This window comes from Brienomyrus brachyistius, chromosome 4, assembly GCF_023856365.1.
Source record: "Brienomyrus brachyistius isolate T26 chromosome 4, BBRACH_0.4, whole genome shotgun sequence".
Lineage (NCBI taxonomy): Eukaryota > Metazoa > Chordata > Actinopteri > Osteoglossiformes > Mormyridae > Brienomyrus > Brienomyrus brachyistius.
The window spans coordinates 25825238-26113595 of NC_064536.1; the positions used below are offsets into that span (position 1 = coordinate 25825238).

The following is a 288358-nucleotide window of genomic DNA, read 5'->3' on the forward strand; positions in this document are numbered from 1 at the left end:
GGAAGAGGCTCTCCATGACACAATACGGGACGAACAGTTTACGAACATAAATGGATATGTGCTATTTTTTTCTCTATTATGTTTTACATTTTTTATGCAGAGGGAAAGTCTTCACTGGCAGCACGAGTGCTAATGATTTGATGATCTTACATCGTGCCTGCTCGAGCTTAAAGATGTCACTGCCAATGAAAGGCATCTGTTATTTATATTGGATGATAAATGGATTTGCCTGTAGTGGCAGATAGTGTGACACTGTTACATGAATCCCCAGCAGATCGCGTGCTGTGTTGTATGGAATACCCTCCGTTTCTTGCACTCCAAAGATTGGTGCCTTTAAATTGCCTGCAATGTGTGTGTGTGTGTGTGTGTGTGTGTGCGTGTGTGTGTGTGTGTGTGCGCGCGCGTGTGTAGATTAGGGTTATACACTCAGTGACAAAAAAAGTTACACACACCGACAGAGTGGTGGAAATGAAATGAATCTGCACATGGTGAAAGGTCATGTGACTGTATCGCAATGATTATAATATCAGATCAAACAGACAACAGAGTTGGCAGTATGGGCACACTGCTGGTCCCAGGTCAGTTGGGTGTGGTACCCCTGGGCCTGGATACATGCCACGATACGGTGTGGAAGGGACAGCAGTTGTATCCTCTCCTGCGACAAGTCAGCCGACAGCTGTTGTAACTGGCCCTCGGCATCTAGACTCAAATCTTAAAATCCGGAAAGTATAAATTAGGATTTTCCTATTTTCTCCATTTCACTTCCTCTGCTTTCCCCAGGAGGATGGGCTCCCCCTTTGAGTCTGGTTCCTCCCAAGGTTTCTTCCTTCTAGGCAGTGTTTCCTTGCCACTGTCGCCTCTGGCTTGTTCACTGGGGGCTTTGGACGGAGATAATGTAAAGTGGTTTGAGACCATTTAATATTGCAAAAATGCACTATATAATAAAACTGAATTCAATTTAATCAAGTTTACATGTATGTAAGACATCTATTACTTTGTAAAAACTTGTAAAACGTGTTTGATGCAGCTAATTCTAGGTTTATAATGTAATAATACAGATTTGCCTAAAGATTTCAGATTTACTGTAAGAGAGGCTGAAAGCGTGAGTATCACAGCAGATGTGTGGCTATGTCCTTGTGTAATGGACTCACATCCCGTACAAAACGGGCCAGATTTTTTGGAGACTCTAGGCTGACATAGAATAGCCTATACATTAAACCACCCCTGCATCTAGAGGTAGTGTTGGTCCAGCCCAAGAACATGGGAATAGCTAGTATCTCTGTTCTGCCTATAATGTGTTTGCTCTATGAGGGAGCTGCATTGCATCCAGGCTGTTTTCCCGCCCTGGTTTACGTGGAAATGTTCTCTCTGTGACCCAAAATCAGTCTGTGAGCTATCAGTCAGGAAAATAACACAGCAGTTGAATGAAAAACGCATCACACTGCGAGCATCGAAACGAGGTACGTGCTCCAGCGCTGAATTAGCTCGCAAGCTTTGCCGCAATTATTGACTTGTTCTGAAGGCCCCTCTCTCTCAATATCGCATCCCCTCCATGTTATCTGGTGCATCTGTTGCAAGAAACCACAGGCTAGGTCTGTAGGACCTGGACAGCGGAGATGGCCAGATATTTTTTCATCACCTATATGAAACAGGAGATTGTGCAATCCACCCTGACATCCATCATATACGAATGGAGACACACATTAAGTCTAGTAATGCAGCAAAGTCCAGTACATTAAAGTGTGATATGCAGCTATGTGATATGAATAGTGATACGCGAATGGGAAGAATCGAGCAGGGATTGTGGAAATTATTCCAGAAGAATGTTATCTGGGTAATTTGGAAAACAGACTGTGATTAGTCAAAGAAGTGTGTGTGTGTGTGCGTGCGTGTGTGTGTGTGTGTGTGTGTGTGTGTGTGTGTGTGTGTGTGCGAGCGGGTATACCTATCCTTATGGGGACACAATGTCCCCATAACGTGATAAATATCTGTTTTTCTTTCCCTTATGTGGACCAGTTTCCTGGTCCCCATAAGGGGAAACTATTTTATAAAAATCAGTGACTGCTATGAAAAACTAAAAATGCAAAAACTTGTATTTTGCTTGGTTACTTATGGTTATGGTTAGGGCAGGGTGGGGGTTAGGGGTGTCATAGTTAGCATTAGCATTTTTCCCATAGAAGTGAATGAGCAGGCACCATAAGGATAGGTATACCCTGCATGTGCGTGTGTGTGTGTGTGTGTGCGTGTGTGTGTGTGTGTGGGCTCCCAGGTGAGATACATGCACAGCCCAATGACAGCATTAGAACGAGAATGGTCAGCCAGCCATTTCGAGGTGGCCACTGAAGTCTGTCATCTTCAACGACAAACAGGTAGGTGAAATTTTCTGCAACACTGACCTTCCTTTCAGCAAGTTAGATAAGGTACGGTAATAATTGTATTGGTATTAATTATTCTGCAAAACTTCTAACGAAAAAAAATGCAGCGTGGTTTATGCAAGATTTCTTGATAAAATAAGTGGTGTTTTCATATGATGAACAGGTTCACTATTACATTTGAAGTGTTTTATTTAATAAAATAGTAAAGCTAATAAATCAATGTGCTTATCGACAATAATATGCTGCAATTCAGTGCTGTTAGATATTAATGTATTTTCAAGGATGCATTTAAATTAATCCCTTGCCATATTGCCTCTGTTTTATTTTTAAATACTGAAACAGTTTGAGTTTTAAATCTTATTCCGGGGTTGATTTTGTACCGGAGTCACATTTAAGATTGTCCTAGTGAAAGCAAAAAGGTGGTTTTTTTTAAGGGATAGGGGTGTAAAAATGTTTGCTGCATTTGAAATAAATGTTTGTTTAAGATCTGAAGATGACAATGATTGTTGATGTGTAAAGGTAGAAAGGTCAACTGGTCACACTTTACTTGAGGGGACATGAAAAGTGTAGTATTACACGCTGCTTAATGCATTAATTCACCGGTAACTAAGTGTTAATTAGGTACTGATCTTATGCTTGTTCATCATTAATCAATCATGACAATCAAGTATTCCATTCAGGCACTATATTAGTTGTTAACTAATTAATAATGGTAAAATAACTTATTAACTAATCAGGAATAAATCATGAACTAATATAGGTTTCCCCATGAAATACATGATCTGCCCTAACTGATTAATGATGAATGAGCATCCAATGTATTACTGCATTATTCATGTCCCCTTTAGTAAAGTGTTACTGCTCAACATTTTCTCTGTACTTTTTTTAAAATTAAAATACTTTTTAATCTTTCTATAATGGAATAGATGGAGAATTGTGGCAATTTAAAATTGTTATCATTGATACCTTGAAGATTTTCCTTGTAGAATTCCCTCAGCAAGTGTCTCACACCAGGCCAGTGTAAATGCTTTGTATCCTTTAATATCTCATATATTTTCATCAATAAAAATATAAAAATAAAAGAAATACCAGTTAAGTTTCTTGGGATGTGGATGGGGGGAGGGGGATTGTGGTTATATTGTGTACCCGCATTAACATATACGATGCACACACGATGCACTTTCATGTTTCAGGTAGGGAGAATCAAAATGGCCGCCATTTGGGAAGTTCTGTCTGCAGTTATCTTTTTGTCCTGTCTTCACATGAATGAAACCTTAGAAAACCAACTTCGCCATGGCCAGATACACATAGCATGCTTACAGTGCTACCTACAGTATAATGGTACGTAGCTTTAATGCATGGTTGAGCTGAGCTGATGGGACCCCTGGATGTGATGCTGTCGTTTGTGTCTGTAGTCTGGACAAGAAGCTTAGTTTAGCATTCTGGGTCATCGTGTCCTGTCCTCTTCTGCATTACCTTTGCTTTCAAAGGACAGTTTGAACTGTTGCAACACTGCAACCAGTTGGCTTAATCTCCTAACACTCGTCTTATCTCAGACCCAGTAAGCTACTAGAGTTGCAAAACACTATCACTACACATCAGGGAGTGGTGATACAAACAGGATAGTTATATATATATATATATATATATATATATATATATATATATATATATATATATATATAATTTATTTATTTATTTTTTGTGATATTATCGACTGCTTGGCGATAAATATTTTTCCAGTAGTGTTAAGGAGTTTTATTAAAACAGAAAGAGGCAAAACGTAAGATTCTCTCGGAATGGTACAAGCAAAACACCCACAGATTAAGGTTAGAAACATGGCCAGTCAATAATTAATAGCTCAGCTAGCTTTGAATGTGCCATTTCCACTTTCTGCAACTCTGTCCCTGTGCTCCTTATTGCAGTGTGCTCAAAATGGGCCACCATGGACATCGTGTTCCTGGTTTCAGGGAGTCTTTTGGAAGATGATAAAATGGGAAGTGCAGTGAAATCCTTTCTGTGTTCCTTGGTGGACAGCTTCTATTTGGGTGAAGGTAAGGTCCAGATTGGTTTGTCTACATTCAGTCATAGTGTAGACATTGCCTTCCTTCTCAACACCTCCCATCAGATATTAAAACCAGGATACGAAACTTAAATCCAAGAAACTGGACTACGGTGGACAGTAACTTTCTAGTGTTTGACCAGTTCTCAGAAGCAGCGGGAGGCAGGTATGGCAAAGGGATGCCTCCGATTGCAGTGTACATCACAGAGGAACACAACATATTCAAATATCTCCCTATAGCACTATTAAAGCATCAAATCAAAGTGCACAGTATATAATATAATTCTTACACATACAAATGGACAATGGTTGGCAACATTATGAAAATACAAGAAACAAGAAGTGATGATCTTCAAGATAGTCTTCAAGAGATCTTCCAGAAACTCAGCGATCTCCTGTGTGATTCAGCAGAGCTCATGCTGCCCCTGAACAAAGGTAAATATGCAATTGCTCACTCACGTTCACATTCTTTTATATTTTTTATTTGACTATGACTGAATTAGTCATGGGGTGGCATGGAAGGAGAGCATGAAGGAAAGTGTAAAAACTAGCCCAAAATGCTTCAGGTTCATCATTCATCATTTCTCTGTCCAGAAATGTCACATTTAAATAATTTTAATTAAATTAAAGGATTTCTTACTCTTTTGCCAACCTATGTCTTGCCTTTAGTTGTTTAGAAAACTTAGGTACTGAAAAAAAGCTTGAAAAAGGTTAGCTATATCGCAAAAACCGTTAAAGAGAATGAATTCAAAATTCAATTTGTGACCCATCACCACGAAATGAGTCTTATGGGTGCAGTTCTACCGGTGCGACTTAAGACTTATTCCGTGGCGACGGGTCACATTTTTACCTGTCAGGACCTAATATGATAACTATATGTGACTATGACTAAGCAAATAGTTCCTTCTAACTGGCTGATTCAAGGTACTTGTTGGTCGAACGGTTTTACTGTTATATAAGTACCACTGAATCTAGAAAAATACGTTTTACCTATTGTCACACATCCATATGCTTGTATCAGTAATGTCACAGCCGTGTAAATATGTGGCGAAGAGTTTTCACTTAGGACCTCAAATTGTTTAGTTGTCTTGGGTGCTTAATGTTAACAATGTTAATAATGTTAATAATGTAACTCCATGCAGTCTGCCCACAAGGAATAATGGCAGACATACTCCTCCTGGTGCATTGATCGAGTTCTGTTGGGTGGCTAGAATTCAAAGTGATCAAGGACTTCCTTTATACCTTAGTGGACAGGTTATATGTGGGTGCTGATCAGGTCCAACTTGAACTGGTACAGTATAGCGACAATTTTCAGGCAGAATTTAGGTTCAACACCTACCAAACAAAGGGAAAGATCCTGAGGCACCTTCCAAACTTACGCCATATCAATGACACCAAGATCATGATTGAGTTGAGCGGGGATTTCCTGTCAAGTATTGAATGTCAAGCAGAACTCGCTCCATATTGTCCTTGAACCATCAGGTAACAACACCTATGGACCTGTATTCCTTCCAGGCGAGGAAATTTGATGCCTCTCTTTCAAACACTCAACATGTGTATACTGCCCCCTACAGGTCAAGGAAACGCCATGGTGGAGAATCGAGTCACTTTGCAAAGAGGAAAATCCCTAATCGTGCAATGTTACTATGATGAGAAGTACAAAGATCATGTGAAATACTGGTGCAGGATGATATCGGAGAGTGCATGTTTGGTCATTGTGCGCTCTGATGCTCCACAGAATAGGGGCAACGCGCCTATTTTTGTACAGTACTGGGCAGGACTGGACCCTCCCTCACTTGGATAAACATGTAAAAAGGGCACCACCCCCCCCCCCCCCCATCCCAATTGACAAATTTTATCATAGTAATGTATGTTGGGGGTATGTAATCCAGTCCAGTCCTGGTAGATGAGAAATCAATTTTAATTCATTTAATAATTTATTATTATTATATTTCACAGAGAGATAAATCCAAAGGCATGTACTGGCTGCATGGTGAACAGATGAGTCTGGGGGGGCATTATTTTCTCAAGCCCTTCACCAGGGGCATCAGAAATAGGGAGGGATGGGGGATGCTTCCCCCCACAATACCAAGAGATTCTTCCCAAAAATGAAAAGGAATAGATATCTCTTTTGAGCTGAATGATACTGGGAAAAAAAATCTATTTGCTATATTTTTGGGTTTCGCGATAATCGTTTATAATTCTGCCTTTTTGCTATTTAATGCATTTGTATCCTGATACAGATGCATTAGATAAGACGATTTAAGAGCACATTCCTTACGTTCTATTATGAATCCGTGCTTTGCTGAGGCCGATTTGCTGCTCATGCAGAGTGCAAGGATGATATACAGTATATACCTAACAAAAATTGTGGTCTGCTGTCACACAAAATCTTTTTATCGCACATATCAGTTATTTTTTTCGGTTATATGTAGTGACACTGCACTGCACTGCAGTCTTAGTCTTTTTCAAATTATGAAATTTTGATCATTCGGAATAACTGTAAAATCTTACAGTGTCAATGTCCTTCACACCACCTCTCTGCTCAGGTGAACCTGCTCTGTCAACGCACAACAACAACGCAGTGGTGGAGAAGGGGGGCAACATGATCTTCCATTGCTTGTACAGTGAGGGAAACGTTCGTCGAGAGAAGAAATGGTGTCGGAGAGGAGATTGGAGCTCTTGCCTGACTGAGACTGAGACGAGGAGAGTGACGAGCCAGGATGGGGTGAAGCTGCACAATGACAAAAAATACCGTATTCTTACCGTGGTCATCAGGGGTGTGGTGATGAACAACACTGGCTGGTACTGGTGTGCTGCTGGAAACCAGTACATCCTTTACCAAATTCATGTACTGCCTCAAAACACAAGTAAGTCAGCCTTTTCAGTACTTTGGCAGAATTGTTATGTTTCACTATCAAGTTGCATTCAGTAATAACTTTTGAATATTTAATGCTAAATTTACACTATATGGGGAAAAGTTTGTTGACTCCAGCTTGTCTCACATCTCATCCCGAAACCAAGGGTATTAATATGAAGTTGGGCCACTATTTGTTGCTGTATCAGCCTTTTCTCTTCAGGGACGGCTTTCCATTAGATTTCAGAGCATTGCTGGTGGGATCTGCTGCCGTTCAGGTTGGGTGATGTTGGGCTATCAAGTCCCTTTTTGTGAGCTTGTGTGCCCAACCTTCTTGCAACAGTTTGCTCCCAGATTTTTTGATCTTCACAATCACCTAACTTGCGGTAGCCCAGGGCACCCTTAGCTAGGCAGAAATACAGCAAACGGACTAGCTGGAAGGAAGGTGTTCTATGATGGTGCCAAGCGTCTATCCTCTTCTGTACAACCACCCATTCTACTACCAATGCTCCCGACAAGAGACTGCGTGACTGTGTCCTTAATTAAATATTTCGCATGTGCATGGACGTCGCCACCATTAAATCTGAGGGGGAGTTTTATACCAGTGTGTCCCCTCCACATTCAAAATGCTTCTGATGCCCCTGAGCATGTGTGTGGGTTATAGCAATGTGTGTGGGTTATAGCAATGTGAGTGGGTTAGTTGCCCAGTTAATAGGGTGTCCACATATTTTTGATTATATAGTGTTCTACTAATTCGGTATATTTGGGTCATCCTCCGCATATACCACGCCCCCAGAAATAGCTGAGGCATTCACCATGCCGCTGAACTTGGTGCTGAGGCCTGTAACACCAAGGTGAGCCTGTTAGCTTTAATAAGGGATTGGACTATAATTTTTAATTGGGCTGCAGAGGGATTGGTCTATAATGCTAGCAGGTAGGTCCCAGGATCGCCAGCTGTGTGGGGCTGATGGGCACAAAAGGGGGCGGGGGGGGGGGGGCAGTTCACATTCCCAGCATCTGTGGCATTTCCTGTTGGTAGCCCATAGTGCTCAGGGGTTTGTAGCCACAAAGGGTTACTACCTTAACCTTGATGCACCCACTGCTGCTGGCATCATTAATCTACCAACAGGTCTCATGCACCTGTGTCTTTGCACCTGTGTCTCATGCACCTGTGTCTTTGCACCTGTGTCTCTGCTCCTGTGTCTCTGCACCTGTGTCTTTGCACCTGTGTCTCATGCACCTGTGTCTTTGCACCTGTGTCTTTGCACCTGTGTCTCATGCACCTGTGTCTTTGCACCTGTGTCTCATGCACCTGTGTCTTTGCACCTGTGTCTCGTGCACCTGTGTCTCCGCACCTGTGTCTTTGCACCTGTGTCTCTGCACCTGTGTCTCTGCACCTGTGTCTTTGTTGTATGTGATGAACAGCTTATTATATGGCAGCAGTCATTTTTCATTCCCTTGGACAACATCGAGTACCACACATTAAAACTGTATTTTTCACCAATTCATTCAATAGATCAATCTATTCCCCAATAGGCAAATTCTTCCTCTGCTGTCTTTGGCTGCTACTGTCCTGGTCTACTTGGTCTGTACTATTGTAGCAGTGACTAAGGTCTGGGCATATTGCAGTAAGTCATCAGTGCGACTTAATTTAAAACCATTTTTGGATCTTAAATAAGTACACACTTATGAAATTTATAATTTTCATATATGAAATGTGTATTGTCTATATTGGATCATTTTAGAGAAAAACAAGGAGGAAGCACAACACAGAACAGAAATTAAGAATGAGTAAGTATTGCATCTCTGCTTTATTAACAACAATATAATGTTTTATAAATATTTTTTTAACACACTCTCCCTCCCACTATCCCACAGTGACAGTGAGTCTGACGGTCATTCAGAGAAGATGATGTGTAAAGATAGTATCTGAATAAAAGCAGAATGACTAATGATGTTGTAATGTATCACAACACACCCATGTAAAGCGCCTTGGGGTGGCTCTGTTGTGAAAGGCGCTATATAAAATTGAATTGAATTGAACTGAATTGAAAGAATGTAAAGATCTTCTGTAGTGCTTTCCTGGCGTATCTGTTATTAAAGGCCATTTGTATTTAGTCCTGCCAGCTTCACACACCAGCTGATGCGATATGCGCTTTGATATATCAGGTTCGGAACATTGCTGGTGGGATCTGCTGCCATTCAGGTTGGGTTTATGTTGGGCTATCAAGTCCCTTTTTATGAGCTTTTTGGGCTTGTCACCAAAATGAGCACGGTGGCATTTTCTGGCTGTGCTGGACACTGTTAGACAAAGAATGTATCTTTCAGCAAGAAACTGCGTCCATGCATCTGGCTTATCCAGCGCAGGCTGGATAACATTTCTTTTGTTTGATTGACAACAAAAATATGACAGATATAGGCTGAATATAGTCCACATGCATATATTATATATTTTGAAACATTCACTTATGAGCTGCATTTAAGGGTAATATGTATGATGTTATGTGAAATAAATAGTGTATCCCTGTCTTGACCTAATAAAATTTATAGTACTTCTGGGGAACATTAAAAATATTTTGCATATATATGTGAAATTACTAAATTTTTTTCACTAGGGGGCGAATTCCACTCACCACCACATAACTGTTACGGTTTAACCAATGCTACTACTGCTGGTAATAATAATAATAATAATAATAGTAGTAGTAATAGTAGATGAACAGCTGAAACATGGATTGTATTTCAATCCCATCTATATGTCACTGCATGTGTGGTCATCGCAATGTTGTAGTACATAATGGACGTGATATTAACTGTATAATATGTATAAAATTGAACACATATCACAGTCCCCGCTGTTTCACACAGCACAGCATTACGATCATGTTCACATGTCTTCTGTTCAGAAACAAAAATCAATATGCCTTCATCCATGCTATCATTCTACCCTTTTTTGAGCATTTGCAGACAAAGGAATCAGCTATTGCAAGGCAATGTCCATGTTAAATAATTAAGGTGACGTTTCAAGGACCAGTACGCTGGCTGCAGCTTCTGAATTTCCGAGTTTGTGAGCATTCTAGTCTTACATAAAGTCCTCCCAGTCCTCAATGAGAAATGAGGTGAGGAGCATCATGGAGGTCAGTGTAGATAGTGGCAACAGCCACGGTGATATGCAGCAATAGTGCAGCAACAGTGCACAGGGTTATGCACAGGGTTATGCACACCAACAATCCACCACGGTTATTTCTAGCCTGTTAATTTTTGTTGACCACAGCACAGAAAAGAGCTGCTCTCTGCTTCATACTTTTTCTTGTTTTATTGCCTTTTCCTGTGGAAAGCTTACGGCTGACTTTCATCTGACAGTTTTCTAGCTGATTAGGTTCCTTCTGCACTAACTGCATCAATCTGGTGCATCACCATACTCCTGCGAAGAGCCTCATATGCTGGTGTGTGCCAGTCAAAGCCACTGACTTTCTCATGCCTCTGATCAGGTGATTGACGGGTCACATCTAATGAGCCTGTGAAACAAAACAACAGCAGTACAAAGAGGACAAAGGAGGTCAATCAGTGGATGTCTGAAGCAGCGTTGTGAGATACAAAAATGCTCCATAATAACATTGGAATACAATAGCAGTATATAAAATATAGATTATCCCACGGAGCTCAGAAAGAACAGCTCAGATATACAAATAGACTGATTATCAAAGATCCATTGAAGAATATCTGCATCAGTATTTTCTGTGTTTTACTGATCTGACATTTTAAATTCGAAAGAAAGAACACACAAGAGATGGGTGGAAAGACAGAGAGATGGACAGACAAATGATTCTGCACCGCTGTGGAGTTGGTAATGGTGACCTACGTAAGGTCTGTTTTTGTGGGGCATGACGAAGGACGGACGATCCACATTACAGATCTCAAATAAACAGGATTTTATTAAATAATATGGGACACAAGGGGAGAACCAGATAACAAAGGGACCACATGAGATCAAGACAACTAAAAAATATTTCATAGTTATACTAATACTGGTGGGGACCAAGCAAAGACCAGAACAATAAAAACATGGGAACTAACCCACAACAATAACCAATATGACTGACTGAGGAAACAAGGCAAGGGCAAGTACATATATACACACACGGATAACAAGTGCAGGTGAGATTAATTAGCAGATACAGGAAGGTTCAAACTATAACAAAGAAAACTGAACAATATTCAGTATTTCTGTCAGCACACAGAAATAAACCAAATAACTAACATGAGTAAAACGAGAAATAAACAGTTAATTATGACATAGTTAAGTCGCCGCTACATTAAATGGGGAGTGTGAATGATAACAACCCGCTCAGCCCATTAAGCCATGCAGCAGCCCTGGGAACAGGAAAACACACCCGGAGCCAAAGACACTGGGATGACCAGCTCCCTCTGCTGGCCACCAGGGGAACTGGCTGATCCTGTTAGTATAGAACTCACGTTAACATAGCAGTTAATCAAAAACTAAGTGTTACTTATGTACTGATATCATGTTTGCTCATCATTAATGAATCATAATGGTCCCTGTATTCCATGCAGAGACCATATTTCATCATTCGATTGGTTTTAAGAAGCAAAATTTTCAAGAAACATACAAGTCATAAGATGGCAACCAACTATTCTTGGTATCACCAAAAAACTCAGGAAAACAACGCACCAGATAGAATGAAACGCTAACTAGATAGGTAATACAAACCATAGTATTTGCGGCTAACTTTGTAGCTAACTAATGTTATTAGCTCATCGACACTTCTGCTGCTTCTCAACTTGACTGCTTGTTGTAACGCTTCCGGTGAGGATTGTTTCTCGGCGAATACGTCACCCAAGTAACAAATAGCGGACACTTCCTCGTGGCATTTCACACGGCATCTTTATTTGATAAATGCAGTTCAGTGAGGACACAGATCAGGCAGCTCGCCTTCTCCAAATGCGTAAAGAAAGATGAGCAGCAGAAGAGGACTATACACCACATATGAAAGTCAGCCTTAAATGATTTTCTGGTAACTCTTTACTTGAGGGGGAACAAGTAACTTACAGTACTAACTGAGTTAATACTCAAGTCCTCGGGATCCCGGCTGGTGACCCCCTAGGCAGACTCATGGTCCATTCCCACACTCCGAAAATGGCCATCCATCTGCCGCAGCCAGGTGTTATTTTAAACGTGGGGTTTATGTTCATGATATGGACACCCATGCATAACATGGAGCTGATTTTCCTTCTGCCCGAGAAAAGCTCTCTTAATCCATGATCCCACTTGTAGCAGTTTGAAATTAAAAGTCAAATCAGCTTGTTTTATAGACAATTCCAAATACTTTGAGTATGCTTAAAATTGTACGCAGATTAAGTTCTATAAAGTAATCTAATGCATTTTGCTAAAAGTGAAACGCAAAAGTAAAACAAAGTAGCTTTTCAGAGGGAATATTTTTAGCATTTGACAAAACTTCCTGTACCCTGTGGTAGCTGACTGTTTGATTTAGTGGTTGACGAGCTGCTATCGAGAAGATCTCATACGTAAAAGTAGGTCTTTATTTCCTTTTTTTCTGGGCCTGCACTGATAAAAACTGCTAAATTCTGGTAAAACGCAGAAACATCCTGTGTATGAGTCTAACTGAAAACGCTCTGCAGTTCTTCTCATACTCCTTCTGTGTATGAAACCTTATGAGCGAAGGACTGAAGACATTTAAATTGTGCATCTTTTTAAAAAGCAGTGAGAAAAAGATGCGAATGAGAAGGGCATCATGTTAACATGCATCCCGAAAAATACTTTGATGCTTGACATTTCGTGTGTTTCACTGCTGCTCTCCAAAAGATGTAATCACTGTCACATATTATAAATAACAGCAACAGTCTCAGAATTCACTTCCTGAAGGTCTTGGCCCGTTGGTGGCTGCTGGGATCACTGCAGGAGAACCAGGGACCATCAACCCTTGGGGGGGTTTGTTGCCTTTAGCTGGGGGGAGGGGCAGTATATCATTTACGCAATGCTGGGATGGCCCGTGCATGTGATTGACAGGAGGGGGGAGGAGCCATGCAGGTGTCAGAACTGAATGCACAGGAGAGGTTGAGCAGGTGGGTGGGGCCATCAGGGCCTGACATCTTATTATTGGTCAAGGTGCCAGATGGTGCTGACCCCGCCCACATAGTCACCCAGGGTTCCATACAGGTTACACAAGAAGGTCAAGTGCTAGTCAAAACTGGAAGTAAAAGTTGTCAATAGAAGAGCCCTTTAGAGTTGATCAAGGCTACATTAATAGGATATACTGATGGATCTATGAAATGATGAACTATTAATTAATTATATACATAGAGGTCCCCCTTGATGAAATTTGCTAGCTGGAGCGGGAGTCCCTCTGTAATTTATTTCCATCCAGGGGAATCTGTTTCGGCTTAAAATGACAGATTGTCCAATATCGAAATGTTAATCCACATATTGCACATCTCTACAAATGGCTTGTTCTGCCTTCATAAAGATTATACGTAATGCAAAATGATAAAAAGAGAAATATGTTGCTCATTTGCTTTGTACAATAATTTGTGATTATTGTTTTGAAATGAGGCAGTTGGAGGTTGGATAGAAGAGAAAAAAAGAGGCAGGAAGTTCCTCCCACTTGTCAGCTACGATAAAAAACTTTTCCGACAAAGTAAAATTCAGCCTGTCGAGGTGCGTAGCGAAATGGCAGAGTCTGGATTCATTCTGAGCAAGACCCAGTTTAGCTGTCCGATCTGTCTGGATCTACTGAAGGATCCAGTGACCATTAATTGTGGACACAGTTACTGCATGAGCTGCATTAAGGTCTTCTGGGATTACAAAGACCGTGCTGGTGTTTACTGCTGCCCCCAGTGCAGAAAGACCTTCACACCTAGACCAGTTCTAGGCAGAAACATTGTGCTGGCGGATATGGTGGAGAAACTGAAAAAGGCAGGACTGCAAGGCAGCTCTCCTGCTCAAAGTTACGCTGGTCCTGGAGATGTGGAGTGTGACGTCTGCATTGGCAGAAAACACAAAGCTGTCAAGTCCTGCCTGGTGTGTCTGTTTTCTTACTGCAAAGGTCATCTACAGCTTCACGATGAGCTCAACCCAGGAAAGAAGCACAAGCTGATCGATGCCACTGGACATCTGCAGGACAAGGTCTGTCCTCATCACGACAAGCTGCTGGAGGTCTACTGCCGTACCGACCAGCAGTGTATCTGCGTGCTCTGCGTGATGGATAAACACAGAGGCCACGATACAGTCTCCGCTGCCGCAGGAAGGACTGAGAAGCAGGTATGAATAAGCGATAAATAGATGCTAGACAATCTGATGAGATCACAATTATAAATATGTCTATCACAAGACGTGCACTTAAAGGCATTTGGTTTTATGCCTGTTTCTGTGGAAGTTTAATTGCAACGTTTTCTGTAGACCTGCTTTGCCATGGAGTGGAAAACGAAAAGAAAGAGAACAAAATGCATGGGAGTATATTTCAAGGTTTCTTTTTATGGTTTTAAATAATAGGACTGCCCAGTTTCTCTGTGTTGCTAGGCAATGCCTGGGATGTGAGCGCTTCATGTTAGCAGCATTACTGAAGTCACTCTGGATAGCGCAGTAAACAATGCCCACATTGCCCGACACATCCAGCAAAATAAATCTGCACCGCTAAACCTCGAGGAAGAAGGATTTCTTTACTACCTGAGGATGAGTCATAGATTAAAAATCCCCTCTTGGGCAGTGTGTGGCTCAGTGGGCTAAGCATCTGTGGCTGTGATCAGGAGGTTGTCACTTGTCAGCCGAGCCACAGCACATCTGTGGGTCCTTGAGCCAGGCCTTTAACCCCCAGCTCCCTGGGTGGCTGCCCTTTGTAGCCAGTTTGCACTCATCTAAAGAGAGTAAGTTCAGGGAATCTGTAAAGAGAATTGCCTCACAGGGATCGAAGAAGTATCTTTAAAAAAAGAAGCAGACCTCTTTGATCTCATGCCTTTTACCTGTTTTTGTATCAATTGCATCAATCCATTTATTATAAAATATGTTGGTACCACTGTTTTAGTTTTCTGTCACAGGAAATGTTATGAAGAGATAAGAGACCATTTGTGTGTGTTCAGTCAAAAGCGATTAGGCATGTCTGCATTCTTATTTCAAAATGACTGCTGAACAGATGGTGCTTAAATACAGAACATGATGAAATACTGGCACAATGTAGTTTGACAGCTTTGATGGTAAAGAACAAAATCTATAAACCTCCCGCTTAAGATTCATCATGGCTGTAATCATTCAGCTGATGGAAATAGCCAGGGGCGCCGCTAAGGGGGGGAAAGTTGGGACAATTCTAAGGGCCCACGCCCTTTAGGGGCCCCCAGAGATCTGAATGGGTGTGGTAGGGGGGCCCAACCTCATATTTTGTCATAGGGCCCAAAATTGCTAGCGGCGCCCCTGGAAATAGCTATACTGTAACCGTTTAGGGTATACAGTATCTTACATGTGTGCGAAATATCCCACATTTTATTCACTAAAACACTGATGAATGGCTATTATGTTGTTATCCATGATGTATTTTTGAAAAGACTTTGAACTCCAATGTTTTTTTGCATCGCAGCTCAGCCTCCATTCCAGCCCCAGCTGACTCTGTTGGCAACATCTTTTTCCTCAGTGTATAATACTCCATTCACATAATGGAGACCTGATCCCATGTGCCAACCACATTAGCACTTGCTGATTTTTCAACAGCCAAGTGAAGTTTACAGGAGCTGTGACTGCCAGCTTGGCCTAACCGATACTTCCTGTTGAGTCAAAATTAGCTACCATCTCTGCACGCTACTGCGTGGGTGGGTTTTTCAGAAGGCAAAAGTTAATATTGATCTTGACTACAGCTGCTATAACCTGTTTTCCTTTAGAGCAGCAGATTTTATAACAATTTCATAATGGCCATTCTTTTGTGTGGCTCAGTGGGCTAGATCGCTATACTTAAGAACAGAAGGTCGCTTGTTCAAATCTCAGGGTCGGCATATTTTGCCATTGGACCCTTGACCAAGACCCTTAAGCCCTGATTGCTCCAGGGAATCTCTGACCCCATTTTCTCAGTAGATGAATGTGATGTGACCCTTTTCGGTCAACAAGTAAAGCTCCTGTCTAAAAACACAATGGTTGTGGGTTTGAATCCCAAGAAGCACATTTGAATTACAGTCCTTCCTTCTGTGGTAAGTCATCTGAGATAAAAGTGCTAGATTAATATGTAAATGTCTGCTATATAGAACAGGTCATGCTCCCTGGAAATAAAAATCAGAAGAACAGATTAATCCGGCTCCTCTTAAGCTTTCACCCATCTGTTCTTGTACTCTATTAAACAGCTGTGAATTTGTGGCCCGGCAGCCCATCAGCACATTTGATCCAATAAACGACTTTGACCTGAGACCTCAAAAAAGAAAGAAAAACCATCTCTGAGACTAAGGCAGACTGTCGTTAGTGAGCAGATCTGCCCCGTGATTCATGCACCCCCCGGCCGCGGGTCTATAACACGGCCATCCATCTCTATCATTAGAGCTAAAAGAGGCCAATTTGCTGAAAGCATTTTAATGAAATTCTGGAGAGGTGGGTCACCAAAATATTTACATAGCACTCAGCCTGCTGATACAGCTGCTGCGGAATGTGTGTGTGAACGTATGTGGATTATGCTAATATTACATTGTGGGGACCAAACATACCCCACAATGTAATAAAAACCTGTTATTTTGACATTTCAGGTCCCCACAAAGATCTGTGAGTGCAATTCAATAAGTTTTTTTGTTTGGTTACTTATAGTTAAGGTTAGGGCTGGGTAGGGGTTAGGATTAGAGATTTCGCCATGTTGAGATTAGAGTTTTCCCCATAGAAATGAATGGAGAGTCCCCACAAAGATATAATTACAAGCCTGTTTGTGTGTGTGTGTGTGTGTGTGTGTCCTTTGCTTTTGAGTTTTCTGCCAAAACATGTATTTCTTCAGCGGACTCTTTCCACCTGCTGGGATTATGGCAAACAAGAACCAAAAATCGATATAGCATTGTACAGGGGTCATTGCCGTGGCATATTCTGACAGACAGTATGACCAAACTGCAAATTTATCACAGACTTGGTATTTAAAAAAGTAACCTGCATAGTTTTTGTATGTTTGTCCATGTACGGATAGGTTAACAATCTATCTTCTTCTATCTTCCATAGACTGAACTCCAGAAGAAGATCCAGGAGAAAGACAAAAGGTTACAGAAGTTGAGGCAGGCTGTGGATTCACTCAAAGTAAGCATGGCAGCTGAGACAGGAACCCACGTTAAGCTATTTCCTGCCCAGTGGAGCTCCAACATACAGCACACTGGATCAGGTCAAATGATCGGGTCGACACTGAGTGAATGGGCCAGTTCACATCTATATCCATGTTTCACAGCGCTCTGCGCAAGCTGCGGTGGAGGACAGCGACAAGGCCTTTGCCGTCATGATGCGCTTCATTAAACGGAAGCGCTCAGATGTGAAAGAGCTGATCCAAGATCAGGAGAAGGCTGCACTCAGTCAGACTGAAGGGCTCATCAAGCAGGTGGAGCAGGAGATTGTTGAGCTCAAGAGGAGAGATGCGAAGCTGGAGAAGTTCTCAGACACGGAGGATCACATCCATTTCCTCCAGGTAAGGGCAATATTTCCGAGACTCAACTCAATCTCCAACTATGGGACACTTCAAGATGCATCAAATGAATGTGTCTAACTTCACAATGTCTATACTGAAATGTTTTATAGAACTTTCAATCCCTCTGTGAGCCCGTTGTTGGTGAAAGCTCGCCCAGCCTCCCTGTCTACCCACACTGTTCATTCGAGGATGTGAGGAATGCCATCTCTGACCTGAAAGAGCAGATGATGGAGCTCCTGAAAGTGAAAGTAACCAAAATCTCGCAAACAGGTCTGTAGAGAAAAAAAGACTGAGACAGTTAAAGAATAACAGATATATAATTATGAAATCAGAGCTTTCATAAACAAGCATGTAACCTGGACATAAATTGTAGTAATGTTTCTACAGTGAGAGACGTTGGCATCGTACAGAGCAAGAGCAAAGAAAACTTTCCGCAAAGTGAGTATTCACATATTTGCATAGATGAATTTGCAGGGAATCCCCCAAAGATACTTTACTGTAATTAATGACACCTAACTAAAGGAAACCAACCACAATGAATAAAATGTTTTTGTTCATAAAAAGGGGTGGCAGAGACGTCCCCATAATGTCTCTCTAATGTCACCATAAACTCTCTGTAACGTCCCCATAATGTCTCTCTAATCTCACCATAATCTCTCTGTAATGTCCCCATAATGTCTCTCTAATGTCCCTATAATCTCTCCGTAACGTCCCCATAATGTCTCTGTAACATCCCCGTAATGTCCCCATAATGTCTCCGTAATGTCCCCATAATGTCTCTGTAATATCCCCATAATGTAGCACTTTAGACAGTGTCACACCACTGTAGGGCAGCGTGCCCATCTAGGCTCTAGCACTTTAGGCAGTGTCAGGCCCCTGTAAGACAGCGTGCCCATCTAGGCTGTAGCACTTTAGGCAGTGTCAGACTGCTGTAGGGCAGCATGTCCATGCCTATCATTTTCAGAGAAAAACGGCATGAAAATGATAATTATCTCGCACTTTCATTATTTCTCCAAAAAAGGAGTATTGTTACGAGCTGTTGATAGCTACCAATGATACAAGAGAATTCAGTAAAGTCTGTTGGTTGTTTTCACAAACGTCTTTCCATACAGACTCAACTACATTTTTTTTTCAATGTTTAAATGACCCGTGACATTACTAAGACCAAATGAAAAAAATAATCATCTAATCGCTTCTTAACTGCACGTGGGGGGCCACCCATACCAGCGCCGTAGTTTTATAACCTTCATGTGCCTTTATTCAGTGGCAAGGGGTAACCGGCCGCTTTTCTCTACCTGATTCTAGCGAAAAAGGAAGCCGTGCTGCACACGCCGGAGCCCATGACGAGAGAGGACTTTCTGCAATGTGCGTACATCTATGTGAACGCAGGCATGCTTGAAATGATGACAACACTGCTTATACACAAGAAAATGAGCAGACAGAGAGTCCCTGATGGTTAGATTTGCTGATCGGTTCTCATGACCATAAAGGTGTGGATGCAGCAAATCAGGGGGTTATTGGGAGAAAAGGTAAAATGGGGAGGAAGGCTGGGATATCAGGTGAAACTGGAGTGTTGGCAGCTGTAAGAAGTCTGGTTTAAAAATTGAGCATTTTTGGACAATAATTAAGGTGGGAATCATAATAAATGGGCATGCAAAGCATTGGTCTAAAAGCTCCTGAAATCTTTTTTTGCTTTTTCTCCTCCGTCAGATTCCTGCCATCTCACCCTGGATCCCAACACCACGCATAAGCACCTGCGCCTGTTAGACGGGAACCGCGTCGTGAAGTGGGTGGGGGCGGATCAGTCATATCCCGAGTGCGCGGACAGGTTTGATTTCTATCTGCAAGTGCTGTGTAGGGAGGGGCTGTCCGGACGTTGCTACTGGGAGGCAGAGTGGAGTGGGAACTGGGTTATTATTGCAGCGTCGTATAAAGAGATCCGCAGGAGAGGCGAGGGAAACAGATCCTGCCTGGGGCGGAATGAAAAGTCCTGGAGTTTATACTGCTCTCCTTCCAAATACTTCTTCCGGCATAATAATGAGGAGATCCCAGTGTCTGGCCCCCCCTCCTCCAGGATAGGGGTGTACCTGAATCATGGCGCAGGAACTCTGTGCTTCTACAGCATCTCTGGCACAATGACCCTCCTGCACAGGGTCCAGACCACGTTCACGCAGTGTCTGCATCCCGCATTTTTCATTTATGGGGGCAGCACGGTGCATTTGTGTTAAAAGCCATGAGAAAAGAGGCACGTGAGATCAAATTCCTGTAGAATTATGATTTTTTTTTTCATGTTTCTATATTAGGGCGGCATGGTGGTGCAGTGGTTAGCACTGTCGCCTCACACCTCTGGGACCCGGGTTCGAGTCTCCGCCTGGGTCACATGTGTGCGGAGTTTGCATGTTCTCCCCGTGTCGTCATGGGGTTTCCTCCGGGTACTCCGGTTTCCCCCCACGGTCCAAAAACATGCTGAGGCTAATTGGAGTTGCTGAATTGCCCGTAGGTGTGCATGTGTGAGTGAATGGTGTGTGAGTGTGCCCTGCGATGGGCTGGCCCCCCATCCTGGGTTGTTCCCTGCCTCGTGCCCATTGATTCCGGGATAGGCTCCGGACCCCCCGCGACCCAATAGGATAAGCGGTTTGGAAAATGGATGGATGGATGGATGTTTCTATATTACTTTAAATTAAACCTACATTAGGTTAGTATATTACGTGAGAGACACCAATACATCCAGTCTGCATTGTTTGACTGGTTTCTTACTCTGACTTTTGCTGGATTGTTGATATAGTTACAGTGTTGCCAACTTTGGTCAGCTGGCTGGCATGAGATTTTCAATTCGTTTACATGTATGTAACAGTTTCATTTGCATTGTCAATAGCCTGTAGGGTTTGCAAACTGTAGCCAATTGTAGATTTACAATAGAAAAAACATAGATTTTGCGTGAGGTACCTCGCTTGAGCGTTTGAGTCTGAAAGCGTGAGCGTAATGCGCGACAGCTGGGAACTCTGTAGTTATTGAATGTTTTTTTTTTACTTTTCAGTAAAAAAATTTGAGAATAGTCTTGAGACACCGAGTAGGTGAGATTACTGTCTGTTGTCAGTCACTGTGCAGTTTGAATCAACAAGAAGCAAAGTCAACTGAGTCATGAGTGAAAGCATGTGTTACATATGTGTTAGATATAGAAGGATTATATTCATTTCATAAATGTATGGTTAATTAGATTTTCTTCCACTTTTGTTATAGATTTTTGTTATAGAAAATTAATAAAAATTAAACAGAAAAGTGTCTAAGGGGTATTCATTCGTCATATAAGCTGATATTAATGTTATGCTATTAATGTATTAATAAAAATAAAGATAGTGGATATATTCTTACGAGTCAAACAGCAGTGCTCAAAACCACCTTTTACTTCCTTTGATCAAAGGGAATGCAGAGGCCTACTGGAAGTGATGTCAAAAACCCACAGGATGTGATGAACTAGGAGGCAAATAAACACTTGTAGCTCTAACAAGCCGTCTGGTGGGCAGAGCGGCACAAACAGCATGTTTGTCTTAGATGAAGACTCTTGTGTGAACGGATCGGTGATCTACTGGGAGCCTTGTGAATCTGAATATGAATCAGGGCTGTATTATAAATGTACACTAATCTCACTCACACTTTACAGCAGAGGTGGAAAGTGATCCATGGGGGGCCGCTGTGGGTTCAGGTTTTTTGGATGACCTCTCAATCAGCCAATAGCAGTGGGCCCCCAGGACTGGAGTTGAGAACCACAGTTTTATTATTGGCTGACTGAGAGGTCAAAAACCCACAGCGGCCCTCCATGGATCAGGCTCCCCAAGCACTGTAACCATGTACTTACTGTATTGTATCACAAGCATTTTATGCAACTCTGATGCTGGGAAAAGTAGCTATGCTGTACATATAGTTACTGTGGCCAGGGACGGATTACGGACCGGGCCAGCGGGGCCGCTGCCCAGGGGCCCTTGGGGTGCAGGGGGCCCGTGGGGCCCCTAGCCCAAAACGATCTGCAACGCTTATCAACAATGGATTTTCGTTTGTCTATTTTAGAGGGCCTACATTCTTTGATCCTCTGCCTACAAGGGCCCCTGACCCTATAGGGAGGGCGTTTGGCTGCCAAGGGCCCTTGAATTGTGGTGGTTGTGGTGGTGGTGCTGGTGGTGGTGGGGGGGGGGGGGGGGGGGGGGGGGCTCGCGAACGTTTTGCCCAGGGGCCCACACAACCCATAATCCGTCCCTGACTGTGGAACACTGCCATTACCCATACAGTTCCCAAACAGTTTTTTCAGAAAATTTCACATACATCGGCGCCCCCTGGTGGCACTTGACCAAATCGACTCCTCAACCTCACAATTCATTCAGGCTCCATATTGTAATTATTATTATCTCTTGGTTAGCTAACCCCTGAGTGTGCATCGATTTGCATTTTTAATTACATAAAGTTAACTTTGACTGAGATATCACAGGCTTGTGAACCTCAGAAGGCTAATGAATAAAACTGCTGGAATTATTTAATTGCTGTACAGTATGTCTGAAAAAAACTGTGCAGTCACATAGGGAGATGAGAAGAAATAAACGTTACATACACATGCTGGAGCAAAGTTCACCCCTTGAGACTCGTGCTGCTATCAGCTGAGCCCAAAAGATCACACCTGCAAAGAGGAATCAGGAAATCCCTCCCATTCTTACACACAAAACCTGTCTGACATTTCTTGTAATGCAGGTCTCTGAAACTTAACCATTGTTTGCAAGACGGCGAGAAAACACAGAAACACTTATTAGGTAATAAGTATCTAAGTCAAGGGCACGCTGGCAAACGCGACTGTGTGCAAACTGGGTTATAATCTTGGGTCATATTTCAGCCTCTGCTGGTTCTCTTCATCTTCCCTGGGCCTCACTGTAAAACCACACCCACTGCAGCTCCAAACCAGGAAGTCACTCCCACTCACACGCACACAGAGCAACTTCTAGAAAAAAAACTGAACTCTGTGCAGCAAGATGGCTGACACAGGAAACCTCTTAAGTAAAGTCCAGTTCAGCTGCCCGATTTGTCTGGATTTACTGAAAGATCCAGTGACTCTACCCTGTGGACACAGTTACTGTATGAACTGCATTAAGAGCTGCTGGGATAAGGAGGATCTTCTTGGTGTTTACAGCTGTCCTCAGTGCAGACAGACCTTTAAACTAAGGCCTGATTTGAAGAAAAGCACCATTCTGGCTGAAGTGGTGGAGAAACTGAAGAATACTCGATTGCATGCAACTGCTCCTGCTGACCATTATGCTGGACCTGGAGATGTGGAGTGTGATTTCTGTACTGGGAGAAAACACAAAGCTGTCAAGTCCTGCCTGGTATGTTTGGCCTCTTACTGTGAATCTCACCTCCAGCCTCACTATACGTCTCCAGCTTTTAAGAAGCACAAGCTGGCTGATGCCACTGGACATCTGCAGGACAAGGTCTGTTCCCAGCATGACAAACTTCTGGAGGTCTACTGCCGTACCGACCAGCAGTGTGTCTGTCTGCTGTGTGTGATGGATGAACACAGAGGCCATGATACAGTCTCAGCTGCTGCAGGAAGGACAGAGAAGCAGGTAAATCATGGGGGGTACAGGGCAGTTCTGCTGTCTTGTAGAAGTTCACAGTCATATGAATATGTTGAATATCTCGTGTATTTTTTTAATGATTCGTTTATTTTATTTTTTTAAATGTACATTCTCAGAAGATGCCGAACTCTGTTGGCCTGCATGTTATTTTTTTAGATATATAGGACATTTCTCCTGAGAACCTCTTATCATCCTCCTACATCTGTAGCTTTCTAAGTAAAGTGAAGCTGCTGTTACAGTAGATCTACAACGGGTCCAACAGGATCATTTGGTTGCACCAAAGGCTATTTCTGGTGTGAACCTGTACACATAGGTGGCTTCCTGTTTTCCTGCAGAAGCAACAGGAGATCGCACAGAAGGAATTCCAGAAATGGATCCAGGAGAGAGAGAATGAATTACAGGAGATGAAGAAAGCTGTGAATGCACTGTCAGTGAGTATGAAGCTGCAAAGACGGTCACATCTGGAAGACATTTCAGGACTATATTCCAGTCATAGGCTTATGACCCATCTTTGGGCCATATTTAGCTAATTCATCCATATGCTCAATCTCCCTGCTCCTGACAGCTCTCTGCCCAATCAGCAGTGGAAGAGAGCGAGAGGACCTTCACGGAGATGATCTGCTCCATTGAGAGAAGACGCTCTGAGGTGACAAAGCTCATCAGAGATCAGGAGAAGGCTGCAGTGAATCAGGCTGAAGGACACATGAAGAGACTGGAGCAGGAGATCGATGAACTGAAGAGGAAACACTCTGAGCTGGAGCAGCTTTCACACACAGAGGATCACATCCATTTCCTCCAGGTCACAATTCTGTTTATTACGTTTATTATGTAATTGAACTATTTTGTCCTCAGTCAGTTGTCAGAAGCATTGATTACACTCCTGCTGTTCATTTTCATAGATGTTAATGCCGGCTAAGCCTATTGTCTTTAATGCCATTGTCTGTTCATCTGTCTGTGCTTCTCTCTGCAGGGTTGCCAGATTCCCTGCGTCCCCCTTGCATCTGCTCCCCTACCCAGCATCCCTCTTGTCCCATCTGGCTCATTTGAGAATGTGAAGAAAGCTCTTTTTGACTTAAAAGCACAACTGGAGAGAAGCTGTAAGGACACATTAACTGGGATGTCCCAAACAGGTTGGAAATAGGTTTATGTCTTCCATTTCTCATGATTAATGTGTCTTAGAAAAAAAAATTACAACGAAAATAACAGCAATAGAGATTTATTGTTACAGTTACTACCGGTCAAATAGTGTCACAAGTAAGATATACGTAAGAACTGTCCATTGTCTGGGTTCGTCCACATGTCTCTTTTCTGTCTGTGCAGTGAAAGATGTCTGTGTCCTAAAGGCTAAAAAATGCACTTCATGTGAGTATGTCTGTTCTGAACCCCTGCTTCTTAAAATATAAACACGTGTAGAGTAACACATATCATCCATCCATTCATCCATCTGCTACAGTCTTATTTAGTACAATGACATGATAGATGACTGTGATGGTGATAATAATACATGTCCTTGTGAAAATTAATTGAAACATGTTGTCACACAGACAGGCGTGCAGTGTCCTGGCACCTGCTGGTTTGCAGAGCCAACAGGGCAAAAAGTATGCTGAGTGGATGGACAGAGGAAGCTGGGCGGGTGGATGGAGGAGGCACTGTGCCCACAGACTGGCAGGCCTGCTTTGGTGGGGTTAGAGCTGGGTGGATGGACGGAGGAGGCAATGGGCCCACAGACTGGCAGGCCTGCTCGGGTGGGGTTAGAGCTGGGTGGATGGACGGAGGAGGCAATGGGCCCACAGACTGGCAGGCCTGCTTTGGTGGGGTTAGAGCTGAGTGGATGGACGGAGGAGGCAATGGGCCCACAGACTGGCAGGCCTGCTTTGGTGGGGTTAGAGCTGGGTGGATGGACGGAGGAGGCACTGTGCCCACAGACTGGCAGGCCTGCTTTGGTGGGGTTAGAGCTGGGTGGATGGACAGAGGAGGCACTGTGCCCACAGACTGGTAGGCCTGCTCGGGTGGGGTTAGAGCTGGGTGGATGGACGGAGGAGGCACTGTGCCCACAGACTGGCAGGCCTGCTTTGGTGGGGTTAGAGCTGGGTGGATGGACGGAGGAGGCACTGTGCCCACAGACTGGTAGGCCTGCTTTGGTGGGGTTAGAGCTGGGTGGATGGACGGAGGAGGCACTGTGCCCACAGACTGGCAGGCCTGCTTTGGTGGGGTTAGAGCTGGGTGGATGGACGGAGGAGGCACTGTGCCCACAGACTGGCAGGCCTGCTTTGGTGGGGTTAGAGCTGGGTGGATGGACAGAGGAGGCACTGTGCCCACAGACTGGCAGGCCTGCTTGGGTGGGGTTAGAGCTGGATGGATGGACAGAGGAGGCACTGTGCCCACAGACTGGCAGGCCTGTTTTGGTGGGATTAGAGCTGGGTAGATGGACGGAGGAGGCACTGTGCCCACAGACTGGCAGGCCTGCTCGGGTGGGGTTAGAGCTGGGTGGATGGACGGAGGAGGCACTGTGCCCACAGACTGGCAGGCCTGCTTTGGTGGGGTTAGAGCTGGGTGGATGGACGGAGGAGGCACTGTGCCCACAGACTGGCAGGCCTGCTTTGGTGGGGTTAGAGCTGGGTGGATGGATGGAGGAGGCACTGTGCCCACAGACTGGCAGGCCTGCTTTGGTGGGGTTAGAGCTGGGTGGATGGACGGAGGAGGCACTGTGCCCACAGACTGGCAGGCCTGCTTGGGTGTGTTAGAGCTGGGTGGTATAATTGTGCTTCAGCCATCCATGTATGTTTCAGGTGAATGCTCTGGAGTTCAGGTGCCTCCCCGTGTCATTGTGGGGTTTCCTCTAGGTTCTTTGGTTTCCCCCCTCAGTCTAAAAGCATGCAAAGGTTAATTGGAGTTGCCAGATTCCGCACAGGCATGAATGGTGCATGTGCCCTGCGTTATTCACATACAATTTTATCAAACCACTGGACCCAATGTCATAAGTATGAATTAATGTCACTCTGATGTCCATCTTAACTGTGGTCAGTCCGTCTGCATATATACGCGACATCTTGTTTCAATTAATTTGCAGAAGGGTGTTGTAATAATAAAATTATTACAAATAATAATCATGATAATAATAAAACTTTTAATTGCAGTGGAAAAGGAAAATCATTTACAGAAGCCAGAGCCCAGGACCAGAGACGAATTCTTACGATGTGAGTTTGATTGTACTCACATATAACACATTTCATTTTGGCTGCTTTCTTTATGTGAAAGCTAATATTGGAATATGACACAATGAACTAAAAATCATTATAAAATATAATAAAATCTGGTAATAATAAATTAAAATGATATATTGTAGAACATTAGTGAGACTGATATATCCTGCATTGTTCTTCTGTATCAGATGCCTGCCATCTCACACTGGACCCCAACACGGTGAATAAATACCTCTGCCTGTCGGAGGGGAACCGGGTGGTGACTCGTGTGGAAGAGACGCAGTCGTACCCCGAGCACCCAGATCGATTCGAGCAGAAACCACAGGTGCTTTGCACAGAGAGCCTGTCTGGGCGCCATTACTGGGAGATAGAGTGGAGCGGGAACCGGATCAGCATGGCGGTGTCATACCGGGGAATCAGCAGGAAGGGGGGGAACGACCGGACTCTCTTTGGATACAACGACAAGTCCTGGAGTTTGTACTACTTCCCCTCTATGTATAATTTCTGGCATAATAATAAATGCTGGACGGTATCCGGCCCCCGATCCTCCAGGATAGGGGTGTACCTGGATCACGGGGCAGGAACTCTGTGCTTCTACAGCGTCTCTGACACAATGACCCTCCTGCACAGGGTCCAGACCACGTTCACTGAGCCCCTCTATGCTGGCTTTTACCTCTATGGCAAAGGAACTACTATTAAACTCTGCTCCCTGAGCTCGTAGAGAAAGCAGATGATCATAGTGTTTCTTACATGGCTTTTCCCGTTTATGTTTTTTCTGGGGAACGTTATATCACGGCCATCTGGCCAGTGGGATCTCAGGAGGGACCTGCTGGTTGATATGTCCTCCTCGGTAACTCAGACACCAGCAGCCTTTGGCCAGTGAGTCTCTGCCTTGTTTTTCCTGTTGAGACTGAGCGCACAGTAGGATTCTGTTGATATAATCCTTGAGAATGACCAAAATGACTAACTCTTGAAATTCTGTAGTGTAGTAATTTTAATGTATAACAAAAAACAATAGATATACGAGACAAAAGACGATAAGAAGATGTGTTGCCCTCGAATCTAGAGTGTACCTCTGGTTTCAGTCTCCCAACCCATCTGATAGCATGAAGACAAGGTGTTTTAGCTTCTGAAGTCAAGGACATGTTCCAGTGTTTCTCTGAAGACTAAACTAACAGACCTTATGGTGCCACATGAAAAAAAACATCAGTTCACATCAGAGGTCACAGGTGTGGAGAACAGACATCTCAATTAAGAGACAGTAAGGCCAGATGCAGAACACGTAAAAGTCATGAAATATCATCTCCAGCCAGTGACTGTGGGCCTTGAACAAAGACATTATGAAATAAACCACTAAGAGAAAAACCACAGAAGGCATCAGCTTGTATATTTTGGGAACAAAATTAGTAAAAAAAAAAAAATTATAATAAAATGACATGATTGATGTGAAAGTCAGCTCCTTTAGCTAACACTGCTCAGTTATGTCTGGAACATCTCATCCACTGGCCTGCTCCTCCAGTACACAAACAGAGTGTGGAACAATGTGTCCTATCACCAATCTGGCCATACAGTTCATGACCATTGAGGTCAGTGCCTTTGGCCGGATCTCATTCAGACAGGCAGTTTGATGCTTCTGGCAGTGACACAATTACTGTCCCCTTGCAGCACAGTGGGACAGTGAACAGGGTCAAATGATCTTCAAAGATGTCAGTGATGACAGGGGTCAGTTGTGCACCGCATATTTGGAAGAGGAAAGGATGAAATCAGGGTCGGTGGCCAGTATGTTCAGTAACTGCTTAACCACACAGCATCAGTTAATAATAATATTAATAACTATTGTAAAATTTGTGCTGGACATCCTGAATGAATTACACTTTACAAACTTGGCAAGGAGGAGATTAAAATTTGAATTTCTCAGCCTTTAAAAAAATATTTAAAGCACTGTCATTTTTCCCTCGCATCCCCTATGCATATTAAACATAAAGATTTTGAAAGCCAGATCTTTGATTAAAAATAATGCTTAGGGCTTTCCTGCCCCCTAGTGGAATGAAGCACATACATCAGGCTGAGTCACCTATCATCAATGATTAGAACATAAAGGTCCACCAGTCTGTTCTGCAAACATGACGTGAATCTGATTTTCATTCTGGAGAGCAAATATCTGTCGTTCATCACAGTGTCTAATCCTATTCTACAGGGTCAGTAAGAGATGGACAGTAAAATGTTTGCAAATGATCTTAAAACACAAAATGTGACCAATTCCCAGTGCAAGTGAATGTTTTATGTAGATTTGGAAAAACTGTGAAATACTAAATACGTACACAAACTGTTTACAAAAATCACACTAATACTGACAAAAAATAGTATGAAACATAAAAAACTAGCGAGGCAAAAATGCAGAGGATGCGACCACAAACCAGTTATCCGAGACCCGCTGAATGATTTCTGTGCATCGTACTGAAGATTAATGTCCAGATGAAGCGATGCACTAAGAGCAGAATTGACGACTAGACCTAACAAGCCTGCTAGTTTAATATGAAAAACATCCGATCAGTGCACATCAGAGGTCACAGGTGTGGAGAATGCCAAACGCAAGTTAGAGACATTAAGGTCAGGTGCAGAACCTGTAATAGTCGTGTAACATCAGATTGGCAATTATTAAAGATTAAAAATACATGATTTTCCTGAGCAGTGATAGCTGATGGGTACGCTGCCAAATCGGCGTTCACCGTGGTACATTAAGAGAAAGCTGATCGAAACACACAAATAAACACACACACCATCTTGGGGAGTAATAGGATAGATAGATGTGTGGGTGGACGTGTGGTGTGGGGGCAGAACAAACACGCTACAGGTAGTATAAACAGAGTGTGTATTTACAAGTTTGCTCAGCACAGTGTAGGCACAGACTTTAAGAGTGATCCAAGCCAACACAACAACAAACAAAACGATCCACCACACGAGTCCCAAACTAACTCACCTACAAAAGAAAAATGAAACAAAAGAAAACCACTCTCACGCTCTCTCCATACAAATAACTCAAACAAAGAAAACGGCTGTCACTCTTTACTCCGTACACGATACCAGGCTTTCTCCTAGTCAGGAACACAGGCAAAATGATCGGTACACGTCAATGGAAATATAGAGGATGTGACCAAAAATCAGAGGGCAAAGCAAAATGCGATAAACCAGAAAACAGACCAGAGTCGTACACACAAACAAAATAAAGTACAAAAAGGTAACGATCTGTAAAACTACGCGTCGCCGAAATTCTTTCGATAACCCGGAAGTGACGACGTCCGACCAGACCGTAGCAGACCGGAAATTACGCAGTACGTAACTAACGCAAACCCTTGCGGCCCGAACCTGATACGGCACGTAACAGTTGGTAGCGCCATTCATGTCTCTGCTGACTTTTCCTGTATAGTCAGTAAAAGGGTTGGGACATTGGGAGTCCTGCTGCAGTTCTTCCAAAACACGGCTTAAACACTGTATGTTCTCCAGAATAATAATTTATTAATAATAAAAATATTAATAATAATCAGTAGCGAATCCTAGATTCCATTTAGGCAAAACCACCATATAGTCAAGTTTATTTCTATCCCAAATTGAGATGTCAGTAAATTATATAAAACATTCACATGGATTATTTATACCTTACTATTGGCTTATCTGCTTTAAAATGTTACTACATTTTAGTACTACACTATATACCTGCTGGAGGCTGCATCGATGCCCCCCAGTGTGCAGGGTTCCACCTCAGGAGTGGGCCTGGATCAGGAACCATTGATCCTGGTGGGTCCACTTGACCGCCTCAATCCAGACACATGTAAACAGACAAAACAATGTTTGTAGATGATCTGATGATATAATGAGTGATCTACAGACTCCCAAACTGATCTCAGAAACTTGAATCAGCCAGTAACACCATGGGATCTTCTGCTGCCCACTAGATGTCACTGTCTGGTAATATTGATTATCGCTGCTACCATTCATAACAACTCTTACAAACACATTAAAGTTCTAAAATCATCCGATTCACCTTGAAGTACTGTGATCTAAAAGCTCATTTGAAATGTTGGTGCTGATACATAACTGAGTTATGCAGCTGAGTTATGGAAATGCAGGTGGTCATACACAAACATCAACAAGCAACTTGACAGACGTGCTTGAGCACAGGGTACTGTGGTCTTCCTGCTGTGGAACACTGTCAGTGACATACCCGCCCAGAAGAGCACGATCACTGAGGTACTGCTCTCTGCTCTGTGCTCTCTACTCACTGCTCACTGCTCTGTGCTCTCTGCTTATTGCTCTCTGCTCTCTGCTCACTGCTCTCTGCTCTCTACTCACTGCTCTCTGCTCTGTGCTCTCTACTCACTGCTCACTGCTCTCTGCTCTCTGCTTATTGCTCTCTGCTCACTGCTCTCTGCTCTCTACTCACTGCTCTCTGCTCTGTGCTCTCTACTCACTGCTCACTGCTTTCTGCTCATTGCTCTCTGCTCTATGCTCTCTGCTCACTGATCTCTGCTCTGTGCTCACTGCTCTCTGCTCTCTGCTCTCTGCTCTCTCTGGTCTCGAGCCAAAACCACACCTGCTGTAGCAAATCCTGGAAGTACCTCCCATCGTCATTCTCAAGATCAGTTTCTGCAAAGCAGAAGGCAAAGCAGTGCAATAAAAAGACAGAAGCTGGAGGGAACTTAGATGAGAAGAACTTTGCATATCCAGTCTGTTTAGATCTGCGAAGTATCCAAGGACTATTTCATGTGGACATCATTATTGTATTAACTGCATTAAGAGCTCCTGGGATCTTGTTGGAGTTTACAGCTGCCCCTAGTGCAGACAGGCCTTCATACCTAGATCTGTTCTGGGCAGAAACACCATGATGGCTGAAGTGGTGGAGACACTGAAGAAAACTGGAATACAAGGAACTATGCCTGCTGACCATGGAGATGTGGTGTGTGACGTCTGCACTGGGAGAAAGCGGAAAGCCATCAAATCCTGCCTGGTGTGTTTGGTCTCTTACTGTAAAACTCACCTCAAGCCTCACTATGAGTCGCCAGCTTTTAAGAAGCACAAGCTGACTGATGCCACTGGACATCTGCAGGACAAGGTCTGTTCCCAGCATGACAAACCCCTGGAGGTCTACTGCCGTACCGACCAGCAGTGTATCTGTTATCTCTGTACGATGGATGAACACAGAGGCCATGATACAGTCTCAGCTGCTGCAGGAAGGGAGGAGATGCAGGTAAGATGAGAACCTCTGTTAAATTATTTAATTTATGAATCATATATGAAGCAAACATGAAAATGAAATTTTATATCTGTAAAATGTATGCCATATGTGTATGAATTTTAGTATGTCTGCTTTGAAGGCACTGAGATCAAGTCTACTTAGGTACAGGGAAATAACTTTTGGCACCTCAATTGAATTCAATTCAAATCTTTTTATTATCATATGTACAAGTAGGAGTACCATGTTCAATGAAATTCTTACTTGCATGTGCCCCTGCAGACAGTCTCCTGTTTAAGGCTGTGCTCTTAGTGGAGATAGACTGTTGTAACTTAAATTAAATGTATAATGTTTTGTCCAGACGTGCATTGAAGACTGTTTATTTTCCCCTGAAGATACATTTTCCATGAGTACAAATAAAGCGTATTTCAGCAAATGGTGAACTGCAAAGGGGAAACACATAACATACGAATTTCAGCCTGACTGTGATTTATCATGATCTAATTAACAAGGTAAAAAATATGATCTCAGTCAATGATAAACAAATTTTCTCTTCTTTTTCCCATCTGTAGAAACGATTGCGGGAAACAAAGAGAGAATTTCAGCAGAGAATCCGGAGGAGAGAGAAGGAGCTACAGGAGCTGAGGGAGGCTGTGGGCTCCATCACAGTGAGTAAGAGGCAGAGGAGAAGATAACGGCTTCCTGCTGGAGGAGACATTTCAGGGCTCAGCCTGAACCCCCCCCTCACTCAGCCAAAGAGGATCTTAGTGTTTGGTCACCATCCAATCTGATCCGGGCTCCCAGTGAGAGCTGAAGATACACCTGTCCTTTGTATGTGTCTCTGACAGAGCTCTGCACAGAAGGCAGTGGAGGAGAGCGAGAAGATCTTCACTGAGATGATCCGCTCCATTGAGAGAAGACGCTCTGAGGTAACAGAGCTAATCAGAGATCAGGAGAAGGTTGCAGTTAGTCCAGCTGAAGGACACATGGAGAGACTGAAGCAGGAGATTGATGAGCTGAAGAGGAGACACTCTGAGCTGGAGCAGCTTTCACACACAGAGGATCACATCCATTTCCTCCAGGTAACAAAAGACACTACAGAGGACCATAGTATGAAAGCTACAGTATTCAAGTAAATGTCTGCTAGAAATGATAATTAAAATTTTATTGCATGACACATTTGTTTTGATGAAGCTGTTTAATCAGACTGTGTGTCTGTAGAGGTTCCTGCGTCTTCCTGTCATCCCTGAAGCTGGATTTGGGCCCAGAATCTCTGTCAATCCATGCTACTATTTTGGAAACGTGACGAATGCGGTTGTTAAACTGAAGGAACAACTGGAGAATGTCTGCAAAATGAAAACGGCAGAAATCAGTGACACAGGTTAATAAAGAAGTACACTTTCCGTGTTTGTTTAGGCCGTTCAGACAGAGTATGTAGTACGGTCAGCCTTGTATTTCACTGAACAAGCCAATAAATCTTGGCAGAAAATGGCTAAATTATACAAGCTACAGAACCTAGACCAATTGTTATTTTTCTAAATGAAACAATTCAAAAACCTTCAAACTTTTGCATTTTGTTTAACTTAGAATGACTCTTGGTTTGCTAAAGTGTCTGTAATTATCCTAATAATAATAATAATAATAATAATAATAATAATACCTTAGAGCTGTTGTCTCCACAGTCAGTGAAGTCCATCTCCCACAAGTAAATTCCTTTTACTCACATCCCTGTTTCTCTCTGTCTCCTTCTAGTTACCAAAGACACCGGCCTACCAGTATTAGTGCCCAGGACCAGAGCAGAATTCTTACAATGTGAGTCTGTTACACACACATACACACCCGCTCAGGCACACACACACGCGCGCGTATGTAGGGTATACCTATCCTTATGGGGCCCGTTCATTCACTTCTATGGGAAAAATGCTAACGCTAAATATGACAACCTTAACCTTAACCCCCACCCTGCCCTAACCATAACCATAAGTAACCAAGCAAAATACAAGAGTTTTTGTATTTTTTGTTTTTTCATAGCAGTCACTGATTTTAATAAAATAGACCAGGAAACCGGTCCCCATAAAGGAAAAAAACGGATATTTATCACGTTATGGGGACATGGGGGATATGTGTCCCCATAAGGATAGTTATACCCGCTGACACACACACACACACACACACATACACAGGTTTGTAATTATATCTTTGTGGGGACTCTCCATTCATTTCTGTGGGGAAAACCCTAACCCTAACATGATGACCTTAATCCCTACCCAGCCCTAACCTTAACTATAAGTAACCGAACAAAGTACAAGATTAGAAAATTCAGTTTCCCATATGGTCAAAATGAGTATTCATCACGTTGTAGGGACATATGGTCCCCACAAGGTAAGGTATACCTGGACCACACTTTTTTTTAACATAAGGAGTAAACAAGACCAAACCATCACCTTCTGATGTTCTCCTCCATCAGATTCCTGTCGACTCGCTCTGGACCCCAACACAGCAAACAGAAACCTCCACCTGTCTGAGGGGAACAGAGTGGTGACATGGAAGAGAGAGACACAGTCATATCCTGATCACCAGGAGAGGTTTGACTCATGGACACAAGTGCTGTGTACAGAGGGTCTGACTGGGCGCTGCTACTGGGAGGTTGAGTTCAGTAGGGTTGGGGTCGGTGTAGGCGTCGCATATAAAGGGATCAGCAGGGAAGGGTGGGGTAATGACAGCGCACTTGGATACAATGACAAGTCCTGGTGTCTTTACTGGTATGACTTCATTTACTCATTTTGGCACAATAATACGTACACTGCGGTATCTGCCCCCCCCTCCCCCAAGGTAGGAGTGTACCTGGACCACAGGGCAGGAACTCTGTGCTTCTACAGCGTCTCTGACACAGTGACCCTTATGCACAGGGTCCAGACCACGTTCACCGAGCCCCTCTATCCTGGGTTTTTTCTTTATTACAGTACAGCGAAACTGTGCTGACTGGGTTAGTAGGCTGTTAAATGTATCCCAAGAAAAGAGATATAAGTGACACTGTACTAGAATAGATGACTGCAGGCTGATGCCTGTTTGCGGCCAGCTCTGTGAAAAGCAGAATGGACTTAAAAAGTATACACACACCGTAAAACACATTAGCTGAAATACAAGAAATAAACACTGAATCTCAGGAGAAAATGCCTTAATACTAGTGAAATTATCAGTCTGTCGGTAAGTTATTTTTACTTTACAAGAATTCTTAAAATAAGTTGGCTCAATAATGCTCTGAGAAGCATTTAAAGGTTTGAAATACGTAGAAAATGCTCCTTTTAAGGCTAAATGACTTGATATCAGGCTCGTTACAGCACAGTAATAAGTGACTGGGGGGGTGGGGGGGTACACCACACTACCCCAGAAGAATCCCCACATGACAAACTTCACACACACAAAACCAAGCACCTAGGCATGCAAACTGCTTCTACAAACATTTGTGAAAGAATGGGTCACTCTCAGGAGCTCAGTGAATTCAAGCGTGGTACTGTGATAGGATGCCACCTGTGCTATAAGTCCATGGATGAGCGAGTCTGGTGTGCAGGAACTTGACTGGCCTGCACAGAGCCCTGACCTCATCCCGATAGAACACCTTTGGGATAAATTAGGATGGAGACTGAGTCAGACCTTCTCATCCAACATCAGTGCCTGATCTCACAAATGCTCTCCTGGAAGAATGGTCAAAAATTCCCATAAACACACTCCTATACCTTGTGGACAGGTTCCCCAGAAGAGTTGAAGCTGTTATAACTGCAAAGGGTGGGCCAACTCCATATTAAAGCCTATGTATTAAGAATAGGATGTCATTGAAGTTCATGTGTGTGTAAAGGCAGCTGTCCCAATTTTTTTGGCAATATAGTGTATGCAAGACAGATTTATGATCAATTTAAGAATTCACCACAAATTCCAAGATAGAAACTAATAAATATATTTATAAACAACATAATTAATGTTGGGGTGGCATGGTGGTGCAGTGGTTAGCACTGTTGCCTCACACCTCTGGGACCCGGGTTCGAGTCTCTGCCTGGGTCACATGTGTGTGGAGTTTGCATGTTCTCCCCATGTCGTCGTGGGGTTTCCTCCGGGTACTCCGGTTTCCCCCCACAGTCCAAAAACATGCTGAGGCTAATTGGAGTCGCTGAATTGCCCATAGGTGTGCATGTGTGAGTGAATGGTGTGTGAGTGTGCCCTGTGATGGGCTGGCCCCCCATCCTGGGTTGTTCCCTGCCTCGTGCCCATTGCTTCCGGGATAGGCTCCGGACCCCCCGCGACCCAATAGGATAAGCGGTTTGGAAAATGGATGGATGGATGGATAATTAATGTTACATTTCCAGATTTAAGATTTAAAACTTTGCCAAACACAGAACAATTCGCAATGCACCTCTGTTAAAATGCCAGGTTTTTGTGATACCACAATAAATCATTAAAATCTTATCCCACTTTTAATGTGATGTAAAACCTGTAAAATTCAATTGAAAAACAAACAAATCTGTTATATGAATATATGAATAATAAAATATATGAATAATAAAAAATGTACAATAAGCTGGAGGACAATCTGATGCTCTATCACTGGATGGGAAGGGGTGGAGGGTATGCACAGGTGGCTCGGTATTCTCAGGGGTGGGGCTGAAGTATTTCAAAGTGCATCTGAAGAAGGAGGAGTTTATAGGAGACCACTGGGTGGTAGCCTGCATTATGATAATATGAAGCTGCTAACGGTGAAACGCAGCCAAAGAGTAGCCTAATTACTAGAATCCTTGAACAAAGCTATTCAGTCCTCACTTATCTCACATGACGCAGGCTGTCTGCATTACATTTAATACTAATCAATAATGAAAACGCAAACGCTCACAGCTGCTCATTACAACATGGGAAAAAAAATTAACAGCATTTTGATTAATTAATGCAAGCAGAATGAACGTTGGCTGAGATGATAAACTCAGGCTTCTGGTTTTTGAGACATGACAGTGAAGGGCTCGCACAGCAAATTTAAAAGATAAAAGTGCATTTCTCAAAATTCTGAATGTTATTCCCCAAACACCGAATAGTCTTTTAAACATTCCCTGATGAATTTAAGGTGGGAGTAACTGTCTTTAATTTTCTTAAATGATTGATCAGTATCCAAAATCAGTTAGTAACATTCTGCTATGGTAACCATTATCTCATAAATAAACTATTCATTTTCACTCACCTCACACCCTATAATTCCCATTTTTTCCTCCTCTTCTCTCCTTTTTTTTTGCTCCTTGAGCGCCAGACGGCTTTGGTGTTTTTGACCTGACTATGGCTGGATCTCAATATGTGTACTCGACCGTACTTGTGTTCTCGTGTGCCTGTTTTACATCCTTCCAGTGCCAAAGACCAATTCCAACACTATGAACACAAGTACAGAGGACGGTAAACATCCCAGATGTTGCTCTTCCCTAGCGATCCTGATCCCTAGATCGGGATTAGGATCCAGGCTAGAAAAGAAAGCAGAGAGGGGCACTCAGTATGTGACATACAAGAATAGCTCACACTGCATGCGAGTTTCAAGGCTCTTTTAAGGAGTCAGGCATGGGTTTGACATTACCAAAGGCCGGATGATATTCCCACAAAGGATATTATTAGGTATCTAGGCATTCGTATATCTCGTAACCATCTGGGGTCAGGCACAACTTCTCTCTCAACAACTTCTTCCCTCATAGAGCTATGCTGTGGAATAATTCTAATATCAGCTCCAGAAATAAATCACTATTTTTATCCAAATGGCCTCCAAGAAATATTAATGGAATATTTCATGACTGTACCTAACTTCCCAATACCTTATCAAGAATACAACACTGTAATTAAAGTCATCCCCACTGGACTGATCCAGTTAATGAAGAACCATTTAAATTTCGGAACAAAATGCAGTATTACAGTCATCTATACTTTTGCGTAGTACTGTAGGTATTTTCTTGATTAAAAAAATGTGATAATTCAATTTGTCAGAGTTTTCAATACAAAAAGAAAGTGGATCCTATATAACAAACGAATACTGTATTTTGAACAAAATTAAACAAGTGCATTTTAAGATCTTACAGAACATACAGCTTTGGAACTAATTAAGAGACCACAATTTATTTTTTCACTCATTTCTTAATTTTTGGGTGTGCATCTGTGAATAATTATTTTTTGCAAACTGCAGCCTGGCTCATCTCTGCCTGTATATCCAACAAAATCTTTAATTTCTAAATTCATTGTTATTGGTAATGTCCGCACTTTACGCCACTGCCCAGATCAACCTATCACACCTTTCTTTCTTTGTATTTTACAAGTTCCCAGAGCTTTTGATTCACTCTATATAATCATTTATTTAATGCCATCCAGGTTACTCACACCTTCAGTCTTAAAGATGTAATGCTACGAAAATGCATCCAATACTCAGGTACGATATGTCAGTAACTTCTTGACTTTGTATGGGAAATTTTTTATTGACAAGCAAAAATGTTCAAATTCTGCTCCATCCTTCCCCGTTTACTTTAAGGAACTTGGCTCTGTATTCAGATCTCTATAATTTGTTAAGAGTAAAGCAGTTACATACACAATATACCCTATTTCAATGTATATTAAAAGCACCCCTTTGTGTGTCTACGGAAGCAATGTCATGTGATTGTCATGTGTTCTTCCTGTGCTGTCATGGGGTTTTCTCTAGATAGTCCAGTTTCCCTCCATGGTCCTATAACATGCTGAAGCTGATTGGAGTTGCTGAATTGCCTTTTGGTATGTGTACAGGTATATGAGTGAATGGTGTATATATGAGTGAGTGAGCGAGCGAGTGAGTGAGCGAGCGAGTGAGTGAGCGAGCGAGTGAGTGAGTGCTCTGTGATGGGTCGATCCCCACCATGCACACATAACATGGATGTTATGTAATTGCTTTTCCTTGATCTGGTTTCTTTGTCTTTTCTTTTTCTGTATATATAATTGTATCCTGATTGCAATTGTTCATACTCTCATACTCTACTTGCTCAACTATATATATATATATATATATATATATATATATATATATATATATATATATATATATATATATATATATACACTGAACAAAAATATAAACACAACACTTTTGTTTTTGCTCCCATTTTTCATGAGATGGACTTAAAGATCTACAATTCATTCCAGATACACAATATTACCATTTCTCTCAAACATTTCTCACAAATCAGTCTAAATGTGTGATAGTGAGCACTTCTGCTTTGCTGAGATAATCCATCCCACCTCACAGGTGTGCCACATCAAGATGCTGATCTGACATCATGGGTAGTGCACAGGTGTACCTTATACTGCCCACAATAAAAGGCCACCCTGGAATGTGCAGTTTTGTCTCACAGCAAAATGCCACAGATGCCACAAGCATTGAGGGAGCATGCAATTGGCATGCGGACAGCAGGAATGTCAACCAGATCTGTTGCTCGTGCATTGAATGTTCATTTCTCAACCATAAGCCGTCTCCAAAGGCGTTTCAGAGAATATGGCAGTACATCCAACCGGCCTCACAACCGCAGACCACGTGTAACCACACCAGCCCAGGACCTCCACATCCAGCAGGTTCACCTCCAAGATCGTCTGAGACCAGCCACTCAGACAGATAATGCACGGCCCCATGTTGCAAGGATCTGTACACAGTTCTTGGAAGCTGAAAATGTCCCAGTTCTTGCATGGCCAGCATACTCACCGGACATGTCACCCGTTGAGCATGTTTGGGATGTGCTTGACCGGCGTATACGACAGCGTGTACCAGTTCCCACTAATATCCAACAACTTCGCACAGCCATTGAAGAGGAGTAAACCAACATTCCACAGGCCACAATTGACAATCTGATAAACTCTATGCGAAGAAGATGTGTTGCATTGCATGAGGCAAATGGTGGTCACACCAGATACTGACCGGTTCTGAGTCCCCAGACCCCCAATAAAGCAAAAAACTGCACATTCCAGGGTGGCCTTTTATTGTGGGCAGTATAAGGTACACCTGTGCACTACCCATGATGTCAGATCAGCATCTTGATGTGGCACACCTGTGAGGTGGGATGGATTATCTCAGCAAAGCAGAAGTGCTCACTATCACACATTTAGACTGATTTGTGAGAAATGTTTGAGAGAAATGGTAATATTGTGTATCTGGAATGAATTGTAGATCTTTAAGTCCATCTCATGAAAAATGGGAGCAGAAACAAGAGTGTTGCGTTTATATTTTTGTTCAGTATATATATATATATATATATATATATATATATATATATATATATATATATATATATATATATATATATATATATATATATATAAATAGATTTATGTATATGTGTATCTGGGACCCTGTGTCGGTGTATGAAAATAACCATAAAACCTTTGAAATTGAAATTAAGTTGAATTATATGTACCTGAATTTGATGCCGGGGAAATATACTTAAAGGTGGGATTTCTTGATTAAATGAAATTGACAAAGACACAATTGGATAACCTGGTTGCATGTGGACAGGTTGAAAATTCTGTACAAATATTTTTATTTTATTATAATTTTTATTTGCTAAGAAATGACAACCACAAATCTAGGTTTCGGGGCCTGTATTGCAGTTATTTCTGCAGATTGCAGTGACCCGTTTGCTTTTCTTTCCTTTAGTTTCCGGCAGTCTGTAAAAAGTGCTCCAGTCTCTTTTTAATTTGTCAGTCACACAACAGCTCTCTCCGGTTTTCTGATGTGTTTCCACAGCATCCAAGCTGAACGCTAATGCTGCCACTCAGTCTTTTTGCCACTCAGTGGGTGTGACCCCAGTGGCTTCCATGTGCAGTGATGTCATGTGCATACCCTCTGTTTGATGGTGCATGGTGGTAAAGAGCACTGGGCTCAACACACAGCCCTGTTCTAGGAATAGCAGAATCACTTTATTTCGATAAATTTGTTAAACATTGAGGTTTTTGTCTTGGTGTGTGCACACATGATTGACATGTAACCAGTTACACAAGCTGGACAAGTACAGACAATTCAGACAGTTTCAGGTAATCAAGATAAAGAATATGATGAATAAGAATATTACATACAAATCAAGTATGTGAATGTGTACTTGTGAGGAACACAATGTTATTTACAGTATGTTACAGGGTTACAAGTGCTTTGTGCAAATGAGCAACAGTGCATTATGTGAAAGAGTCCAATGTGGTTGTTTAAAATGCAGAGTGTCCACTGCTGTTAATGAGCTCTGGGGAGAAGCTGCTGTTATGCTTTGTTTGGGGGGAGGGGGCTTAATGGTCATGAATGTATAAGAAATGTTATGGTCAAGCTATAGGAACATTCAGAGTCTCCAGTTTTCCTAATGTTCCCAGAACTTTAGCCTGCTACTAAATCTAGTACTACAACTAGAATTAAAAACAGCCAGGTGCCTGAAGGGCATGGCAGAGCAGTGGGTGACGCTACTGCATTCCAGTGCAAAGGTTTTGGGTTCAAGGCTCCATGGTATGTTTGAAATAGACACCTATAGCACTTTTATAAAATATTATTTCACTATAAACTAACATTTTTCAACATTATTTGCATTAAAGTGATGTTCAGGTAATAATAATGTTATCGGGCTGCATTGACAGAATTTTTGTTAAAATGTAAAACGGGGAAATAATGTTCATTATTCTTACCGTAGGAACTCTGAGGCAACCTCCACATAACACTGGCTAAAGCTCTGGGAACGTTCCATTAGCTGGGTTGTAGTGAGGGGTTAAATGGTGCTGAAGACACCTGTAAGCTAAGCATGTTTTCAGCATCTGCCTGGGGCTCCATCTGGGACAGCAGATTTGTTAGCATCAGTTATCTGAAGGGTGGATCTCTGCTGATGGAGCTGGAGATCCAGTCACTGTTCACCCTCATGTAGTTAGGTGTAGGGCAGTGTTTCCCAATATGTGGGGGGGGGGCGCAAGGACCAGATTGGGAAGCACTGGTGCAGGAGGCAGCATGTCCTACTTGCTTTTCAAAGCAGGCAAAAAACTGGTTCTGGGCATCAGCAAGTCTTGCTTTGTCAGTGGACTGAAGAATGTTGATCCTGTAGCCTGTCAGTGCCTTAATTCCATTGCACATGCTGCAGGGATAATGTTTATAATGTGTTCTTCAATCTGTGTTTGTATTTGTGCCACTACAGTACATGAGGGTGCCTGGTGGACAGTCACGTGACTAACTGGCTCGTCTGTATCTGTGAAAAATTAACATAATTCCCTGGATGCATTAATCATTTGTGCAAAGAGGAAAAAATATATTGTTTGCTACTAATTTCATGTACATTAATTTAAATCTTACTGCAAGGTATACCATGGAAAGTTCATGGGACGCTACTCTCTCGCGTATTTCAGAATTACCACAGTCGGGAATGTTAGGCTTCTGCTTTGATCCCTTGTCTTGCGTTTGGCTGTTGATTGATTTGTTTTTCAGTCTGGGTAACTTCCGTGAAGAGGTTCAAATACAGCACATTTTTTGGACGCCTTGCATTTGTAGCAGGGCTTCTGCTGAGTTTAAAAGTAAACAGAAACTGTAGAACCAGTAGAACATTGGGATAACAGTAATGTATGTCACTTGCTCCGCCCATCCGTACTTCTCCCACGCTCAATAACCTGTGAATTATTCGGTGGTGTGACTAGGGGAGAGGATACCTGCAATTACAGAATAGATCCTGCCAACTGTCATGCCCGGCTCGTCCGCTCCTCGTGTGTGCCACGCCCCCTGATTACCCACGTGTGTTTCCCGGATTGTACCCAGCTGTGTCCGTTTGCTTTTCATCAGTCTTGTGTATTTAAGTCCTGGTCTCCCCAGTTTGGTTTGTCTGTCATTGATGTTAGTTGGCGTTCCATGTCTCCTGCTCCCCGTTCCCCGATTAAACCCCCGTTTTCCCGTATCCCGCTTGTCTGCTTGCTCCTTCCGCACGATCGCCGTTCTCTGCTCGCGATCGTTGCCCTCGACCCGTGACAGAATGACAGACCCCAAAAGGAAAGGCCCCCGGAGAAGGAGAGGACCGGAGGAGACGATCCGCCTGGGAGCCTGTTCGCTCTCCCGGCTATGGATCGCTTCGGAGGAGAATGAGAGGGAAGTACCCGCTCTACCTCCAGCCCGGAAGCTGACCACACACTACCCCGATCCCGTGTGGAAGTACTGGCTCTCCAGTGAGGATGAGGACGAGGAGCCCTTCCTCTATCCTTACCCGGAGCCGGAGCCGATCCTTTCACCGCCTGTTTTTCAGGACATCGCACCACCTCTCGCCGCCGCTGGGCGCCGGAGAAGGAGGAGGAGACCGGCGATTGCCTGTCCCGAGGAGCTCCCTCCGTCAACGCCCACGGACACACAGCTCTCTCCCCCTGCAGTAACCACCCCGGAGGCGCTACCCGCGCCTCACTTAGGGAAGCCGGTGAACTGCGCCTCCCAGTTCTTTGCCCTCCAGGGGTTGTTCTGGAGGATCTGGGGGGAACTGGTCCCTCCAGTAAGTCCGGAGGTAGCGGGGCTAGCGGAGCGACTCCAGAGGAGCTTTGCGGCGTTTTCTCCCGCTTCCGACCCAGAGGAGCTGGAGAGTATGGCAGAGGACGTGCGGCAGCTCCTACTGCTCCAGAGGGCTGCAGACCCCGCTCCCGTGCAGCCGCCGCTGCCGGCGGACCCCGCTCCCGTGCAGCCGCCGCTGCCGGCGGACCCCGCTCCCGTGCAGCCGCCGCTGCCGGCGGACCCCGCTCCCGTGCAGCCGCCATTGCCGGCGGACCCCGCTCCCGTGCAGCCGCCGCCGCCTGCGCAGCCGCCTTCGCTGCCGCCGCCACCTGCTGCAGCTCCAGGGCAGGCGCCCCCACTGCAGCCACCTGCAGCTCCAGGGCAGGCGCCCCCACTGCAGCCACCTGCAGCTCCAGGGCAGGCGCCCCCTCTGCAGCCGCCTGCTGCAGCTCCCGGGCCGGCGCCCCCACTGCAGCCACCTCCAGTTCCTGACCGTGCTGCAGCTCCCGGGCAGGCGCCCCCACTGCAGTCGCCTGCTGCAGCTCCCGGGCCGGCGCCCCCACTGCAGCCACCTCCAGTTCCTGACCGCGCTCCAGTTCCTGCAGAGGCGCCCCCTCTGCAGCCGCCTGCTGCAGCTCCCGGGAAGGCGCCCCCACTGCAGCCACCTGCAGCTCCAGGGCAGGCGCCCCCTCTGCAGCCGCCTGCTGCAGCTCCCGGGCCGGCGCCCCCACTGCAGCCACCTCCAGTTCCTGACCGTGCTGCAGCTCCCGGGCAGGCGCCCCCACTGCAGTCGCCTGCTGCAGCTCCCGGGCCGGCGCCCCCACTGCAGCCACCTCCAGTTCCTGACCGCGCTCCAGTTCCTGACCGCGCTCCAGTTCCTGACCGCGCTCCAGTTCCTGCAGAGGCGCCCCCTCTGCAGCCGCCTGCTGCAGCTCCCGGGCAGGCGCCCCCACTGCAGCCACCTGCTGCAGCTCCAGGGCAGGCGCCCCCTGACCGCGCTCCAAGTCCTGACCGCGCTCCAGCGGCTCCCGGGCCAGCTGACCGCGTTCCAGTCCCTGACCGAGTTCCAGTCCCTGACCGCGCTCCAGAGGCGCCCCCTCCGCCTGCAGCAGCTCCAGCTCCTGTCCCTTCTCCTCCAGTGACTTTGTCTCTCTCACCCCGGCGAACTCGACCCCAACCTGGGGTCATGTCTGTGTCCCGTAAAGGGAGGGGACACAAACGCAGGGCTGGGGTCCCGCCCTGCCCCCTGGCTCGCCCTGCCTCGCCTGCGCTGGGGCTCGGTTGGCGCCTGCGGGTCCTGGCCCTCCGGGTCGGCTGTCGCCTGCGGGTCCCTCTCCGGTGCCTCGTCGCCCTGCCTCGCTCCCCTCTCCGGGTCCTGGTCGGTCGCCTGGGGGTTCTCCGACGGCGGCTCCTCGGTCGCCTGCGGGGCCCCTACCTCCGGCCCTCCGCCGGACGTCGCCGCCTGCTGCGGCTCCCCCCTCCTCCGGGCCTTCACCGTGGCCCCTTCCTGCTCCCTCGTCCCCTTCCCTGGTGCTCCCTCCTGCTCCCTCCCTGGCCCCTCCGCGGGTCCCTCGCCCTGTCTCCTCTGCCCCTTCTCGGTCCCCTCCGGCTCCGGCCTCCCGGCCGCCTGCGGCCCCTCCGGCTGCCGCCCGTCGCCCGCTGGGTCTCCCTCGGGCTCCCCTTTGTTCCCCCTCCTTGTCTCCCTACGCCCCTGCCTTTGTCCCGCCTGTCTCTGCCCCTTCGTTTTTTGCTCCCCCTCGCTTCGTTCCTCCCGTCTCTGCTCCTCGTCCTCCTGTGTTCCCTCCGTTCACTCCTGGCCCTTGTGTCCCGCCTGTGCCCTCTGCTTCGCCCTTTCTTGTCTGTCTGTCTGCTTTCCCGGCCCTCTGTCGGGTTTTGTCCTTTGTCTTGTCCCTGGCTGTGTTTTGTGCCTCTGTCTTGTTCCCGGTCCTGCGTTGATTCTGTTCTTGTTTTTCAGGTCCTGTTTTGCCTCGTCCCGTCCGTCGCCCCCTTCCTTGGCGCGCCCGGAGTAGCGCGCCTTTGGGGGGGGGTTCTGTCATGCCCGGCTCGTCCGCTCCTCGTGTGTGCCACGCCCCCTGATTACCCACGTGTGTTTCCCGGATTGTACCCAGCTGTGTCCGTTTGCTTTTCATCAGTCTTGTGTATTTAAGTCCTGGTCTCCCCAGTTTGGTTTGTCTGTCATTGATGTTAGTTGGCGTTCCATGTCTCCTGCTCCCCGTTCCCCGATTAAACCCCCGTTTTCCCGTATCCCGCTTGTCTGCTTGCTCCTTCCGCACGATCGCCGTTCTCTGCTCGCGATCGTTGCCCTCGACCCGTGACACCAACTACGCCAGATTATGGCGACAGTGGAGGGATCTGAAAAGCCTTGCAGGTACATGACGTGCAAGTAGTCTGACTGCAGCATCCTGGGAATTTCATCCAAGCACATATTTAACGTTAAGCTAACCCAGTAGGTCACACAGGTGGGGGCACCAAGAAAGGCTGGGGCACGTCTCCGGGTACCAAATACAATTTATTTATGAGTGATAATATAAAAGACTATTATATAAAACAAAAAGTTGCTCCTGACCGCTCATACTGATCCATGCACCAGGGAAAGCGGGTGAACAGGCTGGACCTGAGCAGTAGGGAAGCGCATCCGCCAAGGGGCCACCACATGCTCCGCACACACCGATAACACAGCGTTATTTAGTGGGCAACTAAAAACACTGCCCTACAATTCAATGGCACCCATCATTAACCCTAACCCTCCCCCCTCAAGCTCGCAGCCTCGCTAATGAACAGCTGGCGGCGAAGATGAAATGAAACACAGGGCTGCTGGTCAGGACAAATGAATTAATCAGTAATTAAGACCGGATATGAAATGAACAAATTAACGCATAACATCGGTACACCGATAACATTACGAGGAACCACAAAGGAGGTGAACGTGCCGAAGCAGAAACCACAGCGAACAGCGGAGCAGAAACAGACGAAAGCAGCGGCCAGCCTTGATTTATAAATACCGTAAGAGCTGACAATCCAGCAACAAGTAAGGGGGCATCGGTAACCGGGAGGAGTACGTGGCCATCCGTCCAGGAGCAGCCGGGAAGCGTACAGCACAGGGGACAGTCTTACAAGTTTACGGACCCACAACTCACACTGCAACATGGGCAGCAAAATGAAGCCAGATCCCAGGCGCCAAAAAGAGGGACATCCCACCAGACAAGCGGCCATCACCCCAACACCGAGCATGCGCTCAAATGGCGTCAAACTGCCGTCTTTGTACTCACTACAGTATAAACACACAACATGGGCAGGGCATTGCAGCCGTAACAGGTAGTCCACCACGCTACAGTAGCATTTGATGTATTACTTAGAAATGTGAAAATGTATGTGTTTACTTGAATGCCATGAGTTCTTGTTGTGACATATTGGTCTGAAAATATACTTTTTGAAAATATACTGTGATTTTCCACCAGGACAGTGGTGGAAAAAATTACTTTGTTACTGTACTTAAGTATATTTTTCACATATCAGTACTTTACTTTAGTAGATTTAGCCGTGGACACTTTTGACTGTCACTACATCTTACATCAAACATTTACACTTTCAACTCTATTTTTACTTAGCATTGCGTCACATTGCTATTCATTTTTATATTGGATGATGTTGATTTTTTCCCCCTTTTATTTAGAACCTTTGTGCATATTCCCAATTAAGAATGTAACAAAGTATGAAACATTAATGTATAAAATAAAAAAAGGTAAATAGAAAACTGTGAATTGTTGCGCGGTAAAGATCAGGCAGTGCTATGAAAGGCTGCGCAGTGTATGCATGCGTGAAACCCAGTGCAAAGCAGCTGCAGATCAGGCAGTGACAATTGGGGCCTTCATACAGATTTCCTGCTTGCATTCATGCTGTGTGTAACAGTGTGATTTTGACACAAAAAAAGATTTTTAATAATAAATTATTAAATGATAGACGTCCGTCATGATATATTTCGTCATATTGCATAAACCTATACAGTATTAGCGCAGGAACTATTGTTGAACTGTGTGTCTGAGAGCGTATGCTTAGCTTAAATGTGCTTATCAACATTAAGCAATGCAGCTGGTTAATTATGCAAATCTAATTTCAGTTAATAGAGTGGAATAAGAGATTTCTGAAGCTTTTTTAAATGAGTATTCAATGTTTTGATTGGAAAATACAACACTATCATGCCACATAGACACGCTTAGTGTATGTCATACAGTTGCATCAGGGGTTACAAGTTCAAGTACTTTTACTTTAATACTATAAGTATATTTACAAGCAAGTATTTACTCACCTTTAATTAGAAAGACCAAGGGGGTACTTTAACTTTTACTAGAGTACAATTTTGCCTGTTTATTTCTGCTTTTAATGAAGTAAATTGTTTGTGTACTTCCTCTACCATGCCACTGCAGTTTCTCTTGTTTTGCAACTGGTACAAATGAGAGATTGATGACAATCCCAGCCTGCTTTCATTCCCATTGATGTTTTGGGGGTGTCAAGCTTCTTTAAATTTTACTTCCACTCTGGATGACTCTCTCTCTCTCTCTCTCTCTCTCAGCGATGAACATCTGGACAAGAGGGACACTTCTGCCAGGAAGTTACACATCGACTTCAGCTCGGCTTTCAGCACCATTGTACCAGTGAACACTCAAGCCTGGTATGCAGAGACCTCAGTGTTAATGAAGGGAACAATGAGGGGAACAATAACAAAGGTAATACAGGAGCCAAACTGCGGCGATGGAAAAAGAACCAGAGATGTTCCAGTGATGAGAGAGATCACATGCTGGTCCATCCAATCAGAAGCCATATTATAGGACCCATTTGATGGCGTGGACTGGAAAGCGTTGCAGTCAAGTTCTAACGACATCAATGAGTTTGCAGATGCAGCTGTCACCTTTGTTGCTATACTAGCGGAGTCCGTCATTCCAATAAAATCAATCCACTGTTTTTCCAATCAGGAGCCGTGGGTGGACAAAACCATCTGGGACACGGTGAACACGTGCATGGTGGCTTATAGGCAGGAGCAAATGAGGCAGCCTGTTACTGTCTAAGGAAGCTTACTGCCCACAGTCACTGACTGGAGGCAAAACCGATACAAGGAGAAAATGGACCCTACCTTTCATCTGGGGGACAGTAGATGATTATGGATTTTACAGATAAACCCAGTTGGCGCATTGATTCTTCTCTGGCCGAAGATTTAAATGCTTTATACGAGCGGTTTGACACAAACAAAGCTAGCATTAACTCGCCAGTTAGCAATGGCAATAGAGGTAGCACTAGCATGACGCAGAACAGCGATGATTTTCGTACTCTGAGGCATCTGAACTGCAGGAAATTACCAGGTTTGGACGTAATCTCCAGGCGCATTTTTAAATCATGTACTGATCAGATAGCTGCAGGGTTTACATCCATCCTCAATGACCCTTTAGCCTAGTTGGTGGTTCCTACCTGATTTAAAAGAATCTGTAATTGCAGCTATACCAAAGAACAACACACCCACATGCCTTAATGATCATCCTGTAGCAATGACCTCTCTTGTGATAAAGTGCTTTCAGGGGATTATTAAAGATTCTATCTGCCCCTTCCTTCCAAGAAACTTTGATCCACTCCAGACTACATCACATACTAAAAGGTCTACAGATGAAATCATCCCGCATATTCTCCACACCTCTTTGTCTCACATAGACAACAACATAATGGCCACAAAGCTTAAAGATCTGGGACTGAATATCACCCTCTGTGAAAGGGTCCTGGGGTTTTCAAGAGGGCAGGCTTCACGTGGTGAGAGTAGGCAGCTGCTTCTCCAACACCAGCCTTATCAACACAGGAGTTCCACAAGGCTGTGTGCTGAGCCCTCTGCTGTACTCCCTTTACACACACGTTTGTGAGGCCAAGCACACAATGCTGGCATCTCTAGATGAGGTAGAGAATCTGGCAGCACCATGGTTCTCCATGGTGTCAGGCTGGTAATCTTTCACTGAATGTCAGCAAGACCAAGAAGCTAGTGGTGGATATACAAGCCCATCAGCACAAATGGGGATAACTGCACCAAGCCCTGCAGATAGTGGTGCGTGTAGCAGAGCATATCTTAAGTTCAGCACTACCCTGTCTGCAGGATAACTACACCAAGCACTGCAGATAGTGGTGCGTGTAGCAGAGCACATCTTAAGTTCAGCACTACCCTGTCTGCAGGATAACTACACCAAGCACTGCAGATAGTGGTGCGTGTAGCAGAGCACATCTTAAGTTCAGCACTACCCTGTCTGCAGGATAACTACACCAAGCACTGCAGATAGTGGTGCGTGTAGCAGAGCACATCTTAAGTTCAGCACTACCCTGTCTGCAGGATAACTACACCAAGCACTGCAGATAGTGGTGTAACAGAGCACATCTTATGTTTAACACTGCCCTGTTTGCAGGACAACTGCACCAAGCACTGCAGGACCAGGGCAATTAAAATAATTAGGGATCCTACCCACCCCAGCATCAGACCGTTCAGCCGGCTCAACTCAGGCAAGCGACTGTGCAGCCTAAGGGCTAAAACTAAAAGAGGAGGTTTTTCCTTCAGGCCATCAGGATCCTGAATTCTGAGATGCCAGCAAACATTCAAAGATAAAACTCATGCACACCCACTGTAATTTACTACACAGTCATACTTGTTAGGTTTCAGATTTCGGCTTAATTTTATTCTAGTTTTATTTAATGATTAGAAAATTCTATTACCTTTTTTTGTTATTTAATTATTTTGTCTATTGTTTATGTGCTTTTGTTTGTGCCCAGTGATGGGGCAGACTAGCTTTTCACTTCACTGCATGTTGTACCTGTATATCTGCACATGTGACAAATAAGATTATTGAATTTTGAAGCAGATAATTAAAGTTTCACGTCAGACTCTCCGAATGCTCGTTGGGATGTGCAGCCACTTCTGCTCTTTAGGGTTATCGTATGAGAAAATCCCATGATGACGGTTTAACCCTGACAAAGTCATTCAGTGACTTTGTTGATTAGAGTAAAAAAAAATCTCATTTTACTGGTTACTGTAGTGTGGCACCAATGAGATTCTGTGACACACACCATGCATAATTCAGCATAAAGAGCTGACTTTCACATCAGCCGTGTCATTTTTACTAATATTGCTCCCAAAATATACACAATGATGCCTTCTGTGGTTTTTATCTTTTTTGTAATGTCTTTGTTCAAGACCCACAGTCACTGACTGGAGATGAAGATACTGATATTTGCAGACAAGTATTTATTCTTTGCTGGGTATCTAAATGCTGTCTTACTGGTGTCTTATACCGGTTTGTCCAGATCTATTTTTAACTACACATGTTGAGTAAAAACCTCCATCCATCTTTGATAAACACTGTATTCAGCCCAGGGAGCCCGTCCCAGTAGATACAGGGCAGAGGTTCATATATATTTATATTATGTCAAAATGGAGAATGATAGTGAGAGTGAGGAAACAACAAACTGTCAGAATGTTTTGCTTTATTAATTTGTTGGTTTTCCACATATTAATTCTATAAAATATATAAATAATTTTGAACTCCAGAATTATCCCAATTAAAGCAATCATCGTGAATTATGAAAAACAGGTACATTAGATGGTAAAAGCATTATCAGTCCCGGATTTCCACTGATTTTAATGCCCCTAAAATAATTGTGTAAAAAAAAAAATTTAATGCAAGACATTATTTTGATCAGTTTGCTTGCAAAACGGATATTATTTAAAGGAAGTCAGTCTGTTATCCCAAAAAACCTGTAAATGACCTAAATGCATAATTCATAAATTCTGTATAATTGGACGTTTATTACATCTGTCCTTATGATCATTATTTCTACCTTTTACATAAAAAAAACTTAAAGATCCATTTCCTTGTTGCCTTTTGCTGTAGTCTGATATTACGTACAGTTATTCATTCTGTGTTCCGAAGATCCTATTGACACTTAAACATATTTCATGCTATGCAATGTTGGGAACTTGTGTCCGGTGTAATACAGGATAGAATTCAGAAATTATACATAAAATTGAAAATTGGCACAAGTTAGACTTAATAAGCCACAATGTTTCATTTTGATACCAAACACAGAAACAAAAAATCTCAAGTGACAGGTGGCAACAGCAAACAGGTCACAATTAGTAGCCTTGTGTTCCTCTATTACCTATTTAGTTATTTTTGGGATACATTAAATGGCCTACTAACCTAGCTAGCATAGTTTGGCTGTACTGTCAAAAAGGTAAAACCCAGGATAGAGGGGCTCAGTGAACGTGGTCTGGATCCTGTGCAGGAAGGTCATTGTGTCAGAGACACTGTAGAAGGACAGAATTCCTGCCTTGTGATCCAGGTACACCCCTATCCTGGAGGAGGGGGGGCCGGATACCACAGTTCGCTCATTATTGTGCCAGAATGAGTAACTGAAGGTTCTGCAGTACAGACACCAGGACTTGTCATTGTATCCAAGTGCGCTGTCATTACCCCACCCATTCCTGCTCATCCCCTTAAATGTGACGCCTACACCGACTCCAGTGCCGCTCCACTCAACCTCCCAGTAGCAGCGCCGAGTCAGACCCTCTGTACACAACACTTGGGTCCATGACTCAAACCTCTCCTGGTGATCAGGATATGACTGTCTCTCCATCTTCGATGTCACCACTCTGTTCCCCTCAGACAGATGGAGGTTTCTGTTTGCTGTGTTGGGGTCCAGAGTGAGCCGACAGGAATCTGATGGAGGAGAACATCAGAAGGTGATGGTTTGGTCTTCTTGACTCCTTTTGTTAAAAAAGTGTGCACTTCATTGGTATGATCTGAAACTTCTGATGTATGTATTTTAATCTTTTATTAAGATTTTTCATCTTGTCCAATAGCATTTGATACAGTTTTGGAAAATAGATTTTAGAGAAATTTGTTTGTATCATCACTAAAAAACTTAATATATGTTCACCTGGTCATGAGAATATGCTGTAAATCTCAAAACCAGAGGGCAACAATAAGCGGAAAAATACTAATCATCAGCACTGGCATTACAAACAGATTGAAAGGGAACTGATGCACAGAGTTTATGTGGATGTGAAAGATCAGGGGGCATCGGGAGGGAGAAAGAGAAGCTCATCCAGCAGAAGAAAAGGAAACGCGATAAAAGACACTTCACCTCATATGGGGAGAGAGAAGTGTGTGTGTGTGTGTGTGTGTAACCAGACTCACATAGTAAGATTTCTGCTCTGGTCCTGGGCACTAATACCTGTAGGACAGCATCTTTAGTAACTAGAAGTAGACATAAATGGGCTGTTATTCTTATGAAGGACAATAACAAGCACTTCAACAAACTGATAATTCTTCTAAGTTACGCATAATACAAAATGTTCAAGGTTTTTGAATTGTTTCATTTAGAAAAAAAACAATTGGTCTAGGTTCTGTAGCTTGTATAATTTAGCCATTTTCTGCCAAGATTTATTGGCTTGTTCAGTGAAATACAAGGCTGACCGTACTACATACTCTCTCTGAACGGCCTAAACAAACACGGAAAGCAGGGGCGCCGCTAAGGGGGGGAAAGTTGGGACAATTCTAAGGGCCCACGCCCTTTAGGGGCCCCCAGAGATCTGAATGGGTGTGGTAGGGGGGCCCAACCTCATATTTTGTCATAGGGCCCAAAATTGCTAGCGGCGCCCCTGACGGAAAGTGTATTTCTTTATTAACCTGTCTCACTGATTTCTGCCGTTTTCGTTTTGCAGACATTCTCCAGTTGTTCCTTCAGTTTGACAACCGCATTTGTCACGTTTCCAAAATAGTAGCATGGATTGACAGAGATTCTGGGTCCAAATCCAGCTTCAGGGATGACAGGAAAATGCAGGAACCTCTACAGACACACAGTCTGATTAAACAGCTTCATCAAAACAAATGTGTTATGTAATAAAATTTTAATTATCATTTCTAGCAGACATTTACTTGAATACTGTAGTTTTCAATTTGTCAATATAAAAGGTGGAATCACTGTGTTGGTCTGTCATCAAATACATGCAACCTCTGCTTTACTAACCGGTAAAGGGTGAGTTTCCCAAAGCCTTCTTAATGCTACGTTTTTCATAAGTTCTATGTTAAAAGAAAGAACTTACGAACAACGTAGCATTAAGAAGGCTTCAGGAAACGCATACCAGTTTTGTTACCTGGAGGAAATGACTGTGATCCTCTGTGTGTGAAAGCTGCTCCAGCTCAGAGTGTCTCCTCTTCAGTTCATCAATCTCCTGCTCCAGTCTCTCCATGTGTCCTTCAGTCTGACTCACTGCAGCCTTCTCCTGATCTCTGATCAGCTTTGTCACCTCAGAGCGTCTTCTCTCAATGGAGCGGATCATCTCAGTGAAGATCTTCTCGCTGTCCTGTACTGCTGACTGTGCTGAGCTCTGTCAGAGACACATACAAAGGACAGGTGTATCTTCAGCTCTCACTGGGAGCCCGGATCAGATTGGATGGTGACCAAACACTAAGATCCTCTTTGGCTGAGTGAGGGAGGGTTCAGGTTGAGCCCTGAAATGTCTCCTCCAGCAGGACGCCGTTATCTTCTCCTCTGCCTCTTACTCACTGTGATGGAGCCCACAGCCTCCCTCAGCTCCTGTAGCTCCTTCTCTCTCCTCTGGATTCTCTGCTGAAATTCTCTCTTTGTTTCCCGCAATCGTTTCTACAGATGGGAAAAGAATAGAAAATGAGTTTCTCATTGACTGAAACCATATTCTTAGGCTTTATTTGTACTCCTGGAAAATGTCTGTACAGCAGAAATTAAATACACATGGAAGATGTGAGGGGAAGAGTCTTCAGGGCAGAACATTATACACTATATTAGCAAAAATATTGGGACACCCCTCCAAATCATTGGATTCAGGTGTTCCAATCACTTCCATAGCCAGAGGTGAATAAAATCAAGCACGTAGGCATGCAGACTGCTTCTACGAATATTTGCGAAAGAATGGGTCACTCTCAGCAGCTCAAGCGTGGTACCGTGATAGGATGTCACCTGTGCAATAAGCCCATTTGTGAAATTTCCTCGCTACTAAATATTCCACGGTCAACTGTTAGTGGTATTATAACAAAGTGGAAGCAATTGGGAACAACAGCAAGTCAGCCCCGAAGTGGTAGGTCACATAAAATCACAGAGCGGGGACAACGCATGCTGAGGCGCACAGTGTGTAGAAGCCAACTGTCTGCAGGGTCAATAGGTACAGACCTCTAAAGTTCTGGTGGCCTTCAGATTAGCTCAAGAACAGTGTATAGAAAACTTCATGGAACTGGTTTCCATGGCTGAGCAGCTGCATCAAAGCATTACATCAACAAGCACAATGCAAAGTGTCGGATGCAGTGATGGAAAGCATGCCGCCACTGCACCCTAGAGCAGTGGAGACGTGTTCTCTGCAGTGATGAATCACGCTTTTCTGTCTGGAAATCTGATGGACGAGTCTGAGTTTGGCGGTTGCCAGGGGAACGGTACTTGCCTGACTGCATTGTGCCAAGTGTAAAGTTTGGTGGAGGGGGGATTATGGTGTGGGGTTGTTTTTCGGGGGTTGGGTTTGGCCCCTTAGTTCCAGTGAAAGGAACTCTTAATGCTATATCATTTTAAGCCATTTTGGACAATTTCATGCTCCAAACTTTGTGGGAACAGTTTGGGGATGGTCCCTTCCTGTTCCAACATGACTGTGTACCAGTGCACAAAGCAAGGTCCATAAGGACTCGGATGAGCGAGTCTGATGTGGTGGAACTTAACTGGCCTGCATAGAGCCCTGACCTCAACCCGACAGAACACCTTTGGGATGAATCAGAGTGGCGACTGTGAGCCAGGACTTCTCGTCCAACATCAGTGCCTGACCTCACAAATGCTCTCCTGGAAGAATGGTCAAAAATTCCCATAAACACAATCCTAAACCTTGTGTACAGCTTCCCCAGAAGAGTTGAAGCTGTTATAGCTGCAAGGGGTGGGCCAACTCCATATTAAATCCTATGTATTAAGAATGGGACATCATTAAAGTTCATGTGTGTGTAAAGGCAGCTATCCCGATACTTTTGGCAATACACAGTAGTGTACATTTAATACCATTTTTATTACCACTGAGAGCAGACAGAAGAGAAGGAGCCAAAAGTGATTTCTCTGTACCGAAGCAGACATACTAAAATACATACAGACAAGTCATACATTTTTTTGATAAAAAATATAATTTTCATGTTTACTTTATATATGATTCATAAATAAATATATATGACAGAGTTTCACGCCTGACCTGCATCTCCTCCCTTCCTGCAGCAGCTGAGACTGTATCATGGCCTCTGTGTTCATCCATCGTACAGAGATAGCAGATACACTGCTGGTCGGTACGGCAGTAGACCTCCAGGGGTTTGTCATGGTGGGAACAGACCTTGTCCTGCAGATATCCAGTGGCATCAATCAGCTTGTGCTTCTTAAAAGCTGGAGACTCATAGTGAGGCTTGAGGTGATTTTTACAGTAAGAGGCCAGACACACCAGGCAGGACTTGACAGCTTTGCGTTTTCTCCCAGTACAGACGTCACACACCACATTTCCAGGTCCAGCATAACGGTCAGCAGAAGTACCTGCTTGTAGTTCAGTCTTCTTTAGTTTATCCACCACTTCAGCCAGCATGGTGTTTCTGCCCAGAACAGATCTAGGTATGAAGGCCTGTCTGCACTAGGGGCAGCTGTAAACTCCAACAAGATCCCAGGAGCTCTTAATGCAGTTAATACAATAACGATGTCCACATTAAATAGTCCTTGGATACTTCAGCAGATCTAAACAGACTGGAAATGCAAAGTTCTTCTCATCTAAGTTCCCTCCAGCTTCTGTCTTTTTATTGCGCTGCTTTGCCTTCTGCTTTGCAGAAACTGATCTTGAGAGTGACGATGGGAGGTACTTCCAGGATTTGCTACAGCAGGTGTGGTTTTGGCTCAAAACCAGACTGGGAAGAGCCGAGAGAGCAGAGAGCAGTGAGTAGTGAGCACAGAGCAGAGATCAGTGAGCAGAGAGCAGTGACCAGAGAGCAGTGAGCAGAGAGCAGTGAGAAGTGAGCAGTGCCTCAGTGATCGTGCTCTTCTGGGCAGGTGTGTCACTGACAGTGTTCCACACAGGAAGACCACGATACCCTGAGAACATCTGGTGACACATCCTCTCTGTTGGACCGATAAATGACTAAATAGTCCCTATTAAGCAGTGGTGAAAGAGATGCCCTCCAGGTGGCGCTCTTACATGCACAAGCTCTCAGACATTGTAAGAAGCAACAATAATGAGGCTTGACTCCTCAAGCTCATCTAGTAGATTATCTTTTGATGCTTGTGTCTGATTACCTGCATTTACATTAGTTAGTAAACAGCGTTTACTGATATTATTGACTACACATGATGTCTCTTACTGATGTGGCTGGCTCTCTGCTCATCACGTTAACTTATGGTTTTACTTAATTGTTATACTGTAGCACCGGCAGGGCGCATGTCCCAGAATGCCTTGTGTGCAATCGTAAATAGCCCTGGTATTGTTGTCGTTGTTGTTGTCAATGTTAATGGTTGCATTTCCCTATTGACGCGTGTGTGTTTGTCCGTGTCTTGTGAGTACCCGGCCCGATCCTCGCCTGTATTTAGCTTGTGTAAATCTCCCACCATGTCTGCATCTGACAACCTTGTGTTTCAAATCTGTGTACTTGGTTCAGGGCTCGTTGGATGCCTGTTATAGTCCTGTTAAGAACTGTTATTAAAGAGAGCAAGCAAGTCTCTTGTTCTTCTCTGATCCTGCGATGCCTCAGTCTGCCCGGCACCACAATATGGTAGTTTATTCCAGCGGCTACTGTCGTGTTTCTTTACTTATCATCTCTTCTTGCATGCTTTACACTTAATTTATTTCTTCTGATGGAACATTATTTGAACTTCCATTTCTTATTTACTTCTTCACCTCGACGCCGGTGTTTACCTGTATGAGTGAGTTGTGCGCCTCTCGGAGACGCAGATACACCCGAAGCCGCCACTACGGAAGAAGAGCTGGCTTTGCTGTGAAACAACGCCGACTCATTGTTTCCTTCCTCGTTGCTGAAACTCTTCTATGAGCCATCTTCTCCTGCACGGGACTCCGACCCCAGGCCTTGGGTGCTGGACACCAGTTTTAATTTCTGAATCTCATGGTAGTCTCACTCTTTTTCTGTCTTTTCCCAGGAGGTAAATGCTGCTAATCTCCACACGCTCAGCAAAGCTCTTCCTGCAACAAGCTTTTCTACGTCTATAATGGCTGCTCTCCTGAACGTGAGGTCAGTGTCTAATAAAACCTTTATTCTGCAAGATGTTATTACGTCAAAGAAACTGGACTTTTTTTCATCACCAAGACCTGGATTGTTAATGGTCTTCATGTGTTACTGACTTGGTTCCACCACGTTATCCATGTTTAAAATCTCCTCGGCTGTCTTGTCATGGGGGGACATTGCCACTGTTTTTAAAAGTGTGTTCTTCTGTCGGAACCTCACAAGGGGTCTGTTTAGTAGCTTCAAGCTGCAACTTTTTGAGGTGTATAGCTCATCTTCTTGCTTTGGCGCTGTGGTTTACAAGTCCCCCGTAATTAATGATATATTCATTTTCGAATTCTCAAATTTCCTTCCTCCTATGATACAGTACTTCCATCCATCCATCCATTTTCCAAACCACTTATCCTACTGGGTCGCGGGGGGGGGGTCCGGAGCCTATCCCGGAAGCAATGGGCACGATGATACAGTACTTACTGTTGGCAATTTTAGCAATCTATTCTATTCTAATCAATATTGTCAATCAATACCTTTGGTTCATGACTTTTTATTACTATTGGACTGAATTGATTTTATGCAACATATTAATACTCCAACACACTCTCTCGGTCATACCCTTGAACTCATTCTTACATGTGGTATTTTAGCTAATAATACTGATATTTGAGATGCTTCATTTACTGATTCACTTTTTTTAACAATGGATTTGAATATTATTGCTAATGTTACTACTACTCGCTGTGCTCCACACAATTTTTGCTTTTTAAGTTCATTATATCTGATTTAAAAACCATATTTTCTAGTCTTGATCTACATGACCAGTGTGATGATATTGATGACTCTATTTTAGCATCTAATTCTTCATAAAAACGTTTTTTAGACTTAATTGCTCTGTTCAAGATCCGCTACAAAATGGAAGACCAGCTCCATGACTTAATGACACTACACAACAGCTCCTGTAGAATTGCAGAACAGCGTTGGAAAAGAGATAGGCTGAATGTATCTACGCAGATTTTTTGCAATTTTTATTCAATTTCCAGGATGCAGTTAAGAAATCTAAATATGATTATTTTGCTGATTTAGTATCATCAATTTCTAAGAATCCTAGGGGTTTATTTAACGCAATTAATGTGGCTATTTACCCTTATTCTGAAACGTGATTAAACAATGCTGTTCTCTCATGTGAGCAGTTTCTTTCATTCTTTATCAGTAAGATTGTTACTATTTGCTCTGACATTGTTCCAACTGGCTATGTACTTCCTGTTGTTAAACATGGCTTGGTCCTGGAATCATTTGATGTTTTATGTTTAATGTAAGTGTATATATTTGCGGTAAATTCATATAAAAATAGAGAAAAACAGTTTAGATCAAAATTGTAACTTACTGCAATTGTTTCCTATCAGTTGTTGAAGAGATGGTTTTATGTGTTTACAGTCTTACAATGTACTGATGACATAATATTCAAAATGGCAGGTGATTGAATAAGAGGGGAGGAGTTATGATGTATTTGTACTGTTTAATGAACTACACCCGTAGAAGGTGATATTTTTATTTACAGTTGCAGTGAACACGGCATCTTTCACTGAATAAAAGGAATTTTATAATGCAACTGCTATACCTGATTACTTGTGTCTCTGGAATGATAAGCATATTGATGCGTAATATAGGTGTAAACTATTGCAGTAGTTACTCATCGTGGTCATAGTAATTCTGGTTATACTGATTTGTCTGATTGCTTCCAATAGGGGGCTATTTCTATATTTCATTTGCACACCGCTGTTGGCCTCTTCTGTTTAATCTACACCATTGCTGTGATAAGAACAAAGAGCTATTGCAGGAAGTAGCTGAATCGTGGCCTTTTATCTAAGGGTAAGTCTGGATGATGAGACCAATCATGTTGAGGCTGGAATATATGCTGTGTTTCATTATACTGCTCTGCTTGTGTTTTGTGCAACTCTGATGTCATTAGTAGAGACTATGACCATATAGTTTTACACAGGCTGTGTATCACTACAGAGTTTATTTATAAAACAATGAGACAAACAAATAAAATCTGTACCAGAAAACAAATGAACAATATTCCATTAATGCAGTGCATATGGAAAGTTTTCAGACCCCTTCAAGTTGTCCTTTTTCTATGTCTAAGGCTCATCTTAGAGTGAATTAAAATGGATTAATGTCATATTTTTTATAATTTACAATGATTTTTTTATAATGTCATATTTTTTATAATAAAGTTATGTTAAAACGAAGCACACCATTGTTTTTCTTGTGAAAGTCCCAATAAGTTTGATGTGTCACATGACCCTCTTCCTATTGAAAAAACAAAAGTTGGATCCAAAATGGCCGACTTCAAAATGGCCACCATGGTCACCACCCATCTTGAAAAGTTTTCACCCTCACATATACTAATGTGCCACAAACAGGAAGTTAATTTCACCAACCATTCCCATTTTATTAAGGTGTATCCATATAAATGGCCCACCCTGTACATACTACAATACTCCACAATGGCAAAGCAAAAACCAGGTGCTTTGAGTCTTTTGTTCATTTATGAAAAATGAAAAACAGAAATATGCAATTACATAAGTATTCAGACTCTTCACATAGTACCTGGTTAAAGCACCTTTGGCAGCAATGACAGCCTCCGATCTTTTTGGGAATGACCGTACAAGCTTGGCACACCTTCCTTTTGTAATTTTGGCAGAATCGTTCAAACTCAGCCAGGTTGGATGAGGAACGTCAGTGCGCAGCCATTTTCAGGTCTCCCCAGAGATGTTCTTTTGGGTTCAGTTCTGGACTTGGACTGGGCCACTCCAGGATTTTCTGAAGCCATTCCTTTGTTTTCTTGGTAGGTATACTTTGGGTCATTGTTCTAATGGAATGTAAACATTCCCCCCAGCCTGAGAACTAGAGCACCCTAGCTAACATTTAACATTGGTCCAACATTGGTAGAACGTCGGACATAACGTTGGCCCAACGTCATTAGCAGACGTTGGCCGGACGTGCATCTGCACATCGGGTTTACGTCAACTCAACGTCTGCAGCGAACGTCAAATGCACGTTGTCTCAACGTGCAGTAAACCAAGTAGTGATAAGCAAACGTGTGCAATTCCCTGGGGCCAACGTAAAACCAACGTCCCACGGACATTATGGGGACCATGTGCCAACCTACTTTCAATGTCTGGGTTACGTCAACTCAACGTCTGCAGCTAACGTAAAATGCATGTTGTGCCAACGCTCAGTAAACTAAATATAATGAAGAAGAAAATGATAAAAATTCTCTAAAAAGGGAACAAAGAGACACACATACTTCAATTTTCCAAATGAAATTTATTATATTGTCTTAAAATAAATTTTACAAGGGATATGAAATATTAAAATTCCCATAAAATCTAACTTTTTACATGTACAAAGCTCCGAGGTACCAAGTAAAACTGACATCAAGAAATACACAGTATCTTGAACATCAGGCATTACCCAGGATGACATCAACAACCCAAATACATGTAATATAGAATGTTTGAGGTCACAACTTGTTGCCTATAATTTATTTCAGGTAACCCTTAACATTCCAGTTGTTATGATAACTGCTATGTTAACAGGACATTGATAAATAATTCAACTCAGCAGTAACAATGGAAAATGAACATCATTAAATTAAAAGGACCAGCGGAGGCGGCTGCGCAGGCGGCAGCGGCGGCTGGGCAGGCGGCGGCTGCGCGGGCAGATTCTCGAGGCAGCAGGCAAAGGAAGTTCCTGCTCGGGAGCCGGATCCGCCGGCTGAGGGGGTGCCTGCTTGGGAGCGGCAGGCAGGGGGAGTGCCTTGGGCGCGGTAGCTGCAGGCGGGGGGACTGGCAAATCCCGTGCGGGCGAACCGGGCATGGCCCCTTTAAAAGGCCGGGGCACACGGGGAACAGCGTCCCGCACAGCGCTGGCCCCCTTATTGGCCAGCTGCTCGGGCCTGAAGCAGTACTGCTCGAGGGGCGGTGGCAGCTCCGCAGCAGATGGGTGCTCTCCCCGCACGGGGAAAGGCGCCTGCAAGGGCAGCTTCGCAGCGATAGTGACGACTGTGTCAGTCGGAGAGTTCTCGTGCTCCCCGGCTGAAAGATAAGCGGGGAAGAGTGCGCACGCTCCCAAGGAGATCGTCAGGGGGTCCGCTGGCCTCTTCCTCCTCTTCTTCCTGCGCGTCACGGAGGCCGCGGGAGGTTGCTCCACGTCCGACGGAATGGGTGGTTGTGGAACCTTTTCCGCGGCACTCGATGCGTCCAACCCCAGTCTCCGCGCTGTCGTTCGCCGAACTAGCTGGCAGAGATTGGACCGCACCTCTCCTAGGCAATGCCTACCCTCAAGGGGGGACATCGCAAGCAGGAGATCACAGCTGCGATTGGCTAGCTCCAGCGCGACGGGATCCTCTCGGATGTCGGGCTGGGTGAGCCAGAAGTATACCTCTTGCAGCAGACCGAGACGTTGGTTCTCGGTCTGCTGCGGCGTCTCTTTGATTTGGTCTGTCATTCTGTCACGATTTGCCTAAATTGGATCTCGCACGGATGGGTAGGCAGGCAAGGATCACGCAGGCAGGCAGCGTACAGGGCAAAACTAGGGGTTTTAATTCAGGATTCGGGGTAGTAGACATCTGACGACGACTAACATCAATGACAGACAATGGACTCAGGTAAGACACGGACTGAAATACACAGGACTGATTGAAAATAAGCAGCCACAGCTGGGTACAATCCGGGAAACACACGTGGGTAAGCAGGGGGCGTGGCACACAGGAGGAGCCGACGAGCAGGTCATGACACTTATCTTATAATTAATTATTTACTAACTATTTATTTAGTTTATTATTTACAATATTTGTAACCTGGGTTACAGACGCGATGAACGTCTGTCGGTAAGCTGACGAAAACTTTCAACAGGATCAAGTTTATTTATTAGACATGCCTTGATAATAGCAATATAATTAAGTATCTAAATAATCCTTTGAGAGTTTGCATGTTGACCTATGATGAACTCTTTAATTGGCAAGCTGTCATAGTTGTGGTATGCTGTACATTCTGGACGTTGGCTGCACATTTGGACTACGTCCCGGACTGACCATGAGTTAGTCAATACCCGACGTTGTCCGGACATGAAGCCAACGAAGAAAAGGGATTGTTATGGAATCCTTTAAACTTTTTCTGTGGAGGTATAGGTTGTACAGTTCATCTTGATCTGAAAAGAAATCAGTATAAATTCGATCTTGGACATAGAGAAAGGTCTATGACAGTCGTCTGCCAGACGTTACGCCGACGAAAAATTTGGACGACATCAAGTGTATTTCATCGATTCAGAATGAAAGGAAATTAGCCTATTAAAAGGCAGTTAGTGTATCTAACAAACAATAATATCCAAAAATCTTACTTTCATTTATGTAGACCATTATGTTGGCCAGACGTTGTGTCGACGTCCGCTTTTGACCATCGACATAACGACCAACAGCCGACGTCGGACCAACGAACCAATGCTAGCTGGGACTCTGGTTTTCCCTGAGAATTGATCTATACAGACTAGGGCTACGACGATTAGTCGACGTAATCGACGACATCGTCTACAAAAATCGCCACCGCGGATTTTGTATTGTTGCCGCGTCAGAAACAGAACCTTCAACTGGTCTTTGTCAGTCACGTGTCTGCACTGTCTGACACGCCCCCATTAGCCATTTTGAGTGTATTGCGGATGTAAACACATTTGGTTAACAAACTTAATATTTCATATTCAATGTGTTTTAATGTATTCAAGAACAGTACTGTAACAATTCCTCATGAACTACTGTCTGCACTTCATAAAAATGAGTGAAAACTGCCATCTACTGGCGGCCCAGGGCTACTTTGCATGACAATTAAGGTGGAACCGAAATCGCAAATAAGTAGCTGGTGAATAAGGAACCAACTTCAGCCTCGTCGACGAATCTTCGTTAGCCCCCCTACCTACTGTCCATATCCTCTTTTCCAAGAGGGAAACCGAAAAAATGTCATGTTATGGTCCACCTTTCTGCCATTTCTATCATGTGATTTAGTATGATAGCCTTTCACATAGCACAAGTATCTCATCTAACCAAAGATAATGCCGAACGCAAATGCTGGCTCTTGAGTTGTATACGCCCACAATGGCGATTCGACCCACAACACTATAGCGAGCTATAGCGAGTGTGACGTCAACTGTCAAAGACCGATATATGAACTGAATCTTTTATACGTTTTATTTTATTTGAGTTGAAGCTTTGTTTAAACTTTTGGACTTTAAGACACACCAGTGTCACCAACGTGCACTTTAGTTTGTATTGTTTAATGTATTTCTTTTTTATTGTGATGGTCACACTAATATAAAAACATCTGATTATTTTCAAATTCATATGTTTCACTGGTTGTTATTTTAATTTGAATTTATAATAAGCACAAAGAACTAGGATGCTGGGAGTACAGACGCTATGCTGCTGCATGGCGGGAGCAGCGGCCAGAAGTCGTACTAGATGGAACTAGTGCGCAGAAAGAAAAATTGAAGTTGCGGACAGGAAACAGGAGACCAAGGAACACAAGTTGGACTTTAAACAAAAAGGTAGTTTTACATGGCAAAGTTTCGATTACGTACTACAGAGACTATGGCGCTATGCACAAGCGCCTGGAGAGGAAACGCACAGGCGGTGAATTCTGGATGATGGACCACCAGAAAAGTCAAAACCATTGTGTTGTCTATTCATGCTTATTAAATTACTATTAGTACTGAGAGCTTTTTAATATCTTTTGTTTGTGTCCTTGTAGCCGCTAAATATACTCATTATTAAAGCCATAAAGTCGTCTGCGTGCTACCTTAGAATCTCCATTGAATAAGTGTTTGAGGAAACATTTAGGCTAAAATCTGGGCTTATTCTACGGTGATTGACGGTACCAGTGTGTGCGTTTGTGCACATTGGGCTTGTTCGGACAGGGTTATTATCGTAAACTAAAACTGAAACGATAATGGACACTAAAATAAAAATTTTATTCTGCAAAAAGTGCCTTTTTTATCCACAATAGCTTCTCTTTTAAAAGGTGTTGCTGGTTGCTAAACTGTCTCTTTCTTCATCGTCACTTCCGCTAACCGAATTTAATAAGCATAAAATACGCCAGATTTATACAGATTACTAACTTTTAGGCATCGCAATATGCATCTCATTAATATTTCAGACATACTACAAAACTGCTTATTGAATTGTGGGTCGAAAATAATGTCCATATAGTCCCAAAAGTCAGCGTCCATTACCTAAAGCCCTGCAATAATATACAGTTTGTTGTTGTCAAAATAAAATTGTCATGCCCACATCGACGGACTCTGCCGGGGACTCAGCCGGGGGCTCCGCACAGACCACGCCCCAGGGGCGGAACTCGCGGGGTGTGTCAGAGACTGATAGGGAAAGAGATTTAAGCACCGGGCACCAGTAAGACGGTGCGAAGTATTGAGCCATGCTAATGTGCCTTGCTGAGCGATCTATTGTCCTTCGTCTACCCATTGCTTCCTCCCTGCTCTGTTATCCCCATGTACTTACAATTCCTATTCCTCTTTCTCTCCCCAGACCCGTTCCCGTACCTGAACCGTCTTCCCCGCTGAGACCGGCGGCTCCTGCTTCCCGCACCCCGTGTTCTCGTGTCTTGTGTTTCTTTGTAGGACAGACCTCCCGGCTTCTGAACCCCGCTTTCCGACCTCGACCATTCTCCTCGTTAATCCCTACTTGTACTGTCGCTACCGTGCTCTTAATAAAACCTCAGGTTGCACGCACGACTGGATCCCTGCCCCTTTCTGTTGGCCAGCACCACAGAATACTTCGCCGAGACACTATGGATCCAGCGCGCAGCCAAGCTTTGGAAAACCGGGTTGCAGCAGTAGAACAGCTCCTGGCTAACCAAGCGGCCCGGGTTCCCTTGCCAGCCTCTCCACCTCGCCCAGTCCCCTCCGTCCCCATCGCTTTACCAGAACGCTATGATGGGAATCCCGATACCTGCAGGGGCTTCCTGATGCAGTGCGGGATATATGTTGAGGAGCACCCAGAGATGTTCCGCACCCAGACAGCTGAGGTGCGATTTGTCATTTCACTCCTGAGTGGCAGAGCTCGAGAGTGGGCGACGGCGTTGTGGGCGACTCAGAGCCCCCTCGTGGATTCCGCCCGAGAATTCCATCAAGCGCTCTTGGAGGTGTTCGACCATCCAGTGGTGGGAAGGAGACCAGGGGACCACCTTTTGGACTGCAAGCAGGGGACATGCTCGGCGGCTGATTTTTTGCTAGAATTCCGTACCATCGCCGCCGGACTGCAGTTATTGTGGGGAAGCCGGACACCTTAGGCTGACCTGCCCCCAGAGACCACGTCGTGAGGAGAACTCCCCTCTGGTAGGTACCCCACCAGTGGTAATACCTAATAAAAACCAGCTCACTCTTCCCGTAGTAATAGGAGCCAACGGAAGAACAGAGGGGACCCTGGCCCTGGTGGACAGTGGAGCAGCGGGTAACTTCATTGACCAGACTCTAGCACGACGTTTGGGCTTACCCTTCAATAGACTGGCCCGTCCCCTTACCGTGCTAGGAGTAACCGGGAGGAGAATCCATGAAGGCACGATCCGATACCAGACACAGGTAGGGATGCTCCACGAAGAAAAGATAATGATGTACGTACTCCCTCACGCTAAAGATCCGCTTATCTTGGGTCTCCCGTGGCTACAGCAACATAATCTGATCCGCATTAAGGAAGGGGATGAATGGAAGACGTCTTTTGTCACCAGTAGGGGGCAATACGAATATTTAGTTATGCCTTATGGTTTGGCTAATAGCCCGTCTATTTTCCAGTCATTCATGAATTGTATCTTTCAGGACCTCCTCCATAAATGCGTAATTGTCTACATTGATGACATTCTGATATACTCCCCAGACAAGCACTCCCACGTCCAGCAGGTTCGACAAATGCTCCAGCGGTTAAGGGAACATCACCTCTACGCTAAACTGGCCAAATGTGAGTTTCATCGAACGCAGGTCCAATTCCTCGGCTATATGCTCCAACACGGGAAGGTGGCTATGGACGACGGAAAGGTGAGAGCAATTCAGAGCTGGCCCCGACCCCGGACATTGAAGGAATTACAGAGATTCCTAGGGTTTGCCAACTTTTACCGTCGCTTTATTAGGAACTTTAGTCAAGTGGCAGCTCCTCTGACGTCGTTAACCCGAGGAGCCCTGTCACGCCTTTCCTGGACGGAAGAGGCTACCAGGGCTTTTGAGCGGCTAAAACATGCATTTAGTACTGCCCCAGTATTAACGCAACCTAATTCTAACCTTCCATTTGAGGTCGAGGTTGACGCATCTAACGTAGGCGTAGGGGCAGTGTTGATTCAACGCAACCCACAATCGGGGCATAGACATCCATGTGCATATTTCTCCCGAAAGCTTTTGCCCGCCGAGCATAATTATTCGGTGGGAGATCGGGAGTTACTGGCTATACGCCTAGCTTTGGAGGAGTGGCGGCACTGGCTGGAAGGAGCTCGATACCCCTTCCTGGTATTAACAGACCACCGGAATCTGGAGTACCTCCAGTCAGCCAAAAGGCTCTCCGCACGACAAGTACATTGGGCACAATGGTTCTCGCGCTTTGAGTTTAAAGTACAATACCTACCAGGAAACAAGAACGCTAAGGCAGATGCCCTCTCTCGACAATATGACTCCCCATCGAACGTGGAGGAGGCGACCCCAATCCTTAATCCCAGATGTTTCGCTTCCACCATTTCCTGGACCCTAGATGAGACCATCCAACAGGCGAATGAAGGACGATCTCCACCCCCGGGGTGCCCTCCCGGAGTCCAGTACGTACCCCGAGGACATCGCGAGGCTTTGCTTAGGTGGGTTCACGCTCATCAAAGCAGCGGTCACCCGGGGGTGAGTACCACTCAACGGATGATGTCCCGACGATACTGGTGGCCCAGCTGGAGGAGAGAGACGCAAAAATACGTAGATTCCTGTCCTGAATGCGCTCAAGTGAAAGCATCTCACCAAGCTCCCGCTGGTCGTCTACAACCACTTCCGATCCCGTCACGTCCCTGGTCCCACATAGCAATGGACTTTATCACAGACCTACCCCGATCACGAGGTAAGACCATAGTATTAACCATCGTTGATCGTTTCTCCAAGATGTGTCGTCTTATTGCTCTCCCCAAACTGCCTTCGGCGAGTGACCTCGCTGACATACTAATCAATTCTCTTTTCCGCTATTACGGAATCCCCGAGGAGATCGTTTCCGACCGGGGACCCCAATTTAGCTCGCGGGTGTTTAAAGAGCTTTGCATGAAGCTTCGCATAAACTTGAATCTCACCTCTGCTTATCATCCTCAATCAAACGGGCTCGCCGAGAGGACCAACCAGGAGGTTGCCAAAGCTCTCCGGACTTTGTGCCACAGGGAACCCGCTGAGTGGGCCTCGCATTTGGTATGGGCCGAATATGCCATCAATGCCCGAGTGACATCCTCTACGAACGTTTCTCCCTTCCAGTGCGTCCTAGGATACCAGCCGCCCCTCTTCCCCTGGGACTCTCCAGAGGGAACGGAACCCCGAGTGGAGGAGTGGTACCGCCAAAGCTGAGGAGCCTGGCAGAAGATACAGTGTTCCCTCCGTGGTCATGTGGAACGGCAGAGGCTCCAAGCAGTTCGCCATCGCCGAGCCGGACCTACCTATTGGGTGGGGCAAATGGTCTGGCTGTCGACCAAGAACTTGCGCATCCCGGGTTGTCGCAAGCTTACCGCCCGCTATATCGGCCCCTTTCGGGTTCTACGCCGAGTTGGCCCCGTAGCAGTGTGGCTCCAGTTGCCCCGGGTGTATCGAATCTGCCCTACTTTCCATGTGTCGCTTCTCAAGCCGGTTAAGCGCTGTCCGCTACGATCTGAGTCAGATCCCGGCTTGGAGCCCCCCGCGACGGTACCTGGCGTTGACGTCCCCAGCCGGATATTGGCCATCCGGGACTCCCGTCGCCGGCGGGGGCAACTGCAATACCTGGTGGAGTGGGCGGGTAGTCCTCCTGCAGTCAACTGTTGGGTCGCCGCCAATTCCCCGATCGACCCCGCTGTCAGAGCCGCCTTTCATGCTCAGTTTCCTGCTAAACCTGCTCCGCGGCCCCGGGGTAGACCCCGCAAGCGCCTCCGGCCTCCGGGAGGCGGCCGTCAAGGGGGGGGCACTGTCACGCCCAAATCGACGGACTCTGCCGGGGACTCAGCCGGGGGCTCCGCCCCGACCACGGCCCAGGGGCGGAACTCTCGGGGTGTGTCAGAGACTGATAGGGAAACAGATTTAAGCACCGGGCACCAGTAAGACGGTGCGAAGTATTGAGCCATGCTAATGTGCCTTGCTGAGCGATCTATTGTCCTTCGTCTACCCATTGCTTCCTCCCTGCTCTGTTATCCCCATGTACTTACCATTCCTATTCCTCTTCCTCTCCCCGTTCCCGTACCTGAACCGTCTTCCCCACTGAGACCGGCGCCTCCTGCTTCCCGCACCCCGTGTTCTCGTGTCTTGTGTTTCTTTGTAGGACAGACCTCCCGGCTTCTGAACCCCGCTTTCCGACCTCGACCATTCTCCTCGTTAATCCCTACTTGTACTGTCGCTACCGTGCTCCTAATAAAACCTCAGGTTGCACGCACGACTGGATCCCTGCCCCTTTCTGTTGGCCAGCACCACAAAAATAAACTTAAACGGTAAATTTGATTTCTCAGGAGTAAAATTATTTGTTTAGATTAATTGACCAATCAGTAAAATCGGTAATCCATTAATTGATTAATCCATAGAATAATAGTTGTTAGTGGCAGCCCTATAGTGGAGCGGAAAGTTCCAGAAAGTACAAATCCAGACCTTTGTTTTGTTTCAAACAACGACACTGAAAATAAATTACTTTGAACTAGCTCAACTGAATCATGGACAGTGGATCCACACAACATTCTTAAAATGAAACTTTTCAAGTTTATGCATTGACTTTGCGTTCTGAGAGCAGAGCATATTTGAATTAATCTTACTCATTTTCATTCAGTTTGAATTAGGTGTATAATCTAACAGCTGCTATATTAGACTCAGTGACAAAAAAAGTTAAGCACTCAAAGTAGTAGAAATTAAATGGCTCTGCATGTGGTGAAAGATCATGTGACTATATCACACTGATTATAATATCAGATCAGACGGACAACAGAGTTGGCAGCATGGGCACACTGCTGGTCCCAGGTCAGGATGCCTCAGGGGCACATGTGGCGATACGGGACTTCTGGGTCCTTTTTTTATCACTGAGTGTATATTTCACCCACCACCATGAAAAAGACTGCCAAATACTGACTTTACAGGATGTTCTTTGCTTATAATAAGATTTGAACAGCTGTGGTCGTTTGTAAAATACCCCTGCCAATGTGGAGTATATGTTGATGTAAGACCTTTTTGATTACTGGCCTTGACCTTGTGATTTTATAGATGATGGAGGAGTTGAGATACCCTTTGCTATGCAGCTCGCTCCTGGAACTGCCTGTTTCCCTGTAGACCTATAGTGCTGGATGTATATTTGCATAGCATGATGCCTTTAATGTAATACTGTTTTTTTTTTTTTTTTATTCAACGTGATGGTGTTGAATAGAGTAAGAGCAATAAATCCCAATATATGGAGAAGTTTGGTGTTGAATGTAGCCATTGAAATAGACCTCGTGGATTTTTGTGTAGTGCACAGCAAATGTGCCAGTGTTAAATGAACACAGCTATTAGAGTTAATAAACATTAACACTGTAAAAACAGCACTCTTTGCACACTGTAAAGTGTTAAAGGTAACACTGAATGGTGTAGACCCATATAAACACCATGCAGTGTTAATTTAACACTGGCACATTTGCCGTGTGTTAGGTGGGAAGCTTTTTGATTTCTTACATTAATTTAATATTTTTAAGAGCGAGACTCAAGAGAAATACAAATAGAGGAATTGAGGGGGGTATGGTGGGTTTGGCAGTGTGAGGAGTTCAGATGATCATGTTTCAACATGCTAAATAAGTTCAGGGTTTTATTTGCTGTATAAGCCTCACTCAGTTTACATCCTGAGTTCAGTCGTGACTCTGCACTTGATTTAGTTCTGTATTATGGCTCCAAGAGGCTGTGTAGTTTCTCCAGACAACTTTTGTTTTATTTGTGATGAATACGCTGTTAAAAGTCAACAAAGGAACATAAGTGATTTTGTGAAGAGAGTTTATCTTGCTTACTTCAAGTTGAAACTTGGGGACCCAGACGAACTATGGGCTCCTCACAAGGTGTGTAGAAGATGTGAGGAAGATCTTTGTTTGTGGTTTGAGGGTAAGAAAAACTCATTTCCTTTTCGGCATTCCTACTGCATGACGTGGCGTGAACAGCAAAACCACATTACTGATTGCTATTTCTGTTCGGTAGATGTACTGTAAGAGGCTTTAATACTAAAAATAAAAAGAACATATCTTACCCAAACCTTAGTTCAGCTATTCGTCCAGTGCCACATACCTCAGCAATACCAGTTCCACACCCACCGTCAAGTTTCGATGATATCCGGGGTGATTCTGAGGACAGAGACACATTACCTCACCAGGACGAATCTAGCTCAGATGTTTCTGTTGATGAGGGACCCCAACCATTTTCTCAGAGCGAGCTTAATGATCTAGTTAGAGATATAGGCCTTTCCAAAGATGGAGCCGAATTTGTAGGGTCAAGACTGAAAAATAAAAATCTGCTAACACCTGGAACTTCATTCTCCTGGTACAGGCACCTTGAGAAGGAATTCACTCAGTTTTTCTCCAAAGAGGGAAATCTCGTTTTTTGTAATGATGTTCAAGGGCTAATGAAGTGTTTTGACAAACAGAAGATGGAAAGCGAAAGCCTGTTCGGAGGAACATCAAAGAGAAGAAGAAAAGGTACAAAAAGAGTAAACATGTACTGTTAAATGTCATAAAGGAATAGTTTTTTGTTTCTTTTTTTTCAATTATAAGAAAAATTATGCATAGTTAATTGTAATAAAATATTGATTTTTTTCATCGCTGTTGTGCTTTTTTAATGTTTTGCAAAAAATCTGTACGTGATGGAGGGAAATGGAGGTCATTTTTGGATTCAGTTGAACTGGTAGTAGGTGTCCTTTTCCTCTTCTCCTTTTGATGCTCATACAATCTACAGCAGAAGGAATAAATGTAATCCAGCTTGACTTCTCTGTCGCGTTCAATAAAATAAAGGTTATTCAATCTTACAAGTTTGACGTTCTTGACTCCTTTGATAGCTAAAGTTTTCCTTTTTTCCCCCCTTTTACTTTTTTTTTACTTTTATAGCCAGTACTGACCACTAGGGAGCATGGACATTAAAATCAGTTCGATAGCTATCACCAGGCTTCACTTGGGTTTTCATTTTAGTTAATTGAAACCTTTAGAATAAAAAAACAGAAATATCATTTAGATGTACTTACCTTTTAACCATGAATGCCATATGTCTGCCGTATACTTACCTCCCAGGGTGACCTTCAGTACTTACCACTTCCTACAATTCATTAGGTAAATGCTATCGCCACCAGGGGGAATAGTCATTAATGCCGCCGTTACTGTCGTCACCGTCGTTACTGCTCCCATTCCATTTACTACCCTTGGTGTAGCCCTTATTAAAGTGTCATTTCCTGGAAAGAATGTTAAGAGACTTTTGAGGACAGGAATAATGTTGCCCATGCACTTTAAAACACAATATAGTGCGATACGTAAACTCTCATAACAAAAACCCTAACCTAATCCCACCCGAGTAGGCCTGCCAGTCTGTGGGTACAGTGCCTCCTCTGTCCATCCACCCAGCTCTAACCCCACCCAAGCAGGCCTGCCAGTCTGTGGGTACAGTGCCTCCTCTGTCCATCCACCCAGCTCTAATCCCACCCGAGCAGGCCTGCCAGTCTGTGGGTACAGTGCCTCCTCTGTCCATCCACCCAGCTCTAACCCCACCCAAGCAGGCCTGCCAGTCTGTGGGTACAGTGCCTCCTCTGTCCATCTACCCAGCTCTAATCCCACCCGAGCAGACCTGCCAGTCTGTGGGAACAGTGCCTCCTTTGTCCATCCACCCAGCTCTAACCCCACCCAAGCAGGCCTGCCAGTCTGTGGGTACAGTGCCTCCGCTGTCCATCTACCCAGCTCTAACCCCACCCAAGCAGACCTGCCAGTCTGTGGGAACAGTGCCTCCTCTGTCCATCCACCCAGCTCTAACCTCACCCAAGCAGGCCTGCCAGTCTGTGGGTACAGTGTCTCCTCTGTCCATCTACCCAGTTCTAATCCCACCCGAGCAGGCCTGCCAGTCTGTGGGCACAGTGCCTCCTCTGTCCATCCACGCACCTCTAACTCCACCTGAGCAGGCCTGCCAGTCTGTGGGCACAGTGCCTCCTCTGTCCATCCACGCACCTCTAACTCCACCTGAGCAGGCCTGCCAGTCTGTGGGAACAGTGCCTCCTTTGTCCATCCACGCACCTCTAACTCCACCTGAGCAGACCTGCCAGTTTGTGGGTACAGTGCCTCCTCTGTCCATCTACCCAGTTCTAATCCCACCCGAGCAGACCTGCCAGTCTGTGGGAACAGTATCTCCTCTGTCCATCCACCCACCTCTAACTCCACCTGAGCAGGCCTGCCAGTCTGTGGGTACAGTGCCTCCTCTGTCCATCCACCCAGCTCTACCCCACCCAAGCAGGCCTGCTAGTCTGTGGGTACAGTGCCTCCTCTGTCCATCTACCCAGCTCTAATCCCACCCGAGCAGACCTGCCAGTCTGTGGGCACAGTGCCTCCTTTGTCCATCCACCCACCTCTAACTCCACCTGAGCAGACCTGCCAGTTTGTGGGAACAGTTCCTCCACTGTCCATCCGCCCAGCTCTAACCCCACCAGAGCAGGCCTGCCAGTCTGTGGGAACATTGCCTCCTTTGCCCATACACCCACCTCTGACTCCACCTGAGCAGGCCTGCCAGTCTGTGGGTACAGTGCCTCCTCTGTCCATCCACCCACCTCTAACTCCACCTGAGCAGGCCTGCCAGTCTGTGGGTACAGTGCCTCCTCTGTCCATCCACCCAGCTCTAACTCCACCTGAGCAGGCATGCCAGTCTGTGGGCACAGTACCTCCTCTGTCCATCCACCCAGCTCTAACCCCACCCGAGCAGAAATAACAGCAAACATGTCTGCCACTTCTCTACAGACCCTTGTTGACGACTCATATGAAAGATACAGAAATTGCTGAGAAACTGAAAACAGCTGCAACTGATTCAGGGTGTTTGTGGCTGATGCTGTATGCATGTGGATTAGGCTTATATTACATTGTGGGTACCAAATGTTCCCCACAATGTAATAAAAACCTGTTATTTTAACTTTGTGAGGACAATTTACCAGTCCCCGACAAAGATCTGTGAATGCAATCAAAAACTAAAAATGATTAAAGTCTCATATTTTTTTTGGTTACTTATAGTTAAGGTTAGGGCTGCGTGGGGGTTAAGGTCCTCATGTTGGGATTAGAATTTTGCCCTTAGAAATAAATGGAAATCCACCACAAAGATATACTTACAAACCTGTGTAGTAAAACCTGAAATTTCCCTACTTTTGGGGACATCTTTTGAGGTCCCCATTTGGATAACCTCAGTGTTATAAACATCTGTGAATGCAATCAAAAACACTGCCAAAAGTCTTGTATTTGGGTTGATTACTTATAGTTAAGGTTAGGGATGGGTAGTGGTTAAGGGTGTCGTGACCGGGATTAGGGGTTTTCCCATAGAAATGAATGGACAGTCCCCATTTAGATAGGTCGACCAACTTGCTTGTGTGTGTGTGTGTGTGTGTGTGTGTGTGTGTGTGTGTGTGTGTGTGTGTGTGATCTCCTTCCTTCCCTCTCTGCCAGGCCCCCTTCTTTTATGCACTGACATATTTAGAATGAGGACAGACAGTCAGTTTATTACAGATGGATAGAGACAGATACAGCTAAAGGCCACAATCGACGTCCTAGACATGGCTCCCCTCCTCTTCCTCCTCTTCATCATTAACGCAGCGTTAGCAGGTAAAGTCTGTTATTTTGTTCACTTTCTGTTTTGTTGAACTGATCAAATGAAGATAGAAAAAAACAAGTGTTTTGTTGTTAATCTTGAAACTTTTGAAGAAAAATGTTTGATATTCATGTGACATTGATATATTATTATCCTCTGTTGTAGCTTTTCCTTTGAAAGTAACATAACGCCATAATACCTTGAGCAAGTAAACATTTCCGCCATTGACCATAACTGAGTAAACTACAGACAAAGCTGTTATCGGAGTATAAATCCATCCTATTTTCTGGTTCTGCAAAAATTCCTAAGCATAGTGCATGAAACAACAAATCTATCATAAATACAAACAAACAATAACAGGAAAATGTCTGGAATTTAAGGGGGCCACATTTACCAGTGTGGACATTCTCCTTTCAGATTATTTTACTGAAATGGCTTATTTACTATCCCTCTGTCTGATTTGTGTATTTTCACTCAGTGCTCACATATAAGACTCTCCTCTACCGTCTGGCATTCATTCATTCCCTCTGCTCTTTTTTCCTGTTTAATGCACCATTTTGTAAAAATGATGTAATCATGTATTGTGAAGTGCTTGGGGAACTGTGTTGTGGAAGGTGCTGTATGAAAATGAATAGACTTGAATTAACCGCTGTACTGCAGGACAGCTGGAGCCCCCAGTCATGTATACAGATCAGCAGGTTACTGTTATTAAGTGCTGTTTCTAAGCTTGTATACTGACATTCTGAGGGACTGAAGCTTCTTCCCTGCAGCGTTCCTCATGTCACCAACTCATATTCAGCACGGCTCCATTATCACTGTTAGTGCATTATGTGTATGATACTGTAGAAAGGAGCATGTTAGACTGCAGAGGCATTCTGACTGTGTAGATGTAGATTGTACAACATCGGCTGATCGGTGAGCTTTTATTTGTCATTAGCTGGAATGTTATTCAGATCACAGATATCTATTACAGGGATGTACATAATAAATTAAATGTTCATTTGTTCTTATAGTAAAAAAAATGTTACAGTAAATATAGTGACCCTGACATCACCTTGTCAGAAACTTCAAAGCAGATTCAGAGAGTTTAAAAGGTTGTGATTTGGCCTAACAGCCGAAAAAGTGGAAATCCAAAATTCCTAGGTCAAAATACTGGCCAAAGTCAGGAACAATATAGGAAACAATATTTACCAAATACAGACCAAAACCCATAAGCGGGTGAGAAGACAGGCTTGGTTCTAGAAACCAGCAGTAGCCACGTGGTATCTGTCCGTCTAATGATATAATTTATTTTCCAAAGACCGTAACACGTTACTGACAGGTTATTTGTTTTTCTTGTAGTCGTCATCCCTGTAAGAAGCTCCAAACAAACGACATTAACAGGATCAGCAGGAGGATCCATCAGCTTCCAGTGTTTCTATGGTCAGCAGTATAAAAACAGTGTGAAATCCTGGTGCAAAGGGAGATTCAAGTCATCCTGCACCATTGTGACACGTAGCGATGCCCCACGGTGTGAGAACAAGGTGTCCATCACTGATGATCCCCAAAACTTAGTCTTCATTGTGACCATGAGGAACTTGCAGAAATCAGATGAAGGCAGTTACTGGTGTGCTGTGGATGATGGCTGGATAAAGGCCACCTCTGATGAAGAATACATGCTGATTACTACAGGTATGTTGTTTAATCTTCTTCTTCCTTAAAGCACCTTCATTTGTAGTACCTTATAAAAAAGCAATTGCATTGTGAGCAACATGACACCAGTTATATAAAAATGTGTCCTTTGCACAGTGCTGCTAAAACAGGATAAAATAAGACCAAACAAAGCCGCAGGATACAGATAGAAACACAAAAAACAACAACAAAGACAAAGTGCAAAGACAATGTGAACAATATTAATGAGAAATAAACAAACGAAAGTGAATCAGCATGTGGTGCATGTGCAGGTGACATAATGACAGACTGGTGCTGCCTGTTTTTACAATGAAACGCCGTCCTGACGCCTCCTGGCTGGGGGTGATGGCTGCTGCATCGGGAGGATTCACGCCTCCTCTTTTATCTTAAATATTCCTACAGGAGCCTGAATACCTGGACATTTACACACGGCCCCCAATAGTACATGTGCAAATGTATGTATGATAAGCAGATGGAAGCTAGATGATTCTTACACTTTCCAATGATAATTCTAAGACTGACTGTTTGTTTTCCTACAAGCTAAAGAGAGAAGTTTCACCCTGAAGACCTTCAGTTACTTAAGAGGACAAACGGGAGGATCCATCACCATCCCGTGTTTCTATGGTCAGGAGCATAAAAACCGTGAGAAATACTGGTGTAAATCAGGAAACAGCCCCCCCTGCACCTCAGCTACTAAAGCGACACAGACCATCACTGATGATCCCGATAACTTAGTCTTCCTAGTTACCATGACGAACCTGCAGCAGTCGGATTGGGGAAATTATTGGTGTTCTGTGGGTGAAGAAAGAACTAAGGAAACATCTGACAGTCTGTTCTTCCTGGTTACTCCAAGTAAGCTAATATAATCTCTGTCGTATTAATGTCATTGTAATTTCACCCCAGCTTCAGTTCATTGGTGCTTAAATCTACACTTTCTACATTCCTTGCCTCTGTATTAAACAGACCCCAGTTTCTGCATAAAACTCATGCCTGTTTACCCTTTATTGACCAGGATGTTTCATCTCACTTGGTTGTTCCTCCCTGATGCAACAGTCATAAGTTACCAGCATGTTCATTCTGTATTATTATATGTTTCTGATGCTCCGTCATTCATGTTCTCTCCCCATAGATGCTCAGAGTGTGAGGACTGAGACCTGGGTTTCTGCAGAGAGAGGGGGATCTGTCACCATCCCATGTTACTATGACCAAAATTCCAAAGATAAAACCAAATACCTATGTAGAGGATATGAATGGGATTCCTGTTACAGAATAGCACAGTCAGACGGGGAACAGAGTAGAGGGACAGTGTCAGTCTCTGATGACCGTGACCAAATGGTGTTTAATGTGACCATGAGGGACCTGCAGGAGGAGGACTTTGACTATTACTGGTGTGCTGTGGAGGCGTCTGCAGCACAAAGCCATCGTGCCTTTATGCCCCTGATAGTCCGGGAAGGTAAGATGTCAGTTCCTGAAGGTGCTTCTGTTTGACCCTGAGGCACACAGAGGGAGAGAGCTGTTCCTGGGCTGTGATTCACACTAAATGAGTCCATGGTGACCATGTGCTTCTGCCTGTCACACTCTGATAAAGTCAGAGGGTGTTTTTGCACTCAGCGTCAACCAATCAGAAGCAGAGTTTAATGCTGTCTGTCAGGGTCAGCCCTGGTTGTTCCACCCTGTGTCCCTTCCCTGCTTGGCCAGCAGGCACTGCTGGTCATCCCATCCCTTGTCTTTGTGTTTTCCACTCTTCTCTGTTAGCCGCAAGGCTCAATGTGTTGAGCATACGACTACTTACAGTACAAATCCCTTTGTCATGTGTTTGAATCCCGCCTCCCCTGTTTTTGTATTTTGTTCCCTAGTGTTTCATTGTATGAGTTTTCTTGTTCCTTTGTCTTGTGATTTATATTTCGTTTTGGTTTCATGTTTTGTGCTTGTTTGTATATGTTTATTCCCCTAGTCTAGATTCTGTTTCCTTCTTTCTGTCAGTCTTAGGTTTTCCCCTCCCAGTTCCCTGAGTTGATTAGTTCCACCTGTTGCCCATTCTTGTACCTGCCCTTGTGTGTTTTCCTGTTTGCTCGTTGTCCTGCACAAGGATGGATTATGGGTTGTGTGGGCCCCTGGGCAAAACGTTCGCGAGCCCCCCCCCCCCACCAGCACCACCACCACAACCACCACAATTCAAGGGCCCTTGGCAGCCAAACGCCCTCCCTATAGGGTCAGGGGCCCTTGTAGGCAGAGGATCAAAGAATGTAGGCCCTCTAAAATAGACAAACAAAAATACATAGTTGATAAGCGTTGCAAATTGTTTTGGGCTAGGGGCCCCACGGGCCCCCTGCACCCCAAGGGCCCCTGGGCAGCGGCCCCACTGGCCCTGTCCGTAATCCGTCTCTGGTCCTGCACCTTCCCCTATTGGTTAATTATCTGTCTCACTCCTGCTGTCTCGTTTCCCAATTCAGTTTTTGTATTTAAGTCCCTGCCTGAGTTCTGTCCCTTAGTGGTTCATTGTTTTGTATGTTTGTGATTCTTGATGTTAGATGTTACCCGCCGTGTTTTGTAGTTAGTCTTTGTTTACTTTTGACCCCTCGTGCTCTTTTGTTTTTGTTAGTCTTTTCTAGTGCTTTTAGTTCATTTAATAAACCCCTGTGTTGGATTGTGAGCCGCAAGTGGGTCGTCTGCCTTCCCTGCCTGCATGATGCCTCGTCCTCGCACCATACCTGCCCGGATTCATGACAGCCGTCACTCAAAGACAGATATGAAAATGAATATGTCTAAATTAAATGTTTTTGGTTTGTAGCAGTAAAGAATGAGGCATTTCATCCAAGTCTAAGTGAATACAGTCAGAAGCTGCAATACCTTCTTTGTATTGATTTGAGCTTAATGAACTGAATCTTGTATCCTTAATCTTGAAATGCTTATTTGTATAGATGTAAATGGGAGTTGAGGTCTGGCACAAAAGCAGACTGTAGTGAATCAGACGCTGGCTGTTTAACATGCATCCCTGCTGTCTCCATCTGTTTTGTGTATTTACATTCGGTGCTGGTGCCACATTCTCAGTCTTCATTGATGTTCAACTAATCCAGTGGTGTTTCTTGTGATCCTTGACAGAAATTCATGTCCCGACAACACAAACGACAGAATGGAACCGTCATACAACACTGAGAAATACTGTTTCTTCTCCTCTTCCTTCGACATCCAGTTCATCAGGACAGAACTCTAAAGATGCACCGTAAGACGTATATCTGGATGGATTCCTGGGTCCAATTTATAGAAGCCCCAAATGCTGCAGTGCCCCCCCACACTAGCATGCTCAGTAAAATCTCATGTGGGACCCCTTCCCCCCCCCAGGTGATCATTGTTGAAGGTGCTGTCAGGGGGCCCAGAGTTTATAGCTGCCCCCCAGCATGTATAGATATTTGATATATCTGTAAGTCAGATGCACTGGAATAATCCTACATCTTGGTGTTTGCTGCTTAGTTATGTCACTCAACTAAATCAGACATGTATGTCCGTTCTCCTTAGTGGGAAACGGGGAAAAAATCTAACTTTAGATGTTTAACACCTTCCCATTAACCAAGGAAACATTATATATTGCATATGAAAGTAATATTGTTTCTTATAAAGGATGTAGTTTTTTGTTTCTTTGGTTATACACTTCTCGTTATTTGCTTTGATGTTGCCTATAGTTACTGGTAATATGGCTACGTGTTTCGCAGTATTGTGTTGTCAGGAGACTTTCTGTGTTACACACTGATTCTGGTTAGAGTGAGCTTTCTCCTTGTTTGCAGTAAGGAGCGGAGTTGGCACATTATAGATGGCCTCATCTTCTCAGCCTTCATCTGCATAGTTTTGTTGCGAAAATGGCTCTGCTGCAGTAAGTAGCTGAATCGTGGCCTTTTATTTCAGACTAAATGCGGATGATGAAACCAAGGTCTCATGTTGAGACTGGAATATGTCATGTTCAGTCAAGCTGTTTTAATTGTGATTTGAGTAACTGATGTCATCAGTGGAGACTATGAGTATTTTTAAACAGACTGTCAGGAACAAAGACAGACGAGGTGAAGATGGAGGCTCTACAGAGTTTATTCTTTAAACAAACGATACTGACATCAAAACAAATGAGACACACAGACAGGAAGTGAGGTAGCATGGTGCTCACTGTGTCACAGCGCCCCCTGTATTTCAGACAGATAAATGTCTTTTTTTTTTCTTTCAGGGCGTAAAGGAAAGAAGGCCAGAAGACCTACTCAGGTCAAGTCTTCACCGCTGAGAAGGGGGATATGACACAAGGAGAAACTCCTTTTCATCCATTCTGTGGTCCATTTTCTTTTATCTGTTTAAAATGCTTTTGTCGGTGTTGCATATCGTCACTGCAAGAATTTCAGAATATAAGGTGAACATTCACACTAAGCATGTGATGGAAAATGTACAACATGTTTTCCCTGCAAACACATGTATTGATGGACGTGTCACTTGAGGTCGGATGTGAAGATTGACACTTTGTCACTGCTGGCTTTGGCAGTTTATTCCCCCTTAGAAGCTGGTGACCCACACTTACCAACACGGCTCTCTGTACAGTTTAGCAGAAGTGAAATGCAGGCAGGTGGCCGACAGCCGAACAGAGGGGCGTATGCAGGCTTTGCTGAAGGCGATGCAGCTTAAGATGGTTTTGTGGTAATAAAACAGGCTATTTTTAAGCTGTGTGTCTGCGTCATTTTGTCACCTCTCTGCCATAGTTATGTGACTCCCCACTCAAACATAGACATCTTAAATCCTTTGGACATCTGGTCGTTTTATTAAGACTAATGAAGATGAAGCATATCGTCTGCACCCCCCTGCTGGGGCAAAACTCATCTCAGCTTGTGTTCGTGAGGGTTGCCATGTAAACTCCTTCAAGAGGATTTTTGTGGTTCCTGGACGTTCTATCACAGCTACCTTTCATACTTTAAAAAAATATGTAGCAAACTCAAATGTTATTAGCTAGCATCTTCTATACAGGAGCAGAGATAACAGGAAACGTGTTTTCCACTTCTCTACAGAGCCTTGTTGACTCGTATGAAAGCTACAGAATAAATAAAATCCATCATGAAAATCACTTGTTTAGGGTCCCTAGGGCTAGTATGGATATTTTCACGCAATAGTTGTATGAAATATTCTCCTTCATTGTTTTCTGGCATTCAGAACATATCAGTGGGCAGTGGTGGCTTAACGGTTAGGGAAGTGCACTTGTAATTGAAAGATTTCATGTTTGAATCCTAGACCAGCAGAGAAACCATTCAGGTACCCTGCGTAGGGTACTGCTCCCTGGGTGCTAGATTAGTTGCCCCCTGCTATGTCAAGTTGTCACATATGAGTTAAATGCAGAGGATACATTTCGCTGTGGTGTGCCAACAATGACAACTGATTAGCTAATTATTTATCCAATCAGTTCTAAAGAATTTGAAATTAAACACTTCTTTATTCTCACAGATGATAAAATGCTAATGATTCAGATTCAGAGAGTTCAATATACAGTTGTGCTCAAAAGTTTACATACCCTGGCAGAATTTGTGATGTTTTGGCCATTTTTCAGAGAATATGAATGATAACACAATAACCTCTCTGTCACTCGTAGTTAGTGGTTGGGTGAAGCCATTTATTATCAAACAATTGTGTTTGCCTTTTTTACATCATAATGACAACAGAAAATATCCAAATGACCCTGATCAAAAGTTTACATACCCTAGTTCTTAATACCTTGTATTGCCTCCTTTAGCATCAATGACAGCTTGAAGTCTTTTGTGATAGTTGTGGATGAGACACTTTATCTTCTCAGATGGTAAAGCTGCCCATTCTTCTTGGCAAAATGTCTCCAGTTCCTGTACATTCTTGGGCTGTCTTGCATGAACTGCACGTTTGAGATCTCCCCAAAGTGGCTCAATGATATTGAGGTCAGGAGACTGAGATGGCCATTCCAGAACCTTCACTTTTTTCTGCTGTAGCCATTGACAAGTTGACTTGGCCTTGTGCTTTGGATCGTTGTCATGTTGGAATGTCCAAGAGCGTCCCATGCGCAGCTTCCGAGCTGATGAGTGCAAATGTTCCTCCAGTATTTTCTGATAATGTGCTGCATTCATCTTGCCATCAATTCTGGCCACGTTCCCTGTGCCTGTGTAGCTCACACACCCCCAAAACATCAACGATCCACCTCCGTGTTTCACAGTAGGGATGGTGTACTTTTCATCATGGGCATTGTTGAGTCCTCTCCAAATGTAACGTTTATGGTTGTGGCCAAAAAGTTCAATTTTAGTCTCATCACTCCAAATAACTTTGTTCCAGAGGTTTTGAGGCTTGTCTCGGTGCTGTTTGGCATATTGTAAGCGAGCTATTTTGTGGCATTTGCGCAGTAATGGCTTTCTTCTGGCCACTCGACCATGCAGCCCATTTTTCTTCAAGTGCCTCCTTATTGTGCATCTTGATACATCCACACCACTTTTTTCAGAGACTCCTGTATGTCAGCTGAAGTTATTTGTGGGTTTTTCTTTGCATCCCGAAGAATTTTCCTGGCAGTTGTGGCTGAAAGTTTTGTTAGTCTACCTGATCGTGGTTTGGTTTCAACAGAATCCCTCATTTTCCACTTCTTAATTAGGGTCTGAACACTGCTGACTGGCATTCTTAATTGCTTGGAAATCTTTTTATATCCTTTTCGTGTTTTATGAAGTTCAACAACCTTCTCCCGCAGATCCTTTGATAATTCTTTTGCTTTCCCCATGGCTCGGAATCCAACAAAAATCAGTGCAACACTGGATGACTCATGTCAGGAGCCTAGAAACTCACTGACTTTTTATATACACCCACTAATTACAAGCAAACAGATCACAGGTGAGGATGGTAACCTTTAGTAGTCATTTACACCTGTGTGTGTCAACCTGTGTCTATGTTATCATGCCAGAATTTCCAGGGTATGTAAACTTTTGATCGGGGTCATTTGGATATTTTCTGTTGTCATTATGATGTAAAAAAGGCAAACACAATTGTTTGATAATAAATGGCTTCACCCAACCACTAACCACGAGTGACAGAGAGGTTATTGTGTTATCATTCATATTCTCTGAAAAATGGCCAAAACATCACAAATTCTGCCAGGCTATGTAAACTTTCGAGCACAACTGTATTGTAATCTGGCCTAACAGGCAAAAAATTGAAATACAAGAGTTTTAGGTCAAAATACTGGCCAAGGTCAGAAACATTTTACCAAATACAGACCAAAATCCAAAAGCAGGTGTGAAAGACATTCACAGGATCAGCAGGAGGATCCATCAGCTTCTATGGTCAGCAGTATAAATAGTGTGAAATCCTGGTGTAAAGGGAAAGACACGTCATCCTGCAGCACAGAGACACACAGTAACAGGGTGTCCATCGCTGATGATCCCCATAACTTAGTCTTCATTGTGACCATGAGGAACCTGCAGAAGTCAGATGAAGGCAGGTATTGGTGTGCTGGCTGGAGACAGACCGAAGACTGCCTCTGATGAAGAATACATGCTGATTACTAAAGTCAGCTGAAGTCAAGTAGGTCTTTAATGTGATTTTTAATCATACACAGTGGAGCACAGTACACAGTTAAGAACGACACGGCATTTCCCTAGAACCAAGGTGCTACATAAATCAACACAAGACTAACGCATAACAACCTAGCAAGAGAGAGAGAATAGTGTGTAAAATCTGTGCAAACATTGCAGGACAGTGCAAAAAGACAGGACAACTGACACCAACAAGTACAAATAGCACAGTAAACCCAATACTGATAAGGTGTCATTTGGTTGTGCGGTGAGGTAGCAATAAAGAATAATATAAGAAATTGTAAACATGGTTACAATTAGATAAAAAATACTAGCTAAATAGTAAATATATAGCTGAGTGTGTGTGTGTGTGGGTTATGTTGTGGGGACCAAATGTTCCCCATTATGTCATAAAAACCAGTTATTTTGATGTTGTGGGGACCATTTTCAGGTCCCCACAAAGATCTACGAATGCAATAAAAAAACAAAGAATGCTGAAAGTCTCATATTTTGTTTGGTAACTTATGGTGAAGGTTAGGGCTGGGTAGGGGATAAGGTCGTCATATTGGGATTAGTGTTTTCCCCATAGAAATGAATGGAAAGTCCCCACAAAGATATAATTACAAACCTTTGTGTGTGTGTGTGTGTGTGTGTGTGGTATCAGATCAGTCTCTAAGAGTTCAGTAGTCTGACAGCATGAGGGAAGAAACTGTTTCTGAGTCTGGTTGTGAAGGCTGTGCCTCACGACAAGCCTCTCAAAGCTCTTCATCATTCATCATGATGGGTCTGAGAATAACAGGCGGCAATTGTCAAGTCGGGACGATGGTGGTGGTCTTGAAACACTCAAGAACGATGGTGTTGCTCAGGGGGATGTTAAAGATGTCAGTGAAAAACATCTGCTGGTTGGTCTCACATCCTCTGAGCACTCTTCCGGGGATATTGTCTGGTCCATGTTCTTCCTATAAACACCTTCATTTATACTACCTTTTATATGAATAACTGTATATATATATCAATAAAACATTTGGGGGAATCAATAAAAAATACTTATATACTGCCCAGTTTTCTGTGATTAATTGTGATTACACACCTAATATTAAAACATATCATAAATGGTTCTACATCAAATCCACATATTAACATGAAGGGGAATACACGGGTCATTATGGTAACGTGAATTTTCTCTCATTTGTAAAATTAGTTTGAAGACAGACTCAAATTGTCTAAACTATAAATTTTGCCTCTGATGTAGTTAATCGGATTTGTTACGTTACCATTTATTTCTGTAATAAACAAAAGTAATTAATCAAATCCAGGGCAAGAGATACTGAGAAAAATTACAAAATGAAACTTAAATTTGTGGTGATTCATTTCCTACAAAAATACCCTCGAATGTCCATGTCACGATATTTCGACTTTACCAGAGGTGAATGTTTTTCACTTTCAGTACATTATTGAATAAATTACATGAGATATTCAACACTTTATTATAAAATAGGCTTCGTGTTAATGACTTTCCCAACTGGAGGCTAATGTAATTAAGTGTTCTAATCATGTTTAAGGTATGCAGTAGGCTAAGCTACGATGCTTGTTAGATTAGGTGTAGCGTATTAAATTGCCTTGCTGTCTTACGATATTTTCGCATTAAGACATGTTTATTAAAATATAACCCCATCGTAACATGTGGAGAGGCTGTACTTGCAAGTGCAAACTGCACTGCTATCCTTCCAAAAAATCTCGATGAACGGGCATTATATTACGCTAAATGTTTTTTTTTCTATTTCGCACCTATGGAGATTAATGGCGTTTACCACATGCACATATACATGTACAATACAGCGCTATTTTATCGATTTATAGTCTTAATCAATCAAATGGATGTACAAAGAGAAATCTGACAAATACTGGAAGTACACTTAATAACATGGAAGATCTTAAGATTGTAAAGTACAAGCCTTTAAAAAATAAATAAAACAAATATTGCAAATTACGATATTTTTATCCTTTGCATGCCACCGTCTGGTCATTTTTTTAAACAAAGTAATTAAACCAGGTAATTTGAACTTCCCCGTGAGACTGTAACTGATTTTAGCTCAGAATTCTGGGATTCCGTGCAACGTCATGACATAAACTACCACGCTGTTTACAAGCAGAAAGGAGTATTATAAGTCTCTATATAAAGTATATATGTACAGTGTAGTTTGGAGGAGGCCAAGCGTGTTTAAGGCAGCATCTCACTTAATATCTCGCGGTGATCTTGCATTTCTTGTTTCTCGGTTTGCTGGCCAAGGGAACCAAATAAAATTTACGAGGTTATTTTCCTGATTGTAATATGGAAAGGTCGACTGTAACACGTTATGACTTTAAAAATGAATGCAACGTGTTGACGCGATAAACTTCCAAGATAAACTGTCCCAATATGGACATAAATCAAACCTGTCTTTCACAGGTTTCAAACTCATTCCATTGAATAGGATAAATTGCCCCCAATCCAATCTCAAGTGAGCTAAGAAAACCTATATGTTGCTGACTATTAACAAGCCCTTTAGCATTTGTTTTTCTTCATTTTTATAAAAGAACAGCAATGTACATTCTGATCAGGTTGATCACTTGCCTACAAATGAGGAACACACTGCCCACTGAACAGTTTTCCCCATATAGGCCACCCTCACAATTACAGAGCATTAATGTTGCTTATGAAAATGTGATTTCCACTATAATACAAGATTGGCATTATCTGGTAACAAACTGTGCCAGTTCAAGGAAACAGAACTTCACTTGCCTGCAGTCTTGGTTGCACTAAAGCCCTAAAACAATCCAGCCATGCAGATACAGTACAGTAAGGAGAGGAGTCCACTCACAGTACTGATGGCGCTTCCAGGTAACCATGACAACCAACAATACAATCAGCATTATGCCGGTGACCGTCAGGATGAGCAGCCAATCATGGTGTCCGAAACAAATCACATCATGAAATGCACACAGAAGCAAGCGGAATTAAGCTGTTTCTTAACATAAATCATTAATTTTCCCATCCAGAACATCAATCTGTTCTCCAGAAGCTCTTATGAGGGGAACAGCTAGCATGGAGGTGATTCAAGTAAATGCATGGAACGAGGCAGGGTAGCCAGCGGGGTAAAGCAGTCAAACCCGTCCACAAATCAGTCATAAAGCAATTCAGCAAATCCACATGCATTCTGACAGTGGGAGTGAACATGGGGAGAACCTGGTAACTCTACTCACAGAGAGCCAGGCATCCATTGCCCCTTATGCCAACTGCTTTTCAGCTCCTCCAAGGTGCAAGGGACGATACCAAACTAGACTGCATACCACCTTATGAATAAATTAAAGACTGTCTTCATCAGATTACAGTGGTATAGGGTCCTACTGATGGTGGTAGAGTACCTGTCAAAGATGGTGATGTTAAATTCAGGGCTCTTGAGTACGGAGATGGTTTGGTTGGTGGTTCTGCAGAGGTCAGTGGGATCAGTGAAGGTGATGGTGTCAGCTGTGACTGAGAGGAGACCATGGGCAGCGACAGGGAAGGCCATGACATGAGAGACTGCAGTGGGAAAGATATTGTTGGCACCAGTGCTGATGGAGTCGTCTTACAGGAAAATGCCCGCGTTTCTCAGAGCAGTGTTTCAGTCACGAGTTCCACTGTGAGATCAAAACTAATATAAACCAAGTTAATTATGTTCCTGTTGCATCAATGGTGTCATACCAGAAAGTCCAGAAGATTCTGATAGTTGAGCAGATGCCTACATATACTGTGGGATGAAAATGTGATGCTTCACTTAAATTCTTGGAAAGTTAATGATTTAATGAGTTAATGGTTTGTCTGACAAATGGCAGTCGCTTTCATGGTCAAAAGGGCTGTTCTAATTTCTAAATTATAGAAGCCCAGTTGCTATGACTACCATAATGGCTAGTATCTGGTTATGGGTTCCATAGGCTGTTGGATGTACAGGGACCTGCACATCACCAGCAGTACACCAGTGCCAGCCTTGGTCTTTCCCTTCCAGCTCTATGAGTATCACGGCAAAGACCCCCCTCCCATTGTCGCTGATGAGGGTGTGTGTCAAACCTACTGTTGTACAGGAAGTCCAGTGCCCCGCCTGGCACCACTGGTGCAGGATTTTCGTGTGTTGGCTGCTGTAGAAGCACTGAACCGTCACGTTACCCCCGGCAACACTGGCCACCATGCATGCGTTTGCTGTCTCTCCCATGTCTGTTGCATTGACTTTTCCTTTTGAGTGCTCAGACCCTCTCAGACGTAGGTATGATCTCTCAGCAATCACTACAATACCGTATATTGTGATTTATTTATGTGTATTTTACCTATAAAAAAACGGCATATATTGTCCACAGGTCCGGTGTTTGGTCTGTCCTTATGATTTGTCATGCAATAACAATACATCATCTATGCTGAGACACAGTTGAGATGCAGTGTTACCTCAGTGACCCCAGCACACTGTGTTCTGAGGACCCACTGAGATTCTGGTCTATGCAGAAGGATGTCCTTTTCCCCTTAGCTTTCAGCTGCGTTCTCTCCAGGGTGGGGTGTGCCGGTGACCCCTACTGGTCTTTTGCTTTCACTCTTTTGTTTTAGCACGTCCTCTCAATGTTTTGCTGTGCTTTGTTTTGTGCTGTGTTCTGTTCTATAAAATATCAAATAAGTTTACTAATTTCTAATTTTGAAATACAAATTTGATCCCATAAAAGAAGAGTCGTCCACATAACCCATGCTACAAGAGGCGCAGAATGCTGGACGGATCATCACATGATTGTGGCCAAATTACACACGACAATCTGCTCCCCTGTCCGAGTACAAAAGTCTGGCAAGAAAAGGCTACACTGCGCCCGGCTGAAAGGCACTGGGGCTAAAGATGAGTTTCCAAAGATGAGCTTTGGGGACCCGTGGCTGGGAAGCTAAAAGACATTGAAACATCCTTGTTGATGCAGCAGCTCAACCTGTTGAATATAGACCCTTAAAAAAGCAAGACTGTTTTGATGAGAACACAGAGACCATCATCTGCCAGCTGGACAACATACACAAGGTACACAGGGGATCCCTGAACAACCCGTCATCTAGTGCCTTAAGAGAACAATGGCTAACAGGTTGGAGGGATGCACAAAAGACTTTGAGGACATTGGAGAATGAATGTTGGAGGAATAAGGCACACAAAATCCAAGAATATGCAGACAGAAATCTTATCCATAATTTCTACAACTCAGTTAAAACCATATACAACTCACACAAAAAAATTAAGAGATCACACAAGCATTTTTAGTTTCACTTATTTCTCAGTTTATGGGAATGTATCTGTGTAAAATATCTTTTTTTTTGCGAACTCCAGCCTGGGGTTTCCCTGCTTTGATGAATGGCTTCTTTCTTGCTTTATGGGTCTTCAGTCCTGCTTTTGGGAGCCTGATACACGCTGTCCTAGCAGTGCACTTTACACCTGTACTTAATGTCTCCCATTCATTTTGATGGTCAATTGAAGTCATCCTCCGATGTACGAGGTACTGTTGGATAAGGTGGTCATCTTCTACCCTCTACCTGGCTGGTTTTTGGTCATTGCCATTACCATTTTCATAAGCATCACGGTCCTGCAGACTCCATACCTGAAGATCTGCCTGAATACCCCACTATTCATTCCCTGTCAGACATCAACCTTCTCAGAGGTTCTGACAGCTGTCCGCTCCATAAAAAATAAGTGCCCTGGCTTGGAGGATACCTCTGCACAAGGACACTCCACCGATTCATCAGCAATTTCTCTCCTTGCTGTTGCAGGACAGTGCTGTCAAAGACTGTGTTGAAGAGTCCGACTGATAACATCACTTGAATTAGTGATACCTGAGTGACAATGTGGATTTAGATAGATAAGGAGTGCTGTTGATATGACTCTCACTGCCTGGTAGCTTAAAGAAAAGTGTTGTGAACATCAGGACCTGCTTATGGTCTTTATTGATCTCTCCAAAGTATTTGACACTGTGAACAGGAAACCCCTTTGGAAAGTATGTGAAAAATTTGTCTGTTCAGCCAAGTTTGTGAACATCATTAGATCATTTTAGGAAGGGATCATGGCTCATGTGATAATGGGACCTCAAGAGTTTGACGCTATTCCTGTGCGAACAGCAGTAATACAGGGATGTGTTCTGGCTCCTGTAATTTACCCCCAGTCTCAGCTTAGTTTATTTTTGTTAGTCTTTATAAAAGAGAAAGACCGATTTTACAGTGGGTTGAAAAAGTATTTGATCCCCTCTGGAAAGCCACCAAATTTCCATCTTACATCATTACAACCTATAAAAATCACAGAAGCAGAGTATCACAGTTAATTTCTATTCCTCTGTGTGCATGTTTTGAAACAATTAGAGCTTGGTGAATTAAAAAAATGCAAATTGCCAGTCATGCTTTGAAAATGCTGTTGAAAAAGTAATTGACCCCATCACATGACACACAGTCAATACTTGGCAGCAGCACCCTTTTGTGGCAAAAACTGCTTGAAATCACTTTGGATAGCCATCCACAAGCTTACCACATCCCATTCTTCCTTGCAGAACTGCTTCAACTGGACCAAGATTGAAGGCTTTCGTTTGGGAACTACAGTTTTGATATCACACCACAAATTTTCAATTGGAATCAAATCCGGACTCAGCTAGGCCACTGCTAAACCTTTTTTTCAAACCATGCTTTGGTTACCTTTGAGCAGTGTTTCGGGTGATTGTCCTGCTGAAAATGGTAGCGTTGTCCGAGTCCCAATTTGATGGCTGACGTTTGAAGGTTTTCTTCCAAAATCTGGATATACTTCTTACTATCCCATCCTGTATTCAGTACAGACAAGGGTGGGAAGGTATGGTGTTTTCCGGACCATTGGAAGTTCCCTTCCATCCACCAGACTAACGTCTTTGTATTGAGGCCAAAAAGTGCAATTTTGGTCACATCAGACCAAAGTACATGATTCCAGAATGCACGACTCTTGGCAATATGTCTGTTAGCGAATGCTAATCAAGCAGATGACATTTTTTTTAGTTTTGGCTTTTTCTGGGAACTCTGCCATATAGACCCTCTCTGTGCAAAACCTTTGATAATGACGTTTTGTGCACATCCACTCTAGCTGCAGATACTGAGCTTTGCAGGTCACCGAGAGTCACCTTAGGATTTGCTCTTACTTCTCTGACTAGTTTCTTTGACATTTTCTTTGTTATTTTAACAGGGCAGCCTGACCTAGGCTGGGTCACTATGCTTCCAGTTGTCTTCCACTTTCCTATGATGACCTTCACAGTGGAAACACTGAGGCTAAGGAGCTTGGCAATCTTCTTGGCACCATTGCCATCTTAAAACTTTTTAGTCACAGGGCTTCTCAAGTCATTAGACAGTTCCCTTGTCTTAATTTTTGTCAGTTTTTGAGGTTTCATCAAATATGCCACTTGTACTCATTTCTCAGTTCTGTGTCCCTAAGAACTAGCCTAAATAATGACTTATGGACCAGTCAACAAGCTAGAGGATTAATCTGTTGTTTACACCTGTTTTTATTAACCTCATTGTATTGTTGACAATCACACAGTCTCCAAGTTATTAGGAGTCCAATACTTATTCAACAGCAGATTTCACTGACATGTTCTTTATCATTATTGCATAATTGATTTTCAGGATTTCATAGTGAAAATGTATCGTCCACGAGGCGCTCATTTATATGTAACAGTGTGAAACTAAAGATGCATTTTCAAAGAAAAATATTACAGGAAATTTTAAATTTGTCTAAGGGGTTGAATTATTTTTCAACCCACTCTACATCAAAACTGTGACTTACTGCAACTGTTTGCCATTGAACATTGAAGAGATAAGTGGCTCTATGAGTTTACAGTCTTACACTGTTATGTGCCAATTACACAATTCAAAATGGTAGGTGACTGAATCGGGGGGAGGAGTTATGATGTATTTCTAGTTGTTCAAAACATTGGACCTATACAGGCTGATATTTTTATCTACAGTAGTTGTGAATACGGGTCTTCCACTGAATAAAAAGAAATTGATAACGTGATTGCTACCTAGTCACTTGTGTCTGTGAACTGATAAGCATATAGATGCATTTACTATTGCAGCAGTTACCATAGTCACAGTAATCCTGGTTAGACTGATTATTTCCACTAGGGGGCGAGCTCTGCATGGACTCGTTTACTTAATCTGTACCATTATAGCTGTGATAAGAACATGGAGCTACTGCAGCAGTCGCTGAATCGTGGCCTTTTATCTCAGACTAAATCCGGATGATGAGACCAATCATGTTGAGACTGGAATATATGCTGTGTGTGATTATACTGCTCTGCTTGTGTTCTGAGCAACTGCCATGTCAGTAGTAAAGACCATAACCATATCGTTTTACACAGGCGCTGTCACTACGGAGTGTTACTTAAGACAAATAGATAAACAAGCAAAATCTGCACCAGAACATAAAGAAACGATATTCCGTAAATATATCAGTGAAAGTGGCGTAAAAGAAACAAGGAACGAATTAAAATACAGTGCACGCCGAGAAACCGGTTAAGCAAGCATTGTATTAATTACAGATTATTTACAAGAAGACGAGCCGACATAGCATTAACCACAAAGCTTTTCGCTTTAACCGTAAAGAAGCTTGTTTTGAGTTACTTAGAAATGTGTTGCAAAAATAGCTACTGGACCGGTGGAAAAGTACTAGCTCAAGGGGCAAAGCCGAAAAGAGGAATTATTTCGGGGACAAGGTACAAAAGGCTGATACAGACACAGCCGCTTCGAACAGACAGACAGAACAGACTTGGGCAAACTGTGCATCAACTGTAAGTGCTGTGTGTACTGTCTGTTCTCAAATCGATTTGCAACAACAACAGGTGAATAAACAGTTTTATTGTAACAACTTCAAGTCTCCATGGTCATCTCTTCTCATCCGGACCCTGGAGCAGCAGCGACTCCAACAGGTCCTGTGCTCACTAGTCTTTCACTTGAGAAAATGAGTTAATTTATTGAAGGTGTTGCAGAAGATAGCACGACTGACATACTGAGAATAGACACGCCAGAGATGGAAATCAGGGCGCTGGGTTGTTGCGTTAAATTTGCGCGACGATCACATTCATGACGTCACACGCCGCGCTCGCGCACGCAGACGATGGGATGTAAACAGTAATGGCGGCTCCTTGACAGAAGTCATGAGGCGCATTTATGTTGTAGCTGCTGCTTAGCTGCAGTGGAACATCGTGTGCGCGATGTTAAATTGCTGTGTGTGTTCAATGAGCATCAATCAAATTACTACCAGAAAAAAACATAGTAAGGCATTCGGTTCACGGTAAGAAACTCGATGTCCTGGATGCAGATTAGTTCTTTCACAGGCACATGGGTGGGGTTACACCACCTCGACAGTAAAAACGACCAATCTGTCCCCTCCCTGCTTTTCCGCTTTATTTATGAGCTGGAAGACGTCTGGCTTCACAGGGCCGTCCGGCGTGTCAGCCTGCAGTCGCGGTTCCCTCTAGCTCACTGTCGCGGATAGTCCGACCAGCTCCTTCCGAAGCGATCTTAGTATCCGTCGCCCATTATCTCGGTGGGTAAGGGGGGCTTTGCACTGTTTCCTCCTTCCCTGTTCTCCTTCCCTTCTGTATTTGTTTGTCTGCAGCTGTAGCTCCGTAATTATCTCCTTCGGTTTGCGACCGGCGTTTATGCTCAGCGCAATGAGCGCATCTCTCCAGTAAACCATTGGTATTAAACTTTAAATATTGTAGCGCCGGCGAGATGGTTCCGTATAACGGATCCCAGTAAGTGAGCCGAGTATGCTGGGAGATGTCTGTAAATAACCGGTGTTTTTGTTAATGTCGATGCTAGTACAAATAGTTCCCTGTTGTCGTGTGAGCCCTTGGCTGTGTCTTGCGTGCCATGTTTGCATTTGCGAGAAGGAGAAGTTATACGAGCAAAAACTTCCTCTTTCATGCATTGTTGCCCTCGAGTTTCCATTTTTGTTATTTTATCTGTTTAAAATGCTTTTGTCTGTGTTGAATATTGTCACTGCAGATTTTTCAAAATATAAGCTAAAGAATCACATCATATGGAATCATTTGCATGTGAAGGAAAATGTGCAGCGTATGTTACTTGCAAACACATGTATTGATGTACGTGTCACTTGAGGCCGGGTGTGAAGACTGACACTTTGTCACTGCTGGCTTTGGCAGTTTTTTCCCCCTTTGAAGCTGGTAACCCACACTTACCAACACGGCTCTCTGTACAGTTTAGCAGAAGTAAAATGTAGCCAGGAGGCCTTGTAACACTGGCCTTCGGCATTTATATCTGCAGCCTTCACAATTTTGTCTTATAAATCGGGACTTATTTTGGAGTTCCTTTGTTATTTTGGGCTCCCCCTTTGAGTCTGGTTCTTCCAGAGGTTTCTTCTTGCTAGGGAGTTTTTATTTTCCACTGTCTCTTCTGTCATTGGGGATATTGGATAATATGAAAATGCGTGATAGAAAAATAATTTGATCTCAGTTAAACAGAGGACTGTATACAGGCTTTGCTGAAACTGATGCATCTTGTTTTTTTTATTAATAAAAGAGGTTATTTTTAAGGTGTCTGTTGCCGTCATTTCGTCACCTCTCTGCCACAGTCATGTAACTCCACCCTGAAAGATAAACATCTCAAACTATTTGGTCATCGGGTCATTAAGACTGATCCTGTGTTGCATGACAATAAAGAGGAAGCATATCATATACACCCCCCTGCTGGGGCAAAGCTCACCTCACTTTGTGTTTATGGGGGAGCCATTTAAACTCTTTCGGTAGAATTTTTTATAATGACACCTCAGTAACTTCCTAATGTAGAGGTGTTTATAATATGCCTCCATCTGATTTTGCAGCCTCATCATAACCAGCTAATTAGCTGCAGTGAATTAAATCAGGATGATTTGGAATTCTGCAGGAATGTGGATTCTGGGGCTCTATCCTGGCTGCCTGTCATACTTCACAAAATGTTCATACTTCATAAAATAGCATTCTCATATAAATGTTAGTAACTATCATTTAAGGCTACTGTCTTAGTTAAAGAAGTAGAAATAACAGCAAACATGTCTGCCACTTCTCTGCAGAGCCTTGACGACGACTCATTATGAAAGATGCAGAAACTGTTAAGAAAATACAGTTGAAACCAAAAGTTTACATACACTGTATAAAAAGACATAGAACTTTTTTTTTCTTTTTTTCCCTTTCAGTTTTAGGCCCGTTCGGATTCCCAAAATAATTTATATTTGCTAAGTACTAAAAAAATCTCAAAAAAATTCTCTCACACATTATCTTGACATTTAGCAAATATAAATTATTTTGGGAATCCAAACGGGCCTAACACTGAAAGGGAAAAAAAGAAAAAAAAAGTTCTATGTCTTTTTATACAGTGTATGTAAACTTTTGGTTTCAACTGTAGCTTCCAATGATTCAGGGTGTTTGTGGTTGATGCTCTGCGTGTATGTGTGTGTGTGTGTGTGTGTGTGTGATCTCCTTCCTTCCCTCTCTACCAGGCCCCTCTTTAATGCACTGACACATTCAGAATGAGGACAGACAGTTTATTACAGCCAGATAGCAACAGATACAGCTAAAAGGCAGAATCGACACCCCAGAAATGGCTCCTCTCCTCTTCCTCGTTTTTATAGGGTCACCAGGTAAAGCTTCGCATTTTCTTAATTTTCTCTTGAATGATAAAAAAGAAAACTGATATTTTCCAAAAATTTTGGTGTGTTCTTGTCTTGCATTATACTTTTTACTTGGAAAGTAACACAATAATTGTAACAAAAACTTTGCTATTGATCATAACTCATGTCAGAAAGTACCATGTTTGATGGCTGACATTCTTGACCTCCTAAATTTACTTTTTTCATAAATAAATGTAAGTCTGTCTGAACACCTGCAAACCTCTGCAGAGGACTCTGCAAACGCCATGGTTTATGTCACAGTTTTGATGGTGAATCTTCATCGAATTGAGTACTTTCTATCCAATCAGAGTGATCTGTTTGTAGTGGTTGTTTTAATTTAGTGCATGTAGTGCTGCCAACTTAGCGACTTTTTCGCCAGATCTAGCGACTTTTCAGACCCATTTAATTACTTTTTTTTGAAAAAGCACCTAACGACAATTCTAGCAACATTTTTGACAAACCTTAGTTACTTTCTGTACAACGTTGTCGTCAATATGGAAGTGAGCTGAGCTTCCTGTTGCTACGCCCAGCCCCACCTCCCAGAGGGAGAGATCTCTGGGGCAGTTCTCTTCTGGGAAGGCTGTCTACAAGGTTTAGGAGTGTGTTTATGGGAATTTCTGACCATTCTTCCAGGAGAACATTTGTGAGGTCAGGCACTGATTTTGGATGAGAAGGTCTGACTCACAGTCTCCTCCCTAATTCATCCCAAAGGTGTTCTGTCAAGTTGAGGTCAGGGCTCTGTGCAGGCCAGTCAAGTTCCTCCACATCAGACTCGCTCATCCATGTCCCTATGGACCTTGCTTTGTGCACTGGTACACAGTCATGTTGGAACAGGAAGGGACCATCCCCAAACTGTTCCCACGAAGTTTTGAAAGCTGCAGCATTAAGAGTTCCTTTCACTTGAACTAAGGGGCCAAGCCCAACCCCAGAAAAACAACCCCACACCATAATCCCCCCTCCACCAAACTTTACACTTGGCACAACGCAGTCAGGTAAGTACCGTTCTCCTGGAAACCGCCAAACCCAGACTCATCCATCGGATTGCCAGACAAAGAAGCGTGATTCGTCACTCCAGAGAACACGTCTCCACTGCTTTAGGGTCCAGTGGGAGTGTGCTTTACACCACTGCATCCAACTGCATAGCACTTGGTGATATAAGGCTTGGACGCAACTGCTTGGCCATGGAAACCCATTCCATGAAGTTCTCTACGCAATGTACTTGAGCTAATCTGAAGGCCACATGAAGTTTGGAGGTCTGTAGCTATTGACTCTTGTAGGATTACAAATTTATAAAATGTTAAATCTAGCTTCCAACGTAATAGTACACAAACTGAACAAGTTATGTACATTGGGTTTTACATTTTGAGGTAAAATTGGTGACATTCTAAGAAGATCAAGTCTTGTACCCCAGGTGTCAGAGACATTAACCTTTTGTCTTTATGTACCTCCTGACCACTGGGTAGGGTCCCACAGTCAATGGGAATGCTAATCTCAAGGCCAGGCTTTGCCTTTGTCTCTATGAGAATGTAAAGGTTTGGGTGATACTGTCAGGCTGATTAGATTAGCACCTATGCATTTGAAAGCCACTGTTATACTGAGGAGATCAGGGCTGGGGAACTTCCGTTACCAGGCTGACTCCTGTACTAGACTATGCTTTGTTTAGGTGGTCTCCACCTCTTTGTATCCCCCCCTCTTGTAAAGTATAAACTCTCCAGAGCTGAGTTTTTTAGTCAGACTTGGATGACTACAGCGACGCTCGGCGAGTTCTCAATAAAGAGTAACTTCTGCTTGAATGATATCCCAACGTCTCCTGGTCTCTGAAAAAGTTCCCAACACTCTGCAGACAGTTGGCGACTTCTGCACACTGTGCGCCTTAGCATGCGTTGTTCCCAGCTCTGTGATTTTACGTGACCTACCACTTCAGGGCTGAGTTGCTGTTGTTCCCAATCACTTCTGTTTTGTTATAATACCACTAACAGTTGACCGTGGAATATTTAGTAGTGAGGAAATTTCACCAATGGACTTATAGCACAGGTGGCATCCTATCACGGTACCACGCTTGAATTCACTGAGCTCCTGAGAGTGACCCATTCTTTCACAAATGTTTGTAGATGCAGTCTGCATGCCTACGTGCTTGATTTTATACACCTGTGGCTATGGAAGTGATTGGAACATCTGACTTGAATGATTTGGATTTTTGGCAATATTGTGTATATCAACACAAATCTTTCTAGAAGTCAGACAAACACTCGCTTTGGTACATGAGCATAACAACATAAACTAAGAGCCTGGATGACATGGCTATGCTAAGGATTCTTTTTCGATGTAGTTTGGCAATAACTGACCTCATCATCAGCCAGTTGAGGTCTGGTCACCTTCAGAGATGGGAGGAAACAGCCAAAACCACTGGATTCCGAGCTGAGGTAAAAAGGTATAGGGATGCAGCAGGCATACACCTGTCTGAACAGTTGGTCTCCGCAGCAGTTGCAGTTCTTTCACTCCCTCACTCAAATGCAGTAGAATGACTGTTCAGCCAAATGGGTGCAGTCAGAAGCAAACTATGAAATCAATGATCGAGAATAGAAATCAGATCAAACAACCATTTGCAGTTTTGTTCCATTTGTAAATATGGCCATAGTTCATGTGTATGACCTTTAAATTAAAATAGCCAGTTACAGAGCCATAAAAAACCTGACCTAGAGCACATAATTACATATCTATTTATTATTAACAGTTGATAACATATCCTGTGCATTTGCTATATCAGCCAAACTTTGTTCTTTTGCAAATACATGTTTTTTTCCTGGAAAATATGCACATAACTTAAAAGGTAACTGCAACTTGAAATGGTTTCGTGTGTATGTTAATAGCCTGTGATTTTCCAGTTATTGTTCTATAGTACAGTGGTAAATAATATAAATATAAATATAATAGGTAATCATAAATGAAATACTTTGAAATTTATTCAAATACAATACCATATATGAATATTGGGTACAGAGGAGGAGAAAAGTGAACAGAATGTGGTGGCACTTGGATGAACGTGAATATGACGTGATGATGCAATTGACCTTCAAATTAGCCTGTGATGTCATCTAGCGACATCTAGCGACTTTCTGGGTATAGCTCAGCTACTTCTTAGAAATAGTTGGCAGCACTGAATGCGTGTTTGCGGTCAATCAGCTGTTCGGTCAGAATAGCTTTGTTTGTTGTCTGTGCCATGTTTTGTAGTTGTTGTCCAAGCATTAATGTAAAGAAGAATGCATTCCAGCTGGTTTCATGAAAGCCTTACTAAATGGGGAGGAACGTCCTTACTGCATTTTGTGCGGAGAGGTACTAAGTAACGAGAGGTTTAAAATGAACAAATTACATCATCACATTCAAACAAAAATAAGCACTGGATGTTTTTCTCAGTAAATATATTTATAATGGGGCTATTGACATGAAATATACATCAGATGTTGGTAACAATCCAAGTAATCCACACTTAGAATGAAATGTATTTTTATAAAGGCTTTCATACCAAGTTCGATAAATTTGCGCTGATACGACTTTTTATTGTTTTTATTGAGAGTATTCGATTTCTGCAATTTTTGGATGCGTTAATAAAAGCAATGACCAATTGGATGTCAGTTTCTATATGTCACCATTTTTGCATAGAAAGAAAACCTTTTACAGACACTCTATTTACGCATGAGATACGTTCCGAACGACCGTTCGTAACTTGAAATGTTCGTAAGTCATTATTCAACATAATTTTAAGGGTATACGCAAATACAAAGAACTAGGATGCAGGGAGTACGCACGCTATGCTCGGCCATTGGCCTGGGGGTGGTATTAAACTGTGCGGATGTGACGGATGCCTGGATCCGTCAGAAAGGCTTCGAACTCAGCAGACACAAATTGGGGCCCATTATCCGTCGTAATAGCCAGAGGAAGTTCCCATCGAGCAAAGAGGGCGTCTAAAAAGTCAGTGAGTACCCGTGCCGTGACAGTGCCAGTGGAGACCACCTCAGGCCACTTAGAGTGGAGATCATGCACCACAAGGAGGAACCGCTGCTGGTGTGGAACTCCATGTAGTTCCCCACAGGTATCCAGTTGGAGATGTTCCCAAGGATGGGTGGACCAAACCAGAGGCTGTAGAGGGGGTGGCGCAGGTGAGCCCATTTGCCCGCTCATAAGGCAGGCTGCACAATCCCTAACTAGATTTTCTATGTCCCTATCAATGCCGGGCCACCATACTAGGTCCCTACAACGTGGTTTGACATGTACAATGCCCAAATGGCCTTCATGTGCCATGCTAAGAACACGGGCCTGAAGGCTGCTTGGCACCACTGTGACAGCTCCACGAGCTACGCAGTGCTCATTCCAACATGAAAGCTCATCCATCCTGCAGCTGTGACAGTACAGCTCCAACTGCCACAGCTGAGGCATCACAAATGACAGAGGTGGAGCATGAGAGGGAAAAGTGTTCCAGGATAGGAGGTGATGTGAGATGGGACTTCAGGAGCTGGAAAGGCCAGGAAATGTTCTTTTGTTTTCATGCTGTTCATTGTCAGCTTATTTACCCTCCAAAACCCCAAGCTGACAGTTTCAAGATCGTATCTCTGTAGGCAGAGTCGTTCCTTTCACCGTTGTGTCATCAGCATGTTTGATGACGGTATTCTCTGTGTGGGATGGACTGCAGTCATGGGTGTAGAGGGCAAACAGCAGTGGACTGAGCAGGCAGCCTTGTGGAGAACCGGTGCTGAGTGAGCGAGCGGAGGAGAAGTGGGGGCCGAGTTTCACTGTCTGGTGGTGGTTGGTGAGAAAGTCCTTCATCAAGGCGCAGGAGAGTTGGGGGAGTTTTGGGGAGCCCCAAGTCAGAGAGGTTACTGACTAGAAGCAGCTCAGCTCCTCTGCCAGCAAGCCCCCCCAGTCCATGGATGTTGATTTGCAGCTCTTGTGCTTGGTGATGTTCTGCTATGCACTGGGTGAGATGAAAGTCGTCTGTGATGGAAAGTTTTAGCTGGAAACCGATGTCTAGTAAATCTTGTAGCATTGATTTCCACAGCTGCACGCAAACATACTAAGCAGGGTTCCATAAGGAGGGGGTTGAGTGGGCACCATTTTTTGCCACCATTTGTAGGCCTCTCCCCACTAAGGACCCCTAAATAGGGCTGCTAAGTCACACCAGGGTCTTCTGAGAGCAGCTGCCACTGAACCCCAGCTGCTAGTGACCAATACCCTGTACTACTGACAATCAGGGGTCTGACTAGCGGCTTCCAGTGCATTCAAACCGGCCCCCATCACCTGACACCCAATCGCCGCTAGACTATCTGAGGTTGGCTCCAGATGTTTATCACCAGGGTAAATAGTGGTGACCTGCACAGTAAGATGTCTTAGAGTGCCACAGGGGGTGTGTGTTTCCCAGTAGCACCTGTTGGCCCATTTCGAGTGACAAGAGGTTGGCCCAAGACGACTGGTAGCCCTGCCCAGCTGCAGACAGCTGCCGGTTCCTCGGTCTGTTGAGTTCCGCCTGCATGCGCTGCCCCCACCCCATTTCTCTCAGGGTTTTCCCCTTAGCCTTTGGTCGTCCCAGACAGCCCACAAGGCAGTGAGGCAGTGGCTGTCAGCATGCTGCTGTGGACCACTGCAGCTGTCTCGCTCTGTGGTGATATCCGCAATTATCTGGTAGATCCGGACTTCATCCTTTCACTGTGTAGGGAGTCAGATCTCCTCCATTCTATTCTCCAGGATCCTAATTCTGGAAAGAAGTAGGCTGGGAAGTGGTGTAGCTTTGGGACCAGATTAAATTACATTCTATGACTGACTATCTCTGATTTCTTCTAGTTATCAACCCTGCAGGAAGTTCCAAAGTGAAAACATTTGAGAAATTAACAGCACTAGCAGGTGGATCCATCAGCATCCCGTGTTTCTATGGTCAGGAGCATAAAGACGGTGTGAAATCCTGGTGTAAAGGGAAAGACGCGTCATCCTGCAGCACAGAGACCCGCAGTGACTCCCCACCGGCCATGAACAGGGTGTCCATCGCTGATGATCCCCAGAACTTAGTCTTCATTGTGACCATGAGGAACCTGCAGCACACGGATTCTGGCTCTTATTGGTGTTGTGTGGATGATGGATGCAGAAGATCTGAGGATTCCTCTGGGAACCTGGAGCTGGTGGTTTCTACTGGTAAGCTGTTTGATCTTTTTCTTATTAATAGCTCACTCATTGGTAGCACATTAATGATAATGTGATGTGATGCGAGAGGTGGTTCATTATTTCCTCTGTTTGTCTTTCACTCTTTCCCAGCATCTTTGCTTTACATATAACAAAGAATGTTCAAAAACTGATTCTCAAAATCAGATCTGATCATTGTCCATTAAACACCCAGGTCAGAAATCATTTTCATTTGTCTGTATTGTAATTTATCCTCTATATTCAGTTTTACTGAAAGCAGGCCTGTCCAAAGGTTTATGAAAGAGCCATTTTCCCACTGCGTCCTAACTGCTTAAATTGACAATAATTTCTTGTGCGGAATGAAACTGGTCATAAATAGTGTAAATATCTCTTAACACCCATTTCCTGTTAAAATAAGCTCTGAGGGCCCCTTGTACCTTGGAATGAAAATGGTAATTTATGTGCAGTTTAATAATGCATCAGGACTTTGCTGTCCCTGCCCTGTCAGGCTGGGCTCTTCCATGCCTGTATATGTCTGTGTGAACATGTATCCTTCCCTCCATTCATTCGCTCACTCCCTGCTGCTGCCATAATCCCCATATGTGACCTGCCAGGCTCTGTTATTTTACATTGTTAATGCTTCATTTTGCATGAATTGTCCCCATAGAAGTTCAGAGTGTGAGGACCGTGAGCTGGGTGTCTGCAGAGAGAGGAGGATCTGTCACCATCCCATGTTACTATCATGAAGCTTATGAATCTGGAGTGAAATCCTGGTGTAAAGGAGATGGATGGGATTCCTGCTCCAGAACAGCACAATCAGACAGGACACAGGATGGAGGGAAAGTGTCAGTCTCTGAAAAGCGTGACCAAAGGGTGTTTTATGTGAGCATGAGAGACCTGCAGGAGGGGGATTCTGGGAATTATTGGTGTGAGGTGAAGATTGGTGAGACATATGAAAAAGCATTTCTGCCCCTGATGGTACAAGAAGGTAAATGTTCATTTTTCTCAAATTATATTCATAAGAAAAATGTCATGTGTTAATTAATTAATACAGAGTTGGTTGTATTCAGCAGTATATACCCTCCATGCAGGCTGTGAGTGTTGATTGCGACCTCCTTGTGTGCTGTGTATATGTGTACCTGCTGTGCACTGTGACCAAGATATGCAGCTGGAAGGGGACTGAATGCATTTCCAGTGAAACAGACGACTTTATGACTAAATAATTGATTTTATTCCAGCTAATGTCGCTACAAGAAAGTCTAAAGTGGTGACATTCAAGAAGTTAACAGGAGAAATAGGAGGATCCATCACCATCCCGTGTTTCTATGGTCAGGAGCATAAAAACGCAGTGAAATCCTGGTGTAAAGGGAACAGTGTGAGATCCTGCAGCAATGAGACACGCAGTGACCCCCCACTGGCCATGAACAGGGTGTTCATCACTGATGATCACCAGAACTTAGTCTTCATTGTGACCATGAGGAACCTGCAGCAGTCAGATTCTGGGTATTACTGGTGTGCTGTGGGTGGTGGTCAGGGGAGACCTGAGGATTCCTCTGGTAGACTGACCTTTACAATCCGTGCCGGTAAGCTCATTTAACCTTTTCTCTGTGTTTATATCTCTGTCATTTCACACACGTTTCATGATGAGTGGTTCCAAAGCACTTATGAAACTGGGATTAAGGTGTTTTACAACATCTATTACAACTTTCTTTAGTGTTCCTTACTGCACTGCAGGACACATATTCCAAATTAATTGAAACAAGCTGTAACACAGACATGGATGCAGTGGTTTGGGTCCTGCTGGTTTGCACAGCCAACAGGGCAAAGAGTACGCTGAGTGGATGGACAGAGGAGGCACTGTGCCACACACTGGCAGGCCAGTTCGGGTGAAGTGAGGGCTGGGTGGATGGACAGAGGAGGCACTGTGCCACACACTGGCAGGCCAGTTCGGGTGAAGTGAGGGCTGGGTGGATGGACAGAGGAGGCACTGTGCCACACACTGGCAGGCCAGTTCGGGTGGAGTGAAGGCTGGGTGGATGGACAGAGGAGGCACAGGCACAGTTCCTGCACCCCAGACTGATTCTACCTGTCTGACTTCATAATCAGTGCTATTATACCCACATGTAACTGCTCAGACTCTATTAATATGTGTCCCTAACCCTCCCCCATTCATATTTTGTCCCCATAGATGTTACGACTGTGAGGACTGTGAGCTGGGTCTCCGCAGAGAGAGGAGGATCTGTCACCATCCCATGTTACTATAATGAATATTATAAATCTGCAGTGAAATCCTGGAGCAGAGGAGATGAATGCAGCTCCATATTAGCACAGTCTAACCGGGAACAGAGTGGAGGGAAAGTGTCAATTACTGATGACCGTGACCAAAGTGTATTTTATGTGACGATGAGGAACCTGCAGGAGGAGGATTCTGGGTATTACTCATGTTGTGTGGGTGGCCTTTTCAAAGCCTCTCTGTCCCTGATAGTCCGGGAAGGTAAGATGTTGTTAATGTAGATTTAGGACCTGACAGTCATGTATTGAATGTCCCAGTAAAGAATTTCATTGACGTGTTTCATTCAGGTCTACGTCAATACAGTCAGTGTCTGCAAAGCCTCCTTGGTGTTGATAGGCGCTTCCTTTGCATATATATCAATGTAAAAAGCAGTTGAGGTCTGGAACAAAAGCAGACTGTAGTGAATCAGACGCTGGCTGTTTAACACGCATCTCTGCACAGTGTGATTATTCGTGTATTTACAGTTGCTGATGGTGCCACATTTTCAGTCTTCATTTATATTGAACTAATCCAGTGCTCTTCTACATGATCCTCAGTATCAACCCATCATACGACACTGAGAAATGCTGTTTCTTCTCCTCTTCCTTCGACATCCAATTCATCAGGACAGAACTGTACAGATTCCAGTGTAACGTAAGACATGTATCCGGATAGATTCCTGGGGTCCAGCACTTTATAGGGGCCTCAAATGCTACAGTAAACACACAAACACACACGCACATCTATACACACACACACACACACACACACTCGCCTACTCAGCATTATCTCACGTGGGACCCCCTTCCCCCCCCAGGTGATCATTGTTGAAGGTGTTGTCTGGGGGTCCAGAGTTTGTAGCTGCCCTCCTGCATATATAGATGATATGTGATATATCTGTAAATCAGATACAATGGAATAATCTTACATTTTGGTGTTTGCTGTTTAGTTATGTCACTCAACTAAATCAGGCTTATATATAAGTCTGTTCTTTGTTCTGGGAAATAGAAAAAATCTAACTTTAGATGCAATAAACAAGGAATAATTATATATTACATATGAGTGTAACATTGTTTCTTACAAAGAATGTGTTTTATTTCATGATGTTTGGTTATACACTTTTCATTGTTTTTTGCATTAACATTTCCTATAGCTGATTCAATGTTTCACAGCATTGTGTTCTGACAGGAGGCTTATTGTCATACAGACTGATTCTGCTTAGACTGAGCTTCCTGATTACTTCCACTAGGGGGCGAGCTCTGCACATCACTCTGCACATCACTCTGCACACTGCTGTTGGCCTCATCTACTTAATCTGCACCATTGTAGCTGTGATGAGAACATGGAGCTACTACAGTAAGTAGCTGAATCGTGGCCTTTCAGACTAAATCCGGATGATGAGAACAATCATGTTGAGACTGGATTATATGCGGTGTAATATTGTTCGGTTTGTGTTTTGAGCAACAATGATGTCATTCCTAGAGACCATAACCATGTAGTTTTAAAGAGTCTGTGTGTCAGGAACAAAGACAGATGAGGTGAAGATAGAGGCTCTACAGAGTTTAACCATGAAACATGCTGTTTCCATTTTTTGTCTTTCTGTTTAAAATGCTTTTGTCTGTGTTGGATTTTTTCACTGAAGAAATTTCAAAATACAAGTTAAAGATTCGGCGGCATGGTGGTGCAGTGGTTAGCACTGTTGCCTCACACCTCTGGGACCCGGGTTCGAGTCTCCGCCTGGGTCACATGTGTGTGGAGTTTGCATGTTCTCCCCATGTCGTCGTGGGGTTTCCTCCGGGTACTCCGATTTCCCCCCACAGTCCAAAAACATGCTGAGGCTAATTGGAGTCGCTAAATTGCCCATAGGTGTGCATGTGTGGGTGAATGGTGTGTGAGTGTGCCCTGCGATGGGCTGGCCCCCCATCCTGGGTTGTTCCCTGCCTCGTGCCCATTGCTTCCGGGATAGGCTCCGGACCCCCCACGGCCCAATAGGATGAGCGGTTTGGAAAATGGATGGATGGAAGTTAAAGATTCTAATTAAGTATGTGATGGAAAATTTACAGTATGTTTTACTTGAAAATACATGTGCCGATGTACGTGTCACTTGAGGCCGGGTGTGAAGTTTGACACTTTATCACTGCTGGCTTTGGCAGTTTTTCCCCCTTTGAAGCTGGTGACCCACACTTACCAACACGGCTCTCTGTACAGTTTAGCAGAAGTGAAATGCAGGCAGGTGGCCGACAGCCGAACAGAGGGGCGTATGCAGGCTTTGCTGAAGACGATGCAGCTTAAGATGGTTTTGTGGTAATAAAACAGGCTATTTTTAAGCTGTGTGTCTGCGTCATTTTGTCACCTCTCTGCCATAGTTATGTGACTCCCCACTCAAACATAGACATCTTAAATCCTTTGGACATCTGGTCGTTTTATTAAGACTAATGAAGATGAAGCATATCGTCTGCACCCCCCTGCTGGGGCAAAACTCATCTCAGCTTGTGTTCGTGAGGGTTGCCATGTAAACTCCTTCAAGAGGATTTTTGTGGTTCCTGGACGTTCTATCACAGCTACCTTTCATACTTTAAAAAAATATGTAGCAAACTCAAATGTTATTAGCTAGCATCTTCTATACAGGAGCAGAGATAACAGGAAACGTGTTTTCCACTTCTCTACAGAGCCTTGTTGACTCGTATGAAAGCTACAGAATAAATAAAATCCATCATGAAAATCACTTGTTTAGGGTCCCTAGGGCTAGTATGGATATTTTCACGCAATAGTTGTATGAAATATTCTCCTTCATTGTTTTCTGGCATTCAGAACATATCAGTGGGCAGTGGTGGCTTAACGGTTAGGGAAGTGCACTTGTGATTGAAAGATTTCATGTTTGAATCCTAGACCAGCAGAGAAACCATTCAGGTACCCTGCGTAGGGTACTGCTCCCTGTGTGCTAGATTAGTTGCCCCCTGCTATGTCAAGTTGTCACATATGAGTTAAATGCAGAGGATACATTTCGCTGTGGTGTGCCAACGATGACAACTGATTAGCTAATTATTTATCCAATCAGGGGTGTGAGTTCTAAAGAATTTGAAATTAAACACTTCTTTATTCTCACAGATGATAAAATGCTAATGATTCAGATTCAGAGAGTTCAATATATTGTAATCTGGCCTAACAGGCAAAAAATTGAAATACAAGAGTTGTAGGTCAAAATACTGGCCAAGGTCAGAAACATTTTACCAAATACAGACCAAAATCCAAAAGCAGGTGTGAAAGACATTCACAGGATCAGCAGGAGGATCCATCAGCTTCTATGGTCAGCAGTATAAATAGTGTGAAATCCTGGTGTAAAGGGAAAGACACGTCATCCTGCAGCACAGAGACACACAGTGACAGGGTGTCCATCGCTGATGATCCCCAGAACTTAGTCTTCATTGTGACCATGAGGAACCTGCAGAAGTCAGATGAAGGCAGGTATTGGTGTGCTGGCTGGAGACAGACCGAAGGCTGCCTCTGATGAAGAATACATGCTGATTACTAAAGTCAGCTGAAGTCAAGTTGGTCTTTAATGTGATTTTTAATCATACACAGTGGAGCACAGTACACAGTTAAGAACGACACGGCATTTCCCTAGAACCAAGGTGCTACATCAATCAACACAAGACTAACGCGTAACAGCCTAGCAAGAGAGAGAGAATAGTGTGTAAAATCTGTGCAAACATTGCAGGACAGTGCAAAAAGACAGGACAACTGACACCAACAAGTACAAATAGCACAGTAAACCCAATACTGATAAGGTGTCATTTGGTTGTGCGGTGAGGTAGCAATAAAGAATAATATAAGTAATTGTAAACATGGTTACAATTAGATAAAAAATACTAGCTAAATAGTAAATATATAGCTGAGTGTGTGTGTGTGTGGGTTATGTTGTGGGGACCAAATGTTCCCCATTATGTCATAAAAACCAGTTATTTTGATGTTGTGGGGACCATTTTTCAGGTCCCCACAAAGATCTACGAATGCAATAAAAAAACAAAGAATGCTGAAAGTCTCATATTTTGTTTGGTAACTTATGGTGAAGGTTAGGGCTGGGTAGGAGTTAAGGTCGTCATATTGGGATTAGTGTTTTTCCCATAGAAATGAATGGAAAGTCCCCACAAAGATATAATTACAAACCTTTGTGTGTGTGTGTGTGTGTGTGTGTGTGGTATCAGATCAGTCTCTAAGAGTTCAGTAGTCTGACAGCATGAGGGAAGAAACTGTTTCTGAGTCTGGTTGTGAAGGCTGTGCCTCACGACAAGCCTCTCAAAGCTCTTCATCATTCATCATGATGGGTCTGAGAATAACAGGCGGCAATTGTCAAGTCGGGACGATGGTGGTGGTCTTGAAACACTTAAGAACGATGGTGTTGCTCAGGGGGATGTTAAAGATGTCAGTGAAAAACATCTGCTGGTTGGTCTCACATCCTCTGAGCACTCTTCCGGGGATATTGTCTGGTCCATGTTCTTCCTATAAACACCTTCATTTATACTACCTTTTATATGAATAACTGTATATATATATCAATAAAACATTTGGGGGAATCAATAAAAAATACTTATATACTGCCCAGTTTTCTGTGATTAATTGTGATTACACACCTAATATTAAAACATATCATAAATGGTTCTACATCAAATCCACATATTAACATGAAGGGGAATACACGGGTCATTATGGTAACGTGAATTTTCTCTCATTTGTAAAATTAGTTTGAAGACAGACTCAAATTGTCTAAACTATAAATTTTGCCTCTGATGTAGTTAATCGGTTTTGTTACGTTGCCATTTATTTCTGTAATAAACAAAAGTAATTAATCAAATCCAGGGCAAGAGATACTGAGAAAAATTACAAAATGAAACTTAAATTTGTGGTGATTCATTTCCTACAAAAATACCCTCGAATGTCCATGTCACGATATTTCGACTTTACCAGAGGTGAATGTTTTTCACTTTCAGTACATTATTGAATAAATTACATGAGATATTCAACACTTTATTATAAAATAGGCTTCGTGTTAATGACTTTCCCAACTGGAGGCTAATGTAATTAAGTGTTCTAATCATGTTTAAGGTATGCAGTAGGCTAAGCTACGATGCTTGTTAGATTAGGTGTAGCGTATTAAATTGCCTTGCTGTCTTACGATATTTTCGCATTAAGACATGTTTATTAAAATATAACCCCATCGTAACATGTGGAGAGGCTGTACTTGCAAGTGCAAACTGCACTGCTATCCTTCCAAAAAATCTCGATGAACGGGCATTATATTACGCTAAATGTTTTTTTTTCTATTTCGCACCTATGGAGATTAATGGCGTTTACCACATGCACATATACATGTACAATACAGCGCTATTTTATCGATTTATAGTCTTAATCAATCAAATGGATGTACAAAGAGAAATCTGACAAATACTGGAAGTACACTTAATAACATGGAAGATCTTAAGATTGTAAAGTACAAGCCTTTAAAAAATAAATAAAACAAATATTGCAAATTACGATATTTTTATCCTTTGCATGCCTCCGTCTGGTCATTTTTTTAAACAAAGTAATTAAACCAGGTAATTTGAACTTCCCCGTGAGACTGTAACTGATTTTAGCTCAGAATTCTGGGATTCCGTGCAACGTCATGACATAAACTACCACGCTGTTTACAAGCAGAAAGGAGTATTATAAGTCTCTATATAAAGTATATATGTACAGTGTAGTTTGGAGGAGGCCAAGCGTGTTTAAGGCAGCATCTCACTTAATATCTCGCGGTGATCTTGCATTTCTTGTTTCTCGGTTTGCTGGCCAAGGGAACCAAATAAAATTTACGAGGTTATTTTCCTGATTGTAATATGGAAAGGTCGACTGTAACACGTTATGACTTTAAAAATGAATGCAACGTGTTGACGCGATAAACTTCCAAGATAAACTGTCCCAATATGGACATAAATCAAACCTGTCTTTCACAGGTTTCAAACTCATTCCATTGAATAGGATAAATTGCCCCCAATCCAATCTCAAGTGAGCTAAGAAAACCTATATGTTGCTGACTATTAACAAGCCCTTTAGCATTTGTTTTTCTTCATTTTTATAAAAGAACAGCAATGTACATTCTGATCAGGTTGATCACTTGCCTACAAATGAGGAACACACTGCCCACTGAACAGTTTTCCCCATATAGGCCACCCTCACAATTACAGAGCATTAATGTTGCTTATGAAAATGTGATTTCCACTATAATACAAGATTGGCATTATCTGGTAACAAACTGTGCCAGTTCAAGGAAACAGAACTTCACTTGCCTGCAGTCTTGGTTGCACTAAAGCCCTAAAACAATCCAGCCATGCAGATACAGTACAGTAAGGAGAGGAGTCCACTCACAGTACTGATGGCGCTTCCAGGTAACCATGACAACCAACAATACAATCAGCATTATGCCGGTGACCGTCAGGATGAGCAGCCAATCATGGTGTCCGAAACAAATCACATCATGAAATGCACACAGAAGCAAGCGGAATTAAGCTGTTTCTTAACATAAATCATTAATTTTCCCATCCAGAACATCAATCTGTTCTCCAGAAGCTCTTATGAGGGGAACAGCTAGCATGGAGGTGATTCAAGTAAATGCATGGAACGAGGCAGGGTAGCCAGCGGGGTAAAGCAGTCAAACCCGTCCACAAATCAGTCATAAAGCAATTCAGCAAATCCACATGCATTCTGACAGTGGGAGTGAACATGGGGAGAACCTGGTAACTCTACTCACAGAGAGCCAGGCATCCATTGCCCCTTATGCCAACTGCTTTTCAGCTCCTCCAAGGTGCAAGGGACGATACCAAACTAGACTGCATACCACCTTATGAATAAATTAAAGACTGTCTTCATCAGATTACAGTGGTATAGGGTCCTACTGATGGTGGTAGAGTACCTGTCAAAGATGGTGATGTTAAATTCAGGGCTCTTGAGTACGGAGATGGTTTGGTTGGTGGTTCTGCAGAGGTCAGTGGGATCAGTGAAGGTGATGGTGTCAGCTGTGACTGAGAGGAGACCATGGGCAGCGACAGGGAAGGCCATGACATGAGAGACTGCAGTGGGAAAGATATTGTTGGCACCAGTGCTGATGGAGTCGTCTTACAGGAAAATGCCCGCGTTTCTCAGAGCAGTGTTTCAGTCACGAGTTCCACTGTGAGATCAAAACTAATATAAACCAAGTTAATTATGTTCCTGTTGCATCAATGGTGTCATACCAGAAAGTCCAGAAGATTCTGATAGTTGAGCAGATGCCTACATATACTGTGGGATGAAAATGTGATGCTTCACTTAAATTCTTGGAAAGTTAATGATTTAATGAGTTAATGGTTTGTCTGACAAATGGCAGTCGCTTTCATGGTCAAAAGGGCTGTTCTAATTTCTAAATTATAGAAGCCCAGTTGCTATGACTACCATAATGGCTAGTATCTGGTTATGGGTTCCATAGGCTGTTGGATGTACAGGGACCTGCACATCACCAGCAGTACACCAGTGCCAGCCTTGGTCTTTCCCTTCCAGCTCTATGAGTATCACGGCAAAGACCCCCCTCCCATTGTCGCTGATGAGGGTGTGTGTCAAACCTACTGTTGTACAGGAAGTCCAGTGCCCCGCCTGGCACCACTGGTGCAGGATTTTCGTGTGTTGGCTGCTGTAGAAGCACTGAACCGTCACGTTACCCCCGGCAACACTGGCCACCATGCATGCGTTTGCTGTCTCTCCCATGTCTGTTGCATTGACTTTTCCTTTTGAGTGCTCAGACCCTCTCAGACGTAGGTATGATCTCTCAGCAATCACTACAATACCGTATATTGTGATTTATTTATGTGTATTTTACGTATAAAAAAACGGCATATATTGTCCACAGGTCCGGTGTTTGGTCTGTCCTTATGATTTGTCATGCAATAACAATACATCATCTATGCTGAGACACAGTTGAGATGCAGTGTTACCTCAGTGACCCCAGCACACTGTGTTCTGAGGACCCACTGAGATTCTGGTCTATGCAGAAGGATGTCCTTTTCCCCTTAGCTTTCAGCTGCATTCTCTCCAGGGTGGGGTGTGCCGGTGACCCCTACTGGTCTTTTGCTTTCACTCTTTTGTTTTAGCATGTCCTCTCAATGTTTTGCTGTGCTTTGTTTTGTGCTGTGTTCTGTTCTATAAAATATCAAATAAGTTTACTAATTTCTAATTTTGAAATACAAATTTGATCCCATAAAAGAAGAGTCGTCCACATAACCCATGCTACAAGAGGCGCAGAATGCTGGACGGATCATCACATGATTGTGGCCAAATTACACACGACAATCTGCTCCCCTGTCCGAATACAAAAGTCTGGCAAGAAAAGGCTACACTATGCCCGGCTGAAAGGCACTGGGGCTAAAGATGAGTTTCCAAAGATGAGCTTTGGAGACCCGTGGCTGGGAAGCTAAAAGACATTGAAACATCCTTGTTGATGCAGCAGCTCAACCTGTTGAATATAGACCCTTAAAAAAGCAAGACTGTTTTGATGAGAACACAGAGACCATCATCTGCCAGCTGGACAACATGCACAAGGTACACAGGGGATCCCTGAACAACCCGTCATCTAGTGCCTTAAGAGAACAATGGCTAACAGGTTGGAGGGATGCACAAAAGACTTTGAGGACATTGGAGAATGAATGTTGGAGGAATAAGGCACACAAAATCCAAGAAAATGCAGACAGAAATCTTATCCATAATTTCTACAACTCAGTTAAAACCATATACAACTCACACAAAAAAATTAAGAGATCACACAAGCATTTTTAGTTTCACTTATTTCTCAGTTTATGGGAATGTATCTGTGTAAAATATCTTTTTTTTTTGCGAACTCCAGCCTGGGGTTTCCTTGCTTTGATGAATGGCTTCTTTCTTGCTTTATGGGTCTTCAGTCCTGCTTTTGGGAGCCTGATACACGCTGTCCTAGCAGTGCACTTTACACCTGTACTTAATGTCTCCCATTCATTTTGATGGTCAATTGAAGTCATCCTCCGATGTACGAGGTACTGTTGGATAAGGTGGTCATCTTCTACCCTCTACCTGGCTGGTTTTTGGTCATTGCCATTACCATTTTCATAAGCATCACGGTCCTGCAGACTCCATACCTGAAGATCTGCCTGAATACCCCACTATTCATTCCCTGTCAGACATCAACCTTCTCAGAGGTTCTGACAGCTGTCCGCTCCATAAAAAATAAGTGCCCTGGCTTGGAGGATACCTCTGCACAAGGACACTCCACCGATTCATCAGCAATTTCTCTCCTTGCTGTTGCAGGACAGTGCTGTCAAAGACTGTGTTGAAGAGTCCGACTGATAACATCACTTGAATTAGTGATACCTGAGTGACAATGTGGATTTAGATAGATAAGGAGTGCTGTTGATATGACTCTCACTGCCTGGTAGCTTAAAGAAAAGTGTTGTGAACATCAGGACCTGCTTATGGTCTTTATTGATCTCTCCAAAGTATTTGATACTGTGAACAGGAAACCCCTTTGGAAAGTATGTGAAAAATTTGTCTGTTCAGCCAAGTTTGTGAACATCATTAGATCATTTTAGGAAGGGATCATGGCTCATGTGATAATGGGACCTCAAGAGTTTGACGCTATTCCTGTGCGAACAGCAGTAATACAGGGATGTGTTCTGGCTCCTGTAATCTACCCCCAGTCTCAGCTTAGTTTATTTTTGTTAGTCTTTATAAAAGAGAAAGACCGATTTTACAGTGGGTTGAAAAAGTATTTGACCCCCTCTGGAAAGCCACCAAATTTCCATCTTACATCATTACAACCTATAAAAATCACAGAAGCAGAGTATCACAGTTAATTTCTATTCCTCTGTGTGCATGTTTTGAAACAATTAGAGCTTGGTGAATTAAAAAAATGCAAATTGCCAGTCATGCTTTGAAAATGCTGTTGAAAAAGTAATTGACCCCATCACATGACACACAGTCAATGCTTGGCAGCAGCACCCTTTTGTGGCAAAAACTGCTTGAAATCACTTTGGATAGCCATCCACAAGCTTACCACATCCCATTCTTCCTTGCAGAACTGCTTCAACTGGACCAAGATTGAAGGCTTTCGTTTGGGAACTGCAGTTTTGATATCACACCACAATTTTTCAATTGGAATCAAATCCGGACTCAGCTAGGCCACTGCTAAACCTTTTTTTCAAACCATGCTTTGGTTACCTTTGAGCAGTGTTTCGGGTGATTGTCCTGCTGAAAATGGTAGCGTTGTCCGAGTCCCAATTTGATGGCTGACGTTTGAAGGTTTTCTTCCAAAATCTGGATATACTTCTTACTATCCCATCCTGTATTCAGTACAGACAAGGGTGGGAAGGTATGGTGTTTTCCGGACCATTGGAAGTTCCCTTCCATCCACCAGACTAACGTCTTTGTATTGAGGCCAAAAAGTGCAATTTTGGTCACATCAGACCAAAGTACATGACTCCAGAATGCACGACTCTTGGCAATATGTCTGTTAGCGAATGCTCATCAAGCAGATGACATTTTTTTTAGTTTTGGCTTTTTCTGGGAACTCTGCCATATAGACCCTCTCTGTGCAAAACCTTTGATAATGACGTTTTGTGCACATCCACTCCAGCTGCAGATACTGAGCTTTGCAGGTCACCGAGAGTCACCTTAGGATTTGCTCTTACTTCTCTGACTAGTTTCTTTGACATTTTCTTTGTTATTTTAACAGGGCAGCCTGACCTAGGCTGGGTCACTATGCTTCCAGTTGTCTTCCACTTTCCTATGATGACCTTCACAGTGGAAACACTGAGGCTAAGGAGCTTGGCAATCTTCTTGGCACCATTGCCATCTTAAAACTTTTTAGTCACAGGGCTTCTCAAGTCATTAGACAGTTCCCTTGTCTTCATTTTTGTCAGTTTTTGAGGTTTCATGAAATATGCCACTTGTACTCATTTCTCAGTTCTGTGTCCCTAAGAACTAGCCTAAATAATGACTTATGGACCAGTCAACAAGCTAGAGGATTCATCTGTTGTTTACACCTGTTTTTATTAACCTCATTGTATTGTTGACAATCACACAGTCTCCAAGTTATTAGGAGTCCAATACTTATTCAACAGCAGATTTCACTGACATGTTCTTTATCATTATTGCATAAATTGATTTTCAGGATTTCATAGTGAAAATGTATCGTCCACGAGGCGCTCATTTATATGTAACAGTGTGAAACTAAAGATGCATTTTCAAAGAAAAATATTACAGGAAATTTTTAATTTGTCTAAGGGGTCGAATTATTTTTCAACCCACTCTACATCAAAACTGTGACTTACTGCAACTGTTTGCCATTGAACATTGAAGAGATAAGTGGCTCTATGAGTTTACAGTCTTACACTGTTATGTGCCAATTACAGAATTCAAAATGGTAGGTGACTGAATCGGGGGGAGGAGTTATGATGTATTTCTAGTTGTTCAAAACATTGGACCTATACAGGCTGATATTTTTATCTACAGTAGGAGTGAATACGGGTCTTCCACTGAATAAAAAGAAATTGATAACGTGACTGCTACCTAGTCACTTGTGTCTGTGAACTGATAAGCATATAGATGCATTTACTATTGCAGCAGTTACCACAGTCACAGTAATCCTGGTTAGACTGATTATTTCCACTAGGGGGCGAGCTCTGCATGGACTCGTTTACTTAATCTGTACCATTATAGCTGTGATAAGAACATGGAGCTACTGCAGCAGTCGCTGAATCGTGGCCTTTTATCTCAGACTAAATCCGGATGATGAGACCAATCATGTTGAGACTGGAATATATGCTGTGTGTGATTATACTGCTCTGCTTGTGTTCTGAGCAACTGCCATGTCAGTAGTAAAGACCATAACCATATCGTTTTACACAGGCTCTGTCACTACGGAGTGTTACTTAAGACAAATAGATAAACAAGCAAAATCTGCACCAGAACATAAAGAAACGATATTCCGTAAATATATCAGTGAAAGTGGCGTAAAAGAAACAAGGAACGAATTAAAATACAGTGCAATGGTAAATATAGTGAAAATGGCAAATGGAATATATACAGTCAGTTCAGAAGGTAGGTGCCTTTATAAGAGACAGCACCGTAAAGTCGTTGGCCGTGAGTAAGAAAGAGCATCAGTAGAGCTCAATTTTGCAACACCTATAAGCTTCCTTAATACTGGCATAGAACAGGTATGGGGTCTGTGGAATATAGGGCCTGACAAGGTGCAGCAAATAGAGAACTGCTTCAGCAAGCATTATATTAATAGAAGGTTGACTTTTCAAGTAGAACATTTCAAGTAAAACGAAAGTAACGTCGAGAAACCGCTTAAGCAAGCATTGTATTAATTACAGATTATTTACAAGAAGACGAGCCGACATAGCATTAACCACAAAGCTTTTCGCTTTAACCGTAAAGAAGCTTGTTTTGAGTTACTTAGAAATGTGTTGCAAAAATAGCTGCTGGACCGGTGGAAAAGTACTAGCTCAAGGGGCAAAGCCGAAAAAAGGGGGTATTTCTGGGAACAAGGTACAAAAGGCTGATACAGACACAGCCGCTTCGAACAGACAGACAGAACAGACTTGGGCTGCGCATCAACTGTAAGTGCTGTGTGTACTGTCTGTTCCCAAATCGATTTGCAACAACAACAGGTGAATAAACAGTTTTATTGTAACAACTTCAAGTCTCCATGGTCATCTCTTCTCATCCGGACCCTGGAGCAGCAGCGACTCCAACAGGTCCTGTGCTCACTAGTCTTTCACTTGAGAAAATGAGTTAATTTATTGAAGGTGTTGCAGAAGATAGCACGACTGACATACTGAGAATAGACACGCCAGAGATGGAAATCAGGGCGCTGGGTTGTTGCGTTAAATTTGCGCGACGGTCACATTCATGACGTCACACGCCGCGCTCGCGCACGCAGACGATGAGATGTAAACAGTAATGGCGGCTCCTTGACAGTAGTCATGAGGCGCATTTATGTTGTAGCTGCTGCTTAGCTGCAGTGGAACATCGTGTGCGCGATGTTAAGTTGCTGTGTGTGTTCAATGAGCATCAATCAAATTACTACCAGAAAAAAACATAGTAAGGCATTCGGTTCACGGTAAGAAACTCGATGTCCTGGATGCAGATTAGTTCTTTCACAGGCACATGGGTCGGGTTACACCACCTCGACAGTAAAAACGACCAATCTGTCCCCTCCCTGCTTTTCCGCTTTATTTATGAGCTGGAAGACGTCTGGCTTCACAGGGCCGTCCGGCGTGTCAGCCTGCAGTCGCGGTTCCCTCTAGCTCACTGTCGCGGATAGTCCGACCAGCTCCTTCCGAAGCGATCTTAGTATCCGTCGCCCATTCTCTCGGTGGGTAAGGGGGGCTTTGCACTGTTTCCTCCTTCCCTGTCCTCCTTCCCTTCAGTATTTGTTTGTCTGCAGCTGTAGCTCCGTAATTATCTCCTTCGGTTTGCGACCGGCGTTTATGCTCAGCGCAATGAGCGCATCTCTCCAGTAAACCATTGGTATTAAACTTTAAATATTGTAGCGCCGGCGAGATGGTTCCGTATAACGGATCCCAGTAAGTGAGCCGAGTATGCTGGGAGATGTCTGTAAATAACCGGTGTTTTTGTTAATGTCGATGCTAGTACAAATAGTTCCCTGTTGTCGTGTGAAACCTTGGCTGTGTCTTGCGTGCCATGTTTGCATTTGCGAGAAGGAGAAGTTATACGAGCAAAAACTTCCTCTTTCATGCATTGTTGCCTTCGAGTTTCCATTTTTGTTATTTTATCTGTTTAAAATGCTTTTGTCTGTGTTGAATATTGCCACTGCAGATTTTTCAAAATATAAGCTAAGGAATCACATCATATGGAATCATTTGCATGTGATGGAAAATGTGCAGCGTATGTTACTTGCAAACACATGTATTGATGTACGTGTCACTTGAGGCCGGGTGTGAAGATTGACACTTTGTCACTGCTGGCTTTGGCAGTTTTTTCCCCCTTTGAAGCTGGTGACCCACACTTACCAACACGGCTCTCTGTACAGTTTAGCAGAAGTAAAATGTAGCCAGGAGGCCTTGTAACACTGGGCCTTCGGCATTTATATCTGCAGCCTTCACAATTTTGTCTTATAAATCGGGACTTATTTTGGAGTTCCTTTGTTATTTTGGGCTCCCCCTTTGAGTCTGGTTCTTCCAGAGGTTTCTTCTTGCTAGGGAGTTTTTATTTTCCACTGTCTCCTCTGTCATTGGGGATATTGGATAATATGAAAATGCGTGATAGAAAAATAATTTGATCTCAGTTAAAGAGAGGACTGTATACAGGCTTTGCTGAAACTGATGCATCTTGTTTTTTTTTATTAATAAAAGATGTTATTTTTAAGGTGTCTGTTGCTGTCATTTCGTCACCTCTCTGCCACAGTCATGTGACTCCACCCTGAAAGATAAACATCTCAAACTATTTGGTCATCTGGTCATTAAGACTGATCCTGTGTTGCATGACAATAAAGAGGAAGCATATCATATACACCCCCCTGCTGGGGCAAAGCTCACCTCACTTTGTGTTTATGGGGGAGCCATTTAAACTCTTTCGGTAGAATTTTTTATAATGACACCTCAGTAACTTCCTAATGTAGAGGTGTTTATAATATGCCTCCATCTGATTTTGCAGCCTCATCATAACCAGCTAATTAGCTGCAGTGAATTAAATCAGGATGATTTGGAATTCTGCAGGAATGTGGATTCTGGGGCTCTATCCTGGCTGCCTGTCATACTTCACAAAATGTTCATACTTCATAAAAAAGCATTCTCATATAAATGTTAGTAACTATCATTTAAGGCTACTGTCTTAGTTAAAGAAGTAGAAATAACAGCAAACATGTCTGCCACTTCTCTGCAGAGCCTTGACGACGACTCATTATGAAAGATGCAGAAACTGTTAAGAAAATACAGTTGAAACCAAAAGTTTACATACACTGTATAAAAAGACATATAACTTTTTTTTTCTTACTGTCTGATATTAAATCATACAAAACCCTTTCAGTTTTAGGCCCGTTCGGATTCCCAAAATAATTTATATTTGCTAAGTACTAAAAAAATCTCTAAAAAATTCTCTCACACATTATCTTGACATTTAGCAAATATAAATTATTTTGGGAATCCAAACGGGCCTAACACTGAAAGGGAAAAAAAGAAAAAAAAAGTTCTATGTCTTTTTATACAGTGTATGTAAACTTTTGGTTTCAACTGTAGCTTCCAATGATTCAGGGTGTTTGTGGTTGATGCTCTGCGTGTATGTGTGTGTGTGTGTGTGTGTGTGTGTGTGATCTCCTTCCTTCCCTCTCTACCAGGCCCCTCTTTAATGCACTGACACATTCAGAATGAGGACAGACAGTCGGTTTATTACAGCCAGATAGCAACAGATATAGCTAAAAGGCAGAATCGACACCCCAGAAATGGCTCCTCTCCTCTTCCTCGTTTTTATAGGGTCACCAGGTAAAGCTTCGCATTTTCTTAATTTTCTCTTGAATGATAAAAAAGAAAACTGATATTTTCCAAAAATTTTGGTGTGTTCTTGTCTTGCATTATACTTTTTACTTGGAAAGTAACACAATAATTGTAACAAAAACTTTGCTATTGATCATAACTCATGTCAGAAAGTACCATGTTTGATGGCTGACATTCTTGACCTCCTAAATTTACTTTTTTCATAAATAAATGTAAGTCTGTCTGAACACCTGCAAACCTCTGCAGAGGACGCTGCAAACGCCATGGTTTATGTCACAGTTTTGATGGTGAATCTTCATCGAATTGAATACTTTCTATCCAATCAGAGTGATCTGTTTGTAGTGGTTGTTTTAATTTAGTGCATGTAGTTCTGCCAACTTAGCGACTTTTTCGCCAGATCTAGCGACTTTTCGGACCCCTTTAGTGACTTTTTTTTGAAAAAGCACCTAACGACAATTCTAGCAACATTTTTGACAAACCTTAGTTACTTTCTGTACAACGTTGTCGTCAATATGGAAGTGAGCTGAGCTTCCTGTTGCTACGTCCAGCCCCACCTCCCAGAGGGAGAGATCTCTGGGGCAGTTCTCTTCTGGGAAGGCTGTCTACAAGGTTTAGGAGTGTGTTTATGGGAATTTTTGACCATTCTTCCAGGAGAACATTTGTGAGGTCAGGCACTGATTTTGGATGAGAAGGTCTGACTCACAGTCTCCTCCCTAATTCATCCCAAAGGTGTTCTGTCAAGTTGAGGTCAGGGTTCTGTGCAGGCCAGTCAAGTTCCTCCACATCAGACTCGCTCATCCATGTCCCTATGGACCTTGCTTTGTGCACTGGTACACAGTCATGTTGGAACAGGAAGGGACCATCCCCAAACTGTTCCCACGAAGTTTTGAATGCTGCAGCATTAAGAGTTCCTTTCACTTGAACTAAGGGGCCAAGCCCAACCCCAGAAAAACAACCCCACACCATAATCCCCCCTCCACCAAACTTTACACTTGGCACAACGCAGTCAGGTAAGTACCGTTCTCCTGGAAACCACCAAACCCAGACTCATCCATCGGATTGCCAGACAAAGAAGCGTGATTCGTCACTCCAGAGAACACGTCTCCACTGCTTTAGGGTCCAGTGGGAGTGTGCTTTACACCACTGCATCCAACTGCATAGCACTTGGTGATATAAGGCTTGGACGCAACTGCTTGTCCATGGAAACCCATTCCATGAAGTTCTCTACGCAATGTACTTGAGCTAATCTGAAGGCCACGTGAACTTTGGAGGTCTGTAGCTATTGACTCTTGTAGGATTACAAATTTATAAAATGTTAAATCTAGCTTCCAACGTAATAGTACACAAACTGAACAAGTTATGTACATTGGGTTTTACATTTTGAGGTAAAATTGGTGACATTCTAAGACGATCAAGTCTTGTACCCCAGGTGTCAGAGACATTAACCTTTTGTCTTTATGTACTTCCTGACCACTGGGTAGGGTCCCACAGTCAATGGGAATGCTAATCTCAAGGCCAGGCTGTGCCTTTGTCTCTATGAGAATGTAAAGGTTTGGGTGATACTGTCAGGCTGATTAGATTAGCACCTATGCATTTGAAAGCCACTGTTATGCTGAGGAGATCAGGGCTGGGGAACTTCCGTTAGCAGGCTGACTCCTGTACTAGACTATGCTTTGTGTAGGTGGTCTCCACCTCTTTGTATCCTCCCCCTCTTGTAAAGTATAAACTCTCCAGAGCTGAGTTTTTTAGTCAGACTTGGATGACTACAGCGACGCTCGGCGAGTTCTCAATAAAGAGTAACTTCTGCTTGAATGATATCCCAACGTCTCCTGGTCTCTGAAAAAGTTCCCAACACTCTGCAGACAGTTGGCGACTTCTGCACACTGTGCGCCTTAGCATGCGTTGTTCCCAGCTCTGTGATTTTACGTGACCTATCACTTCAGGGCTGAGTTGCTGTTGTTCCCAATCACTTCTGTTTTGTTATAATACCACTAACAGTTGACCGTGGAATATTTAGTAGTGAGGAAATTTCACCAATGGACTTATAGCACAGGTGGCATCCTATCACGGTACCATGCTTGAATTCACTGAGCTCCTCAGAGTGACCCATTCTTTCACAAATGTTTGTAGATGCAGTCTGCATGCCTACGTGCTTGATTTTATACACCTGTGGCTATGGAAGTGATTGGAACATCTGACTTGAATTATTTGGATTTTTGGCAATATTGTGTATATCAACACAAATCTTTCTAGAAGTCAGACAAACACTCGCTTTGGTACATGAGCATAACAACATAAACTAAGAGCCTGGATGACATGGCTATGCTAAGGATTCTTTTTGGATGTAGTTTGGCAATAACTGACCTCATCATCAGCCAGTTGAGGTCTGGTCACCTTCAGAGATTAGAGGAAACAGCCAACACCACTGGATTCCGAGCTGAGGTAAAAAGGTATAGGGATGCAGCAGGCATACACCTGTCTGAACAGTTGGTCTCCGCAGCAGTTGCAGTTCTTTCACTCCCTCACTCAAATGCAGTAGAATGACTGTTCAGCCAAATGGGTGCAGTCAGAAGCAAACTAAGAAATCAATGATCGAGAATAGAAATCAGATCAAACAACCATTTGCAGTTTTGTTCCATTTGTAAATATGGCCATAGTTCATGTGTATGACCTTTAAATTAAAATAGCCAGTTACAGAGCCATAAAAAACCTGACCTAGAGCACATAATTACATATCTATTTATTATTAACAGTTCATAACATATCCTGTGCATTTGCTATATCAGCCAAACTTTGTTCTTTTGCAAATACATGTTTTTTTCCTGGAAAATATGCACATAACTTAAAAGGTAACTGCAACTTGAAATGGTTTCGTGTGTATGTTAATAGCCTGTGATTTTCCAGTGATTGTTCTATAGTACAGTGGTAAATAATATAAACATAAATATAATAGGTAATCATAAATGAAATACTTTGAAATTTATTCAAATACAATACCATATATGAATATTGGGTACAGAGGAGGAGAAAAGTGAACAGAATGTGGTGGCACTTGGATGAACGTGAATATGACGTGATGATGCCATCGACCTTCAAATTAGCCTGTGATGTCATCTAGCGACATCTAGCGACTTTCTGGGTATAGCTCAGCTACTTCTTAGAAATAGTTGGCAGCACTGAATGCGTGTTTGCGGTCAATCAGCTGTTCGGTCAGAATAGCTTTGTTTGTTGTCTGTGCCATGTTTTGTAGTTGTTGTCCAACCATTAATGTAAAGAAGAATGCATTCCAGCTGGTTTCATGAAAGCCTTACTAAATGGGGAGGAACGTCCTTACTGCATTTTGTGCGGAGAGGTACTAAGTAACGAGAGTTTTAAAATGAACAAATTACATCGTCACATTCAAACAAAAATAAGCACTGGATGTTTTTCTCAGTAAATATATTTCTAATGGGGCTATTGACATGAAATATACATCAGATGTTGGTAACAATCCAAGTAATCCACACATAGATTGAAATGTATTTTTATAAAGGCTTTCATACCAAGTTCGATAAATTTGCGCTGATACGACTTTTTATTGTTTTTATTGAGAGTATTCGATTTCTGCAATTTTTGGATGCGTTAATAAAAGCAATGACCAATTGGATGTCAGTTTCTATATGTCACCATTTTTGAATAGAAAGAAAACCTTTTACAGACACTCTATTTACGCATGAGATACGTTCCGAACGACCGTTCGTAACTTGAAATGTTCGTAAGTCATTATTCAACATAATTTTAAGGGTATACGCAAATACAAAGAACTAGGATGCAGGGAGTACGCACGCTATACTCGGCCATTGGCCTGGGGGTGGTATTAAGCTGTGCAGATGTGACGGATGCCTGGATCCGTCAGAAAGGCTTCGATCTCAGTAGACACAAATTGGGGCCCATTATCCTTCGTAATAGCCAGAGGAAGTTCCCATCGAGCAAAGAGGGCGTCTAAAAAGTCAGTGAGTACCCGTGCCGTGACAGTGCCAGTGGAGACCACTTCAGGCCACTTAGAGTGGAGATCATACATCACAAGGAGGAACCGCTGCTGGTGTGGAACTCCATGTAGTTCCCCACAGGTATCCAGTTGGAGATGTTCCCAAGGATGGGTGGACCAAACCAGAGGTTGCAGAGGGGGTGGCGCAGGTGAGCCCATTTGCCCGCTCATAAGGCAGGCTGCACAATCCCTAACTAGATTTTCTATGTCCCTATCAATGCCGGGCCACCATACTAGGTCCCTACAACGTGGTTTGACATGTACAATGCCCAAATGGCCTTCATGTGCCATGCTAAGAACACGGGCCTGAAGGCTGCTTGGCACCACTGTGACAGCTCCACGAGCTACGCAGTGCTCATTCCAACATGAAAGCTCATCCCTGACCCTGTGGTAAGGGGTCACCTCAGCAGAGACTTCAGTCGGCCAGCCTGTGCGAATGTATGTACGAAGCTGAGGAAGGACTGGGTCTGGTTCTGAGGCCAGCCGGAGTTCATCAACGGAGACAGCTGCCTTCAGTGGTGTGTGCATCATCTGGCTGAGGTCTGGTTCCTGAGAGATGGAGTCAGGTGCTGCAGGATACTGGGTGTAGCGGGACAGCAGGTCTGCCACAACGTTATCACAACCTGGGGTAAAACCGGGTGAAATTGTACTGCTGAAGTCGCTCAGACCACCGGTAAAATCATAGTGGTTTGCATCCTGTACCAGTTGTTGCAAGCAAGGCTGTCAGGGCCTGGTGGTCAGTGGCGCAGTGTAAATGCGCTGCCATAAAGATACATGTGCCACCGCCCACAGGCCCAGACACAGGCTAGAGCCTCACGTTCGTCCACAGAATATCTTTGTTTGGGAGGCAAAAGCAATGGGCTGGTCCACTCCATCCTGCAGCTGTGACAGTACAGCTCCAACTGCCACAGCTGAGGCATCACAAATGACAGAGGTGGAGCATGAGAGGGAAAAGTGTTCCAGGATAGGAGGTGATGTGAGATGGGACTTCAGGAGCTGGAAAGGCCAGGAAATGTTCTTTTGTTTTCATGCTGTTCATTGTCAGCTTATTGACCCTCCAAAACTCCAAGCTGACAGTTTCAAGATCGTATCTCTGTAGGCAGAGTCGTTCCTTTCACCGTGGTGTCATCAGCATGTTTGATGACGGTATTCTCTGTGTGGGCTGGACTGCAGTCATGGGTGTAGAGGGCAAACAGCAGTGGACTGAGCAGGCAGCCTTGTGGAGAACCGGTGCTGAGTGAGCGAGCGGTGGTTGGTGAGAAAGTCCTTCATCAAGGCGCAGGAGAGTTGGGGGAGTTTTGGGGAGCCCCAAGTCAGAGAGGTTACTGACTAGAAGCAGCTCAGCTCCTCTGCCAGCAAGCCCCCCCAGTCCATGGATGTTGATTTGCAGCTCTTGTGCTTGGTGATGTTCTGCTATGCACTGGGTGAGATGAAAGTCGTCTGTGATGGAAAGTTTTAGCTGGAAACCGATGTCTAGTAAATCTTGTAGCATTGATTTCCACAGCTGCACGCAAACATACTAAGCAGGGTTCCATAAGGAGGGGGTTGAGTGGGCACCATTTTTTGCTACCATTTGTAGGCCTCTCCCCACTAAGGACCCCTGAATAGGGCTGCTAAGTCACACCGGGGTCTTCTGAGAGCAGCTGCCACTGAACCCCAGCTGCTAGTGACCAATACCCTGTACTACTGACAATCAGGGGTCTGACTAGCGGCTTCCAGTGCATTCAAACCGGCCCCCATCACCTGACACCCAATCGCCGCTAGACTATCTGAGGTTGGCTCCAGATGTTTATCACCAGGGTAAATATTGGTGATCTGCACAGTGAGATGCCTTAGAGTGCCACAGGGGGTGTGTGTTTCCCAGTAGCACCTGTTGGCTGAGACGGGCCCATTTCGAGTGACAAGAGGTTGGCCCAAGACGACTGGTAGCCCTGCCCAGCTGCAGACAGCTGCCGGTTCCTCGGTCTGTCGAGTTCCGCCTGCATGCACTGCCCCCACCCCATTTCTCTCAGGGTTTTCCCCTTAGCCTTTGGTCGTCCCAGACAGCCCACAAGGCAGTGAGGCAGTGGCTGTCAGCATGCTGCTGTGGACCACTGCAGCTGTCTCGCTCTGTGGTGATATCCGCAATTATCTGGTGGATCCGGACTTGGTGCAGACCAGCGTACAGCCTTTCACTGTGTAGGGAGTCAGATCTCCTCCATTCTATTCTCCAGGATCCTAATTCTGGAAAGAAGTAGGCTGGGAAGTGGTGTGGCTTTGGGACCAGATTAAATTACATTCTATGACTGACTATCTCTGATTTCTTCTAGTTATCAACCTTGTAGGAAGTTCCAAAGTGAAAACATTTGAAAAATTAACAGCACTAGTGGGAGGATCCATCAGCATCCCGTGTTTCTATGGTCAGGAGCATAAAGACGGTGTGAAATCCTGGTGTAAAGGGAAAGACGCATCATCCTGCAGCACAGAGACCCGCAGTGACTCCCCACCGGCCATGAACAGGGTGTCCATCGCTGATGATCCCCAGAACTTAGTCTTCATTGTGACCATGAGGAAGCTGCAGCACTCGGATTCTGGCTCTTATTGGTGTTGTGTGGATGATGGATGCAGAAGATCTGAGGATTCCTCTGGGAAACTGGAGCTGGTGGTTTCTACTGGTAAGCTGTTTGATCTTTTTCTTATTAATAGCTCACTCATTGGTAGCACATTAATGATAATGTGATGTGATGTGATGTGAGAGGTGGTTCATTATTTCCTCTGTTTATCTTTCACTCTGTCCCAGCATCTCTGCTTTACATATAACAAAGAATGTTCAAATACTGATTCTCAAAATCAGATCTGATCATTTTCCATTAAACACCCAGGTCTGAAATCATTTTCATTTGTCTGTATTGTAATTTATCCTCTATATTCAGTTTTACTGAAAGCAGGCCTGTCCAAAGGTTTATGAAAGAGCCATTTTCCCACTGCGTCCTAACTGCTTAAATTGACAATAATTTGTTGTGTGGAATGAAACTGGTCATAAATAGTGTAAATATCTCTTAACACCCATTTCCTGTTAAAATAAGCTCTGAGGGCCCATTGTACCTTGGAATGAAAATGGTAATTTATGTGCAGTTTAATGATGCATCAGGACTTTGCTGTCCCTGCCCTGTCAGGCTGGGCTGTTCGATGCCTGTATATGTCTGTGTGAACATGTGTCCTTCCTTCCATTCATTCGCTCACTCCCTGCTGCTGCCATAATCCCCATATGTGACCTGCCCAGCTCTGTTATTTTACATTGTTAATGCTTCATTTTGCATGAATTGTCCCCATAGAAGTTCAGAGTGTGAGGACCGTGAGCTGGGTGTCTGCAGAGAGAGGAGGATCTGTCACCATCCCATGTTACTATCATGAAGCTTATGAATCTGGAGTGAAATCCTGGTGTAAAGGAGATGGATGGGATTCCTGCTCCAGAACTGCACAATCAGACAGGACACAGGATGGAGGGAAAGTGTCAGTCTCTGAAAAGCGTGACCAAAGGGTGTTTTATGTGACCATGAGAGACCTGCAGGAGGGGGATTCTGGGAATTATTGGTGTGAGGTGAAGATTGGTGAGACATATGAAAAAGCATTTCTGCCCCTGATGGTACAAGAAGGTAAATGTTCATTTTTCTCAAATTATATTCATAAGAAAAATGTCATGTGTTAATTAATTAATACAGAGTTGGTTGTATTCAGCAGTATATACCCTCCATGCAGGCTGTGAGTGTTGATTGCGACCTCCTTGTGTGCTGTGTATATGTGTACCTGCTGTGCACTGTGACCAAGATATGCAGCTGGAAGGGGACTGAATGCATTTCCAGTGAAACAGACGACTTTATGACTAAATAATTGATTTTATTCCAGCTAATGTCGCTACAAGAAAGTCTAAAGTGGTGACATTCAAGACGTTAACAGGAGAAATAGGAGGATCCATCACCATCCCGTGTTTCTATGGTCAGGAGCATAAAAACGCAGTGAAATCCTGGTGTAAAGGGGACAGTGTGAGATCCTGCAGCAATGAGACACGCAGTGACTCCCCACTGGCCATGAACAGGGTGTTCATCACTGATGATCACCAGAACTTAGTCTTCATTGTGACCATGAGGAACCTGCAGCAGTCAGATTCTGGGAATTACTGGTGTGCTGTGGGTGGTGGTCAGGGGAGACCTGAGGATTCCTCTGGTAGACTGACCTTTACAGTCCGTGCCGGTAAGCTCATTTAACCTTTTCTCTGTGTTTATATCTCTGTCATTTCACACATGTTTCATGATGAGTGGTTCCAAAGCACTTATGAAACTGGGATTAAGTTGTTTTACAACATCTATTACAACTTTAGTGTTCCTTACTGCACTGCAGGACACATATTCCAAATTTATTGAAAGAAGCTGTAACACAGACATGGATGCAGTGGTTTGGGTCCTGTTGGTTTGCACAGCCAACAGGGCAGAGAGTACGCTGAGTGGATGGACAGAGGAGGCACTGTGCCACACACTGGCAGGCCAGTTCGGGTGAAGTGAGGGCTGGGTGGATGGACAGAGGAGGCACAGGCACAGTTCCTGCACCCCAGACTGATTGTACCTGTCTGACTTCATAATCAGTGCTATTATACCCACATGTAACTGCTCAGACTCTATTAATATGTGTCCCTAACCCTCCCCCATTCATATTTTGTCCCCATAGATGTTACGACTGTGAGGACTGTGAGCTGGGTCTCCGCAGAGAGAGGAGGATCTGTCACCATCCCATGTTACTATAATAAATATTATAATTCTGCAATGAAATTCTGGAGTAGAGGAGATGAATGCAGCTCCATATTAGCACAGTCTAACCGGGAACAGAGTGGAGGGAAAGTGTCAATTACTGATGACCGTGACCAAACTGTATTTTATGTGACGATGAGGAACCTGCAGGAGGAGGATTCTGGGTATTACTCATGTTGTGTGGATGGCAGTTTCAAAGCCTCTCTGTCCCTGATAGTCCGGGAAGGTAAGCTGTTGTTAATGTAGATTTAGGACCTGACAGTCATGTATTGAATGTCCCAGTAAAGAATTTCATTGACGTGTTTCATTCAGGTCTACGTCAATACAGTCAGTGTCTGCAAAGCCTCCTTGGTGTTGATAGGAGCTTCCTTTGCATATATATCAATGTAAAAAGCAGTTGAGGTCTGGAACAAAAGCAGACTGTAGTGAATCAGACGCTGGCTGTTTAATACGCATCTCTGCACAATGTGATTATTCGTGTATTTACAGTTGCTGATGGTGCCACATTTTCAGTCTTCATTTATATTGAACTAATCCAGTGCTCTTCTACATGATCCTCAGTATTTAATGTGCCAACCCATCATACGACACTGAGAAATGCTGTTTCTTCTCCCCTTCCTTCGACATCCAATTCATCAGGACAGAACTCTACAGATTCCAGTGTAAGGTAAGACATGTATCCGGATAGATTCCTGGGGTCCAGCACTCTATAGGGGCCTCAAATGCTACAGTAAACACACACACGCAAGCACACACACACACACATGTAGGGTATACCTATCCTTATGGGGCCCGCTCATTCACTTCTATGGGAAAAATGCTAACGCTAATGTTGGAGAAAGCGTCAGGCTTTCCACTCCAACTCTGTACACACCATTAATTACGAGACAACACTTAGAGTTTTACTTGCACAAGGGTAACCACACTCTCTGCATGCTAGGCTACAAAGGAATGTGTTACAAAGGGTGGTTCCCCTTGGCACCTTTATTTATAGTCAATGGGGGGCAGGGGTCTTGGAGTGAGAACAAAGAAAGGACTGTGAGAGTAAGAAGAAGTTCTGGTTTTCCTTAGGTGGACAACTATTTAAACACGTGCTCAGGATACGTGTAAACTAATATAATCTAAAGTATAAGGTTAAAGGAAAACAAAATAACGTATATACATATTTAGACTCATTGCTGATTATACAGAAATGATAACAAATGATTACTAACAGTTTCTTCAACCTAACAGCTAACTATGACAACCTTAACCCCCACCCTGCCCTAACCATGACCATAAGTAACCAAGCAAGATACAAGAGTTTTTGCATTTTTAGTTTTTTTATAGCAGTCACCAATTTTTTATAAAATAGAGTTTTCCCTCTAAAGCAGATATTTATCACGTTGTTGTGTCCCCATAAAGATAGGTATACCCGCTCACACACACACACACACACACGCACACACATACACACACAAACACACACACACTCTCGCTTACTCATCACGTGGGCCCCCTTCCCCCCCCCCCCCCCAGGTGATCATTGTTGAAGGTGTTGTCAGGGGGCCCAGACATTATAGCTGCACTCCTGCATATATAGATGATATGTGATATATCTGTAAATCAGATACACCGGAAGAATCCTACATTTTGGTGTTTTCTCTGCCAGCTCTGCTGTGCTCATTTTGAATCGTCTGCAGTAGGAAACAGTCTTACGATACAGCGTGATGGAAGGGATGATCCCCAGTGTGGCTTGGTGACAACAAGCAAGGAATGACGGGAACAAAAGAGACAATGATTGGTGAAAACACAGGCCAGGGATTAACCAAGACCTAAACAGGCAATAACTACACAGAAGGAAAAACTCACACCAAACAGGTTTCTTGGGGAACAGGACAGGAAAATGCAGGAAGAAAATATAATACAGCACATACAAGCACGTAAAATGACCGACTGAGGAACAAGGGCAAGGGTAGGTATAAATATACACAGGCAATGAGGGCATGGCGAGGGACAGGTGTGGGCCATTACTAATAGCACAAAAGGAACTAGGAACTATGGGGAATAGGAGAGAGTAATCAACAAGCACTAAAGACTGACGCAATAGAAGAAACTAAGTGAATATGTGAAACAAAACATAGCTACAAAACTAGACACGGGCAGGGAAAAGCAGAAACAAAATATACAAAAATCAAGGAACAATACAAGAACGTAACTAGCATGGAGAAAACATGGGGAAGCCTGGTTCCAACAGTTCTAAGCCACACGTTCATCCCATTCAGCCATGCAGTGGCCCGAGGAGCAGGGGAACACAATCAGGACTGTGAAACACAGAAAGGAAAGGGAAGGCCAGCGAAACCTGCTGGGCATACAGGGAACCGACAGACACTGCAGCGACTGATCCTGACAAACAGTGAATGACATCAGAATTGTGGACTTAACTGTCATGCTGTCCTGTTTCAGAATTCCAGTATGGGAGGTGGAAATATCCTTGCATTTCTGTTCACCATTGTCTGAAATGTAAAACAGCATAACCTTAGATGTTTATGGGCTGCCTGTTACAGGAGTTATATAATTACTTTCTCTGTAGGTGATGTTTACAGGATTCTCTCTTTTTGCAGAATTGTTGTCAGTTGGTATTAAATGATCGTGTTCAGAATGAGCTGTATGATTATTCCATTTGTAATCCTTCTGTGGACAGATATATACCCTGCAGATATACATGATTACTGGGTGTTACTCATATAGAGAACTGTTAAAAATGAATTAGCCTAGGGTACCTTAAATCCGGATAATATGAAATCCATCTTATATATTTCCCCAGTGATCCCACACTGCCGTTCTCTGTGGGAATCTTAGCAGTGCTGCTGCTGTTGATCCTGCTGTTGCTCCTTGTTGTCATGATTCTGTGCAGAAGATCGGGTAAGAATGGCTGCTTTCGAAACTTTAATGAAAACCTCTGACTGCTATATGTAATGACTGTATAAGAAATAGAAATGAGTCCGTTTTTCCTAAATTACCACCTTTTTTTCTTTTTAGCAAAGACACAGGCCAGAAACAGGAACAGAGAAAACAAGGCTGCCCTCACTGTAAGTGTGTCTTGTAGTAGTAATGGCACCTGATTACAGTATCCATTTACATTGTGTGTCCTGTTTGTAAGCATAGAGTGTAACAGTAATCGTGCATGATTACAGTATCCATTTACATTGTGTGTCCTCTCTATAATTATACAGTGTAACAGTAATAGTATATGATTACAGTATCCATTTACTGTGTGTGTCCTGTTTGTAATCATACAGTGTAACAGTAATGGTGCATGATTACAGTATCCATTTACATTGTGTGTCCTCTCTATAATTATACAGTGTAACAGTAATAGTATATGATTACAGTATCCATTTACATTGTGTGTCCTCTTTGTAATCATACAGTATAACAGTAATAGTATATGATTACAGTATCCATTTACAGCATCTCTTCCCTCTCCAGCCCACTGCAGACCCTGGGGATGAAGTGACATACGTCTCAGTAACAGCAAAAGCTAGAAATACAGCACGTTCATCTACTCGGGTCATGCCATTAGACAACATGGTAAGAACCTGGCAAACTGAACATAAACTGAGCCCCATCCGTCCATCCATCCATCCATCCATCCATCAAGAGACATTATTTCTAACATAAACTGAGTTGCATGATGCTTGAGTTGCATGGTGATTGTGCCATAAATGAAAATCCATGCATTTAATTTGGGTTTCCGCTGCTTGAAACAGTGCTGCCACAGTCTTGAAGACAATGCAGCCTAGTAACAGTGCGTCCTTCCTTAGGCTGCTTAACACTCAGTGCTTACCTGGGCTGTCATTCCTAAGTGGTGTTGCTCATACTTCCCTGTGTAGTTTACGTCAGTCTGGAGGGTTAAGACTTGTGTCCACCAGGGGGCAGAGTGATACCTTTGTTTCTGGTCTTATTCTTTTATATGTGGTTGCGGCCTGAAATACCACAAGCTACCAAAGATAAATATTAATGATGTTCACGTATTTGCAAGAAGATAAACAAGGCATCATGTATTTCTGTTCAAAATAACATAATTTGTCACAATCCCATGACTGACAAACAGCAAAGATGCAAATCTGCAATATTATTTTCTATAAAGTGTAAAAACGTAATTGTCAAATTTTTACATCTCGGTTTTGGTAACGTTTATTGAAACACTATGTATAAACCAGAAAACAATGTAGCTGCTTGTAAAATGTGTGTTAGCATTTTGCAACGTCAGTCAATCAGTACAATGACCCCCCCTGCACAACTACAACCCCAAAGCTAAAAAGCATCTCTAGTTAAACTCAGACCTTCTGTCTGCTTCCCCAGGCTGCAGCAGATTCTGACGAGATCGTCTACAGCACCGTAGCTCGGCAAGAGAAAGTGGCAAGATGCCCCCAGCCCCCGCCAGGCAGGCCCTGAAATGATGGTGTTTGTCCTCACTGATGTAGAGAAAGAGAATATCAAAAACTGTTTCTGTTTTTATTCTGCATTTTATTATTATCAATACGAATAAAGTAGATTGTGATACATGATTCACATTGTTTTACTGATGTTTGACTGAAACAACTGAGTGACAGAGAAACGCCTCTGAATGATAGAGAAACGCCTCTGAGTGACAGAGAAATGCCTGTAAGTGACAGTCAGACGCCTCTGAGTGACAGATAAATGCCTGTAAGTGACAGTCAAACGCCTCTGAGTGCCAGAGAAACGCCTCTGAGTGCCAGAGAAACCCCTCTGAGTGACAGTAAAACGCCTCTGAGTGACAGAGAAACGCCTCTGAGTGACAGTGAAACCCCTCTGAGTGACAGTAAAACGCCTCTGAGTGACAGTGAAACGCCTCTGAGTGACAGAGAAACGCCTCTGAGTGACAGTGAAACCCCTTACACCTTCCTGACGCCAGGCCCAGGATGCTTACGTCAATTGTAACCCAGGTATATTCTTGTCACCTGTAAAAAAAATAAAATAAATAATTTGTATTGAATTCATTTAAATTTATGTTAGAATATATTAATGAATATGTTGTATAAATACAAAATAATTTATAAAAAATAATGCAGCAAATAAAATAATAATAATAATAATAATAATAATAAATAAGTGAGTTAACTTTAACCTTAATCTCCCCACTGGAGCGGGGAAGTAGGGGATGGTAGAGGGGGGGAATCTATCAATTAGTGCACCTCTAACTTTGTACAACACTAATACAATAATTTAATTACAACGTAATAAAATCCTGTTATTTTGACGTATTGGGGGCCATTTTGCAATCAATAATGTAAAAATGCCAAACTTATGGTAAAGGTTAGGGCTGGGTAGGGGTTAGGGTCATCATGTTGGGATTAGAATTTTCCCCGTAGAAATAAATGGAGAGTCCCCACAAATATAATTACAAAGCCGTGTGTGTGGGAAGGGGGGTGAGGTATATGTGTGTATGTGCACATCCCTGCACGACATACGCAAAATAAATTAATTCCATTTTGCACTGTTTGAAGTTTCCATATCTTAAGTACTAATTGATAATACATGTGTAAACTAATGTCCTTGTGTTCTTCATTAGAAACACCTGTAGCAGCATCTCCACCAAGTGTTGCTGCCGACGACACCCCCCTCCCTCCACAGACCCTGTTGACTGGCCGTCAGCTCTGACAGACAGAATCCGGGTGTGGCTGGTTTGCAAAGAACCAAGTGAGGTACCACATAACTCTGTTTTCCCAAGAAATGAGAGTAATGTAAGAAATGGCCACCCCCAGTATTACAGCAAGACATTGGTAAGTGGTGAAAAAAAATCCTAGAAAGTGGTTGGTCTATTTCAAAAGAAACAACAGCCTCTTCTACTTCTGCCGCAAAGTAATTTGCATTTGGGACAGGGACGCTCTGCTGCTGTGCACTGAGTACACTCTGCAAATAAAAGCAAACTTATCTTCTGAGAGAAGTCTCAGGTATTTTCTTTGTCCATCAAACTGTGTTCAGAAAGGGAGAACAAAGTGGAGGATTTGGTCTTCCACATCAGTAGGTACATGTGTTTTGTGCTACAAGCAGAACAAGAGACTTTTTACCTTGGCAAACCGCTTCAGTATCCCATCCTTAAACATAAAAATAAAATATGTACATTTTAATGTGTGATGCAACTGGATTATATTACAGTATATAGGAGGAACTGGCATATGTTACGTGACCTAAGACCAATGAGAGAACTTCATCAATATTTTATTTATCAAATAAAGTAGTCCTGACTTGCCTCTGTCTTCCATGTCGTGTTCCTGCTTGGCCAGCAGATGTCGCTACTGGCCATCCAGCGTCATCCTCTTGGTTACATTACCCCAGCTGCATTCCATCACTTCTGATTAGTCAGTTGCATTGATCCACACCTGTCCCTCATGTAGCCTCGTTATTATGGTATATTCATTCCTGTTCGTGCCTAACCCCTCAGTTTGGTCAGTGTCAGTAGTTGTGGCTGTTAGTGTTGCTCAGTTCTCCTTTGTTTCTATTACTTTGCTGCTTACCTCCTCCTGTGTCCAGTTTACAAGTAAAACTCCTTCAGTTCACCCTGCAGCCATCATACACGCATATAGATTTAGTTATATAATTTTCTTTCAGTATATTAAATGGACATTGAAATTAAGAGATGAAATGAAAGTGAACGTGCTTTTGTACTGGGACAATAAACATTTGGAATGTTTCTGCAAAGTAACCTGGGTTACCACTCAATGGATATTCCACAGAATTGGGAAGAAGTTGATTCCTTTTCTTATTTACAACTTCTCCTGCTTTTGAGAATACACACTTACAGGGCAGGGATGCATAAAAACTGAAGTGCAAGCTGATGAGGGTGTGGATGAACATACTTCTGCATAGACCAGAATCTCAGTGGGTCCTCAGAACACAGTGTGCTGGGTTCACTGAGGTAACACTGCATCTCAACTGTGTTATTTCTTCCTACATATATTTGAAAAGTAAACTGTTCAAAGTTTCTGGGGGTGGTCTTTTAATCTTTCTATGACAAAAACTCCCTGAGTGTTTTAGATGGTTTGGCGAGATTTCTGATCCTGTGGGGGGTATCACTGACCCCAGGGGGTTAAGTTTAAGTAATGGATTTGAGATACACCCATATACAGTAGCAGATTGATGCATCTGATGTGAAATGTCCCAGTGTGGTTATACTCTGATAACAACCCTCATAGGAAACCTCTTGTCTAATCAGATTTCTTGGTCGGAAATAACTGTTGTATGAGCACCATTAATGCTCTGTAATTGTGCGGGTGGTCTATATGGGGAGTTATTATGGGGAAAACTGTTCAGCAGGCATTGTGTTCATCATTCGTAGGCAAGTGATCAACCTGTTCAGAATGTACATTGCTGTTCTTGTATAAAAATGAGGAAAAGTGTTATTAAGTGTTGTTAAGTGTTGTTAAGTGTTATTAGTCAGCAATACATAGATTTTCTTCGCTCGCTTAAGATTGGATTGGGGGAAATTTAGCCTATTCAATGTAATGAGTTTGAAACCTATGAAAGACTTATGGTTTGATTTGTGTCCATATTAGCAAACAGTTCTCTGTTAATACACACGTCTAAATATGCTTCCAAATCCAGATAAAGTGTTGGCTGGAAGAGAGATGGATGAAATGACTGCAAGCCTCAAAATAAGTTCCTGTGATCCAACACGAGATGGAATTTGGAAAGCTACACCATGATGACCGGAATCAGTCAGCTAGTTCATGAGGCAAACGATCACATGACTGGCCATAATCAGGCAGCCTTCGCGACCAATGTGTCATGTTTGCTGTAAGCCTGTAATAGTGCCCCATGATGTTCAGGGACCATCATTTCTACAGCTTTCAGACAGGAGCTGGGAACACTGAGGTCATCTCAATACCAAACAGAGGTACATTTTTAGAGATGATTTGGCTTTGAAGGGATATCAATGCACCTCGTGTCCATGTCCAAAGGCCCAGGGCTCATTGGTCCAGCTTTACATTCAGCTGGATGTCCTTTCCCTCCAGATTGGTGCAGAGGGCAGAGGGACAGACTCTGCTGTCATCACCCCCCAGTGCCTCATGCGACTGAGAGAAGCACCAGGTGTCAAACCACATCATCAAAATCAATAAAGCTTCATGTTCTGGTGGTTCTGTGACACCATGCAGGACCCTCTTTGCCTGGTGCCCTGTGCATCATGGGATAGTGAGCTTATGGAAGATGGATGGATAAAGGTGTACAGTGATGTCCAGCACCACAGTTAAATCAATTAACTGTACAATTAAATCAAGAGTGTGCAACTGCGCAAACGTTTACAGTATGAGACATGGTATAGCTATATAGATGTGCAAAATCACAGTACAGGGTGAGGGTTAAGAGTCAGTGAGTGTTCCTGACCTTATCGATGAGGCAGACTACGGTGGGGAAGAAACTGTCCCTATGGCGTGATGTTTTGGTTCCAATGGGCCGCAACCTTCTGCCAGAGGGGAGAGTCCGAAAGAGTTTGTGCCCAGGATGAGAGGAATCAGCCATAATCCTTCCTGCTCTTTTCAGTCCTGGACTCGTACAGGTCCTGCAAAGATGGAAGGTTGCAGCCGGTCGTCTTCTCGGTAGAGTGAATGATGCGCTGTACTGTAGTCTGCTCTTGTCCTTGGCAGTGGCAGCAGGTACCAGACGGTGATGGAGGTGGTGAGGATGGACTCAATGATGGTGTAAAAGTGCACCATCATAGTCTTTGGCAGGCTGAACTTCTTCAGCTGCCTCAGGAAGAATATCCTCTGTTGTGCTTTTTTGGTGAGAGATTTCATCTCCCACTTGAGGTCTTTGGTGATTGTGGCGCCCAGAAAGCGGAAGTACTCCACAGCGGTGACTGGTGAGCCAAGCAGCAAGATGGGAGGAGGTGGGGCAGAGCTTTTCCTGAAGTCCACAATCATCTCCACTGTCTTCAGGGTGTTCAGCTCAAGGTTGTTCCCTTTGCACCAGGACACCAGGTGATCAATCTCCTGTCTGTAGGCAGACATACCCATCAGAGATGAGTCCGACGAGGGTGGTGTCGTCTGCAAATTTTAGGAGCTTGACAGATGGGTGGGTGGAGGTGCAGCTGTTTGTGTAGAGGGAGAAAAGGAGAGGAGAAAGGAGGCAGCCTTGTGGAGATCCAGAGCTGATGGTCTGGGAGACTGAAAAATGTTGTTTCCTGTTGGTCAGGAAGTCAGTGGTCTATCTGCAGGAGGAGTCGGGCACACACAGGTCGGTGGGCTTGTCGTGCAAGAGGACCGGGATGATGGTGTTGAAGGCGAAGCTAAAATCCACAAAAAGCATTCTTCCGTAGGTTCCTGGGGAGTCGAGGTCCTGGAGGATGAAGTGAAGGGCCATGTTGACAGCATTATCTACAGATCTGTTGGCTCTTTAGGCAAACTGCATGGCGTTCAGCAGGTGGTCAGTGGTGGTTTTGAGGTGGCGGAGTACGAGGCCCTTAAAGGACTTCATAACTACAGGCATCAAAGCAATGGGGCTTTGACAAAACCATCTTAAGCTGCATCGCCTTCAGCAAAGCCTGCATACGCCCCTCTGTTCGGCTGTCAGCCACCTGCCTGCATTTCACTTCTGCTAAACTGTACAGAGAGCCGTGTTGGTAAGTGTGGGTCACCAGCTTCAAAGGGGGGAAAAAACTGCAAAAGCCAGCAGTGATAAAGTGTCAAACTTCACACCCGACCTCAAGTGACACGGCACATGTATTTTCAAGTACAACATACTGTAAATTTTCCATCACATACTTAGTTAGAATCTTTAACTTGTATTTTGAAATTTCTTCAGTGAAAAAATCCAACACAAACAAAAGCATTTTAAACAGAAAGACAAAAAATGGAAACAGCAGGGCAACAGAATGCATGGAAGAGTTTTTGCTCGAGTCACTTCCTCCTTCTCTCCATTGCAAACTTGGCATAATTACATCTTCTGGCCCTGCTGTCCTGTTCTCCCTGAAAAAGACACATTTACCTGGCTGAGCAGCAGGGGGCGCTGTGACACAGTGAGCACCGTTACCTCACTTCCTGTCTGCCTGTGTATCATTTGTATATTCTCTCTCTCTGTCTCCCCCAAAGACCTGCAGCTTAGCTGTCTGCTCTCTCCACATTCCCTGCTGTGTCTGTGTGTGTCTCTGGGTCCCTGTCCATCCCCTGCCCTCTGCTCCAGGTTCCTCCTGACCCCACACTGGATAACTGCTAATGGGGAACAGACAGTGCGTAATGTGACCCAAACCATGGTCAGTTACTACAGAGTGTCTGGATGAAACATTACTATAGTGAAACTGGGCAGCATGAGCATCGTAATGGTAAATAATCACACCTATATTAACTGAATATGATTCCTTTGTTTTCTGCTACACTTGTTAAACTTTGTTCGTTTACCTCTTTGTGTCATGGTTAAACTCTGTAGAGCTTCTATCTTCACCCCATCTGTCTTTGTTCCTGACACACAGACTCTTTAAAACTACATGGTTACGGTCTCTAGGAATGACATCATTGTTGCTCAAAACACAAACCGAACAATATTACACAGTATATAATCCAGTCTCAACATGATTGTTCTCATCATCCGGATTTAGTCTGAGATAAAAGGCCACGATTCAGCTACTTACTGCAGTAGCTCCATGTTCTCATCACAGCTACAATGGTGCAGATTAAGTAGATGAGGCCAACAGCAGTGTGCAGAGTGATGTGCAGAGCTCGCCCCCTAGTGGAAATAATCAGGAAGCTCAGTCTAAGCAGAATCAGTCTGTATGACAATAAGCCTCCTGTCAGAACACAATGCTGTGAAACATTGAATCAGCTATAGGAAATGTTAATGCAAAAAACAATGAGAAGTGTATAACCAAACATCATGAAATAAAACACTACATTCTTTGTAAGAAACAATGTTACACTCATATGTAATATATAATTATTCCTTGTTTATTGGGAAGGTCTCAAGCATCTAAAATTTGATTTTTTTCTATTTCCCAGAACAAAGAACAGACATATAAGCCTGATTTAGTTGAGTGACATAACTAAACAGCAAACACCAAAATGTAAGATTATTCCATTGTATCTGATTTACAGATATATCACATATCATCTATATATGCAGGGGGACAGCTACAAACTCTGGACCCCCTGACAGCACCTTCAACAATGATCACCTGGGGGGGGGGAAGGGGTCCCACGTGAGATAATGCTGAGTAGGCGAGTGTGTGTGTGTGTGTGTGTATAGATGTGCGTGTGTGTTTGTGTGTTTACTGTAGCATTTGAGGCCCCTATAAAGTGCTGGACCCCTGGAATCTATCCGGATATATGTCTTACGTTACACTGGAATCTGTAGAGTTCTGTCCTGATGAATTGGATGTCGAATGAAATGGAGAAGAAACAGCATTTCTCAGTGTCGTATGATGGTTCCATTCTGTCGTTTGTGTTGTCGGAACATGAATTTCTGTCAAGGATCATAAGAAACACCACTAGATTAGTTGAACATCAATGAAGACTGAGAATGTGGCACCAGCACTGAATGTAAATACACAAACAGATGGAGAGAGCAGGGATGCATAATGAACAGCCAGCGTCTGATTCAATACAGTCTGCTATTGGTTCATTGGTTCATTTAGACCAATAATCATTTTGATATCTGTCTTTTAGTGACAGCATTAAACTCTGCTTCTGATTGGTTGACGCTGAATGCAAAAACACCCTCTGACTTTATCAGAGTGTGACAGGCAGAAGCACATGGTCACCATGGACTCATTTAGTGTTAATCACAGCCCAGGAACAGCTCTCTCCCTCTGTGTGCCTCAGGGTCAAACAGAAGCACCTTCAGGAACCGACATCTTACCTTCCCGGACTATCAGGGGCATAAAGGCACGATGGCTTTGTGCTGCAGACGCCTCCACAGCACACCAGTAATAGTCAAAGTCCTCCTCCTGCAGGTCCCTCATGGTCACATTAAACACCATTTGGTCACGGTCATCAGAGACTGACACTGTCCCTCTACTCTGTTCCCCGTCTGACTCTGCTATTCTGGAGCAGGAATCCCATTCATATCCTCTGCACAGGTATTTGGTTTTATCTTTGGAATTTTGGTCATAGTAACATGGGATGGTGACAGATCCTCCTCTCAGTGCAGAAACCCAGCTCTCAGTCCACACACTCTGAGCATCTATGGGGAGAGAACATGAATGACGGAGCATCAAAAACATATAGTAATACAGAATGAATATGCTGGTAACTTATGACTGTAGCATCAGGGAGAAACAACCAAGTGAGATGAAACGTCCAGGTCAATAAAGGGTTAACCAGCCTGAGTAATATGCAGAAACTGGGGTCTGTTTAATACAGAGGCAAGGAATGTCAAAGAAAGATGTAGGAGAAGGTTTAAAACATGAATTTACTACAGGGATACATGCTTTTGAACCCTCATAATGAGCACCAGTTAAATTAATACGGGGTTAAATTACAATGACTTACTTGGAGTAACCAGGAAGCAGAGACTGTCAGACGTTTCCTTAGTCCCTCCTTCACGCACAGAACACCAATAATTTCCCCAATCTGACTGCTGCAGGTTCGTCATGGTAACTAGGAAGACTAAGTTATCGGGATCATCAGTGATGGTCTGTGTCGCTTTAGTAGCTGAGGTGCAGGATGGCCTGTTTCCTGATTTACACCAGTATTTAACACGGTTTTTATGCTCCTGACCATAGAAACACGGGATGGTGATGGATCCTCCCGTTTGTCCTCTTAAATAACTGAAGGTCTTCAGGGTGGAACTTCTCTCTTTAGCTTGTAGGAAAACAAACAGACAGTATTAGAATTATCATTGGAAAGTGTATGAATCACCCAGCTTCCATCTGCTTATCATACATACATCTGCACATGTACTATTGGGGGCCGTGTGTAAATGTCCAGGTATTCAGGCTCCTGTAGGAATATTTAAGATAAAAGAGGAGGCGTGAATCCTCCCGATGCAGCAGCCATCACCCCCAGCCAGGAGGCGTCAGGACGGCATTTCATTGTAAAAACAGGCAGCACCAGTCTGTCATTATGTCACCTGCACATGCACCACATGCTGATTCACTTTCGTTTGTTTATTTCTCATTAATATTGTTCACACTATTTTTACACTTCGTCTTGGTTATTGTCGTTTATGTTTCTATCTATAAATTTTATGTATTCTGCTGCTATATTTAATATTATCTTATTTTAGCCAGGAAACTCTGGAAATTGCATTTTTCTTGGAGCTGGGAAATTTATGGCATCACACGTTGCATTAATTTTAAAGCCATAACGTGTTACAGTCGACCTTTTCAGGAAAAAACCTCCATAAATATTTTCACCTTGGTCCCCTTGGCCAGCAAACCGAGAAACGAAACATCACTGTGAGATACGTGAGAGGCTGCCATAAATACGCTTGGCCTCTTCCAAACCACCCTGAAGGCTACATATATTTTATGCATCTATCCATCCATTTTCCAAACCGCTTATCCTACTGGGTCGCGGGGGGTCCGGATCCTATCCCGGAAGCAATGGGCACGAGGCAGGGAACAACCCAGGATGGGGGGCCAGCCCATGGCAGGGCACACTCACACACCATTCACTCACACATGCACTCCTACGGGCAATTTAGCAAGTCCAATTAGCCTCAGCATGTTTTTGGACTGTGGGGGGAAGCCGGAGTACCCGGAGGAAACCCCACGACGACATGGGGAGAACATGCAAACTCCACACACATGTGACCCAGGCGGCGACTCGAGCCCGGGTCCCAGAAGTGTGAGACAACAGTGCTAACCACCGAACCATCATGCCGTATTTTATACATTTTGAAGTTATTTTTGTGTGTCATCTGCGGATTTCGCAAAACTCCCAGAAAATTCCCATTTAATATTTTCTGCTGACGCTGCGTTACAACGAAACCGCCATTGGGAAAGTCAGGATGCGGAAGCGTCGACTGTATTATTTCTTTGGTCGCATCGACGCATGCAGTATTTTGTTACCCTGATGTGAAAACAGTGAGTATAGATTTTAATTATGCTGGTTGTAAACGTTAGAGTTTAAGTAGTTATGCTGCACATGGTCCCAGAATTCAGAGCTAAAATCAAACATTCAGTTACTGTCTTACAGGGAAGCTTAAGTTACCTTGTTTAATTATTTCGTTTTTAAAATGACCATACATAGGATAAAAATATCGTAATTTGCAGTATTTGTTTTATTGTAATCAAGGCTTATACCTTTAGCGGGTGTTGATTTTCTCTTTGTGTATCCATTTCATAAGTTCAACATTTTAGATCAATCACGTGGTCGGAATCGTTAGGGCACCAAACAGAAAAGCCATGAGGATTCAAAGGGATTAATAAAGAAACTGGGTTTCATTACCCGAAATAACATAAACTATCAATATCAAATCGGAACTAAAATACTAAAACTAACAAGACTAACACAGGGCAGGTGAGATTAATTAACATGGGTAGGGAAAACAGGCAACAGACGAAACTAATAATTCAATTAAGGGACAAGGAAAGACAGGATGGCCAGTGACCCCTGCTGGCCAAACAGGGAAGGGACACGAAAGACAACAAAGGTGCTGACCATGACAGAGATACAAATAACGACCAGCCTGGGCCATTTACACACACAAGGGGGAAACCCACTTAAAGAGCTATAACATTAACCCACGAAATCTAACTATGATTAAAAGTTCTCCCTTCACTTTGCAACCGCTTGGGCTCTCCCAATCAGCTGCGATCGCCGGTGTTCCTTGCCCCTCAGCTGGTTTTCCACAGGGTAGGAGCTCCCCAACCACTACAGTATAATGCAATGGCCTCTCTTATTGCCTCTGATCATCTGGCCGTTTCGAAAGCATTTTGAGCTTGTATTTACTTGCAAGTAGTATTTTTGTTGCAAATGTATAATCACAGGATTAATTAAACCATTAAACAAATGTTAGAATATGGGTCATTCTCACAAACTTTAAACATTTAAAAAAAAAAATAGAGCTGGTGTTGTGTTGAGCAATTTACATTACCTTAACTTTTCCGGTACATAAAAATTATGCAATTTATTGCTCTGATCTGATTATTTTTTTAACCAATTTCCCCAAAAATCTGAAATATGAAAATACATAAACTGTTCCTAAATCTTTCAGCTTTGCAACCGACAATCAGCTTTCAATTTGTATGACGAGATGTATATTATTATTCAGTTTTCTGTTAGTTTTATATATTTTTTCCTCATCTCAGTATCTTTTGCCCTGGATTTGTTGAAATACTTTTAGTTTATTACAGAAATAAATGGTAAGAAAACGAAACTGATTAATTACCCAGAGGCAAAATTCATAGTTTAGACAATTTGAGTCTGTCTGCAAATTAATTAAAAAAATTTGAGAAAATTTACATGTTACCCAAATGGGTTTGTGATAATGACCCATGTACTCACATTTGTGTTAATTCCACTTTAATTAGTGGCATCCTACATTAAAATATCGATGAATATAAGTTATAATATTAAATGTCAATCACAGAAAGCTGTGTGTTTAATTAATGTATTTTTTAAATTGATTCCCAGCCGTAATATGTATATAATTACTGCTTTCTACTGCTACTGTATGTTACTCCTAAAACAATTATTAATTTAAAATGTATTACAAATGAAGGTGTTTTTAGGAGGAAAAAGATTAAACATACCTGTAGAACTTAGAATGTATAATTTGTCAGAGATAATCTTACGCATCGAGCCATCAGACACAGCACACCAGTAATTGCCTTCATCCAACTTCTGCAGGTTCCTCATGGTCACAATGAAGACTAAGTTATAGGGATCATCAGTGATGGTCACCCTGTTGTTGACCCATAGCACATCGCTATGTATCACAGTGCTGCAGGGTGACTTGTCTTTCCCTTTACACCAGGATTTGACACTGTTTTTATACTGCTGACCATAGAAACACGGGACGCTGATGGATCCTCCTGCTGATCCTGTTAATGTCGTTTGTTTGGAGCTTCTTACAGGGACGACGGCTACAAGAAAAACAAATAACCTGTCAGTAATGTGCTACGGTCTTTGGAAAAGAAATTATATCATTAGACAGACAGATACCGTGTGGCTACTGCTGGTTTCTAGAACCAAGCCTGTCTTCTCATCCGCTTATGGGTTTTGGTCTGTATTTGGTAAATGTTGTTTCCTACATTATTCCTGACCTCTGCCAGTATGTCAACCTATGATTCTCAAATATCTGTATTTTGACATTTAGGTCAGATTACAATCTATTAAACTCTCTGAATCTGCATTGGGATCTCGTACCACTTTCATTACGGGATGATGTCAATTTCATTAGCATGTTATCTTGTCTGTGAGAATAAGGAAGTGTTTCATTTTGAATTCTTTAGAACTCACATCCCCATATGAGATAAATAATACCCACTGATATGTTCTGAATGCCAGAAGACAATGAAGGAGAGTATTTCATATGAATATTGTGTGAAAATATCCATACTAGCCATAGGGATCCCAAACAAGTGATTTTCATAAGGGATTTTGTTAGGTTGAAGAAACAGTTGTTAATCATTTCTGTATGATCAGCAATGAGTGTAAATATATATGTATACGTTATTTCTTATCTTCTAGCCACATACTCTTAGCTATTGTACTCTAAGTAGGTGGTTAACAGCTGCCTACTTAGATAAGAATCTCACTTCCCTCTCTTGCGCCCCCCATTGACTATAAATAAAGAAGCCAAGAGGAACCACCCTTTGTAACACATTCTGCTGTAGTTTGCATTGCAGAGAGTGTGGGTACCCTTGCAAGTAAAACTGTAACCTGTGTGTGTCTCATAAATGTGGAGTTGGGGTGGAAACGCCGGGCACTTTCCCCAACAGATTTATTTTTTAATCCACAAAATTTAGTTAGACCAGAATCTCACTGGCACAATATGGTACATTTACACTCTGATATCAGCTTTGTCAGTAATTGACTCATTTCTGCTCAGTGTCTGAGAGCTTCACTTGCTCAAAATAAAAATTTGTTATGATAATTTTTGAGTAAAACCTAAAACAGAGGATAATAGTGTTTCTAACATGATTATATATTCTCACATCAAAAGAAAGTAACTGAAAACAAAGCATTTTTCTTTTCTTTTTTGATACGTTAAACATAAAGTGAACAAAATGCCAAAATTTACCTGATAACACTTTAAAAGTGATGAAGAGGAGGAAGAGGAGGGGAGCCATGCCTGGGGTGTCGATTGTGGCCTTTAGCTGTATCTGTTTCTATCCATCTGTAATAAACTGACTGTCTGTCCTCATTCTGAATGTGTCAGTGCATTAAAGAGGGACCTGGCAGAGAGGGAAGGAAGGAGATCACACACACACACACACACACACACACACACACACACACACACACACACACACACACACACACACACACACACACACACAGAGCGGCAACCACAAACACCCTGAATCAGCTGCTGCTGTTTTCTCAACAGTTTCTGCATCTTTCATATGAGTCGTCAACACCTCTGTAGAGAAGTGACAGACATGTTTGCTGTTATCTCTGCTCCAGTATACAAGACACTATTCTTAAATGGTAATTTATAACTTTTATAAAAGATTGCAAATATTACTTTAAAAATGATATTGCTACTAGAAACCACATTCCTGCAGAATCCCAAATCATCCTGATTTAATTCACTGCAACTAATTAGCTGGTTCTGATGAAGCTGCAAATTCAGATGGAGGCATTTAATAATCACCTTTAGTTTGGCTAATTACTGTCAACAGCAATTTACATTAGGAATTTACTGGGGTGTCACTATAAAAATACTGCTGAAAGAGTTTGTATGCCACCCCTGATTATTTTAACAATCCACTGGTTGTTATATTATTCCCCATCAGATTTGCTTGTTGTTCAGGTTATTAGTCATATTATAGGCATGAAAAGTTTTGAAATGACTCTATGTGATCTTAATTTTTTAACATCACAAAACACTGGCATTTTAAGAGGGGTGTGTACACATCATAAATCTACTGTAATTGCGGGGCACCAGGGTACAGGGTACTGGTCTGTAGCAGCTGGAGTTCAGTGGCAGCTGCTCTCAGAAGACCCCGGTGTGACTCAGCAGCCCTATTTAGGGGTCCTTAGTGGGGAGAGGCCTACAAATGGTGGCAAAGAATGGTGCCCACTCAACCCCCTCCTAATGGACCCCTGCTTAGTGTGTTTACGTACAGTCATGGATATCGATGCTACAAGATTTACTAGACATCAGTTTCCAGCTAAACCTTCCATTACAGACGACTTTCATTGCACCCAGCGTGTAGCAAGACACCAACCACAGGAGCTGCAAATCAACATCCATGGACTGGGGGGGCCTTGCTGGCAGAGGAGCTGAGCTGCTTCTAGTCAGTAACCTCTCTGACTTGGGGCTCCCCAAAACTCCCCCAACTCTCCTGCTCCTTAATAAATGACTTTGTCACCAACCACCATTAGACAGTCAAACTCGGCCCCCACTTCTCCTCCACTCGCTCACTCAGCACCGGTTCTCCACAAGGCTGCCTGTTCAGTCCACTGCTGTTGTCCCTTTACATCCATGACTGCAGTCCAGCCCCATCAAATTTTCTGACGACACCACAGTTATTGGACTTAGAGGGGAACGGTTCTGCCTACAGAGATGAGATTATGACACTGTCAGCTTGGAGTTCAGCAAATAACATGACAATGAACATCATGAAAATAAAGGAAACCATCTTTGGCTTCAGGAAAAACAATGCAGACCTGTTCCCCTTCCGCATACTAATGGTGACTGCGTGGAGACGGTCCCAGCCTTCAAATTCATGGGTACCTTCCTGTCTGCTGACCTGCCCTGGACTACAAACACCACAGTGATCATTCAGCGACTTCACTTCCTGGGAAGAACGACCTGAGTGAACAGCTGCTGGTCACCTTTTACCGCTCCTCCATAGAGAGCCTGCTGACATACTGCATCACAGTGTGGGAGAGGAGCTGCACTGAAGCAGAGAGGAGGGGGCTTCAGCATGTCAAAAACTGCTGGTCACCTTTTACCGCTCCTCCATAGAGAGCCTGCTGACATACTGCATCACAGTGTGGGACAGGAGCTGCACTGAAGCAGAGAGGAGGGGGCTTCAGCATGTCAAAAACTGCTGGTCACCTTTTACTGCTCCTCCATAGAGAGCGTGCTGACATACTGCATCACAGTGTGGGAGAGGAGCTGCACTGAAGCAGAGAGGAGGGGGCTTCAGCATGTCATCAACGCAGCTCAGAAGATTGCTGGCTGCTCTATGCCCTCTCTACATAAAAACATTTTGAAGAACCCGCACATCCTGGTTTTCACCGGTTTGACCTTCTGCCATCTGATAGATGCTACTGGTTCATCAAATCAAGGACAAACAGACTCAGGAACAGCTTCTTTCCCAGAGAAATAAACAACACTGTACGTCAACATGCACTGACCACCTCTCTGTGTCTCTGTGCCTGTCTGTCTGTCTGTCTGTCTCTCTCTCTCTCTCTCTCTCTCTCTCTCTCTCTGTGCCCTCCACCTCTTCCTGGTTGTACAATAATTCTCTTATGCAATAATTACAGCCAAGTGCAATATTTTTTCTTTGCTCTATGTGTAATTTTCCACATGACCTTCAGTCCTTGTCAAAACTTATAACAGGATGGGCTTGTCTGTTAACATCACAAAAACAGAGGTGATCTTCCAACAGAGCCCAGGAACACGACACTCACCACCAGTCCTTGCAGTCAATCTCCAGCTACTCACAATAACTCTGTTCTTTCAAATATCTGGGCAGTATCGTTTCAATATCTGACTGCAGTATTGACCATTAAGTACAGAATCGAATCAAACCAGCAGCAGCAGCTGTTAGAAGATTACGGTGATGGGTCTTTCAAAACAAGAACCTCAACCTGAACACCATATGTTCAATATTTTATTTTAATAATTCTCTACGCAATATTTATATTACGTTCAGTAAATATTCAGTAAAATCTATATGTAGCGCTTGCTATAGTCACTGTGTGAATGATTGAATGTTTGTTCTTTGCTGCATCTGAATGTTGTTCTTCGTCGTATCTGAAGGAGTAGCTGCTCTGTAATTTGGTCATACATGGTATAATGACAATAAAGGCTCCTAATTCCAATTCTAATTCTACAGTGACGCCAACAGACCCCTTTGGTTGCAGAAGAACTGAGGTGATACAGCATTAACGTCACTGCCCTAAGTGGAACTAGGCTGCTAACAAAGGAACCAAAGCATCAGGGATACGCCCTCACAAACACTGGCACATGACTGACACAAAATGATCAAAGATCAACATCAGAGACGTCCTCATAACCCATGATATAAGAGGCGCAGAATGCTGGACAAATCATGGCATGATTGTGGACAAATTATGCATGACAGTCCGCTCCCCTGTCCGAGTACAGAAGTCTGGCAAGAAAAGGCTACACTGTGTCCGGCTGAAAGGCACTGGGGCTAAAGATGAGTTTCTGAGGCCTTTGGTTGGGAAGCTAAAAGAGAACAAAACACATTTGTTGATGCAGCAGCTCAGACTAAAAAAACATCAAGATTGGTTTTATGAGACAGAGATCACAATCTGCCAGCTAGACAACATGCACAAGCTACATAGGGGATCCCTGAACAACCCCTCATCTAGTGCCTTCAGAGAACAATGGCTAACAGGTTGGAGGGATGTAAAAGAGACTTTGAGGACATTGGAGAATGAATGTTGGAGGAATAAAGCACACAAAATCCAAGAATATGCAGACAGAAGTTATATCCATAATTCCTACTCGACGCGGCTCAGCTCGCGGCCTCATTGCTCACGCCACGCGGCTCAGCTCGCAGCCTCATTGCTCACGCTCAGCTCACGGCCTCATTGCTCACGCTCAGCTCGCGGCCTCATTGCTCACGCCACGCGGCTCAGCTCGCAGCCTCATTGCTCACGCTCAGCTCACGGCCTCATTGCTCACGCTCAGCTCGCGGCCTCATTGCTCACGCCACGCGGCTCAGCTCGCAGCCTCATTGCTCACTCGACGCGGCTCAGCTCGCGGCCTCATTTCTCACGCTCAGCTCGCGGCCTCATTGCTCACGCTCAGCTCGCAGCCTCATTGCTCACGCCATTTGGCTCAGCTCGCGGCCTCATTGCTCAGGCTCAGCTCGCGGCCTCATTGCTCACTCGACGCGGCTCAGCTCGCAGCCTCATTGCTCACGCTCAGCTCACGGCCTCATTGCTCACGCTCAGCTCGCGGCCTCATTGCTCACGCTCAGCTCGCAGCCTCATTGCTCACGCCACGCGGCTCAGCTCGCGGCCTCATATGGTTGGTCTATTTGGCAGGAGAGGAGGAGGTTGCATCACCTGAAGGTAGATTTGACATGCTCCTTAAGTTCCTGAGAAGTCAGGAAAAGATTTATGAGCAGTTGGACCAATTAAGGGACGATGATTCCAGTAAGAGAGAGATAAAAATCCCACAAAAGCATGCCCGGACCAAAGCCACTAACTCGTTAGGCTTTCAAGCATCTTGCATTGTCTGTGGAGAGAGGGGTCACAGGAAGAAGTTGTACTACTGCAAGAAATTTAAAACGCTTCGAGTGGGGGAAAAGAGGGAGGCCGTTAAGAAGTTCGGCGCTTGTGTGAGGTGTCTTGAGATTCACGATGGTGACGCAGAGTGTAAGACCACCTTCCTGTGTAAAAATGAGGGGTGCAAGGACGCTCAAGGCCTAGGTCATCACTATTACCTCTGTCCCAAGGTTGGAAGCAAGGAAGGAGACCCAAGGCGGTTGAGGCCCAGTCCAGCAAGAGCTGAAGGGAAGAGGTATACTGAAAGCCAGGAAGAGTTCCTAACGAGCTTGCCCCCTGATTTAGCTCAGCGGTGTCGGAATGTGTTCTGCAACTCTGTCTCAAAGACATATAGCTTAACCGTTCCAGAGCAGGGGTTGCTAGCGGAGAATGACCTCAAGGAGTTTCCAGTTATAATGATGATCCTTGAGGTCACTGCCAATGCTGGGCAAAAGATTGGAACTTTGATAGACCTGGCATCTGATACCAATTATATTACCCATGAGGCTGCTGGTGAGCTGGACTTAAGGAGTGAGGATGTGACCCTTATAGTCCATGGAGTTGGCGGAATGCAAGTAACAGTTCAGACCAAGCGTTACCTGCTGAAGATACGGGTCAAAACCTCAATGGGAGCCCTGAAGTCTCATCAGCTTGTGTGTTATGGGCTTGATAGCATTGCAGAGGTTAACCGTCATGTGTCAGCAGAAAGACTGCAAAAAATATTTCCTCATGTTCCCTTTCATCAACTGGTCCGCCCTACTAAGATTAAACTCCTCATAAGCCATAAGGAAGGGCAGCTTGTCCCTCAGAAGGTGTGCTCTGTTGGGGACCTTGTCCTGTGGCATGGGCCTCTGGGTAAAACAGTGGGCGGTTCTCATCCAGATCTGTTAGAAGACGTTACAGTCACTGTCCACGATTCTAAAACTCATTTTGCACGCTCCATGCGGACAGCGGCTGCTGGATATAAAGAGATCACCAGTGACTACTCAGGTAAACTTCTTCGACTCACTCGGGCTACTATGTCCTCTGTCAACCGAGATTTTATGGATTGGTGGAGGTGGGACAGCATTGGGGCTGCTTGTGAGCCTCGGTGTGGTGGCTGTAGATGTGGAAATTGCCAACCTGGGGGAAAGGAGATGACTATTTCCGAGGAACGAGAGCTGGAGAAAATAAAGGATGGACTTACTTATGTGACTGAAGATCACCATAGCATAAAGCCACACTGGCATGCAAGGTATCCCTGGATTGAGGACTTGGGAACGCTGCCTAACAATAGGGGAGCTGTTGAAGCAACGTTCCTGAGAACCGAGAAGCAACTGACAAGGGAGATTGAATGGAAAATGGCCTATAAAGCACAGGTCCATGACATGGTCGAGCGGAGGGCTGTTATTAAGCTTTCAAAGGAAGAGTTGGAAAACTGGACCGGACCAGTATGGTATATCAGTCACCTAATTGCACCGAACCCTCACTCTGTTACTACACCAGTTCGTCTTGTGTGGAATAGTAGCCAGAAATTCAGGGGTCAAAGCCTAAATGACTTGCTCATTAAAGGTCCAGATGTCCTCAACAGTATACGTGCTGTTCTAATTCGGTTTCGGCAAGGGGTGTTTGCTGCGCTTGGAGACATAAAGAAAATGTATAATTCTGTATGGCTCGAGGACCAAGAGGTACATCTTCATCGCTTTTTGTGGAGAGACTCTGAGGATGAGGATATTCAGGAGTATGCAATTACAAGAGTCAATATCGGTGATAAGCCAGCAGGCTGTATCGCACAAGTTGCCATGCGTGAGACGGCAAATTTGCCCATGTTTAATCATCTTGTTGAAGAGCGTCGCGTGCTGGAGCAAGACGCTTACGTAGATGATGTGCTTACATCCCATAGTGATTTGAACCAGCTCAAGCAAATAACGGCCAATATCGAACAAATCTTGGAGACTGGTGGATTTTATATGAAACCATGGGTTTACTCCGGCCAAAGTGGGAGACCAGAATCCAAGGACCCTGAGGAAAAGAAACCTGTGGTGATGGTCCTTCCGAATCAACTCCCTGATGAGAACAATAAAGCTTTGGGCCTAGGCTATGATCCGGAGAGTGATAAACTTCATTTGATGACAGCGGTAAACTTCTCCAAAAGGAAAAAGAGGATGAGATTGGGAGAGAACTTGTCTAAAGATGAAATCAGGGCGCAGGTGCCAAACCCGCTCACTCGTAGAGAGCTCCTGAGTCAAGTTTCTGGGCTGTATGACCCCCTTGGTCTTGTGACACCTGTCAAGCAAAAGGGAGCCATTTTGGTGAGAAAAGCATTTCAGGAAGTAAGGGGCAAATACAGCCCATCAGAAAATACATGGGATGCTCCTTTGTCGGAGGGTCTATGGGAAGACGCTGTTCACCTCTTTGAAGATTATACCGAGCTTAGCCAGTTAAGATTCATCAGAGCCTTGACACCTCCTGCACCATGTGGCGAGCCCTGTGGTATTACGTTCTCTGACGGGAGTGAGTGCTCGTATGGGGCTGTGCTGTACTTGCGGTGGAAATTGCCACGAGATGTCATTGTACGGCTTGTTGAGTCCAAGGCAAGGTTGACGCCGTTAGATCATAAAGGGGATGTTGTAAAAGCTGAGGTCTGTGGGGCTGTTTATGCTGCTCGCTTGAAAAAGTATTTCGAGAAGCATTGTAAGATTCAGGTAGCAAGATGGTACCATTTGGTTGATAGCCAGACTGTCCTAGGAGCTGTCCAACGTGAAAGCTATGGCTATCAAACATTCTTTGCCAATAGAATCGGGGAAATTCAAGGCAGCACAAATGTTCAAGACTGGTGGTGGATTCCTGGGCCACTCAACATAGCGGACATTATTTCGAGGGGGGCAAGCCCCAAAGAGTTGGACGAAGGCTCAGAGTGGCAGCTGGGTCCTAAGTTCTTAAGGCTCCCAGAAAGTGAATGGCCAGTGAAATCTGCTAAGGATGTTACTATTGAAGCAAGAGAGAACCTCACAAGGATCCAGAAAAAAGCTTTTGTTGCTGCTCTTACGAGGGTCAGGGCAAAAAATGCAGGCCTGAAACAGGACTTAAATCTTCCCTCAGTGGTTTTGCATAGGCCATCTGCCAGGACTGTTGCAAGCCTGGTAGATATCAAGCGGTTTAGTAGCCTAATGCAACTAGTTAAATCAGTAGCGATGGTCTGGAGGGCGGCAAAGAAGTTTCTTCATGCCAAAGCCACCGGAAATCCAAAGTGGGAGGCAGTCCTATTGACAGGCATTGTCACCGTGGCCGAGAGAGAAGACGCCTTCCGAGACCTCTGTCTGTCAGCTCAAGAAGGAGTTACTTTCCCTACCACTACAACGGATCGGTTGGTGGTGTATAGGAATGAAACTAGTGGACTATTGCTGTGTGGGGGCAGAATTCAGCATTTTAGAGAAGACTATTCGGCTGTCCCACTGCTGCCTTTTGATACTTGGCTAGGGACGCTACTAGCACGTCAAAGTCATCAGCAGGGACATGAGGGGGTCGCTGGGACACTGCTTAGGATGCGGCAGAAGGCTTGGGTTGTTCAAGGGAGAAGGTTGGCCCAAAAGGTCGTCAACCAGTGTGTCCTTTGCAGGAAAGTAAGAGCTCGAATGTGCCGGCAAGTGATGGGTGATCTTCCAGTAGAGAGGTCAAGACCTGCCGCTCCTTTCCAGTTTACGACTATTGATTTGTTTGGCCCGTACCTGGTGAAAGATGATGTGAAAAGAAGAGTGTCCATGAAGGTCTGGGGGGTTATCTTCTGCTGCATGGCAAGCCGTGCTTTATATGTAGATCTGGCCAGCAGTTTGTCTACAGAGAGCTTCTTAATGACCTATCAAAGATTCACAGCCATCAGGGGCCATCCCCTTAAGGTCTGGTCAGATCCTGGGACCAATTTTATTGGTGCAAGAGCCTTGCTGGTGGATCTGTATGCCTTCTTGCAGAGCCAAGATACATTGAGCTTGGAGGAGTACGCTGTAAAGAATGGGACAAGCTGGATCTGGAGAGTGCTCCCTGCTGACTCGCCACATCGAAATGGGGCTGCTGAAGCGGCTGTAAGAATTACCAAGAGAGCTCTTCAAGGACTGGGCAAGTCAGCAAATCTTACCTTCAATGAGTTCCTTACGGCCCTCCATTTGGCGGCGAACCTGGCTAATGAGAGGCCTATCGACGCAAGAGTCCAAAGTCGAGAGGGTCGCATTCAGTATGTAACACCAAATACGCTTCTCCTAGGTCGAGCATCCCACAGTGGGGACTCCAGGTCCTTCAATTTTAACGACTACCCCTACAAGCGGCTCAGGGAGATCCAGAGCCAAGTTAGTGACTTTTGGAAAGCATGGTGTCAGCTTGCTGGGCCAAACCTCTTCATTAGAGCTAAATGGCATACCACGGAGAGAAATGTTGCTGTAGGGGATGTCGTGTGGCTTTGTGATCAAAACTCCCTGCGAGGACAATTTAGACTTGGCCGAGTCGTCTCTGTGGCACCAGATTCAAAGGGCATCGTGAGAGATGTTGAAATTCTTGTTGTGCCTGGGGGCTGTGTGTTGGTCCAGCCTCAGAAGCCTGAAATCCAGCACTCTGGCGACGGGAAGGAAAAGCCTATTGGAGTGGTATTGCGCAGGGATGTCCGGCGACTTGTAGTCCTGTTGCCTGTGGAGGAGCAGGAAAATTAAAACTCTTTTGGGTCTATATTCGCCTTGAAGTTCTCCAACCTTTCTGTTCAAGAACAAAAAGGTTGAGTGGGAGGTGTTGCGATGAACGTCATTCCAGCAAGTGGTTACGTCGTTCACGCAAGTGGTCATGCGGAACCAAAGTTTACTCACCTGTGTGCACCCGAGGGGAAGGCATTAACGGATGCACCTGCTCTTTATTTTGGATAAAGTCGGCAAAACGCATTGGCAGCGCGACAAGCAAAGGGTCAAATCTACACCAAGTGCTTCTGGAACTGTGCTGTGATTGTGTACTGAAAAGTAGACTCTGAACGGACAGCCGGTAAGACCATGAACCATGCGTGTTGGAGACTTTGTTGCAAATGTTATTTGTAGCAAGCACTACCTGTTGCGAGTGGGGTTTATTTCTTAATAGGGTGTGCTGTAAGTGTCTCAATGACAATATGTGGAATGCTGTTTTATTGATTCAGATGTTTGCATTAATGTGGTTTAAAAGGGGGGTTTCTATTTTTAGTTTATCTAAAAGTTAAATATTAAATTGCTAAAAAGAAAAAAAAAGTATTAAGGGTGAACTTTCCTTTTAATAATTCATATGGGCAGAAGTGTTAAACCTATTGTTCGATTGTCTAATTGGTTAGCTTTTCATTGCAATTTATTGCGTTGAGTAACTCATTTATGTGTTTCCCCAGTGGTTTGATTTTAAACTTTGATGTTTGGAGGAATTTTATTCAGAACAAGTTATGTATAATTGTGTGGAAATTTAAAGCTGAGATTGGTCATTTATTGTATATTTTGTGGGTATGTATATATATACTATTCATTCCCTTGGTCAGACACCAACCTTCTCAGATGTTCTGACAGCTGTCCGCTCCATAAAAAATAACAAGTAGCCTAGTACTCAGCAGAGTATGGGAGGCGGAGGAGAGTCCCCAGCAGGGGCGGGACGCAAATATCGTCACCATATATAAAGTCATGGGTGAAAAGTTCATCTTTGACAACATTAGAGGAATTTCTCTTTTTGCTGTTGTGGAACAGTGCTGTCAAAGACTGTGTTGAAGATTCTGACTGATAATGTTATGTGTTATCTGAGTGACAATGTGGATTTATAAAAAGCAGGAGTGTGGTTGGTGTGACTCTCACTGCCTAACAGCTTCAGGAAAAGTACCTCGAACATCAGGACCTGTTTATGGTCTTAATTGATCTCTCCTAAGCATTTGACAATGATCAGGAAGCTCCTTTGGAGCTTTGGTTCCACAACCAGGAATCCCACCACCACTGGTACCACCTATACATGCTCCACGTGTCATAAAATCTGTGGTTCTAGAATCGGACCCTTTAGTTGGAGAACCCTCCATTAAAGGAAAAATATGTACGTCATTATAGCAATATGATAGACAACAAACGACATGCGCAAATATCCAGACCAGTCCTAAATAATCAATTTGTGCAAAATAATCTGAAAGATGAGCGTCCACACTGGTAAATTTGACAAATGGGCGTCTGACTTCTTTGGTGTTAATTATCATGCATTTATTTTTTTCATGAAGTAAATTTAGGAGGTAAACCAGCATGTCAGCCATCAAACACGATACTTTTGCACTTTGATCAATGATCAATAGCAGAGGTTTATCTACGATTATTGTGTTACTTTTCTGTTTACAAGTAAAAAGGATAATGCAAGACAAGAACACACCAAACATGCTCATTATCTATTGCATGAAAAGGAAATTATAGGAAAATATCAGTTTTCTTTTATATCATTCAAGATAAAGTGAACAAAATACCAAGTTTTACCTGGTGACCCTATAAAAACGATGAAGAGGAGGAAGAGGAGAGGAGCCATTTCTGGGGGGGGCGATTGAGGCCGAGTCTGTCCTCATTCTGAATGGCAGAGAGGGAAGGAAGGAGATCTGTCTCTCTCTCACACACACACACACACACACACACACACATACAGACACAGACACACACAGAGCATCAACCACAAACACCCCGAATCATTGGCCGCTACTTTTCTCAACAGTTTCTGCATCTTTCATATGAGTCGTCATCAAGGCTCTGTAGAGAAGTGACAGACATGTTTGCTGTTATCTCTGCTCCTGTATACAAGACACTAGTGTTACATGCTAGTTCAATCTTGTATAAAACTGCATAAAAAGTATGACAGGCAGCCATGATAGAGCCCCAGAATCCACATTCCTGCAGAATCCCAAATCATCCTGATTTAATTCACTGCAGCTAATTAGCTGGTGATCATGAGGCTGCATAATCAGATGGAGGCAGACAAGATGGGAAACCTGTAGGAAGCTGGAAAACTCCTCTGATGCAAACTGAGGTCCAATGTCACATATTATTAACCTTGTTTACTCCAGCTGAGAGTTTCGGAGCCTGAATTCCAGTTATTTCTCTGGATTGCAGCGATCCGTTTGCTTTTCTTTTCTTTTATTTTCGGCAGTCTGTAAAAAGAGTTCCTTGATAAATTGATTTGTACAATCAGTCGCATGATAGTTTTCGCATTTTTAATGTGTTTCCACAGCATCCAAGCCGAACGGTGGCGCTGCCACTCAGTGTTTATGCCACTCCGTGGGTGTGACCCCAGTGGATTCTGCCTTCTGTGATGTCATGTGCTTGTCTGCCTCTGTTTGATGGTCATTGGTGGTGCAGTCTTGGGTGAGAAGAGGAAAAGGGCACTGAGGTCAACATGCAGCCCCATGCACGAGGAACCTGTTTTCAGAATTAGAGTGGGTGAGGTTTAAATTCCAATCCTGACACTCTGTGGTCTGTTTGTGAGAAAGTCCAGCACCTACAGATGTAGCTGCTTGAATTTTACCCTGTTTCCATTATGGGACCTTGGCTGGTCCTTGGCTGGCCCCTGCTGGGTCCTGGGTGGGACCTTGACTGTAATGAGATCCCCCCCACGATGATGTAATGAACAAGGGGGCCGGCATGATCCGCCCCTTACCTCTCTGTGTGTAAAGTACTTGCAATGATTTATCCATCCACCAGGGGGAGCAGTGATTATGAAAGCTGAAGTGACTTACCTGAAATCAGGTACAATACCTGTTTTCAAGAATCTTAACTTAACAACAAGAAATGAAAATCTAAGCAAGTATAATTTTCATATATTTAGACAAAATTCCAATGTCATTAATAAACTGACTACACTGCAATAAATGGCCTGTGAAATTTAAGAAATTGTTTCTGTTGTGAGGCAAAGATGGATCAAAATGTGTTTTAGTTAGTTTATTGATGAAATTAGAATTTTGTATTTTATTTCACCTTTTGGAGATGAGGCGGACCCACGATGTGTGCAGTATAATAATTACAGACCGAAACAAAGTAATAAGATTGATATTGTCAAGCAATGAGGGACAGTGTGGTATATGAAAATTAAACAGATTTAAAGCTTGTTTGGCACATGATGAAATACTTCATCTGCAAAGAGGTCAAGCCAGGTACAAAGCAGAAGCGTGTCCAAGCAACAGAATTATTTTGGGAGAGGAGAGTGACCCAAGATGTGTGTAACAGACTAATTACAGGCCTAAACAAAGTAATAAGGTTGATTGTGGAGAATAAAGGTGGACAGAGTAGAAAATGAAAAATAAAAAAACATATGGTTCTGTACTGTGCTTGAATAAAACAGACACATTCCTTAGTGTGTTCTGTCTTTCTGTCTGGCTAACAGTCTGAAAGGCTGCTGATGGCTGCATATTCACGGGGTGGGGGTGAGGGGCAGTCACAATAACGTGACTGGCTGGCTTTTGGCAGGCAACCGGCAGGCAGCCGGCTGGCATTTGGCTGGCATTTGGCTGGCAACCGGCAGGCAGCAGGCTGGGAGGGGAAAATTGAAGTGGCTGCATCTGTAGGAGCTGAGGGAAGTGTCCAGGCCTAAGCTTCATGATTATGGGTGTCGAAGCAACTGGACAATAGTCATTCAGGCACTTCACTGCTGATTTTTTGGGCACTGGGAATATGATGGAGGATTTGAGCTTGTTCCTTGGTAACAATTTTTGCTCTAGGAATGTTTACTGAATGTTATGATTAGGCTTGTTGTTCATCAAAGATCAAACCCAGAGATGTTCACGAGTCACGGTCAAGTCTCAAGTCTCCATCCTGGTTCCAGCTTTGACAATACTGTTTATCATTATAACTACTAGTTGTTCACCAGTTTTCCTGATTTTCCCAGAATGTTCTCCCACTACTATAAATACTACAACTAAGACAAAAGGATAAAAGCAGCTGGAGGGCATAGCAGAGCAGTGGGTAACAGTGTCACTGTACACATTAAAGGTCATGGGTTCAAGGCTGCATGGCATATTTGCAGTTGACATGTATAGCACTGTGTGCCCTGCGACCCCTGCTGGCCCCCCTTCCTGGGTTGTTCCCTGCCTCGTGCCCATTGCTTCCGGGATAGGCTCCGGACCCCCTGCGACCCAGTAGGATAAGCGGTTTGGAAAATGTATGGATGGAGGGATGGATGTATAGCACTTCAAATGTAACATTTTCTCTCTAAATAAATTTACTTGGTGCGTAAGAAAACCTCTGAATTCATTTCTATAAGTCTTCCCAACTTTCGCTAAACATTATCTCCAGGAATAGTACTTGCCTATTAATTCTGCACACACTGTATGTCTCTGTGACAGGACAGCAGGCAAAAGTTCAAATAAAGAGCAATGTGGAAAACAAGGAGTGGGCCAGAGCACTCGTAAATCTACGAGCAAGATAACTAACTACTTTAGTTATGAAGGGTTTCTGGAAACGCTTAATAATGAACAATCAATCTTAAGTGCTAGATGATAAACTACTTAGCATTATGTTACTTTGGACTTACCTGCTTGCCTGGTGTGTTGCCCTATTGTTTTGACGGTTTTCTTTGTCATCTTATTTGTTCAGTAAATCCCTCCGGTTATCTTTTCACGGCTGTATTTGTGCTTCTGCTCCATTGCCGGTCCTGACAAGTAGTCTCAGAGAAAGTGACATCATTTTGTGAGGCATAGCGAGTCGCCGCTCACATGTTTGATCTTAAAATGTATGAAACTTTTATGGAGCATTAGTTATATTGACTAACTACCAGAACATAGCTGCAAGCAGGAGATAACAAGGAGCAAACACAAGGAACAAACAGAAAAACATAAGTGTAACTTAATAAGAGATACCATATTAATCCCTATGGAGGGTTCATCTTCATGCCTTTTGAAGCTTGCTCTCTACAGAGAGAGCAGTCTGTGACACATGCTGAAGTTAGGTTCAAACCCACGTGATTATAGGCACACAGGCTTAGCCCACTGAGCCACACACTGCACCTTAAAACTTAACTTAACCAGGGTTATATAACAAAAGACAAGTGTTAAGTAATAGGTGGTTGAGGCTGGCCTCTAGCCAGTCTCGAATCCCAGATGGTAGGAATGCCTCCCTCATGTCTGTACATCCAGCCAAGGGAACAGGAGCACAGATTAGGACCTAACAAACCTGGAAAATAACTGGAGACCGGATGACCAGTGACACCTGCTGGCCAAATGGGGAAATGACACACAGACCAGGCAGGACAGGGACTGAAAAAAGACACATTACTAAACACACCATAATTTTTATTGACATTCAAATGAGCAAATATAGAAAAAACTATTTAACAAAACTACAGTCAATAGTATATAAATACAAATAAATTAGGGAGTCAAACATAAATAAATTGCACAAATTCTTTATTACTCAAACAAATAGAATAATACACTTATGTTATAAAGAACATAAATTATTTATTACTCTAAAAAACACACACACATAAAAATAAAATTGTACAAATGCCATCTAAAACCTGACCTTTCCTGCCTTCCGAGATGTAAATTAGTTTGCAGTAGAAGTAGAAGAGGCTGTTGTTTATTATGAAATAGACCAACCACCTTCTAGGATTTTTTTTCACCACTTACCAATGTCTTGCTGTAATACTGGTCGTGGCCATTTCTTACATCACTCTCATTTCTTGGGAAAACAGAGTTATGTGGTACCTCACTTGGTCTTTTGCAAACCAGCCACACCCGGATTCTGTCTGTCAGAGCTGACAGCCAGTCAACAGGGTCTGTGGGGGGGGGGGTGTCGTCGGCAGCAACACTTGGTGGAGATGCTGCTACAGGTGTTTCTAATGAAGAACACAAGGGCATTAGTTTACACATGTATTATCAATTAGTACTTAAGATATGGAAACTTCAAACAGTGCAAAATGGAATTAATTTATTTTGCGTATGTTGTGCAGGGGGGGGCGGCATGGTGGTGCAGTGGTTAGCACTGTCGCGTCACACCTCTGGGACCCGGGTTCGAGTCTCCGCCTGGGTCACATGTGTGCGGAGTTTGCATGTTCTCCCCGTGTCGTCGTGGGGTTTCCTCCAGGTACTCCGGTTTCCCCCCACAGTCCAAAAACATGCTGAGGCTAATTGGTGTTGCTGAATTGCCCATAGGTGTGCATGTGTGAGTGACTGGTGTGTGAGTGTGCCCTGCGATGGGCTGGCCCCCCATCCTGGGTTGTTCCCTGCCTCGTGCCCATTGATTCCAGGATAGGCTCCGGACCCCCCGCGACCCGATAGGATAAGCGGTTTGGAAAATGGATGGGATGGATGGATGGATGTTGTGCAGGGATGTGCACATACACACATATACCTCACCCCCCTTCCCACACACACGGCTTTGTAATTATATTTGTGGGGACTCTCCATTCATTTCTATGGGGAAAATTCTAATCCCAACATGATGACCCTAACCCCTACCCAGCCCTAACCTTTACCATAAGTTTGGCATTTTTACATTATTGATTGCAAAATGGCCCCCAATACGTCAAAATAACAGGATTTTATTACGTTGTAATTAAATTATTGTATTAGTGTTGTACAAAGTTAGAGGTGCACTAATTGATAGATTCCCCCCCTCTACCATCCCCTACTTCCCCGCTCCAGTGGGGAGATTAAGGTTAAAGTTAACTCACTTATTTATTATTATTATTATTTTTTTTACTTGCTGCATTATTTTTTATTAATTATTTTGTATTTATACAACATATTCATTAATATATTCTAACATAAATTTAAATGAATTCAATACAAATGATTTTTTTTTTTACAGGTGACAAGAATATACCTGGGTTACAATTGACGTAAGCATCCTGGGCCTGGCGTCAGGAAGGTGTAAGGGGTTTCACTGTCACTCAGAGGCGTTTCTCTGTCACTCAGAGGGGTTTCTCTGTCACTCAGAGGCGTTTCTCTGTCACTCAGAGGGGTTTCTCTGTCACTCAGAAGCGTTTCTCTGGCAATCAGAGGCGTTTCACTGTCGCTCAGAGGGGTTTCACTGTCACTCAGAGGGGTTTCTCTGTCACTCAGAGGCGTTTCTCTGTCACTCAGAGGAGTATCTCTGTCACTCAGAGGCGTTTAACTGTCACTAAGAGACATTTCACTGTCACTCAGTTGTTTCTGTCAAACATCAGTAAAACAATGTGAATCATGTATCACAATCTACTTTATTCGTATTGATAATAATAAAATGTACAATAAAAACAGAAACAGTTTTTGATATTCTCTTTCTCTACATCAGTGAGGACAAACACCATCATTTCAGGGCCTGCCTGGCGGGGGTTGGGGGCATCTTGCCACTTTCTCTTTCCGAGCTACGGTGCTGTAGACGATCTCGTCAGAATCTGCTGCAGCCTGGGGAAGTAGACAATGTGTCCTGAGTTTAACTAGAGATGCTTTTTAGCTTTGGGGTTGTAGCTGTGCAGGGGGGGTCATTGTACTGATTGACTGATGTTGCAAAATGCTAACACACATTTTACAAGCAGCTACATTGTTTTCTGGTTTATACATAGTGTTTCAATAAACGTTACCAAAACCAAGATGTAAAAATTTGACAATTACGTTTTTACACTTTATAGAAAATAATATTGCAGATTTGCATCTTTGCTGTTTGTCAGTCATGGGATTGTGACAAATTATGTTATTTTGAACAGAAATACATGATGCCTTGTTTATCTTCTTGCAAATACGTGAACATCATTAATATTTCTCTTTGGTAGCTTGTGGTATTTCAGGCCACAACCACATATAAAAGAATAAGACCAGAAACAAAGGTATCACTCTGCCCCCTGGTGGACACAAGTCTTAACCCTCCAGACTGACGTAAACTACACAGGGAAGTATGAGCAACACCACTTAGGAATGACAGCCCAGGTAAGCATTGAGTGTTAAGCAGCCTAAGGAAGGACGCACTGTTACTAGGCTGCATTGTCTTCAAGACTGTGGCAGCACTGTTTCAAGCAGCGGAAACCCAAATTAAATGCATGGATTTTCATTTATGGCACAATCACCATGCAACTCAAGGATCATGCAACTCAGTTTATGTTAGAAATAATGTCTCTTGATGGATGGATGGATGGATGGATGGATGGGGCTCAGTTTATGTTCAGTTTGCCAGGTTCTTACCATGTTGTCTAATGGCATGACCCGAGTAGATGAACGTGCTGTATTTCTAGCTTTTGCTGTTACTGAGACGTATGTCACTTCATCCCCAGGGTCTGCAGTGGGCTGGAGAGGGAAGAGATGCTGTAAATGGATACTGTAATCATACACCATTACTGTTATACTGTATGATTACAAAGAGGACACACAATGTAAATGGATACTGTAATCATGCACCATTACTGTTACACTGTATGATTAAAAACAGGACACACACAGTAAATGGATACTGTAATCATATACTATTACTGTTACACTGTATAATTATAGAGAGGACACACAATGTAAATGGATACTGTAATCATGCACCATTACTGTTACACTGTATGATTAAAAACAGGACACACACAGTAAATGGATACTGTAATCATATACTATTACTGTTACACTGTATAATTATAGAGAGGACACACAATGTAAATGGATACTGTAATCATGCACCATTACTGTTACACTGTATGATTACAAACAGGACACACAATGTAAATGGATACTGTAATCAGGTGCCATTACTGTTACACTGTATAATTACAGGGAGGACACACACTGTAAATGGAAACTGTAAAAAGCCATTTCATAACCCACTTCTCCTTTACCTATTAGTAAATATATGAAGACACCTGAATATGCATTAATAAACTACACAGTGTTCAGACCAGCAGGAAAGGGAGACAATGACATGTGATGCGAGATAAGATGCTAAAGAATGACGTTCATGGTCTGTGGTCCAAGAACTAATGCTTATTAGCATGATCTGCTCATTGCTTTGCTGCAGTTTTCAGCGTTCAGCTCTGCTAAGCTGCACTTATCTGGCAGAGAACCATATCAGACTGTGGTGGAAAATTCAGAGATGGACTCGCAAACATTTAAAAAAGCACCTGTTAAGGAGAAGTGGAAAGACACACTTACAGTGAGGGCAGCCTTGTTTTCTCTGTTCCTGTTTCTGGCCTGTGTCTTTGCTAAAAAGAAAAAAAGGTGGTAATTTAGGAAAAACTGACGCATTTCTATTTCTTATACAGTCATTACATATAGCAGTCAGAGGTTTTCATTAAAGTTTCGAAAGCAGCCATTCTTACCCGATCTTCTGCACAGAATCATGACAACAAGGAGCAAGAGCAGGATCAACAGCAGCAGCACTGCTAAGATTCCCACAGAGAAGTGTGTGGGATCACTGGGGAAATATATAAGATGGATTTCATATTATCCGGATTTAAGGTACCCTAGGCTAATTCATTTTTAACAGTTCTCTATATGAGTAACACCCAGTAATCATGTATATCTGCAGGGTATATATCTGTCCACAGAAGGATTACAAATGGAATAATCATACAGCTCATTCTGAACACGATCATTTAATACCAACTGACAACAATTCTGCAAAAAGAGAGAATCCTGTAAACATCACCTACAGAGAAAGTAATTATATAACTTCTGTAACAGGCAGCCCATAAACATCTAAGGTTATGCTGTTTTACATTTCAGACTATGGTGAACAGAAATGCCAGGATATTTCCACCTCCCATACTGGAATTCTGAAACAGGACAGCATGACAGTTAAGTCCACAATTCTGATGTCATTCACTGTTTGTCAGGATCAGTCGCTGCAGTGTCTGTCGGTTCCCTGTATGCCCAGCAGGTTTCGCTGGCCTTCCCTTTCCTTTCTGTGTTTCACAGTCCTGATTGTGTTCCCCTGCTCCTCGGGCCACTGCATGGCTGAATGGGATGAACGTGTGGCTTAGAACTGTTAGAACCAGGCTTCCCCATGTTTTCTCCATGCTAGTTACGTTCTTGTATTGTTCCTTGATTTTTGTATATTTTGTTTCTGCTTTTCCCTGCCCGTGTCTAGTTTTGTAGCTATGTTTTGTTTCACATATTCACTTAGTTCCTTCTATTGCTTCAGTCTTTAGTGCTTGTTAATTACTCTCTCCTATTCCCCATAGTTCCTAGTTCCTTTTGTGCTATTAGTAATGGCCCACACCTGTCCCTCGCCATGCCCTCATTGCCTGTGTATATTTATACCTACCCTTGCACTTGTTCCTCAGTCGGTCATTTTACGTGCTTGTATGTGCTGTATTATATTTTCTTCCTGCATTTTCCTGTCCTGTTCCCCATGAAACCTGTTTGGTGTGAGTTTTTCCTTCTGTGTAGTTATTGCCTGTTTAGTTCTTGGTTAATCTCTGGCCTTTGTTTTCACCCCTCATGGTCTCTTTTGTTCCTGTCATTCCTTGCTTGTTGTCACCAAGCCACACTGGGGATCATCCCTTCCATCACGCTGTATCGTAAGACTGTTTCCTACTGCAGACTATTCAAAATGAGCACAGCAGAGCTGGCAGAGAAAACACCAAAATGTAGGATTCTTCCGGTGTATCTGATTTACAGATATATCACATATCATCTATATATGCAGGAGTGCAGCTATAATGTCTGGGCCCCCTGACAACACCTTCAACAATGATCACCTGGGGGGGGGGGGGAAGGGGGCCCACGTGATGAGTAAGCGAGTGTGTGTGTGTGTGTGTGTGTGTTTGCGTGTGTGTGTGTGCGTGTGTGCGTGTGTGTGTGTGTGTGTGTGTGTGTGTGTGTGTGTGTGTGAGCGGGTATACCTATCCTTATGGGGACACAATAACGTGATAAATATCTGCTTTAGAGGGAAAACTCTATTTTATAAAAAATTGGTGACTGCTATAAAAAAACTAAAAATGCAAAAACTCTTGTATTTTGCTTGGTTACTTATGGTCATGGTTAGGGCAGGGTGGGGGTTAAGGTTGTCATAGTTAGCGTAAGCATTTTTCCCGTAGAAGTGAATGAGCGGGCCCCATAAGGATAGGTATACCCTACATGTGTGTGTGTGTGTGTGTGTGTGCGTGTGTGTGTTTACTGTAGCATTTGAGGCCCCTATAAAGTGCTGGACCCCAGGAATCTATCCGGATACATGTCTTACCTTACACTGGAATCTGTAGAGTTCTGTCCTGATGAATTGGATGTCGAAGGAAGAGGAGAAGAAACAGCATTTCTCAGTGTCGTATGATGGGTTGGCACATGAAATACTGAGGATCATGTAGAAGAGCACTTGATTAGTTCAATATAAATGAAGACTGAAAATGTGGCACCATCAGCAACTGTAAATACACAAATAATCACATTGTGCAGAGATGCGTGTTAAACAGCCAGCGTCTGATTCACTACAGTCTGCTTTTGTTCCAGACCTCAACTGCTTTTTACATTGATATATATATGCAAAGGAAGCTCCTATCAACACCAAGGAGGCTTTGCAGACACTGACTGTATTGACGTAGACCTGAATGAAACACGTCAATGAAATTCTTTACTGGGACATTCAATACATGACTGTCAGGTCCTAAATCTACATTAACAACATCTTACCTTCCTGGACTATCAGGGACAGAGAGGCTTTGAAACTGCCACCCACACAACACGAGTAATACCCAGAATCCTCCTCCTGCAGGTTCCTCATCATCACATGAAATACACTTTGGTCACGGTCATCAGTAATTGACACTTTCCCTCCACTCTGTTCCCGGTTAGACTGTGCTAATATGGAGCTGCATTCATCTCCTCTACTCCAGGATTTCACTGCAGAATTATAATATTTATTATAGTAACATGGGATGGTGACAGATCCTCCTCTCTCTGCGGAGACCCAGCTCACAGTCCTCACAGTCGTAACATCTATGGGGACAAAATATGAATGGGGGAGGGTTAGGGACACATATTAATAGAGTCTGAGCAGTTACATGTGGGTATAATAGCACTGATTATGAAGTCAGACAGGTACAATCAGTCTGGGGTGCAGGAACTGTGCCTGTGCCTCCTCTGTCCATCCACCCAGCCCTCACTTCACCCGAACTGGCCTGCCAGTGTGTGGCACAGTGCCTCCTCTGTCCATCCACCCAGCCCTCACTTCACCCGAACTGGCCTGCCAGTGTGTGGCACAGTGCCTCCTCTGTCCATCCACTCAGCGTACTCTCTGCCCTGTTGGCTGTGCAAACCAGCAGGACCCAAACCACTGCATCCATGTCTGTGTCACAGCTTGTTTCAATTAATTTGGAATATGTGTCCTGCAGTGCAGTAAGGAACACTAAAGAAAGTTGTAATAGATGTTGTAAAACAACTTAATCCCAGTTTCATAAGTGCTTTGGAACCACTCATCATGAAACATGTGTGAAATGACAGAGATATAAACACAGAGAAAAGGTTAAATGAGCTTACCGGCACGGACTGTAAAGGTCAGTCTACCAGAGGAATCCTCAGGTCTCCCCTGACCACCACCCACAGCACACCAGTAATACCCAGAATCTGACTGCTGCAGGTTCCTCATGGTCACAATGAAGACTAAGTTCTGGTGATCATCAGTGATGGACACCCTGTTCATGGCCGGTGGGGAGTCACTGCGGGTCTCTGGGCTGCAGGATCTCACACTGTCCCCTTTACACCAGGATTTCACTGCGTTTCTATGCTCCTGACCATAGAAACACGGGATGGTGATGGATCCTCCTATTTCTCCTGTTAACTTCTTGAATGTCACCACTTTAGACTTTCTTGTAGCGACATTAGCTGGAATAAAATCAATTATTTAGTCATAAAGTCGTCTGTTTCACTGGAAATGCATTCAGTCCCCTTCCAGCTGCATATCTTGGTCACAGTGCACAGCAGGTACACATATACACAGCACACAAGGAGGTCGCAATCAGCACTCACAGCCTGCATGGAGGGTATATACTGCTGAATACAACCAACTCTGTATTAATTAATTAACACATGACATTTTTCTTATGAATATAATTTGAGAAAAATGAACATTTACCTTCTTGTACCATCAGGGGCAGAAATGCTTTTTCATATGTCTCACCAATCTTCACCTCACACCAATAATTCCCAGAATCCCCCTCCTGCAGGTCTCTCATGGTCACATAAAACACCCTTTGGTCACGCTTTTCAGAGACTGACACTTTCCCTCCATCCTGTGTCCTGTCTGATTGTGCTGTTCTGGAGCAGGAATCCCATCCATCTCCTTTACACCAGGATTTCACTCCAGATTCATAAGCTTCATTATAGTAACATGGGATGGTGACAGATCCTCCTCTCTCTGCAGACACCCAGCTCACGGTCCTCACACTCTGAACTTCTATGGGGACAATTCATGCAAAATGAAGCATTAACAATGTAAAATAACAGAGCCGGGCAGGTCACATATGGGGATTATGGCAGCAGCAGGGAGTGAGCGAATGAATGGAAGGAAGGACACATGTTCACACAGACATATACAGGCATCGAAGAGCCCAGCCTGACAGGGCAGGGACAGCAAAGTCCTGATGCATTATTAAACTGCACATAAATTACCATTTTCATTCCAAGGTACAATGGGCCGTCAGAGCTTATTTTAACAGGAAATGGGTGTTAAGAGATATTTACACTATTTATGACCAGTTTCATTCCACACAACAAATTAATGTCAATTTAAGCAGTTAGGACGCAGAGGGAAAATGGCTCTTTCATAAACCTTTGGACAGGCCTGCTTTCAGTAAAACTGAATATAGAGGATCAATTACAGTACAGACAAAAGAAGATGATTTCAGACCTGGGTGTTTAATGGACAATGATCAGATCTGATTTTGAGAATCAGTATTTGAACATCCATCCATCCATCCACCCATTTTCCAAACCGCTTATCCTACTGGGTCGCGGGAGGTCCGGAGCCTATCCCGGAAGCAATGGGCACGAGGCTGGCAACAACCCAGGATGGGGGGCCAGCCCATCGCAGGGCACACTCACACACCATGCACTCTCACATGCATTCCTACGGGCAATTTAGCAAGTCCAATTAGCCTCAGCATGTTTGTAGACTGTGGGGGGAAACCGGAGTACCCGGAGGAAACCCCACGACGACATGGGGAGAACATGCAAACTCCACACACATGTGACCCAGGCGGAGATTCGAACCCGGGTCCTAGAGGTGTGAGGCAACAGTGCTAACCACTGCACCACCATGCCGCCCCAGTATTTGAACATTCCTGGTTATATGTAAAGCAGAGATGCTGGGACAGAGTGAAAGACAAACATAGGAAATAATGAACCACCTCTCACATCACATCACATTATCATTAATGTGCTACCAATGAGTGAGCTATTAATAAGAAAAAGATCAAACAGCTTACCAGTAGAAACCACCAGCTCCAGTTTCCCAGAGGAATCCTCAGATCTTCTGCATCCATCATCCACACAACACCAATAAGAGCCATAATCCGTGTGCTGCAGGTTCCTCATGGTCACAATGAAGACTAAGTTCTGGGGATCATCAGCGATGGACACCCTGTCACTGCGTGTCTCTGTGCTGCAGGATGACGCGTCTTTCCCTTTACACCAGGATTTCACACCTGCCTTATGCTCCTGACCATAGAAACACGGGATGCTGATGGATCCTCCCACTAGTGCTGTTAATTTTTCAAATGTTTTCACTTTGGAACTTCCTACAAGGTTGATAACTAGAAGAAATCAGAGATAGTCACTCATAAAATGTAATTTAATTTGGTCCCAAAGCCACACCACTTCCCAGCCTACTTCTTTCCAGAATTAGGATCCTGGAGAATAGAATGGAGGAGATCTGACTCCCTACACAGTGAAAGGCTGTACGCTGGTCTGCACCAAGTCCGGATCCACCAGATAATTGCGGATATCACCACAGAGCGAGACAGCTGCAGTGGTCCACAGCAGCATGCTGACAGCTACTGCCCCACTGCATTGTGGGCTGTCTGGGATGACCAAAGGCTAAGGGGAAAACTCTGAGAGAAATAGGGTGGGGGCAGCCCATGCAGGCGGAACTCGACAGACCGAGGAACCGGCAGCTGTCTGCAGCTGGGCAGGGCTACCAGTCGTCTTGGGCCAACCTCTTGCCACTGGAAATGGGCCCCTCTCAGCCAACAGGTGCTACTGGGAAACACACACCCCCTGTGGCACTCTAAGGCATCTCACTGTGCAGATCACCACTATTTACCCTGGTGATAAACATCTGGAGCCATCCTCAGGTAGTCCGGCTGTGATGGGGTGTCTGGTGGTGGGGGCCGGTTTGAATGAACCACCAAATGAATGAAGCATACAGTGGCAAACTGGAATGTGCAAAGCCTGATGGACTCCTTATGGACCGCTGCTTAGTGTGTTTACGTACAGTCATGGAAATCGATGCTACAAGATTTACTAGACATCAGTTTCCAGCTAACACCTTCCATTACAGACGACTTTCATCGCACCCACAATGTTCCCGTTGACCTAACAAGACCACCAGAATCTCCGTGGATTGTTGTCGGGTCTGGCAGACATTGCAGTTGTCGGAGGGAGAGGAAGCAGAATTGGGGATGCCAGTTCAACCTACTAGCGAGACCCAGGAAATAACCACACAAGCCACCTCTACTGAGTATGTTTCTCACCAATGCAAGATCCATGGACAGAAAATGGACAGAAACTGGATCTATTAAATGCTGGAAATCACTATGTTCACGACTGCTGTGTAATGATAATAACTATAATCTGGCTTCACCCGCTGATACCAGACGCAGCAGTGCAGCTGGGGGGCAGCACGATCCATGGGGATAGAAACAAAAACTGTGGTGAGATCTGAGGAGGGGGGTCTTGTCATCTATGTGCACAGTGACTGGTCAAAAAACAGTGTGGGGATCTCAAAGGGCTGGCGGGGGTAGTTGCATGACCCTGGTAATTATACCATACTTGCAACCACACGAGCCAGGTCACATGACCCACCAGGAAGTTATAAAAGGCTGCCAGGATGGAATCTCGTTCTCTTACTGCTGTTTTAAGACTGGACATGGGGTGAGTTTGTCTTTCCTGTGGGTAACGGAAGGAGGAGGAGGGTTGTTTGTTTGAGGAAACTTTTATAAAATGTTTATGTTTGATTTTAATTTTACCAGGGTGATTGCTAGCAGCGTGTAACTCTTCATGGAGGACGCGGAGGTGACTGTTTGCAATTTTATCATTTGACGTGATTCCCTACGAGCTGCTGGGCTACAGACACTGAGGCTCTGGTAACTTGGGTTATACTGTGAGATTTAAAAGGGTCTATGTTTGTTTCTTTGATCTTGATTATGTTTCTTGTACCTGTAGCATTGGAACGCTTCCTCTTGGTGTTACTGTGCTGCAGGGGCATTAAGCATTCCTGCAGTGGACTAGATCAGCCACTGTCTTATGGTTATTTGATAGGGTTTTTGTTTTGTTTTTCTTTTATTAGTTGCCCTGGTTGCTGCTATGGGCCAAGTTGTATAATAATAATTTAGCATTATACTTTTGGTGGTGAATACTGGTTGCTCCCCTCCCCTTATGTTTGTACATGGGATTTTTCTGTATAAGGCAGTCGATCATGTTTACTCTAATATTAAACACGCATATAGGGTCATACCCCTCCCCCACTTAGGCCAGTCAGACCGCCTCTCTCTGCTCCTCATTCCCACGTACACCCCTCCCAGGAGGAAAAGAAAACCACACACAAAGACTGTTAAGATCTGGACTGAGGATGCACTCCCTCAGCTACAGTACTGTTTTGCACACCCTGCTTGAGACGTATTTGAACAACAGAACCTGGCTGAATACATGGAGTCGGTTTTGTCCTATATCATGTACATGTAGAAAAGCTGGATGACCAGCAAGGTAAGGATCCTCCTCGAAGACGGCGACTCTGCCTTCAGGTCAGCTGACAGAGTTCTGTATAGTGCTGCTAGAGCCGAGCTGAGGAGCGGAAAAAGAGAAGCTAATGTGGTCTATAAGAGGAGGATAGAAGACCACCTCTTTGGAAAAGACCCTCGGAGAGTGTAGCAGAACATTACCAACCACTGTCAACATCCATGGACTGGGGGGGGCTCGGTGGCAGAGATGCTGAACTGCTTCTTTGCACGTTGTGAGACGTCAGAACAACACCCAGTCTCACCCTCCCAGCCCCCTCCAGACTCTGGGGAGCCCCATCCAGATACGCACTTTACAGGTCAGTGAACCAGAGGAAGGCTGCTGATCCCGACAGGATACCTGTGAAGGTGCTAAAACGTGTGCTGAACAGCTCTCACACGTCTTAACCAGCATCTTCCATCGCTCCGTGCGATGAGCCTACCCTAACCCTAACCCTAACCCCATCTGAAGTCAGCCAGAATCATTACTGTACTCAGAAAGATCTGCCACTGACAGCCTCAGCGACTTCTGCCCAAGAGCATTTACTTCTCTTGTCATGAAGTGCTTTGAGAGGCTGGTTCTACACCATATCAAAGCCGATCTCCTTCCCACCTTCGACACACCAGTTTGCTTACAGAGCAAACCAGTCCACTGATCATCCCAGACATACTAGTCAGTAACCTGTCTAACCTGGGGCTCCCCCAACTCACCTGCACCTCGACAAATGACTTTCTCACCAACCGCCGTCAGACAGTGAAACTCCCCCCCCCCCCCAATCATCTTCGACTTCAGGTAGAACAGCGCAGACCTGGCCACGCTCTACATCAGTGGTGACTGTGTGGTGAGGGTCTCAGCCTTCAAAGTCCTGGGTACCTTCATCTCTATTTCTATACTTTTATTAACAAATTATAAAGGACCGTGTGGATTGGGTTGCCTGATTGGATGGCTTTGCTTTTTCAAAATCTTTCTTGGTAGCTTAATGTCTGACAGCTTGGCATAAAATTCTGTGTTACACTTCAGACTGTAAGCCCTGATGTTGCTACAGCCATCCATTGAATTCCAGTAGTAACTCCCACCCCTTTGGGTATTTTTGGTTGTAGGTTTTAGGTTGTCATCGTTTTAATGTATTTATATTACAAATGTATGTTTTAGTTGTTTATGTCTGTATGTAAGACCAAATAAAGTTTGATTTGAATGTGTGTGCAGTGTTACTATGATAAAGGTGGCGTTAGCACTTAGAGAGAGAATGAGAGACAATGAGAGACAGACAAAACCTAACCTTTAATAAAACAGTCATTAGAAAGAGGAAGGAGGAATAAGTATCAAAAGGATGAAAAACAAAAGACTAAAAAGAAATAAAAAAAATACACAAACCATTAAAACTAGACAAGAAATGGTAGAAGTGGAATTTTTGAAAGAAACAAAACCAATCTGCAAATGTTGAAATAGTGTATATTTCAACATGTAGCCTTTAGCCTTTCATCACAGTAGAAACATGTTCTCTGGAGTAACAAATGACACTTCCCTGTCTGGAAATCCGATGGACGAGTCTGGGTTCTTGCCTGACTGCATTGTGCCAAGTGTAAAGTTTGGTGTGGGGGGGGGGATTATGGTGTGGGGTTGTTTTTCAGGGGTTGGGCTTGGACCCTTAGTTCCAGTGAAAGAAACTCTTAATGCTGCAACATTGGAATCCATTTTGGACAATTTCATGCTCCCAACTTTGTGGGAACAGTTTGGGGATGGTCCCTTCCTGTTCCAACATGACTGTGTACCAGTGCACAAAGCAAGGTCCATAAGGACATGGATGAGTGAGTCTGATGTGGAGGAACTTGACTGGCCTGCACAGAGCCCTGACCTCAACTTGACAGAACACCTTTGGGATGAATTAGGGTGGAGACTGTGAGTCAGGCCTTCCCGTCCAACATCAGTGCCTGACCTCACAAATGCTCTCCTGGAAGAACTGAAGCTGTTGATAGCTGCAAAGGGTAAGCTAAGCCCATATTAAAGCCTATGTATTAAGAATGAGATGTAATTAAAGTTCATGTGTGTGTAAAGGCAGGTGTGCCAATATTTTTGCCAATATAGTGTATGTCTTTCACAGAGGAACCTCTGTGTGCACAGTGACTGGTCAAAAAACAGTGTGGGGATCTCAAAGGGCCGGCGTTGCATGACGCGGGGCCAGGCGTAGCAGCAGGGAGCTCAGCTCACTTCCATAGTGACGACAACGTTGTACAGAGAGTAGCTAAGGTTTGTCAAAAATGTTGCTAGAATTGTTGTTAGGTGCTAAAGGGGTCTAAAAAGTCGCTATATCAAAACTTGGCAGCACTACATGCACTAAATTAAAACAACCACTAGAAACAGATCAGACTCTAATTGGATAGAAAGTACTCAATACGATGAAGTTTCAACACGACAACAGTACAGTGACCAATCATTAGCACATGGCATTCGCAGCGTCCTCTGCAGAGGTTTGCAGGTGTTCAGACAGATTCACCACACCTCGTATGCCATATTACAAATTAGGCTTTTCACCACAACCATGACTGTGACCCATAGCTTGGGAACCCCTGGTCTATAGAATGCTGCTGCTGACTGTAAAACCTGGTGGCAGCTCAGTGTGGATGGAATAAACATGCTAGAGGAGAACAGGACAGCTAGTTCACAACAAAAGCGAGGCAGGAGGAACACAGCCAGGAATCCCACCACCACTGATGCCACCTATACATGCTCCACATGTCATTAAATCTGTGGTTAAAGAATCTGACTCTTTAGACACCAGAGAACCCTCTATTGGGAGAAATGTGGATGTCGTCATTGCAATATGATGACAACAAACAACGTGCGCAAATATCCCGACCAGTCAGAGGTATCCAAAGTAAATAATTTGGGCAAAATAATCTGAAAGGAGAATGTCCGCACTGGCAAACATGACCCAATGGAGTCAGACTGCAGTCAGTAATCATAATGTAGTTCTTTATTCAAGCACTAAATTTGGGGGTTAAACCGGAATGTCAGTTACCAAATATAGTAGTTTCATATTCTGAGTTATGATCAATAGCAGTTATATATAGAATTATATCTAAGATTATTGTGCTAATATCCAAGTAGCAGGTATAATGTAACACAATAACACACCAAAACTACTAATTAACTATTGTATGGAAATATTGGGAAAATAATCAAAACATCAGAATACTTTTATGTCAGTCAAACAAAGTGAACATAATGCCAAGCTTTACCTGGTAATGGTATAAAAACGATGAAGAGGAGGAAGAGGAGAGGAGCCATGTCTGGGTGTCGATTGTGGCCTTTAGCTGTATCTGTTTCTATCCATCTGTAATACACTGACTGTCTGTCCACATTCTGAAACTGTCAGTGCATTAAAGAGGGGGCCTGGTAGGTAGGGAGGGAAGGAAGGAAATCACACACACACTGACACACACACACACAGAGCATCAACCACAAACAGCCCAAAGCAGCTGCCAGTATTTCCAATTTCTTAACAGTCTCTGCATCTTTCATATGAGTCGTCAACAAGGGTCTGTAGAGAAGTGGCAGACATGTTTGCTGTTATCTCTGCTGCTGTATATAAGACACTATTTTTAGATGGTAGTTCCTAACCTTTATGTAAGACTGAAAGACTCTATATGTCACCCCTGATTATTTTAACAATCCTCTGGCGTCAGGGCACCTCCAGGAGATAATGGACAGCATGTAAATCAAACCTATGACCTCAGAAAACAAGCTGAAGTGAGCTTTGTCCCAGCAGGGGGTTGTATGTGATGTGCTTCATGATGATTAGACTTTTTAGTATGACTGGATGTCCAAAGGGTTTGAGATGTTTACCTTTGAGTGTGGAGTCACATGACTGTAGCAGAGAGGTTACAGTGACACGCACACACAGCTGAGAAATAGCTTTTTATTAATAATAATAGTTTTATTACCACAAAACAATTTTAAGCTGCATTGCTTTTAGCAAAGTCTACATACACGGCTGTTCAATTCAGTTCAAATTCTTTTTCCATCATGCATTTTACAAAATTCCTTTGTCCTTGCGAAAAACCCCCAGTGATACCACAGCTTAGAGACTCGTCCTCATTGCGTTTATTATATAAATGGATGCTACGGCAGAGATGCTGAACGACTTTGGAAGAAGTGGGTTGTATTGAGGACGGATTGTTGGTAGTCCTTACCTCCGTTGTAGCGTCCTGGTTGTTATGGAGGCAGGCCCCTGTTCCTGGATGGCTGCAGGGAGGTGGGGGTGTACACAAGGGTGGAAGTTGCATCCTTGTGGAATTAATGAGAGTAAACTGTTGCCAATGGTAAATGTGACTGGCAGGTGTTTACTTTGAATGTTTGATACATGCAAAAGGCCAGGTATTATTTAATTCCTTAGTCCCATCTTCCTTTTGCCCATTTTGGGGGATATTACCCCTGTGTAGTATTTGGGAATGGTAGTTTCCAATTAAATGGGTGGGGACAACGGGTTATATAAAGAGGTAGTAGGCTTGAAAGAGGTCCTTTTCTTTTGTCAGTCTGCCTGTGTAATCTATTGGGTTATAGGTCCTCACATGTGTGAGGGCTAGTGGCCACAGTTTGTTAATGTGATGGTCGGGTATGCTTCCATTTGTTTGTTGATATTTATTTATATTAGAAGAGTTTTCCCTTTATTCTCTCCTTCTTTGTTACGCATTTTACCAGAAGCACCAAAACCCAAGATGGTGTGTGAAGAAATGCCCCAACCACTGAATTTTTGCCATCTCCTGCGGTTTTTCTGCCCGACCCTGAGTCTCCTTGACGCTTTTACCCCTTTAACGCCTCAGAGAGCAGCCAGAGGTGACAGAGGCAAGGAAGAAACCTTGGGAGGAACCAGGGAGCCCAAAATAACGAAAGACCCCAAAATAACGAAAGAAGTCTAAAATTTACGAAGTCCTGATTTATAAAGCAGAATTGTGAAGAACACTGGTAATAAATGCGGAAGGCCTAGTGTTGGGCTGTGCGACCTCCTGTCTGCAATTTACTTCTGCTAAACTGCACAGAGAGCAGTATCTGTAAGTGCAGGTGACCAGACCACATGCACTCAGTTCCTTTTTACCCAGCCTGTGAGACAGGCCGACTGTTAATCTGCAGGTGAATGACATTAACAACAGCAGAGTTAGTTAAGTGTTGTTTGTAGAGAAGGGCAGAATAATCCCAGACACACCTAACGTGATGGGGTAACCTGCCCCCAGCCTCCGGTTAGTTCATTTTTGCTAGTCTTTATAAAAGAAAGAGAAGAGACATTTTTATGCCAAAATTATGACTTGTGCAACTGTTTGCTATTGATCATTGAAGAGATTGAAGCTTTTTTTTAGGGGGCAGTGAGTGGCTCAGTGGGCTAAGCCTGTGTGCCTGTAATCAGAAGGTCGCAGGTTCGAACCCAGCCTCAGACTGCGGGTCCTTGAGCAAGGCCCTTAATCCCCAGCTCCCTGGGCGCTGCTACGGGTGGCAGCCCTTCACAAACAACTTACTCTATGAAAAAAGAGCAAGTTGTGGGAGACAATTTCCCTACAGGGATCAATAAAGTATCAACTACTATTATGTGTTACGTCCTGATTACAATATTCAAAAAGACAGGGGACTGAATCAGGAGGGCGAGTAGTTACGATGTACTGCACCTGTAGAGGGTGATGTTTTTATTTACAGTAGCAGTAAATACAGGGTCTTCCACAAAATCCATCCATCCATCCATTTTCTGAAACCGCTGAATACCAAATGGGGTTGCGGGGGTTGCGGGGGGGGGGGGGGGGGGGGACCGGATCCTATCCTGGGAACAATGGGAACAGGCGGGAACCAACCCTGGGCAGTCGGCAACACACCGAAGGGCGCACACACTCACACAGTCAAACACACACACACACACAACTACAAGACCAATTTAGAACCACGAATCAACCTATCCTACATGCTCTTGGACCGTGGGAAGAAACCAGAATACCCGGCGAATACCCACGCAAACATGGGCAGAGCGTGCGAAGAGAACATGAAACTACCCCCCACTAAATACCTGGGACTCCCCATCAGAGTTTTAGAGCTGAAGAAGCCTTTTGGAAGAGAGGTGAAATGTTTTCAAGAAAATGAAAAAAAAAAAAAAAGTCCGGTTGCCATCATTTCAAGCCCGTAAGAATATTATGCTCTGGACGACCTGCACAGGCATACATATGCTCTGCTTGTGTTTTGAGCGACTGTGATGTCATTAGTAGAGACTATGACCATATAGTTTTACTCAGACTGTGTGTCACTTCAGAGTTTATACATAAAACAAAGCGATAAACAAACCCAATCTGTACCAGAAAATAAATATTAAAAATATCAATGTTAGTAGGATAAAACAAACAAATTAAAGGATAATAAAAAAAACTGCAAAATAATGTACCACTATGGTAAATACAATGCAAAATGGAATATCTACGTTCAAAGTCTGTTCAGAAGGCAGGTGTCTGTATAAGAGACAGCAGCGTACAGTCGTTGGCCGTGAGTGAGAAAGAGCATCAGTAGAGCTCAATTTTGCAACACCTATAAGCTTCCTTAATACTGGCATACAAAAGGTCCTGTGCTCATTAGTCTTTCACTTGAGAAAATGAGTTAAGTTATTGAAGATGTTGCAGAAGATAGCATGACTAACATACCGAGATAATAGATATGCCAGAGATGGAAATCAGGGCGCTGGGTTGTTGCGTTAAATTAGCGCAACAGTCACATGCATGATGTCGCACGCCGACAATGGGATGTAAACAGTAATACCGGCTCCCTGACAGAACTCATGTGACACGTAGGAAGGCAACCCATTCACGGTGAGAAGCTCAGTCTCCGGGATGCAGATTCATTGGCTGCGTTCGACTTGAACGAGATCTTCCGGTGGCTGCAGGCGTGGAGTATAAACACACTGCAGCCAAGTCGGACAACTTCTACTCCTCGTAGTGTGCAAGATCTGACTGCAATGGCCGATCTTGCGGGGTTAGCATTTTTCGGAGAAGGGTTTGGATGCAGGAGGGACCTGAGAGCATGTGCCCTCTGTCCAAGAGGGTCTAGCTGCAGACGCTTGTGTAGTGGAGCTCCACCGGACATACGTCACCTCCCCAGGAAACGCGTGATCTTTAAGTATGTAAAGCGGAGCTCCGGTTAGGGTTAGGGTTATGACATTTATCCACCTCAGCCTCTAAATGAACAGGCAGTTTATTACAGAGACACAATATGCAATAGTTTATAAAGACCAAACCACAGCCAAACACACACCTCAGCCTCTTACATGTGCAAGCAGCTGTTCATAGATATTAACTCCGCCTTCAACACATTCATCCCTCGAAAGCTGATTGTGAAGCTGAGTGGGTTAGACCTGAACACCACTCTCTGCAAGTGGATTTTGGATTTCCTGACAGAGAGGTACCAGTTTGTACATTTAGGTTACAACACCTCCAACACCATCACAGTACAGGAGTATAGGAGCTCTGCAGGGCTGCGTTCTTAGTCCTCTGCTCTTCACCCCGCTGACTTATGACTGCATACAGTAGCAGCACACAACACCAACCACACCATCAAGTTTGCAGATGATACAACTGTGCTGGGACTGATAAACAGGGACTGCATTCAGAGAGGAGGTGGAATGGCTATCCGCATGGTGCAAAGACAACAACATATCTCTCAGCGTTGAAAAGACAAAAGAATTAATCATGGATTTTAGAAAGATTTATCCTGTCCATACTCCACTCAGCATGAAGGGGTCAGCTGTGGAGATCGTAAGGAGTACCATGGTGTGCACATAACTGAGGAACTTACATGGACAGGCACCCCCTCCTCCCGAATGAAGAAAGCCCAGCAGAGATTACACGTCCTGCGGCGGCTGAAATGGGTCGAGGCTCCTCCCTTCCATCCTCACCACGTTCCACAGAGGCACCGTCGACGTTATTCTGACCATTCTGCATCAATACCTGGTGCGTCAACTGCAACACGTTCGATCACAAGCGCTTGCAGAGGATAGTGAAAAGAACAGAGAACACTATCAGGTTGCCTCTTCCGTCACTACAGCACAGCGTTCAGAAGGCCTGCAGCATTGTGCAGGGCTCCTCACATGGACTTTTCACTCTACAGCTTCAGAGCCAGGTCTGCCTGGTTGGAGGACAGTTTTTATCTCCAGGCTGTCAGGCTCTTCATCACCGTCTTCCACACTGCCTCATTCACCTCTTAAACTGCTATGCAGAACTTAAATACATACACTGCCGCTACTGTAGTGTCCAGTTTGCATATAGACCAAAAGTACTGGAAATCACACACCACCTTTAAATATCTCTTGCACATTGCATTTGTCGCTTTGTCATGTCTGCGATATGAAGAATCATCATTGTTCTGTGCTGTTTCTATTGTTATTCTTTAGCTGTGAAACATTCTGACCTGTCTGCTGTTTACACGTCACACATATATTATCACAGTACTGTAATCACACACTGCCTTCAGTACTGTAAGTCATGCTGCTATTCTGATAAACGTGATGTACTAGGACCATCCATTTTCCAAACCGCTTATCCTACTGGGTCGTGGGGGGTCCGGAGCCTATCCCGGAAGCAATGGGCACGAGGCAGGGAACAACCCAGGATGGGGGGCCAGCCCATCGCCGGGCATCTCGATTAAACCATTATTATTAAAATTTAAATATTACAATTATAAATGCAAGTAATACATGCAACTAAGGCATAAAAAGAAAATGACTTGGAAGGTACTGGACAGGCTGCCACCAGTAAATATGTTATTATTTACCATTACGATGCTCACGCTGCCCAATTTCACTATAGTAATGTTTCATACAGACACTCTGTAGTAACTGGCCATGGTTTGGGTCACATTACGCACTGTCTGTTCCCCATTAGCAGTTATCCAGTGTGGGGTCAGGAGGAACCTGGAGCAGAGGGCAGGGGATGGACAGGGACCCAGAGACACACACAGACACAGCAGGGAACGTGGAGAGAGCAGACAGCTAAGCTGCAGGTCCTTGGGGGAGGCAGAGAGAGAGAAAATACAAATGATACACAGGCAGACAGCAAGTGAGGTAGCATGGTGCTCACTGTGTCACAGCGCCCCCTGCTGCTCAGCCAGATAAATGTGTCTTTTTCAGGGAGAAAAGGACAGCAGGGCCAGAAGATGTAATTAGGCCAAGTTTGCAATGGTGAGAAGGAGGAAGTGACTCGAGCAAAAACTCTTCCATGCATTCTGTTGCCCTGCTGTTTCCATTTTTTTGTCTTTCTGTTTAAAATGTTTTTGTCTGTGTTGGAGTTTTTCACTGAAGAAATTTCAAAACAAAAGCTAAAGATTTGAACTAAGCATGTGATGGAAAATTTACAGTATGTTTTACTTGAAAATACATGTGCCGATGGACGTGTCACTCAAGGCCGGATGTGAAGAAGTATTTTTTTAAGGTTAGGGTTAGGAAAAAGACAGCAAAGTTTGCATCAGTGAGTAGGAGGAAGTGACACGAACAAACACTTCCTCTTTTACGCATTCTGTGGTCCTGCTGTTTACAATTTCTTTCTTTTATCTATTTAAGATGCTCTTGTCACTGCTGGATGATGAAAATTTGTACCATAATATTTTTTTTCAAAATATTCTGTAAAGACACTGTATTAGAATGAATTCACGGACGATTACGTCACCCACATATATGGAATTAATCCTTTTACTGTAATATTCTGGGAGATCGTAACTGTGGATTAATTCTGATCGTGTGGAGACTGATCGTCCTGAAGATCAATCGTCCAAGATTCACCCGGAATGTCATTGAACATGTTATTCTTTGCCGATCCCCCGTAAACCCTGTCCTGCCATAAAGAACTTGGGCTCATAAAAGAAGCCAGGATGTTTATCTTGGTTTCATGAGACAGGGGGGGGTCGTTATCTAGCACCCTATGTTGTCTGTAGGGGGGACAGGGAGGCGTTGCGCAGACACCCGGCGCCAGGACGCCTATTGTGTTTTATTATCTCAAGCAGCATCACTCGGACAAAAGGGGGAATTGGATAACACCTTGCCCTGGGGGGGAAGGGGTGAGCCTGACCAGCTCGTCCCCTGCCCACAGGCAGCACCCAATTTAGTATAAAGGACGGGGAAAACTCAGTACTGACCGGAGCTTAGCCACGGGATAGAGCGCGCATCGCCCGGCATTTCTCGGGACTCACGTGTTGGTCTCCTGCCAGGACTGAAATGGGCTCCCCAGTCCGTGTGTGAAGGTGGGTGATGAGGGCACGCCCGAGTGTAAATAGTTTAGCAGCTGCTTTTGCGTTCGATTGATTAAGGGGATTAATTATCACCACTTGTGATAATAGTTCGCCTTACCTATATTTTTATTGTTGCTTCCTATATATATATTCGTATAATTTATACTATTCTATATCTCTGGTGGTATAAGGTTGTCTTGCATTGTTTTTAATTGATATTGATTTTAATGCGAGGTTATCTTGTATCACTTGTATTAAAGTGTTTTTGAGTGAACCTAAGCGTGCCTGTTTGTTCCTTTGAGAGCCCTCTATCCCTCTCTCATCCATTTTAAGACAAGACACACGTGAAGAAAATGTAAATAATGTTTTACTTAAAGACACATGTATTGATGTACGTGTCACTTGAGGTCGGATGTGAAGATTGACACTTTATCACTGCTGGCTTTGGCAGTTTATTCCCCCTTTGAAGCTGGTGACCCACACTTACCAACACGTCTCTCTGTACAGTTTAGCAGAAGTGAAATGCAGGCAGGTGGCCGACAGCCGACCAGAGGGGCGTATGCAGGCTTTGCTGAAGGCGATGCAGCTTAAGATGGTTTTGTGGTAATAAAACAGGCTATTTTTAAGCCGTGTGTCTGCGTCATTTTGTCACCTCTCTGCCACAGTCATGTGACTCCACACTCAAAGATAAACATCTCAAACTCTTTGGACATCTGGTCGTATTAATAAGACTAATCCTGTATTTCATGACAATGAAGATGAATCTTATCGTTTACAACCCCATGTTGGGTCAAAGCTCACCTCAGCTTGTATTCATCAGGGGAGCCATTTAAACATTTTCAGGAGCATTTTTATAGTGACACCCCAATAACCTAATGTAAACTGCACTGTTGACAGTAATTAGCTGAACTAAGGGTGATTATGAAATTCTTCCATCTGAATTTGCAGCCTCATCAGAACCAGCTAATTAGTTGCAGTGAATTAAATCAGGATGATTTGGGATTCTGCAGGAATGTGGTTTCTAGTAGCAATATCATTTTTAAAGTAATATTTGCAATCTTTTATAAAAGTTATAAATTACCATTTAAGAATAGTGTCTTCTATACTGAAGCAGAGATAACAGCAAACATGTCTGCCACTTCTCTACAGAGGTGTTGACGACTCATATGAAAGATGCAGAAACTGTTGAGAAAACAGCAGCAGCTCATTCAGGGTGTTTGTGGTTGCCGCTCTGTGTGTGTGTGTGTGTGTGTGTGTGTGTGTGTGTGTGTGTGTGTGTGTGTGTGTGTGTGTGTGTGTGTGTTTGTGTGTGATCTCCTTCCTTCCCTCTCTGCCAGGTCCCTCTTTAATGCACTGACACATTCAGAATGAGGACAGACAGTCAGTTTATTACAGATGGATAGAGACAGATACAGCTAAAGGCCACAATCGACACCCCAGACATGGCTCCCCTCCTCTTCCTCCTCTTCATCACTTTTAAAGTGTTATCAGGTAAAGTTTGTCATTTTGTTCACTTTATGTTTAACTGATCATACAAGAAGGAAAAGAAATGCTTTTTTTAGTCTAGTACTTTCTTTTGATTTGAAAATTAGCTGATGTTATATTATTTTCCCCTATTGAAGCTTTTTCTCAGAAAGGAAACATAACAAAAGTTTATTGTGAGCAAGTGAAGCGCTCAGACACTGAGCAGAACTGAGTAAATTACTGACAAAGCTGATATCAGAGTGTAAATGTACCATATTGTGCCAGTGAGGTTCTGGTCTAAAAATATAAATCCCTTATGAAAATCACTTGTTTGGGATCCCTATGGCTAGTATGGATATTTTCACACAATATTCATATGAAATACTCTCCTTCATTGTCTTCTGGCATTCAGAACATATCAGTGGGTATTATTTATCTCATATGGGGATGTCAGTTCTAAAGAATTCAAAATGAAACACTTCCTTATTCTCACAGACAAGATAACATGCTAATGAAATTGACATGGTCTTGTAATGAAAGTGGTCTGAGATCCCAGTGCAGATTCAGAGAGTTTAATAGATTGTAATCTGACTTAGAAGGCAAAATACAGACAGGGTCCAGAGTCGTAGGTTAACATACTGGCAAAGGTCAGGAACAATGTAGGAAACAACATTTACCAAATACAGACCAAAACCCATAAGCAGGGTGAGAAGACAGGCTTGGTTCTAGAAACCAGCAGTAGCCACACGGTATCTGTCTGTCTAACACTATTATTTTTCTTCCAAAGACCGTAGCACATTACTGACAGGTTATTTGTTTTTCTTGTAGTCGTCATCCCTGTAAGAAGCTCCAAACAGACATTAACAGGATCAGCAGGAGGATCCATCAGCATCCCGTGTTTCTATGGTCAGCAGTATAAAAATAGTGTGAAATTCTGGTGCAAAGGGAAAGACAAGTCATCCTGCAGCAGTGTGACACGCAGTGACAGGGTGACCATCACTGATGATCCCCATAACTTAGTCTTCATTGTGACCATGAGGAACCTGCAAAGGTCGGATAAAGGCAATTACTGGTGTGCTGTGTTTGAGGGCAGGATGCGTAAGATTATCTCTGACAAACTATACATTCCAAGTTCTACAGGTATCTTTAATCTTTTTCCTCCTAAAAACACCTTCATTTGTAATACATTTTAAAGGAATAATTGTTTTATGAGTAACATAGCAGTAGAAAGCAGTAATTATATACATATTATGGCTGGGAATCAATTTTAAAAATACATTAATTAAACACACAGCTTTCTATGATTGACATCTAATATTAAAACTTATATTCATCAATATTTTAATGTGAAATGCCACTAATTAAAGTGGAATTAACACAAATGTGAGTACATGGGTCATTATCACAAACCCATTTTGGTAACATGTAAAATTTCTCAAATTTTTTAAATTAGTTTGCAGACAGACTCAAATTGTCTAAATTATTAATTTTGCCTCTGGGTAATTAATCAGTTTCGTTATCTTACCATTTATTTCTGTAATAAACTAAAGTATTTCAACAAATCCAGGGCAATAAATACTGATATGAGGAAAAAATATATAAAACTAACAAATCTGAGTAAAAATACACATCTTGTCATACAAATTGATTACTTATTGTGGGTTGCAAAGCTGAAAGATTTAAGAACAGTTTATGTATTTTTGCATTTCTGATTTTTGGGGAAATTGGATCAGAGCAATAAATTGCATAATTTTAATGTACCGGAAAAGTTAAGGTAATGTAAATTGCTCAACACAACACCAGCTCTATGGTTCTGTGCCCTAACGATCCCGACCGCGTGATTGATCTAAAATCTTGAATTTTTTAAATGGATACACAAAGTGAAATTTGACACCCACTAAAGTTCACTTTATGGCATAAAAGGTATAAGATTTTAAAGTACAGTATAAGCCTTGATTACAATAAAACAAATATTGCAAATTATGATATTTTATCCTATGTATGGTCATTTTAAGAACAATTAAACAAGATAACTTAAGCTTCCCTGTGAGTCAGTGGCTGAATGTTTGATTTTAGCTCTGAATTCTGGGATCATGTGCAGCATAACTACTTAAACTCTAACGTTTACAACCAGCATAATTAAAATCTATACTCATTGTTTTCACATTAGGGTAACAAAATACTGCATGCGTTGATGCGACCAAAGAAATAATACAGTCGACCCTTCCGCATCCTGACTTTCCCAATAGCGGTTTCGGTGTAACGCAGGGTCAGCAGAAAATATTAAATGAGAATTTTCTGGGAGTTTTGCAAAATCCACAGACGACACACAAAAATAACTTATAAATGCATAAAATATATGTAGCCTTCAGTGTGGTTTGGAAGAGGCCAAGTGTCATGCCTGGCTCGTCCGCTCCTCGTGTGTGCCACGCCCCCTGATTACCCACGTGTGCTTCCCTGATCGTTTCCTGCATTGTCCACTTACTTTGATTAGTCCCGTCCTATTTAAGTCCTGGTCTTACCTGTTTCCCTTGTCTGTCATTGATGTCAGTTGCCGTCAAATGTTCCTTACCCCGAATCTCCCTATTAAATCCCCGTTAGTCCTGTATCCTGCCTGTTTGCCTGCTTTTTGAGCCGTCCGAGCCCCGATCGCCCATCGACCCTTTCCTGGGCGTGACACCAAGCGTGTTTACGGCAGCCTCTCACTTATCCCACAGTGATCTTGCGTTTCTCGGTTTGCTGGCCAAGGGGATGAAGGTGACTGAAAATATTTATGGAGGTTTTTTCCTGATTGTAATATGGAAAGGTCGAATGTAACACATCATGGCTTTAAAATTAATGCAACGTGTGATGCGATAAATTTCCCAACTCCAAGACAAATGCGATTTCCAGAGTGCTGGCTAACATAAGATAATATTAAATATAGCAGCGGAGTACATAAAGTTTACAGATAGAAACATAAACGACAATAACCAAGACGAAGTGCAAAGACAATATTAATCAGAAATTAACAAATGAAAGTGAATCAGCATGTGTTGCATGTGCAGGTGACATAATGACAGACTGGTGCTGCCTGTTTTTACAATGAAACGCCGTCCTGACGCCTCCTGGCTGGGGGTGATGGCTGCTGCATCGGGAGGATTCACGCTGCCTCTTTTATCTTAAATATTCCTACAGGAGCCTGAATACCTGGACATTTACACACGGCCCCCAATAGTACATGTGCAGATGTATGTATGATAAGCAGATGGAAGCTGGGTGATTCATATACTTTCCAATGATAATTCTAATACTGACTGTTTGTTTTCCTACAAGCTAAAGAGAGAAGTTCCACCCTGAAGACATTCAGTTATTTAAGAGGACAAACGGGAGGATCCATCACCATCCCCTGTTTCTATGGTCAGGAGCATAAAAACCGTGAGAAATACTGGTGTAAATCAGGAAATAGCCCCCCCTGCACCTTAGCTACTAAAGCGACACAGACCAAGGGGACCATCGCTGATGATCCTGATAACTTAGTCTTCCTAGTTACCATGACGAACCTGCAGCAGTCAGATTGGGGATATTATTGGTGTTCTGTGGGTGAAGGAGGGACTAAGGAAACGTCTGACAGTCTCTTCTTCCTGGTTACTCCAAGTAAGCTAATATAATCTCTGTCGTATTAATGTCATTGTAATTTAACTCTGTATTAATTTAACTGGTGCTCATAATGATGGTTCAAAAGCATGTATCTGCCCTGTAGTAAATTCATTCTTTGACATTCCTTGCCTCTGTATTAAACAGACCCCAGTCTCTACATAAATGGCCTGTTAACCCTTTATTGACCAGGGCATGTCATCTCACTTGGTTGTTCCTCCCTGATTCTACAGTCATTTGTTACCTGCATATTCATTCTGTATTATTATATGTTTGTGATGCTCTGTCATTCATGTTCTCTCCCCATAGATGCTCAGAGTGTGTGGACTGAGACCTGGGTTTCTGCACTGAGAGGAGGATCTGTCACCATCCCATGTTACTATGACCAAAATTCCAAAGATAAAAACAAATACCTGTGCAGAGGATATGAACGGGATTCCTGTTCCAGAATAGCAGAGTCAGATGAGGAACAGAGTAGAGGGACAGTGTCAGTCTCTGATGACGGTGACCAAATGGTGTTTAAAGTGACCATGAGGGACCTGCAGGAGGAGGACTTTGACTATTACTGGTGTGCTGTGGAGGCGTCTGCAGCACAAAGCCATCGTGCCTTTATGCCCCTGATAGTCCGGGAAGGTAAGATGTCGGTTCCTGAAGGTGCTTCTGTTTGACCCTGAGGCACACAGAGGGAGAGAGCTGTTCCTGGGCTGTGATTCACACTAAATGAGTCCATGGTGACCATGTGCTTCTGCCTGTCACACTCTGATAAAGTCAGGGGGTGTTTTTCCATACAGTATCAACCAATCAGGAGCAGAGTTTAATGCTCTCAAAGATATCTAAATGAATACAGGGCTAATCTGAATGTGGCCTGTAGCTGTAATGCAGCTTACTGTGGATATATACACCAGTGTTAATGGCTGCTGAGCTCTGAACCTATAAAGCAGACTGTAGTGAATCAGACGCTGGCTGTTTAACATGCATCCCTGCACTGTGTGTCTCTTTGTGTATTTACATTTGGTGCTGGTGCCACATCCTCAGTCTACATTGATGATAAACTAATTCAGTGGTGTTTCTTATGATCCTTGACAGAAATTCATGTCCCAACTACGCAACAGACAGAACAGAACCGTCATACAACAATGACAACTGCTGTTGCTTCTCCTTTTCCTTTGACATCAAATTCAACAGCACAGAATGTCACAAACTCAGTTTTAAGGTAAGACATACATACATGACGTGGTAAATCTATAAATCAGTTACAGTGGAACAATCTTTCTTTTTGCCATTTTCTCTGACGGCTCTGCGGTGCTCATTTCGAATCCTCTGTAGAAAATCAGTCAACGGCTTCAGGTTTGACAGACTTTCCTGTCATGCTGCTGTTTCAGAATTGCAGTACAGGATGTACGAATTTCCTGAGTGAATGTGTTCACCTCAGTCTGAAATGTAAAACTTAACCTTAGATGTTTAAGGGCTTCGCATTTTACAAAGAGTTATATAATTATTTTCTCTGTAGGTGATGTTAACAGGATGCTCTCTTTTTTTTGCTGAATTGTTGTCAGTTGGTATTGTAATGTTTCCGTTATGGAAATAAAGAGGCAAGTAGCCGAAAACTAACTTTATTTGGCTGATATGGCCACAGCCGCACTGTACAAACTTCTATATTTCAAAGAACAGGTCAAAGAACAGTCCTGCCTACACCCATTCCTTGCTTAATCTTCCCCGAACCCCCTCTCCTTCCCGTCAGCCCCTCTCCCGCCTCCTGTCACCCCTCCCACACACTCCCCCCTGGATGGGCGCACGCCTACAGTAAATATCCCTCCCAGCAACATGTGTAACACCATTCCTAAACACGCTACAGTATTAAATGATCATGTTCAGAATGAGCTGTTTGATTATTCCATTTGTAATCTTTCTGTGGACAGATATATACCCTACAGATATACATGATTGCTGGGTGTTACTCATACAGAACTATTAAAGTGCAAAGTTCTTGGGTTCCTTAAATCCAGATAACATGAAATCCTTCCGGGTGGCATGGTGGTGCAGTGGTTAGCACTGTTGCCTCACACCTCTGGGACCTGGGTTCGAGTCTCCGCCTGGGTCACATGTGTGTGGAGTTTGCATGTTCTCCCCATGTCGTCGTGGGGTTTCCTCCGGGTACTCCGGTTTTCCCCCAAAGACACGCTGAGGCTAATTGGAGTTGGTAAATTGCCCGTAGGAGTGCATGTGTAAGTGAATGGTGTGTGAGTGTGTCCTGCGATGGGCTGGCCCCCAATCATGGGTTGTTCCCTGCCTCGTGCCCATAGCTTCTGGGATAGGCTCCGGACCCCCCGCAACCCAGTAGGATAAGCAGTTTGGAAAATGGATGGATGGATGAAATCCTTCATGTTTATTTCCCCAGTGATCCCACACTGCCATTCTCTGTGGGAATCTTAGCAGTGCTGCTGCTGTTGATGCTGCTGTTAATTGCTGTTGTCACGATTCTGTGCAGAAGATCCGGTGAGAATGGCGGCTTTTGAAACATTAATGAAAACCTCTTACTTTTATTTATAAGAAGTGTCAGTTTTTCCTAAATTGTCATTTTTTATATTTAAGCAATGGCACTGGCCAGAAACAGGAACAGAGAAAACACAGCTGCCCCCACTGTAAGTGTGTCGTTTGACGTCTCGGGTGCTTTGTTTACACTTGGGTGTGAATCTAGTCCATCTCTGAATTTTCCACCACAGTCTGATATGGTTCTCTGCCAGATAAGTGCAGCTTAGCAGAGCTGAACGTGAGAAAACTGTAGCAAAGTAATGAGCAGATCACGCTAATAAGCATTAGCTCTTTGACCACAGACCATGAACATTATCCATTTACATTGTGTGTCCTCAGTGCAATTATACAGGGTAACAGTATTGGTGCATGATTAGTATCCCTTTACAGTGTTTGTCCTCTCTGTAATTTTACAGTGTAACACTAATTGTACATGATTATAGTGTCCAGTTGCAGTGTGTGTCCTCCCAGTAATTATACACTGTGACAGTATTGGTACATGATTGCAGTATCCATTTACAGCGTCTCTTCCCACTCCAGCCCTCTGTAGACCCTGGGGATGAAGTTACATACATCTCAGTAACTACAAAGGCCAGAAATTTGGCTCATTCATCTATCCAGGTCATGCCCTTAGAAAACATGGTAAGAATCTGGAGACCTTAATGTAAACTGAGACACATTTCCTTAAGCTGAGTTACCATTGTATCCTTGTGTTGTATTTAGGTTTATGTGGTGTTTCATTTCTAAACTCTCAGGTACCATAAAGAGACCTGCTGCAACCACCATTAAATGAGGAGGCGGAGCACACTGACTATAATGCGCTGTTTGTTACTTAAACACGTAGCAATGCAATATCTTCTATTCTACACCTGTTAGTTACCTCCGACTGCTGGACAGACTTACTGTACCTTTTTAGATGAGTTTAATGGTGCAGAACAGAACGTAACCTCAGCTATTTTAGTGACTAAATGGTGGATTTTTCGGCACGTGTGTGGTGGGGTCTTTCCCATCAAATCGAAAGTCAAATAAGCAAAACATAATAAATTAGGCAGATATATGTGTCAAAAAGATCATAAAACACTAAGTGTATATATATATATATATATATATATATATATATATATATATATATATATATATATATATATATGCACACACACACACAACCACTTTTCCTTAGTTCAGTTTGCTTTCATTCCAAAGTTTACCTCACATTTTAAAAATTAATGTTAATATATTATAATGGATGTAGGACATGGGGTGGCAGAGAGCACCTGAAAGATGCTGGAGTGCAGACTGCAGAGCCAGACGTTCCAGCCCTAGCACACATTTCTGTAGCTTGCAAACAGTCCTGAAGATAATGCGGCCTATTTACAGTGTGTGTCTCCTCTCTGTAATTATACAGTGTAACAGTCATGGCACATGATGATGTCACAGTCCTGAAGATAATGCGGCCTATCTACAGTGTGTCTCCTCTCTGTAATTATACAGTGTAACAATCATGACACATGATGATGTCACAGTCCTGAAGATAATGCGGCCTATTTACAGTGTGTGTCTCCTCTCTGTAATTATACAGTGTAACAGTCATGACACATGATGATGTCACAGTCCTGAAGATAATGCGGCCTATTTACAGTGTGTGTCTCCTCTCTGTAATTATACAGTGTAACAATCATGACACATGATGATGTCACAGTCCTGAAGATAATGCGGCCTATTTACAGTGTGTGTCTCCTCTCTGTAATTATACAGTGTAACAATCATGACACATGATGATGTCACAGTCCTGAAGATAATGCGGCCTATTTACAGTGTGTGTCTCTTCTCTGTAATTATACAGTGTAATAGTCATGGCACATGATGATGTCACAGTCCTGAAGATAATGCAGCCTAGTAACACTGTATGTTCTCCCTTAGACCTCAGCAGACCCAGATGTGACCTACAGTAACACGACCACACAGAGGAAAAAGGTGTTTCCCTTTCAGTCCTGGAGCCTCACACTGTTGTTGTCTTTAGCTAACAGGCATCTATACCCCGTTTCACTCAGGATGTGAATAAATTACTGGTGTAGTGATGAACTGTCACATACCTAGACATATTGTCTATGTTTTGCCATTTGTCTGTGCATGTTTACTGCCTTTGATGTTAGCACTCAAGTGTTCTTGATTACTACCAGCATATGGATTCAGTCACTGCCAGTAGATGGAAAAATAAAATGCTTGTTGGGGGAACAGCTCTCTCTCTCTCTCTCTCTCTCTCTCTCTCTCTCTCTCATTTCTAACATCTATCCTAACTCAATTATGCATTTTCACTATAAATAAAATTCCCTTGTAGGACTAAGTTGCTCTTAGTATCACTCTTTCTGTTTTTAACCCTGAGCCAGTTTGTATAATGCACATAGACTAATGTGCACATATCAAATATAAACATGATGTTTACCAACTAAGTATGTAGTTGTTTGTAAAATGTGTGTACAGACTGAAATGCACCTCTAGCTAAACTCAGACCTTCTGTCTGCTTCCCCAGGCTGCAGCAGATCCACATGAGGTCGTCTACAGCACCGTGGCTCGGAGATAGAAAGCGGCAAGACGCCCCCAGCCCCTGCCAGAAAGGCCCTGAAATGATGCTTATGTGCACTTATCTACTGAAAAAGAATATCAGAAACTATTTATTTTATTGTGTTTTTTACTATTAATAAAACTGATTGCCTTTCATGATTCACATTGTTTGACTGATGTGTTTTTGGGGCCTCTGAGTGATAGTGAAACGCCTCTGAGTATCAGCGGAATACCTATGAGTGACAGAGAAACACCTCTGAGTGACAGAGAAACCCCTTACACCTTCCTGACGCCAGTCCCAGGATGCTTAGGGCACTGCAGACAGGACATCACAGGGACACCAAGTTTTTTAGAGACATGGAGACACCCAGAGCTCCTGGATGAGGTCCAAATAAACTCAGGGAGAACATGCAAACTCCACATATACAGCGTCGGAACTGGAATCAAACTGTGGTGCTGGACATCACTGTACACCTTTATTCATCTGTCTTCCATAAGCTCTTTTGAAGGTTGTAGGGAGACTATCCCATGATGCACAGGGTACCAGGAAAAGAGGGTCCTGCTTGGTGCCACAGAACCACCAGAACATGAAGCTTTTGTGATGTTAATGACATGGGTCGACACCTGGTGCTTCTCTTGGCTGCACAACACGTTACGGAAGATGAGCAGCAGGGTCTGCGCCAATCTGGATGGAAAGGACATACAGCTGAATGTAAAGGTGTACCAGTGAGCCCTGGTCCTCTATGGACACAAACCACCTCTCAAATTGAACCTCTCTATCGGGATTAAGATGACCTCAGTGTTCCCAGTTCCTGACCAAAAGCTGGAGAAATGACAGTCCCCAAACACTGTGGAGCACAATTGCAGGCTTACAGCAAACATGACACATTGGCCCCAATGACTGCCTGATTATGGCCAGTTTTGTGATCGTTTGTCTCATGAATTAGCTGACTGATTCCGGTCATCATGGCTTAGCTTTCCAAATTCCATCTCATATTGGGTCCAAGAGACTTAGAAAATACTTACTGTGAGGTGTGCAGCCATTTCATCCATCTCTTTTCCAGCCAACACTTTATCTGGATTTGGAAGCATATTTAGACGTATGTATTAACAGAGAACTGTTTGCTAATATGGACACAAATCAAACCATAAGTCTTTCATAAATTTCAAACTCATTTCACAGAATACAGTTGTTGCCAAAAATTTTGAGAATGAGACAAGTATTAATTTTCACAATGTCTGCTGCCTCAGTGTTTGTAGATCATTAGCTTTAGGGCCAAATCCTGACTGATGGCAGCCTATTCTTGTATAGTCAATACTTGGCATTTGTCAGAATTTGTGAGGTTTTCTTTGTCCACCTGCCTCTTGAGGACTGACCACAAGTTCTCAATGGGATTAAGGTCTGGGGAGTTTCCTGGCCATGGACCCAAAATGTCGAGAGAAATGGAAGGAGTTGCTCTCGGAGGATGTTTTGGGTCCATTCTTTATTCAAGGCTGTGTTCTTAGGCAAAATTGTGAATAAGCCCACTCTCTTGGCTGAGAAGCAACCCCACACATGAATGGTCTCAGGTTAATTATTGTTGGCATGACACAGGACTGATGGTAACGCTCACCTTTTCTTCTCCGGACAATCTTTTTTTCCGGATGCCCCAAACAATCCGAAAGGAGATTGATCAGATAAAATGACCTTATTCCAGTCCTCAGCAGTGCAATCCTTGTGCCTTTTGCATCAGTCTATCCCTGATGTTTGTTCTCGGACAGAAGTGACTTCTTTGCTGCCCATCTTGACACCAGGCCATCCCCCAAAAGCCTTCACCTCACTATGCATGCAGATGCACTCACACCTGCCTGCTGCCATTCCTAAGCAAGCTCTGCACTGGTGGTGCCCTGATCCTGCAGCTGAATCACCTTTTGGAGAAGGTCCTGGTGCTTGCTCGACTTTCTTGGGTTCCCTGAAGTCTTCTTCACAACAACTGAACTTCTCTCCTTGAAGTTCTTGAAGATCCAATAAATGGTTGATTTATGTGCAATGTTACTAGCAGCAATATCCTTGCCTGTGAAGCCCTTTTTGTGCAAAGCAGTGGTGACTGGACATGTTTCCTTGCAGGTAACCATGGTTAACAGAGGAAGAACAATGATTTCAAGCACCACCCTCCTTTTAAAGCATCCTATTCTAACTCAATCAGCATGACAGAGTGATCTCCAACCTTGTCCTCATCAACACTCTCACTTGTGTCAACGGATGAATCACTGAAATGATGTCAAAAGGTCCTTTTGTGCACAGGCTGAAATGCAGTGGAATTTTTTTTTCATAACATTCTGGAGTTTATGCAAATTTCCATCATAAAAACTGAGGCAGCAGACTTAATACTTGTGTCATTTTCAAACCTTTAGCCACGGCCGTAGGCTAAATTGCACCCAATTCCATCTCAAGCAAGCTAAGAAAACGTATGTGTTGCTGACTAATAACACATTAACAAGACCCTCTGCTTCCTGGCCCCCACTCTCTATATTCTCTCTTTACCTCCTCTGTCCATACTTGGGTTTGTCTGTTTTGTCTCCTCCAGGCCCCTGACCTTCTTGCTCTTAGAGATCACCTGACTGCATTCACCTAACAGATGCCTTGATTTATTCGTTGTACTCACTTACTTCCTGTTTTCTTGTTACCTTTCTGTGCAATTAAGTATCAGCACATTAGTTTCCTGTGATTCCTTTGCTAAGTACTCGCACCATTTTCCCAGTATTTTCTGTGTAAGACCTCTTCCTGTTTTGCTGTTTTGTATGACGTGGTCACCCTTGGGTCCAATATTTTGTGACACTGCTTTACTCTTTCAAGTCATACTCACCCCAGAGGGGAGATTTTCTCTACTTGTCTACTTCTACCGTCAAAGATGGTGATGTTGAAGTCACTGTTCTTGAGGACGGAGATGGTTTGGTTGGTGGCACTGCAGAGGTCAGTGGGATCAGTGAAGGTGATGGTGTCAGCTGTGACTGAGAGGAGACCGTGGGCAGCGGCAGGGAAGGCCATGACATGAGAGACTGCAGTGGGAAAGAAACTGTTGGAATTAGAGCATCATCTAACATGAAGTTGCTTGAGTTGTTGAGTTCAATGTTTCTGTTACGGGGTCCACTGTGAGACCAAAATGAATATAAACCAAGTTAATTATGTTCCTGTTGCATCAAGGGTGTCATACCAGAAAGTCCAAAAGATTTTGAAAGTTGAGCAGATGCCTACATATACTGTGGAATGAAAATGTCATGTTTGGCTTGAATTCTTGGAAAGTTAACGGGTCTCATATATGAAATGTGAGCAAACGGAACTGGTTCGTCAAGTGTTCGTAGAGAGAAAATTCGGTATTTATCAATGTTTTAGTAAGGACCGTTAGTTCGTAAAAACAAATGGATCTTATATATGCTCAGGATCAAGTGTAGCCCACATCCATCCATTTTCCAAACTGCTTATCCTATAGGCTCAGGGGTCCCTAGCCTATCTTGGAAGCAATGGGCATGAGGCAGTGAACAACCCAGGATGGGGGGCCAGCCCATCACAGGGCACACTCACACATCATTCATCATTCACTGACATATGCACACCTACGGGCAATTTAGCAAGTCCACTTAGCCTCAGCATGTCTTTGGACTGTAGGGGGAAACCGGAGTACCTGGAAGAAACCCCACGACGACATGGAGACGACACACACATGTAACCCAGGCGGAGACTCGAACCCGGGTTCTAGAGGTGTGAGGTAACTGTGCTAACCACTGCACCACCATGCTGCCCCATGTGTAGCCCACATGTAAATAATAAAAAGCACAATATATGAATGTCATTTGCACAAATGAAAAAAAGAGGAACTTTTGCAAGATTCTCGCAAAAATTCCTCTTTTATTCAATCATCATTTTTCCCTCCCTCCATGTCTCTTCTGGGGCTTCCCAGTTAAAAGTACTTTGATCTCTGCTTTTTGGAAGTTTTCTTTTCCTTTCTTTGGTTTTGACATTTTTTGCAGATTCTGGGCGCATGTGGTAATACATCCTTACCATCAATGTGCACGTGGCTGTCAATTTATGAGTGAATGTGGCGTAAGGTTTTAGTAAAATTACATGAAAATGAGTTTAATTTACTAATGTTTCATGAATGACACCCAATGAGTTTATCTTATATATGGCAGCCACTGTCATGCTCAGGTGGACTGTGTTAATTTCTAAATTACAGAAGCAAAATAAAATCCATCCATCCATCCATTTCCCAAACCGCTTATCCTATTGGGTCGCGGGGGGTCCGGAGCCTATCCCGGAATCAATGGGCACGAGGCAGGGAACAACCCAGGATGGGGGGCCAGCCCATCGCAGGGCGCAAAATAAAATACAGAAGCAAATAAAGTACAGTTGCTATGACTACCATAATGGCTAGTATCTGGTTATGGGTTCCATAGGCTGTTGGATGTACAGGGACCTGCTCATCACCAGCAGTACACAGTGCCAGCCTTGGTCTTTCCCTTCCAGCTCTATGAGTATCACGGCAAAGACCCCCCTCCCACTGTCGCTGATGAGGGTGTGCGTGTCAAACCCGCTGTCATTACCCCCAGCAACACTGGCCACCATGGCGTCGGGGACAGACAGCCCATGAAGACCTGACACACAGAGGTGAAGACGTTAGAGAGGGGAATGGGATGATCTACCAGGATTAAAAGCCGACCTTTCTCCCTCCTGTGGCAGGAACCTTAACCCCTTCCCAGCTCTAACCCTAACCATGCTTACGTTTTTGACTGTACTCATGGCTGGCATGGTAGCAAAGCGGTTAGCACTATTGCCTCACACCTTTGACTTCTGGGTTTAAGTCTCCACCTGGGTTCCATGGGTGTGGGATTTGCAGCTTCTCCCCGTGTTGTCGTGGGGTTTTCTCTGGGTAATCTGATTCCCGTCCCCCAGTCCAAAAACATGCTAAAGTGTACCCTGTGATAGGTTGGTGCCCCATCCTGGATTGCTCCCTGCCTTGCACTGTAGTGTTAGGGTTGGTGCCCTCGGATCCCTCCTCCTTTGACCAGCAGACACTGCCGGTCATCCTGCCTTTTACTCTTGTGTGTCTTATTCGGTTCCTGGGCTGCCGCATAGCTTAGGAGGTTGAGCATCCAGTTTAAAACACATGGGCCTTGTGGTTCTGAGACTGAGCCTGGCTGAGGTCAGTCTCATCGGCTATTTTGTATTTATTGTTTGTTCCCTAGTTTTCCTGTTCTAGGTTTGTCTTCCATGCACTTTGGTTGTAATTTGTTTTCTTGTGTCTAGTGTAGTATGCCTTTGGTTTTTCAGTTTTAGGTCTTGTAGGATTCATAGTTTCTGTGCCTATTAGTTGTTATTAGTTCCAACTGTTGCCTGTTTAGTTGTGCCAGTGTTTGTTGATTGGCTAATTGATCGTTATACCTGTTCCTTGTTTATATATAAGTGCCTGCCTTGCTCTGTCCTCCAGTCAGTCATTGCATTAGGTTTTCTCACGCTGCTTTGTCTGTTACTCTGTGCTACTGAGCCAGGTTTCCTTTCGTATATTTAGTTTACCAATAAACCCTTGTCTCTTGGAGCCATAAGTGACACGTAGCCTCTGGGTTAAGCTCAGGACCCCCATGATCCTGAACAGGCTAAGCGGTTTCAGAAAATGGGTGGATGAATTGCATTCACAGATTTTTTTTTAAAATGAAGTGTGAAGTAGTGAGGTCCAAAAAAATGTGAAGTTTTATCCATATTTGCTACACATGTGAGGTTTTTTGGTACAGCAAAACGAGGTACACACCCACACCCACACACACACACACGTTATTGATCCTGACAATATACAGTATATTACAGCCGTAAACATTAACTCGACAACAGTATTCCACAGTACACAATGCTTGCGTCTAGGAAAGGAAAAGTTTATGATAAATAAAAATAGAAAATTCACATACTATCACTCACTCTCTGCCCTTTGCTGAGGCCATACGCGCTGTTCCACAGATACCCCCTGCACCAATGCTTGACGGTGTCCCTGTACTTTGAGTCGCAGTGGTACGGTTCCATCACCGAAGCCCCTCTCTGCACTGTCATCCTGATCTCTGCCCTTTGCCGAGGCCATATGCGCTGTTCCACAGATACCCCATGCACCAATGCTTGATGGTGTCCCTGTACTTTGAGTCGCAGTGGTACGGTAGTGTCACCGAGACCCCTCTCTGCACTGTCATCCTGATCTCTGTCCACACGCCCAGCAGACCTGCAAAGTGGCAGACAGCCCACAGTTTTAACCAGTTGAAGAATTAGTTTTTATCACTTTTCCCATGCATGCAAAGGCACACTAACATAGTCATGGTGGGGCGGGGAGGGCGGCAGGGTGATGAGAATAGTCACTGACCTTTTCACTCTAAACACAAAAAACCTATCATCATGAAAACTCTTGTGGTAAATTAAAGGCTCATTTTTTGGTTTTCTTTGCCATCGAATTGTACGTCTTATTTTCTTTGATGTCTGTTATAATCATCTGCACTTTGGAAAGGGCACAAGCTCTTCATTCTGTGCGAAACTGACACAACATTTACAAGAATCATAAACCAACAATTGCAAAAACCCAGTTCCACTTTCTTTTTAAGTAATACCAGTCAGATTTGCAACCATGGTCGCCGCCTAACACCTGGCATCATAGAGCAGGTGTTTCGGTTTACTGCAACTTTTAGGCAAATAAATTCAAATTAAAAAAAATACCAGGAAATGATTCTCTTACAGTTAGCAAGCAGGTAAGAGTCTGACTCATTTATATTAGAATTTTCCACATCATCTCTATTTCCCCTAATTTTTGTACACTGCAGGGCCTCAGATTCTCTTCCTTTCTAGTTTTTTTCTCTTTTTTTGTAGAAGAACGAGAGTTGAAAAACCAAGCCATAGCATTGAGTAATCACCAAGATTTAAGGAACCAAAACAAAATTGGCCAACGGTTTCTTATTCTGTCAAATGAAGGAAATCCATTTTGCTACAATCTATTGAAAAACTTGTGCAGTTCCCCTTTCATAATTTTTGATTATAATTCCTTTCCTTTCATGGCCTGCAGTTTCAGCTTTAATTTGGTTAGTAAATAGCACATATAACGGGGCTTTAATGCACATTTCATGTATTTATTATAGGATGCACCCGATAAAACAATAATTAATCAGCAGGTTCTCATCTATAATTAAATCAGGGTTTGGAATTGTCTGTATTCTTTCTAATATTCATAAAAAGAGCTTCGCTCCCAGAGAAAAAGCATCTCACCAGGTGGGACAGTGAGGAGGAAGAGGGTGGTGAGGAAGATCACAGGCACCTTGTGTAGGCTTGTATGTCCGTGGCAAAAAACTGTCCGCAGAATGACTGCTGCCCGCTCCATTTCACACCTCCTCTCTATTTACGCTCCTTGATGCCTTAGCTAGCGTGTTGAGTAACACACAGGAATTAATCTCCCACTGACACGGGCCTTTAGGACAGATTCCAGGAACTTTCCAGACCTGACTTGAAGAGACACGAGTTCAAGAAACTGTAGATGTAGAAGTAAATCTTAGTGGAGGCAAGTAGTAAAGACCTGTCTGACTGAGATTCCATGGCCTTCTTCTCACACCACATTTTACTAGTAATAGAAGCTGATCATTCAGTTCAGTATGGAATAGAACAGCCACATTTATTGTCATTCAGAACATACACTGTTTAGTGCACATCAGAACGAAATTACGTTGCACTGACTCACCATCGGCCTAGCAGAGTGTGTTAATACTAGAAAACTTAAACTTATATATAAATCTAAATAGAAAATAGTATATAGGTGGAATTAACATAAAAATATATTAACCGGAGTAGAGCAGCAAAAACCAGCATACATCACCGTTTTGGTTGAAGTGCAAGACATTTTAAAAATTAAAAAGTTCTTGAAAAAGTGACACGTGAGTGTGGGGAGGGGGGTTGAGGAGGGGTTTCCATAAGTTATTATGAGTTCAGGAGTCTAATGGTTTGAGGAATTAAACTATTACACAATCTGGCTGTCTTGGTCCTGATGCTGCACAGCCTCTTCCCAGAGGGCAGTAGGGCGAACAGTCTGTGGTGGGAGTGGGCGGAGTCTCTGATGATGTCACAGGCTCTCCTGAGACAGGGTTTGAGTGCAACATCCTGGATGGAAGGAAGAGAAGTTCCGACGATCCCTTCTGCAGCGATTTCCTGTCTGAGGCTTCCAAGCTGCCAAACCAGATGGAGATACAGCTGGTCAGCATGCTCTCTATGGTGCCTCGGTAGAAGGTGCTGAGGACGTGAGAGGAAAGGTGTGCTCTCTTCATCCTGCGCAGCATTTAAGATCACACAGGTAAACATGCACATGTTTAATAATTCAACCAACCAGCTGATATCTCCCTCGCATCATTTAAATTTAAATTAAGTGATCTTGTATGACTAGGATTGGTCAGTACCCTGATTCTCCCCAAGGAAACACATTAGTCTTAAATCAGTAGAACTGGACGTAGGGGTAGAGGGTGCTTCAGCACCTCCTCTGGCTATTGGTGGTAATGCAGTATCAGAATATCGTAGGGCCGAGTTCTATTCCGACAGACAAGCTGTACATCGAGATGGACGTACGTCAGAACAGGATAATCACACTGAGTTTTATACGTGAGAACGAGACTGAGATGCGTGTGAACTGGGGTGGTGACGTTGCAATAAGGAACAATACCATGGTAACTTGTGGCGTGCAGTGCAAGCTGGGTGGCATATCACCGCTGAGCATACGGCCACCCAAAATAGATTTTTTTTCATACATTTTTTACATACATTTACTTAAAGTAAATTAACAAAAAATTTGGTTGTATGTGCGAGTCGTCGTAAGTCGCTTGCCCGCCCTTAACCACCACAGTGTTGTAAATTATGTCATGTGGGTCCAGCTCTGCGTGTGTGGAGGTGCAGCTTCTCTCCTACGTTTTCAGGCGTGTTTTCCTGTTAGCTGTTGATAGCCACGAATGATGCAAAAAAACAACAGAAAATCAGTAAAGTTTAATTGGTCCAACTTTTATCAGCCTGAGCTCAAAACATCTTCCTGTGCCTCTATCTTAAATAAAAAAAAAATTGCAATCTTCAAATACTATAAGTAAATGAACGACAAAGAATTTCACTGTCACATTTTGATTTTATTTCAAACACGATAAATAGCACACAGGAGGCTTTTCAGAATTTCAAAGAGCATGAACAGAGGAATAGGAAAGTTCTTTAAAACAACTAACTGCAATGTCATTCCTCCATCTCCACAAAACTAAACACTGGGAGGTTATACAAGATGTGATGTTCAGTGAAAAAGACTTAAGTCTTCATATCGCCCAAAGGAGAAACTGTTGAAGGGTCCCGATAATTCAATTAGACCATCTGGAGAGGGAAACACATGCAGAAAAATGGGGTTTAAAATATCATCAACTAATTGTTTAAGCCGAAGTTTCTCAACCTCAATCCTCAGCTACGCCCAGACAGTCAACATTCTGCTCCCTTCCAGCTACCAACACGACTGTAGCAGGTGTCTGGTGATCTTGATCGGTTGAGAAATGGGAGCAAAAATGTGCACTGCTGGGGATCTCCAGGGACTGCGTTGAGAAACAGTGTTTAAGCAATCTAATGGCGGTTGTACACTTCAGACAAAATCGAAGGAATCAATCTTGTTTTACCAATACGACATCGTTTGACTCATGACTACCACGGCGCTGATCGTTTCGGTGCACGACCTGGGCAGGGCTCATAAGGACAACATTTTCATGGCATTCTGTTCCGTGATTGGTTGATGTAGATGTGACACCACGGGGCTGGTCAGCAGGACTGATTATGCAGTTACCGGCATGTTTTGCACTGCATCGTGCACATGCTTAAATAGTGTAATTTAATATGTATTTTCGTGTATTTACGTTGATAGTAAATGTCATAACCGTAGAATGCATGTATTTTGAAAGCGTGTAACTGTCTGCATTGCGTAAATTGTTGACTTCCCTGTCTGTGTTGCTGCTAGTATTAAACCAATAGTGGTTGTGGGAGTGGTCATCCTCTTTATTAAAATGACACTCACTCACCATATATTATGTGTATTTGTGCTCTGTATGTGGATCTGCTGCATCAAAAGCATTTGGCGCCCTCTAGTGTTGCGGCGCGACACAAAACGAACAAGGCAACCGTCTTGATTTAAATATTGCATTGTTTATCATTTTTTCTACCCAAGATTGTTCTCTCAGACATGTTGAACTTCGTTTTGGCCAAACATCGTTTGAAATATACGGCCACCTTAACTGTACAAGGAGGGAGTAATCTTAGTATCAGTGATTTATTCTGTTTTATAAGTTGAAACACAAAAATAAAAAAGAGCCCCCTAACAGCTTTGGACAGGGGTGTGCAATTATCAACAGCCACACCTGCCAGCAACTGATATCTTATGATGCTCCATCGTCTGTAAGCTCACACGCAGAGGTGGAGATTTCAGGTCCAGAGAGTACAAATCCAGACCAAGATTTTGTTTCAACCAACCAGTTGAGTACTCTGTGACTGTGACTCTTTATACTCAACTGGTTGGTTGAAACAAAATCCCGGTCTGGACTTGTACTCTCTGGACCTGAAATCTCCACCTCTGCTCAAATGTCAGGAAATAAAACAGTGGGACAAAGAGATTAGTGCTTTGACATGCTAAAGACATAAATCTAAAGAAATCATCCCATACTGGAATATAAAATGCTGTATTGAATCGATAAAGGACGCGATTTTGTCCCGTATTTCCTTACACATCATTTCATATATACACTAGCTCTTCAAAGAGCAAAATATAAGAACAAGTTAAATCGAATTAGTTATACAAGCGGAGAGAAGTTAATTTATGTGGTGAACTAATGTTACAAACCGACAAGCGTCGCGCGCCCTGTGAGATTGTCATGTCTAGTCAGTGTCTTCATTGCTATTAGCCCTAAACCAGTGGTTGCCCTTCACATCTGAAAGTTGGACTACAGTTATTGTTTCTTTTATATATTCATGTCTGCCAGGGGTAACCCAAGCCCGGCCGTGAAACGTCAGTGACTGTCGAGGTATAGGTCTGAATGTGCGACAGTATCAAGGCAAACCATACAATGTGTCGTCCAGTTTTACAATTTGACCTGCAACGTCACACTGCAGGTGCTGCCCACCTCCGAGCAGCTAAAGAGAAGATGGTACAGAGTGGAATCGCTCGAGTCCTGATACCCGACTTCCCCTTAGGAAGACATGGTATACTGCTGTTTAATTTTTGTACGTTGACTACATTATAGCCTGTGTTACCTTATATTATACGAGTACTGTAACCAATGGAAGTAGTCAATAATCAGTGCAATCAATGACTGAACAGCTGCTAAAGTAACACCTCCAGTATTGTAATATACGGTACTGTAATTTGCGTCCTTCGGGATAAACTCACCTTATGGAAAAGTGTGGATCGGCGGGGTAAGACTCTGGCTGCTAGCCAATGAAGTTGATAACGACGAGATGGAGCACGGTGTGCGCGAAGAGGAAGTCTGCGAACGCCCTCTCCGGGGAGATGGACAGGAACTCTCCCTTATTCTGGGGGTTAATCTGAATGCGCAGGCAGACTGCGAGACACGCGATTGATTATTATTATCTACTACCTGTCATCTACTATGCATTCATGACGTGCACCATGTAAATATTCTGAGACGGTTTACCCAGACACTGATCCAGAACATACTTCAACAAGTATTCGTAAACGTGTATAATAAAACAGATTATAGACATTAAGGCCCACACTTTTCGGACTAAAAGCAGGAAGAAATACCCGTAGCGCAATTGATCGCAACTGCATATAATGTAATAACACAATTTAGACTTATAAACTAAATTAAACGAGCGTTTTACCTCCAAGAATAAAGGCGCCTACGCACGATATAAACCCGGACAGGAAGCTATTGAAGGGGAATGTGCCCACAAGCAGGCAGTACAGGAACTGCAGCGCTCCCGTTAACAAAATGTAAAGCAAGTATGCATCGACGATCTTCAGCCTTTTCGGCGTGCTGCTGGCATATTCCTCCAAAAAGCGGGATATTACGGAGAGCACGGAGCTGGACATCGCTCCGGAGGCGCGGATTTCGGGGGTGTTATAAAGCGGCAGGCCGGTGCCGTGCGTGCTGCGCAAATAACCCGGAAATGTGCCTGTGAACACACCCCTTGCACGGCTGCTCCGGAAAAATATAATCTTTTTTATTATTATTAAAGTATAACGCCGTATCACTTGAGCCTGGCGTAAAGCGAGTGCATGATGTATCATTGTGGTAAAAGTGCACGGCTACAATAGATATTACTTAATAATAATGATAATAATAATTAATAATAATGATGACAATGTCAGTATTCAGAAGAGAACATTAGACGAATGCTGGAGCCCGAAAGGTGCATATGTAATTTTGCATAATATTTCTCTAACGGTATCCCGATCCCCTCCCGTGGTGGTGGTTTATTAGCGGTCACATTGTGCTTTTTCATATGTGTCCCATTTTCTATTTGGATTGACCGTGAACTGCTCACGTTACGAAACTAGCAGTCTGTGTCATTGGGTTAATCCTGGCATGGACGTCCGTATAGCTTTCATTTTACACTGCAACTGAACAGATGAATCCTGCATTTATGTCTTTTTAGGCCTGTCTCGCAGGAGTGACAGTTTTTGACGAGCAGTCTTTCGATGCATGACGGTGCTGATAAGGAGTAAGTGTCCGAGTCGAACATGGAAAGCTATGGACATGTATCGCAAAAGTTTTAATCTCCAATAAAGTTTTTTATTTTTTAATTTGAGACAGTTTTAGGTACGTTTAATACATTTCGTGATTTTTTTTTCCTGTACTGCAAACACGGGTTTAGAAAATTGTTTTTATTTATATTTATTTTATGAGCCCCAAGGCGGCGCTGTTTAGCAGTTCACGAGTGTTAGTCCCAGAAAATTGTGATCGCTTTCAAGTCAAGTCAAGTCAAGTAGGTTTTATTGTCATTTCAACCATACACACAGTATATAGAGAAATGAGATAATGTTCCTCCAGGATCCTGGAGCAACACAGAGCAGGACAAAACAGAGCAACAACATAAGTGCAGACAGGACACAAGCATAACAGTACAAATTGACAAGACAACATACAGTGCAAATTAACAGTGGAGTTACTGTATGGTAGCAGCGAGGGTTATTTGTGCAAAAATGCTGTGGTATAGAAGAGTAAAGAGTTTTAATTCCTAAGTCCCACATTACCATACATTTATGAGCTCTTGTTGCATATAACCATATTTGTAGGTTTGTCCTGTTCCCACAATCACAGTAATGACTATGCCTTGTTGAATGGCAGCTGTGCAGTACTTATGAAACTCCGCGAATATTGATGTGATACTGAACTATGTCTGCTGCTGTGTGGGTGCTAATGCTTCATTTGATGAACATGCCCAGGTCAGAATCAGGGTGGGGCTGGTGGCCCTCCTGGAGACCGACCTCCATGTCACTGTTAAAGAGCACTGAGGCGAAAATCCTTGCCCGTGAGTCTCAGCTATGTTTCCTTGTGCTCCGTGAGACTGCATGTCGTGTCAGTGTCTTCATTGCCGTTAGCCCTAACAGGGTGGTTGTGCTTTTTATGTGTACAGTATGTAAGAGTGTTCTGTTATGTGACGCACAATGCTGTTTTCCCATAACAGACTTTTTAACTTCATCACTTACGAACACTGTAAATATGGAAATATTTATCTAGTCTGTCAGGGCTGGTGATCCTCACATAGAGTTCTACATTGGTTGGGAGAAGCCAGTGGCCTGTCGTGGCTGATGTTTGCTTGTGACTACATAAGTCATGTCTTGTGTTTCTCTTTGCATGTGTCTTCAGCAGTCAAACTAACGCTACATGCCCCTATCTCATTGTCCAGGTATTCAGAATGATCTCTGGGCTCGTTTTGTCGCTCTTCCTACTCAGGATAGGATCTGGACTCTTACAGTAACCAATAGGAACTCTCCGAAACCTGCAAAACCTGCAGGACCTGGTAGGGTATCCTCTCTTTCTGGTTTTGTCATGTAGAGACCAAGCTTGTTCTTTCTGGCATGTATGGCAAAGAATCGAAGCAAAAACCATCACAGTCAAATGAGGTAGTGTGACTGTTTCTATGAATGTCCTGCTATGATCCAGACAGTAAGGGTCTTAAAACAATTGAAGCTGAGCGCTCCCTTTCTTCTAGTGTCTAAGACGCCCCTGGTGATGGTCCATGGCTTTGGGGGAGGGGTGGGGCTTTGGATTCGCAACCTAGACCCCCTGTGTCGCTCCCGGCCAGTCATGGCCTTCGACCTCCTGGGCTTCGGCCGCAGCTCCCGGCCTCCCTTCCCATTGGATGCAGCTCAGGCGGAAGAGAAGTCCGTTGGCTCCATCGAGCACTGGAGGCGGGCCCTGGGCCTAGAACGTATGATTTTATTGGGTCACAGCCTTGGCGGTTATCTGGCAACCTCCTATGCTATTCAGTACCCTGAGAGGTGAGCCTGGGCTACATCTGTTGCTCTTCTTCATTTCAGGCGTTATTGAGCAGTAGAAAGGATATTTAAGACAGTGTTATGATGCCTGCATTACTGCCTGTATTACATCTGTCCCTCATTCCTGTAGCTAAAATGTGTTTTTTGGCAGAAAAGTAGAGAAATGCTAAACCAATAAGTAGAATTGCAATAAATCAGTTAACCGACTCAAATATCGAACACGAGCAATTAATATATATATGTAAAAAATCTCACTCTCTCTGATTCCCTTTCGCTTCCTCGTCCCCTCGCCTTCAGGGTCAGCCACTTGATCCTGGTTGACCCTTGGGGTTTCCCAGAGCGACCACAGCCATTGGTGGATGGCACAGATGACAAGAAGCTGAAGCTCCCTCGCTGGGTGAAGGCCGTGTTATCTGTTGTCACTCTGTTCAACCCTCTAGCTGTCATACGTGCAGCAGGACCGTGGGGTGAGCGTGGGCAAGGATGGGTTAATAGCAAGTAAATTCAGAAGATTGTAGCTAATTAGCTGGCTAGCAGAACATGCTGCATCAGTATCTCCTAAATAAGGAATGTGTAGGAGCCTAAATACACTTGTGATGGTTTGTTAAGTTGCATATTGATTTAAGTTTAATGTTATGTGACTTTAAGAGCGTCAGCATTGCTAGAGAAGAAGTCATTAATAATGCAGTTAAGTAGTCAGTGGAGGATAGAACCGCGTGGTCTTTTGATCTCTGTATCTCAAAGAACCTTTTGAAACATGAAAACGTATGTGCACATATGTGTATATATATACACACACGGAACAAATTAAGTGACCACTCTATATTTTTAAACAAATCTGCATTTTTAAATCCTAGTTTAATTGTGCTTCTGCTGGCAGAAGGCTACTGAGCAGCAGAATGCTTCCAAAATTTCTAAGACAGCAGCACACAAGATGGTGAAGCAGGAGACACTGGGAACAACCAGAAACCAGCCAGGTAGAAGGCGGATGCAGCGTCCTAATGCCAGAGATGACCGTTAACTTATCTGACAGTTTCTCATGAATCAGAGGATGACATCAATAAAGTATTTTGATTGATTCAATCATTGATTGATTGATCAAGTGACCTTCAAAAGGATTGGGAAACATTAAGTGCAGGTGTGAAGTGCACTGCTAGGACAGTTCATATCAGGCTCCTAGAAGCAGGACTGAAGTCCCATAAAGGAAGGAAGAAGCCCTTCATCAAGGAGGAACAGAGAAGAACCAGTCTGCAGAAAAAAGTTTTTATTATTCACAGCTGCAGATCCATAAATTGAGAAATGAGTGAAACAAAAAATTGTGTTGTGGTCTCTTAATTTTTTCCATGGCTGTGTATTGTCGTATTATTTAATTTAAGTAAATAGTTAAGCAAGTGGTCCCAAGAACTTTTCTCTTTTTGTTTTTGCGGATCAGATGGGAGAGAGTAAAAGCATTTACCTACCGCTCTGTTTTAGGTCTATTCCATTGTCTTAGGTCTGTTAATGTGCCTGGAAAGACGCCGTACCACCACATCCATACTGGCATTCATATGGCCATTCTTTGTATTCATTTGTTCTGTTTTGCACACTGTTCTTATAATGTTTCGTGCGTACTTCCTTTTTGGACTGTTTATTATTTGCGCTACTTCATCGCTGCGATTGTAAACACAAGATTTTCACTCGTCTGCACCTAAAGTGATTTGATTTGATATGACTATTTATCTGCCTCGCTGTAATTCGCTCAGGTCCTGGGCTGGTGCAGAAATTCCGGCCGGACTTCAAGAGAAAGTTCGAGGACCTGTTTGACGACGACACCGTGACGCAGTACATCTACCACTGCAATGCGCAGAGGCCGAGGTGCTGTGTGCCCATTCTGAAGCCTTTCTCCTGTACCAAGGAAACTGTAGTTTGCATCCTGTCTAGGATCTTAAGTAATCTCATATTTGCCCACTTCCTACAGACACACTAACAGTCCACCAGTAGGGGTCGCCACACCTAAGGATCATGCATCCACCTTTGATCAAACAAAGAGTGGTGATTTTTCATTGTTCTAGAGCTTGGCATCGTCATCAAACTAATTTCAAAACCGTAGTAAAAACATCTTTTGCAAATGGGATGTTACTTTCTCTGTCTGCCTTCCAGCACGTTTTGGCTCTTCATCGGCGCTCGTTTGACATTGCATTTGAATGCAGGATGCCATCTTTGCTCTTTCCTTCAGTGGGGAGGTGGGCTTCAGGGCCATGTCGGAGTCCCTGGGCTGGGCCAGGAGGCCCATGCTGCAGAGGGTCCACCTTCTCCCCCCAGAGCTCCCGGTCACGCTGCTGTACGGGGCACGCTCCTGGATGGACAGCAGCACAGGAAGCAGGGTGGCTCAGCTGAGGCCCCAGAGCCACACTTACACTGTGGTAAGCAGGTGGGGGGTTTAAATGGTGGCATGGATATCAGGAAGCTTCCACTTACAGGGGCGGGGCCTTAGGGGCACCAACTGAACTCTGATTGGCTCTCTGAGTGCCTCCTTCCTGTGTCACGCACCGATTCAAAGCATATCATTGGCTAATGATAAAGTTGGCCCCTCTGTATGAATCATGGCCCCTCTTATGTCTAGCACCTTTTAAAAAAAGTGACTTATCCATGGTGGCGCCTGGTTGAAGGGTTTTATCTGAGATGGGGCTTAAGTTGTTGGCATGGTTGGGTAAGAACTCGCACTGGGAGGCGGAGCATGGTTGGATAAGGTTAATGACGGAAGACCGGGGGAAGGGTGGACATTGACTGTGGTTGGGGGAAGCTGTAAATGCAGTGGCTTAGCAAATACAGATACAAATACAGTGTCTCAGCAAATACGGATTCAAATACAGTGTCTCAGCAAATAAGGATTCAAATACAGTGTCTCAGCAAATACGAATACAAATACAGTGACTCAGCAAATACAGATACAAATACAGTGTCTGCACATCCCTAGCACTGAAGCATCCAGGGCTTGACTGGAAGTGATCAGGGCTGTTTGTGTGAGGCACATGTGTGGGAGACCATGGTCCCACGCTGATTGGTATCCCTCTCAGGTGATAGAAGGAGCATCTCACCACATCTACGCTGACCAGCCAGATGAGTTCAACCGAGTGGTGAGGAACATCTGCGACAGCGTGGACTGAAGAGAAGCCTTGAAGAGACGGGATGGGGGGAATTTCCTCGTCTATGGGGGGGCAGAAGAGGCTTGCTGGCGATGGTGCTGGAGAGCTGGGCACAGTTGGACTTCACCAAAGTGCCTTCCTCTAAGTGGGAACCTGCTGGAAGCCTCTCATGTTTTTTGACTGTAATCTCTGTAATATGGCCTCCATTTCGTATCCACATTTAGAATGAAATGAAACATGCATTGGGTGCCTTTAATCTTTGTTTGATTGATTTTATTTTTATCCATTTTGTGTATTTTGGGTCTCTGATTCTCACTTGTTTAATGAAGTCATCTTAAAGTGTAAATAATTGCCAGATTAAAAATTACAGCCTGTAGCACTTTGATCCAGTAGAGGGCAGTATGCATTAATGGATTAGCCCAGATTTTATAAGCCCTACCATACTGTATAATGTGAGTATTTTTTTTTTAAATTAATATGTGCTCATTTTCAGTTCTGTTTTTGGTAGATGGAACAATCCCTTGTTTAAGTGCCTGAGATTTGCGGCGCGAAATATTGTTCATAGTGATGTAATAGTGTGGGGGGTGGGGGGGTGTGTAAGCTTCATTGGGGTCATCAGGTGGGCACCCTCCTTCACTGGTGTTTTGATGATGGGCCCACTACACCTCCAGAGGGCTCATTGGCCACGCCTGGCGTCCCAGGTGTGCCCACCTCTGCTTTCAACCCACCTGACCTTCTGTTGTTACTTTGGGACCCAGGAGTTGTCTCGCCTTTTCACCCACAGCCATCGGCTTGCATGCTCTGCTGCCCCTGAGAGGGCTTTGATGGCCTGTCGTTGGGCTTGGCCTCGAATACCAAGATCCTTAAGTAAACTGATGTTTGAGTTGCCCACGAAGCCTGTGCAGCCAACTTCCACGGGGCAAATTTTGGCTTTCCAACCATGCTGTTCGGCTTTTGCTGCTAGCTCTATGTACTTTAGGCTCTTGTGTTCATAGGCCTCCCCTACAGTGTCCTCCCAGGGAACAGTGAGCTCTATGATGTACACATAGCGGAGTTTCGAGGACCAGAGCACAAGATCTGGTCTGAGGTTCGTTGTAGCGATCTCAGATGGGAAGCAAAGCCTTTGATTCAGATCAGCCACCAACTTCCAGTCTCGTGCCCCTCCGAGCTGGCCGATGTCTGATGTTGTAGGAACTACGGCTGGCTTTGCCCCTTCTCAGACGAACGCTCTAGCAGGTGCAGGATGGAATGATGGAGGAGGCATGGTATATGTCGTTGTCTGCCTGGTCTCCAGAGCAGCTGCCAGGCACTTCAGGACTTGGTTATGCCGCGTGGGGAACCGACCCTGTGACAGGCTTGTTTTGCAGCCGACCAGAATGTGCTTGAGGTTTGCAAGGGATGGACTGAGGGAGCAAGGGGGGTTTTCTCCGTACCATTAGTTGAGCTTAGAGGGGGAGGGCAGGGTATCATATATGGCCCGTAGAATGAAGCTGGTATGAAATGCCTCCATGCCCATCAACTCCCTCCAAGAGAATTTCCTCCTCTCGAATCCCTCCCATCTCATCCACTGCCCTTGCCTAAATTGTGAGACAGCCTTTGCACATCTTGCTGCCTGCTCTTGTCGATGCACCTCCTCAATGACCAGAGTTTAGCGCTGAGCTGGAATTGCCTTATGCCAGGATGGTTTGCTCTCCCCAAGGCCGAGGCCTCCCCTCCCCTGTTGTACAAGGCCATTGATATCTCTGTGTCTGAGGTCTGATTCTGTCTGCTGAATAGCTGCTGTTGGGGTCCACTTCTTTCTGTTCGCAAGAGTAGGAGCTGGATCCTGGATCCTATGAGTGTCATCTCTACCCTCACTTTGGAACACTTGAACTCCTCTGCGATGCTGGACATAGGAAGTTCAAGCACGCCTCTTCCATACAGCCCGATGTTACTGAAGCATCTTGAGAGCCCCAGCCATTTTTTAGCGTATGAGCTGACCACCCTCTCAAGTTTCTGAACCCTTGAGTTTGGGATCTCATAGATGGTCAGAGGCCACATGAGGCGGGGTAATAGCTCAAATTGAAGGCACCAAAGCTTCATTCTGCCTGGGAGCATAGTCTTGTTGATACGCTCCAGTCCCCGTATGGTTTCCTGCCTAAAGTGGTCCACTTGTTTGGTGTCTTGAGGGTTGCATCATACCAATATCCGAGACTCTTTACTGGCTTCTCTGACAGTGTTGGTATGGGTTCTTTGTCGACACTATACTGGTGTTCCACCAGCCTTCCCTTAACGACTGAGATGCTCCTGGACTTGTTCGGCTTTATTCCCATTTGAGCCCACTGGATGCTCTCTTGAAGCTTGTTCAACAGCCGTTTAGCACATGCCTTAGTTGTGGTGAGTACGGTCAGGTCATCCATATATGCTCTAATGGGAGGGAGACGAAGACTAGTTTTGAGCTTAGGCCCCCCAACCACCCACGGAGAGGCTCGGATAACGACCTCCACCGCCATTGTGAAGACGAGAGGTGAGATTGTGCACCCTGCCATTATCCCTCTTTCTACCCATGATGCGGTGTATTCATCTGTAGACAGGCATAGCTGCATATCTTGGAAATAGGATTTGACAAGGATGTTGAAAAAGTCAAAAGCTGTCCATAGGAGACTGTGAGGAATGGATCCAAAGGCATTGGCGAGGTCCAAGAATATGACATGGAGGACTTTCCCACCCTTTTTGGCAGCTTGGATTTGATGCCATATCATGTTGGTGTGCTCCAAGCAGCCTGAGAAGCCTGGAATGCCTGCCTTCTGTACTGAGGTATTGATGTAGTGGTTCTTCTCCAGGTAGACAGTCAGCCTATGGGCCACTACACTGAAGAAGATTTTGCCTTTAATGTTCAATAGGCTGATTTGACGAAACTGGCTTATATCTGCTGAATCCTTTTCCTTGGGTGTTAGGATGCCTCTTGCCCTCCACCATGCAGTTGGAACAGCTTGTTTCTGCCAAACCACCTTCATTAGCTTCCAGAGAAAGCGCAGTACCTCTGGGGCATTCCTATAAAGCTGGTATGGGACTCCGTTGGGCCCAGGGGAGGATGCAGCTCTTGCTCGACGTACAATCGCCTCCACCTCCCTCCACTTGGGGGGGCTGCTGTCCAGCTGATGTTAATTGATTATGATTGCATCCATTTTCACTCATCTTACCTAACACATTTCCTTACTCTTGACAAAGACTAGTAATGGCCTGTCTCGAAATTTAACAAGGATTTTTTTTACATTTGTTTTTGTGATCTGCTCATTGATGTGTTACACCCCTTTCGTCACCCCGTTCTTTTCAGGAAACTGGTCAGTCAGTTATTCTCTTGTTATGACAGCAAAAAGTAAACAGGTATATATTTCTTATATTTTTATATTATCTGCAAGCGTCAGAGCAATCTCTACTGAAGTAACCGAATGAATACTTCATTACTTTCCATTGTACTCTATGTAGATGCAAAATCCTTTATAACACACAATGTGTCTGTAGCATAATGCCAGAGATGTATCCCAGGGCAGGGAAGTACGTGTTTGCGCACCCTTGTGAGGACATGAGATTGGGTAATGATCCCATGTGCTGAGTAAACGTAAAACGAAGACCGCACGTTTGGCAAGCGCTGAATGGAACAGCCAAATGAATGGGAAGTGCTTAGACTTGCTGTGGAATGTGGGATGGGTTCATGTGGCTGAAATGAAGTGGTACGTACATTGGGAATGAGGGACAGCAACAGGTACACCAAGCTTGGTCACCTGACTCCCCGTTCCAAGTCTGTCCTCTTCTCACTGTGCAATAGCCCTGGACGTAGGAGTGCTGATGGTGCTTCAGCACCCCCTCTGGATGTTGGTGATAATGCAGTGTGAGGATACTGTAGGGCAGCATATCCAATGCATATGGTTTAAAACATCAAAAGAGCCAGCCTATGTTTTCATGCTAGTTAACTTATTAGCTGTTGATAGCGACCGATGCTGCAAAAGAACTTCAGTAAAGTTTATCCATTGTTCCAACTTTTAGCACCCTAAGCTCAAAATGTCTTCCCAGACCTACAGTATGACCCTGTATGGTTGCTGCAGTATATATTAATTATTATATTGTAGCGCTGGGCAGACTGAGGCCGTGTGAGAGAAGTGAAGGACAAGGAGAATTGTTTTTACCAGGAAGAACACTTTACTGTTGTTAAAAGGATTACAACAGGCACCCAATGAGCATCGAACCCAAATACAACAGTAGAAACACAAGATGGTCAGACGGAAAACTGTAAGATACAAACACGGTGGGAGATTTACACAAGCTAAATACACGCGAGGAACAGACAGGGTGCACACAGGACATGGGCAAACATACACACCACAAGCGGGAAACAAGTCTTAACCATAACTACTACATTGTAGTAACTACAACAACGACAATACAATGGCAATTTATAATGACATACACAGGGTTATATATAAGCACTCGTGAGGCACTATTACTTAATTAAATAAGACTACACGTGTAAATCAAACAGAATTCCTCCATTGTTGTCACTGACCAGAAGATCCCTTCTATTACATAAACACAGTTGGCTTGTTTCAGGAATCATGGTCCTGAAAGGCTGCTGTGCATTAAGGGCTTTCTGCTACTATCTGGCATGTTTCACGCTAGAAGATAGCAAAGCCTGTAGACAGGGGTGTCACATGGTATTATTAAGCCAAAGCTATTGACCTTAATTAGCATATGCAAATTCATGTAACAAATTGTGAAACGTATATGTTGGTTTGGATATATGAAATATCTAACCGGCTAGACCTAGTGTGGTATGTAAACCTTGACTGAAAGGCACGCACAGCTCATAGATGCATCACATACCAACAGGTGGGTCTGTGATCATGTCCTTGGGTCATGTGTCATTCCATGTGCCCAAGTCATCATCATCAGTCAGGTTTTGCTAGCAAGATGTTGACATGTCCCTTCCAGCCCTACCCAGATCTACATCATTGCGAGGCATGACTAGACATGGGTAAAATCTTTGGGTGTTTTTCATATCTATCAATGGACACCGGGAGTGCCATGTTCGGCAGGATCCCATCCAAATAATTAACGCAGTCAAATATCTAAAAAGTGAGGTTTTTAAGTGCATTTGAGTTTGGACTAAAAATGCAATATAAATATTTAAAGACTAAACATTTATGCACTGCATTGTCCTAGCCAGACTGGATTTAAAAGCAAATACATACATAACAAAAAACAATAATACATTATTACAAACTCCATTGATAACTAAGCATAAAAGCAACCAACCAGGCATCCAAAACTCATACCGAACTTGATTTGCATACCAGCATTTTCTAATAACAAAGCAAAGAAATACAGTTAGTTATACAAATGGTAAATTAACTGCCAGATAAATAAAGCAATAAGTCAAGTCAAGTAGGTTTTATTGTCATTTCAGCCATACACACAGTATATAGAGAAATGAGATAACATTCCTCAAGGACCATGGTGCAACACAGAGCAGGACAAAAAACAGAGCGACATCATAAGTGCTATTATTTTATTATTATTTGATATAACTATTTTTGCTGCCAGTTGTCTGCCACAGGCCGCTGTCCGGTATCTGATAGTTGTATACACATAGCTGGTGTGCAGTAGCTAATATTACAATGCTGGACACGATTGGCTGTTCTGAACCTGGCTGTCTCAATAATGCTATGTCACAAATAGTGTTACTGTATCCAATAAACAGAAGTAACGTTATAATGACAGGAACAGTCAGTGCAGTTTTACTGTGCCGCACCAGCTGGGGGATCCTTCACGTCGATATCTGCCACCCCGTGGACCTGAGTGAGCTGTTTGCAATCAAGGGAAGCCAGCAGTTTCTTGGGTCCGTGCTCTCTGGGCACGAAGCGCTCCGTCAGGGTGAGTGTGGCATGGCTGCCTATTTCACTGCAGAGAGAGAAAGCACACATTTTTTAGAGGGATGGGACAACGAATTTTGCAGCCAAGCTGATCTGGGGTGTGACATTCTCAAGCTGAGCCTTTGTCCTGCTCCAGCTGGACTCTTCGGTGAAATACAGATTCTCGACGCTGTAATTTACTGTACCCTTTAAGATGATCCAGTGGAGTGCTTGCTGAGATAATGGTGAGATGGATGGAATTAATGATCATTTACACTGTAGACCGACAGGGGCAGTATTGCTGCTGGGTATTGTCGCAGCACTGAGGACAGGAGTGGTTCCAGAAGGACAGGAGAGGCTGCCTTACCCTATAGTTCTTTGCCGCATGCTCATGAGTCCCAGACCCTCCACGTGTACCGTCACATTCTTCAGTGCATGTTGTAGCGGGTTGGTGAAGACGATCTTTGCGGCCATCTCTTTGCCCACCACAGCATCACCTACAGGCTGGGAGGCCAAGATGTGGGCATTTAGTGGACGTGATTACATTTAACATGGCGACAATAGATAGTGGCCAAAAAACAAAGCTTCAGAGATGCGAGACGAGCTGTAGCTCACTGTTATGCTGAGGTCCGGTGTCTGGAGCCTAAAGTTGTACTGTGTTGCCAAAATTTGTTTGGTCTCAACAACCCGGCCTGAGAGCATCAGCATCAATGCAGCATGGTCCACCAGTTGGCCTTGGTAGTCCTGGTACTTCAGTACCCAATTCAGGGTTTTCTCTGAGAGACCAAACATGATAATTCCAGTAAGATTTGGACATAATTTGATGGCTGTTTAATGATCGAGAAGTTGAAATCCTGCCACGGAGCATCTGGGCAGCTTAGGGACTCGTGTTGGAGATGAAGCTCCTCACCTTCATTGGCCTTCAGCTGTACAGGAATGCTGTCCTTCTTCACTGTGCCCTTAAGCACCCCGGTGTAGTACATGACCATCGCCTGGATGTAGAGGGTGGTATTTCTCGGCTCGGCACTCTTGTTGCCCAACGCGATGGTCAGCTGGGCATCGGAGCCCATATGTGGGCCTTCTCCATTCACCTTAACCTCCAGGGTCACGTCTTTGGTGAGGGGGGCGGAATACACCTGTGGCTTGGAACCGTAGTGGCAGGCAGTCTCGACTGCGATGCGCTGTTCGTCTGAGCCTGAGGAGTGAGAGCAGGGGGACGGGCATGGAGGAATTGGGCATTAAGTGGTTCAGCATTGTGGAGCCCTTCTCTTGATCATCATAAGTCCATTCTACATCTCTATTATATGCCAAGGCTCCTCCCACTTACAATGCTAGATCTTGAGGATTTAAATGATAGGCTGAGACTGATAGGCTAAGTTTGTGCAAAACCTGGAATGCTGCATCATTCTCTAATCTCTGTTCTCCCTCGAGCTCCCATCTACCTTGTGGGAATTTGTAGAGGAGCGTGATATCATTGGACTCATCAGAGCCCACGGCCTTCGTCAGGATGCAGCGTCCAATCACATTCTCCTCAATGTGGACCACATTGAAGGTGCCGTTGGCGCTCCTCTGCCAGTAGACCTTGTCGCTGTTGACCTGCAACCAAGAAGAGTGGTCTTAGCAACTGATCCACAGACAGACTGGAGGTGAGGCCAATGCACCCGGGATGAAGGGAAGTCAGGCATACCTCAGCAAAGACAAAGGGTGCGTCGTACTTGATGTAGACTTCGCCTAAGCGGACGGCAGTGATGGCGGCAGGACCACAGCAGAAGGTACCCTGGCTGGTCTCCTGAGGGGTGGCATCTACAGCTTGCCAGCCCCCCATCCCCTGGGGCAGGTCGGGCCGTGCCATCCAGCAATCATTCCACACGTGAAAGTTCCTACAGAATGGAAAGAGGAATACGGGAGACAGAGAGCACTTATGTACAGCATCTATTGCATGATAGTATGCCTATTTAAATCAGAACAAGTAAATCAGCTTTACTAAAGCGTTTGGAATGAGGAGAACAATCGTGATGACCTGTTAAATTATAGACTAGAACTACTACTGCTACACCTGTTGCCCTTGTTATAAGGTTTCTATGCAGCATGTAAGCACTGGATGAATATTATATTATTATCATCCTGATAATGTGATGTCACATCATCCTAGATGATGTCACATCACCCTATGTGATGTAACATCACCCTATGTGATGTCACATCATCCTATGTGATGTCACATCACCCTATGTGATGTCACAGGGCTGCTCGCTCTCACCACACAGAGTCGGTGTTGAGTTCCTCGATGGGCTTCAGGTTTTCATCTAAATAGACGTCTATCGTCAAAGAGACATCTGTGTCGTGGGCGGAGTTGAAGTTGGTCACGCTGCGGGTGGGGATGCCCAGACACCTTAGCACTGAGACAGGGTGGTGGAAGGTTATGTTCCAGTAATCACGTATTAATTGAATGTTGGTTTTATATGGATAAGTATCACTCATAGATACACTTTATGGCCCAAAGTATGTGGACACCAGTTTGTCCAACATCCCAAGTTGGTCACCTCATTGTTGCTATAGTAACCTCTCCTGATAATTCTGATTAGCCACTCCAGCATTGTTCCGGTCAATGATTATTAATACTCTTCTGGGAAAGCTATAAGTTAGGTTTTGGAACATTGCTGGCCGGGATTTAAGTTAGGTATTAGTGTTGGGAGATCAATCGGGTCCCGGTCCGTGAGCTTGTGTGACGGACCATCTCACAGTAACTTATTCACATGTATTTTGACCTTCATACTCCCTTTACTTGTGGGTGACCAGGACAGCTGTGGCAGGGCAGAAAGGTGATCAACTGGCTGGTTGGAAAGATAGTGTCCTATGATGGTGCCAAGTAGGGTGTCACTAACCTGTTCTGTACAACCACCCATTCTGCTGCTAATGTGTGTTGCAGGAAAATGCTTAATTATACACGTGTCAGAAATGAGTGTGGCTGAACTCTGTAATTCCTCTGTGTGCACAAACATTTGGTCCTATAGTCACCCTATTGGGGGCAGTGAGTGGCTCAGTGGGCTAAGCCTTTGTGCCTATGATCAGATTGCCGGTTTGAGCCCCGACCTCAAGAGAACAGTCACATGTCCATGGGCCCTAGAGCAAGGCCCTTAACCCCCAGCTCTAGGGACACTGCACATTAGCAGACCCTGCACTGTGACCCCCAAGCCATAGAGAGCAAGATGGGGTAGGTGAACAGAAGCATTCCAATGTACTTTTACTTGTGCAAATGGCAAATAAAGCACGTTTGTTTTTTGTTTGTTTTAGTGCACATAGTGGATGGGGTCAGACGATATACAGATGTCCACAGACGCATAAGCACTGCTCAAAGCTCAAACCCGTGAAAAGAATCTGCATCCTTGCCTGTCGTGGTGACTGCTGAGAAGACCCAGCACTGGCCGAATTTGACCGGCTTCCCTTTCTCGGTGTAATACTTCTTCAGGATTTCCACACTCCCAGTCCAGGCTGTAGGGGCAGTCCCGCCCTCATAGTTGCCAGACCAATTCCCTTCCAGGACACCGTCATCATCAATCGAGTTAACCTGGAAGGAAGGACATGGTTATGATTGACACCAACCAGCCTCACTCATTTCACTTCATCTTATCAAGTAACTTATTACTAAAGACAAATGATAAGTAATGAAAACAAGGATACAGATACCAGCCTAAAAATCATTACTGAGGACAGCAACAATTCATGGAAGTGCAGACTCACCATGGCAGATACAACTCGTACCACATTGACAGCATCTCCGCGACCAGAAATGGGCATCTTACTCTTGTCCAGCAGAAACAGACAGGCTTGTAGAATTCCCTCATTGAACTAAATGAATTGATTGGTTAAAGCTCAATTAGTGATTGATTTCAGATATTTTGCCCAGCAATCCAGAGACAAACATTTTCAAAATGACATCCTGTACCTGGCCAAAGTTCCATGTTCGAGAGTCCATCTGGTACTCGGTGCCAAAGTATAGTCTGCCTACATCATTCAGGACGTATTCCTTCTTCTCATTTTCATCTTCCATGTAGACTGTGTCACCTGAGACAGGAAGAGCACACATACTGTAGGACTGAGTCAGGGTTAAAGAGAAGGAGCATAAAGAAAATGACAGCATGCAGCGGCAAATTTATAGCATTTTCCAAGTGGGCTTAATATGGTTATCAGTGAGAGGTCATGTCCAAACATTGTAAAATCTGCTGCGTCTCTTTAAAAGCAAATGGGTCACTTCACAGCGGTGTCCCTCCTTACACTAAACATTGCACAAAGATACTAAACACATGAAGGAATCTTATTGGCTAGGGCAGATTTGTGCAATTATGTTATTTACATTGATGAATATCAGTTCACCTCTATTGATTTTTATATTCCACTTGTTAACAAATTGACATTTTGATTAGTGCTTATTGCTTGCTATGAACCAAGATTTACCCCCTTTGATCGATTCATGAAATCCAGGCTGCGTAAAGGATGCCTATAAACCTCTGAGGACTGATTTTAGCCACCATCTGCTGGTCTCTGAAAGCTGAGCCAACCCCGAAACCCCTAAGGAATGTTGTCATAAACATTCTATTAACGTTCTTCTGACAGATAAGATGTCAGGTGATCTATAGGGCCCTGGACATTCAAGCTAACAAATTATATGTTTAATATGTGTCTTTTACCTTCACACCAGGGGTTGAATAGCATATAGATGTCATTGCCAGGGTCGTATGTTGAAAGGGCCATGCCCTCTGGACTTTGTGTCGCCACAGTGAGTTGGTATTGACCAATCAGAGCAGTAGGCGGTGAATTGACAGACAGCCTGATCTTCTGGCCTTTCTGTTCCATGATTTTGGCCTCCCACTGGTTGTCTTGTAGCTCCTCCACCAGGGGAATAATGATGTGTGTATTTTTGGACATCTGAGGCAGGGATCCTACAAAAACAAGGGATCCAAGAACATACCTGTAAGTCAACGTCAATACTATTCATACTGATTGGTCATACGAACGGATTGGATGGAAGAAAAGAATGGAGTGGTGAAGGACGAACGGAGAGTGAGATTGGGTGAGTTCTGGTTCCAGATCCTGTTATATATGATGAGGAAGCCTGACTATAAGTCACTGGCCACCTCATCTTAAAAGCAACAAAAAATAGACTGAGTGAGTTACAGACATTTTGTTTCTCAATTGTCCAGCTGTTCAAAACTTAATCACACACATCCATACACTTACCCTGTTTAAAACTGCATGTATGCACACATTCACAACAAATACATCCATCCATCCTTCCATCCATTTTATGTATCAATTACTAAAATCAACGACTGCTCATTTTTATTGCACAGACACAAGTTTTGCCATCATACATTCATGTGACAGTTAAATCTGTCACTTGACCTATTGTTTTGGTACCATGGGTGTTGATGACCGGAGGAATGATGACTTTTGAATGACTTGCTGACCTAATTTTAGTTCCAGATGAAGCTTGTCTGTACTGGTATTGAAAGCGCGTGAGAGCTTGATCCACATTTGGAAGATCTGCCCTCGCCGGATGATGAGATTGTTGCCTTGGTAGCAGTTGGTGTAGTGCTCCTTCCGGTTCTGGCCGGTCTTGCTTTTCATCAGGTCCACTGACTTCACAGTCAAAGTTGGTTCTGTGAGAAGGACAGTGAAAGGTCTCAAGAAGTTTGTTCAGTTAAATTTCTAAGGACGACCACAGCAGATCCCTAGTAATCAGTTGATTAGTGTTCACCTCTTACATAGTTATATAATGGTGTTGGATCAATGTGTCCCTGTTCATTTTATTCAACATTTTAATGATTTTTGAATGAATTTTGCTGGAAAATGTATTTCTTATATTGGATAATGGAATCCGGGCCCGTATCCATAAATAAATTTATGACCGACACCCTTCCAATAGGTCCCCCTTGGTAAATTTTGTCACCCTGGGCAGGCGTTAATTCTCAGTACATTGTGCTGTCTGGGAAGCATCAAACTAATTTTACTATCTATGTGCCTGAATGAATGCAATATTGCTTATTCCTGCAGTGAATGGAGGGCTATTTAGCTGTCCACTGATGGATGGAATACATCTACATTCAATAAGAATACATGTGCTATTTTAATAAAATCTGAGCGTTTGGAATGGGGGATGATTTCACATTCAAGATGCGGGAGTTCAGATGCAGCGTGTGGCTCGGTGGGCTAAGCCTATGTGGCAGTAGTCAGAAGGTTGTTGGTTCAAACCCAGCTTCAGCATGTCTGTGGGTCCTTGATCAAGGCCCTTAACCCCCAGTTTCCTGGGTGCACCAACAAGTGGTTGCCGTTTTTGGGCAGTTTATTCTACAAAGAGCAAGTTGAGGGAGGTGTAAAAAAAGCTGATTTCCCCAAGGGCGTCAGTAAAGTATAAATTATTATTATGAATGAAAGTCTTCCTCTACATGTCTGGCCGCTAGACACAAACCAACATAGATCAAAAGTACGAATGAACTTGTTGGATCCTCACGTGATGCCGAGCGATTACCATGCATCGTGCTTATGGCCCCTGTCTCAGGCTGCTCCAGCTTGTCCCTGATATCAGTGATGACGTCCCCCGTGCTGCTGGACCCCGTTCCTCCGATCCCCATGCCGCCACTTCCTGTGCCACCGGTCCCCATGCCACCACTTCCTGTGCCGCTGGACCCCGTACCGCCGGTCCCTGTGCCACCAGTTCCCGTGCCGCTGGACACCGTGCCGCTGGACCCCATGCCTCCGGTCCCCGTGCCGCCAGTCCCTGTGCCGCTGGTCCCTGTGCCACCGGTCCCCGTGATGTTAGTCCCTGTGCCACCTGACCTTGTGCTACTGGTCCCCGTGCCGCTGGACCCCGTGCTGGGCTTGTCCTCTCGGTAGCAGTAGCAGCACAACCTGCGGAGCCAGGCTCGGCAGTTACAGTCACCCTCCTGCTTTCCGATCAGCTCCTCCTCATCTGGCTCTGCATCTTCAACCAGGCCCAGGGTGACGTTGGGGAACCGGCCCACAGCTGATCGATTCCGGATTGACATCTCCCGTGGCATCTTGGAGGAAGAGGAGTGCAGATAAGACAATGGCAGACAGAAAGTCCCCTATTCATTGAATGCTGCAGGCTTGGTGTCAAGCCTGGAACAAGCATTTCAATTGTGTCAATGGTCATGGGGGTATTCCTTGGTGGATGGTTGTGGCAATGGTAAAAGTTGTCAACAAGGGGGTGGGGGTAAAGTTTTTTTGTGTATGTGGTGGGGTGGCATGTCCTTGAGCCCTCATGTGAGGGGGAAGGATCCCTGACCTCTTATGGGTGGTCCTGGGACCATGGAGGCCATAAAGGGGGAGAAAAGATGACTACAAGGCCCCCTGAGTAACAGGGACCTTATTCTTATTATTTTTTCAATCGGATTGGTCTGATTTGGGGGCCAAATATGATATTCTTTCATGGGGCTTGAAATCTCTAGCAGCAGCCCTGCTGACTATCAATATCTTCCTCATGTCAAACACTGCCTGAAACCTTCAGAGAAGCGAAAGTTAGGCCCAAGCATAATTCAGTATATAAACCATAAAATCGAACAGATAATACAGTACTATGAACAGTTCTGCTACATCACCCACAGACAGAGTTCCGGCTAAGAATGCCAGCGAAGGAAAAAAGTGACGTCTCTCAGTGTGGGGGGAGAGACATGGACATTAATAACTGGGTTATAGCTGCCCAGATGGTTCTAATCTCACCACTACGTACTAAGAGGCAATGGAGCGTGTAGGACGTGAACCAATATGGTGTCTGTTAGCAAACAGCCACCTGGGCGATTCTCAGGAGATCCACTCCAAGATGGATCTATTAGGAAACAACCGAAAAATGGTATACTGTATTTCATACAAACCTAAACCAGCTGACAACGATGGCTACCTGTAGACTAGAACAAGTGTGAGGAACATGGATATATAGTCTTTCCAAAATATTACACTGGAGAATCTGAGATAGGCTATACATTCAAGAGACCACACACATTTGGAGCAAATTAAGCCAAGTTCTGTGAAAAAAAAACACAGGATAAAACACCCCAGAAAGAGGATATGAGCTACAGGAAATGACTTCTTGTGTGTTTAGTCAATTAATTCTGTTAGATATCACAGCTAAATTACAATTAGAATTTTACCTCTGTTACAAATAAAACAGAATGAAAATGATACGAAGACGAATATTTATCAAGGTTCTTTGTCTAAGACTAACAATAAAGATCTCCTAATCTTAAGATGCATTTTTTTTGTCTTCTCTTCTTCTCTGCCATTCAATCTGTCTCTCTCCTATCTACCATGTCTTAATCCCCCCCCCCCCCCCCACCAATTACCTGCCAAAACCGTAACGTTCTCAACCCTCACAGTTTAACTCTACAGGGCAGGAATGGGGAGAATGAGATCAAACCGGCATAAGAAAGAATGAAAGTAAAAATATTAAGGGAGTTACAGTAAATTTGGCATAGGCTAAAAGTCTGGGAAATGAAAATCGATTAAAGGAGAAGCTTGGTCAAGGGGAACTGGTACACAAAATCACACCGTAAGCTGGATGATATGGATGACACTTGCTGCCTACTGGTGAGCCAAGAATAAGAGAGGTGTGTCCTGGCTGGAATGCAAGACACCCAAAACCAGTTTGCAGTGGCTCTAGACAGTGCTGGTGGTTGCACAAGTGTTAAAGGGAGTGCTGCAGCATGGAGGATACGCAAAACAAGGGAGAGGACCGGCTAAAGACGTGTCCCCTCCAAAATCATACTCTCTCCTACGACGTCGACCACTCGCCTTGCTATGCATTTTCATTCTGTGACCCTCTATGTTTCACTGGATAGGAAATTTCACATGAATGAATAAACTAAAAATGCCCCATAATGCAGCTCTTCCAGGGTCACCTACCTAACCTCATCCTACCCATGACATTGACTGTATCGCTTTATCCATTGACTATTTCATTGTAATGGTTTATTTATCTGAGCTTCTACCATCAAAAGCTTCACTTCAAGCAGCAGCCTCCAGGTCCATATATACTTGTGGTACTTTCTGCTGCCTCTTCTGAATTAATCCAGGGTTTCATTGTGAAAAACACAATGACAATGAACATCAGACCAATATGAATAGGCATTAAAGAATTCAAGCTTTTAGGCATAATCGCTAGTCCGGTGCAATAACAATTTGGCGAACTTCTAATCCAGTGGCCCTAAGCTACCTAGATATGTTCTGTCTACAGCTAGAGCCAACCCTGGCCACAGGGCTCAAAATGATCCCACTGTGTCTTGAAAAGATTAAGAGTCCTTTTGATTGACTTAGGTTTGCTGCTGAAGTCCTGCATGACTGAATAGAGTCAAATAATCCAATAGGGGCTGATTTTAGCTGGCATTGAAATATAAAATAACCGATTATCTCAACTGTAAAGACCATGGCCTCTCTTAGAACAAACACAGCTTTTCTCTACTTTTGAGCTGAAAGGTAATTCAGTTCTATACTTGTATGTTACCTGATTTAAGCATCCAAAAACCATTACTTACCTGAACTGTGAATCAGCGCTATAATGGTGTTTTTACTAGAACGAGTGAATCTGAAAATGGCCAAAAGAAGCAGCAGAACAACAGATGTTACACGACTAATACATTACTCACAACTTACTGTGAGCGATAAAAAATAAAATTGAACTCTGATTCATTTATTTTACATACAGTTCTTTCACCTCAGTGTCCACGTGTGACTATTGGATTATTTTCAGAAGCTCATGCAGTGACTCGTCACAAACATGCATCACACATGATAACTGAAAGTCTTACTTTGTGGTGTCTTTCGGATTCTCTGTGGCGTGGTGGTGGGTAGTGGCACAGAGGAGAAGTCAAAGTGATAGATCAGAAAGTCTGTCCTCTCCTTTCCCTTCCTCTCTCTCTCTCTCTCTCTCACTGCGTCTTTGCATCTAAAAAGAACCTTTTAAACTCTCTGACAGGAGTGTTCCAATCATAATTATACATAGCTACACCCCATTCCTTATTGTCAACTATGACTTTGACAGGTAGCTGTTGCTAAAGGGAGTGTGTGCTACCATGTTTTTAAATTTCAGACTTTGCACTGGATACAGCAGTGCAGAATTTAGGGAGAGATTCCAAATGCTGAACTGTTCAAAACTCCCTAGTTGATCAGATTTAATATAGTACCAAAAATGTAGGAAAGACTTTTATTTGGGGGGTGGGGTGTATACTGCAGCTCAGATGGGATTCCTATCAATTGCAAAGCTCAAAACTGAAATACAGGCAATAAAAGACAACAGACAGTAGAAGGGAACCAGGTAGAGGAAATAAATTCACACCCAGGACTAAGGAGGTCTTGAGCAAGTGACAGTACCTGCTGATGTCAAGGGTGGCAAGATAATGGCAAGTAAAAGGACAGAAGCCACATAAATGTAATGCTTGTTAACCCAATGTAATTTATCTATTAGCGTATCAAATAGTATATCGGCAGTTAATACTACTTAATGGTGTAAGATTACATAAATGCAGTGGTGCCTGGCCCATAGGGGGCGCTTGGGCACCATCCTCCCACATGTGAGGGAGGATATAAAGTACATACATATTTATTTATCAATGTCAGTTTTACTTAGTAGTGTGTGCCTACATCCATCCATCCATCTATTTTCCAAACTGCTTATCCTACTGGGGCGCGGGGGGTTCTGGAGCCTATCCCAGAATCAATGGGCACGAGGCAGGGAACAACCCAGGATGGGGTCCAGCCCATCACAGGGCACACTCACACACCAGTCACTCACACACACATTCCTACGGGCAATTTAGCAAGTCCAATCAGCCTCAGCATGTTTTTGGACTGTGGGGGGAAACCGGAGTACCCAGAGGAAACCCCACGACGACATGGGGAGAACATGCAGACTCCACACACATGTGATGCAGGCGGGGACTCGAACCTGGGTCCCAGAGGTGTGAGGCAAGAGTGCTAACCACTGCACCACCATGCCGCCCCTGCCTACATCCAATCTAAATTATTTAAACAACCTTTCCACCAACTGACTCTCATTCAACAGTTAATTTCCCCAATCATTTCTCCTCTTGGGCGCTCATCAAAGTGCCCCAGAAGTGCCAATCGTGTATGGTTGCTAGACGAATATAATAAAGATTTTGCCTATCAGCATTGCCAAATTAAATGGTTTTGAGGCGCTGGAAATTTTTCCCCAGCTACAGAAAATGCGGGAAAGTTTTGGATTGCTCTCAGGTCAGTCAGTCAGAGAGAGATGATGGCGACGACGACAGTTGAGGGGCAGCTTCCAGCAAGTTCCGTGAGATCGTTATTGAATTACCCTTTTGCGAGAAGGACGACGGTGGAAAAGATCCACGTTAAGGTGCTGGGACCCGACAAGCCTGAAAAAAATATCACCCAGCCAACTAAGGGAATAAAATTATGATTGTGAAATTGTTGTCATTTCTGACTGTTCATTTGGATGCTTATACTGGACTAGGAAGGGAAATCTATTGGTACTTCAGCACCACCAAGAATTTTTTTCACCAACCGCCACTGCATAAATGGATGCTAGAGATGAGTCATCAACAAAATAGAGAAATCCCCCAAAATACAGAATACACCATCTACATTTAAAGAAAATGCAATCATCTCTGATATTAATGCATATCGTTCTGACAGTACTCCAATCTCCTGTCTTTGGAAGTGATGGTGCATTACGGGAGTGATTTTGGCAGGGGGGGTGTTTTCATTGGTAGATAGCTTGGCCTCCATGTTAATCTACTGTCTTGTGGTGGAAAAATACAATTATTTCTTGCTTTTCTCAATTGCCCCATTTGCCAACATTGAGTCAGCAACAGCTCAGTCACAATGGGGCAGGAAGAGGCAGTTATAGTTTAACAGGTGTCACACTGGGGGGTCTGATTCTCGCACCATAGTAAAAGCTCCATCTGTAATGGGACTTCCTGACCTCCTGTTCTCACCCTCTTGACCCGCTGGTGACATTCACTTCTGGTACAGTAAATCCTGCAGCTTCTGTGCGTTCACCCTAGGCTCAAAGCACTCCTCATCAACAATAAGCAAACACCTCTGAATCCTCTTTCTCATACATCCAGGCTGATTAGCAGTCTTGACAATCACAAATCGCAGAACGGCACCTCATATACCCCATCCGTCGAGTATACAAGCAGGAACATACTGAAATCCAGCATGGATAACTGCCGCATATCTCTTCAGTGACTCACGAGGTTAAAGGTTTATCACTATAATCGCCGACTGTTTCAACTTGAACGCTTGGCAACTTTGCAGTCAGTGACGACAATTTATGTTGTGACATGTGTATCCTTCAGGAGTATGTGTATGTTTCTTACTTGTCCTGTCCCAACACAAGCCTAGGTAATTATCCTTTGGAGCTTCTGTGTATCTGCAGTACAGTATGCACCCACCCATACATGCGGAACATTTGGGCTCGTTTAGTGGCATCATTACCGCCTCCTCATTTCCAACAATTTGCCAGTTCCTGTCTGCGTCTAAGGTGTCGTCACTCATCCCCGACACACCTACAGACACCATCCCTTCCTTACTGCTCCCATGCAGGCAAAATCCCACCCCTCTGACAAACAGTAGCAGGCCTTCAAAAGATACTTATGTTATTTTCCAAACACATGGAGCACCTGGTTACCAGTAATTACTCAATCTTTTGAAACCATTGAACACGTAATCTTTATTATTCATATTACTGGGTGTCTAGGTGTGATTTGAGGTATAGAGTCCGGGGAGTCCAAAGTGTAAAATAAAGGTGGGAATCGGGGACCCAGCGGCTCAGATAGTTCATAGCTCCTTTGGTGTGTTTCTTGATCCCCAAACATTTCATAAGATCGAGTCCCATTTCCTGTTCTTGCACCCAGATCCATGCTACTATAAGTTTCCCAAAACCAGATACCTGCTTTGGGGTTCTGTTGGGTTGATGTTGAAAGGGCTATTTGTTTGCCCCCCAAAAGCACATGAATTATTGGCCTCAAAAAGTCCATCTTCTCCTCCCGTAACATGCGATTCTGTTTTCCACCCATAGAAATGCTTAATATATGGGATTGATGAAGCGGGTGTGGTCCTTTGTGCTTTTATTATTTTTAAGACGTGTTTTTCTGTGACTCTAAAGCCATGTCTGCTTATTTATTTATAGCACATATTATTATTCCCCAATCTCTATCTCTCGATTTATTTTAATTATAGTTTTGTGTATCTGCATGTTTGTGCATTTATTTTTCGATTGTATACCCATGCTGCCACCGAAGCAATTTCCTTGTACTTTTTTCTACACGGCAAATATAGCGATTTTGATTCTGACTCTAAAGATCAAACATGTAGTTCATTGTCCTTAACAGAAGTGGTGAGACAACAACTGGAACACACAACAAAAGCTGAGAATCTGAGCTAATCTTTCACTTTTATCATTTTAAATATCATTTATTTATTCAATTTAACACAGATTATATATAGCTGTAGATTCCCAGCGCTCTAAACAAGTAATTGATTATTAAGGTGAACAGAAAGACATGGGGGGTCCCTTGTCATCAGTTCATTAGTCTCCAAGTAGCTGTTTGAGATTTTGCAAGAGCAAAGTCGCTGTTGTTACCTCCCAGTTCTGGAACAACACTGGGAAACAAATTTCTCCCTTTGAATTGTAAGCTAGTAGGCACCATCGAGAGGTGATGTCATTCTGAAGTTATTGAATGACTGTGTCTTTCTATGTCATCAGTGGGACCTGTCAAAGGCAAAATCGCTGGGATTACATCGAAGGACGTAACCTTTACGTAGCAACCTAACCAAGTGGCATTTGCACAGCCTTCGCAGAAGAACTGCCTCTCGGCCGTAAGGACATTCCTCTCCTCTCCACAGTCTCCCAAGGTACAGTCGCTGACAGTCACTCTGATCTTCTCTTCCCACAATCACCTCCCGGAGGAACACGACGAAGGTATTCCGTGCATCAAAATCTGAAATCCGCCCATCTTTGTCAGCTTTCCACCTCACCCAGAAGCTGCCACACACCCCATCTAAGTGACCCTGCCCTGCGTCATTCCCATTGAATGCCAACAGGCACCACAGCGCCTCCTACTGACATGATATCCCCCATCATATCATAACATGCCAGGAAGCAGCATTGTTGTTTTGTTGTTGTGTCGTTATTCTACTTTCATTATTATTATTATTTCCTTAATATTCCTATGCTTTTTCTTTGCATGCATCACAGTTACTTGCTTGCACATTGTATACTGCCTTTGCACTTTGTCTTATTTTGCACTATATGTATGTTACCCCTGGGACCAATAAAGTTTAACTTGGTCTTACATGTACTGGGAATTATCCTGAAAATTCAGAATTGGGAGCCATTGTTCTGCTAGGTACATCTGTGAAACTGCAGGACAGCCATGTCTATCGTGAAAGTGTATTTATGATTTCCTTACCATAGGAGAGCACGGATGCAAAGACAATGGCATTTCCCTACATGGAGAAGTGTAACAGAGATTCAGCTCATCTGAGAGCGAATTATTACTGAGGAGCAGCAGTGCACTTCCACTCTCTTCCCAGCATGCACTGGTCATTAGCTCAGCCAATAAGAACTTTACTGCGACTTGCTGCCTGCCCGCGTCAGACAGAATAAGGCTAAGGGAAAATCGGAGTCGGTGTCAGAGTCCCTGCCAGACAGGATAAGGCTAAGGGAAAATTGGAGTCGGTGTCAGAGTCCCTGCCAGACAGGATAAGGCTAAGGGAAAATTGGAGTCGGTGTCAGAGTCCCTGCCAGACAGTCCACATTTTTTCCTCCCTCCCAGCTCTCTACTGCTCTACTGAGAGCTGGGAGGGAGCCAGAATGCAGGCCATATGGGGTCCCTGAGTACTGGGTTAAGAAACACCACAAGACCACACTGAGACAGGGCATGGGTGTGAATCTGGGCTGCCGACATAGCCTGACAAATCTTGAGTATTTTTTCCCAGAAAAATCTTCAAAGAAAGAATGCAGGGTGATCTACGCGCTCACTAATCTCGATATACCACTTACTGAACGGCTGTCATTTTCATTCATATTAACCGGGGTTGAAAATCCACGTTTAATCCAGAAATTAAATCTACTGTATTTCTGTGTGATTGGAGATGACATTTTTATGGGGGGGGGGGGTGTTCCTTAGACAGGACAGAAAGCTAATGTGCATTCATGCTCTTACATTCAATTTCAGTTGTGGAGGGAAAAAAAAAACCAACATAAAATAACTTTACACCCCACCCCCTTTACTTTACACACAAGCGAGTGATACATCAGAATACCATTTTGTCATTGTTCTATAAGCTCAGTCACTCAGAAAACAAAATCTAGGGCTAGAATCGTGCACACACTGCGTGACCTTCCATAAATTGTCCGGTAGGCTCAATAAATCCTCAAAGGCATGAGAGTCACGCTAGAACAAACAGGAAGAGAAAAGGTGGCGGAGGAGTGGAGCTACGGCATATTGCAAAACATCGAAACCTGCGATCCTTGCAATGAGTAAAAACAAGCAAAAAAAAAAATAAAAAAAAAAACAAACCTGGTTGCCAGGACAAAGCAAGCCCCGGTCTGCCCTCTGCTGGCCAGGCACTGCCATTACAGCCAGGGCAAAGTTACGAAAACAACATAAACACCAACAATGACCTGAGAGGCAAAGATGTAATAAAACATTTTGTTTATTAATACAATGTAATCTTGGTATCTTCCGTCAGATTCCCCCACACTCTCTACCCTCAGACTCCTTTGCACAAGATGGGGGCAGGTGGGGCAGTAATACCTCAGTGGTTCATATGTTGCACATTACATGAAAGTGGAGGGAAACATACACAGACATGAAAGCGATGCGCCCCCTTTCTGCAAGGAGGAAGCATGCGGCTCTGGACTGGGATTACAAGCAGGTCCGGTGACGTCATCATTCACAAAGCCTGAGGATTCTCCACCTTTACAGAGCGGGCAAGCAGACTAGGCCACAGCACATACACATTTAAAAGCACCCCCGCCCCCCCACCCCCCATGTCTAAGTGTGAAGGTCAGTGTCCTCTCTCTCAGAGCAGAAGGTCGGCGACCGACGGCAACATGTCAGCCAGCTGAGACCGGATGCTGGTGGCCTGGGCGATTGGGTTGCCGCGGAGATCGAGGCGGGTCAGTCTGGGACACGTGGTCAGTGGCTGCAGGTCCGAAAGGCGAGAGAGACCTGCTGGAGTCAAGGAAGCTGCTTGTAACCCGGAAAAGGCATCACAATGACCACATGAAATACAGAGAGTCTTACAAAGGAGAACGTTACTAATATATTACATTAGCGCACATTCTCGCTCTCCAATGAGAGAAACGCATCTCCAAAAATCCATTATTTCAGGAACGTGAAAAAAGCAGATTTTCTTAGAAACAACTTTACACAATTAACCCAGAATATAAATAAGACACCCGTATCACCTCAAATACAAACTTATCTTTGCAACTCCAACTCCGGTCCTGGAGAGCTACTATCCAGTAGGTTTTCTATCCAACCCGGCTTCTGATGAGCCACACCTGTTCCTGATATTTACCTGAGAACAGTTGTGGCTCATCAGAAGCCGGGTAGGATAGAAAACCTTCTGGACGGTAGCCCTCCAGGACCAGAGTTGGAGACCCCTGGTCTAAACTAACATCACTTTATAGTCAAACAGCAATGATATTAGTTAACTAGCTGTCTATCAATATAAGTTTTTAAATAAGTTGTTCATAGCAATATGAAGTAACCCTACTGAACAGATGACTTAAAATATCTTTTAATTGGTGAATAAGATGTCAAACATGAGAGATTAGACATCATCCATCTATAGAAAAAAGTCACAATTTCCAAAAAAAAGCACATACACCATTTTCATCAGAGACCAACGACATATTAAATTAACACTTTTTGAAGATTTCGACTTTCGAAAGCCCCACAGACAAGTTGGGCAAAGAGAACTGCGTGAATGGCTCTTAAAAGCAGACTAGCCAGTTTTGGGTGGGGGCGAGGGCGGCAGACTGTAGCCAGTTTTGGGTGGGGGCGAGGGCGGCAGACTGTAGCCAGTTTTGGGTGGGGGCGAGGGCGGCAGACTGTAGCCAGTTTTGGGTGGGGGCGAGGGCGGCAGACTGTAGCCAGTTTTGGGTGGGGGCGAGGGCGGCAGACTGTAGCCAGTTTTGGGTGGGGGCGAGGGCGGCAGACTGTAGCCAGTTTTGGGTGGGGGCGAGGGCGGCAGACTGTAGCCAGTTTTGGGTGGGGGCGAGGGCGGCAGACTGTAGCCAGTTTTGGGTGGGGGCGAGGGCGGCAGACTGTAGCCAGTTTTGGGTGGGGGCGAGGGCGGCAGACTGTAGCCAGTTTTGGGTGGGGGCGAGGGCGGCAGACTGTAGCCAGTTTTGGGTGGGGGCGAGGGCGGCAGACTGTAGCCAGTTTTGGGTGGGGGCGAGGGCGGCAGACTGTAGCCAGTTTTGGGTGGGGGCGAGGGCGGCAGACTGTAGCCAGTTTTGGGTGGGGGCGAGGGCGGCAGACTGTAGCCAGTTTTGGGTGGGGGCGAGGGCGGCAGACTGTAGCCAGTTTTGGGTGGGGGCGAGGGCGGCAGACTGTAGCCAGTTTTGGGTGGGGGCGAGGGTGGGTCAAAGGATACGGTTGTTTCTCAGTGACACCTCTTCCAATCTGGGTAGGTGGCAAAGTCCATCCAGGTCTTCAATGACGTTGTCATCGGCTTGCAAGACCTGAGAGAGAAGGAGGGAGGCAGTGGAAAAAAAAAATAAAAAAATAGCAAGAGTGGCCGAGTTTTCACTAAAACATCCGCGGAGACATTAAGGAGGTTGGCAGGTACCTCGAGACACTGCAGCATGGCGAACTGAGGAGGCAGCCTCAGCAGCTGATTGGATGACAAGTTGATGTGGGTGACCAATAGCAGCTGGTCCAGGTGGCACAGGCTTGACAGGCTCTGACACAGAGTGAGGTTTACTGTACAAAATGGGGGAGCCAACGGGGAATAAACCACATACCCCCCCCCGACTCTACACACAAACAAAGATGGCTGACCTTATCACAGAGGCTGAAGACCCTGACCTCGGCGTATTCCATCTTGAGAATGGTGTTCTCTATCATGAACTTGCTGCAAAGGTCACTGTAATATGAACTGCGCATCGAGTCGACTTCCTGGAGAAAGATGGGGCTGTAAATATCCAGTGACAAATGACCGTCTGTATGTGGGTGTGTGTATGTACTTCCTGTGTTAATGCTACCACAGCATCTGTGTGTACATACAGAGCCTCACTGGTCGAAATTAATATCTGCACAAAAACACCCTAGAAGTGATGTGTGACTGCAGTGAACTCTGGGCTAATTCTAGGTTCAGCGGGGGGTGGGGGCACTGCGGTTTCTGCACCTACATACAAACACAGCACAGACCTTTGTCACAGAAAAAAAGGGAACAGAAAATTACCCACTGCACGTCAAGCCGAAACACTGATGCTGCTCGGCAAGCAAATGCACTGTTTTCAAATCAACATCACTGCTTCCTTGATCCAAGAAGCTTCTATAAGCTCTGCGTGATGGGTTTCTGCCTTTCATGTGGGAGATGAAAAAGACACTTTTATCTGAAGCCAGTGCACTTTTTTGAGAGAGCAGAGCCAGAGTATCCCGGGAGCAACCGGAAGTTAAGGGCCTTGCTCACCCTGTGGACCCTGGGATTGGAACTTGCAACCTTCCGATCACAGGGGCAGCATCTCAACATGCCGAAGCACATACCACAGCCTGTGCCACACCAGTCAGCCGCCCTACTCCGCTCTTAAAATACTCAGTCTTACGCATCTTATATTGCGATAAAGCTGTTCACTATATCAGCCGGACAGTATGTACTCCACTCCCAAAGGGCAGGCGATCAGACTCAGGCAGGCCTGATTCTGCTGGAGCACAAACCCTGCCCCCCTTAATCTTCCCCAGGGACTTGTTTTGGCACCGCCCTGACCGCAACACGTTACTGCGCTCATGTGTTACCACAGAAACTAGGTGAAGGTTTCCGCTGGTGTGTGCCAGACAGACGACAGCAAAGAGGAGGGTGTGAAGTGATCAGATGCGTGCAGCGGTAAATACTGGGTGCAGCATGGAGGTGGGCGGGGCCTCTGTGTGTGTGTGTGTGTGTGTGTGGGGTGTGGTGTGATGTGGGGGGGTGTTAATAATACAGGAAATACCTTGAGAATCTGGAAGTGAGCCAGGGTCTCTTTCTCATAAGCCAGGGGGTCCAGAGCTCTCATTAGGAGAATGATGGTCAAGAGGCACCCTGGAGTCAGGAGGGGGAGTAAACTGGGACATGATAGACGAGGAACAGACAGACAAACATACAGACAGGCAGGCAGACACAAACAGAGACATGGACAGACAGGCAGACAAGGCAGAGAGACAGACAGGCATGCAGAGAGACAGACAGACAAACATACAGACAGGCAGGCAGACAAGGCAGAGAGACAGACAGGCACGCAGACAGAAAAACAGACATGCAGACACACCGACAGGCAGACAGACTCTCAACAGTGACTCACACTTGTTTTGAGGCTCCAGTTCCAGCAACTGAGTGCAAGACTGCAGCTCAGACTGCAACACTGATGACTTTTCCACAGACAGCTCACTCCTGCAAGGGATTAATGATACTGATTAACATTAGCGGTAAACACCACTCCCCCCCCCCCGAGCCTCGTCTCACCCCCATACCTGAAAAGCTCCAGGTCAGTGGCGGAGTCCCTGCACCAGCTTTCAGCGCGGCCTGTCGCCAGAGAGAGGCGCTGTAAGCAGCCTGCCAAAGGGGCTCTACGGAGCACCGGACGTCTCAATACACAGAGACGCACAGAAATGCTGAACGTTACCAGAGTACAGAGCGCAGTCTCTGTGGGTTCGCTTCTCGGTCCAGGTCACGGTCAGGTTGTGTTCATTACTGGTGTCACTGATGGTCCCTGGAGGTAACTCACAGATCTGAGGGCCTCGCCGTTAAAGAACGACAAACATAGATTCACCACATCCTGAAACAACAAAACACTGCTAAAACGGGGGCCACATTAGACCCTCCCCATACTGGCAGCGGAAAAAAAAACATTTGGGCAGAAGATCACAGGCATCGAAATGAAACCTGACAGCCATTCAGGAACGTGTGGGCGGCGCACGGCTGCCGACCGTCTCGAAATTCGCCCTTATCAGATGGTCCCGTGCGGCGAAAACAGCCACCTTCCAGACAACACGTAGGAAACCCGCATTTCATCCAAGAGTACAACTGCCACTGATTATTTAAGACCATAATTCAAGAAGAACTTAAATATATTTAGTAATCTGAAGGTATGCAAGGCCGCAGCTATGTAAAATGAAACATGACCTTTGATGACCTTCACACTTGACCTCTGACCCCGGTCGAAAGGATACCCAGACGGGGCTATGGCGGAGGCAGGAGTGCGCACTTCTCCAGTCGACCTGCAGGGGCTGGCCGTCCACCACCAGCAAGAGCCCCACACTCAGGGCCTGTGGGGGAGAGGGTGGTACGTCAGTGACACCAAGAGATGCAAAGGGGCAGGTGAGGGCAACTGATGTAGAGGAACGGAAGGAACAGGAAGCAGAAACAGTGGAGAGAAGCTGCAGAATAGAAAGAGACAGGAGGGAGAGACGAGTGAAAGGGGATGGGGTACTCACGTTGACGGGGCGGGAGAATGCGACGACCACTCTCTCTCCCTCGCGGCTGACGTACACGCAACTGATCATCTCCTCACGCTCCGCTGCGGTGAGGGGGAGTGTGTTAATGGGGGAAATCGGGAGCTCAGAAAGCACCCCAGGAACCAACAGCGTAAACCGGCCACTGGGGCCGTGCTCTCGTGCAACCGAGCCGGGCTCACCTCTGCCCAGAAGCCAACGGTAATAGAACCAGGCGCTCTGGTCGTTGGGGTCGGTGAAGAAGGCGTTCTGCACGAGTTCGTACTCTACCGGGCAGAGACAGCCTTTTAGAGCAGACAAGGAGCAATCCCAGAATGCACTGCCAAACCGCTAACATCCCTACCGCTCACATTTACTTATGTACCTTTGAGTAGGCGCTCCTCACAGACGCGGTGGGAGTGCATCTGCGGGGAGGATGTGGGGGAGGAGCACTCCCCCTGTGGGGAGGACGACTCGGCGGAGCCGGGGGCTAGCAGGGGCAGCAGCGTGCTTCGATAATGCCAGCTCGAGTAGTTGGAGAAGTTGGAGGCGATGAGGCGGTCGGTGAACTGCAGCTCCTGCTCGATGGGCACGCCTGACATCTTCACCACTAGGCGGCGATAGTCCCAACAGTGAACTGGACGTGGGGTGGAGGGGGGAGGTGATCGGTGAATGAAGAAATTACACAAGCGAGGTGAAGTGGGGCAGTGTAAATAAGGACAGTGGGGGGTGGTGAACAGCTGAGCCTGTGCTTTACATCAGGGGTGTGCTGGTCAGCCTACAAAGCTGGGAGTATGCACGGTGGCTGCTCCTTCACATCACTTGGATCAGACATTTCAGTGTTTTCCGGAACATTCATGCTGTCACCAATTAGGCCAGAAAGCTGGTTTTTATGACCCAGAGGTATGCGAACACACGCACGCTCACACACGCAGAAGATAGACAGACAGCGACCCACCCAGCCTTAGGCTGAATCTACCTTTAGACCCCATGCAGAGATTTTAGTCCCCCCCAAATAAAACACTTCGTCCCACTGCTCACAGTTCCTGTCATCATGGTAGAGGTAGCGGTCACAGAGGCCCAGTTCTCTGGCCCAATCGGGTCTGGGCAGGTGGGACGATACCCAGCCCCGGTGGTGCCAACTGCCATAGGACTTCGGGTTCATCTTCAAGCAGGTCTCCAGGAAGGAAAGTTCTTCCTCGTACAGACGCTGCACTTCATCCTCCGAGCTGGTGTGGGGCAAGTAAGAAAAGTATCAGAGCCAATACATAACATTCATGAGAAATTTATGAGAAATTTATGAGAAAGAAGAAAAAAAAAAAAAGAATGAATTGAGCTGCCTTGTAATTGACTTCACCCTGGCCCTGGGACATTTACGAGCTGATTTTCTCACGCCTGGAAATCTCCTGGAGGGGGGAAATGTGAGGCACTGGTGCATCATGGGAAATGTAGTGCACCCTCACTCACCGCACAGTCTCCAGGTACAGCAGGATCTCTCTCCGGTAGTTCCATAATGTAGCAAAGTCTGGGTTCGATGCCAGCAGCTGCTGGGACAACTGCAAGGCCTCTTCATCTAAAACGCCTTCCTTTCTCTGTCAAAGAGTGAAAGAGAGAGAAGCAAGCCATTAGTAATTTAACTGAAGCACATTACCATGCATCTCCTAAAACACATAAATATCTATAAATATACATATTATATAACTTTGGAGAGAGCTTATAAAATCAGTAAGCTTATGTCCCTTTTTTTTCAACAGATAATCTCTAAGAATCGAACTCGGTGCTACCAAATTGGGCTTCATAATTCAGCCATTGGGTCACTTCATTTGCAAAAATCATTAAAGCTAAAGAATTCGGGAATCCAAATAAAAAAGTGGCTGGCAGTGGTGGTCGAGATTTGCAGCGCCGCGGGCTATGGCTTATCTGGTGGGTGGGTTCACCTTGTTGAAACAGGCATCTCGAGTAGTCAAGTAGATCTTTAACTTTTTCTCTTTTTCTTTTCTTTTCTCCTCCTCCTGCTGGGCGGTGGATTTCAGCTTCACTCGCCCATGCTACGGCCACGGGAACAAGCCCAGTTAGAGCCTTTAATAGCATCCTTAGTAGCACCATCATACTGAGTTTATTACTTTATCAAAACAACTGTCATTAACCAGCTAGAGCAAATAACTGGCAAAGTAAATAACGCGTATGCGCTTAAAATACCAGTCAGAGCTAATGGGGAAAAACTTACCATCACTATCAGCTACAATGACTCAAAACCTAGGAATGCGATAAACAGAAGATACGTTAAAAAACAACATGCGATCTTTTACTGCGGGCAACGCCAAGCGCGCACACACCCAACACGCGCGAACGCGCTTTGAGATCATCCCGCACACCTCAGCCAAAATACACATGCAATATAATATGTGGCAATACGTAACATTTATAGATATCTGGTCTTCGAAACAAAACAGCTGAATATTTAATTTATAAACGAGTTGTTTTTTAACTACTTCATTTAACATTTAATCGATTCCATATTAAACGTCCTGGAAGGATGCAAGATGCGTACCTCAGTAGTAACAACGCAAAGCGAAAGTGAAAACCAGCAAATCGGCAGCTGTTACTTACCGAGCAGCTGTTCGTTATTAACAAAGATCTTCACCGGCTTTCCTACCCGTTTCAATAGAACGAATGCCAAGGCTGGATGTCACTGTCAACGTCCCGCACTGATGACGTTGCCAAGCCTGCTTCCGACACTTGTGAAATGCGTCACGCTTCAGCGAACGATGCCAGTACCAGGATTAGCCGCAGATGGCACTATAGCACGATGTGCGCTTGGCTGGTTGCTTACTATTGCAGTTCGTTTTTGCTAAATACCGGAGTACATATCTGGCGGTGTATTGCAATCGCCTCTGTCTAACCTTTTTAAAGGCTAAAGATTGTGATTTTTCAGTTTACAGATTTTTCACCATGACTTCAACTAGATTACTTTTGTAGTAGTGACCTAGAGCCCTTGAATTAGTTGCATTGTGGAGGAAGTGAAATATTCATCAGTTTTCTTGGTGGCGGTGGTGGTGGTGGGGGCTCCCAAATAAAACCTTGCCTTGGGCCCCTGCAAAGGTAGAGCCGGCCCTGGATGTAGCACTTTATCTTATCTGGTCATAAGAACATAAGAAATTTACAAACAAGAGGAGGCCATTCGGTCCATCAAGCTCATTTGGGGAGAACTTAACTGATAGCTCACAGTTGTTAAAATCTTATCTAACTCTGATTTAAAGGAATCCATGGTTTTAGCTTGCACTACACTAGTAGAAATTAAGACTATTCCATACTCTAACTACACGCTGTGTAAAGAAGTGCTTCCTCAAATTCATTTTAAAATGTTCTCCCGCTAATTTTCACTTATGGCCACGAGTTCTAGTATTTAAACTAATATTGAAATAGACATTTGGCTGAACAGCATCCAGACCTGTTAGAATCATATATACCTGGATCATGGTCTTCTTTGCTCAAGGCTAAACGGATTCAGCTCAGCTAACCCCTCTTCCTATATTAGTTTCTCATCAGGCTGGCCGTCAGTCTAAGCTATGAAAAGAAACATGTCAATTCCTTGATATATATCATTTACAAAGACACATATATACACAGTTTCACTATTTGGCATATTACTAAAACATGAATAATCCCAAAACAATTGAAATCTGCATATGTACCTCGCTATTCATTGATTTTATGGTGAAAGTGTGCATATAATTGTAGGTACGTAAATGAGACCTGGGTGATGTGGTTGACAGATGTGGGTTTGATTCTCACATGGGATCTGTATTTGGGGGGCCTGTATGGCCTCCCCATGTTTGGATGGCTCTCTTAAACTGGCATTTCGTTCTTTTATTCTGCATTTTTGAACAGTCTCTAAGCTCACTGCATAATTTACATAAAAGCAGTACGGAGAATGGCTGGATGTAGGTTAAATAACACTTCACTGATTTCTGCATGGTGGTGCAGTGGTTAGCACTGTTGCCTCACACCTCTGGGACCCAGGTTCAAGTCTCCGCCTGGGTCACATGTGTGTGGAGTTTGCATGTTCTCCCCATGTCGTTGTGGGGTTTCCTCCAGGTTCTCTGGTTTCCCCCCACAGTCCAAAAACATGCTGAGGCTAATTGGAGTTGCTAAATTGCCCATAGGTGTGCATGTGTGAGTGAATGGTGTATGAGTGTGCCCTGTGATGGGCTGGCACCCATCCTGGGTTGTTCCCTGCCTCATGCCCATTGCTTCCGGGATAGGCTCTGGGCCCCCCGTGACCCAGTAGGATAAACGGTTTGAAGAATGGATGAATGATTTCTGCAATAAAGCCTGCAAAACCCCATACATCACTACTACCAAGACATTTCGGGATCATAAGGAAGGAGTCAGAAGAGTTTGGAATGAATGTTAGTAAACGTCTTTATGAAAAGACTAACTCATACAGAAGTAAGAATTCTCAGTAAGAACAGAATGATTCAAAGGTTATAAAAAATAACCGAACTGAAAGCGTAATACAATTACATAGATACAATTTTAACATAAACATCAATTAAAATATTAATCTGAACATTTTAACAAAAAATTAGATTTTTTGCATGATATACAAAAACACCTTTGCAAAAGGTGACTATTTCTTCATAATGATCAAATGATCTAACATAGTCAAAACATGACCTATTATATTGTCACATTCAAACTCAAGAGCTTGACTGAAGTGTAACTAAAACATATATTCTTTCCATGGGAAATATGCTTCATGAATACACATCATAACAATTCCTCAGAATGATATTTAATATTGATATTAGAATTTAAAACCTCATGCACTTGCAGAAGAATGATAATATTTCTTGCAAAGAATTACTTTACCAAGCTGACATTTTCAGCTCGACCCGATAGATGCACCTCTGATCCTTTACAAAGGTCTCCAGCAGGTTTGTTTAACACATTTCTCACATTACACTGAGTGCTGCCAGGTGGAAAGTGCATCTGACTTAGGGCGGCTTGATTCTGCCCGTCGTAAGATGAAGCCTGCAGACTGGAGGTGGCTCAGCTGGTTCTTCTGCCCCTCAGTCTTTCGTTCATCCTGTGACAGAAAGTTCTCAACCTCCTGGACACCTCCTGGAGAAGCCCTCATCGACAGCCACCGTGAAACTCGATCTTCTCACAGATCACTGCTGAAGCTGCCATCTCGGGAAGTGAACCATCACCTCCAGAACGTCGGGCTTCTCCTGCCGGGAGTTGGGCTGCTGGCCGAAGCTGCTCGATGCTGCTGCTGATGGGATCCTCTGCACAGCTTCTCCACCATGTCTTTCCTCAGCTTCAATGAAAAGAGCAGAGATGTTAACACCCGTCCTCTGTAACAGGGTAAAGGTGGAGCTGTTTGAATATAAATCATATTTATAAGATCATGCACTCAGGTTACCTTGTTCGCCACCGTGCCATTGCTGCTTGGACTGCGGTGCAGAGACCCCTGAGAGGAGTGAATCCGACCTCTTCAGGCCTCCTATTTATACTCCCAAATCTCCATGTGAATGTGTGGGGCTCAGGCTTGCTGGAGTTTCCCACACTGAAAAGCCAATGGGTGAATTCAGCATCTGCCACACGCCCATTGAGGTCCTGCCTGCTGGTGGGCAATGGGGGCGTCTCGGGGGAGCAGATGGAGGGGGGGGGGGGGCTCTCAGCGCTTTGTGTAGAAGCGGGCGTGGGGTTACTCTGTAAAGAGAGCTGATCTGTGCTCTGATGGGGGTATTCTGATGCTAACCGGGCACACGCTCATTAACGACTGGGTTCTTGATCCTCGTTGATGCTAAAATTAAGGCACTGAACTCCGTTTTAATTGCTTGTGTTTTAAAGTACTACCTGTATATGTTACTATACAGTTAAACGTGAGGCTTACACATTATACGCTTCTTATATTTACTAATTCTACAGGTGCTTTCATCCATAGTGATACACAATTGAGAAACCAGGCACAACCAGTTACGGGGCTAAAGGCTGTGCTCAGGGGCACAACAGTGACACCACTCTGCCCGCCGCAGGATAGGAACCAGCAACCTTCTGATTATAGGTGTCATAACCCAGTAAGCCAAACACTGGCGAAACATATGAATTAAGCAAAGTAAAACATAAATTTCAGGGGAATTTTGTGTGCTTCACTAGCTGTCACACCAGTTCTGTTTATACGTTCTGTTTGAGAAACAGTAGTTTGCATGCACATTTTAATATTGAAATGTTCATATTTAAAATGATTTTTTCCCCATTGAATATCACGCAAGGCACCGGTGCTCCTTAAGATTAACTTATACAAGTAGCGCAGAGTTTTCCACTCTTGTTTCTGCAGGACGACTCAGTCGTCATTTAGGGTTGTCATGAGCCATTAGTGCCATAACAGCCCAACGTCACTGACCATCTGCTGGAGAGTTGCTTTCGCAGGCTGATCGGCTATCGGCCATCCAAGAGGGCTGAATGTGAGATCCTGCTCTCTAGAGCTTTCCCACACTCTGCCCATTGAATGAGCTCCGCGTGTTCCCCCAACAATGGAAGTGTGCCTCATTAAACATTAACTCATCCACTGACACGTCAATAGATGCAGAGTCTTTAAAATGCTAATGATAACTTTGCAATGAACAAAAGGCATGTTCTTATATATAACAATTAATCCCGAAGCTAATTGATTCAAACACCATTAATTATGTAATCCTTGTAGGAAAATGTAAGTAATTACTTCCTACAGTATAATGACTATGCTTATGATTTGATATAGTCAAAGTAAAATTCAAAGAAGCAAATGTACTTTATGTTGCATGAATAATCATTTGCTCTTGTAGGAGTTAAAAAAAAAAACTTTTTATGATGGATTTAGAACCAGTGGATCAGGAGTTTGGAGATTAAAAAGATTAATTGCATTTCATGTTACTCAATCATCAGATAGTCCAAAACCTTGCTGTCCTCTAAATAACACTGTCGCATTTAATTCAAACTGCTTAATGGCTCTCGTTTTGATGCAATGATTAACAATCACAAATAAAGGTGTCAATTGCACATGTAACTATTAAAAATAGCAAATTTTAAATTTGTTTAGTCAAACAGAAAGTTACCCAAATGCCTCATGAAGGTGAACAAGCTGCCAGTTGTCTCACATGTAAATAAGTCCAGCACATAAAACTGATTTGCAAGATAAAATGCAGTCACAAGAAAACAGTCATCAGTTTGTCAGTGTGAATGAGTTATTAACCTAATAGAGGAAAAAGCAACATTTTTTGGTTACCCATAAAAGGTAAGGCCAGTTTAGCAATTTTTAAACCTTTTGTGTTTTTACATAATTAGAATGGCTATGTGTGAATATGTAAGGTATGATTTTAATTTTCCGATTTATCCATAACTTGTTTGTGCGTCGAAGCATTACGGGACGAGAAAATCACTCCGGACCTACTATAAGGCTGTCACTACCAGGACTGACACAAGTTAAGTCTGAATGAATTTCAATCTGTTCCAATATATTCCCTTATGAAAACAAAGTACATTTAAGTGTATTTTTTCTAAACTAAAAAATTTGTAAGTATACTCTCAGTAAACTTCTTATGTACTTAACAGAGATATACTAAACAAAGTCTGACTTAAGTATACCTGGCTTAAACTGACATGAATTGAGAAAACTCTAGCTTATATGTAAAATGTAGTTTATCTTTAATTTTGGCATTCAAAACAATATTTGTTCATTTTGAGTGACTAAGAGAAAAAGTTATCTCTAAGTAGGCTAGGTTTTGCAAATTTTTATTAGTATAATCAACATGTAGTCATATCGCTACTGTGCTGTTTTAGCAATTTTAGGTATAAAATTACAAATATAACTAATATTACTAAATAAATACACTTTAAATACACACTTTAATAAACTAAAAGTGGGCCAATTTAGTTCCAAGAAGTATACTTAATAAAATGAACTTTAAGTATATATTTTTTTTTAGTAAACGTTCTAGTACCTATCTATTTGCGTCAACCCCCCCCCCCCCCCCGCAAAAAATGCAACACAGAATCATTATTTTCAGTATTTTATTAACACCCAGTACAAAGTCACATTTGTACGGAGCCCCTAACAGGTCGAGGTAGGAAAATATTTTTTGAAATGGTTCCCTCGCAATACTTTTGCGTTACTAATAATGACTGTACTGTGTATGTCTGTTTAAAGTACAAAACATAGAATTGATTAATGGACTAATAAGTATAAGCCTCCCCGCGACCCAGTAGGATAAGCGGTTTGGAAAATGGATGGATGGAAGTATAAGCCTAAACTATACAGACATATCCAGTTACCTCGTATGTGTGCTTTAAGCATTAAACTGTGGGGGACAATGCACACAATGTAACTTTCATATTATGTGTTTTACATGTATTTATTAATAATTGGCTACGTCCATTCACTGCCAGTGACTGTAAAAAAGAAAGCAGGTGTTGGAGTATTCTGACTCAACCGGGTCCGTAGATGAGAAGAGATCACCCGGAGGCGTGGATGAGTTGTCAAATACAGTAACCTTTATTGCCGCAGATCGATCTGGGAACTCTGCAACTCGGCGTATCCCCCACAGAGTTCGACTTCCTAGTTGTTCATGTTTGTCTTATACCCCTTCTACAAGCAGCCCCCGCCCCTGTCCGTACTTTTCCACTTGCTGGCAATTTCGGCTTATCTGGTGCAACATGAAGTTGTGTACGTTCCTAGTTATTGCGTCAATACTATATCATTTTCCTAGCGACTGTCACCGCAGCCTGCGTGAATAGCCTGCGTGAATAACTTTGGTACACACAGAACCTCCCTCTATGTCCTTGTTCCCCTGCAGATACCGCTCTCCACACAGGGCTATTGAACGTGACGTGCACACAAACACTGAAATATTATTTAAAAAAAGAAATCTGGAAAACCAATGAATGTTGCTTGCTTTTGTTTAAATATATTACAGGCGGAAAACTGAAAGTTAAGTTAACTTTACCGCGGTGTCATGGTTAGGCTTAAACCCGAAACCGCTTTCGGATATACCTCCCTGGTATTCTCGCTTCATGGTTTATGTAAGGTCTATACGGACATATATATTCAAGAAAGCGCCTTCGAGCTTTAACATTATCTCCAAAAGTCAGCTTTAAAGGCAGCTTTCCACCTGTAATATCCTTCGGTGTTTGTAATATATTTCAGTGCTTATTGCATGTGGGCTTCATGTTCAATGGCCCAGCCGTCTTTTTTAAGTCACTTTTTTTAAGGCCGGTGGTGAATGGACACAGTCAAATTACTAATAAATATGTTTAAAAACACGATACTTAAGTTAAATGGTGTACATTGTCCCCGATAGTTTAATGCTAAAATCACACTTTACAGGACATGTCTGTAGTATTTAAGTTTATCGATCCTTGCTGCAAGCTGCAAATAGCATGAGGGCAAATGAACTGCTATAGCAAAAGTATTGCGAGGGAATGCAAAACAATTTCAAATAAAAATTTTCCCACCCAGGCCTTTTAGGGGCTCCGCAGCCGGCAAACAAGGCAACAAACGATCTAATGGGCTTAGGGTTAACGAGACACTATAAAATTCGAACGGGTTAATTAAAAGGTCTAATATGAATTTTTCACGCCATGTTCGAACGAGTGTTCCGAAAAAGCGACAGCCCTATGACCTATAGATATGACAGCTAATATCGCACAGCCCGCACATACATTTCTGTCACTTATAAGCAGACCTGCATTTCCCTTTGATATTAAATGTAGTATTAAATTTGTATTAAATGTAGGTTTCCTCTTTGATTTGTGTAGGTCCAAAATGGACTGGACTGTCCTACTGATCCTGCTTCTGTATCTGGGGAAATGCCGTTACGGTATTATTATTATTATTATTATTATTATTATTATTATTATTATTATTATTATTATTATTATTATTATTAAAGCTGGCATTTGTCAGTGGGCCGAGAATTTTTAGCTATGCCACTGCACAAAGAACTAAATGTCAAATTCTGAAATATCTTTTGCTGTAACAATATGTTTCACATTTAAATATATTATTAAGAAAATATATTCACAATGTTATTGGAAAGTAAGTATGAAAATGATGTTGAGTTACTCCTTATTTTCGTGTAAAATAATCAAATTACACAGAAATAAAAAAAGACCAAACTGAATTACTCTTCTTTTTTCCCCAAAATTATACATAGCCAATGAAATATGTCTATAAATAAACAAACACTGAATTATGGTTTTTATATAGTTTGCCAAAAAAGTATAGAATGTTTTAAGCTAGTATTGAATTGATGTGGAGTTACTCTCCACGTTCATACAATACATGATTTAAGTTCTACAGGGATTACAGAAGCACAGTCTTTAATTTCGACTACTGATATGATGACGGATTCCACGGAAAATGGACAGAGCACAGGTAACAGATGATACTACTTTTAAAGAATACATAAAAGTATTTTCACATAAGTCCCCAGTTTCATTTCAAAATTACAAAAAGCCTTGAAAAGTGTCTTAAAAAATCAAGCGCTTTATAACGTTATGCTGCCTGGATGAAAGTGTCACGTATTGTGAACTATCCTTAAAAAATACGTTTCTACACAGTCAGGTGTGCAGTAGGGTCATGGACACCCTAGCAGATACAGGGTGTCCAGAACCTTACAGGGGGAACTGAACTCGTACTGAAAGAGTATGATTCTTTGTATTGGGTAGGTCGGGAGGAACTCAAGGTGACATTTTGTCAGGGGGCCACAATGTCCGTCTACACCCTTGCACATAAAATTTCATTAATAGTGCTAAAATATCTGTGTGTTTACCATTACATTTCACATTCAAATTCATGACCCAGAAAATAAATTCTAATTGATTTTTTAAGCTAGTATTGAATTCATGTGGAGCTACTCACCATTCGGCTAGCAAATCACATTTATTACGGTATACAATACATGATTATAATAACCTCTGCTCTCATACTGAAAATCCACAGCAATGAAAACTACCACCTCTCTCACTACTACAAAGAATTCTACGACACAGCCTGCAAATGGAACTTCATCCAGTAGCATTAGTACTTCATTAAAAATCTCATCTACCCAAGTAAATGCGGCTGACAACTCAATTACTGAATTCATCAGTTCCACAAGTACTGAAAACACCTTTCCAGAAAACACACCGACTGAGAAAACAGAGACTGCAGGTGTGACTCCAGTCAACTTTACTGGTAGTTTGACTTCACAGTCTTTGGCCAGCACCCTCACGATTACAGGAAAACCAACAACGCAAGAGAAAGCTGTCGGATCCTCTACAATCAGTCTCAAATCCAGTGTAATATCTCATTCAGAACTAACGTCAACTAGAAATTCAAGTTCTACAGGGATTACAGAAGCACAGCCTTCAATTTCGACTACTGATATGATGACGGGTTCCACGGAAAATGGACAGAGCACAGGTAACAGATGATACTACTTTTAAAGAATACATAAAAGTATTTTCACATAAGTCCCCAGTTTCATTTCAAAATGACAAAAAGCCTTGAAAAGTGTCTTAAAAAATCAAGCGCTTTATAACGTTATGCTGCCTGGATGAAAGTGTCACGTATTGTGAACTGTCCTTAAAAAATACGTTTCTACACAGTCAGGTGTGCAGTAGGGTCATGGACACCCTGGCAGATACAGGGTGTCCAGAACCTTACAGGGGGAACTGAACTCGTACTGAAAGAGTATGATTCTTTGTATTGGGTAGGTCGGGAGGAACTCAAGGTGACATTTTGTCAGGGGGCCACAATGTCCGTCTACCCCCTTGCACATAAAATTTCATTAATACTGCTGAAATATCTGTCTGTTTACCATTACATTCCACATTCAAATTCAAGAACCAGAAAATAAATTCTAATTGATTTTTTAAGCTAGTATTGAATTCATGTGGAGCTACTCACCATTCGGCTCGCAAATCATATTTATTACGGTATACAATACATGATTATAATAACCTCTTCTCTCATGCTGAAAATCCACAGCAATGAAAACTACCACCTCTCTCACTACTACAAAGAATTCTACGACACAGCCTGCAAATGGAACTTCATCCAGTACCATTAGTACTTCATTAAAAATCTCATCTACCCAAGTAAATGCGGCTGACAACTCAATTACTGAATTCATCAGTTCCACAAGTACTGAAAACACCTTTCCAGAAAACACACCGACTGAGAAAACAGAGACTGCAGGTGTGACTCCAGTCAACTTTACTGGTAGTTTGACTTCACAGTCTTTGGCCAGCACCCTCACGATTACAGGAAAACCAACAACGCAAGAGAAAGCTGTCGGATCCTCCACAATCAGTCTCAAATCCAGTGTAATATCTCATTCAGAACTAACGTCAACTAGAAATGTAAGTTCTACAGGGATTACAGAAGCACAGCCTTCAATTTCGACTACTGATATGATGACGGGTTCCACGGAAAATGGACAGAGCACAGGTAACAGATGATACTACTTTTAAAGAATACATAAAAGTATTTTCACATAAGTCCCCAGTTTCATTTCAAAATGACAAAAAGCCTTGAAAAGTGTCTTAAAAAATCAAGCGCTGTATAACGTTATGCTGCCTGGATGAAAGTGTCACGTATTGTGAACTGTCCTTAAAAAATACGTTTCTACACAGTCAGGTGTGCAGTAGGGTCATGGACACCCTGGCAGATACAGGGTGTCCAGAACCTTACAGGGGGAACTGAACTCGTACTGAAAGAGTATGATTCTTTGTATTGGGTAGGTCGGGAGGAACTCAAGGTGACATTTTGTCAGGGGGCCACAATGTCCGTCTACCCCCTTGCACATAAAATTTCATTAATAGTGCTGAAATATCTGTCTGTTTACCATTACATTCCACATTCAAATTCAAGAACCAGAAAATAAATTCTAATTGATTTTTTAAGCTAGTATTGAATTCATGTGGAGCTACTCACCATTCGACTCGCAAATCACATTTATTACGGTATACAATACATGATTATAATAACCTCTTCTCTCATACTGAAAATCCACAGCAATGAAAACTACCACCTCTCTCACTACTACAAAGAATTCTACGACACAGCCTGCAAATGGATCTTCATCCAGTAGCATTAGTACTTCATTAAAAATCTCATCTACCCAAGCAAATGCGGCTGACAACTCAATTACTGAATTCATCAGTTCCACAAGTACTGAAAAGACCTTTCCAGAATACACACCGACTGAGAAAACAGAGACTGCAGGTGTGACTCCAGTCAACTTTACTGGTAGTTTGACTTCACAGTCTTTGGCCAGCACCCTCACGATTACAGGAAAACCAACAGCGCAAGAGAAAGCTGTCGGATCCTCCACAATCAGTCTCAAATCCAGTGTAATATCTCATTCAGAACTAACGTCAACTAGAAATGTAAGTTCTACAGGGATTACAGAAGCACAGCCTTCAATTTCGACTACTGATATGATGACGGGTTCCACGGAAAATGGACAGAGCACAGGTAACAGATGATACTACTTTTAAAGAATACATAAAAGTATTTTCACATAAGTCCCCAGTTTCATTTCAAAATGACAAAAAGCCTTGAAAAGTGTCTTAAAAAATCAAGCGCTTTATAACGTTATGCTGCCTGGATGAAAGTGTCACGTATTGTGAACTGTCCTTAAAAAATACGTTTCTACACAGTCAGGTGTGCAGTAGGGTCATGGACACCCTGGCAGATACAGGGTGTCCAGAACCTTACAGGGGGAACTGAACTCGTACTGAAAGAGTATGATTCTTTGTATTGGGTAGGTCGGGAGGAACTCAAGGTGACATTTTGTCAGGGGGCCACAATGTCCGTCTACCCCCTTGCACATAAAATTTCATTAATAGTGCTGAAATATCTGTCTGTTTACCATTACATTCCACATTCAAATTCAAGAACCAGAAAATAAATTCTAATTGATTTTTTAAGCTAGTATTGAATTCATGTGGAGCTACTCACCATTCGACTCGCAAATCACATTTATTACGGTATACAATACATGATTATAATAACCTCTTCTCTCATACTGAAAATCCACAGCAATGAAAACTACCACCTCTCTCACTACTACAAAGAATTCTACGACACAGCCTGCAAATGGATCTTCATCCAGTAGCATTAGTACTTCATTAAAAATCTCATCTACCCAAGCAAATGCGGCTGACAACTCAATTACTGAATTCATCAGTTCCACAAGTACTGAAAAGACCTTTCCAGAAAACACACCGACTGAGAAAACAGAGACTGCAGGTGTGACTCCAGTCAACTTTACTGGTAGTTTGACTTCACAGTCTTTGGCCAGCACCCTCACGATTACAGGAAAACCAACAACGCAAGAGAAAGCTGTTGGATCCTCCACAATCAGTCTCAAATCCAGTGTAATATCTCATTCAGAACTAACGTCAACTAGAAATGTAAGTTCTACAGGGATTACAGAAGCACAGCCTTCAATTTCGACTACTGATATGATGACGGGTTCCACGGAAAATGGACAGAGCACAGGTAACAGATGATACTACTTTTAAAGAATACATAAAAGTATTTTCACATAAGTCCCCAGTTTCATTTCAAAATGACAAAAAGCCTTGAAAAGTGTCTTAAAAAATCAAGCGCTTTATAACGTTATGCTGCCTGGATGAAAGTGTCACGTATTGTGAACTATCCTTAAAAAATACGTTTCTACACAGTCAGGTGTGCAGTAGGGTCATGGACACCCTGGCAGATACAGGGTGTCCAGAACCTTACAGGGGGAACTGAACTCGTACTGAAAGAGTATGATTCTTTGTATTGGGTAGGTCGGGAGGAACTCAAGGTGACATTTTGTCAGGGGGCCACAATGTCCGTCTACCCCCTTGCACATAAAATTTCATTAATACTGCTGAAATATCTGTCTGTTTACCATTACATTCCACATTCAAATTCAAGAACCAGAAAATAAATTCTAATTGATTTTTTAAGCTAGTATTGAATTCATGTGGAGCTACTCACCATTCGACTCGCAAATCACATTTATTACGGTATACAATACATGATTATAATAACCTCTTCTCTCATACTGAAAATCCACAGCAATGAAAACTACCACCTCTCTCACTACTACAAAGAATTCTACGACACAGCCTGCAAATGGATCTTCATCCAGTAGCATTAGTACTTCATTAAAAATCTCATCTACCCAAGCAAATGCGGCTGACAACTCAATTACTGAATTCATCAGTTCCACAAGTACTGAAAAGACCTTTCCAGAAAACACACCGACTGAGAAAACAGAGACTACAGGTGTGACTCCAGTCAACTTTACTGGTAGTTTGACTTCACAGTCTTTGGCCAGCACCCTCACGATTACAGGAAAACCAACAACGCAAGAGAAAGCTGTCGGATCCTCCACAATCAGTCTCAAATCCAGTGTAATATCTCATTCAGAACTAACGTCAACTAGAAATGTAAGTTCTACAGGGATTACAGAAGCACAGCCTTCAATTTCGACTACTGATATGATGACGGGTTCCACGGAAAATGGACAGAGCACAGGTAACAGATGATACTACTTTTAAAGAATACATAAAAGTATTTTCACATAAGTCCCCAGTTTCATTTCAAAATGACAAAAAGCCTTGAAAAGTGTCTTAAAAAATCAAGCGCTTTATAACGTTATGCTGCCTGGATGAAAGTGTCACGTATTGTGAACTGTCCTTAAAAAATACGTTTCTACACAGTCAGGTGTGCAGTAGGGTCATGGACACTCTGGCAGATACAGGGTGTCCAGAACCTTACAGGGGGAACTGAACTCGTACTGAAAGAGTATGATTCTTTGTATTGGGTAGGTCGGGAGGAACTCAAGGTGACATTTTGTCAGGGGGCCACAATGTCCGTCTACCCCCTTGCACATAAAATTTCATTAATACTGCTGAAATATCTGTCTGTTTACCATTACATTCCACATTCAAATTCAAGAACCAGAAAATAAATTCTAATTGATTTTTTAAGCTAGTATTGAATTCATGTGGAGCTACTCACCATTCGACTCGCAAATCACATTTATTACGGTATACAATACATGATTATAATAACCTCTTCTCTCATACTGAAAATCCACAGCAATGAAAACTACCACCTCTCTCACTACTACAAAGAATTCTACGACACAGCCTGCAAATGGATCTTCATCCAGTAGCATTAGTACTTCATTAAAAATCTCATCTACCCAAGCAAATGCGGCTGACAACTCAATTACTGAATTCATCAGTTCCACAAGTACTGAAAAGACCTTTCCAGAAAACACACCGACTGAGAAAACAGAGACTGCAGGTGTGACTCCAGTCAACTTTACTGGTAGTTTGACTTCACAGTCTTTGGCCAGCACCCTCACGATTACAGGAAAACCAACAACGCAAGAGAAAGCTGTCGGATCCTCCACAATCAGTCTCAAATCCAGTGTAATATCTCATTCAGAACTAACGTCAACTAGAAATGTAAGTTCTACAGGGATTACAGAAGCACAGCCTTCAATTTCGACTACTGATATGATGACGGGTTCCACGGAAAATGGACAGAGCACAGGTAACAGATGATACTACTTTTAAAGAATACATAAAAGTATTTTCACATAAGTCCCCAGTTTCATTTCAAAATTACAAAAAGCCTTGAAAAGTGTCTTAAAAAATCAAGCGCTTTATAACGTTATGCTGCCTGGATGAAAGTGTCACGTATTGTGAACTATCCTTAAAAAATACGTTTCTACACAGTCAGGTGTGCAGTAGGGTCATGGACACCCTGGCAGATACAGGGTGTCCAGAACCTTACAGGGGGAACTGAACTCGTACTGAAAGAGTATGATTCTTTGTATTGGGTAGGTCGGGAGGAACTCAAGGTGACATTTTGTCAGGGGGCCACAATGTCCGTCTACCCCCTTGCACATAAAATTTCATTAATAGTGCTGAAATATCTGTCTGTTTACCATTACATTCCACATTCAAATTCAAGAACCAGAAAATAAATTCTAATTGATTTTTTAAGCTAGTATTGAATTCATGTGGAGCTACTCACCATTCGGCTCGCAAATCACATTTATTACGGTATACAATACATGCTTATAATAACCTCTTCTCTCATACTGAAAATCCACAGCAATGAAAACTACCACCTCTCTCACTACTACAAAGAATTCTACGACACAGCCTGCAAATGGAACTTCATCCAGTACCATTAGTACTTCATTAAAAATCTCATCTACCCAAGTAAATGTGGCTGACAACTCAATTACTGAATTCATCAGTTCCACAAGTACTGAAAAGACCTTTCCAGAAAACACACCGACTGAGAAAACAGAGACTGCAGGTGTGACTCCAGTCAACTTTACTGGTAGTTTGACTTCACAGTCTTTGGCCAGCACCCTCACGATTACAGGAAAACCAACAACGCAAGAGAAAGCTGTCGGATCCTCCACAATCAGTCTCAAATCCAGTGTAATATCTCATTCAGAACTAACGTCAACTAGAAATGTAAGTTCTACAGGGATTACAGAAGCACAGCCTTCAATTTCGACTACTGATATGATGACGGGTTCCACGGAAAATGGACAGAGCACAGGTAACAGATGATACTACTTTTAAAGAATACATAAAAGTATTTTCACATAAGTCCCCAGTTTCATTTCAAAATGACAAAAAGCCTTGAAAAGTGTCTTAAAAAATCAAGCGCTGTATAACGTTATGCTGCCTGGATGAAAGTGTCACGTATTGTGAACTGTCCTTAAAAAATACGTTTCTACACAGTCAGGTGTGCAGTAGGGTCATGGACACCCTGGCAGATACAGGGTGTCCACAACCTTAGAGGGGGAACTGAACTCGTACTGAAAGAGTATGATTCTTTGTATTGGGTAGGTCGGGAGGAACTCAAGGTGACATTTTGTCAGGGGGCCACAATGTCCGTCTACCCCCTTGCACATAAAATTTCATTAATACTGCTGAAATATCTGTCTGTTTACCATTACATTCCACATTCAAATTCAAGAACCAGAAAATAAATTCTAATTGATTTTTTAAGCTAGTATTGAATTCATGTGGAGCTACTCACCATTCGACTCGCAAATCACATTTATTACGGTATACAATACATGATTATAATAACCTCTTCTCTCATACTGAAAATCCACAGCAATGAAAACTACCACCTCTCTCACTACTACAAAGAATTCTACGACACAGCCTGCAAATGGATCTTCATCCAGTAGCATTAGTACTTCATTAAAAATCTCATCTACCCAAGCAAATGCGGCTGACAACTCAATTACTGAATTCATCAGTTCCACAAGTACTGAAAAGACCTTTCCAGAAAACACACCGACTGAGAAAACAGAGACTGCAGGTGTGACTCCAGTCAACTTTACTGGTAGTTTGACTTCACAGTCTTTGGCCAGCACCCTCACGATTACAGGAAAACCAACAACGCAAGAGAAAGCTGTTGGATCCCCCACAATCAGTCTCAAATCCAGTGTAATATCTCATTCAGAACTAACGTCAACTAGAAATGTAAGTTCTACAGGGATTACAGAAGCACAGCCTTCAATTTCGACTACTGATATGATGACGGGTTCCACGGAAAATGGACAGAGCACAGGTAACAGATGATACTACTTTTAAAGAATACATAAAAGTATTTTCACATAAGTCCCCAGTTTCATTTCAAAATGACAAAAAGCCTTGAAAAGTGTCTTAAAAAATCAAGCGCTTTATAACGTTATGCTGCCTGGATGAAAGTGTCACGTATTGTGAACTGTCCTTAAAAAATACGTTTCTACACAGTCAGGTGTGCAGTAGGGTCATGGACACCCTGGCAGATACAGGGTGTCCAGAACCTTACAGGGGGAACTGAACTCGTACTGAAAGAGTATGATTCTTTGTATTGGGTGGGTCGGGAGGAACTCAAGGTGACATTTTGTCAGGGGGCCACAATGTCCGTCTACCCCCTTGCACATAAAATTTCATTAATACTGCTGAAATATCTGTCTGTTTACCATTACATTCCACATTCAAATTCAAGAACCAGAAAATAAATTCTAATTGATTTTTTAAGCTAGTATTGAATTCATGTGGAGCTACTCACCATTCGACTCGCAAATCACATTTATTACGGTATACAATACATGATTATAATAACCTCTTCTCTCATACTGAAAATCCACAGCAATGAAAACTACCACCTCTCTCACTACTACAAAGAATTCTACGACACAGCCTGCAAATGGATCTTCATCCAGTAGCATTAGTACTTCATTAAAAATCTCATCTACCCAAGCAAATGCGGCTGACAACTCAATTACTGAATTCATCAGTTCCACAAGTACTGAAAAGACCTTTCCAGAAAACACACCGACTGAGAAAACAGAGACTGCAGGTGTGACTCCAGTCAACTTTACTGGTAGTTTGACTTCACAGTCTTTGGCCAGCACCCTCACGATTACAGGAAAACCAACAACGCAAGAGAAAGCTGTTGGATCCTCCACAATCAGTCTCAAATCCAGTGTAATATCTCATTCAGAACTAACGTCAACTAGAAATGTAAGTTCTACAGGGATTACAGAAGCACAGCCTTCAATTTCGACTACTGATATGATGACGGGTTCCACGGAAAATGGACAGAGCACAGGTAACAGATGATACTACTTTTAAAGAATACATAAAAGTATTTTCACATAAGTCCCCAGTTTCATTTCAAAATGACAAAAAGCCTTGAAAAGTGTCTTAAAAAATCAAGCGCTTTATAACGTTATGCTGCCTGGATGAAAGTGTCACGTATTGTGAACTATCCTTAAAAAATAAGTTTCTACACAGTCAGGTGTGCAGTAGGGTCATGGACACCCTGGCAGATACAGGGTGTCCAGAACCTTACAGGGGGAACTGAACTCGTACTGAAAGAGTATGATTCTTTGTATTGGGTAGGTCGGGAGGAACTCAAGGTGACATTTTGTCAGGGGGCCACAATGTCCGTCTACCCCCTTGCACATAAAATTTCATTAATACTGCTGAAAAATCTGTCTGTTTACCATTACATTCCACATTCAAATTCAAGAACCAGAAAATAAATTCTAATTGATTTTTTAAGCTAGTATTGAATTCATGTGGAGCTACTCACCATTCGGCTCGCAAATCATATTTATTACGGTATACAATACATGATTATAATAACCTCTTCTCTCATGCTGAAAATCCACAGCAATGAAAACTACCACCTCTCTCACTACTACAAAGAATTCTACGACACAGCCTGCAAATGGAACTTCATCCAGTACCATTAGTACTTCATTAAAAATCTCATCTACCCAAGTAAATGCGGCTGACAACTCAATTACTGAATTCATCAGTTCCACAAGTACTGAAAACACCTTTCCAGAAAACACACCGACTGAGAAAACAGAGACTGCAGGTGTGACTCCAGTCAACTTTACTGGTAGTTTGACTTCACAGTCTTTGGCCAGCACCCTCACGATTACAGGAAAACCAACAACGCAAGAGAAAGCTGTCGGATCCTCCACAATCAGTCTCAAATCCAGTGTAATATCTCATTCAGAACTAACGTCAACTAGAAATGTAAGTTCTACAGGGATTACAGAAGCACAGCCTTCAATTTCGACTACTGATATGATGACGGGTTCCACGGAAAATGGACAGAGCACAGGTAACAGATGATACTACTTTTAAAGAATACATAAAAGTATTTTCACATAAGTCCCCAGTTTCATTTCAAAATGACAAAAAGCCTTGAAAAGTGTCTTAAAAAATCAAGCGCTGTATAACGTTATGCTGCCTGGATGAAAGTGTCACGTATTGTGAACTGTCCTTAAAAAATACGTTTCTACACAGTCAGGTGTGCAGTAGGGTCATGGACACCCTGGCAGATACAGGGTGTCCAGAACCTTACAGGGGGAACTGAACTCGTACTGAAAGAGTATGATTCTTTGTATTGGGTAGGTCGGGAGGAACTCAAGGTGACATTTTGTCAGGGGGCCACAATGTCCGTCTACCCCCTTGCACATAAAATTTCATTAATACTGCTGAAATATCTGTCTGTTTACCATTACATTCCACATTCAAATTCAAGAACCAGAAAATAAATTCTAATTGATTTTTTAAGCTAGTATTGAATTCATGTGGAGCTACTCACCATTCGACTCGCAAATCACATTTATTACGGTATACAATACATGATTATAATAACCTCTTCTCTCATACTGAAAATCCACAGCAATGAAAACTACCACCTCTCTCACTACTACAAAGAATTCTACGACACAGCCTGCAAATGGAACTTCATCCAGTACCATTAGTACTTCATTAAAAATCTCATCTACCCAAGTAAATGCGGCTGACAACTCAATTACTGAATTCATCAGTTCCACAAGTACTGAAAACACCTTTCCAGAAAACACACCGACTGAGAAAACAGAGACTGCAGGTGTGACTCCAGTCAACTTTACTGGTAGTTTGACTTCACAGTCTTTGGCCAGCACCCTCACGATTACAGGAAAACCAACAACGCAAGAGAAAGCTGTCGGATCCTCCACAATCAGTCTCAAATCCAGTGTAATATCTCATTCAGAACTAACGTCAACTAGAAATGTAAGTTCTACAGGGAATACAGAAGCACAGCCTTCAATTTCGACTACTGATATGATGACGGGTTCCACGGAAAATGGACAGAGCACAGGTAACAGATGGTACTACTTTTAAAGAATACATAAAAGTATTTTCACATAAGTCCCCAGTTTCATTTCAAAATTACAAAAAGTCTTGAAAAGTGTCTTAAAAAATCAAGCGCTTTATAACGTTATGCTGCCTGGATGAAAGTGTCACGTATTGTGAACTATCCTTAAAAAATACGTTTCTACACAGTCAGGTGTGCAGTAGGGTCATGGACACCCTGGCAGATACAGGGTGTCCAGAACCTTACAGGGGGAACTGAACTCGTACTGAAAGAGTATGATTCTTTGTATTGGGTAGGTCGGGAGGAACTCAAGGTGACATTTTGTCAGGGGGCCACAATGTCCGTCTACCCCCTTGCACATAAAATTTCATTAATAGTGCTGAAATATCTGTCTGTTTACCATTACATTCCACATTCAAATTCAAGAACCAGAAAATAAATTCTAATTGATTTTTTAAGCTAGTATTGAATTCATGTGGAGCTACTCACCATTCGGCTCGCAAATCACATTTATTACGGTATACAATACATGCTTATAATAACCTCTTCTCTCATACTGAAAATCCACAGCAATGAAAACTACCACCTCTCTCACTACTACAAAGAATTCTACGACACAGCCTGCAAATGGAACTTCATCCAGTAGCATTAGTACTTCATTAAAAATCTCATCTACCCAAGTAAATGCGGCTGACAACTCAATTACTGAATTCATCAGTTCCACAAGTACTGAAAAGACCTTTCCAGAAAACACACCGACTGAGAAAACAGAGACTGCAGGTGTGACTCCAGTCAACTTTACTGGTAGTTTGACTTCACAGTCTTTGGCCAGCACCCTCACGATTACAGGAAAACCAACAACGCAAGAGAAAGCTGTCGGATCCTCCACAATCAGTCTCAAATCCAGTGTAATATCTCATTCAGAACTAACGTCAACTAGAAATGTAAGTTCTACAAGGATTACAGAAGCACAGCCTTCAACTTCGACTACTGATATGATCACGGGTTCCTCGGAAAATGGACAGAGCACAGGTAACAGATGATACTACTTTTAAAGAATACATAAAAGTATTTTCACATAAGTCCCCAGTTTCATTTCAAAATGACAAAAAGCCTTGAAAAGTGTCTTAAAAAATCAAGCGCTTTATAACGTTATGCTGCCTGGATGAAAGTGTCACGTATTGTGAACTATCCTTAAAAAATACGTTTCTACACAGTCAGGTGTGCAGTAGGGTCATGGACACCCTGGCAGATACAGGGTGTCCAGAACCTTACAGGGGGAACTGAACTCGTACTGAAAGAGTATGATTCTTTGTATTGGGTAGGTCGGGAGGAACTCAAGGTGACATTTTGTCAGGGGGCCACAATGTCCGTCTACCCCCTTGCACATAAAATTTCATTAATAGTGCTGAAATATCTGTGTGTTTACCATTACATTTCACATTCAAATTCATGACCCAGAAAATAAATTCTAATTGATTTTTTAAGCTAGTATTGAATTCATGTGGAGCTACTCACCATTCGGCTAGCAAATCACATTTATTACGGTATACAATACATGATTATAATAACCTCTTCTCTCATACTGAAAATCCACAGCAATGAAAACTACCACCTCTCTCACTACTACAAAGAATTCTACGACACAGCCTGCAAATGGAACTTCATCCAGTAGCATTAGTACTTCATTAAAAATCTCATCTACCCAAGTAAATGCGGCTGACAACTCAATTACTGAATTCATCAGTTCCACAAGTACTGAAAACACCTTTCCAGAAAACACACCGACTGAGAAAACACAGACTGCAGGTGTGACTCCAGTCAACTTTACTGGTAGTTTGACTTCACAGTCTTTGGCCAGCACCCTCACGATTACAGGAAAACCAACAACGCAAGAGAAAGCTGTTGGATCCCCCACAATCAGTCTCAAATCCAGTGTAATATCTCATTCAGAACTAACGTCAACTAGAAATGTAAGTTCTACAAGGATTACAGAAGCACAGCCTTCAATTTCGACTACTGATATGATGACGGGTTCCACGGAAAATGGACAGAGCACAGGTAACAGATGATACTACTTTTAAAGAATACATAAAAGTATTTTCACATAAGTCCCCAGTTTCATTCCAAAATGACAAAAAGCCTTGAAAAGTGTCTTAAAAAATCAAGCGCTTTATAACGTAATGCTGCCTGGATGAAAGTGTCACGTATTGTGAACTATCCTTAAAAAATACGTTTCTACACAGTCAGGTGTGCAGTAGGGTCATGGACACCCTGGCAGATACAGGGTGTCCAGAACCTTACAGGGGGAACTGAACTCGTACTGAAAGAGTATGATTCTTTGTATTGGGTAGGTCGGGAGGAACTCAAGGTGACATTTTGTCAGGGGGCCACAATGTCCGTCTACCCCCTTGCACATAAAATTTCATTAATAGTGCTGAAAAATCTGTCTGTTTACCATTACATTCCACATTCAAATTCATGACCCAGAAAATAAATTCTAATTGATTTTTTAAGCTAGTATTGAATTCATGTGGAGCTACTCACCATTCGGCTAGCAAATCACATTTATTACGGTATACAATACATGATTATAATAACCTCTTCTCTCATACTGAAAATCCACAGCAATGAAAACTACTACCTCTCTCACTACTACAAAGAATTCTACGACACAGCCTGCAAATGGAACTTCATCCAGTAGCATTAGTACTTCATTAAAAATCTCATCTACCCAAGTAAATGCGGCTGACAACTCAATTACTGAATTCATCAGTTCCACAAGTACTGAAAACACCTTTCCAGAAAACACACCGACTGAGAAAACAGAGACTGCAGGTATGATTCCAGTCTACTTTACTGGTAGTTTGACTTCACAGTCTATGGCCAGCACCCTCACGATTACAGGAAAACCACCAACACAAGAGAAAGCTGTTGGATCCTCCACAATCAGTCTCAAATCAAGTGTAAAATCTCATTCAGAACTAACGTCAACTAGAAATTTAAGTTCTACAGGGATTACAGAAGCACGGCCTTCAATTTCGACTACTGATATGATGACGGGTTCCACGGAAAATGGACAGAGCACAGGTAACAGATGATACTACTTTTAAAGAATACATAAAAGTATTTTCACATAAGTCCCCAGTTTCATTTCAAAATTACAAAAAGCCTTGAAAAGTGTCTTAAAAAATCAAGACCTTTATAACGTTATGCTGCCTGGATGAAAGTGTCACGTATTGTGAACTATCCTTAAAAAATACGTTTCTACACAGTCAGGTGTGCAGTAGGGTCATGGACACCCTGGCAGATACAGGGTGTCCAGAACCTTACAGGGGGAACTGAACTCGTACTGAAAGAGCATGATTCTTCGTATTGGGTAGATCAGGAGGAACTCAAGGTGACATTTTGTCAGGGGCCACAATGTCCGTCTACCCCCTTGCACATAAAATTTCATTAATAGTGCTGAAATATCTGTCTGTTTACCATTACATTTCACATTCAAATTCATGACCCAGAAAATAAATTCTAATTGATTTTTTAAGCTAGTATTGAATTCATGTGGAGCTACTCACCATTCGGCTCGCAAATCACATTTATTACGGTATACAATACATGATTATAATAACCTCTTCTCTCATACTGAAAATCCACAGCAATGAAAACTACCACCTCTCTCACTACTACAAAGAATTCTACGACACAGCCTGCAAATGGAACTTCATCCAGTAGCATTAGTACTTCATTAAAAATCTCATCTACCCAAGTAAATGCGGCTGACAACTCAATTACTGAATTCATCAGTTCCACAAGTACTGAAAACACCTTTCCAGAGAACACACCGACTGAGAAAACAGAGACTGCAGGTGTGACTCCAGTCAACTTTACTGGTAGTTTGACTTCACAGTCTTTGGCCAGCACCCTCACGATTACAGGAAAACCAACAACGCAAGAGAAAGCTGTTGGATCCCCCACAATCAGTCTCAAATCCAGTGTAATATCTCATTCAGAACTAACGTCAACTAGAAATTCAAGTTCTACAGGGATTACAGAAGCACAGCCTTCAATTTCGACTACTGATATGATGACGGGTTCCACGGAAAATGGACAGAGCACAGGTAACAGATGATACTACTTTTAAAGAATACATAAAAGTATTTTCACATAAGTCCCCAGTTTCATTTCAAAATGACAAAAAGCCTTGAAAAGTGTCTTAAAAAATCAAGCGCTTTATAACGTTATGCTGCCTGGATGAAAGTGTCACGTATTGTGAACTATCCTTAAAAAATACGTTTCTACACAGTCAGGTGTGCAGTAGGGTCATGGACACCGTGGCAGATACAGGGTGTCCAGAACCTTACAGGGGGAACTGAACTCGTACTGAAAGAGTATGATTCTTTGTATTGGGTAGGTCGGGAGGAACTCAAGGTGACATTTTGTCAGGGGGCCACAATGTCCGTCTACCCCCTTGCACATAAAATTTCATTAATAGTGCTGAAATATCTGTCTGTTTACCATTACATTTCACATTCAAATTCATGACCCAGAAAATAAATTCTAATTGATTTTTTAAGCTAGTATTGAATTCATGTGGAGCTACTCACCATTTGGCTAGCAAATCACATTTATTACGGTATACAATACATGATTATAATAACCTCTTCTCTCATACTGAAAATCCACAGCAATGAAAACTACTACCTCTCTCACTACTACAAAGAATTCTACGACACAGCCTGCAAATGGAACTTCATCCAGTAGCATTAGTACTTCATTAAAAATCTCATCTACCCAAGTAAATGCGGCTGACAACTCAATTACTGAATTCATCAGTTCCACAAGTACTGAAAACACCTTTCCAGAAAACACACCGACTGAGAAAACAGAGACTGCAGGTATGATTCCAGTCAACTTTACTGGTAGTTTGACTTCACAGTCTATGGCCAGCACCCTCACGATTACAGGAAAACCACCAACACAAGAGAAAGCTGTTGGATCCTCCACAATCAGTCTCAAATCAAGTGTAAAATCTCATTCAGAACTAACGTCAACTAGAAATTTAAGTTCTACAGGGATTACAGAAGCACGGCCTTCAATTTCGACTACTGATATGATGACGGGTTCCACGGAAAATGGACAGAGCACAGGTAACAGATGATACTACTTTTAAAGAATACATAAAAGTATTTTCACATAAGTCCCCAGTTTCATTTCAAAATTACAAAAAGCCTTGAAAAGTGTCTTAAAAAATCAAGACCTTTATAACGTTATGCTGCCTGGATGAAAGTGTCACGTATTGTGAACTATCCTTAAAAAATACGTTTCTACACAGTCAGGTGTGCAGTAGGGTCATGGACACCCTGGCAGATACAGGGTGTCCAGAACCTTACAGGGGGAACTGAACTCGTACTGAAAGAGCATGATTCTTCGTATTGGGTAGATCAGGAGGAACTCAAGGTGACATTTTGTCAGGGGCCACAATGTCCGTCTACCCCCTTGCACATAAAATTTCATTAATAGTGCTGAAATATCTGTCTGTTTACCATTACATTTCACATTCAAATTCATGACCCAGAAAATAAATTCTAATTGATTTTTTAAGCTAGTATTGAATTCATGTGGAGCTACTCACCATTCGGCTCGCAAATCACATTTATTACGGTATACAATACATGATTATAATAACCTCTTCTCTCATACTGAAAATCCACAGCAATGAAAACTACCACCTCTCTCACTACTACAAAGAATTCTACGACACAGCCTGCAAATGGAACTTCATCCAGTAGCATTAGTACTTCATTAAAAATCTCATCTACCCAAGTAAATGCGGCTGACAACTCAATTACTGAATTCATCAGTTCCACAAGTACTGAAAACACCTTTCCAGAGAACACACCGACTGAGAAAACAGAGACTGCAGGTGTGACTCCAGTCAACTTTACTGGTAGTTTGACTTCACAGTCTTTGGCCAGCACCCTCACGATTACAGGAAAACCAACAACGCAAGAGAAAGCTGTTGGATCCCCCACAATCAGTCTCAAATCCAGTGTAATATCTCATTCAGAACTAACGTCAACTAGAAATTCAAGTTCTACAGGGATTACAGAAGCACAGCCTTCAATTTCGACTACTGATATGATGACGGGTTCCACGGAAAATGGACAGAGCACAGGTAACAGATGATACTACTTTTAAAGAATACATAAAAGTATTTTCACATAAGTCCCCAGTTTCATTTCAAAATGACAAAAAGCCTTGAAAAGTGTCTTAAAAAATCAAGCGCTTTATAACGTTATGCTGCCTGGATGAAAGTGTCACGTATTGTGAACTATCCTTAAAAAATACGTTTCTACACAGTCAGGTGTGCAGTAGGGTCATGGACACCCTGGCAGATACAGGGTGTCCAGAACCTTACAGGGGGAACTGAACTCGTACTGAAAGAGTATGATTCTTTGTATTGGGTAGGTCGGGAGGAACTCAAGGTGACATTTTGTCAGGGGGCCACAATGTCCGTCTACCCCCTTGCACATAAAATTTCATTAATAGTGCTGAAATATCTGTCTGTTTACCATTACATTTCACATTCAAATTCATGACCCAGAAAATAAATTCTAATTGATTTTTTAAGCTAGTATTGAATTCATGTGGAGCTACTCACCATTTGGCTAGCAAATCACATTTATTACGGTATACAATACATGATTATAATAACCTCTTCTCTCATACTGAAAATCCACAGCAATGAAAACTACTACCTCTCTCACTACTACAAAGAATTCTACGACACAGCCTGCAAATGGAACTTCATCCAGTAGCATTAGTACTTCATTAAAAATCTCATCTACCCAAGTAAATGCGGCTGACAACTCAATTACTGAATTCATCAGTTCCACAAGTACTGAAAACACCTTTCCAGAAAACACACCGACTGAGAAAACAGAGACTGCAGGTATGATTCCAGTCAACTTTACTGGTAGTTTGACTTCACAGTCTATGGCCAGCACCCTCACGATTACAGGAAAACCACCAACACAAGAGAAAGCTGTTGGATCCTCCACAATCAGTCTCAAATCAAGTGTAAAATCTCATTCAGAACTAACGTCAACTAGAAATTTAAGTTCTACAGGGATTACAGAAGCACGGCCTTCAATTTCGACTACTGATATGATGACGGGTTCCACGGAAAAAGGACAGAGCACAGGTAACAGATGATACTACTTTTAAAGAATACATAAAAGTATTTTCACATAAGTCCCCAGTTTCATTTCAAAATTACAAAAAGCCTTGAAAAGTGTCTTAAAAAATCAAGCGCTTTATAACGTTATGCTGCCTGGATGAAAGTGTCACGTATTGTGAACTATCCTTAAAAAATACGTTTCTACACAGTCAGGTGTGCAGTAGGGTCATGGACACCCTGGCAGATACAGGGTGTCCAGAACCTTACAGGGGGAACTGAACTCGTACTGAAAGAGCATGATTCTTTGTATTGGGTAGGTCGGGAGGAACTCAAGGTGACATTTTGTCAGGGGGCCACAATGTCCGTCTACCCCCTTGCACATAAAATTTCATTAATAGTGCTGAAATATCTGTCTGTTTACCATTACATTTCACATTCAAATTCATGACCCAGAAAATAAATTCTAATTGATTTTTTAAGCTAGTATTGAATTCATGTGGAGCTACTCACCATTCGGCTCGCAAATCACATTTATTACGGTATACAATACATGATTATAATAACCTCTTCTCTCATACTGAAAATCCACAGCAATGAAAACTACTACCTCTCTCACTACTACAAAGAATTCTACGACACAGCCTGCAAATGGAACTTCATCCAGTAGCATTAGTACTTCATTAAAAATCTCATCTACCCAAGTAAATGCGGCTGACAACTCAATTACTGAATTCATCAGTTCCACAAGTACTGAAAACACCTTTCCAGAAAACACACCGACTGAGAAAACAGAGACTGCAGGTGTGACTCCAGTCAACTTTACTGGTAGTTTGACTTCACAGTCTTTGGCCAGCACCCTCACGATTACAGGAAAACCAACAACGCAAGAGAAAGCTGTTGGATCCCCCACAATCAGTCTCAAATCCAGTGTAATATCTCATTCAGAACTAACGTCAACTAGAAATGTAAGTTCTACAAGGATTACAGAAGCACAGCCTTCAATTTCGACTACTGATATGATGACGGGTTCCACGGAAAATGGACAGAGCACAGGTAACAGATGATACTACTTTTAAAGAATACATAAAAGTATTTTCACATAAGTCCCCAGTTTCATTTCAAAATTACAAAAAGCCTTGAAAAGTGTCTTAAAAAATCAAGACCTTTATAACGTTATGCTGCCTGGATGAAAGTGTCACGTATTGTGAACTATCCTTAAAAAATACGTTTCTACACAGTCAGGTGTGCAGTAGGGTCATGGACACCCTGGCAGATACAGGGTGTCCAGAACCTTACAGGGGGAACTGAACTCGTACTGAAAGAGCATGATTCTTCGTATTGGGTAGATCAGGAGGAACTCAAGGTGACATTTTGTCAGGGGCCACAATGTCCGTCTACCCCCTTGCACATAAAATTTCATTAATAGTGCTGAAATATCTGTCTGTTTACCATTACATTTCACATTCAAATTCATGACCCAGAAAATAAATTCTAATTGATTTTTTAAGCTAGTATTGAATTCATGTGGAGCTACTCACCATTCGGCTCGCAAATCACATTTATTACGGTATACAATACATGATTATAATAACCTCTTCTCTCATACTGAAAATCCACAGCAATGAAAACTACCACCTCTCTCACTACTACAAAGAATTCTACGACACAGCCTGCAAATGGAACTTCATCCAGTAGCATTAGTACTTCATTAAAAATCTCATCTACCCAAGTAAATGCGGCTGACAACTCAATTACTGAATTCATCAGTTCCACAAGTACTGAAAACACCTTTCCAGAGAACACACCGACTGAGAAAACAGAGACTGCAGGTGTGACTCCAGTCAACTTTACTGGTAGTTTGACTTCACAGTCTTTGGCCAGCACCCTCACGATTACAGGAAAACCAACAACGCAAGAGAAAGCTGTTGGATCCCCCACAATCAGTCTCAAATCCAGTGTAATATCTCATTCAGAACTAACGTCAACTAGAAATTCAAGTTCTACAGGGATTACAGAAGCACAGCCTTCAATTTCGACTACTGATATGATGACGGGTTCCACGGAAAATGGACAGAGCACAGGTAACAGATGATACTACTTTTAAAGAATACATAAAAGTATTTTCACATAAGTCCCCAGTTTCATTTCAAAATTACAAAAAGCCTTGAAAAGTGTCTTAAAAAATCAAGACCTTTATAACGTTATGCTGCCTGGATGAAAGTGTCACGTATTGTGAACTATCCTTAAAAAATACGTTTCTACACAGTCAGGTGTGCAGTAGGGTCATGGACACCCTGGCAGATACAGGGTGTCCAGAACCTTACAGGGGGAACTGAACTCGTACTGAAAGAGCATGATTCTTTGTATTGGGTAGGTCAGGAGGAACTCAAGGTGACATTTTGTCAGGGGCCACAATGTCCGTCTACCCCCTTGCACATAAAATTTCATTAATAGTGCTGAAATATCTGTCTGTTTACCATTACATTCCACATTCAAATTCATGACCCAGAAAATAAATTCTAATTGATTTTTTAAGCTAGTATTGAATTCATGTGGAGCTACTCACCATTCGGCTCGCAAATCACATTTATTACGGTATACAATACATGATTATAATAACCTCTTCTCTCATACTGAAAATCCACAGCAATGAAAACTACCACCTCTCTCACTACTACAAAGAATTCTACGACACAGCCTGCAAATGGAACTTCATCCAGTAGCATTAGTACTTCATTAAAAATCTCATCTACCCAAGTAAATGCGGCTGACAACTCAATTACTGAATTCATCAGTTCCACAAGTACTGAAAACACCTTTCCAGAGAACACACCGACTGAGAAAACAGAGACTGCAGGTGTGACTCCAGTCAACTTTACTGGTAGTTTGACTTCACAGTCTTTGGCCAGCACCCTCACGATTACAGGAAAACCAACAACGCAAGAGAAAGCTGTTGGATCCCCCACAATCAGTCTCAAATCCAGTGTAATATCTCATTCAGAACTAACGTCAACTAGAAATTCAAGTTCTACAGGGATTACAGAAGCACAGCCTTCAATTTCGACTACTGATATGATGACGGGTTCCACGGAAAATGGACAGAGCACAGGTAACAGATGATACTACTTTTAAAGAATACATAAAAGTATTTTCACATAAGTCCCCAGTTTCATTTCAAAATTACAAAAAGCCTTGAAAAGTGTCTTAAAAAATCAAGCGCTTTATAACGTTATGCTGCCTGGATGAAAGTGTCACGTATTGTGAACTATCCTTAAAAAATACGTTTCTACATAGTCAGGTGTGCAGTAGGGCCATGGACACCCTGGCAGATACGGGGTGTCCAGAACCTTACAGGGGGAACTGAACTCGTACTGAAAGAGTATGATTCTTTGTATTGGGTAGGTTGGGAGGAACTCAAGGTGACATTTTGTCAGGGGCCCATAATGTCCGTCTACCCCCTTGCACATAAAATTTCATTAATAGTGCTGAAAAATCTGTCTGTTTACCATTACATTCCACATTCAAATTCATGACTCAATAAATAAATTCTAATTGATTTTTTAAGCTAGTATTGAATTCATGTGGAGCTACTCACCATTCGGCTCGCAAATCACATTTATTACGGTATACAATACATGATTATAATAACCTCTTCTCTCATACTGAAAATCCACAGCAATGAAAACTACCACCTCTCTCACTACTACAAAGAATTCTACGACACAGCCTGCAAATGGAACTTCATCCAGTAGCATTAGTACTTCATTAAAAATCTCATCTACCCAAGTAAATGCGGCTGACAACTCAATTACTGAATTCATCAGTTCCACAAGTACTGAAAACACCTTTCCAGAAAACACACCGACTGAGAAAACAGAGACTGCAGGTGTGACTCCAGTCAACTTTACTGGTAGTTTGACTTCACAGTCTATGGCCAGCACCCTCACGATTACAGGAAAACCAACAACGCAAGAGAAAGCTGTTGGATCCCCCACAATCAGTCTCAAATCCAGTGTAATATCTCATTCAGAACTAACGTCAACTAGAAATGTAAGTTCTACAAGGATTACAGAAGCACATCCTTCAACTTCGACTACTGATATGATGACGGGTTCCACGGAAAATGGACAGAGCACAGGTAACAGATGATACTACTTTTAAAGAATACATAAAAGTATTTTCACATAAGTCCCCAGTTTCATTTCAAAATTACAAAAAGCCTTGAAAAGTGTCTTAAAAAATCAAGACCTTTATAACGTTATGCTGCCTGGATGAAAGTGTCACGTATTGTGAACTATCCTTAAAAAATACGTTTCTACACAGTCAGGTGTGCAGTAGGGTCATGGACACCCTGGCAGATACAGGGTGTCCAGAACCTTACAGGGGGAACTGAACTCGTACTGAAAGAGCATGATTCTTTGTATTGGGTAGGTCAGGAGGAACTCAAGGTGACATTTTGTCAGGGGCCACAATGTCCGTCTACCCCCTTGCACATAAAATTTCATTAATAGTGCTGAAATATCTGTCTGTTTACCATTACATTCCACATTCAAATTCATGACCCAGAAAATAAATTCTAATTGATTTTTTAAGCTAGTATTGAATTCATGTGGAGCTACTCACCATTCGGCTCGCAAATCACATTTATTACGGTATACAATACATGATTATAATAACCTCTTCTCTCATACTGAAAATCCACAGCAATGAAAACTACCACCTCTCTCACTACTACAAAGAATTCTACGACACAGCCTGCAAATGGAACTTCATCCAGTAGCATTAGTACTTCATTAAAAATCTCATCTACCCAAGTAAATGCGGCTGACAACTCAATTACTGAATTCATCAGTTCCACAAGTACTGAAAACACCTTTCCAGAGAACACACCGACTGAGAAAACAGAGACTGCAGGTGTGACTCCAGTCAACTTTACTGGTAGTTTGACTTCACAGTCTTTGGCCAGCACCCTCACGATTACAGGAAAACCAACAACGCAAGAGAAAGCTGTTGGATCCCCCACAATCAGTCTCAAATCCAGTGTAATATCTCATTCAGAACTAACGTCAACTAGAAATTCAAGTTCTACAGGGATTACAGAAGCACAGCCTTCAATTTCGACTACTGATATGATGACGGGTTCCACGGAAAATGGACAGAGCACAGGTAACAGATGATACTACTTTTAAAGAATACATAAAAGTATTTTCACATAAGTCCCCAGTTTCATTTCAAAATTACAAAAAGCCTTGAAAAGTGTCTTAAAAAATCAAGCGCTTTATAACGTTATGCTGCCTGGATGAAAGTGTCACGTATTGTGAACTATCCTTAAAAAATACGTTTCTACATAGTCAGGTGTGCAGTAGGGCCATGGACACCCTGGCAGATACGGGGTGTCCAGAACCTTACAGGGGGAACTGAACTCGTACTGAAAGAGTATGATTCTTTGTATTGGGTAGGTCGGGAGGAACTCAAGGTGACATTTTGTCAGGGGCCCATAATGTCCGTCTACCCCCTTGCACATAAAATTTCATTAATAGTGCTGAAAAATCTGTCTGTTTACCATTACATTCCACATTCAAATTCATGACTCAATAAATAAATTCTAATTGATTTTTTAAGCTAGTATTGAATTCATGTGGAGCTACTCACCATTCGGCTCGCAAATCACATTTATTACGGTATACAATACATGATTATAATAACCTCTTCTCTCATACTGAAAATCCACAGCAATGAAAACTACCACCTCTCTCACTACTACAAATAATTCTACGACACAGCCTGCAAATGGAACTTCATCCAGTAGCATTAGTACTTCATTAAAAATCTCATCTACCCAAGTAAATGCGGCTGACAACTCAATTACTGAATTCATCAGTTCCACAAGTACTGAAAACACCTTTCCAGAAAACACACCGACTGAGAAAACAGAGACTGCAGGTGTGACTCCAGTCAACTTTACTGGTAGTTTGACTTCACAGTCTATGGCCAGCACCCTCACGATTACAGGAAAACCAACAACGCAAGAGAAAGCTGTTGGATCCCCCACAATCAGTCTCAAATCCAGTGTAATATCTCATTCAGAACTAACGTCAACTAGAAATGTAAGTTCTACAAGGATTACAGAAGCACATCCTTCAACTTCGACTACTGATATGATGACGGGTTCCACGGAAAATGGACAGAGCACAGGTAACAGATGATACTACTTTTAAAGAATACATAAAAGTATTTTCACATAAGTCCCCAGTTTCATTTCAAAATTACAAAAAGCCTTGAAAAGTGTCTTAAAAAATCAAGACCTTTATAACGTTATGCTGCCTGGATGAAAGTGTCACGTATTGTGAACTATCCTTAAAAAATACGTTTCTACACAGTCAGGTGTGCAGTAGGGTCATGGACACCCTGGCAGATACAGGGTGTCCAGAACCTTACAGGGGGAACTGAACTCGTACTGAAAGAGCATGATTCTTTGTATTGGGTAGGTCAGGAGGAACTCAAGGTGACATTTTGTCAGGGGCCACAATGTCCGTCTACCCCCTTGCACATAAAATTTCATTAATAGTGCTGAAATATCTGTCTGTTTACCATTACATTCCACATTCAAATTCATGACCCAGAAAATAAATTCTAATTGATTTTTTAAGCTAGTATTGAATTCATGTGGAGCTACTCACCATTCGGCTCGCAAATCACATTTATTACGGTATACAATACATGATTATAATAACCTCTTCTCTCATACTGAAAATCCACAGCAATGAAAACTACCACCTCTCTCACTACTACAAAGAATTCTACGACACAGCCTGCAAATGGAACTTCATCCAGTAGCATTAGTACTTCATTAAAAATCTCATCTACCCAAGTAAATGCGGCTGACAACTCAATTACTGAATTCATCAGTTCCACAAGTACTGAAAACACCTTTCCAGAGAACACACCGACTGAGAAAACAGAGACTGCAGGTGTGACTCCAGTCAACTTTACTGGTAGTTTGACTTCACAGTCTTTGGCCAGCACCCTCACGATTACAGGAAAACCAACAACGCAAGAGAAAGCTGTTGGATCCCCCACAATCAGTCTCAAATCCAGTGTAATATCTCATTCAGAACTAACGTCAACTAGAAATTCAAGTTCTACAGGGATTACAGAAGCACAGCCTTCAATTTCGACTACTGATATGATGACGGGTTCCACGGAAAATGGACAGAGCACAGGTAACAGATGATACTACTTTTAAAGAATACATAAAAGTATTTTCACATAAGTCCCCAGTTTCATTTCAAAATTACAAAAAGCCTTGAAAAGTGTCTTAAAAAATCAAGCGCTTTATAACGTTATGCTGCCTGGATGAAAGTGTCACGTATTGTGAACTATCCTTAAAAAATACGTTTCTACATAGTCAGGTGTGCAGTAGGGCCATGGACACCCTGGCAGATACGGGGTGTCCAGAACCTTACAGGGGGAACTGAACTCGTACTGAAAGAGTATGATTCTTTGTATTGGGTAGGTCGGGAGGAACTCAAGGTGACATTTTGTCAGGGGCCCATAATGTCCGTCTACCCCCTTGCACATAAAATTTCATTAATAGTGCTGAAAAATCTGTCTGTTTACCATTACATTCCACATTCAAATTCATGACCCAGAAAATTAATTCTAATTGATTTTTTAAGCTAGTATTGAATTCATGTGGAGCTACTCACCATTCGGCTCGCAAATCACATTTATTACGGTATACAATACATGATTATAATAACCTCTTCTCTCATACTGAAAATCCACAGCAATGAAAACTACCACCTCTCTCACTACTACAAAGAATTCTACGACACAGCCTGCAAATGGAACTTCATCCAGTAGCATTAGTACTTCATTAAAAATCTCATCTACCCAAGTAAATGCGGCTGACAACTCAATTACTGAATTCATCAGTTCCACAAGTACTGAAAACACCTTTCCAGAGAACACACCGACTGAGAAAACAGAGACTGCAGGTGTGACTCCAGTCAACTTTACTGGTAGTTTGACTTCACAGTCTTTGGCCAGCACCCTCACGATTACAGGAAAACCAACAACGCAAGAGAAAGCTGTTGGATCCCCCACAATCAGTCTCAAATCCAGTGTAATATCTCATTCAGAACTAACGTCAACTAGAAATTCAAGTTCTACAGGGATTACAGAAGCACAGCCTTCAATTTCGACTACTGATATGATGACGGGTTCCACGGAAAATGGACAGAGCACAGGTAACAGATGATACTACTTTTAAAGAATACATAAAAGTATTTTCACATAAGTCCCCAGTTTCATTTCAAAATTACAAAAAGCCTTGAAAAGTGTCTTAAAAAATCAAGCGCTTTATAACGTTATGCTGCCTGGATGAAAGTGTCACGTATTGTGAACTATCCTTAAAAAATACGTTTCTACATAGTCAGGTGTGCAGTAGGGCCATGGACACCCTGGCAGATACGGGGTGTCCAGAACCTTACAGGGGGAACTGAACTCGTACTGAAAGAGTATGATTCTTTGTATTGGGTAGGTCGGGAGGAACTCAAGGTGACATTTTGTCAGGGGCCCATAATGTCCGTCTACCCCCTTGCACATAAAATTTCATTAATAGTGCTGAAAAATCTGTCTGTTTACCATTACATTCCACATTCAAATTCATGACTCAATAAATAAATTCTAATTGATTTTTTAAGCTAGTATTGAATTCATGTGGAGCTACTCACCATTCGGCTCGCAAATCACATTTATTACGGTATACAATACATGATTATAATAACCTCTTCTCTCATACTGAAAATCCACAGCAATGAAAACTACCACCTCTCTCACTACTACAAAGAATTCTACGACACAGCCTGCAAATGGAACTTCATCCAGTAGCATTAGTACTTCATTAAAAATCTCATCTACCCAAGTAAATGCGGCTGACAACTCAATTACTGAATTCATCAGTTCCACAAGTACTGAAAACACCTTTCCAGAAAACACACCGACTGAGAAAACAGAGACTGCAGGTGTGACTCCAGTCAACTTTACTGGTAGTTTGACTTCACAGTCTATGGCCAGCACCCTCACGATTACAGGAAAACCAACAACGCAAGAGAAAGCTGTTGGATCCCCCACAATCAGTCTCAAATCCAGTGTAATATCTCATTCAGAACTAACGTCAACTAGAAATTCAAGTTCTACAGGGATTACAGAAGCACAGCCTTCAATTTCGACTACTGATATGATGACGGGTTCCACGGAAAATGGACAGAGCACAGGTAACAGATGATACTACTTTTAAAGAATACATAAAAGTATTTTCACATAAGTCCCCAGTTTCATTTCAAAATTACAAAAAGCCTTGAAAAGTGTCTTAAAAAATCAAGCGCTTTATAACGTTATGCTGCCTGGATGAAAGTGTCACGTATTGTGAACTATCCTTAAAAAATACGTTTCTACATAGTCAGGTGTGCAGTAGGGCCATGGACACCCTGGCAGATACGGGGTGTCCAGAACCTTACAGGGGGAACTGAACTCGTACTGAAAGAGTATGATTCTTTGTATTGGGTAGGTCGGGAGGAACTCAAGGTGACATTTTGTCAGGGGCCCATAATGTCCGTCTACCCCCTTGCACATAAAATTTCATTAATAGTGCTGAAAAATCTGTCTGTTTACCATTACATTCCACATTCAAATTCATGACTCAATAAATAAATTCTAATTGATTTTTTAAGCTAGTATTGAATTCATGTGGAGCTACTCACCATTCGGCTCGCAAATCACATTTATTACGGTATACAATACATGATTATAATAACCTCTTCTCTCATACTGAAAATCCACAGCAATGAAAACTACCACCTCTCTCACTACTACAAATAATTCTACGACACAGCCTGCAAATGGAACTTCATCCAGTAGCATTAGTACTTCATTAAAAATCTCATCTACCCAAGTAAATGCGGCTGACAACTCAATTACTGAATTCATCAGTTCCACAAGTACTGAAAACACCTTTCCAGAAAACACACCGACTGAGAAAACAGAGACTGCAGGTGTGACTCCAGTCAACTTTACTGGTAGTTTGACTTCACAGTCTATGGCCAGCACCCTCACGATTACAGGAAAACCAACAACGCAAGAGAAAGCTGTTGGATCCCCCACAATCATTCTCAAATCCAGTGTAATATCTCATTCAGAACTAACGTCAACTAGAAATGTAAGTTCTACAAGGATTACAGAAGCACATCCTTCAACTTCGACTACTGATATGATGACGGGTTCCACGGAAAATGGACAGAGCACAGGTAACAGATGATACTACTTTTAAAGAATACATAAAAGTATTTTCACATAAGTCCCCAGTTTCATTTCAAAATTACAAAAAGCCTTGAAAAGTGTCTTAAAAAATCAAGACCTTTATAACGTTATGCTGCCTGGATGAAAGTGTCACGTATTGTGAACTATCCTTAAAAAATACGTTTCTACACAGTCAGGTGTGCAGTAGGGTCATGGACACCCTGGCAGATACAGGGTGTCCAGAACCTTACAGGGGGAACTGAACTCGTACTGAAAGAGCATGATTCTTTGTATTGGGTAGGTCAGGAGGAACTCAAGGTGACATTTTGTCAGGGGCCACAATGTCCGTCTACCCCCTTGCACATAAAATTTCATTAATAGTGCTGAAATATCTGTCTGTTTACCATTACATTCCACATTCAAATTCATGACCCAGAAAATAAATTCTAATTGATTTTTTAAGCTAGTATTGAATTCATGTGGAGCTACTCACCATTCGGCTCGCAAATCACATTTATTACGGTATACAATACATGATTATAATAACCTCTTCTCTCATACTGAAAATCCACAGCAATGAAAACTACCACCTCTCTCACTACTACAAAGAATTCTACGACACAGCCTGCAAATGGAACTTCATCCAGTAGCATTAGTACTTCATTAAAAATCTCATCTACCCAAGTAAATGCGGCTGACAACTCAATTACTGAATTCATCAGTTCCACAAGTACTGAAAACACCTTTCCAGAGAACACACCGACTGAGAAAACAGAGACTGCAGGTGTGACTCCAGTCAACTTTACTGGTAGTTTGACTTCACAGTCTTTGGCCAGCACCCTCACGATTACAGGAAAACCAACAACGCAAGAGAAAGCTGTTGGATCCCCCACAATCAGTCTCAAATCCAGTGTAATATCTCATTCAGAACTAACGTCAACTAGAAATTCAAGTTCTACAGGGATTACAGAAGCACAGCCTTCAATTTCGACTACTGATATGATGACGGGTTCCACGGAAAATGGACAGAGCACAGGTAACAGATGATACTACTTTTAAAGAATACATAAAAGTATTTTCACATAAGTCCCCAGTTTCATTTCAAAATTACAAAAAGCCTTGAAAAGTGTCTTAAAAAATCAAGCGCTTTATAACGTTATGCTGCCTGGATGAAAGTGTCACGTATTGTGAACTATCCTTAAAAAATACGTTTCTACATAGTCAGGTGTGCAGTAGGGCCATGGACACCCTGGCAGATACGGGGTGTCCAGAACCTTACAGGGGGAACTGAACTCGTACTGAAAGAGTATGATTCTTTGTATTGGGTAGGTCGGGAGGAACTCAAGGTGACATTTTGTCAGGGGCCCATAATGTCCGTCTACCCCCTTGCACATAAAATTTCATTAATAGTGCTGAAAAATCTGTCTGTTTACCATTACATTCCACATTCAAATTCATGACCCAGAAAATTAATTCTAATTGATTTTTTAAGCTAGTATTGAATTCATGTGGAGCTACTCACCATTCGGCTCGCAAATCACATTTATTACGGTATACAATACATGATTATAATAACCTCTTCTCTCATACTGAAAATCCACAGCAATGAAAACTACCACCTCTCTCACTACTACAAAGAATTCTACGACACAGCCTGCAAATGGAACTTCATCCAGTAGCATTAGTACTTCATTAAAAATCTCATCTACCCAAGTAAATGCGGCTGACAACTCAATTACTGAATTCATCAGTTCCACAAGTACTGAAAACACCTTTCCAGAGAACACACCGACTGAGAAAACAGAGACTGCAGGTGTGACTCCAGTCAACTTTACTGGTAGTTTGACTTCACAGTCTTTGGCCAGCACCCTCACGATTACAGGAAAACCAACAACGCAAGAGAAAGCTGTTGGATCCCCCACAATCAGTCTCAAATCCAGTGTAATATCTCATTCAGAACTAACGTCAACTAGAAATTCAAGTTCTACAGGGATTACAGAAGCACAGCCTTCAATTTCGACTACTGATATGATGACGGGTTCCACGGAAAATGGACAGAGCACAGGTAACAGATGATACTACTTTTAAAGAATACATAAAAGTATTTTCACATAAGTCCCCAGTTTCATTTCAAAATTACAAAAAGCCTTGAAAAGTGTCTTAAAAAATCAAGCGCTTTATAACGTTATGCTGCCTGGATGAAAGTGTCACGTATTGTGAACTATCCTTAAAAAATACGTTTCTACATAGTCAGGTGTGCAGTAGGGCCATGGACACCCTGGCAGATACGGGGTGTCCAGAACCTTACAGGGGGAACTGAACTCGTACTGAAAGAGTATGATTCTTTGTATTGGGTAGGTCGGGAGGAACTCAAGGTGACATTTTGTCAGGGGCCCATAATGTCCGTCTACCCCCTTGCACATAAAATTTCATTAATAGTGCTGAAAAATCTGTCTGTTTACCATTACATTCCACATTCAAATTCGTGACTCAATAAATAAATTCTAATTGATTTTTTAAGCTAGTATTGAATTCATGTGGAGCTACTCACCATTCGGCTCGCAAATCACATTTATTACGGTATACAATACATGATTATAATAACCTCTTCTCTCATACTGAAAATCCACAGCAATGAAAACTACCACCTCTCTCACTACTACAAAGAATTCTACGACACAGCCTGCAAATGGAACTTCATCCAGTAGCATTAGTACTTCATTAAAAATCTCATCTACCCAAGTAAATGCGGCTGACAACTCAATTACTGAATTCATCAGTTCCACAAGTACTGAAAACACCTTTCCAGAAAACACACCGACTGAGAAAACAGAGACTGCAGGTGTGACTCCAGTCAACTTTACTGGTAGTTTGACTTCACAGTCTATGGCCAGCACCCTCACGATTACAGGAAAACCAACAACGCAAGAGAAAGCTGTTGGATCCCCCACAATCAGTCTCAAATCCAGTGTAATATCTCATTCAGAACTAACGTCAACTAGAAATGTAAGTTCTACAAGGATTACAGAAGCACATCCTTCAACTTCGACTACTGATATGATGACGGGTTCCACGGAAAATGGACAGAGCACAGGTAACAGATGATACTACTTTTAAAGAATACATAAAAGTATTTTCACATAAGTCCCCAGTTTCATTTCAAAATTACAAAAAGCCTTGAAAAGTGTCTTAAAAAATCAAGACCTTTATAACGTTATGCTGCCTGGATGAAAGTGTCACGTATTGTGAACTATCCTTAAAAAATACGTTTCTACACAGTCAGGTGTGCAGTAGGGTCATGGACACCCTGGCAGATACAGGGTGTCCAGAACCTTACAGGGGGAACTGAACTCGTACTGAAAGAGCATGATTCTTTGTATTGGGTAGGTCGGGAGGAACTCAAGGTGACATTTTGTCAGGGGCCCATAATGTCCGTCTACCCCCTTGCACATAAAATTTCATTAATAGTGCTGAAAAATCTGTCTGTTTACCATTACATTCCACATTCAAATTCATGACCCAGAAAATTAATTCTAATTGATTTTTTAAGCTAGTATTGAATTCATGTGGAGCTACTCACCATTCGGCTCGCAAATCACATTTATTACGGTATACAATACATGATTATAATAACCTCTTCTCTCATACTGAAAATCCACAGCAATGAAAACTACCACCTCTCTCACTACTACAAAGAATTCTACGACACAGCCTGCAAATGGAACTTCATCCAGTAGCATTAGTACTTCATTAAAAATCTCATCTACCCAAGTAAATGCGGCTGACAACTCAATTACTGAATTCATCAGTTCCACAAGTACTGAAAACACCTTTCCAGAAAACACACCGACTGAGAAAACAGAGACTGCAGGTGTGACTCCAGTCAACTTTACTGGTAGTTTGACTTCACAGTCTATGGCCAGCACCCTCACGATTACAGGAAAACCAACAACGCAAGAGAAAGCTGTTGGATCCCCCACAATCAGTCTCAAATCCAGTGTAATATCTCATTCAGAACTAACGTCAACTAGAAATGTAAGTTCTACAAGGATTACAGAAGCACAGCCTTCAACTTTGACTACTGATATGATGACGGGTTCCACGGAAAATGGACAGAGCACAGGTAACAGATGATACTACTTTTAAAGAATACATAAAAGTATTTTCACATAAGTCCCCAGTTTCATTTCAAAATTACAAAAAGCCTTGAAAAGTGTCTTAAAAAATCAAGACCTTTATAACGTTATGCTGCCTGGATGAAAGTGTCACGTATTGTGAACTATCCTTAAAAAATACGTTTCTACACAGTCAGGTGTGCAGTAGGGTCATGGACACCCTGGCAGATACAGGGTGTCCAGAACCTTACAGGGGGAACTGAACTCGTACTGAAAGAGCATGATTCTTTGTATTGGGTAGGTCAGGAGGAACTCAAGGTGACATTTTGTCAGGGGCCACAATGTCCGTCTACCCCCTTGCACATAAAATTTCATTAATAGTGCTGAAATATCTGTCTGTTTACCATTACATTTCACATTCAAATTCATGACCCAGAAAATAAATTCTAATTGATTTTTTAAGCTAGTATTGAATTCATGTGGAGCTACTCACCATTCGGCTAGCAAATCACATTTATTACGGTATACAATACATGATTATAATAACCTCTTCTCTCATACTGAAAATCCACAGCAGTGAAAACTACAACCTCTCTCACTACTACAAAGAATTCTACGACACAGCCTGCAAATGGAACTTCATCCAGTAGCATTAGTACTTCATTAAAAATCTCATCTACCCAAGTAAATGCGGCTGACAACTCAATTACTGAATTCATCAGTTCCAAAAGTACTGAAAACACCTTTCCAGAAAACACACCGACTGAGAAAACAGAGACTGCAGCTGTGACTCCAGTCAACTTTACTGGTAGTTTGACTTCACAGTCTTTGGCCAACACCCTCACGATTGCAGGAAAACCAACAACGCAAGAGAAAGCTGTTGGATCCTCCACAATCAGTCTCAAATCCAGTGTAATATCTCATTCAGAACTAACGTCAACTAGAAATTCAAGTTCTACAGGGATTACAGAAGCACAGCCTTCAATTTCGACTACTGATATGATGACGGGTTCCACGGAAAATGGACAGAGCACAGGTAACAGATGATACTACTTTTAAAGAATACATAAAAGTATTTTCACATAAGTCCCCAGTTTCATTTCAAAATTACAAAAAGCCTTGAAAAGTGTCTTAAAAAATCAAGCGCTTTATAACGTTATGCTGCCTGGATGAAAGTGTCACGTATTGTGAACTATCCTTAAAAAATACGTTTCTACATAGTCAGGTGTGCAGTAGGGCCATGGACACCCTGGCAGATACGGGGTGTCCAGAACCTTACAGGGGGAACTGAACTCGTACTGAAAGAGTATGATTCTTTGTATTGGGTAGGTCGGGAGGAACTCAAGGTGACATTTTGTCAGGGGCCCATAATGTCCGTCTACCCCCTTGCACATAAAATTTCATTAATAGTGCTGAAAAATCTGTCTGTTTACCATTACATTCCACATTCAAATTCGTGACTCAATAAATAAATTCTAATTGATTTTTTAAGCTAGTATTGAATTCATGTGGAGCTACTCACCATTCGGCTCGCAAATCACATTTATTACGGTATACAATACATGATTATAATAACCTCTTCTCTCATACTGAAAATCCACAGCAATGAAAACTACCACCTCTCTCACTACTACAAATAATTCTACGACACAGCCTGCAAATGGAACTTCATCCAGTAGCATTAGTACTTCATTAAAAATCTCATCTACCCAAGTAAATGCGGCTGACAACTCAATTACTGAATTCATCAGTTCCACAAGTACTGAAAACACCTTTCCAGAAAACACACCGACTGAGAAAACAGAGACTGCAGGTGTGACTCCAGTCAACTTTACTGGTAGTTTGACTTCACAGTCTATGGCCAGCACCCTCACGATTACAGGAAAACCAACAACGCAAGAGAAAGCTGTTGGATCCCCCACAATCATTCTCAAATCCAGTGTAATATCTCATTCAGAACTAACGTCAACTAGAAATGTAAGTTCTACAAGGATTACAGAAGCACATCCTTCAACTTCGACTACTGATATGATGACGGGTTCCACGGAAAATGGACAGAGCACAGGTAACAGATGATACTACTTTTAAAGAATACATAAAAGTATTTTCACATAAGTCCCCAGTTTCATTTCAAAATTACAAAAAGCCTTGAAAAGTGTCTTAAAAAATCAAGACCTTTATAACGTTATGCTGCCTGGATGAAAGTGTCACGTATTGTGAACTATCCTTAAAAAATACGTTTCTACACAGTCAGGTGTGCAGTAGGGTCATGGACACCCTGGCAGATACAGGGTGTCCAGAACCTTACAGGGGGAACTGAACTCGTACTGAAAGAGCATGATTCTTTGTATTGGGTAGGTCAGGAGGAACTCAAGGTGACATTTTGTCAGGGGCCACAATGTCCGTCTACCCCCTTGCACATAAAATTTCATTAATAGTGCTGAAATATCTGTCTGTTTACCATTACATTCCACATTCAAATTCATGACCCAGAAAATAAATTCTAATTGATTTTTTAAGCTAGTATTGAATTCATGTGGAGCTACTCACCATTCGGCTCGCAAATCACATTTATTACGGTATACAATACATGATTATAATAACCTCTTCTCTCATACTGAAAATCCACAGCAATGAAAACTACCACCTCTCTCACTACTACAAAGAATTCTACGACACAGCCTGCAAATGGAACTTCATCCAGTAGCATTAGTACTTCATTAAAAATCTCATCTACCCAAGTAAATGCGGCTGACAACTCAATTACTGAATTCATCAGTTCCACAAGTACTGAAAACACCTTTCCAGAGAACACACCGACTGAGAAAACAGAGACTGCAGGTGTGACTCCAGTCAACTTTACTGGTAGTTTGACTTCACAGTCTTTGGCCAGCACCCTCACGATTACAGGAAAACCAACAACGCAAGAGAAAGCTGTTGGATCCCCCACAATCAGTCTCAAATCCAGTGTAATATCTCATTCAGAACTAACGTCAACTAGAAATTCAAGTTCTACAGGGATTACAGAAGCACAGCCTTCAATTTCGACTACTGATATGATGACGGGTTCCACGGAAAATGGACAGAGCACAGGTAACAGATGATACTACTTTTAAAGAATACATAAAAGTATTTTCACATAAGTCCCCAGTTTCATTTCAAAATTACAAAAAGCCTTGAAAAGTGTCTTAAAAAATCAAGCGCTTTATAACGTTATGCTGCCTGGATGAAAGTGTCACGTATTGTGAACTATCCTTAAAAAATACGTTTCTACATAGTCAGGTGTGCAGTAGGGCCATGGACACCCTGGCAGATACGGGGTGTCCAGAACCTTACAGGGGGAACTGAACTCGTACTGAAAGAGTATGATTCTTTGTATTGGGTAGGTCGGGAGGAACTCAAGGTGACATTTTGTCAGGGGCCCATAATGTCCGTCTACCCCCTTGCACATAAAATTTCATTAATAGTGCTGAAAAATCTGTCTGTTTACCATTACATTCCACATTCAAATTCATGACCCAGAAAATTAATTCTAATTGATTTTTTAAGCTAGTATTGAATTCATGTGGAGCTACTCACCATTCGGCTCGCAAATCACATTTATTACGGTATACAATACATGATTATAATAACCTCTTCTCTCATACTGAAAATCCACAGCAATGAAAACTACCACCTCTCTCACTACTACAAAGAATTCTACGACACAGCCTGCAAATGGAACTTCATCCAGTAGCATTAGTACTTCATTAAAAATCTCATCTACCCAAGTAAATGCGGCTGACAACTCAATTACTGAATTCATCAGTTCCACAAGTACTGAAAACACCTTTCCAGAGAACACACCGACTGAGAAAACAGAGACTGCAGGTGTGACTCCAGTCAACTTTACTGGTAGTTTGACTTCACAGTCTTTGGCCAGCACCCTCACGATTACAGGAAAACCAACAACGCAAGAGAAAGCTGTTGGATCCCCCACAATCAGTCTCAAATCCAGTGTAATATCTCATTCAGAACTAACGTCAACTAGAAATTCAAGTTCTACAGGGATTACAGAAGCACAGCCTTCAATTTCGACTACTGATATGATGACGGGTTCCACGGAAAATGGACAGAGCACAGGTAACAGATGATACTACTTTTAAAGAATACATAAAAGTATTTTCACATAAGTCCCCAGTTTCATTTCAAAATTACAAAAAGCCTTGAAAAGTGTCTTAAAAAATCAAGCGCTTTATAACGTTATGCTGCCTGGATGAAAGTGTCACGTATTGTGAACTATCCTTAAAAAATACGTTTCTACATAGTCAGGTGTGCAGTAGGGCCATGGACACCCTGGCAGATACGGGGTGTCCAGAACCTTACAGGGGGAACTGAACTCGTACTGAAAGAGTATGATTCTTTGTATTGGGTAGGTCGGGAGGAACTCAAGGTGACATTTTGTCAGGGGCCCATAATGTCCGTCTACCCCCTTGCACATAAAATTTCATTAATAGTGCTGAAAAATCTGTCTGTTTACCATTACATTCCACATTCAAATTCGTGACTCAATAAATAAATTCTAATTGATTTTTTAAGCTAGTATTGAATTCATGTGGAGCTACTCACCATTCGGCTCGCAAATCACATTTATTACGGTATACAATACATGATTATAATAACCTCTTCTCTCATACTGAAAATCCACAGCAATGAAAACTACCACCTCTCTCACTACTACAAAGAATTCTACGACACAGCCTGCAAATGGAACTTCATCCAGTAGCATTAGTACTTCATTAAAAATCTCATCTACCCAAGTAAATGCGGCTGACAACTCAATTACTGAATTCATCAGTTCCACAAGTACTGAAAACACCTTTCCAGAAAACACACCGACTGAGAAAACAGAGACTGCAGGTGTGACTCCAGTCAACTTTACTGGTAGTTTGACTTCACAGTCTATGGCCAGCACCCTCACGATTACAGGAAAACCAACAACGCAAGAGAAAGCTGTTGGATCCCCCACAATCAGTCTCAAATCCAGTGTAATATCTCATTCAGAACTAACGTCAACTAGAAATGTAAGTTCTACAAGGATTACAGAAGCACATCCTTCAACTTCGACTACTGATATGATGACGGGTTCCACGGAAAATGGACAGAGCACAGGTAACAGATGATACTACTTTTAAAGAATACATAAAAGTATTTTCACATAAGTCCCCAGTTTCATTTCAAAATTACAAAAAGCCTTGAAAAGTGTCTTAAAAAATCAAGACCTTTATAACGTTATGCTGCCTGGATGAAAGTGTCACGTATTGTGAACTATCCTTAAAAAATACGTTTCTACACAGTCAGGTGTGCAGTAGGGTCATGGACACCCTGGCAGATACAGGGTGTCCAGAACCTTACAGGGGGAACTGAACTCGTACTGAAAGAGCATGATTCTTTGTATTGGGTAGGTCGGGAGGAACTCAAGGTGACATTTTGTCAGGGGCCCATAATGTCCGTCTACCCCCTTGCACATAAAATTTCATTAATAGTGCTGAAAAATCTGTCTGTTTACCATTACATTCCACATTCAAATTCATGACCCAGAAAATTAATTCTAATTGATTTTTTAAGCTAGTATTGAATTCATGTGGAGCTACTCACCATTCGGCTCGCAAATCACATTTATTACGGTATACAATACATGATTATAATAACCTCTTCTCTCATACTGAAAATCCACAGCAATGAAAACTACCACCTCTCTCACTACTACAAAGAATTCTACGACACAGCCTGCAAATGGAACTTCATCCAGTAGCATTAGTACTTCATTAAAAATCTCATCTACCCAAGTAAATGCGGCTGACAACTCAATTACTGAATTCATCAGTTCCACAAGTACTGAAAACACCTTTCCAGAAAACACACCGACTGAGAAAACAGAGACTGCAGGTGTGACTCCAGTCAACTTTACTGGTAGTTTGACTTCACAGTCTATGGCCAGCACCCTCACGATTACAGGAAAACCAACAACGCAAGAGAAAGCTGTTGGATCCCCCACAATCAGTCTCAAATCCAGTGTAATATCTCATTCAGAACTAACGTCAACTAGAAATGTAAGTTCTACAAGGATTACAGAAGCACAGCCTTCAACTTTGACTACTGATATGATGACGGGTTCCACGGAAAATGGACAGAGCACAGGTAACAGATGATACTACTTTTAAAGAATACATAAAAGTATTTTCACATAAGTCCCCAGTTTCATTTCAAAATTACAAAAAGCCTTGAAAAGTGTCTTAAAAAATCAAGACCTTTATAACGTTATGCTGCCTGGATGAAAGTGTCACGTATTGTGAACTATCCTTAAAAAATACGTTTCTACACAGTCAGGTGTGCAGTAGGGTCATGGACACCCTGGCAGATACAGGGTGTCCAGAACCTTACAGGGGGAACTGAACTCGTACTGAAAGAGCATGATTCTTTGTATTGGGTAGGTCAGGAGGAACTCAAGGTGACATTTTGTCAGGGGCCACAATGTCCGTCTACCCCCTTGCACATAAAATTTCATTAATAGTGCTGAAATATCTGTCTGTTTACCATTACATTTCACATTCAAATTCATGACCCAGAAAATAAATTCTAATTGATTTTTTAAGCTAGTATTGAATTCATGTGGAGCTACTCACCATTCGGCTAGCAAATCACATTTATTACGGTATACAATACATGATTATAATAACCTCTTCTCTCATACTGAAAATCCACAGCAGTGAAAACTACAACCTCTCTCACTACTACAAAGAATTCTACGACACAGCCTGCAAATGGAACTTCATCCAGTAGCATTAGTACTTCATTAAAAATCTCATCTACCCAAGTAAATGCGGCTGACAACTCAATTACTGAATTCATCAGTTCCAAAAGTACTGAAAACACCTTTCCAGAAAACACACCGACTGAGAAAACAGAGACTGCAGCTGTGACTCCAGTCAACTTTACTGGTAGTTTGACTTCACAGTCTTTGGCCAACACCCTCACGATTGCAGGAAAACCAACAACGCAAGAGAAAGCTGTTGGATCCTCCACAATCAGTCTCAAATCCAGTGTAATATCTCATTCAGAACTAACGTCAACTAGAAATTCAAGTTCTACAGGGATTACAGAAGCACAGCCTTCAATTTCGACTACTGATATGATGACGGGTTCCACGGAAAATGGACAGAGCACAGGTAACAGATGATACTACTTTTAAAGAATACATAAAAGTATTTTCACATAAGTCCCCAGTTTCATTTCAAAATTACAAAAAGCCTTGAAAAGTGTCTTAAAAAATCAAGCGCTTTATAACGTTATGCTGCCTGGATGAAAGTGTCACGTATTGTGAACTATCCTTAAAAAATACATTTCTACATAGTCAGGTGTGCAGTAGGGCCATGGACACCCTGGCAGATACGGGGTGTCCAGAACCTTACAGGGGGTACTGAACTCGTACTGAAAGAGTATGATTCTTTGTATTGGGTAGGTTGGGAGGAACTCAAGGTGACATTTTGTCAGGGGGCCATAATGTCCGTCTACCCCCTTGCACATAAAATTTCATTAATAGTGCTGAAAAATCTGTCTGTTTACCATTACATTCCACATTCAAATTCATGACCCAGAAAATTAATTCTAATTGATTTTTTAAGCTAGTATTGAATTCATGTGGAGCTACTCACCATTCGGCTCGCAAATCACATTTATTACGGTATACAATACATGATTATAATAACCTCTTCTCTCATACTGAAAATCCACAGCAATGAAAACTACCACCTCTCTCAATACTACAAAGAATTCTACGACACAGCCTGCAAATGGAACTTCATCCAGTAGCATTAGTACTTCATTAAAAATCTCATCTACCCAAGTAAATGCGGCTGACAACTCAATTACTGAATTCATCAGTTCCAAAAGTACTGAAAACACCTTTCCAGAAAACACACCGACTGAGAAAACAGAGACTGCAGGTGTGACTCCAGTCAACTTTACTGGTAGTTTGACTTCACAGTCTTTGGCCAACACCCTCACGATTACAGGAAAACCAACAACGCAAGAGAAAGCTGTTGGATCCCCCACAATCAGTCTCAAATCCAGTGTAATATCGCATTCAGAACTAACGTCAACTAGAAATGTAAGTTCTACAAGGATTACAGAAGCACAGCCTTCAATTTCGACTACTGATATGATGACGGGTTCCACGGAAAATGGACAGAGCACAGGTAACAGATGATACTACTTTTAAAGAATACATAAAAGTATTTTCACATAAGTCCCCAGTTTCATTTCAAAATTACAAAAAGCCTTGAAAAGTGTCTTA

The 288358-nt window shown here is 43.1% G+C and overlaps 13 protein-coding genes and 4 long non-coding RNA genes across 36 annotated transcripts in view; 8 read left to right on the forward strand and 9 right to left on the reverse strand.

Moving 5' to 3' along the window:
• Window positions 1-13970: 13970 nt before the first annotated feature.
• LOC125739892 (tripartite motif-containing protein 16-like) lies at window positions 13971-21175 on the forward strand. Its single transcript, XM_049010442.1, has 7 exons — window positions 13971-14594; window positions 17499-17573; window positions 17719-17952; window positions 18063-18222; window positions 18340-18390; window positions 19258-19317; window positions 19663-21175. Exons 1-7 carry the CDS (start codon window positions 14004-14006, stop codon window positions 20178-20180), a joined length of 1689 nt encoding a protein of 562 aa, XP_048866399.1. The 5' UTR covers window positions 13971-14003; the 3' UTR covers window positions 20181-21175.
• A 1757-nt stretch (window positions 21176-22932) lies between these two features.
• On the forward strand, window positions 22933-28190 carry LOC125739889 (tripartite motif-containing protein 16-like). 4 transcript variants are annotated; one of them, XM_049010435.1, is made up of 7 exons: window positions 22933-23555; window positions 23903-23998; window positions 24133-24366; window positions 24538-24697; window positions 24888-24929; window positions 26705-26764; window positions 26959-28190. In XM_049010435.1, exons 1-7 carry the CDS (start codon window positions 22965-22967, stop codon window positions 27489-27491), a joined length of 1716 nt encoding a protein of 571 aa, XP_048866392.1. In that variant the 5' UTR covers window positions 22933-22964; the 3' UTR covers window positions 27492-28190. The 4 variants fall into 4 exon arrangements, with proteins under 4 accessions (XP_048866392.1, XP_048866390.1, XP_048866391.1 ...); XM_049010433.1 differs by lacking the exons at window positions 26705-26764; window positions 26959-28190 and adding exons at window positions 25112-25368; window positions 26029-26698; XM_049010434.1 differs by lacking the exons at window positions 26705-26764; window positions 26959-28190 and adding exons at window positions 25112-25345; window positions 26006-26698.
• A 3153-nt stretch (window positions 28191-31343) lies between these two features.
• LOC125739894 (tripartite motif-containing protein 16-like) lies at window positions 31344-35855 on the forward strand. Its single transcript, XM_049010446.1, has 6 exons — window positions 31344-32015; window positions 32573-32668; window positions 32849-33082; window positions 33222-33381; window positions 33753-33812; window positions 34468-35855. The coding sequence occupies exons 1-6, from the start codon at window positions 31650-31652 to the stop codon at window positions 34980-34982; spliced, it is 1431 nt and encodes a 476-aa protein (XP_048866403.1). The 5' UTR covers window positions 31344-31649; the 3' UTR covers window positions 34983-35855.
• LOC125739902 (uncharacterized) lies at window positions 33217-37476 on the reverse strand. Its single transcript, XR_007397364.1, has 3 exons — window positions 37222-37476; window positions 34445-34521; window positions 33217-33346 (listed from the first exon to the last, which is right to left on the reverse strand). It is a non-coding gene; the product is annotated as an uncharacterized LOC125739902 (long non-coding RNA).
• Window positions 37477-50971: 13495 nt separating this feature from the next.
• LOC125739893 (tripartite motif-containing protein 16-like) lies at window positions 50972-56475 on the reverse strand. 3 transcript variants are annotated; one of them, XM_049010444.1, is made up of 6 exons: window positions 55802-56475; window positions 54118-54213; window positions 53705-53938; window positions 53247-53397; window positions 52746-52805; window positions 50972-52265 (listed from the first exon to the last, which is right to left on the reverse strand). In XM_049010444.1, the coding sequence occupies exons 1-6, from the start codon at window positions 56177-56179 to the stop codon at window positions 51751-51753; spliced, it is 1434 nt and encodes a 477-aa protein (XP_048866401.1). In that variant the 5' UTR covers window positions 56180-56475; the 3' UTR covers window positions 50972-51750. The 3 variants fall into 3 exon arrangements, with proteins under 3 accessions (XP_048866401.1, XP_048866400.1, XP_048866402.1); XM_049010443.1 differs by having other exon boundaries at window positions 50973-52265; window positions 53238-53397; XM_049010445.1 differs by having other exon boundaries at window positions 52074-52265; window positions 52746-52782; window positions 53238-53397.
• An 18166-nt stretch (window positions 56476-74641) lies between these two features.
• On the forward strand, window positions 74642-192612 carry LOC125739888 (polymeric immunoglobulin receptor-like). 4 transcript variants are annotated; one of them, XM_049010427.1, is made up of 11 exons: window positions 95670-95757; window positions 101620-101964; window positions 102620-102940; window positions 103191-103535; window positions 104141-104446; window positions 188446-188572; window positions 189758-189855; window positions 189952-190001; window positions 190432-190533; window positions 191812-191865; window positions 192422-192612. In XM_049010427.1, the coding sequence occupies exons 1-11, from the start codon at window positions 95718-95720 to the stop codon at window positions 192470-192472; spliced, it is 1839 nt and encodes a 612-aa protein (XP_048866384.1). In that variant the 5' UTR covers window positions 95670-95717; the 3' UTR covers window positions 192473-192612. The 4 variants fall into 4 exon arrangements, with proteins under 4 accessions (XP_048866386.1, XP_048866385.1, XP_048866384.1 ...); XM_049010429.1 differs by lacking the exons at window positions 95670-95757; window positions 101620-101964; window positions 102620-102940; window positions 103191-103535; window positions 104141-104446 and adding exons at window positions 74642-74890; window positions 184552-184863; window positions 187039-187359; window positions 187669-187992; XM_049010428.1 differs by lacking the exons at window positions 95670-95757; window positions 101620-101964; window positions 102620-102940; window positions 103191-103535; window positions 104141-104446 and adding exons at window positions 74687-74890; window positions 76218-76547; window positions 77088-77399; window positions 77677-78000.
• LOC125739906 (uncharacterized) lies at window positions 93220-94674 on the forward strand. The gene is made up of 2 exons (XR_007397380.1): window positions 93220-93408; window positions 93532-94674. It is a non-coding gene; the product is annotated as an uncharacterized LOC125739906 (long non-coding RNA).
• On the forward strand, window positions 119470-133198 carry LOC125739890 (polymeric immunoglobulin receptor-like). Its single transcript, XM_049010437.1, has 10 exons — window positions 119470-119760; window positions 126109-126453; window positions 127114-127434; window positions 127685-128029; window positions 128501-128806; window positions 129220-129247; window positions 131387-131484; window positions 131602-131651; window positions 132052-132153; window positions 132928-133198. The coding sequence occupies exons 1-10, from the start codon at window positions 119721-119723 to the stop codon at window positions 133018-133020; spliced, it is 1728 nt and encodes a 575-aa protein (XP_048866394.1). The 5' UTR covers window positions 119470-119720; the 3' UTR covers window positions 133021-133198.
• LOC125739891 (polymeric immunoglobulin receptor-like) lies at window positions 138176-175372 on the reverse strand. Of its 4 annotated transcripts, XM_049010438.1 has the most exons (10): window positions 175260-175372; window positions 169512-169838; window positions 168161-168481; window positions 167566-167910; window positions 166720-167025; window positions 166277-166382; window positions 164412-164506; window positions 164245-164294; window positions 163300-163401; window positions 162343-162528 (listed from the first exon to the last, which is right to left on the reverse strand). In XM_049010438.1, the coding sequence occupies exons 1-10, from the start codon at window positions 175306-175308 to the stop codon at window positions 162436-162438; spliced, it is 1794 nt and encodes a 597-aa protein (XP_048866395.1). In that variant the 5' UTR covers window positions 175309-175372; the 3' UTR covers window positions 162343-162435. The 4 variants fall into 4 exon arrangements, 3 of the variants coding, with proteins under 3 accessions (XP_048866396.1, XP_048866395.1, XP_048866397.1); XM_049010439.1 differs by lacking the exons at window positions 162343-162528; window positions 163300-163401; window positions 164245-164294; window positions 164412-164506 and adding exons at window positions 138176-138551; window positions 139211-139305; XR_007397363.1 differs by lacking the exons at window positions 162343-162528; window positions 163300-163401 and having other exon boundaries at window positions 164412-165661.
• A 342-nt stretch (window positions 192613-192954) lies between the features above and the next one.
• LOC125740790 (uncharacterized) lies at window positions 192955-195439 on the reverse strand. Its single transcript, XR_007397772.1, has 3 exons — window positions 195300-195439; window positions 193480-193529; window positions 192955-193138 (listed from the first exon to the last, which is right to left on the reverse strand). It is a non-coding gene; the product is annotated as an uncharacterized LOC125740790 (long non-coding RNA).
• Window positions 195440-196861: 1422 nt separating this feature from the next.
• On the reverse strand, window positions 196862-200065 carry LOC125739865 (uncharacterized). The gene is made up of 4 exons (XM_049010387.1): window positions 200034-200065; window positions 198831-198905; window positions 198391-198692; window positions 196862-197085 (listed from the first exon to the last, which is right to left on the reverse strand). The coding sequence occupies exons 1-4, from the start codon at window positions 200063-200065 to the stop codon at window positions 196862-196864; spliced, it is 633 nt and encodes a 210-aa protein (XP_048866344.1).
• A 1520-nt stretch (window positions 200066-201585) lies between these two features.
• On the reverse strand, window positions 201586-204644 carry LOC125740294 (dolichyl-diphosphooligosaccharide--protein glycosyltransferase subunit DAD1). Its single transcript, XM_049011237.1, has 3 exons — window positions 204344-204644; window positions 203889-204060; window positions 201586-201838 (listed from the first exon to the last, which is right to left on the reverse strand). Exons 1-2 carry the CDS (start codon window positions 204552-204554, stop codon window positions 203930-203932), a joined length of 342 nt encoding a protein of 113 aa, XP_048867194.1. The 5' UTR covers window positions 204555-204644; the 3' UTR covers window positions 201586-201838; window positions 203889-203929.
• Window positions 204645-204700: 56 nt separating this feature from the next.
• LOC125740293 ((Lyso)-N-acylphosphatidylethanolamine lipase-like) lies at window positions 204701-210476 on the forward strand. Of its 2 annotated transcripts, XM_049011235.1 has the most exons (9): window positions 204702-204874; window positions 205121-205186; window positions 205911-205996; window positions 206375-206488; window positions 206681-206969; window positions 207264-207433; window positions 208709-208820; window positions 209182-209368; window positions 210023-210476. In XM_049011235.1, the coding sequence occupies exons 2-9, from the start codon at window positions 205164-205166 to the stop codon at window positions 210110-210112; spliced, it is 1071 nt and encodes a 356-aa protein (XP_048867192.1). In that variant the 5' UTR covers window positions 204702-204874; window positions 205121-205163; the 3' UTR covers window positions 210113-210476. The 2 variants fall into 2 exon arrangements, with proteins under 2 accessions (XP_048867193.1, XP_048867192.1); XM_049011236.1 differs by lacking the exon at window positions 205911-205996 and having other exon boundaries at window positions 204701-204874.
• A 3794-nt stretch (window positions 210477-214270) lies between these two features.
• LOC125740245 (protein-glutamine gamma-glutamyltransferase K-like) lies at window positions 214271-225945 on the reverse strand. Of its 3 annotated transcripts, XM_049011146.1 has the most exons (15): window positions 225801-225939; window positions 225528-225577; window positions 222491-223037; window positions 221448-221639; window positions 220668-220919; window positions 219926-220044; window positions 219721-219828; window positions 219370-219547; window positions 218240-218378; window positions 217667-217859; window positions 217422-217575; window positions 216890-217174; window positions 216595-216755; window positions 216347-216483; window positions 214271-216028 (listed from the first exon to the last, which is right to left on the reverse strand). In XM_049011146.1, the coding sequence occupies exons 3-15, from the start codon at window positions 223035-223037 to the stop codon at window positions 215866-215868; spliced, it is 2628 nt and encodes an 875-aa protein (XP_048867103.1). In that variant the 5' UTR covers window positions 225528-225577; window positions 225801-225939; the 3' UTR covers window positions 214271-215865. The 3 variants fall into 3 exon arrangements, with proteins under 3 accessions (XP_048867103.1, XP_048867104.1, XP_048867102.1); XM_049011147.1 differs by lacking the exon at window positions 225528-225577 and having other exon boundaries at window positions 222509-223037; window positions 225801-225945; XM_049011145.1 differs by lacking the exon at window positions 225528-225577 and having other exon boundaries at window positions 225801-225945.
• Window positions 225946-231681: 5736 nt separating this feature from the next.
• On the reverse strand, window positions 231682-239409 carry rabggta (Rab geranylgeranyltransferase subunit alpha). The gene is made up of 17 exons (XM_049012259.1): window positions 239298-239409; window positions 238915-238943; window positions 238625-238735; window positions 238155-238279; window positions 237729-237916; window positions 237073-237324; window positions 236891-236974; window positions 236691-236773; window positions 236427-236522; window positions 235880-235985; window positions 235728-235779; window positions 235559-235647; window positions 235211-235299; window positions 234060-234176; window positions 233848-233961; window positions 233653-233740; window positions 231682-232217 (listed from the first exon to the last, which is right to left on the reverse strand). The coding sequence occupies exons 2-17, from the start codon at window positions 238915-238917 to the stop codon at window positions 232069-232071; spliced, it is 1746 nt and encodes a 581-aa protein (XP_048868216.1). The 5' UTR covers window positions 238918-238943; window positions 239298-239409; the 3' UTR covers window positions 231682-232068.
• A 1685-nt stretch (window positions 239410-241094) lies between these two features.
• LOC125739713 (uncharacterized) lies at window positions 241095-242245 on the reverse strand. Its single transcript, XR_007397244.1, has 2 exons — window positions 242119-242245; window positions 241095-242013 (listed from the first exon to the last, which is right to left on the reverse strand). It is a non-coding gene; the product is annotated as an uncharacterized LOC125739713 (long non-coding RNA).
• Window positions 242246-269695: 27450 nt separating this feature from the next.
• The window catches only part of LOC125739709 (low affinity immunoglobulin epsilon Fc receptor-like), a 23660-nt gene continuing 4997 nt past the window's right edge, over window positions 269696-288358 (forward strand). The window contains exon 1 of one of the 6 annotated variants that reach the window (XM_049010113.1): window positions 269696-269744. In XM_049010113.1, the coding sequence (XP_048866070.1) occupies window positions 269708-269744 (37 nt within the window). In that variant the 5' untranslated portion in view covers window positions 269696-269707. Of the gene's footprint in view, window positions 269745-271752; window positions 271802-275867; window positions 275917-278953; window positions 279003-282039; window positions 282089-285125; window positions 285175-288358 lie in introns of those variants that run through there. The other 5 variants (XM_049010114.1, XM_049010115.1, XM_049010116.1 and 2 more) reach the window with 5 other exon arrangements.

Coding starts and splice junctions, on each gene's coding strand:
- LOC125739893 (XM_049010443.1), bottom strand. CDS start 56,179: ATGCTGGCTGAAGTGGTGGATAAACTAAAGAAGACTGAACTACAAGCA. Junction 53,398..53,704: donor ATCACAGTCATTTCCTCCAG/GTAACAAAACTG, acceptor GTGTGTCTGTAG/AGGTTCCTGCATTTTCCTGT. Junction 52,806..53,237: donor GGCAGAAATCAGTGAGACAG/GTTAATAAAGAA, acceptor GTCTACTTCTAG/TTACTAAAGATGCTGTCCTA.
- LOC125740293 (XM_049011235.1), top strand. CDS start 205,164: ATGCATGACGGTGCTGATAAGGA. Junction 206,489..206,680: donor TGCAAAACCTGCAGGACCTG/GTAGGGTATCCT, acceptor CCTTTCTTCTAG/TGTCTAAGACGCCCCTGGTG. Junction 206,970..207,263: donor GCTATTCAGTACCCTGAGAG/GTGAGCCTGGGC, acceptor CCTCGCCTTCAG/GGTCAGCCACTTGATCCTGG.
- LOC125739889 (XM_049010433.1), top strand. CDS start 22,965: ATGGCTGACACAGGAAACCTCTTAAGTAAAGTCCAGTTCAGCTGCCCG. Junction 23,999..24,132: donor AAGCTGTGAATGCACTGTCA/GTGAGTATGAAG, acceptor TGCTCCTGACAG/CTCTCTGCCCAATCAGCAGT. Junction 25,369..26,028: donor ATGGGCCCACAGACTGGCAG/GCCTGCTTTGGT, acceptor ACAGACTGGCAG/GCCTGCTCGGGTGGGGTTAG.
- LOC125739891 (XM_049010438.1), bottom strand. CDS start 175,308: ATGGCTCCTCTCCTCTTCCTCCTCTTCATCGTTTTTATACCATTACCA. Junction 167,911..168,160: donor GCCCCTGATGGTACAAGAAG/GTAAATGTTCAT, acceptor ATTTTATTCCAG/CTAATGTCGCTACAAGAAAG. Junction 163,402..164,244: donor AAAACAAGGCTGCCCTCACT/GTAAGTGTGTCT, acceptor TTCCCTCTCCAG/CCCACTGCAGACCCTGGGGA.
- LOC125739894 (XM_049010446.1), top strand. CDS start 31,650: ATGATGGCTGAAGTGGTGGAGACACTGAAGAAAACTGGAATACAAGGA. Junction 32,016..32,572: donor CAGGAAGGGAGGAGATGCAG/GTAAGATGAGAA, acceptor TCCCATCTGTAG/AAACGATTGCGGGAAACAAA. Junction 32,669..32,848: donor AGGCTGTGGGCTCCATCACA/GTGAGTAAGAGG, acceptor TGTCTCTGACAG/AGCTCTGCACAGAAGGCAGT.
- LOC125740245 (XM_049011145.1), bottom strand. CDS start 223,037: ATGCCACGGGAGATGTCAATCCGGAATCGATCAGCTGTGGGCCGGTTC. Junction 220,045..220,667: donor ATTCAACCCCTGGTGTGAAG/GTAAAAGACACA, acceptor TTCCTGTCTCAG/GTGACACAGTCTACATGGAA. Junction 219,829..219,925: donor GAACATGGAACTTTGGCCAG/GTACAGGATGTC, acceptor CAATTCATTTAG/TTCAATGAGGGAATTCTACA.
- rabggta (XM_049012259.1), bottom strand. Junction 235,300..235,558: donor ACTGGAGCCTCAAAACAAGT/GTGAGTCACTGT, acceptor TCCTGACTCCAG/GGTGCCTCTTGACCATCATT. Junction 233,962..234,059: donor TCTTCAGCCTCTGTGATAAG/GTCAGCCATCTT, acceptor ACTCTGTGTCAG/AGCCTGTCAAGCCTGTGCCA.
- LOC125739888 (XM_049010427.1), top strand. CDS start 95,718: ATGGCTCCTCTCCTCTTCCTCGTTTTTATAGGGTCACCAG. Junction 103,536..104,140: donor GACCTTTACAATCCGTGCCG/GTAAGCTCATTT, acceptor TTGTCCCCATAG/ATGTTACGACTGTGAGGACT. Junction 188,573..189,757: donor GTCACAAACTCAGTTTTAAG/GTAAGACATACA, acceptor TTATTTCCCCAG/TGATCCCACACTGCCATTCT.
- LOC125739865 (XM_049010387.1), bottom strand. CDS start 200,065: ATGTGGTGTGAGAAGAAGGCCATGGAATCTCA. Junction 198,906..200,033: donor AAGAAGGCCATGGAATCTCA/GTCAGACAGGTC, acceptor TCGATGGCAAAG/AAAACCAAAAAATGAGCCTT. Junction 197,086..198,390: donor AGGGCAGAGAGTGAGTGATA/GTATGTGAATTT, acceptor TCTGTGTGTCAG/GTCTTCATGGGCTGTCTGTC.
- LOC125739892 (XM_049010442.1), top strand. CDS start 14,004: ATGGCAGAGTCTGGATTCATTCTGAGCAAGACCCAGTTTAGCTGTCCG. Junction 18,391..19,257: donor CAAAGAAAACTTTCCGCAAA/GTGAGTATTCAC, acceptor ACCTGATTCTAG/CGAAAAAGGAAGCCGTGCTG. Junction 19,318..19,662: donor GAGAGAGGACTTTCTGCAAT/GTGCGTACATCT, acceptor CTCCTCCGTCAG/ATTCCTGCCATCTCACCCTG.
- LOC125739890 (XM_049010437.1), top strand. CDS start 119,721: ATGGCTCCTCTCCTCTTCCTCGTTTTTATAGGGTCACCAG. Junction 128,807..129,219: donor GTCCCTGATAGTCCGGGAAG/GTAAGCTGTTGT, acceptor CCAATTCATCAG/GACAGAACTCTACAGATTCC. Junction 129,248..131,386: donor TCTACAGATTCCAGTGTAAG/GTAAGACATGTA, acceptor ATATTTCCCCAG/TGATCCCACACTGCCGTTCT.
- LOC125740294 (XM_049011237.1), bottom strand. CDS start 204,554: ATGTCCAGCTCCGTGCTCTCCGTAATATCCCGCTTTTTGGAGGAATAT. Junction 204,061..204,343: donor AGGCGCCTTTATTCTTGGAG/GTAAAACGCTCG, acceptor CGTGTCTCGCAG/TCTGCCTGCGCATTCAGATT.